Source organism: Phyllostomus discolor, chromosome 6, assembly GCF_004126475.2.
Source record: "Phyllostomus discolor isolate MPI-MPIP mPhyDis1 chromosome 6, mPhyDis1.pri.v3, whole genome shotgun sequence".
Classification (NCBI taxonomy): Eukaryota; Metazoa; Chordata; class Mammalia; order Chiroptera; family Phyllostomidae; genus Phyllostomus; species Phyllostomus discolor.
Genome location: NC_040908.2, coordinates 63,602,803 through 63,852,294, shown reverse-complemented (window position 1 = coordinate 63,852,294; position 249,492 = coordinate 63,602,803). Strand labels below are relative to the sequence as shown.

At 42.8% G+C, this 249,492-nt stretch overlaps 4 protein-coding genes and 2 long non-coding RNA genes across 14 annotated transcripts; 4 read left to right on the top strand and 2 right to left on the bottom strand.

Annotated features, from left to right (window-relative positions):
* The first annotated feature begins 15,664 nt into the window (after positions 1 to 15,664).
* On the top strand, positions 15,665 to 47,936 carry FBLN7 (fibulin 7). 2 transcript variants are annotated; one of them, XM_036028279.1, is made up of 9 exons: positions 15,665 to 16,167; positions 32,151 to 32,201; positions 32,952 to 33,111; positions 36,707 to 36,877; positions 41,207 to 41,332; positions 43,262 to 43,399; positions 44,293 to 44,430; positions 45,845 to 45,983; positions 47,240 to 47,936. In XM_036028279.1, exons 1-9 carry the CDS (start codon positions 15,874 to 15,876, stop codon positions 47,610 to 47,612), a joined length of 1,590 nt encoding a protein of 529 aa, XP_035884172.1. In that variant the 5' UTR covers positions 15,665 to 15,873; the 3' UTR covers positions 47,613 to 47,936. The 2 variants fall into 2 exon arrangements, with proteins under 2 accessions (XP_035884172.1, XP_035884171.1); XM_036028278.1 differs by lacking the exon at positions 41,207 to 41,332 and having other exon boundaries at positions 15,848 to 16,167.
* Positions 47,937 to 60,874: 12,938 nt separating this feature from the next.
* On the bottom strand, positions 60,875 to 91,851 carry ZC3H8 (zinc finger CCCH-type containing 8). 7 transcript variants are annotated; one of them, XR_004903757.1, is made up of 10 exons: positions 91,691 to 91,851; positions 86,681 to 86,777; positions 77,065 to 77,299; positions 75,579 to 75,712; positions 73,742 to 73,861; positions 73,253 to 73,364; positions 71,983 to 72,092; positions 71,067 to 71,114; positions 69,166 to 70,327; positions 61,618 to 64,385 (listed from the first exon to the last, which is right to left on the bottom strand). XR_004903757.1 is itself a non-coding variant. In XM_036028274.1 (10 exons), the coding sequence occupies exons 2-9, from the start codon at positions 86,718 to 86,720 to the stop codon at positions 71,088 to 71,090; spliced, it is 849 nt and encodes a 282-aa protein (XP_035884167.1). In that variant the 5' UTR covers positions 86,721 to 86,777; positions 91,691 to 91,843; the 3' UTR covers positions 61,618 to 64,385; positions 71,067 to 71,087. The 7 variants fall into 7 exon arrangements, 6 of the variants coding, with proteins under 6 accessions (XP_035884166.1, XP_035884167.1, XP_035884168.1 ...); XM_036028274.1 differs by lacking the exon at positions 69,166 to 70,327 and adding an exon at positions 79,877 to 79,947 and having other exon boundaries at positions 91,691 to 91,843; XM_036028275.1 differs by lacking the exons at positions 69,166 to 70,327; positions 91,691 to 91,851 and adding exons at positions 79,877 to 79,947; positions 87,673 to 89,499 and having other exon boundaries at positions 86,681 to 86,867.
* A 1,851-nt stretch (positions 91,852 to 93,702) lies between these two features.
* On the top strand, positions 93,703 to 154,979 carry ZC3H6 (zinc finger CCCH-type containing 6). Of its 2 annotated transcripts, none has more exons than XM_036028272.1 (12): positions 93,703 to 93,837; positions 113,523 to 113,703; positions 122,838 to 122,960; positions 131,213 to 131,288; positions 138,719 to 138,852; positions 143,000 to 143,116; positions 143,697 to 143,808; positions 147,352 to 147,461; positions 147,846 to 148,099; positions 149,002 to 149,513; positions 149,822 to 150,055; positions 152,546 to 154,979. In XM_036028272.1, the coding sequence occupies exons 1-12, from the start codon at positions 93,806 to 93,808 to the stop codon at positions 154,012 to 154,014; spliced, it is 3,354 nt and encodes a 1,117-aa protein (XP_035884165.1). In that variant the 5' UTR covers positions 93,703 to 93,805; the 3' UTR covers positions 154,015 to 154,979. The 2 variants fall into 2 exon arrangements, with proteins under 2 accessions (XP_035884165.1, XP_028370215.1); XM_028514414.2 differs by having other exon boundaries at positions 131,213 to 131,489.
* Positions 112,931 to 113,393, bottom strand: LOC118501154. Its single transcript, XR_004903758.1, has 2 exons — positions 113,159 to 113,393; positions 112,931 to 113,122 (listed from the first exon to the last, which is right to left on the bottom strand). It is a non-coding gene; the product is annotated as an uncharacterized LOC118501154 (long non-coding RNA).
* Positions 154,980 to 168,320: 13,341 nt separating the features above from the next.
* On the top strand, positions 168,321 to 168,739 carry LOC118501516. The gene is made up of 2 exons (XR_004904140.1): positions 168,321 to 168,488; positions 168,592 to 168,739. It is a non-coding gene; the product is annotated as an uncharacterized LOC118501516 (long non-coding RNA).
* Positions 168,740 to 220,487: 51,748 nt separating this feature from the next.
* On the top strand, positions 220,488 to 245,808 carry TTL (tubulin tyrosine ligase). Its single transcript, XM_028516870.2, has 7 exons — positions 220,488 to 220,917; positions 223,757 to 223,835; positions 229,368 to 229,600; positions 231,935 to 232,070; positions 233,051 to 233,320; positions 240,096 to 240,239; positions 242,485 to 245,808. The coding sequence occupies exons 1-7, from the start codon at positions 220,761 to 220,763 to the stop codon at positions 242,597 to 242,599; spliced, it is 1,134 nt and encodes a 377-aa protein (XP_028372671.1). The 5' UTR covers positions 220,488 to 220,760; the 3' UTR covers positions 242,600 to 245,808.
* The last annotated feature ends 3,684 nt before the right edge of the window (positions 245,809 to 249,492 follow it).

The following is a 249,492-nucleotide window of genomic DNA, read 5'->3' as shown; positions in this document are numbered from 1 at the left end:
CATTGTCAGACTCAGCTGAAACAGATGCACGCACATAAAATTCAAATACATTCTAAGATTTGTTTACATGTGTTCTGTGCCCCTTAAGTGATACTGAATTTACACATAAATTTTTACTAACACAAGCTGACAGGGTACTCAACTTAGATGTAAAGATCGACAGTTTTTCCTTTAAATCATTTCGGTAAAGTAATAAGAAAGGTTACATACAGAAAATATTTTAAAAGTTCCCCAGCAGATGGTGCCAAAGTGGCATTTCTGAAGGAATCTAACTCAAAATTTTGGTCTCTAATTCTTCCATTTAAAAAAAACGTAAATCTACATTTACTTACTAAAATGCCATCAAACAAATTTAGAGTTGAAATAAAATATCCAAAATGTACACACAGAGTGCCACCAACCTGGTAAAACATTTATCGTGTTGGTGTATTCCCAGCCTCCCTCAGAATTTGAACTTGAAAGCTGGAAGGGGCCTCTGAGATCGTCTCAAAGAGGAGAAAATGGCGAAGCACGAACCTTCTTTGGCTCCAGGTCCGTCGCGCCAGAGTTAAAGCCTGTCTCCCAGGTCGCTCTCCTCACCTCTGGGTCCTTGAGGGCTGGCTGAACTGCACATCACAGCTTGAAATATACTTTCTATGCTTTAATTAGTCCTTACTACATCATTTTATGTGACTTTGTCATCTTTCAGTCTAGCCTCCAAATTCTTGTTTCTCTGTAAATAATCCTACCTCTGATTCTCTACTGCTTAATTTGCTAAGTGGAGATTTCTCTGGGGCAGAGTAGAGTCCAGAAAGTTAGGGATGGTGTCTATTTATGACACTATGAACATAATGAAAATAAAATATTCCATATATTTTATCTTCCCTTAAAAAAACAACTTTGGGCATTAACATATCTGCTCCCAAAGAGTTATTTTAGACATTTAAGAGGAGAATGAACAAGCTGGACTTTTCAGTAACTATGGAGTTGCTTTTTAAATAATGAACTTATTATCAAATGCACTTGTGGATTTCAAGTTCTGGTAATGAAGAAGTACCTTCTTTTGGACCAACCTGCCCCACAGACTATAAACAATGAAAATAACCACTACTTAAAGACATGCAAGAGAAACGAAAAGCAGGAAGATGCTGGAAGGCACTCAACACTTGCTGAAGGGAACAGCACTCGGTGAATTTCCTATTTTTGTGACTTTTTACCTGATAGGCCAGAGTTTGTGTCAAATGGGGAGATTAAACCCAGATATAAAACCTGCTATTTGTTAAACTTGAAGACAGAGGTTTGAAGAACCACAGTGGCTGGAAGGTGAAAGACTTCCAGAATGAGAGAACCAAGGAAAAAAGGCACCACGTCTGTGTATAAACCTCCCAGTTCACTGGACCATGCGTATGTGGTGCAGACTCCACTCTCCCTTCTAAAGCTGAAAACAGGGAGCTAAGATTTCTGCTAACAGGAGAAAAAGTTTAGCTTGAATCTAGCCATGTAAACTTCCTGCTTAGAAATAATATGAGGGTAACATCAGAAAATGGGGTGGGACTAAGGACCTCTGAAAACTTGTCCCTCCATAAAAATAATTAAAAACTCATTAAAACTTTCAGCATGAACCTTTTTAGAACTCTGGAAATGAACCAGTCTTGCAACAACCTGAGAGGCATTTACTCAAGAAAAATGCCTGCATTTCAGTAAGAACACCAAACTTGGTTTTAGTTTGTCCCCTACTCCCCTTCCTGGAGCCCTGGGTCAGCAGTGGCTTTCAAACTTAGGAGCCCAGGTTCTCAATACTGAAGGGAGCAGAATGGAGCTGGGGATCTTTCAAAGCCTCAACTCCAAGGAAACTGCCTAGTGCTTCCTTGGAAATCCCACTAAAAGCGCTTGCCTTTATTTGATGTCAGGTGAGAGCCTGCAGAGTACGAAAACCCCTCTTCCTTGGTGAGGTTTGTTAAAAACATTTGCAGTCAAGTGTTTCAATGTTGAGCTGCCAGAATCACTAAATAAAAATTGAGACAAACAGTAGACCAACAACAAAAAAACCTTAAAAGGAAAACACTAAAGAAAGTGATGACTTAGAGACACTGAAAAGCACTAGCACATTGCTAGGGATCCAAAAAGCCACAAGTGTGCAGAGAGCCATACGCTTGCTCAGCAAAGGCAGCAAAAAGCAGGAGGTGAAGGCTAAGGCAGAGGCACAGCCAGCTGGATGAGTGCCGTGGGTGTGCCTTGCCCTGCACACACTCGGACATTGACCAATACCAGGAGATCTACTGGTTCCAAGAGTTTAAGAAAATCAATAATTAGCCAACCACTAGAAAACTGAGTCAAGACTGTGGTAGCTATGTATTACAAACAATACAAAATTAATTCAGGTAAATCAACAATTATCAATAAGCAACAACAATGAAAAGTCCTGGGAAGGGGAAGGGATCTGATTTCAATTGTTTCCATGTTACATTTCTTAAAATGTCCAGTTCACCCAAAAAAAAAGATACAAGCAAAGAAACAAGTATGGTTTAAACACAGGAGAAAATCATTATACAATGTTCTTGAGAAAGCCCAGATGTTGGACTTGTTAAACAAGAACTTTTAAATCACTTATTTTAAATGTATTAAATGAGCTAAAGAAAACCATGACTAAAGAACTAGAGTGAAGTATGAAGTCTTCATAGAGTGAAGTGTGAAGTATGAAGAACTAGAGTGAAGTCTTACCAAACAGAGGATATTAGTAAAGAGAGAGCAATTACAAAAATGAACCAAATGGAAAGTATATGGACATACTTTTCTGTTGAAAAGTACAATAACAAATGAAAAAGATCACTAGAGAGGTCCAACAACAATTTTAACAGGTAGAATAAAGAACAAGTGAACTTGAATAAAGGTCAATTTAGATTACTCAGGCTGGGGAGTAAAAAGTAAATGGAGTGAGGAAAAATGAACAGAGCCTCAGAGAGTCTTCGAACCTACACCATTAAACCTACAGCACATGCACTTATAGGGAAAAAGAGGGAAGAAAGAGGCAGAAAGAATAGTTGAAGATGTAATGGCTGAAAACCCCAAATTTGACTTTTTAAAAAAACCTTTACATATCCACAAAGGTTAACAAACTCCAAGTTGGGTAAACTCATAGAAATCCATTAAAACACATCATAATCACACCATCAAACACCGAAGGCAAAGAGAATTTTTAAAGAACAAGGGAGAAGTGACATCACATAGAAGGGATACTCAGAGTAAAGGCGATTTCTTATCGGAAACCTTGGTGGAAGAGGCAATGGGATGATGTATCCAAAGTACTGAAAGAAGTGGTGGGGGTCTTGTCACCTGTTTTTTTTTTTTAATCTAGACAAACTATCCATTAAAAATGAATAAAAAATAAAGATACTCCCAAACAAAAACAGCCCAGAGAATTTTGTTGCTAGTAGCCTTGCCTTATAAGAAATATTAAAGGGTACACTTGTTCAGGCTGAAACAAAAGAACACTAAACAGTAAGTTGAATCCACATGAACAAAAAAATATGTAGGTAAATATAAGAGACAGTATAAATGTTTTTACTTTGTAACTCCTTTTTCTCTTCTTTCAGATTTAAATAATTTCATTAGTCAAAAAATTATAAATCTAGGTTGATGGGCACAAAATGTACAAAGATGTAATTATGCTATAATAACAGCATAAAAATGGGGAAAGAGCTATCTAGAAACAATGTCTTGCATGTTACTAAAATTAAGTTGGTATTAATCAGAACTAAATTGATGTAAATTAAGATGTTAACGGTAAATCCCAAGGCAACCACTAAGAAAATAATTCAAAAACATGTAGTGCAGAAGTGACAAGGAAATTAAAATCCGGCCAAGGTTTATCCCAGGAAAGCAAGAATGTTTTAACATCTGAAAATTAATACAATACATTATATCAATAGGACAAACTAACAAACATACCATGATCATTTTAATAGATGCAGAAAATATATTAGCCAAAACTGCACACCTGGAATGTGATAAAAACACTCAACAGACTAGGAACTGTCTCAGTATGATGAAGGGCATCTACAAAAACCCACAGCTAACCTATTCAATGGCAAAATACCTGGCTGCTCTCCTTCCTAGAAGGTATAAGACAAAGATGCCCATTCTTACCACTTCCATTCAACATAGTACTGGAACTTCCAGTGTGGAAACCAGACAAGAAAAAGAAATAAGTTTTTGAAATCAAAAAGGAAGAAGCAAAAATATGTTCCCATATTACATGGTCTTGTGTATAGAAAGTTCTAATGAATCTACTATAAATACTAGAACAGTTCATCAGTTCAGAAAGGTCGTGGGATACAGGGTCAATGTACAAAAACCAATCATGTTTCTGTAAATGTGCAATGAACAATAGCACACTTCACACTTGAATGTGAAGTTTTTCATTTACAATAGCATCACAAAGACTAAAATACTTCGAAATGAATCTGGCCCTGACTGGCATAGCTCAGTTGGTTGAGCGTCCTCCTGCAAAGTGAAAGGTTACTGGCTCAATTCCCATTCAGGGCACCTGCCTGGGTTGCAGGCCCGTCCCGTTGGGGGCATGTGAAAAGCAACTGATCAATGTTTCTCTCCCTCTCTTCCCCCTCCCTTCCCCCCTCTCTAAAAATAAATAAAATCTTAAAAACATTTCCTTATAAAAATAAATCTGACAAAAGAAGTACAAAACTTGAACACTGAAAATGACAAAACATCACTGAAAGAAATTGAATAAGATAATAATCTGAACAAAATCCCATGTCCATGGACCAGAAGACTTACAATGGCAGTGTTTCCAAAATCGGACTACAGGTTCCATGTGATCCCATTCATTGTTCCAGACAATTTCATTGTATAAATTGATAGTAACATTCATATGGAATTTCAGAGGACACAGAACAGCTGGAATAATCTTGGAAAAGAAGTAGGTCTCTTAATTTCTTGACTTCAAAGCAGTATAAAGTGCCCTGGCTGGTCTGGCTCACTTGGTTGGAGTGTTGTCCTGTAAACCAAGAGGTCAGGATCAATTCCTAGTGAGGGCATGTGTCTAGGTTGCAGGTTTGGTTCCTGGTCAGGGTGCGCACGAGAGGCAACCGATCGATGTTTCTCTCTCACATTGATGTTTCTCTTCTCTCCTTCCCTTCCCCTCTCTCTAAGATCAATATGCATGTCCTTGGGTGAGAATAAAAAAAGAATACAGTACAAAGCAACTACAGTCAAGACTGCGGTACTGAAATAAAGAGAGACGGCATACAGATCAACAGAATAAAATTGACAGCCCAGAACTAAACCCATACATACAGCTAAGGTTAATTCATTTCCAACAAGGGCAGCAATAGCATTCAATAAGGAAACACTGTCTCCTCATCAAACTGTGCTGGGCAACTGGACAGCCATATACAAAAGAATGAAGTGGGGCTCCTCATAACATCTGTAATAATGAACTTAAAATGGACCAAAGACCTAAATTTAAGTGCTAAAGCTGTAAAATTCTCAGAAGAAAACATATATAAATCTTCATGAATTTGGATTTGGCAAAGAATTCTTAGGTATTTCACACACAAAAAAACATAAGCAATAAAAAAACCAGAAAAGCTGGACTTCAAAATTAAAAATGTTTGTGCTTCAAAGGACACTATCAAGAAAGTGAAAAATCAGCCCAGAGATGTCTGCTTTCACCACTCCCATTCAACATAGTACTGGAAGTCCTAGCCACCGTAGTCAGACAAAAGGAAGCAAAAGGCATCCAAATTGGAAAGGAAGAAGATGACATCATATCGTATATAGAGAACCCTAAAAATTTCACCAAAAACTACTAGAACTGATAAATGAATTCACTAAAATAGCAGGATACAAAGTAAATATCCAGAAATCAGTTGCATTTTTATACACCAATAATGAGCTATTAGAGAGGAAAACTAAAAAAAAAAAAAATCCCATTCACAATTGCTTCAAAAAAATAGAAAACCTAGGAATTGATTTAACCAAGGATGTAAAAGACCCATACTTGGGAAATTATAAGACACTAAAGAAAGAAATAGAAGAAGATGCAAATAAGTGGAAGCATAGACCATGCTCATGTATGGGAAGAATTAACATCATTAAAATGTCCATACCACGCAAAGCAACCTATAGATGCAACACAATTCCTATGAAGATTCCAATGGTGTATTTCACAGAACTAGAACAAATATTCCAAAAATTTATATGGAACCACAGAAGACCCTGAATAGCCACAGCAATCTTGAGAAAGAAGAACAAAGTTGGAGGAATCACACTGTGACAGGATAAGAAGAAGCTAGGGAGATTCCTGGGCAAGTGGAATGGGGAAACTGAGACAAGAAAATTAAACAAGGCCAAACAGTTTGAGCAACTTATAGCCAGCTGGCAAATCGCAAGACCTTATTTCCCCTTACCAAGGACACTTGATGGCAAATGGCGTATATCTCCTCCCTAACCGAAGAATACATAGCTTCAATTTCCCTGGTCTGGGAAATAAAGAACAGAGATCCAATTAATGTAATTTGTGCCAGCTAAACCCAAGGACAGATGAAGTCAGGGGAACAAATAATAAAAACCCCATTAAAAGCCAGACAGACCCAAAATAAAACAGTATAGCAGACCAAAAATATTCCCAAATTCCCCTATGTGCTCATTTTGACACATCAGCATATTAAAAATGCACCTGGAAAGCTGATGGATATTCTGCTAAAAACCCTCCCCTAAGATTCTCACCCGCAGAGAAATGATAAAAAGCCCTCAGGACAAAGACTCAGTGCTGGCTTGCTCTAGAGCACGCCCAATGCCATGCACCTTCCCTGGCATGAACATTTTATTTCCCCCTAAACTCTGAGAATTCCCAGGAGACTTGCAGCCAGGGGGGCAGTGGGTAGCAGCAGCTCTTCCTGGGCTTATCTCTGATCCTGTCTCTAGGACCCTCTTTCTCTCTGACCTCCTAGTGAGCTACAAGCAGCCCCGCCTTGGCTCACTCCTATGCTATAACTTTTCTAGGGAGCCAAAGCAGAGCACTGCCTAGGCTCTCTCCAGTTACTTCTTCTACCCTAAGCCCTTCCTTGTTTCACTGCCCCCAGCCTTAATAAACTTATTCTCAAAATCACCTGGACCTGTGTTGTGAAATTTTTCCTACACGAAGTCAAGAACCTACACACTACAGGCTGGCTTGAGGCAGACCTGCTCAAGGCCATTTCCTATCAGGTAACACACTACCTGATATCAAACTATACTACAAGGCCATAGTCACCAAACCAGTCTGGTACTGGCATAAAAACAGATATATAGATGACTGGAACAGAGCAGAAAGCCCAGAAATAAACCCATACTTTGCTTGTCAATGAATGTTTGACAAAATAGGCAAAAACAGACAATGAGGCAAAGATACTTTATTCAATAAATAGTGTTGGGAAAATTGGACCAATACATGCAAAAACAATTAAACTAGACCACCTTCTTACACCATACACAAGTATAAACTCAAAATAGATTAAAGACTTCAAGATTAGGTCATAAAAATCCTAGAAGAAGCCCTGGCTGATGTAGCTCAGTGGATTGAGCTCGGGCTGTGAACCAAAGTGTCTCGGGTTCGATTCCCAGTCAGGGTACATGCCTGGGTTGCAAGCCATGACCCCCAGCAACCGCACATTGATGTTTCCTCTCTCTCTCTCTTTCTCCCTCCCTTCCCTCTCTAAAAATAAATAAATAAAATTTTTTTTAAAATCCTAGAAGAAGAAATAGGCAGTAAAACCTCAGAAATTCCTCATAGCAATATTTTTGCTGATATATTGCCTTGGGCAAGGAAAACAAAATAAACAAATGGGACAACATCAAATTTAAAAGTTTTGCACGTCAAAGGAAACCATCGACAAAAATGAAAAGACTACCCATTTAATGGGAAAACATATTCATCAATTATACATCTGATAAGAGGTGAAGATCCAAAATTTGTAAAGACGTTATACAACTCAATGCCAGAAAAACAATCCAATTACAAAATGGGCAAAGGGCCTAAACAGACACCTCTGCAAAGAGGACACACAGATGGCCAATAGACATATGAAAAGATGTCCAATGACACTAATCATCAGAGAAATGCTAATTAGAACCACAATAAGATATCACAATAGTCAGAATGCCTATCATCAATAAATCAACAAACAACAAGTGTTGGTGAGGATGTTGAGAAAAGGGAACCCTAGTGCACTGTTGGTTGGAATGCAGACTGGTGCAGCCAATGTGGAAAGCGGTATAGAGTTTCCTCAAAAAATTAAAAATGGAACTGCCTTATGATCCAGCAATTCCACTTCTGGAAATATATCTGAAGGAATCTGAAACACTAATTGGAAAGAATATATGCATCCCTGTGTTCATTGCAGCATTATTTATAATAGCCAAGATTGGGAAGCAGCCCAAGTGCCCATCAGTAGATGAGGGGATAAAAAAGCTGTGGTATATGTATACAACAGAATTCAACTTGGCCACAAAAAAAATAAGGAAATCTTACCTTTGTGACAGTGTGGATGGACCTGGAGAGCATTGCGCTAAGTAAATTAAGCCAGTCTGAGAAAGACAAGTACCATATGATTTCATTCATATGCAGAATCTAATCAACAAAATAAACTAACAAACAAATAGAAACGGAGTCATAGATAGAGAACAGACTGACAACTGTCAGAAGGGAGAGGGGTTGGGGGGTGGGGAAAAGGTGGCAGGATTAAGGAAAACCCTCACAGACACTGACAGCAGTGTGGTGATGAGCAGAAGGAAAGAGGGTGGGGGAGGTAGACGAGGGTATGGGGGGTGAAGAGTGATGAGGGAGACTTGGCTTGGGATGGTGAGCACACAGATCATGTATTATACAGATGATGTATTTCAGAATTGTGCTCCTGAAACTGAAATAATTTTGTTAACTGATGTCACTTCAATAAATTCAATAAATAAAGGAAAGTCAACGAATGGATGGCAGAAAATATTTTCAAATCATATATCTAGACTATATAATGGACTGTGCTAAACCGTCATTGCAGAAACTAAGTTTAATAAATACCACGTAGACTTTTGTAAAAAAATAATAACAGTAAAAATTTATAAATAAAGAACTCCATTCACTCAATAATATAAAGACAATAACTCAGCAAAAGGCAATGGCAAAAGACTGAAGCAGACATTTTCCTAGGGGAAGACCTACATCTAGCCAATGAGCACATGGAAACATGCTCTGCAGCAACGATTTTCAACCCGTGCACCACAAAAATTTTTAAAGCATGCAATACCTGACTGTTTAGTCAGGTCACTGACCTCTTTTCCCTCAGATTATCAAATGAAAAAATAACAATAGCCAGCACAACAATAGCTGTCTGGTGTGAATGCCCTGTCTTGAACCATAAATATATAGGTCATATAATAGAGTTGTATCTTTTTGGTCATGTAACATAATAAGGCTGTATCTGATTGGTTAATTCCTGGTGCCAGAAATCTTTAGACACAAGTATTAGGCATTTGATTTTTTAAAAAATCACTTGGGAGCAAAAAGGGTAGGTAATTACTATTATTTATTTTTTGTAAATCAATCAAAATTATACTTATTTTTTGTCAGATTGGCAAAAAATGTATTTTGAGGTGTGCCACAGAATTTTAGTACTTAGATTATGTGGGCCATCAGATGAAAAGATTAAAAATCTATATTATTAGTCATCAGGGAAATGCAAATCACAACCTCAATATAACTTCATAGTCACTAAAATGGCTCTAACAATAATGCTCACTTTTATTTTTATGCAGAGAAAATAACTGGCGTTGGTGAGGATGTGGAACCCTTACAAATGCTGGCAGGAATGTGAAATGGCACAGCCAGTCCATCAGTTCATCAGATGACTAAAGAATTACCATGTGACTCAGGAAGCTCACTGCTAGGTATGTACCTGAGAGAAATGAAAATGTGTGTTTACACACATGTTCCTAGCAGCATTATTCCTAATAGCCACAGATTGGAAACAGCTCAATTGCCCTTCAACTGACAAATAAACAAAATAAGGTATATTCACACAATGGAATATTATTCGACCATAAAAAGGAATGAAGTGCTGAGAGATGCTACAATATGAAAATAGCCTTAAAAATATCATGCTCAGTGAAAGAAGGCAGCCACCAAAAGCCACATATTATGTGATTCTATTTTTACAAAATGTCCAGAATAGACAAATCCATGAAGAAAGGAAGTAAGTTAGCTGTCGCCAGATACTGAGGGGGTGGTGGGATGAGGGTGACTGCTCATGTGCACAGGTTTCTTTTTGTGGTGATAAAATACCCAGCAATTGGACAGTGGTGATGGTTGCATGATTTGAACAATATACTTACAACCACCATGTATTGTATCCTTTAATATGGTGAATTTCATAGTACATGAATTATATCTCAATTTTAAAATGATGTTCAGAGTAACATAACGGAATAAGGAGTGCCTATAAGATATCATTCACAGTCCCTAGATACAATCCGAATTATTGGGCATACCAGAAAACCAGAAAAAAATGATCCCTACTCAGGAGACAGTCAGTGGCACTGATGCTGAGAGGGTAACAGACGGTGAATTATCAGTCAAGGATTTTAAAACAGCAATTGTATCTATGCTCAAGGCCCTAACAGAAAAAATGTCTATAATAAATGAATAAACAGGAAATCTCAAAGCAGCCCCACTCAATCGATTTCACTTCCCTCTCCTTAGCTGGAAGGAGGTCACAGAGCCAGTAGGGTCTGCATTATGGGAGTCTAAATCGCAGGGATGTCTGAAGAGGTTGGGGGGCACATGTTTAACTGGGTATATTACAGCCCTGAACAAAAATCGGATTGTGTCGGTAAGGGAGGAGGGAGCACTGGTTAGTCGATATCGCTCAGGGCCTTCCCCAGAATGTGGGGTACAAGCTTGATCAAATGTCTATTTTACCCCATTCCCTGTTAGAGCCACAATTCTAGAGGCAAAACATTTTCAACTTATTGCTGGTGATCACTCTCTTAGTCAAAAGCCAAGAGACAGCTTGCTCAAGTGAGGATAATTTGAAGGGGACTTTTTTACAAAGATTTGGACAGGACCGTATCTTTGGTTGAAGTACCAACCAGGGAGCACCCTGTCCCAGGGCTACTAATGCAGGCGCTGTTACTACACTGTGACCAAGGAGGATGAGGGGGAGAGTGGCCGCTGGAGTCCCCAAGGAGAGAGGTTGTGGAGAACAGGTCCCCTTGAAAAGAGGGGCGATCTATCAAGGAACACAGCTTGACTCAACCTCATGACATCACCCTTGTCCAGCTGCTCTCCCACTGCGCATCTCACTGGCCACTACCCAGCCAGAGGACAGAGGGCACGATCGCCTGTCACTGTGGTCCCTACAGGCTGGACCCCGGGATGGACAGTGGGTGGGAAAGGTGCAGGGTGCGTCTGGAAGGCAGAGAGAGTCACCTGGCAGAGCCACCTTGGTTTGAAAATACTGAGTATGAAATGCCAGACTTAAGAATTAATTTCGACAGTTCCTTTAATTAGGCCTAACCTATATAGTTGTAATCACAATTTACAGTAAAAATGCACCCTGGAAATTTTCTCCTGAAGCTAATTTTGATATATCTGCCTTAGAAACCGTCAAACATGGACCACGGAGCACGGGAGTAAGTCCTTCTGCTTGGGCCTCCAGCGGCGCCGCACAGCGGGCAGCATGCTCCCCCGTGCATGCATCCAAGTGCCTCTCCCAGTTACCACTCTGATGTTTGGAGCTTGGGCAACTTACTGAAGCAGCCTAAGCCTCAGTTTCCCGATCTGCAAAATGGGGATAATAATGGGGCTCATTCTGCTAGGTTGTTGTGAAATGCTTAACAGGGGGCCTAGCCTATGGTGGGTGCTTGAGATTTGGTTCCTTTATGTTGTCCCCGTATGAAGGGCCCTCGGAGTCAATTTAGACAAGGGTCTCCTTAACTGAGTACCCACTACACACCAGGCACTGTGTTAGACACTTCATATTCTTTATTTTGAAACTTCATAACAACTCTTCAGATAAACACTGTTCCCATTATATGAATGAAGAAACAAGCCTTGAAGATTAGGAGAGCTGTGAGGCCACACCGGCAGCATGCAGGGGTAAGGTCCGGTCTCATGTCACGGGCTGTGTGTCCTTGACTGCACCCACCACTCGGCCACTTCCAGAGGCACTTGGAATGGCATTCGTGGATTTGCAACATTTTCCTCCTTTTAGCAGATGGTGATGGAGTTTGGTCTTTAATCATGGCACAGTAAATCTGTTTTTTCTACAGATTTTCATTTTATAAAATTAGAAACAATTTTCCAGGGGGAAATGTCTCTTCTGGCTGTCATGACATCATACATGGGCACACAGTCTCCTCAAAGTTCAACACAGGACTGCACTTTCTAAAAATACTCACCCAAGGTACATTTATTAATATTAGAGAGAGAGGAAAGGAGAGAGACTGAGAGAGAGAGAGAGGAACATGAATGTAAGAGAGAGACATTGATTGGTGGCTTCCTATGTGTGCCCTGACCCGGGCTCAAACCCATGACCTTTGTGTGCACGAGATGACAATCCAACAACTGAGCCACACCAACCAGGATGGGACTGCACAGTTTTGTTGGCTAGGGCTCTAGATGTGACAGCGTTGTGCCCAGGGCTGTGCCCAACGTGAATTTTGTAGTGTTTGTGCAATGAATGGGCTGTGCTGCTGCCCCACCTCTCACCCCCATGCTGCCCTATCATCCTGGGCAAGGCCAACACATGGGGCTGTGTTTCTGTGACCCTTGTAGGGGGTCAGTGGGGGCTGATGACATTGAGAAGCACAGGCGGACATGGGGTGAAAAAGCTAGACAGAGAAGCAGCCCCAGATGAGCCATCAGGCAGGATTCAACCACAGATAACTTGGTAAGAAGCCCATGGAGCCCAAAGGGGGAGCCTGGTGGTGTGGGCACCCCATGCGGGACCAAAGGGCCCTGCCAGGAAGCCCGACTTCACCTGGGTGGCGCTCCTGGTCAGGTCTTTCATTTCCACAGTAAACCCTCCTGCCTGGCTTTGCATTCCCATGTAAGACAAGGAATACAAACATGTCAAAGAACACACTGAGCTCAGAGAGAGCAATTCATTTTGCAAAAACTTTAGAAATATTTTCTTTAGATGTGCATGCCCCCTACCTCACTAATCCCCCAACACTCAAGAATATTCCTTGAAAACTAAATATAGAGACAGAAGTATGGACAAAAAAAAGGGGGCCACACACTAAACCTGACAAGCTCAGGGAGGCCTGCATGGTGGACCTTACACACTCAGAGACCAAAGGAACCACATAGGATGGTCCGAACACAAAAGTCCCTAACTAAACACAAGTCATAGCAGGTAGTCAAGTTCTATAGAGCCTCCTTGACAGAGGTCAATCTTTACCTTAAGTGATTTTGTCTGTTGTCTCTTTGCATCTAAAATAATACACCTCTGAAATGTCAGAGCAAAGCACAGACCACAGAACCCTTCATTGTTATCTTACTCCCCAAATACCATCTCTCTGTGATGTAAATGTTAACTGTCCTGTACTCACTTGTGTAAAATAAGTATGTGTCTCAGGTTCGATTCCCAGTCAGGGCACATGCCTGGGTTGCGGGCCAGGTCCCCAGTGGGGGGCGTGCAAGAGGCAACCACACATACTGATGTTTCTCTCTCTCTCTCCCTCCCTTATCCTCTCTAAAAAATAAATAAAGTCTTTATAAAACACATTTTAAAAGAAGTATGTGTCTCTCCATTTTATTTTTTATCCAATACCAGAGATTTCCCCACTTTGCTTTCTCTTACCACCTTTTTCTACCACTAATGGATTTCATGCAGCCTTCCTTACGTCTCCTCCTTTGATTCACATGTATAAAATAAGCTGTAAAATTGCCATTTACGGGAGCATTTTCCCGATCCATTGAGATTTTGCTTCCTGGCGATTGTCATTAGTTTGGCTCAAATACATTCTTAAAAGAATTTTTCTTAGGCTGGACGTTCTTGTGTAGACAGAAGCAACAATAGAGCTGACAGGCCCATTATGTTAAGTGAAAGGTTCATTTGAGGAGCCCCAAATACAGGGTGCTTGGCTTATGGTCACAGTCTGTCTGCTTGTAGACCAACGTGGCAGGGCCTGGCTTTCTAGGGCCTGCCCCCACCACTGCCACTCAAGGGCAGTGAGGACGGAGAAGAGGCAGCAAGGCCTCAGACGGCTGGTTCAGACCAGATGCCACAGTACTAAACAGAAGGTGGCCATGGGACAAGGGTAGCAAATGGAAATTAGTAAGAAGGGAAAAAACTACAAACAAAAAACAGCCCCCAAATTCCCCCAAACCTCAGTTCTTGCAAATAAAACTCCTGCAGTCCTGTGACCGTGTATTTACGTGAAAGGTGGGATGAGACTGACTGAAGGCGGCCTGTCCTGCCCACATGGCTCTGGGGGGAGCCCTGAGCTCCGAGTTTGCATCTCCTGGGCAAGTCACTCAACCACACCCAATTCACTTTCTTCATCTGGGAAATCGTGAAATCAACGTCTCTTCCAGCTTTATGAACCCATAGAGGGGGCAAAAGAAGAGGAAAGAAGGCCAGCGTCTAGGTCCCAGCAGCCTGGCCTCCCAGGGGAGGCTTCCGGGTAAACAGGTGGGATAAAACACAAAGCAAACTTGACCACGATAGCCAGAATGAACCCTTGCAGTAGTGGGCTGAGGTGGGTGCAGAGAGAAAGGGGGATGGTGGCTTGGGCAGAGACAGCAAACACACGAGAGACTGAGGCAGCAAACCACAGCCTCCACAGGCTGCCTGACCCCCTCCACCTGGACAAGGGAGCAGGAATGTCTGAGCAGGTCTCCCTTCAGGATGTCGCACCAGGAATGCAAAGTGCACTTACATGGGCCCCTCCACTTCCTCTGACAGGAAGGTGGGCAGAGAGGCACCTTGGGATTTTCTGGGTAGTGAACGCTCAGGTGCCCACCTGCACACTGCCTCACGCTTGCCAGGGGGTTCCCAAACCCCTTCTGCTTTCCAAGGAAAACAGCTCCTGCTCGGAGGCTGCAGCCGGCTGAGCCCCAAGGGGGCTCTGCTAAGTGACATGCCGAAAAGGACTAGATTGGAGGCTTGGCACATGTGGTGTGCACCATGCCATCTGCAGTGTTGCCTCTGAAAACATTTTCCAGTGAGAACTTAGATAATGTTTTCCAGGAGCTGGAGGAGACCATCTGGTTCCTCCCACAGCCCCCAGGCACAGGGCCCTTCAGACTGCTCCCGTCTGCCCTGCCTGGCCCTGCTTCCCTCCCGCTGCAGCAAAGCGTCCAGTGTTCCCATAACTTGCCTCCATTTTAAACGGTTTCCCCTTCGTCTGGAGGGTGGCGGGCTGTCGATTCCTAGTCCCCGTGCGTGGAGTCCCTAGACCCCAACAGAATTATTTAAAAGGACACTAGTCTACTCGGATGGAGAACTTAGTCTGCCTCCTGTAGAGTTTGTGAAACCCATCTCCTAGCCATGCTGCAGTGGGGGACGGTGTCCGTGCACGCTGTGGAGTGGGCAGGCCTGGGTGGGAGTCACACTTGCTGCTGGAGGGGTGTCAGCATCCAGCTGAAAAGGGGCCTGCCAGGAGTCCTTGCATGGGTGGGCGCCCCGGCCTAGTGCTGATGCGCGGACCCCGCCGCCTTCCCCAGGGGTCGGGGGCGGCCCTGGGGACGCCGGCCGTCCACGTCCTGGCGTCGCGCCGCCTCCCGGGCCGGGGCTGGGCTCGCTCCAGGCGCATTCCTGGCCGGGTGGCCCCTCCTCCTTCCCGGCCTGGGGGCCGGCGCCTCCCTCCCCCCTCACCCCCCACTGTTGGACCATGGACGCTGGTGGCCGCAGGCACCCCAGGCCACGCGCACCGGCCGGACTGCGCTCCCCTCCCCTCCCCTCCCGGGCAGCCAGTTGCTCTTCCACCTCCGTGACCCTGTGGGCTGGACACACTCAGCATCGGCTGGACCCACTCGGCATCGGCTGGACCCTCTCGGCATCAGTCGGACAGCGTTGTTCCGTCCCAGGCAGAGAGGTCCGGACCCGCGAGATGCGGCCCCACGGTCCCCGAGCTCTCCTTCTGCTGCTACTGCTCGTCGCCGGCCCGGGGCAGCTCAGTGCCCAGGTCAGTGCCCAGCTCAGTCACCGCCGCCTTCTGGCCGACGCGCAGGACCTGGGCTACTCTCCATTGGAAGTGTGGGCGGGGGGCTTGGGGTGATTTGGGACTGGGTCCGGTTTTCGGAGAGAAGTGCCAGCCCCACCCGTCCTCCAGACGCACCGCCGGTAGCGCTGGGGACCCTGCTCGCTGCACAGTCCGTGCGCCCCGGTCGCGGGAGCTCCGCGGGGGTCGCGGGGGTCGGGTTGGGGGGAGGTTTCCCCGGGTTTTGAGACGGTGGTCTCTCCTGAGTCCCCGGGAGAGGTGTTGGTTACCAGCTGGGTCGGAGTGTCCCCGCCCTTCCACTTCCCATCCCCTGCTTTAACTCCATCTATCCCACCGCTGTGGTTCTCGGTACTTCCCCTCCGGGGCTGGGTTTGGGCTGCGTGTCCTTTTCCACCCGCGCGGGCTCGCTGTTCACTTTCCCTCCTTGCATTTGTATGCGTTGGAGTCTCACAGGGTGTATTTGACCATATTCACTTTTATATTAACCAGTGAGAACCAATGATTAAAATTAAGAATGCACACAGTGCAATATACAGAAGATGTATTATAGAACTGTACAGTGAAACGTATATAATGTTATTAACCAATGTCACCTCAATAGATTTATTTTTGAAAAAAGACTGCAGATAAAAATGTGTCTTCCGAAGGTGGAAGTAGAAGTACTGAACTTAGAGCCAGCACCCCTCGGTGAGCTCTGGTGGCCAGAGGCACCCCCTCTGCCCCCACGATCTGTGTGGCAGGTGTGCAGCCAACACACCCAAATACTGCCCACAACAGTACCGGTAACCAAGGGAAGCAAAGCCTGCAGGCGCTCACTGTGCCCCAATGACTGAGGAGTCTCTGCTAAACACCAACCAGAGCAGCGCTGTGAGGCCAGGTGATGGCTGTCGCCCCATTTTGCAGATGAGGGAGCTGAGGCCCAGGGAGACTGTGACTTACTCCAAGTCACACAGCCAGAAGGAGTGGAGTAAAAGTAGTCTTTCTCCTTGGGCTCCAGGCCTTTCCCCTTTCCCACAGACACTCTTGCCTGCACTCAATTTCTGAACCAGGTGGGCACCCCCATGGCTTCCCAGAAGCCCCATGGGTGCCGGGGCCAGGCAGGGAGAACTCAGTTCAGACCAGACCTGGGTGGCATTACTGCAGAAGTGGTCAGCAGGCACTCGGGAAGCTATCAGCCACCAGGTAGCAGGGGCCTCGCGTAGGACCATAGTGGATCCATCCAGGGGCCTCTCACCCACTCTGCAGATTGCAAAACAAAACACATCAAGCCCAGAGCCAAGAGCCAGAGGCACAAACAAGTGTGTCCCCAAGCCAGTGGAGGGGTAGGTGGACTGGACGTGCAAGGAGACACTGAGAGTCCTGTCTGCCATCGTCTGATTTTATGGGGGCTCTCACTGTCTCTCCAGGTTTCCTGGAAAACAGGTGAGACCTTAGCTGTCCTCAGAGGTGTGGCACTGTTCCTGGGAGACCTAGCCGATCCCCACCGGGTTTTCTCAAAGTCCTTATCCTCTAAAGGTTTCCTTCTTTACCTACAAGAACTTCTGTCCCCCTCACTAGGCTTTGTGAGGGAGAAAGTGGGCGAAGAGATTGTCCACGGAAGCTGGTTTAAAAATTCTAGTGAGACTGTCCTTCACCCAAAGTCCTGTGTGGTTGGAGGTCTCTCCCAGCTGCTGTCTGGGGAAGCCTGAGGGGCAAACCATAAGCGAGGCCTCAGGAACACTCCACCTGGCTCCTCCTCATCTTCCAGGTGTCTGTCAGAATTAGCACTTCTTCACAGCTGCTTCCCCAAGCCCACTCTGAACAGGCCCCTCCCCACCCTTGTATTTTCCTTATCGGACTCTGCAGGGCTTCAACACATGACAGGTGATGTTTTATAGTGATTCATTGTGATAGATTTCAAGTTATTATCTGTCTTTCCCAGTACAGGGCCAGGGGCCAGCACCCAGTAGGAGCTCAGTGGAATGAATGGAGCTTGGTCCTGCTACTGCTGGTCCGAGCAGACCAGGTGGACAGCCTCTGGTCACCTGGGATATTCTAGAAATCCTGATGCCTGCCTAACCGAGAGATTCTGACTCAGTTGGTCTGGGTTGGGGCTTAGGCATCACTATTTTTAAACTTGTCTGTGGTGATTTTAACCAAGCAGGTGCTTGAAACCCAGGAGAACTCCAGCTTTAAGAGTTAAAAGCTGTGGACCTAGGAAGGGGCCAAGGGCAGAAGAACTTGAGTGGAGAAAGGATTGAATTCATGAGCGCCTGAGGTGACTCGTGTACTAGGAGTTCACCCGACCTGAACGCAGGATGAGCCATGGGCCAGACCTGTTGACTGGATGGGAACTCAGCTCAGTAAGTGTTTGGAGAGTGACTTGTGCCACAGAGGAGACTGGTGGGGCACACACACCCCGAGGGCCCCAGGGATGGCCCGACGGCAGCCCACAGCCCTGTCTGGGATGCCTCCATTTCCACTGTGTGCTCACTGTATGGTATTAGGTGACAGCACACAGGAGACATGGTGTGTGTGTCTGTAGGTGTCTGTGACTGTGTGTGCACACGTCTTTGTGTCTGTATGAATGCTTGGTTGTGTGTGTGTACATTGCTGTGTCTGTGCATATGAGCACATGTGTGTTACAGGGAGATTGCTTCTGTGAGGGTCTGCAGCAGTGCTCTCGTGGGGATGGGCAGTCTCGTCTGCTCCTGCAGCCCTCTGTGGCTTTCCAATTGTGTTCCTCGTATTAGTGCATCTGTCCTAAGTCACTTTGCAGGTGACCTGCTGATGGAGAGCAGGTAGTCGTGAGAAAGAGGGGAGGTTGAGCAGTGTGGGTATCCCATGAGTGGCAGCCCTTTCTTAAAACTGCTGCCCACTCTGAAGAGGAAAACATTTAACAAATCCCTGCCTTGGGTGAGCAGGGAGTTCAGGGTCTCAGCATGCTCCTTGACTAGGGGGGTTGTCTATGGTATTACAGAAGGCTTCCCTCTCCCCAAAGCCTCTCTTTGTGATTAGATGTCACAGGGCTCCAGATTCCACCACCAGTGAGAAGTTAATTATCCTGATTGCTCCTCCCAATTGAAATGTTGCTTTCTATAGTTTAATGGGGAAAAATGTGTTTGGTGTACATTCTGTGATTGTAACCACGGAACTCTACGTGTTAACCACCACCACCATCGTCACGGTACGGGACAGTCCCACCAGCCCCAGACCGACCTGCTTTCCCTCTCTGTGGTCTGTCTCGTCTGCCGTGTCACAGGAACCAAATCAAAGAGTGCACAGCCTTTGGTCTGGCTTTACAAATGGAGCCTGGCGCATTTACAGTTCTTCGGAGTTGTTCCTAGTACATGTGGGGTTTTCTCTTCCTACTGTTGCTGAGCAGTGTTCCACCGTGTGGGCGCACCGCAGTGTGTTGATCGGTGCCCCGCTGAACTGAGTGACACCCCTGGTGTCACTTCCAGTTTTGGGTGATTATGAATAGAGCTGCTATGGACGTTCCCACGCAGCTCTTTGTGTGAATGTAAATATTCATTTCTCTTGAGTAAACATCCAGGAGTGGGATTGTTGAGTCATGTGGTAAGTGTGTGTTAACTTTGGAAGAAACTCCCAAACTGTCTTTCCTATTAGTTGGGTCATTTTATGTTCCCACCAGCTGTGTGTAAAGACCCGATTACTCTGCATCCTCAGCAGCACCGACCACAGCCTGCTTTGTTTGCTCCCAGGTCACTCTCATAGGTGTGTAGAGGTATCTCATGGTGGCTTTGATTTCCATTCCCCTAAGGACCAGTTGCTTTGGGGAGCTTTTCATGTGCTTATTTGTCTGTCATATGAGTAGTCCACTGGGTGAAGTGTCTTCTCATGCCTTCTGCCCCATTTAAAAATGGAATGCTTTCTTATTAAGTTTTAGTGTTCTTTGTGGATTCTAAATACAAGTCCTGTCTCAGCTATGTGAATTGCAAGTATTTTCTCTCAGTTGGTAGTGTGTCTAAGTTTCTTTCCCAGAACAAAGCTTTGATGAAGTCCAGTTGGTCCATTTTTTATTTTTATGGATCATCCTTTAGATGGCAAGTCTTTGCCTAATACTAGGTCATGAAAATTTCTCTCTAAATTTGTTATAGTTCTGCATTTTTACATTTATGTCAGTGATCCATTTTGAGTTCATTTTTGTATGTAGTATGAGGTGTACATTGAGGATCAATTTTTGCTTATAAATTTCCAATTGTTTTCAACACTATTTGTTGAAAAGATTGCTGAATTGCCATTGAATGGTCTCGGCAACTTTGTCAAAAATCAACTCCTTACACGTGTATGGATCTATTTCTGCCAGTAACACTCCACTTTGATTGCTGTAACTTTATAGGAAGACTTAAAATTGGGTAGATTTTGTTATTTTTCAAAATTGTTTTGGCTATTCTAGTTTCTTTGCCTTTCTGTTAAAAGTTTAGAATCAGCTTGTCTGCATCTACCAAAAATATCCTATTAGAATTTTGGGGGGACTGCATTAAATCTCCCAAACATTTAGGGGAAAATTGGCATCTAAACAATATCAAGTCTTTCAATCTGTGAACAAAATATGTCTTTCCATTTATTTAGAACTTTGATTTCTTTCATTAGCATTTTTTAGTTTCAACATAAATATACTTTGTTAAACTTATGCCTAAGTAATTTATTTTTGGATCTTTTATTTTTGGATCTTTTAAAAATGGTATTTTAATTTTTATTTCCACTCGTATATTTGTAGCACATGGAAGCATATGAGGTTTTCTTCAGCTCATTTGTTCTCAATTTAAGGGATGGGGACTGACTGCCCCACAGCACCCCCTCTCCCTGTACCAAATCGGAAGGGGCAGTGGGTGGAGCAGCTTTCCTCCCCTATCTCCTTCCTGTGCCTGGCTCCCAACATGAGGCTTCAGCTGCCACTCTTTTGGGCACATCAGCCTCCCCATCTCCAGTGTGGGGATAGTGGTGCCTCTGCAGACTGCTTTAAAGGTTCAGGGAAGGAAAAGTGTGATATTTACAGCAGGGAAGTGATTTGGGAAGGCTGAACGGATGGCAAATTAAAACATCATTTTCTTGAGAATATGTTTAAGACTACAAGAATGTAAGTCAAGAAGGAGGAAGCCATGTGTAGAAAACACAGACTCTGGCTCAGGAGAGCTGGACAAATGAAAGCCTGAGCATGTTCCTTCCCACCAGGGTGTGGTCAGCTTACCTACATCGGTTTAGCTGCTGATTTGGGGGGCGGGGGGGGGGGGCTGGCGTCTAGGTTGAAGTGGGTGTTGATGTTAGAGCTCAGCAAGAGGCCACCAGGACTGAGTAGGGTATCTGCTGTGGGCGCAGCACCAGGAGGATCTGCCATCCCCTGCAGTGGGCGTTCCTGCACACCAGGCCCTATGTTCCACCGACGCGTGGCAGTGAGCTGAAGCAACCAGGACATGTAAACCCTCCAGATCAAAAATGGGGGTGATTCATAAAGCAAGTACACTGTTTGGTGCCTGCAATGGCCTGGGTGCTAGAAACAAAACAGACAAGGAGCCTGTCTTTGATTTTGGAAGAGCTGCTCTGGATCTGGAGTTAGCATATGGGGCTGGTTTGAGCTGTGCTTGCCAGGCGGTTCTGCTGATCTGCTTTAGCCTCAGCTGGTCTGGACTGGTCTCCTCGTGGTCTGTGCACAGCCACCAGGTTGGCTGGGGTTGGTGGGTCTGGGCTGGCTCATGTGGGCTCTGCTCTAACCGACCTCTCACCCTCCAGCAGGCCAGCCTGGGCTTTCACTTGGCAGTGGTGCAGACACCAAGACTGAGCAGAATGCACAAGAGCTTTTGAGACCCTCTCCTAAAATGGACCTGGGATTTAAGTTTTATCCAGGTGCGGTGAGGTCAGCAGATCAGGAGATGCCTGCCACTGAAAAGGCAGTTTGTTGCACATAGTCCCTAGGAGGAGGGGGCACGCAGAAACTTGGGAAAGTTTTTATTGGGTTTTGAGGGAAGGAATGGGTGAGACAGGGTGAGGGAGCTAATGAGGTTACGATTGGCTGGTTGGAGTAATTTTAGCAGGATTGCAGTGTGGGGCTGCCCTAGTTTTCTGGTTCCTGACCTGGGGCTGTTGGTGTAAATGGACTGCAGTGGGTGGGCATGGGGTATTGGTGGCTCCCAAGTGTAAGAGCAGAAGAGGCAGAGGGAATGGGCTCTGGATGAGCTGCTTTGCAAATAAAGGTGTGCTGGTGGGCAAGGAGGGTGTTCAGTTGTCTGATAGCTTTAGCAGTTGGCAGGTTTGAGTCCACAAGGCCCCAGATGCCAAAACATTAAACACAGAAACCAGACAATGCAGTCGATACAGACCCAGTCCTGGGACTGGTACGTTGCTTCCACTGCATCCTGTTGGCCAAAGCAGGTCACAAGGCCAACCCAGTTCGGAGAGGTGGGAAAACAGATTTCCCTCTCAATGGGAAATTGGTCAGTTTCTTTGCAAGTAGTCTGAGCATGGGGCAGGAGGCCTGTGGCTATTTCTGCAAACCTGCCATCACAAGGACCCGGAGATTCACTCCCTGCAGGCCCTGTGTTTGGACGAAAGGCTGCAATCACAGTGAGGATGGGCAGAGGGAGGCCTTGCTCGTGTGGTGGGCTTTCTCCAGCCGTCTCCGCCTTTCCCTGGCACCTTCAGGAAGAAGGCTCAAGTCCTGCCACAGGCGGCCCTGACCGCAGAGTGAAGTCAAGGTTTCTTTGCCCACTCGGGGCAGCTTCTGGTCCCTGGGCCTTGGGCAGTGAGCGCCGAGGGTGTGGACTGAGAGCAGCCAGCTGTGGGTCTGCCTGGTGTCTTTGAGCCAGGATCCCATGCACTCCTGGGCCCATTTGCCCTGGAGGATCCTGTGGACACCAGGCTTGATCCCAGGCCCACCAAGCCATCTGAGTCTGTGATGTGAGGCTGCCCCCTGCGCCACTTGGACACCGCACCTCCCTCCACACACCCGCCCAGGGCTGCGGCCCTGCCAGCTGCCACAGGAGGAGTGTTCATCTCTCTACTGTTGACAGGCCTGACTGTCCTGGTCACTGCCTTGACCCATAGGGAGAGTGGTGGGGCTGCTGGACTCCTGCTGATCTTTCCATGGGTTGTACAGCTCTGGGGACATCAGGGCAGACTGCCTGGGTGGTAGAACTTTCTAGATCTTTTCAAACCCTCCACCAGCATCTTCCACACTTCCCAGAACTTCCTGGGACCTAAAATGAGGCCATTATATACATTTTCCTTAAGGAAAATAAGCACCGGTAACTGGACACTACCTAACCTTACCCATTTCGGTAAGTAACATGTGCGCCTTAAGGAAGTGATGATTTACGTCCACCGTGTATGGGAACGTCAGGCCACCAGAATCCTTCCAGGGGAAACAAGGCCCGAGGAGCGTGTCCTGGGGCTGGGTGTCCCAGTAAGGCTAAGGTGGTGCAGTTGTTCACATCGAGGACTAGAAGGGTGGGTGGACGTCAGTGGAACTCCAGAGACTCCAGAATCCCCAAGTTGACCTTTGGTCCACTATGGCGGTCTGATTGGCCACTGACTCTGGTGTTTCACTTTTCATTGGAGATGATGTTACCTCTGGACCCTTCCCGAAGAAGAGGGTGCACTGCACCCAGGAGGACCCCTCCCCTCTGCTCTGTGACCTGTGCTGGAGGGACTTGGGTCCGATAGCATGACCAGCACCTGGGTGCACTGCCCAGGGAGCTGAGAGGACCAGATGGTTCCTGGCTGATAGGAAGAAAAGGACAGAGCCCCAGAGCTCCAAGGCAGAGTGTCAGAGGGAGGACAGAACAGCTGCTTGCAGAGAGGCACCAGACACCAGGCAGTCATTTACACTGAGGTGAGAACACCTGCACACATGTGCATACCACCTGCACGCCTCCCACTTCAGCCTTTTCTCTGATTGTATAATTAGAGGTTTTACCCTGCCAGAAGGAGTCTAGCTAAGAAGGTGATGCGCACATTCAACACCTGCATCCTGAGACTGTCCCACTGTTCTGGGGCTAGAAGGCAGAGCAGCAAAGGGGGACGGTGCCCAGTGCCTGGTCCTGTCCTGGCACCTCTCCTCCTGCTGAGCGACAAGTTCCTGCCTCTTGTGACTCAGTGTCCTGCCCTGACCTGTGGGGATAATAGACATATCCTTCTCATGGGGTCCTATGAAGGAGGAAATGAATGTCATTCAGAGAACCGGGTCTACAATGAGCTCATGGTACAAGTCAGGGGAGAGAAGATGAGGCCCACTCAGGTCCTGCTGTCCCGTAGCTGCCGAGCAGAGAGAGAAAAGCATAAACCTGAGAAGTATCAAAAGCAGACAACTGGAACAGAGTGCTTTGTTGAAGGGAGGCTGGGAGGCTACTGTGTACTCAACAGGCAGGTCAGGACTCTGAGAACCGGACTTCTAGTGGAAGTGGAATGATGGGAGCCTGACTTTCAAGGGCCAGGCGCAGATTTTCTGGGAAATCGTCAGTGCAAAGGCTCTGGGCGGGGAAAATGAGCTTGCTGAGGTGTGTAGAGAAACAGAAAGGGTCCAAATAAAAAGCTCAGTGCACAGAGGAAAGCGCTGGCCCCGGGCTCAGGTGTAGACAGCAGGACTCAACCACATATGGCTCTGTAGGCAGAATAGTGCCCCCCTCCAAAGGTAACTGCGTTCTTATCCCACGAAACCTGGGAACGTTACTCTGATTTTAGCCCAGTGAGACCCACGTCGGACTTCTGACCTACAGAACTGTGAGACAATGATTTTGTGTTGCTATAAGCTGCCAAGTTCATGCTGATCTGTTGCAGCAGCAAGTACACAGTCAGCTCCACGGTGAGGAGGGTGCCTAATTTCTCCTGGCGGGTTTTTAACGTGGAACGGATGCTGCCTGGCCTCTGAACTCATAGATTATGAAGGGAAAAGTGAGGACATGGAGAGCAGGTGGGACAGAAATGCCACAGTCCAAGACAGGACAGTTTCAGTTGTGCCCAGAAACACTGAGGATGTTTTTCTAGAAAAAGTAGGAAGATCTGAAAACACCACGTATTTCATTTCGCCTTCACAGCCCCAGGTTAGTTCATCTAAGAATAAGGAACCAGGCCCAGCGCACAGCACTCACTGTCCTCCTGCGGGTTTGCCCACACTTCCTGCCAGGACCAGGCCCTCCCCCTGCCTGCCCTCTCGCCCCCACCTCCTCAGAGCTGACCGCAGAAATCCAGCCTTCCAGCAAAATCCAGATGTCAGTTTTCAGTACACACATAAATCTTGGATCACGTGTGGACACACACACACATGTGCCACATCCTAAAACAACCAGCACCAGTAGGACATTCTTGGCAGGGTCTATGTGTATCGGGCAGTGATGGGGAGGACAGTGCGGGCTCAGAGGGCCGTGAACAGCCTGGGAGCTTTCTCTGAACCTCTCATCCTGGTTCCCACTGGTGAGCATGGTCTCTGAATGGAAGGGCATTAGGGGAGATATTGACTGCAGATAACATCGATGCTATAAAAGGCCAAGTCTCCGATGAATGTGGCAACTAGACAGAACTGAGCTGAGGAGCAGGCAGGTGAAAGAACCGGGTGGGACTGTGTGGCAGTTTGAGTAGGATTGCCCTGGGCTCGCACTACTGCCTGCCCGCTCTCCTCCGTTATCGTCTGTTTGTTGGCTTGTTCGTGCAGGCTTCTAGCATCACGCTGGGCCTGTCCTTGGTGGTGAGGGTTCAGAGTTGTCTGCAGCTTGTTTTCTGCCCTCAGGCCTGCAAAGGGGCCCAGGGAGAGGTGACCAGAGCTGGATGTTGAGAGCAGCAAGGGGTGCTGTGAAATGAGTGAGTCAGGAGGCAGCCAGAGGTGGCTCATGGGGTCCCTGAGGACCCTTCTAAAGTGGGCCCTGCCATCTGCCTCGTCGGGGCCTGGAGAAGGTGCACTGGGTTTAGTCTTCATTGTGGCATCGTGGCCCCTTGGCTTCCTCGTTTGTGCAGTGGGTGCAGTAAAGGTGCCGCCTCCCACGGCTGGTGTGAGTGTCACACACACTCGTGGGGCTTCACACTGTGGCCTTGTGGCCACATTGCTGGCTCTAGGCACCCATTACTGTCACAGCTCCCATGGCCATTTAAAAGAAATAGACAAGAAGGGGGCTTGGGGTGTAAGTGTGCAACTATGAGCATCCAGGATGGTAAAAAAAACAAGATGCCTGAACACCCGGGGCCCGGGCCCTAGAGGGAGGCTCTGGCTGAAGGAGACAGTTACTTTATGTGTCCACTTGGCTGGGCCGTGCACCCAGACAGCGGGTCAAACACCAATCTAGGAGTCGCTGTGAAGATATTTTTAGAATGATTAGCATTAAATCGTGTAGCAGGTTGCCCTCCATGATGCGCGTGGGTCTCGTCCAAAAGACCGACATCCGGAAAAGGCAGGAGCTCTCCTCCACACGCCTTGCACTCGAGCCGCAGCCTCCACTCTCCCCAGGACTCCAGCCTGCCGCCCGCCCTGCAGATTGGACTCGCAGCCCCCACAGTCGCACATGCCAGTTCCTCAGAACAAATCTCTCCGCCTCTCATCCTGCCTGTCTCAGATGTAAGGGTGCGCCACACACATCCTATCAGTTCTGTTTCTCTGGAGAACCCTGAGGCCCACAGGGCCTTCCCCCAGGAGCACCCACTTTCTCTCCTCCTCCACGTGGGTGCCGGGCAGAGGCCGCTGGGATGGGAGAAGTTGAGGGAGTTATGACCCACCTCCGACTTGGTCTAAAATGAAAATAACTTCTGGAGAAAACCACGCGCAGATTCGGCATGACTCAGATGCCGAGGCCCGAGAGCCTTGGCTAGCAGGCACACACTTGGCAAGTGCGCTCGGCCCTCTCACAGCCCGACGGTAGCAAAACAGCTGTGTTCCCGTTAGCGAAATGCTGACATGACGCATAGCTGTGGCTCGGGAAACCAGCCCTGGAGATGGCCCCTCCAGGTTTGAGGGGTCGCCTGTGGCCGCTTCAGGGGTCATGGAGTGCTACTGTCACCAGGGTGGTTCTTGGAAAGAGTCACTGTTCCAACACTCACTGTGAGGAGACCACGGAGCCAGGTCATGTGAGAACAAAAGCCTCAGGACTCTCACCCCGTGCAGCCCACGCATCCCTGGAGCTTCACCCACTCCCTTCTGTGCCTTGAGAGCAGACTCTGTCTGTGTCTTAAACTTATGTATAAATTGAGCCCAGAAGTCCAGGAGGCCTGGATGGGATGGGGAGTGGGGTGGGGTCAGGCCCACCAAGTTCCAGCGTGGTGACAGGGCAAGTTGGGGTGTGGCAACACACATCCAGGGGTGACTGTCTCAACCACCCCTGGGCCCACAGGTAGGGTCTTGGGTGTGAAGTGGCTCTGCAGGTCCACCTGCACTGAGTGCTGGCCAGGCCCAGAGAAAGGGGAGTCTCGTGAGCTGGTGGCCTCTCCATTAGATCCACCACAGTAGGTGCTGTGAGAGAAAGCACTGGGGGATGGTGGACACGACTTTCCCTGGGGATGGTGTGAGGCAGATGGAGAGGGGTTCTGTGGCCTCATTGCTCCCAAGAGCCTTACGACCAGCCCCCTCCCTCCCAGGTGTCAGCACTGGCCTGTGTTCCACAACCATCTCTGCTACCCCCACCCCGGCACAGGAAGGGCTGGATGGGTGACTCATTGCTGCCTCTCTCAGTGGTTCAGGTGTTCTCTGCAAACACTGCTGTTGGCATCCAGTTAGACCAAGTGCCATCCCTTTGAAGAGTCTGATGACAGAAATGGTAAATCTAGATTTTTTTCCCCTCACAGGTGGAAAGCTTTCGTTGAATGTCCTTTCTGGGTTCCATTTCAAATAAGGTTTTAATTCAAAGAAATGGAGACTACTTTACATTACTTATCATCTGTGGTGTAAGCCAGGTATGCAACCAGGTTTTGAAGAGATGGAAACTTCCGCTATCTGAAGCGATCTCTTTTAAAGCAAGTTAAAAATGAGGGCCCCTCGAGGACCCTGCGAGAGGTGTGTGGAGGTGGGGCTCTGACACAGGCCTCCTCGGCCTCTGGGACAGGCCTTCCTTCCTGGGTGTGGACTTGACCTTCACCCAGTCACAGCAGTCAGGAGCCTTTGTTCGAGGGAGAGGTCAGCTCCGGAAGCTCCACCAGAGTGGAGCCTGTGGCTGATTAGAGCTGGGGCCTGAGCCCCTGAGGTGGGAAGGGACTACCCAAAGCCAGCACTTTGCCGTGGCAGGGCCAGGCTGAAATGCAGGTGGTGACACTTGAGGGGCCATCCTGCTTCCTGTCCCCAAGCCTTGGAGGCCCCTGCAGTCCCTTGGCTGGCCTCATCAAAGTTCCATTTGCAAAGAAACAAATGGTTTGTTCCAGGCCAGGGCTTCTACTGGCTCAGAGCAGGAGGTGGGGTGAGTGTGGGAAGGTGAGTGGGCAGACAGAGGGAGGGGGCAAGGAGCCCGCTCCCCAGGCTGAAAAGAGCATAGAGAACAAGCGAAATCGAGGCCCGGGTCCCACAGGCTGCTCTGCTTCTCAGTGTCAGACGATGCCACAACCCAGTGTCGATGAGAAAGCTGACTAACCGGCATGTGACAACGGCTCTCTGTGTCTGCCATCCAGAAGTGAAAACTGAACAGAAGTTAGCAGTGGTGTCTCTGGCCTTTGTTTTGATGTTTTACAGGGAGTTTTACGATCAAGTGACATGATAAAGCCGCTTAGTGTGAGAAGGGGATGCACTCAAGTCTTCAGTCCCCCCCATGGCCCCCTGTTTGTGTCCATGGTGCAGACCTCTTGAGCACCTGCCTTGGTCTTGAGGATTCCAGCCTTGTCACCTGGCTCTGCAGTTGCATTCAGTCACACCTGCACCTGACTCTGAAGACAGGTGACAGACTCTGAGCATGGCTCCTGAGGGCTCCGCTCAGCACTTGGGGACCAAGGAGACTCATCGAAAGTCACGTCCCCAAGCACTAAATCTTTCCATTTCCCTGGCACCTGGGCTGGCTCTCCAAGACTACAAGAATCCTCCTTCTTTTTTCTTTTTCCCCTCTTGGGGACTTTCTTTTTGTTTCTTCCAGTTTTTCTTGAGCTCTGCTTGCCATACAACATGGATTAGTTTCAGGGGTACAACAGTGACTCGATACATGCGCACATATCATGAAACGATCACCATGATAAGTCTAGTTTATACCCACCAACTCACAGAGTGACACATTTGTCTGTCTTGTGATGAGAAACTTTATGATCCACTCTCTCAGCAGCTTCCCAATACACAGCCCAGCACTGCAGGCTGGAGTCACTCTGCTGTACACTAGGTCCCCTGGGCTTACCTTTGGAACTGGAGCTTTTTATCTTTTGATCGCCTTCCACTGCTTTCACCGCCCCTCAGCCCCAGCCTCCGGCAGCCACCAGTCTATTCCCTGTGTCCATGAGTTTCTTTTTCTACATTCCACGTATAAGTGAGATCATACGGTATTGTCTTTCTCCATCTGACTTACTTCATGTAGCATAACGCCCTCAAGGTCTATCCATGTTTTTGCAAAGGGCAGGATTTTCTTCCTTTTTTATGGCTGAATTGCATATATCACATCTTTTTCCAGTCATCCACTTAGGTTGTTTCCATGTCTTGGCTATTGAAAACAATGCTGTAGTGAACATAGGAGTGCATATATCTTTTTGAATTAGTGTTTTCATTTTCTTCAGATTAATACTCAGAAGTGGAATTGCTTTCCCTAGTGGCCATGCCGGCCTGCACTGCCACCAGCGGAGCACAACCTCGCCAGCACTCGTTCATTGATTTGTTGGCAGTAGCCACTCTGACAGGTGTGAGGTCATGTCTCACTGTGGTTTTGATTTGCATCTCCCTCATTAGTGATGCTGCACACCTTTTCATGTACCTGTTGGTTATCCGTATGTCCTCTTTGGGAGAATGTTTATTTATATCCTCTGCCCATTTTTAAATAGGATTATTTGCTGTTGACTTGTATGAGTTATTTATATATTTTGAATGGTAATCCCTTATCTGATGTATTATTTGATATATTATCATTATTTTCTCCCATGCAGTAGGCTACCTTCTCATTTGGTTGATGGTTTCCTTTGTTGTGCAAAAGCTTTTTAGTTTGATGTGCTCCCACTTGTTTATTTTGCTTTTGCTGTGAAATCCAAAAAATCATCACCAAGATTGGTGTTAAGGAGCTTACTACCTATGTTTCCTTCTAGGAGATTTATGGTTTCACATTTTACAGTCAAAGTTTGAATCCAGCTTGAGTTGGTATCTGTGTATGGTGCTGGATAGGGGTCTTGTTCTGTTCTTTTGCCTGTGGCTGTTCTGTTTTCCCAATACCACTGGTTGAAGAGACTCTCCTTCCCCCATTGTATGTTCTTGGCTCTTTTGTCCTAACTAGTTGACCATCTGTGCGTAGATTTACTTCTAGGCTCACAAGGATCTTCTTCAATCACACCATGTTCCGTTAGCGTCATCCCTGAGAGGGCCAGGGCTTCCCAACCCGCCCTCAGCAAGTCCTCCCACAGCTTCCCCCTCTCCCCCCCGCCTTTGTGTTCTTGGTCTGAAGGTTTTCCATTACAACTGAATAAGCCAGTCTCACCCCTAATGAGCACTTAGGGGAAAGCAGCTGGTGCCCAGTTTCCACGGTGCGGGTGTTAAGAAGGGCTCCGTGAAGTGTCTCTGGACTCGGAGGAGAGCTGTGCCCAGGCCTAGCAGCACTGGGTTAGACACGCTTGGCTGCTGGGACCATTCCCCTTCGCACATGCTCCCCTTCTTTCTCTACTTCCTGGGGCCCCATGTCACCCCCGTGTTCTCGACAGAGATCTTGGACTAACCTTTTCTCCACAATTTCAAAACAGTCCTTCCGTGTCCGTGGTGCAGCTCCAGCCCAGGGAGCCCCCTCCCAGCTAGAGAGGCAGGTGCTTGCTTAGCTCAGCCTGGGGAGGGATGTTCCCTTCACTTCACTGCCTCTCCACTTCTGGCCCCACCATCCACACTACCCAACCTGAAATTTGCACGAGAGTTAGAAATTCACTTCTGTGGGATATTTTGCTTGGGCCATCAAGTTACCAACTCCTAATGCAAATGAATCAAGAAGACCCCTCACCACACAGGAGCCTGCGGAGAACGAATGAGATAGGGCACAAGGCAGTACAGAGAGTCTCTGACAGCTAGGGTGGCCAGGGGCGGGAGCCAGCGGGGTCCCCAGCCTGGCTCCACTGCTCCTAAGCCCCATGATCTGGGGAAAGCTGTTGGATGTCCAGCCTCTCTGTCTTCACCTGCGACAGACACAATCCCAAGCTTTTCTCATGGGGTTGCTCCAGCCAGTAATACTCTTTGAGGTGGCCAACAGCTTTGTAAATTGTGAACTTCACAAATGTAAATCACACAGAGCCATGGAGCCATCTATAAAGCAGCTCTTTTTTAAGGAAGAGGATGTGGGTGTGGGAAACCAGGGCAGGATAGGATGGCTGCACAGTGCTGGGCAGGTAGGGCCGCAGGAGGCCACTGGCCGGGTGCTCTGGGCCAGGGTGGGAAGGACACGTGGGGGAGGAAGAAGGAGACAAACAAAGCTCCTCTTCCCAGCAGCTGCTTAGGGCCAGGCCCCGTCAGGTCCTGGTCAGGGTGGATGGAGCCAAGAATTCCCCATGGGTTCACAGGTTCCAGGGGCAGCTGGGGATTCAGCTTTGTCAAAAGCGCCCATTGAATCAGCCTGGTGAGTCATCTGTTTGGCAAACTCTCCAAGGTGCAGCGGCCTGGCAGCCTCCCTGGGAGAGCAGTGGTGACTCTATTTCCACCCTGGTGGCCAGGCCAGAGGCCCCGTGACTCCCCGCTGCCCTGACACCCTTTTAGAAAAAAATCAAATTATAAAACTAATACTCACTGTAGAAAAAAATTAAACATAAAAATTTAAATGAAAAATGATCCATAAGCCTTTCACTGCAGAAAACCATCATCATCTTCTTAATGTTTTCCTTTTTCTGTGCAGGTAATGAGTCAGGTCAGACCGGGCCATGCTGAGGTAACGCACAGCCCCAAGGTGAGCCCCAAGGCCGAGGCCCTATCACCCCCCACTGTATTCACCGCGGCACTCCCCCTACCCCCTCAAGTCTTGCAGACAACTGAGACTGGGAACCTTAAAGCTCCTATCACTAAAAATGATGCTGGATGTTGCTTTAAGTTAGTCTGTATCATGAACAGCGAAAGCCTCCTTATTCTGTTCTTTTTTTTTTAGCTTTTAAAATATTATCAGAGCTGGGTGTTGACTTTTGTTAAATGTTTCCTTAACTCTATTGAGTTTCTTATTTACCCTGTTACATTTTTAAAGTATGTGAACCATGGAGCATTCCTGGTTTCCCTGTTTTATAGGCTGTATTGCCCACCTGGTTTTAACAAGTACAAGGGAGAAAGAAAGAAAAAGTTTACAGAGGCCCATGTTCAGAGCATTAATTTAGAAGGAAGAGCTGGGGAAGTCTTGGAGTAAAGACTACTGATTATAAGGCACTTTGGGTACAAATCATTGTCCACCCACCCAATCACGTAGCATCATCAATTTTGCTCTTTGCTCTGAAGATAGGAGTTTTTCTTCTGTCAAAGGGTGAATGGGGGCTGCGATACATGTGGTTGGGGTGTCATTTGGTCCAGTGGGAACTCTAGGCACGGAAAAATACCCACAAGGCCACCTTCATATCATCCTTTGGGCCAGGGCTCTGGGTGGCTTCCGGAAGCCCAGAGCAAGTGAACCAGCTGTAGTGGGTGGTGGTGGTGGTGGTGATCTTTCTGTCCCCAGAACTGCCTCAACAAGCAGCAGGTCCTCACGGCCATCCGCCAGTTGCAGCAGCTGCTGAAGGTTCAGGAGACCCGCTTCAGCGAGGGCCTCCGCAGTGTGAGGAGCCGGCTGGCCGCGCTGCAGAGCTCTGCGAACAGAGTGGGTCTGGACGGCCCCCCAGGTGGGTCCCCTAGTTGGCACCACTGGGCACAGGATATTTAGGCCCTTCGCCTGTGGGTTCTCTCCCATCCCCACCTGTCACTCTTCACCGTGTCTTACAGCGGATTCCCAGGCCTCTCCCTGCCTCATCTGCTGCTTCCTGCAGAACTCCTCCCTGTCTGAATGTCACTGGTTTCCTCTTAGAGCTTTTCATTCTAGGCTTCACAGTACTCATGCCTACATATTATGTTCACAGGACCCTCAAAAGTCACCACCTTTACAGCAAGAACTTTTCCCTTCCCTGTCCCCACCCAGGTAGATTCCAGTTCCTCCAGTGTGAAGTTTTAAAATTGAACACTAACTTTTAGAAGACTGTTAAGTGCACAGGAAAACGGAGTGGCAAGCACAGAGAGTTCCCACACATGCCCTCCCTGAACACATGCAATGTCCCCATCACTACCAGCTACACCAGGGTGGCGCACCTGGTACCATCCATGAACCAATGCTGGCTGCAGTTTTTGCAGGCATGAAGACTAGTCCTCCAACAGGGGTCTCCCACTCGTGCCAGTGGGGCGGGGCTGAGCACACATCTGACTGCCTGGCGAGGTTACAGTGAGTGGCTCTGACCGACGCTGGGGTGTTCTCTTGTTTGTCCCAGTAAGAGCTTTCGCATTGCCAAGACCCAGAAGTGGGTGGCGGGATTTCCTCTGGTCTCTTCTCAGGTTGATAGGGTCTCAGGTTGGGGGTGGGGAGGCAGGAGCCTATGTTGTATCTGACATCATTCACGCACTTAATATGAATTATCAAGGACCTTCTTGGTTGTATGAGATGACGTTTCCCAGGGAAGGTGCTGGATTTCATACCTTTTCAGAGATAATGGTATCCAATCCAGAGTCTCAACAGCCCCGAGTCAACTCCTGGTTTCCTCAGCATCCCTGGTGCACAGCCAGACTGTTAGCCAGGCCCCTCAACTCTTCTAGGCAATGTGGGCTCCTTGGGGGGCCCAGCACGGCCAGACACCAGGAAGCAAGCTAGAGCGCCTACCCTTTCTCCTACAGATGGGAAACCGAGGCCAAAAGAAGTGAGTTAGCAGTAGCAGGTTCCAGATCTAGTGACTTCTCCTGCTGCAGGCCCAACTCCACAGATCCTATCTGTTTTCATGGGACCAGAGATGCCTGCAGCAGCTGGGGGTTTCAAAGAAGAACCTGCAGCAGATAGTTTGTGAAACCACCGCCTGGCCCTGACTGGTGTGTTGTCCTGCAAACCAAAAGGTTGCCCGTTGGGTTCCTGGTCAGGGCACATGCCCAAGGGGAGGGCCAGGTCCCTGGTAGGTGTGCATCTGAGAGGCAACTGATCGATGTTTCTCTCCCACATCAATGTTTCTCTCCTTCTCTTTCTCCCTCCCATCCCCTCTCTCCAAAAATAAATGAATAAAATGTTTTTTAAAAATCCCACAGGCCTGTATTAGAGGCCTCCATTGAGTAATACAGAGAGAAAGGTATATTGTTAAATCACTAATCTTCTTGTTCTCAGATTCAGGGTCTTTCTTCCTTGAAGAAATTTTTAGGCGGTCAATTCTCTTTTTTAAAAAAATGCCACCATTCATTCTGTCTGTCCTGTGTGTTGGACATGGGGGCCAGCAGCTGTCGGGACCCCCACCACAGGGTGGGGTGACCGCACCTGGGTCACAGGAGCCAGAAGCTTGCCCCAGATCAAACTGCAAGGTAGTGAGAAATTAGCTTTTGCTTTTTTTTTTTAAGGGCATTTTCTGAGAGTTGGGAAGAATGATTTCTAGTTCAGCAGAATCCCAGGCCTTCCGTTTCTGGCTTCTGTGCTAAGTATCCCCTGCTGCTTTCCCAACTTTTCTTTCCTGGGAACGTTTCATTCACTTCCCATCACCAGAGTAGCTCTCGCTGATCTCATTCCGTGTACGTCGACCTCACTGCAATAAGGTGCAGGGGGCTTCTCTGTGGCCCGCAGACTCACTGGGATGTGTTTGCAGTGACATGAACCAGCCGTGGGGCGCACTGTCCACGGGGCGCACCGTCCACCGGACAGGTGGTTTTGGTTCCCACTTGGGAAGTGACTGCAAATTGATTTTTACATTTTTAAAGAATTAATTAGTTAATTAGTTAATTAATTTTTATTCTCACCCAAGGACATGCTTATTCATTTTAGAGAGAAGGGAAAGGAGGGAGAGAAACATCGATATGAGAGACAAACTAGTGTTGCCTCTGGTCCTCGCCCCAAGTGGGGACCGAACTCTCAACCTGGTCATGCACTCTGACCAGGAATTGAACCTGTGACCTTTCAGTTTACGGGATGCTGCTTCAACTGAGTGAGCCACACTGCAAATTGATTTGAAATTATGTATATCCATTCTCTACTTGAACTAACATTTGTTGAGCACCAGCTGTGTGCCAGGGACTGTTTTATCTGTGCAGGTATGGTTTACCTGTGGGTTACTCCAGCAGGTGGTTTCCCTTTTCTGACCGTTTTAAAGATTTTCCACCACAAAGAGACTGCAGTCCTTCCCCCTTGACATTGGTCCCCCTTACATTCCTCAGACCTGCCAGGCACTGGCTTGTCCCCTCTGTCCTCCTGGGTTCTGCGTGGTTATGTCTCCACCATCTTCCCCTCTTGGCTCCAGGGAGGCCTCCCCTGGCCCCTCGCTCAGGACCTCACCCTCACTGTGCAGCCCAGCACTGTTCCCTGCTTTGTTTTCCATGTGACACTTATCACCTCTTACCTCACTCTGCCCTTTGCACTTGGATCTCGGTTATCTATGGCCTCTCCATCACTAGAAAGAGCTTCTGAGAGCAGGGATTTGTCTGTTTTGTTCACTGATTAGCCCAAGTGCCTGGCACATAGTTAGAACACAATAGATACTTGTTTACTTACTCAGGGGTTCAAGGACCATTTATGGGGTGCTCACTATGGGGTAGGCGCTGAACTGGACTGGGCAAGCAGCAGGGACATAGGCCAGGCATAGTCCCCCCTTGAGTTGCATCCTGGAGACAGATGTGGAAACTGGCAACAGATGTGGAAACAAACATGGTGATAAGATGCTTCCAGGGGTCACAAATCCAGGAAGGAAACAAAGGGAGCTCACGGCATAACAGGTGCCCTAGGAGGTTTCAGCAAATTGTGGTGGGCAGAGAACCATCTGGGAGGGGCTTACATTCAGGTGGAGACCCATGGGAGTGGGAAAGAGCCAGAGATGGGACTTTCTGGGGAGAGAACATTCCAGGCAGAGAGAAGAGTAGAAGCCAAGGCCTATGTGTGGGGCTGAACCCAGCCTGAAGCTCCAAGAGTGGGGAGCACAGCTGTGCAGTGTCAGCACAGCTGTGGGGAGTCCCACTCTGACCTCTCTGCGTGGTGAGGCCCACAAACAGCACCCAGTGTCCCTGAGCCATGGTCTTCTCATCTTTCACGGAGTGGGCAGTTATCACCCATGGCAAGCATGCTCTGTGGATTTACTGAGACATGACAATTAAAATGTCCAGCCTGGCATGTAGCCTGGAGTAGGCCCTCCGCAGAGAGGCACCAGAGGACGAGAAGCCTGGTCGCTGAGAGTGCTGCCTAAATTTCTGTGGTCCTTCCTTTTCTCCTTATAGTTTCCTGCCCTGCTCTGAACGCCCCTCCAGATGGCAGAAAGTTTGGAAGCAAGTACTTAGTGGATCACGAAGTCCATTTTACCTGCGACCCTGGGTTCCAGCTGGTTGGGCCTAGCAGCGTGGTGTGCCTTCCCAACGGCACCTGGACAGGGGAGCAGCCCCGCTGCAGAGGTTGGTCCCTCCTAACCCGCCCCGGGGGCTGGGCCCATCGCAGCCCTGCAAGGCCTCACTAGGGAGAACGGGTCATCCTTTGGAACAATTTCTGCCTGATTCCCCCCACCACTCCTCAACCGCAGGGCAGCAGCCACCGTGTCTGATGACTCAGCTCCATCTGCAGGAGCACCCTAAATCCCCCCAACAATTTAGTCTTGTTTTGTGTATGGGGAAATTGAGGCACAGAAGGATCATGTCCAAGGCCACAGCGCTGAGGGGCAGGCTGAGCTGATTCACACCCAGACACTCTGACCCTGCAGTCTGTTCCTCAACATCTCACTCTGCTCTTACAGATGCTGGGGCAAGATGCCTTCTGTGGTTATGGGGCGGACATGAGGAGACACTGCACAGAAACGCTCCTCGTGGCTAATTCGTTCTGGGGCTGCAGTTTGTTTTCGAGGCTGTTGGTGACCAGAGGGCTTGAAGAAATTCCTCAGGTGTCCTTTGTGACTATTTTGGGACTTGGTGTAGACTGACTCCAGGGGAGACCGCTGGGTGAGAGCGAGGCATGAAAGGCTTCTCTTCTCTCTGTTGGACTTGAAAACAGTGCTTTCTTGATGTTGAGGTAAATCAGACCTGGCACATATTACATTTTGGCTTTTCAAAAATTTATGGTCAAAACTTCACGCATACCAGTCATTCTCAGGGCAGGCTTCATAGGACATCTGCTGGGGCAGAACATCCATGATTTTAGCCCAGGAATTGAAGAGGGAATTCGGGTATTACATGAACAAGTAGGTTTGGAAGAGCAGCATTGGAATGCACAAGTAACTTGCAACTATACAGGAGCATCAGAAAATGTGCCGTCTCTCCAGAGGAGCGTGGGTTGGCCTGGGAGGCGCAGGACAAGCAGCACCACATTCATGGGTCTGGACTTTGTTTCCCCTCTCCTGGCAAAAAAGGGTTTGAAGGGTGGTTACAGGTACCACCAGCTTGCAGACCAGTCGGGAGATACAAGCTGCGTGACAGGCAGACACACCGGGGGCAGTACCAGTACCTGTACTTCCCCTTGATCCTGAAAGATTCCCATCACCGGATGGAGCTACAAAGAAAAGAAAAAGAGGTTTTTTTCCTGCTGATGAGAGCTCTTAGGAGTTACTCTCTTAACCACTTTCCTACACATCCTACAGTCATTTGTGAATTACTCCTGGGACTTGCTTATCTTGTAACTGGGAGTTTGTGCCTTTGCTCTGTATCCTTATAAACTGGGAGTGAACTCCAGAGGCTTGACCAGACTCAGGTGAGAGTTTGTTTTGTTCAGGTGAGACAGCACTATAGACTTCTGCTGGGTAGTTCCAGCTACACCTTGGTGACATCCACCACCCACATGGGGACATTTCCTCAGTCAGCTCCTCAAGAAGATCCTAAGGGCAATCCACCAACTTTCAAAAAAGTGTAATTTTACCACTGGGTGTCATCTTGACTGGGTATAAAACACCTGTCTCACATTTTTTTCCTTGAGTATCTTCAATACATTCCTCTGAATCTTCTGTTTTAATTGGTACTGTTCTTGACATCATGACTAAGAAGACTTTCTGCCTGGATGCCAAAGGATATTTTCTTTTTCTTTCTTTTGTGTTTATTGATTTGAGAGAGAGAGAGAGAGAGAGAGAGAGAGGCAAAGAGAGAGAGAAACATCAATTTGATTTGTTGTTCCACTTATTTGTGCATTCATTGGTTGATTCTTGTATGTGCCCCGACCTGGGATTGAACCTGCAACCTTGGTGTATTAGGAAATGCTCCAACCAACTGAGCTACCTGGCCAGGGCCTAATTTTTTCTTTTTCTTTTCTTAAAAAAAATTCAATAGTTTTATTAGGCTCTATCTCAGTGCTGGTCTTCCTGGGCCAATTTCCTCAGGTGTGGGCTCATCTTTCCGATAGCCCATCTCTGTTTCTTGAGCAGTCCGGCCCCTCAGAACTCTCAGGGTGCTCAGGACAAGCCCCAATATTGTGGAGACTCTATGGGAGGAGAATCCAAATTGAGCCCAACAAGGAAAATCGGGGCAAATGAAAGAGGTGGTCCAGAGAAGAGTCGGGGGGGGGGGGGGGGTGAAAAGGGCAAAGCTGAGCAGGGTGACCCACGCCGAAAACAACATAACCATGACATTGGCGGTTCGGGAGTCAGAAAAAGTCCACAGGAAACTTACTTCTGCAGCACATGAGTAATGGGAAAGGACTTGTCAAATCCTGTGCACACTGTAATAGGAAAACAGACAATAAAGTCTACAGATGGTGAAGAAATGCCAGGGAGCTATAACTAATATTTCTAAACAAGCAGCCAGAAATTTAAAAAAGATAAAAACTATGATAGGATGGCATAACGAAAAATTACTAAACCTCAGAAGTGAGGTGATGGGAGAACTGGAAAGTTTGAAACCAGATGACAGAAATGCAGGAAAGAATTGGAAGTAAGGGGACAAGAAATCAGATCACGCATGCGAACCACTGAGCCCACTTCCAGGGCAACCGTAAGTGCTCACTGAGCAGCAAGCGCGTCCACAGAGTCAACGCTGGGCTTTCGCCTCCCGGCCTCTCCACAGCTCCTCCAGCCCCTCTTCATAGCTCTGAAATCGCCATGCATGTAACTGAGTGCCACTGCCTGAGACAGATGCGATGTGGTGACAGCTGGACTTCAGTCAGGACACCAGGGGGCACCGGGACTGGGCCCCCAGCCATGGCTCGCCTCCAAGCGTGGATGAAGATAAGAAAGAGTCTGTGTGGCCCCATCTAGAAATGAAAACCTTGGGCCACGAGATCCCAAGGAGGAGGGTCTGGGACACCTGGGCACAGCCCCCACCCCGCCTGTACCCCATTGTCCAGGTGCAGCCAGGCTCCGTGCTTCTGCTGGAGGCCAGGCCAGAGACAGATTGTGGCTCTGGTCCCACTGGGGCCAGACTGAAAGACACTAGTGTTCACGCCCTGGCTTCGTGCCCACAACTTCATGGCCTCGTGGTCTGCAGCTTGCAGGCTTTGCTGGTGAGAAAGGATGGGAGCTGGACAACAGGGTGGAAACGGGAGCTCCGAGCCCTGTGGCTTTGTGTGCAGTGCAGTTCCAGTCATGTCCCTGGAGTCGGGTCGTCTGAACCCAGAGCCTGAGGGGGCAGCACAGCCAGGCTGAGGTTTCTGAGAAGTTGAGATGGCACCTCCCAGGACAAGCAGGATCTCATGATCTGGGTCCTTCTATGAGGAGTGCAAACCATGTCCTAGATTACAAGACACCCCAGTCATGAGGACGCCAACCGTCCACATGAGGCTGCTGTTCTCATCAGGAGCAAAGACCTTTCCTTCCTCTCGATGGACACGGCAGGAAGGGATGCTCTGGTACAACTCAGGACAAGTTTCCGACTCGCCCTCCCCAGGGTGCATGGTCCGCTCGGTGGGCCCACAGACCTGCCTCTGGTGCTGGAATGCTGCCACCAAAGCTGGGCTTAAGGAGTTCACAAAATGTGGATAGGGCCTGAGGGTTTCAAAAGATCATTATTTTCATATTAAGAAAATTTATAAATGTCCATTGTGGAAAAATGCGAGAGGACAAAAAAGCATAAATAAGAAAAAGTACCACACAGAGAAAAACCTATTAAACTTTTAAATATGTATCTCTCTCTATATAGCTTTTCCACAGGACTGTTGTATAGATGAGCAAGGAATAGTTTCCTTTTCCAACATTAAGGAGAGGCCAAGGGTCAGGAGAACTCTGGTCCCATAGGAGGGCTTCTTGGAGGGACTGGAAAGAATGCATTTCCCCATCTCTGTACAATTCATGGGCCATCCCCCCCTCAGCAACCTTAAAACTCCTCTTAGTTCCTGTCTGAAAGTGTCTATCTGCGTGCTGGCTGACAGGGGCAGGCAATGGGCTTCAGGTTGAGAGCTTCAGGTCAGCCAGGCCACGTGGCTTGCTGAGTGGAGGGTGGGCTGCAGCTCAGCTTCTGCATTGGGGGCAGTGTTAGGGGCAGAGAGGGGAGGCGGAGAGCTGGAGTCCAACTGCCTTGTAAAGAATGTTCACCCATCTTTGTGTTTCGTTTGTTTTAGAGTCAGAACTCAGTCACTCTTGTTTGAAAATTATTTCTTTTTTTTTTAAGATTTTATTTATTTATTTTTAGAGAGGGAAAGGTGGGAGAGAGAGAGAGAGAGAGAGAGAAACATCAATGTGCGGTTGCTGGGGGTTATGGCCTGCAACCCATGCATGTACCCTGGCTGGGAATTGAACCTGGGACACTTTGGTTCCCAGCCCGTGCTCAATCCACTGAGCTACGCCAGCCAGGGCTGAAAATTATTTCTGTTCCTAGATATCAGCGAATGCTCCAGCCAGCCATGTCAAAATGGTGGGACGTGTTTAGAAGGAGTCAACCAGTACACATGCCTTTGTCCTCCAGGAAGGACCGGGAGCCGCTGTCAGCACCCGGCCCAGACAGGTGTGTAGCTGTACAGGGTAGGGTGAGAATGTCCGCTGCGGGGGGCTGTGGTCAAGGGTCACCAGATGCAGGCAGGTCAGTGAGTGGGCTCTTCCTCCCCACGTCACATCCACTGATCTCTCCGGTTCCCTGAAGCGGTTACTGGGGATGGAGTTTGGCTCTTTTGTGAACCCAGAATTTTCATCCTTTTCATGGAAGAAAATTCAGAGGGAAGGACTGACTCACAACCTAAAAACTCCCCAGATTGGGGTTGGACCTGAGATGTTTCCCTGCTGCCACCTTCCCTGGTCAGTTTTTCCTCTGCAGACTGACCAGCAGAGTGGCTTTTCCTTCCCAACTCCCAGTAACACTCCCATCACATTCTCGAAGTCCGTAGTTACTGTTAGGAGTCAGGTGTCTTTAGAGCTGGGTGACTGTTCCTCTGACCAGTGGTGAGGTCGTCCACATGGGGGCCCAACGTCCCTCCAGCCAGAAGGTCTGGAAGACACACAGCAGCTGCTGTGCAGAGACGGGACAATCCGATACGGAAGCTACAGGGTAGATGGCAGTTCCCACACTGTGGTGCAACCAAAATGTCCTATATAAAAAAGTCAGATCCTAAATGTCCTATTCCTTTGCCCCCAGACCTTGGCATGTCCTCTGATTTTTGTGTGGCATCTCAGTGTGGGGAGGAGGAACACGTGGCTTGTAGGAGCTTTGTCAATACTTGATGTCCTTGTGGACCTGCCCAGGGTCACACTTAAGTGTTGCCCCCAGAGATTTGCTGCTTTATGTATCTTGATTCTGTTCAGCCTGCTGGGAGTTTTCTCCGATGAGGCTGCTCTCCCGGGAGCCCAGAGGCCCCACTAACTAGCTCCTGTGTCCGGAGAGGGGCGTGCGGGGGTGGGGGCTGCTCTCTGGGTAAACTGAGGTGGGAGGCAGGCCCACTGCCTCCACAACTTACACGCAGGACAAAAAAAGAAATGGACCCCCTTTCAACCCAGATGTGCTGGTGCTGGACACTGACAGACCTTTAGGCAATTGTTCCTCAGGCCCAGGGGCACCTTATGTATAAAGTATCCCAAGACAGGGCACCCCACCGGGAAGAGAAGGAGGGACAAAGCCAGCTCCTTCCTCACAGAATCCATAGACCTCCCAGCAGACACCAGGCTGCTTGCTCACCTGTGTCTTCCTAACTCCTTGAGGAAAGCCTTTGTTCTGGTGCCCTTTCTTTTTTTCTATTGTGGTAAAATATAAAAAACATAAAATTGACCATTTAACCATTTTAAGTGTGCAGTTCGGTGGCCTTAAGTGCAGTTGCATTGTTGCACAACCACCCATCCCCAGAACTTTTGTCGCATCGCAAATCTGGGACTCGGTGCCCATTCCCCCCCACCCCCATAACCCTTCTGCTTGTGTCATTGAATCCAACTCCTCTAAGGGACCAGTCAAGTGGGGTCCTGCAGCGTGTCTGCTTGTGCACCCCCTCACCTTTACCCTCTACATCTTCCCTAACCATGTGAGAGCTCAAAATTCTTTAAAAACTTCCAAAAACTAACATATTTTTTTTTTGGTTAGAAAATTGATTTCTGTTCTTGGTTAAAAAACAAACAAAAAGCTTAGACACTTTGGAAAAGTAAAAAGGGTACAACACAAAAGAACCCCCAAAAGTGGTGTTTGAACTGCAGCGATGGCTGTTAGCATTGGGTGTGTGGCAAGCTTCTTTGAACAAAGACTCCGGTTTCACCGCCCTGTGACCCAGGCACAGCGTGTGCCTGCTGGTTGTGCTGCATGCCCCTGGGTGGGCCGGTGCGTGGGGTTTTGGTGAATCATGGCCCTTGTTCTCCCACCTTTAGAGTAAGTTCAGAGGGGCTGCAGGTCTGGCTCCCCGGCCCTTCTCCAGGTCGGGCCTGCAGGAGGGGTTGACCCTGACGTGACTTCTCCCCACAGCCGGCCCAGAGCGACTGGCAGACGACCCAGCCTTCAGCAGGGCGCCCCGCTGCGCGCAGGTGGAGAGGACCAGGCACTGCAGCTGTGAGGCCGGTTTCCAACTGAGCCGCGCAGCCGGCGGCGACAGCGTCTGCCAGGGTAGGTAGGCGCGCCGAAGGGGAGGGGACACGGAGCAGGGGTCACATAGGGGCTTCCACCACCGGGGAAGGGCACAGCAGGGGGGGACACAGGAGGGAAGGGGGCTCCTACCGCTCTCCTCCCAGGCGCACCCAATCCTCACCCAGGGCACAAAGGAGAAGCATGGTCTCAGAGAGCCTGCCCACTGTGGTTTTAGGTCATTGTTGACCTAGTGTCTGCTAAGACGGTCACTAAGATGGAGCTAACACCTAGATAATTTGGGAGGGGAAAAGTCATGAGAAAGTAGCCAGAGGATCCCAGGCTCACTCCCAGTTAGAACCTGGCGGGGCCTCAATCCGAGCCCTGCATACTAGTCTGACACAGCCCTGAGCTCCTCCTCCCTGCACCCTGGCTCGAGTCAACAGGGGTGGGGGCTGCCCTGGTAGACTGCTGAGCTGAGCAGGTGCCTGGGGCTCATCCTGGCCCCTTCTGGGCTTAGCTTTACCAGCAGGGCCACTTCTAGTAACCATCCTGATCACCAAAGCGCCTTCCGAAAAGCACTCAAACCAGTGGTCCAGGCCTGAATGAGACTTGGTCAGTTGGTGCCAACGACCTCATTGTACAGCAGCACAAACCAGACCCTCTCCCTCCATTCCCAACCATGGGGCCACAGACCAGGCCGGCAGTCTGGGGCTGCAGTGGGCTGGCTCTCTGGGCTGCCTGGTGCTAGGCCAGCCTCTATGGGGTCTCCCTTTCCTCTTTCACCAGCCTGGTCAGCTCCCTCACTCCTCCCTATGCCTTCTGGGCCCTTGACTCAGGAGAATGGGGATGTGCCTGGCCTCCTTCCCATGTTCTGCTGGGGACAGGGCTCACTGCATGGCTTCTAGACTCACACCAGGCACTTCTGTCCCTAGATGTGAATGAGTGTGAGCTCTACAGGCAGGAGGGACGGCCCCGGCTCTGCATGCACACCTGTGTGAACACACCCGGCTCCTACCGCTGTGCTTGCCCCAGCGGGTACCGGACCCTGCCTGACCGGAAGAGCTGTGAGGGTGAGTGACCCTGCACCAGAGGCAGGTGCTGCAGGGCAGAAGAGGGGCTCTCTGCACCTGGTCACTTGCTGTTCCCGTGACCTACCAGGACTTCAGAATGGGGATGCAGTGGGTGTTAGGGAGTCAAAGTCTCAGCTATATTCAATCTTTTAAAAACCACCCACTAAGGGACTTCTCAAATCAGGCTACACCATCATTGACATAAATAGGAAAGAGAATTACTTAACCATCCTGGCAAATAGTCTCTTTCGACCTTGTGCAAGTAACTGTTTTCAGGGTCGGGTTATGTCCTCGCACTCAGCAATGCTTTCAGCCAAGACTGGACCCAAAGGAAGAGCAGCCAGTTGGTCTCCATGTCCTGCAGTGTGAGGAGACGTGAGGCTCCTGGCATAATGCGTCTCCTCCGCAGCCATGCAGGCCTGTGTCGGCCTCTGAAAGGGATGCACCTTACAGTCACTCTGTCCTAGTGTGGTCCCCCTGGGTATCTGCCCTGGAACCCCAATGTCATACAGGGTCTCTGGGTTCCAGAAGACTGGGTCTGCTGCCCCAGGCCTCCCTCACATTAGAGGAGGGACAGACCTGTGTCCTCCGCTGTCACCCATGGAGACAGGACACAGAAGAGAGCTTTGAGCTGCTGGGGGAGAGGGAGGGAGAGAGGGCAGAGGGCTCCTCCATAGGCTGTGGGAATGAGGAGGCGGCTCCCCAGTGACACCCTATTGAGGTTCCACTGCAGGACTCAGAGGAATGGGTAGCTTGGGACTGGAGCAGGAGAAGGTATCAGATAGCAATCATCCATCCATACATCTGTCATTCCATCTTTCTCATTCATTTGTCTGTCCATCTGTCCATCCGCCCACCCATCTTTTCCATCCATCTACCCATCCACGCATGCATTCATCTATTCACACACCAACCCATCCATCGTCATCCATCTCTCTCATCCAAGCACCCATCCATCCATCTCTCTCATCAATCTATCTCTTTCATCCATCCATCCATCCATCCATCCATCCAGCTCTTATCCATCCATCTGTCCTTCCTGCAGTGGGAAAGCTCACCTTTGAAGGGAGCAGGAACTCATACAAAAGAGTGACACCATCTGCATTGGGTGTGGGGTGAGGCTGAGTAAGAAGCTTTTAGCAACTTGATCATTAAGGGCATGATACCAGCCATGGAGGGGAGACTCAGGCCCCTTGGCTGAGGAGGAGGCACATCTGGCAGGAGCACTCTTGTGCTGCCCAGCCCCTCTATAAGCTCTCATACCCAGGAGGGAGGACAGGATCGGAGGGGAGAGTTCCCCGCTCTAAGAAACAGTGTGAATGTTGGGAAAGCTCACCACATGTGGGACACCACGTTCCAGTGGCCCCGTCAGTGACGGAGGGGACTTCACCCTCACTGGGTGCCCATATTTCAGATGTTGATGAGTGTGTGAGCCCACAGCACCTGTGTCCCCGGGGAACCACGTGCATCAACACTGGGGGAGGCTTCCAGTGCGTCAGTCCTGAGTGCCCCGAGAGCAGTGGCAATGTGAGCTATGTGAAGACATCTCCCTTGTGAGTATCCCAGGGTGGTGGGGCTGCATTTTCCAAAGGTTCTTGCGAGAAGGTGCATTTACATCTGAGAAAAGAGGAAAAGCGAGGAGCTGGGAGTCTGGGTTCCCTTTAGTGGTTACATGACCTGCATTGGTGTTCTGTGCAATCGGGACCCAGTTTGTCCCGACAGCAGTAACTTTCCAGTGCTGCCTGCTGACACGGGGGGTGGTGGCACTCAGCCCCACAGTGCCGCACTCCAGGGAGGGAAGACTGCTGAGTGATGTGGCCAGGAGGCAGGTGCACATCACCCCGATGGGGGAGGATCGCCTTCCTGTGCTCACACAGCACACCCTGCACACTTTGTAACATTGTATCACCTGGCTTTTCCACTGGCGCTAGAAGGTTTGGCTTCTAGGAACCTCAGCACTTAATGGAGCTCTTTCTTTTCAAAAGGTGAGAGCCAGGCCTTTAAGGGAGAAAAACTACAACTATGACAAAGTACATGCAGTTTCTTCTGAAAAAGATCACAAGAGCTCTAGCTTCGTCTTTAGAATGAATCGACTTCCCAAGCTCAGACACCTGGATGTTTTGGGGTGAGGGTGGCCACAGCAGAGTGGAAGCAGTGAGAAAAGCAGTGCCCTGAGAGTAGCAGCTATTAGTGAGAGGGAAGACCTCAGGAGCCACTGAGTGAAGAGGGGCCTACATGTCATAGCCTTGGGGCCATCCTTAATTAACAGCCAGATGTGATGCTGGACCTGCATTAATTACCATGTTGTGATTCACTAAGTTAGCTTATCTGCATCAGTGTTTGTGTGGGCAACGTCAGAAGCCCTTCCTCATGACCCCGACCCAGATGGTTAAGGCAGACGGGCGTTCACCACCTGTGGAGTGCTGCAATGCAGGATGTTGCCAGTTGCCTGCTAGAGGTCTCAGCATGTGCAGAAGGGTGCCTGCTTGAATACCAGCATTGCCAATGCTATTTAACCTTCCGTGGCATTATTCTTCTGTAAAAGCTATAGTGATAGCATACATGCACATTCACACGGAAACGTGCAAATACACACACATGAGGGTTGGGGGAATGCTTCTTCCTTGGCCACCTGGACACCAGCCACACTCACTTGCTTGTAGCTCTGGGCACCTGTGTTGAGGGACCAGTGGCTGGGAAAGGTCACTCTGGGGGTGTCCATAAGAGGGCAAGCAGGGACAAGCCAGGTCAGGGCAGCCCTCTGCGCCTCCCCAAGGCTGACTGCTTATGTCTTACCTCCCTGACCCAGTCAGTGTGAACGAAACCCCTGCCCCATGGACAGCAGACCCTGCCGCCACCTGCCCAAGACCATCTCCTTCCACTACCTGTCTCTGCCCTCCAACCTGACAACGCCCATCACACTCTTTCGCATGGCCATGGCCTCGGTGCCCGGCCGACCTGGGCCCAACAGCCTTCGGTTCGGCATCGTGGGTGGGAACAGCCGCGGCCACTTCGTGATGCAGCGTGCAGATCGCCAGACGGGGGAGCTGATCCTGGTCCAGACCCTGGAGGGGCCACAGACACTGGAGGTGGACGTTGACATGTCAGAATACCTGGACCGCTCCTTCCAGGCCAACCACGTGTCCAAGGTCACCATCTTTGTGTCCCCATATGACTTCTAAGGGTGCGTGAGTATGGAGTGTGGCGATCAGGGCTCATGTCTCTCCCCCGAAGGCTCAGCCGTGGGCGCTGACTATGAGACACCCCTCCCTGCCTGGCTGCCCGGCTGCTCGTTCACCCAGGGGTCCAGGGCAGCGCTGTGCTCTGGCCACAGCGCACAGAAGGGCCGTCACAACACCTGGGCTGCTGCTGTCACTTCTGTTTCCTGCTTTAAAGTTGTTTCCTTTAATTATGTACTAACTTTTCAAAGTCTCTTTTCCAGGGGAATGGGCAGCTTTTGAAAGTGCTGTGTGAGTGCCTCTGTGAGTTTGAATTAGCGGGAGAGGGGGGCTCGTCAGCCCTGCACTGTCACGGTCATGCTGAGCGTCACACCGTGCATGCCCTGTGCGCACGGCACTGGGGTGGGTCCTTGGCCACCACCCAGAATTCTGCTCTGATCTGTGTCCCCTCTGTGACATGCTTGCCAGCCAGAGAGGGATGCAGGGCCTGGCACCCCACACAGATTCTTCTAGAACAAGATACCAACATTAAAGAATAGATTCTGTCTGAATTAATTCTTTTTAAGAATCGTATCTCAAAACATAGCTGGTATTCTAACTGAATTAATAAAGCTTATTGCTTCTCCCTGCCCACCTTGCCTGTCCCTGAACATGAGCTGGCCCATTCCTTGTGGAAGGGGGCACCTTGTTCTCTTCCCGTCGAGGCTGCACCCACTAAGATAAATGACGGAGAAAGAACACAGGTGAACGTGGGATTGCTCCCCCAGTGGAAATCTGGCCTGACCAAATGACAGATTGATAAGACATCTCCTGGCCCTGAGGAGTTTAAGAAGATGCTTGAATTGCGCTTGACCCCAGGCCTTTTACTTCTGGAGGATGAGCCAGGGGAGATGCCCTCCAGGGACCAGCTAGGGCTGGGCATGGGGCGGGTCCGGGTGGGGTGGGGTGGGAGACACCATTCGGGTTAAAACTTAGAAGTTGGCTGAGGTGTGAGGAAGTTTCAGTGTCCAAATACATATTAATCTAGGTAAGATTTCACCCCAGATGTGTTACTTTAAAACTCTTTGTATTTGCCTTGCTATGACATGGAGCCAGAGGGCATGCGCTGCCAGGTTGGTGGTCAAGCCCACATCAGGATGTTTGTGGGGCGCTATCCTTGTCTTATTTTGTCAGATGAAGAGTGAGACGCACTCAAAAGTTGTCTTTGATGTTTTTCTCCTTCTCCCATGGGCTTGGCTGCCATCTCTTCAGCAACAGAGCCAGGGCTTGAAAATCTGCTTGTCCAGGTTGTTGCGAGACTATGAAAACTGTAGGCCACAGCCTATGTTTCCAAATGCTGGGTGACGGATCAGAAGCCTGCAGGCCACCCAGTCCCCCATACAGAGCACCAGCTGTGAGAGTCCAAGGGCCTGGCCACGTTCTGAGAAGGAAGAAGCACAGCGGCGTGTGCTTTCTCCTTGCTGGGGGCAGGGGTGGCTCCCAGACACGAGCCTCTCACCTCCCCGGTGAGGCGTGCAGAGGGCCCCCAGATCAGGTGTCCCACCTACACTGGTGTACGGTGACTTGGATGCCCCACAGGCCCAGTCTAAAGCAGAAGTTTGCGTCACTGAGATTCGCCATCACAGCACCACGTAGAATGCGGGTGCCTGGGCCCCGCCTGTGGTTCACGCCTGGGCCAGTCTTGGGTAATCTTGTGTTCTCTCTTCTCTCTCACCTCATTTCCCTGTGGAAAATAATTCTCCTTTGTCTTTTTATAGCTCCAACCTGTGCCAGCTCAGAGTCTCTAACAGTTACAGCTAGTAATTTTCACCCATGTCCAGGAAACATAGTTTCATGATGCTTGGCAGCAGGGTTTTAAAGCTTTTTATCACGCACAGTTGCAAACACATTCAAAAGCAGAGAGACTAGTGTAACGAGCTCATGTCTGAATCACCAGCCTTGGTCTTGTTCCGTCTCTCTTCTTGCCCCACCCCTCACCCCACCGTGACAGTTTTGAAGCAGACCCTGGACATCAATCATATCATTACATCTGTACATATTTTAAACATGTTTCTCTAAACCACAAATACTTTCAGAAAGTACAATCTCAATACCAATCATACCTAAAAAATTAGTGATACCTTTATACCTCCAAATATTTTTCCTGTTTGTTTGAATTGGGTCCATTATTTGTAATTTGTTGATATGCCTCTTAAGTCTCCTGTCATCTGTACAATGGATCTCACATCTTAGTTATGTTTGTAGAACCTGGAGGCGTGTTGGAAGATAGTACTGGGTCATTTGTCCTGTAGAATTTCTCACAGTCTGGGTTTTCCTGAGTGCTTCTCTGTTAAGTCTTTTGACATGTTCCTCCATCCCCTCTGTTTCTCATATATCAATATTTATGTCTAGAGATTTAATCAGGGGCCACTTAGGTTTAGTTTTGCAAGACTACCTTCTTGGTAGTAATAGGTGCTTCAGGTGGGAGCCATAGAATCTCTTGTTGACTCTGCTTTTCTGATGTTAGCAGCCTCTGATGTGTATTGATAGAACCAAGACTCCTTTAGGGGCTGCAAATAATATTCTAGTGCTGCTGTTTCTTTTTTGTTTACTAGCTGGCATACTCTGCAAAGAGAAACCTCTTTTCACCAGCTAGTCGGTTATCTTGAGCTTTCATGTGTGTAGGAAAGGCAATGTAAGTCCTTGACTTTCACTCTTTTGTGAGGTCCAGGGTAGACAGGGTGGACACAGTTGTTTTGTTTGCTGAGTACATGATGAACTCATGGTTAGAACACAGTGGATGCATGTTTCCATCCATCGCAGTTACTGTTCTTCCTGTTGCTCAGGTTATGCCCTCTGTGGCCCTCGGAAACTGCTTCGAGTTGGCTGATTCCTTTTGACATGACCCTGGGGGTCTTTGATGGTTTCGTAGTCACCTTGTGTATTCTGTGGCCCAGCCACGACGTCATCCACTTTCCCAGGGACCCTGGTTCCTTTCAGTAGAGAGTGATAATTGTAGATAAAATCTAGGTGCTAGCAGTGCTGTGTGGTAGTGGTTTGGTCTTTGTTTCTTGATTTTAGCAGACAGAACTAGGAAATATGTACTGTTAGCTTTTGTTGTTTTTTAAAGAAAAAAACACCACATGAGTTTATGTTGGTATTTTGAATTCAACTCAGAAGTGCAGGGTTTTTAATATAACCTCATTGACCTTATACCTGCTCTTCTTTCTCTCATCTGGAAAACCGCCTTCTCAAAACCACCAAAGTAATTACATGTTGTCTTAAATCCTCAGAAGAACAATGCCAAAATCATCACAAAAGTAATTACTGAAAACAGTTACAGTTTTCTCCTGCAGTTCTTTCCACCCTTAGGGTCTGTACCTTTAGGGATGCTCAGATGACTGTTTTAAATGAACTTGGAACAGTTCCTCCCTCTGTGGTTTTACCCTAAACTTGAACTATGGTTAGGGTTAGTCACTTGGTGTTGCTTTAAATTCTTAGGGACTGCTTTTTATTTTAATTTTTTAAAATAAACGACTTTTTTTAAAAAGTAAACTACATGGTTCCAAAGCCAAATTCACAAAATGAACTGTATTCAGAGAGTCTGTATTCTGTATTCCCTCCATCTTATTACCTTATCCTGCCATGGATAATTGATCTTTTTTCCATTTTGCCCTTTCATTTAAAAGATATAAACAAATGGAAAAAGATAGCATGCTATTTTATACTTTCCTCAATCTTGTATTTCTTCCTTAACAATATATTGGACATCACTCCACAGATTCAGACAGAACATTCTCCTACAAATTGTTCTGTTATAAGGATATACTAGTGTTTATCTAACCAGTAACTGTTGATTGACATTTGGGTTGTTTCCAGTCCTTTCATATTAAAAATACTGCAGCAATATGCATTTGTCTTTTTGTATTTTTGCCTTTGCATCTCTGTGGGGCCAGTTGTTCCTCTGTAGGGATTCTACTGCTTTCTCTCCCCAACAATATATGAGTCATATTCCTGAGTCAAAGAAGGGCCGGGGGTGTCCCTGGTTCTCACATCCGCACATTGCACCTGCCCGCCGCCCCAGAGAACAGAGAGGCCGGAGTGGAGGGCTGTTCCGCAGCTACCTGTCCACTCACACTGGAACTGTGGTAGCCGTCGGCAGCCACCGGAAGAGAGGAGACGAGCCAACTGGATCACTGGCTCCTCAGTGATGGAAAGGTAGCTGGGTCTTTGGATAACTTTTTAAAAATCATCTTATTTATAAAGTGTAGTACCTCCCATACTAGCAAACAAAAAGGATATTAAGTTTAAAGCAATATATCACTGCAAAGTCACAGTAAACTTGATGGTCTGTGGGAACCTGGGCATGTGCCTGGAGGAGACGTAATATCAGACTCGGTGGTCCTATCCCACCAACATCCACCTCGGCTCTTACCAAGCTCACAGTGTGCAGGCGGAAGGTAGACTTTTGCAACTTTTACCTTGTACATTTGAAAATCTGTAGGTTTTTCTAAGCTGCATAAAAATTCCTGAATGACTCCCACACTCCAGGAACTGTTTTAGTTGCTTAGGATCTAGTGGATGGCCAGGAGGACAGGGATGCTGACTTTGCAGGGCCGACATTTTGGCACTTGAGACGATCATGCACACGTAACGAGGGAAGGCTGTGATCCCGGGGAGGGAGGTATGGTACCGTGAAAGTGAAAGCAGCAAGTGAGGGTGGCCCGCACCTGAGGAATGCGTGCGGCTCAGCCGCCCATGTGGCCTAGATGCTGCGAACACTGTCATTGAGTGTAGTGGCAGTTAGATCCAGCCCCTGCGGTTTGGACTGTGACTCAGAATTTTGAGTGAGTGAATGCAGCAGTGATAAAAGGAGGCCTGGGCCGACCCACTGGGCTCGTGGGCACAAAGGCAGCATCATGGAGACAACAGTGATGCTGACTTGGAAAGCGAGGGAACAGAAGGCCCTGGGGGGACCTGCAGGGACAAAGCCTATATATTTTTTTGTTTTGGCTATTAGTGCTGTTATACAATATTCCCAAATTTAGCAGCTTAAAACAGTTATTTTCATCATGCTCTTAGATTCTATGGGACAGGAACTCAATGGAGCACAGGGAGATGGTCCACATTTGCTCAACGACATCCGTACCCCCCTCAGCCTGGCACACTCCAGCAGGGGCCGAGTCACCTGGAGGGTCATGCTGGCCTGGGCGGGGCAACCTTGCAGGCAGGACCGACAGGCAGACAGCTTTCCTTGGACTCTTCACGTGGATTAGCTTCCTCAGAGTATGGTGGCCTCAGAAGGGTAGGACTCCTGACATGGTAACTCAGGGTTCCTAGTGTGAGTGTCCAGAAAACAAGGTAGAAGCTACGTGGCCTTCATGACCCCTCAGAAGTCACCTAGGGTCACCTGTGCCATACACTGTTGGTTGAAGGAGTCACAAACAACACTGAGTTAAGGGAAGTGGACGTGGACCAGTGAGTCCTTGCTGCGTTGGGGTGAGTTGAACTGAGCTGTTTCAAAGGGTTTAGGGCCATGTTTTAAACTGCTGCTCCTCGTCTTCTGTGTGGGGTCTTATGAAACCTGGCTTCCTGCGGGTTTACCAGAAACTCCATGTCCTCTCCTTCATGCGCAAGCTGTTATAGGTGTTCTGCTCAGGCAGACGATCCCTGCTAGAGACAGGGTTTATACTCACATTGGGAGAGGTCCCACCTCTCCCTCAAGAGGATACCTTTGACTACGGTAAAAGTAGTTCAAAGCCCAATGGCGCTGTAAACATGCCAGGGTCAGAAGTCGGGGAAAGAAACCACTGGCAGGGTCGGGACCAGGTCATAAAGAAGTTGGCACTTGAAATGTTCTGATTACATGAGGAACTCTGGTGGGAGATGCAGGCCACACTCAGGGGCAAGGAGGATTTCCAACCAGACCAGCATTGGCAAGCCACAGAAATGTCAGCTGACTTGCAGACCAGACAGTATGACTTGGAAGAATTTTCTGAATCTGACCACCTTTAAAGGAAAAGTTAGACTTTTGCAATCCAGTCCTTTATCTCCAGGAAGCTCTTTAGATCTACTTTCAAGGGACAAGCAGGCTCATGGCAAACACCTTGCTCACTTACGCTGGGGCACTGTACCGCCGTCTGCCTGCCTTCCTTTTGCAGCTGGCTCAGTGGTCAGATGGGCGTTAAAGACCTCTGCTACTTCAGCCCACTTGTCCTCCCCACGCAGCCATCAGGTCCCTTCCCTGGAAGTGTTCCTCACCCTGACCGAGCCCTGCAAGCACCACACCTCCATTCCTGCCTTCAGCCAGCAGGGCGTGCCAGGTGGGGCTGAGGCTGGGCCCTGAAAGCTGGACGTCTGTCTCACGCCAGTGCTGGAGCCTGCCCATGGGACAGATGGGTTTCTGCGGAGCACACGCTGTTTCCCAAAGGCAGCTGGATCTTAGAGCACAGCCCCGCCTCCCAGAGCCCTGAGTGATCTGGCCCACACTGAAGACACTCCTGCATCCACATGCGCCAGCCTCCTTCCTGCCCCTTGACGCAGCCAAGCTCATTCCCGCCTTGCTCAGCTCTTCACTTGGGGTGGCTCAGAGCTCCCCTTCTCAGGCTGTCCCAGCCACCCTTGCCAGTGCTGCTCTCCCCTCTGCAGTCTCCCCAATCCCCGTACCCTGTTGCATTTTCTTCAAAAACACCTTTCACTATCTGGAATGAATGTGTTTCTTTACCTGGTGTTTTCTGTCTCTCCCCAAAGCACAGATGCTATTGGTTCCCCACCCAGGATCCAGCCCCCCTTTCTTCTTCTCCATGAAGAAGCCCATTTTGCTCAGATCCCCTTTCCTCCTTGTCATGGGCTGAACTGTGTCCCACCCCAAATTCGTATGTTGAAGTCCTGACCCCCAGGGCCTCAGAATGTGACTGTACTTGGAGATGGGGTCTTTAAAGACATAAGGTTAAAGTGAGGCCATCAGGGCGGGTCCATATCCCATATGAGTGGTATCTTTATAAAGAGAGATGAGGATGCAGACACACACAGAGGAAGACCATGTCTTCACATGGAAGACCAGCGGGGATAGGGCAGCCATCTGCAAGCCAGGGAGAGAGGCCTCAGAAGAAATCAACCTTGCCGACTAACACCTTGACCTCAGATTTCTAGTGTCCAGAATTGTGAGAAAACACAGGTTTGGTGCTTTATCATGGCAGCCCCGGCAAACCGACACATTCCTCATTCCAGCCTGTGTCTCAGAGAAAGTGACCACCACCCTCACCACTTAGGCTTCAAGGCAACCACAGTGAATCATCATGGGCCAGTGAGTGTCCGAGGCAGCCATGCATGGCATTCTCCAGGGGCTGTGATGTGTCCACGTGTCCAGGGACTGTCCCAGGCAGCGTGAAGGGAAGGGCTCTTTTCCTACGTGGGTGAAAAGGCCTCTTCTCCACTAAATGAGAAGAAATATGCTGGAGGCCATTTTTTTTTCCACAATGAGAGAAGCTAGTTCTTAGAAAGAACATGCCTCCTGGTGAAAGGCAGAGCTGAGGGAAATGGGGCTGGGGTCCCAGCTGATATCTGCCCGGAACTTTCCTGCCTCTGAACTGTTCCATGCAATGGCGTGGTAATGGTGTAAGTGGGTCTGAGTTGGAATCTTGTCATTGGAAGCCCAGAGCATCCTGGTCTCCCAGGCTAGAACCCCAGCTCCACAAGCACAGGCCTCTTGTCTGTATCTTGGCTGATGCCGCCCCAGCCCCTGCCAACCCTGCTGGGTGCTCAGTACTCGTCTGTGGACTGACGACTAATGAGACCAATGTGAATGTGTTGAGAGTGGCCACCCATCACTGCCACCAATAAGCTGGCTTTAATTTAGTTTGTCAAGAGCAGGGTCCTGAGACAATGGGTTGGGGAAGGGAATATTAGAAAGACGGGTATGCCCTTGGTGGTGTGGCCCAGTTGGTTGGAGTGTTGTCCCATATACTGAAAGGTAGGGGGTTTGATTCTCCATCAGGGCACCTGCCAGGGTTGCAGGTTCACTCCCCAGTCAGGGTGAGTATGGGAGGCAACCAATCAATGTTTCTCTCTCGAATCAATGTTTCTCTCTCTCTCTCTCTCTGAAATCAATACAGGTATTTTAAAAATTAAAAAAAAAAAGATGAGTGTGAAGAAAACAGGAGTGAGGGCCTCGTACATATGCAAAATCTTCGCAGAAACCATGGACAGAGAAGCTACAAAAAAAACAGATGGTTTCGTGGCAGATGTTAGTGCATTTGGCCAAATGCCTCCCACTGTCCCCACTTTGGGCCTGCGGTAGGCTGGCACTTCTGTGCCCAATGTCTGGGCCTGGTGGGCCAGGTCCTGACTAGGAAGGGGTGCAAGTCTCCCAGGGCCAAATCGCTGTGTGTCCTACAATTTTAAGTGAAACAACATATAACAAAACCAGTTTTACAACAGGCTAACTGATATAAACGGGGTTAAGTCCCTATAGCACCTCATCAATGCCATAATCAAATGACACTGAGGATCTGCTGCACTATCCGGCTGTGACAGTGGGGCCCCCAGCATCCTCTCCCCCTCGAGTGGCAGCTGGCCCTGCTCAGGTGAGGCTGCCTTGTCAGCTCAGGTTCCCCAGTGATATCGTGAGCTGCTGACCACGCTGTGAGCAGAATGTGCAAAAACCCATCCTTCGTTGTGTCAGGCCATCAGATTTTAGGATTGTCTGTTATTCCAGCACAGCTCTCCTGAGTGACACAGGACAAAAAGAGAATAAAAGAGAGACTCCCTCACCATTAATGGTGATATCAAACTATGGTCTGAGGAGTAGAATGAACTCAGTTCCTTACACCAGATTTATGAAAAACACACAAGAAAACCGCACACACAACTAATGCTTGCAACTGCCAAGCCAGCCTAGAATGGTGTGTCTCAAGGTCGAGGCTGACTTCCCAGTGACGTGGAAGAGTTTTAGGTCCTGAAGGCAAACCCAGCCTCTGTCCTAACCTCTTACCTTGGGAGCAGAATAAGCCTTGAGTTGTTGGCTGAACTGTGTCCTCCAAAAAGGTATGTTCAAGTCCTAATACGTGGTATCTGTGACTGGGACCTTGCTTGGAAAGAGGTTTTTGCATATATAATTAATTAAGTTAAAATGACATCATCCTAGATTAGGATGGGCCTTAATCCAACAACTGGTAACCTTATAAGAAAACCAAACAGAGCCCTGGCTGCCGTAGCTCAGTGGATTGAGCACGGCCTGCGAACCAAAGCATTGCAGGTTCGATTCCCAGTCAGGGCACATGCCTGGGTTGCAGGCCACGGCCCCCAGCAACCACACATTCATGTTTCTCTCTCTCTCCTTCTCCCTCCCTTCCCTCTCTAAAAATAAATAAATAAATAAATAAATAAAATCTTAAAAAAAAAAAAAAGAAAGAAAACCAGAGATACAGACACATATACAGGCAGAAGGTGAAGGCAGAGACTGGAGTTAACACCGTCAGAGCCAAGATATGCCAAGGATTGCCAGCAACCACCAGAAGCTGGAAGAGGCAGGAGAGACCCTCCCCTGGAGCCTTCAGAGGGAACTTGGCCCTGCCTATACCTTGACCTCAGACTTCTGGCCCCCAGACGGCGAAAGGACACATTTGTTGTTGTCAGGCTCCCAGGCTAAGGTCCTGTTACAGCAGCCATAGGAAGTTCAGACACCTTGTACCCCAGTCTCCCTTCCAGAACATCTGTTGAGCGTCAGTCATCTCTGTCCCCGGGGAACATGGACAATCACCACCTACCAAGCACACACTTCTCCTGGAAAGCCCGCTGCCCCGCCCGGCTGTCCTCCTCAGTAATCCCAGATCACAGAGAAGGCCACCTTGCCGTGAGTGCAGGTCATACCGGGAACATACCGGAGGCTGCTTTTCAAACATGGTGTCCATTTTTCTTTTTCTTGAAAGAGAAGTTGTCTAATTTTATAGCAAGTAATGATATAACTCTATTTTTTTTCAGCAATAAAAGCTGAAACAAAGCATCAGTCAGCATGTTTCATAAAGAGGTTCGTTGACTCTGGGGGTAGGGGAGGACTAGCCTAGAGGATTGGAGACAGAATGAGAGCTGCTCTCCCTCAGGCTCTGCAGGGGCCGGTGCACCCTCCCCAGCTGCCTTCCCCTCACCCTTTGGGTCCAGCTTTTCAGAGGCTGCCTCAGGACTCACACAACCTGTGAACTACACACTCTGGAGCACCCGCATCACCCTGGCTGAACATAAACACCTGACACCGGCTCCTCAGAAAGACAAGACCACTCACTCTGCCAGTAACTCTCTACCTGACACACCAGACCCACCCCTGCCAGGGAAGACCGTCTGAGGACTTCCTCTGATCGCAAAATCTCCATAATTATCTTTCCCTAAGACCCTCCTGCTGAGATGTCATGGTCCCCTGAAATGCCACCTTTCTCTTGCTGCAGCAACTGATAAACCTGACTTTGTTGGCTGTAAGTGGGGTCCAGGTGGTCTTTGAGAGATGGGCCTCAACTCCCAGCTCAAGCAACCAGTGGTCTCTACCACGGTCCCTGGACCCACGGGTGTGACCGTGAGGTGCGTACTAGGTAGCTGGTGACCACCAGCTGGTTAAGAGTCCCACATCTGCAAATGAGAAAGAAGGAGGGTTTGCTCAGCAGGAACTGTGCTAAGCCCTGGAAGGCACCTCACACATGCATTTGAATGTCACGTAGAAGGAAGCATCAGGAACCCACCTGCTGATTACTCACATTCTCCTCTCTCAATTCTCTTATCTCCTCTCCTTTGTTTTTGCCCTTGTCTGGGGAGTTCTTGAATTACTTGGACACACCACTCCCATCAGTGTTGTTTCTTGGTTTGCCACTACCACTGCGAACCTTAAACATTAAAATAATCCTTTTCATTCTTTCACCTAGAAGTCCGCTGTTTTTCTTATGGTTGGTGGCCAACAGCAGTTCCCTTTCGATGTTTAATACCTTAATGATTTAATGACTATTGAATGAGGGCTTTTCATGTGCCTGATCCTCGCAGGGACATGGCCTTGAACAAGACAGAATGCCCCCGTGCTGCTCCAGACCATCAGGGAAGGCAATTTAAAACAAGGCTGTGAGAGCTGCCAAGCCCAGAAGAGGGGAGGGAGAGGGTGCCTTGCCTGGTGTTCAGTGTATACAGCTGCCTCGACAGCAGAGGACATGGGGGTGAAGCCTTCAAGGAAGAGAAAGGCCAACGTGAGACGGATGCAGGTCCCTGCTACCCTGAACGCCCATTTTCCAGTCCTGTGATGGGCCTGCAGGGTTCTGGACCACAGCCCCTGCTAAGTCGTGGGTGGGCCCAGGAGGCCCGTTCGTGGTCCTGCATGCAGCCCCACACCACATCCCCCTCACAGCCACTGTGTTCTCACTGAGATTTCACAGGGCACCAGCAGTGTCTTCCTGGCCGACTCTCCAAGGTCTTCCCATTCCTCACATTTGCCCTTCCTTGCCTTGCCTTTTGGCCCCCAGATGGAAGATCCTGTACATCCCATTGAAAAAGTCAAAGTCGTTTTTTCCCTCTTGCCTTTTCCTGGTACAAATCTAGCTGTAGGGTGCGTCCCAAAGAACACACAACCTGCAGAACTGCTGGCAGCCAGGAGCGGGAGCAGCAGGGCCTGGGCAGGAGGAACTCGGCCCACATCACCTCCCCAGCTCCTGAGAACACAGCACCCTTCACAGCAGCACAAGGACAGGCATTCAGCCCCTGGGACAATCAGGAATTCACTGGGACCGGGTTTTCCTTCTTCATGGACTGAAATGGCTGTTTTATGTGCATTTGGCTGAAATAAGGGGCACTTCTGTTGATTCCGGGTTTACCTAACTGAGTTCAGCTACAGGAGGAAGTTTAAGTTGGCTTGCAGTCTGTGGGCACACGGAAAGCTGAAAAGAGCTGGTTTGTCAGCAGATGTGGGGCTGAATCACAAATTTGTTCAGGAAGTCCAAGATTAAAGTCCAGTTTATATTATTATGTAACAGATATACCTGCCAAGCAACATATCCAGGCAAATAAATTTGAAGTATTTTTTAGTACAGTTGGAATACAAAACTCATACTTAATAATTACATGAATGATAAATAAAGCCACTTCTGTAGAACCCCTTAAAAAAGTAGTTTAAAATTTTGGAGCTGAGTGAACATCCTGAATACTCTGGAACGAGGAGCCTCTTGCCAGGAGGATGAGTCCCTGGACAGCCGGGCAGGCAAGGGGCACTCTGGAAGAAAAGGACTTGAAGATGGCACGCATCAGTCTTCCTACCAGTCACGAACAACTGTTACTCACGTGCAGACAGAAGCTGCAGAAGGAAGGTGCTGTGATGTCAAACAACACTGAAGAGTGGGCAAGGCTTCCACCTCTGGAAAAGTGACTGAGGAGTTCTGAAAATCCACTTCACAAACGTCGTGGGAGAACTCTGGCAAAAACAGTCTGAAGCCATTTTTTTTTCCAGAATTCTGGAAATTAAGTTCAAAGAGATGGATTCAAAGAGAATTTACTGAGGACAAACAGCTGAACCTTGGTAAATGGCTGGTACAAAGACCTGCCTGGACCTCTCTCCCCTCCCCAGCCCACAGCTACAGTAACTGTAACAACTAGCACCTGAGAGTCACCAGTGAGTGGAAAGACCTGGAGCTCAAGAGGCCCCCGAACCATTGCTTTTGATCTATGTAACAGCTCACTGAGAAGCTATATTCTCAAGCCATCATCTGACCAGACTCAGGAGCAATGAAAAAAATTTGGGGCTCCTTTGAGAAAGGGCTGATTTGAGGACTGAAGTGGGAACATACAAAATGAGCCTGGAACACCTCTGCCAAGTTCATTCAGGGTTCATTGGCAGAACTCAGCAACCCGTGGCTGTAAGACTGGAGTTCCCATGGCCCTCTCACAGCAGGGCAACCTCTTCAAGGCTGGCAGGAAAACCCCCCTGCTGCGTCTCACTTCTGACCTCAGGAAGAGCCCAGTGTCTTTTAAGGGTTCATGTGATTAGTTGAGACCCACCCAGGAACATCTCCCTTTCGATTAACTCAAAACCAAGTGACTTGAGACCTTAATTATGCAAAAGTAAAACTGCTTCATCTTTGATGTGTATCGTAAATCAATCCTAAGAAACCCAGCACTCGCAGTGACGACGACTCAGAGGGAGGGTTCGAGTACACCAGGGTGCGGGGTCCTGGGAGCCGTCTTACTATTCTGCCTCCCACAGAGTGGACAGGGGATGGGGAAGAAACACAAACCATTCTTTTTCATAACGAACCTTTTTGTTTTTAAATTTTATTAATCCAAAATAAATTTTGTAACAAATTTTCTTTCACAGTAAACTTTTGACTATATGCATATAAACTTCAGTTTAAAATTATATTCAAATCATGTGTCACTAAATAAGACCCACCGTTTTTATGTGCCAATACAAGTAAACTGCCAATTAAAATGTGACATTCTATCAACTGTAAAAGACAATCCAATCACAGTGATGTTAGCTGTAACAATGTGTACCCCAGAATTAATGACACAGCCCAGTTTAGTTTTCCACATTTTTAAATAATGTGGTGTTGCAAATCTCACAGGAATCAACCAACAGCATCCTGAGGTGAGCTGGGCGGCTCATCCCTCCCTACTAAGCAAGTACGTTCTCCCCTTTCATCCTAACCCTCTCACAGGCCTACTCCTTGCCGCTATCATGTTCCCTCCTTTCTTACACCGGCTTCTCACTGCGAGCTGCCAACAGGAGTCAAGACTGAACAAAGCCTTCGGTGCAGAGGGGTCAGGGGCAGAAATGTGGACTTGGACAGATGAATGTAGGTTTGATTCCTGGCTCACATTTATTATCTTGCCTTTGGCTGCAGGTAAGAGGACCCAAGTCAAAAGGGATTGAACAGTAAAAAAAATATATATATTTTATGTGTATATAAAATTTCATGTGGTATAACATGCATGCTGAAGGTTGGCTGTCTCCTAAGGCTGGTATATTCCATGGCTCAGGTATCAAGGACCCAGCTTCTTCTTAACTTTCCTCTGTCATCTTCAGCTGGTCTGCTAGCTCCCCTTGAAGTCATTAGGCAGCTGCATCCGTTCTGGGCGTCACATTCAGACACGGCAATGTCTAGCCTCTTCCTGTGTATCTTAAGCGATGATCACTTTTCCAGAAGTGTACTAGAGGACATGCATTCCTATTTCAAGCCTAAACCAACTGCTGCAAAAAGAGTGGCACTTCCAATATTTGTTGAGACCAGTGGTTTTCAACTTTGGCAGTGCTTTGGAATCACCCGGAAGCTACTGAAAACCTCATGTCCACACCCCAGCCCTGCCCCCAAGTCAGAATTTCTGGGAGTGGGCCCCAGACAGCAGTATCTTTTACAAGGGTTCCTAGGTGACCCCAATGTGAAGCCAAAGTTGAGAGCCACAACTTTAGACCCTTGCTGACACACCACTAAGGGTTGGGGCCAGGGCTTACCATCCACAAAGCACTGACAATACCATAGAGGGAAGGACATCTCAGCACGGATGGGGTTGTTAGAAGAGGAGTACAGATAACGCGTTGGTACACACCTAGGGACGTGAGAAGGAGACCTTCTTACACACATGGTTTCCTCACTGGTCAACAGTAACAACTGATTTTGCTACCATAACCCCAGTGATAGAACTGTGGTAAGTATTCAGAAGGATTTTATGTACATGATCCTAGCATTTGTTCCACAAGTGCTTCCGCTGAGAGACCCTGACCTCACTAACCCCCAATATGGGGTTGGTGCTTCTAACCGGAAATACAAGCCCCGTTATTTAAGCCGGATCACCAAACCACAGTATTTTGACCTGTACAAGTGACCTTGGAAGAAATCAGTAACTGTAACCCTCCCCTCCCTGGCCCCAAAGGTCATGATTATCAGAAACTAGCCAGTGAACTGAGACAACTGTGCGGAAAGTCAGGAAATCCATGAAGAGAGGGGACAAGTCACTTAACAGCCCTGGGTCTGGATTCCGTTAAGTTCACCTGGATCAAGTCAAAACACCAAAAGGCTATACATACTTATCTTACAAACTGACAGAATTTGAGTTTGCTGTCACGTGGCTCTTAGTAACTGACCACAAAAAAACTTACATGAAACCTGTTGCGCAGAATCTTAGAAGTGAGAACTCTGTCCATTCTATTCAGTGATTTACATAATGAAGACCTACATAAGAACTGTTTTATGAAATTATTATTAAGAGAGGTTTTGCATCGTACCTTTCTGATAATAAGAGGCAAACAGATTACCTCTTCATCCTTTTTGTTTTGGCTCCAAAAAGAATCAGACAAATTTAATACAACCATGATGACCACGCTGGTCACATACATGTACATCCATTACAGTTTTCTTTACAACTTTCTTACTGATATTTCCCCTGCCCCAGGTTCTTGAACCAACTGTGGTTCCATTACACGCACACCTGCTTGGAGCTGCAGGGGTCAATGGGATTTAGATCACAGGAGGAAACCATGGCGGGCAGAGAGGAGCCAAAGGCAGCAGGCACTAAATCCTGGCTGGCTGAGAAGGGGAGACCAGAGAAGAACTTAACACCAGGCAGACAAACAGATCCTGATTCAGGGTATTATCACACAGTAGGGGCACAGGTGAAGCAGCACACCGGAAAATCTGCTCTGACTAAGGAAAGGAAAGTGGACTAGGGAAGATGAAGTTGAAAATGGAAGCACATCTGTTGGAAGCTGCTGTAACAATCAAGGGACACAGCCTAATGGCGGCTTTAGGTGCACGGGACATATTTACGAGAGTGTGTCTCTTTTAACTTGACTGAACACAATTTAAGAGATTTTACTGACACATTTGCCTCTTCATTTCTTCTCTTGCTTTAGTGGATTAGGTTGCAACCAAGTAACTTGGACTCATTTTTTGGTGTACTCTATTCAGCAATTTAGTGATGTTACTATTTTTCCCAGCAATAAAACAATATAATAGTGACAGTTTGTTTCATAGTATTTTTCTAATAATCACCACACCACTATATAAAAGTGCCTGTTTAGAATCTCATTATTTGTGTTTTGACAATTCTGTATTTCAGTACCATGTCACAGGCATCATCACAATACCAAAACTTACATTTTATATAAGTGTATAATCTGACCACAATTTCTGAACCAATGAAAATGATAACCATTCTTATATCTTAACAAAAAAGTTAAGAACTCCAAGTTTTGGAAGGATATAGTAAGAGTCTTTGTACCATTTTTATTTTGAGTAATAAGAAACTGGAAACAAATGTCTAACAACAGAAAACTTGTTTAAAAAAAATCACAGAACCACAATTTAAGTCATAAAATAGAACTGTGAGCAACCATTAAAAAATACCGTACACATATTCAATGACACGAAAACTTCTAACTGTACATCTGTGTTCTATCCAAGAGAAACCCAAGTTTTCTCTCTTCAGTCTTGCACCTCTTCAACCATCCTCACTCAGCCTGACGCTGCTTCCTATTTTATTGGGAAAACTAGACGAATCAAATAGACTTCTGCACTTTCCTACCCACAACATTTACCCAGCAGCGAGCAGCCATGTCATCTGTCTCCTCTCCCGCTCCGACAGCAGAACGGCTGGGTGAAGACAACCCTTTCACTTATACACTGGATTCTGTCCCTCCGAGGGCGCCATCCATTAAAGAAGCAGCATGTCACCATAATGTTACGAGAAGGTGCTTTAAATGAGGAATCCAGTAAACCACTCCAAATCACCAGTCTTGAACAGTCCCGAATGTATGCATGAGCACTCTTCATCTATACAAAGCTACAGAAGAAAACAGAAAACAAAAACACCTCAGCTGGTGAAAATTAACCAACATAGCCACCCCCTTCCCTCCGCCTGAAAAACGTACAGCAGAAGAAAACTGTAACACAAAAATCCAAACTGAATTAAATATCCCTGTTTGGGAATCTGAAAAAGCAACTTGAATTGAAATTCAAAAACTAAGGGCATAACTGAACAAAAAATCAGAAGTAATGAAACAAGAGTGGACTGGCCTCAGAAATAAGAGGAAAACAATCATATAAAAAATGAAGGCTGTGTTATAAGAAAGATTTGAATGGAAACTTAGTAAGGGTTATTGGACTAAAGTGGGAAAGAAGAATAAAAATGAGTTGAAGGAAGTAGTATTTATTAAAGAAAGAAAAAACATGGAGAAGGAAAACATGCATATGCAAAACACATATTGACTATAATATAAAATGACAGAAACTAACACAAATGTTCAGTCATTTAAATAAATGTGAATGGGTTAATTTACTTATGAAAAGAAGAAAAGAATTTTTGGTTTGGCTCACAAGCAGAACCCAGCTGTATGCTCCATATAAGAAATAAGCCTAAAAATCAGAAAAGCTAAAAATAATGTAATGGGCAAATGAACATTAAAAGCAAATGCAGAGATCAAATGGTGATAGAAGGAGATCTGACTTAGGGTGGTAAACACACAATGTGAAGTATAGATCAGGTTGGTATTAAGAATTGTACACCTGAAACCTATATAATTTATTAACCACTGCCACCCCAATAAATTTAATGAAAAAGAATAAAGTACTAGAAAAAACTTTTTAAATAAGGTTTTCTGTAAAAAAAGAAAAAAGTAAATGCAAACAAATTTCCAGTTATAATGCAAAATCTGAAACCACATCAGAAAACTTTCTTCGTTGTTGCGTGAAAACCCATTAGTCCGTATTGCATGCTGGGCAGCTGTTTCACCCATGCATAATTCTGTAGTAGTGTCAGGCATTGTTTATTTGGAAAATGTTAGCTTAATAATCTGTGCAGATTTTTCAAATGTTCTATGATACAGTATTTTAAAAATCACATTCTTTAACATCATCAACCAACCGCATCAAAAAAAATCTTTACGTACAGGAAAGCTTTCAAGCTCATAGAGGCACATAAAATATTCCAAAATTGTCCTATGCTCAAATGCCAGAGTTTTATAATTGAAAACAAATATTTTCAGTTGTTTTCCTTGAAGTGACAAAGTCACTCCATTCACTTGTGGAAAAGTGCCTGCCAAATCTGCACATCTGAAGAAACCAGTTGGCCCCGCAGTTGTTCTTTTAAAGTAAAGAGTATTCATAAAAAGAAAAATGCAGCTAATTCAGCTTGAACTCAGATGATAGCACAAGTGTTTGTATTTAGAATACCACTTAGCGTGTAAAAATATTTGGTACATCTTCCTATTCTGCTAGACATAATACTGAAAGATGGGCATTCAAGAATTGAGGTTTAAGAGCATGCATACTTGTTACTGCTTCATTAAGGGTATTCTTAAATGCAATTGGTACCCAATGTAGATGTTTCCAAAGGAGAACTCTCTTCAACTTTTAGAAACTAGACAGTCCCAATGGACTCTTCTAGTGGAAATGCCTGTACTGTTTGCTGATTAAGTATGATGCTGACTTTCTAAGTATAACATATCATGTTAAGAAAACAGCCATCCAATGATCTCACATGTAGAAAACTTAAAGATTCCACAAAAAAACTGATAAAACCAATAAACAAATTTAGCAAAGTAATGGGATACACAGTCAACAAACAAAAATCTGTTACATTTCTATACACTAACAATAAATAATCTGAAAGGGAAATTAAGAAAATAATTCTATTTACTATATCGCAAAAGAATTCAAATACTTAGGAATTAACTTAGCCAAGAGGGAGAAAGACTGTACCATGAAAACTACAAAACAATGCTACAGGAATTTAAAGACATAAATAAATGAAAGACAAGCCCTTGTTCATGAATCAGAAGGCTTAATTCTGTTATGATGTCAACACTACAGAAAGTGACCTACAGTTTCAACATAATCCCTATCAAAATCCAGAGGGGAGAACTCCATCCCAAAATTCATACAAAATCTCAAGTGGCCCTGATTAGCCAGAACACATTTGGAAAAGAACAAAGACGAATGGAATGGAATACAGAGCCCAGAAATAAACACTCACATATTTGGTCAAATGATTTTCAACAAGGAGCCAAGATCCTTTAACGGGGAAAGGACACCTTTCCACAGATGGTGCTGGGAAAACTGGATATCCACAAGCAAAGGAATGAAGCTGGACCCTTACCTCACAACATGTACAAAATTAACACAAAATGAATCAAAGATCTAAACATTAGAGCTAGAGCTCTATGACCCTTATAAGAAAACATAGGCTAAGTGGAGGTGGGGAGGTTAGGGGGTGGAGGGATTGAACAAAAAGGAAAAAGGACTCAGATGTGGACAACAGTGTGGTGATTTCAGGGGGAATGGGGTAATGGAAAAAAAATGAATGGTAGTGGAAAAAATTTTTCAGAAACAAAACAAAAAACAAAACATAGGATAAAAGCTTCACAACATTGGATTTGGCAGTAATTTCTTGAATATGACACCAAAGGTACAGAAAATAAAAATAAATTAAACTTCATAAAAATTTTAAAATCTTGGGCAAGAAAAGATGCTATCAATAGAGTAAAAAGGCAACCCACAGAATTGGAGAAAATACTTGCAAATCACATATATTCTAAGTGATTAATATCCAGAATATACAGAGAACTCCTAAAACTTAACAACAAAAAACACCCCATTCAAAAATGGGAAAAGGACTTCAACAGACAATTCTCCAAACAAGATGTGCAAACAGTCAATAAACACATGAAAAGATGCTCAACATCACTAATCATTAGGGAAATGCAAACCAAAACTATGAGATACCCCCTCACACACACATACACACACAGTGCTGGTGAGGCTGTGGAGAAATTATAACACTGCACTGTTGATGGGAAGGTAAGCTGGTATAGATGCTACAGAAAACAGTATGGTGATTCCTTAAAAAATTATAAATAGAGGGGAGATTCAAGATAGCAGAGGAGTAAGTGGAAGCTACACTAACCTCCTACCAAGACCTTTCTGGAATTACAACTGAATTGTAGAGAAATCATCCTGAATAACCAACTGGACACTAGCTGGAGAGAAGCCTTATAACCACGGGCAGACAGGAGAAACCACTTCACCACAACGAGACTGGTAGGGAGTGTGGAAAAGGTGCGAGAGGGCTGGCTGGGCTCCCACAGGTGGCAGTTGAAGTTCCAAAGGGATATTCCAGTGGCCAGGGGGTTGGTCCCCTTGAGAAGTGTAGGGTCTAAATCCCAAGCTGAGCTCCCCAGTCTCTACACCAGAGCCACCAAGGACCCCAGAGAACATCCATCTGTGAAAAGCAGAAGGGTTTCTATCCATCAGGGACAGATGGCTGGAGACACAGACAGACTCTTAAAGGGCCAACACACAAAATTCTGTTTGCGACCACTTACCCTGGCCTCTAGCAAAGGAGGGCAAAGTGAACTAGAGACACATGAGGAGTGTGGGGTTGGTGGCTCTGGGGAGAAAACTGAAGGAACAGCCACCAGTATCTCTCTGCTGAGTCATCCCCATACTGCAGGAGCCATCTTTCTCAGGCAGAGCACTCCCCTCCAAGTGGTATCAGCCTGAGGGGAAGCAACAGACCCACCTGCAGGAATTACTCTGCCCCATCCAGTGGAGCTTAAGGCTGTGGACTGATTACAGATTGATTAGTTTAACAACTGATCAGTTTAGCAAGATTAGTTTAACAACTAAGGTAGAAAATACAAAGTAGCAGCCAAAATGGGAAGACAAAGAAACAGACCCCCAAATGATAGAAGAGAATTCTCCAGAAGAACCAGATGAAATGGAGGCAAACAATTTATCAGATAGAGAGTTCAATGTAATGATTATAAGGCTACTCAACAGCATGAAAAAAGATATAGAAACCATAAAAAAAGGACCAGTCAGAAATAAAGAATGGCTTTGGCTGGTGTAGCTCAGTGGATTGAGCACCCGACTGTGAACCAAAGGTTCTCTAGTTCGATTCCCAGTAAGAGCACATGCCTGGGTTGCAGGCCTGGTTCCCAGTAGGGGGTGATCAGGTGGCAACCACACATGATGTTTCTCTCCCTCTTTACTCCTCCTTTCCCCTCTCTAAATATAAATAAATAAAATCTAAAAAAAAAAAAAAAAAGAATTACCATATGATCTTGCAATTCTACTTCTGGGTATGTATTTAGAATTGAAAGTAGGGTTTCAAAAAGATATTTATATACCCATGTCTATAAGAGCATTATTCACAACAGTTAAAAAATGAAAGCAACTCAAGTGACCATCAACAGGTAAATGAATGAGTAAAATGTAACACCATTTTCTGTCCTGTGTAATGTGCACCCATGTTTTTGACCCAAACTTTCAGGAAAAATTCTTTTAATTTTTTAAATCAATTTTTTCTTTATTTACATTTAGATACTTTTTTTGGTATTATAAAGGAATTTTAGCATTTATTTTTGAACATACAGATATCGTTATTACTTTCTAGAGTTTACCTTTTAATGCATAAGCATAAATAAAATTAAAAACACTTACATAGACAGAGAATTAGAACTACCGGTGTATAATGTGCATCCTTATTTTTCCCTCAAAATTTTGGGCAAAAAGTGCACATTATACATGGCATATACATACAATAAAATATTATTCAGCTTTACCATTAAATAAAAGAAATTATTAGTTTTGATTCTTCCATTCTCCTTTTATCCATAGCCACACCATAGCTTTTTCATATAATCTAGCAGTTCCTCACAGAGAAAGTACACAGAGTGTAATTCCTACTCCTGGACTTTGGCCAATGGGTTGTGAGTAAATGTTATGAAAAATGGGGCTCTTGAGCTGCTATGAAGTGAACACGCCCAGCTAGCCCACAGATCTGAGGAGGACAATGTGGGACAGAACCATCCAATCAACCTGCTGTGTGAAGTAGAGCCAACCTAGCCAATCCGCAGATGCATGAAGAAATTTTTTTTTTACATGGTACAGAGAGTTTGTGGCTGTTTGTTAAAAACCATTACTGTGGCAAATTTTAACTGATAATTTCCAAGGGATTAAAATATAAACATAAAAAAGTAAAACTGAGAAAAAGACTGTCGAGGTAAGTAACTCTGCTCACTGAGACACCTCAAAAAAAGTGAAAAGAGAGCCCACCAAGTGGAAGACCTGCCACACGTATCTCACAAAGGATTGTATCAGCAACATATGAAACTGATTCATAGAGGGCGATCAGGCCAACAGAAACATAAGCAAAAGACAGTAACAGGCACTTCACCACAGGTGAAACTCAGAAGCTAATAAGAAAGGAATTGAACTTATTGAAAATAAAGCCATGAGACACCATTTTTACACCTACTAAACTGGTTTAAAAAAAAAAGTCTGAAGAAAACAAAGATCAGCAAGTGGATCCACAGTTCTTTTACATGGTTGGTTGGGGTACAACTATTTTATAGAAGATTGGTATCATCTTAAATATTAAGATGATACAACAATTCTAAATATTCTTAAATGCTTATTTAAGAATATTATGTGAATTTTTAAATTCTTAAATATTAAGATAATACAACAATTCTACTCCTTGGTATGCACCCAGGATAACACACACATTTATACCAGGAGACAGGAACACGATTATTTGTAGTATTAAAAAAACTGAAGAAAACCTCAGTGTCCATCAATAGTAGAAAAACTAAATAAACTATAACATTCAATGACTGAAATGAGATGTAGGAGTAAAAATGAATGAATAACAGCTGCATGCATCTACATAAATCTTAGAAGGATAAGCCCTGGCTGGTGTGGCTCAGTGGACTGAGTGTCGGCCTGTGAACCAAAGGGTCACAGGTTCAACTCCCAGTCAAGGCACATGCCTGTGTTGCAGGCCAGGTCCCCAGTAGTGGGCGCGTGAGAGGCAACCACACATTGATGTTTCTCTCCCTCTCTTTCTCCCTTCTTCCTTCTCTCTAAAAATATATAAATGACATTTTTAAAAAAAATCTTGGGTAATGTTCAGTGAAAACAGCAGATCACCAATATAGAGTATGATACTATTTAAAAAAATCCAAATGCAAGCACAACTGAATACACTATTTAGTCAATCATGTACCTTCAGTAAATTTACAAAGAAACAGAGGAGGAAAATAAAATATAATGACAAACCCAAAGGAGGAAGCTGGTCCATGGAGACCCACAATATCCAGGGTCCAGCACAAATAATGGCCCTGTTTTATTACAAAATTTTTCATTACAAAATCACAAGCATGTAATTCTGTAACATAACAATATCACATTCAAGCACAGCATATGATATTTTAGGTCAGATGTTCAAATTGAAATTATAAATTATTACGCCCATATTACTACCCTACCAACCACACTCAAGCAGGCGTTAATTCTGCCAGACCTTGTATATCTGTACCTATGTACCAAATATTTTAAAACTTTTTTAGTAGGGGAGGAGAGAGGAAATGATTTTTTTTTGAGAAAAAGTAAAAGCCTCATTTCCATTTCAACTTCCAGAGATGTTTAAGAAAAAAAGAAATGTGCTAAATCCTAATTTTACCTTTTTAAATGTATTTTATTTTCATGACTTCTTTTCAGTATCCAAAACCTAGTATAAAAAAAATCACAATTATTTTTATTCATTATCATATATGTCATCCTACGCCTGTAATTTTCTCATGATCCCAATAACATTCATCCTAGTAATCATCTCATGCTGACTGAGAAACTGAAAAACAAATTTTATGTCGTTTTTCCATATATATTTCATACTACATATATTTCAAATGACATATTTGGTACAACTTCTAATTCCAGAGTATCCCTTCAGATTTTACAACCTAAAAATATCAGAAATAAGCACCTCTGACTTTCTAACATTTGCATATGCTCAAAAACACTGCCATAAGTTGGTATGGTTTAGCTTTAAAAGAATCTTTTATTTTCACTTGTATTTGAAGTTAATTTTAGAGATAGTTACTCCAAATAACACATGGAAAATGAGGGACTATAAATGGCTATTATTTTTCAAATATCCTTTCTCATAGACTAAAAGAACATCTGAAGATAACATTTTGAAGTAACTGGAGTATTCTGTGATATAACACTAAAATGTTTATTAACCAATGATCCTTAGCTTTCCTTCCAAGAGTATAACAGTAATACCTTTCTCATATTTGCTATTTCCTTTTTTAGCTGAGCTAGTAACACTTGTAACTGCATTGAAAGTTTTAAGAACATTCCAATTTATACCAGCAATGAATGTAACTTTTCCTTTAAGCTACAAGGAAAAATGTATAATGAATAATAGCATTCTAAACAGAAGTAAATTCTTACATTATTAGTCTTCCTATATGTCACATGCTAAGCTATGAGGCACTTTCCTTCAAGAACAGTAGTTCAAGAACAGTAGCTTTTCAAATTCTCACCTTTAGGTCAGATTCCTTTAAAAAAAAAAAGACTAAAATCGTACTTACTTTAGCCAACAGTTCCTGTGTTTCGGCAGTCAGAGGAGCGTGTGAAAACTTGCAGTGCTCTCCCTGGTAACATTTTGTTCCTGTATGGTAAAACTTGCAAGGATATTCATGTATCCCAATGTTAAGGAAGAGAACAATCTTAATTCAACTAAAATAACTTGTTACTCATTTAAGGACTTTATTCTTCCTAAAGGCCCTTCTGACTAATAGAAACATTGAACTGCTCATTTAAAATTCCCCATTTAAGACAATAAATTATTAATGGGGTTACATGAAAAAATCTAATTTCAGGATGATTAAATAAATCAACTTATTGGATATCACAGGACACTTTCTGCTTGATCTCTATTCATGTAATAGACTACAGACAGGCTCCACTGATATAAGAAAGAGATGTATATAAATACCTTGAGAACTGTGATTATTTTTAAAACGTTCTTTTGGAGTAGAGGAATTAAAATCAATGACAATGATATGTCTTAACAAATCTGGATCCTTGTGTAATAGGATCAATTTATACAATGGTAACATTGTTTCCTAGGAAAAGATTCTCAAGTTGTAATTTGAGATTTCTTGCACTAAATGAATGAAAAGTGACTAAAGCTGCTATTATCCTACAATGTTCATGTTCCATGCTTTTATAACGTGTCTGCACCATGAGCGCTGCAGTGAGAGTTATTCTTCAAATTAAGGGACAGCTAACCCCTGCAGGGGTGTCCAACCTGCGGCCCATGGGCTGCATGAGGCCTAGGATGGCTATGAATGTGGCCCAAGATAAAACTGTAAATTTACTTAAAAACTTTTTTTTTTTTGCTTATCAGTTTTCATTTAATGTGTGGCCCAAGACAACTCCTCCTCTTCCAGTGTGCCCCAGACAGACCAGAAGTTCAGACACCCCTGCGAGTACAGAACACAGAAAACAAGCATTCCCAAATTATGCAGTTCCTGCCTCTTCTCATAGAGGAGCTTACATGAATATAGATTCAATGAGTGAACGTCAATGCAAAAACCCTGACAAAGTCTTTCTGGGACCTGAACAGGTCTCATGAAACCTGCTATGTTTCTGACAGAATTTCTAAGGAATCCCTCTTTTCTGATAGGGGGGAAAAAATCTGTGTATAATTTAATCATTTCAATACTTACTGATTTGGGCTTAGATGACATATTTTTGCCATAGCTAAAACACTGGTTTCACTCAAAATCATACATATTTAAAATACCAATGTAAGTATTTAGGAAGAGTAAAGTTATATCTTGTGATAAAGGATATTATGTAAATACAGACAGTTTTCACCTCTGGTACAGTATCCTTGTACATAAAATTTACACATTTCCTTTTTCTTCTCTATTTCTGCATCATGATCAAATTTACACTCGTCTCCCTGAGCCAAGAGAAGGAATAAGGAAAAGCCATTATTTCTTATTTAAGTCAATTATAGTTCCTACTAAACTTCAGATAAACAAATAACTCCAGGAAAAAAACCAGTCTTAGAATCTATATAGTCTAATTCTTAATGAGTTATCTTATGACCAAGTCACATTTATCTACTTAAAATTTTAAGTCCTAAATAATATGTAATATAAAACATTTAACAAAAATATGTCTTAAACATAAAAGGATAGTAAAATTTTCCACATGAACCTTTTTCAGAAGGAAACAGGTATGCTTTTAGAGTGTTTAATAGAAACAGGAGTTGGTTTTAGTACATTTTTGCTACATCTTACATTTTAGTATATTTTTGCTTACACATTTTTATACCTTAATACATTTCCTTTCAAGGTAGTATTTACAGACTTGTTTCCCCTTGCGTTCCACTGTGTGCTGGTTGATAAACCCCTGACTCATTCGCACGTGCTGCTTCTCTTTAGGTTTAACATCCTTTGGAAACAAAAACAAAAAAACAAATGTGAGAAACAGAAAATTTTATTCCACTGCACAAAATTATTTTAAACCACCTATAAAACATTAAGAGGCGACTCTTCTAAATTTACCTTGATGTACAGATTTAGACTTCTGTATACCAGTTGAACAATTAATGCTTTGACAGTTTTAACAGCATTCCATCATTGAACATTAGTATTTATACAATCTGAATATTTTATTGTACTTTGCCCTTACTTTTTAAAAAAAGATTTTATTTATTTATTTTCGGAGAGGGGAAGGGAGGGAGACAGAGAGGGAGAGAAACACCAATGTGTGGTTGCCTCTTGCACAACTCCTACTGAGGACCTGGCCCACAACCCAGGCATGCACCTCAACTGGGAATCGAACTGGTGACCCTTTGAATCACAGTTTGGCACTCAGCCCACTGAGCCACACCAGCCAGGGCATGCTCTTACTTTTTAAATGAATAAAAAAATACTTAAAAATAGAAGTGTTACTACTTGTGATAAAAAGTGAAGCGCAAGACCAAGGCTCTTTAGATCAATTGAGACCAACCTGGAAATCATTAAGGTGAAATGAAAGTAGTGGAACGTTTCATTTCAATGAGATGCTCTCTTTGTGTGAGCTGAGTACACTAATCAGATCGAATAAACATAACTACAACTATACCCTCCAAGATGGTGACAAAGATATAAAAAACAAAGGGAGATTTCAGAATACCTTTTAGCTCTTCAGAAGCATAAACCGCCATTAGCGTGTTGACTTGTCATACAGCTTCTAGCTTCTGCACACCAAATTTCTGGATAGTTTGAGAAATATAGTGTGTGCAAAGAAGGATGCTGGCTGTACATTTATATGTCGGCTTTGCAATAATGTCAAATTTCCACTTAGCACTACCAAATATGTCTTATAAATATGTTAGTTTAGAGTTAGTTTTATTTGGTTATGTTATTAAATTGTGACATGTATGTTTATAATTTGTTCCTCATGTAGAAGAGCTATCAGCTTTGCCCAAATAACCTTTTAAATCAATGTAAACCAAGTGAAAGGAAATACTGATGGGGGTGAAGACACAAAGTCCCAGCACTGGCCGGGCCCTGTGTGACCACAGGCAGTCACTTAAACCCTGGGGCCTTAGATTTCTCATCTGTAAAATATGGGGGCAGAATAAGATTTTACATCGATATGTTTCAATCTATAATATTTGGTATTTCTAGTATTTTACCACTTGTCCCTACAGCCAAACGTAATACAAACAGTTGCCACACATTTTAGAAGCCCTTAGAAAGGCAGAGGAATCACTTACTGTCCCACCCTGATTACATACACAGACCAAGGAAGAGGAACTTCTACAAGCAAAATCAAACCACAAGGATGGTAGGGGGTGGTTGGTAAGGCCAATGTTCAGATACATTCATTTTTAATTTCCAGAGGGAATCAGGAACCAGTAGACCACGGATTGCAACAGGAGAATCTTTACGTTCTGTGGCCTTTCACATGAGCCTATGATTATTGTATCTCCTCCCTGCTACTCCATCTGTTTCCCCATCTGTGTCAGTGTGGACACTGACAGCACCACGAAGGCTGTACGTGGGTGCTGATGGCTCCTGCGTGAGGGAGAACATGGAAGCCACTTGGGTTGGAGATTTCACTACTGATAACCCTCACTTTGTGGCTTGCCACTGAAGGTAAGACAGAATGGTCCCTGTACCTGTTCCTGCGTGCCACTGTTGCTCAGTGATGCACTGGACCCCTTGTCTGCAGTGCCAGGCCATTTCCGCTTCATTTTCTTCTGTTTACCATTCTTGTGGGCAGCTTTAAGGTTTTTCTTTTTTTGTTTAACAGCTAAAAACAGAAAGTTAATTTTAATGATGACATAAAAGTTCAATAGCAGTTTATTCTTTAAAAGTACACTCTATAATAATCCAGAAGTTCTGCTCAATGAGTGAAATGGGCATCATGCTGCTCTGTCTTCCTAGAAACTGAGGGATTAAAAGATCAAAGAGAGAATCAATATATTCTGTATCGTAATGCATTCTCTGTGAAAATATATACAGTATTTTCTGGAAAAAAAAAAAAAAACAAGATAATGACTGAAATCAGTCTTATTCGCCACCAGCCAGATCCTTCTGAAGTGTTCCGAGTATTTTGGATCTAATTAGGAACTCCACAGCACTCTTAACAGTAAAACTTCAAATGTTTAAACTGCATGTATTACTAATGCATTTTTCACTGGAAACACTTCATAATAGACTAAATTTATCTATGACCCATTTTACACAGAAAAAACATTTAAAGGAGGGAATGAGAATTCCCTCCTTTGGTAAAATGAGAATTAAGAATTTCATTTAACTGCATTCCAGGGGTTGTATGGCCCCCCGCTTCTCCCGACACTGGCCTTAACTGGCCCTTGGGCCCTCCCTCCGCCTGGGACAGGGTGGCACCCTCCACTCTCAGGACCACCCTCCCAAGGCAGAATAAACTGGATCCTGTCAAAAAAAAAAAAAGAATTTCATTTATACAATGATACTGTGGTAACTACGTATGGTGTCTAGTCGCTGAAACTAAGATAATACTGTATGCCAACTGTAAATGAAAAAATTTTTAAAAATTAGAAAAAACACAAATATAAGCCTTAGTAAAAGAATTTCATTTATAATTCTCATTTATCCTCATTGTCTATGGCTAAATTAGTTTAATTTACAATCTAAAAGATTGTATTTTCTTTAATACAATCTAAAAGAATGTATGTCTGAGTTTAGTCTGACCACTACAATTCCTGACATTAAGTCAATTCGTCTTCAGATGACAGCAATATAAACAGGCGTGTTCACCCTTTACACATGCAGGAGCTAGGGTTTGGCGTTCTCCCTTTCAAGGTACTCATGGCCTTTGATAACCTTCCTAAACTCAGCTCCTCCTGCAAACTGAGCAACGTACACTGTGTGGCCAGGTCTTAGTGGGGGGTGGTCTCAGGCCACATAAGCTCACATCTGGTGGAAAGATCCGTAAAAGCTATGATCTGAGAAAATGCCCAATTCATGGACAACTGCGACTGCTCCTTTAGATAGACTTGAAGTCGGAGGTTAGCCACCAATGCCCTGTCCACCTTGAAAAACTGTCTTCCAGGTAACCTGTCCCTGGTGTCAACAGAGTTGGGGATAGCTACTTAAATGATAAAATAGTTTGACCTTTACCTTTCTGTGTACCCTTTGCTTCCTCTTTCTTCACAGATTCTTCAGGAGATGGTAAGGATTGAGCAGCATTTGCCATTTCTTTGGCTTTTATATACTGTTGAAGTTCTTTGGCAAAATTATCTTCTGATTCCTGATTGCAGATATCATTATCACTGTATACATTGTAGTCCTTGCTTCTTGATTTTCTACGTTGCAAATTCTTCGGTGATGTTATAGGGTTTCCAAAGTGCCGAAACTAAGTAAAAATTAAAATTTCAATTTAAAAAACCCAGCACGACTGAAAATAATGTGGTTATAAGAAGAAACAAAGGCTGGCCATAAAGTAATGGCTACTGAAGTTGGGTGATGGGTTTAGGAGGTTTGTACATTACTCTTTCCACCCTTTGCATTTAAAATTTCCCAGAATTAAAAAATAAAATAAAAAGAAACATCTGGCACAACAGTCATCCTTAAAGATAGTATGAGGGAAGATTCTGAATCTGTACACTCTATGTACTCTGCTGAATTAAGAGTAAACCCCCAAATCTTAATTACTTGGTATAAAGAAATTACAGTATTATAGTTCACATTTCTCCATTTGCATTGACTCTACTTTTAAATGGTTTAATTCAGTAACTCATGATTCCATAAAAGTAAATGGTAATGGTACAATTAAAAACCCACTACACAAAGATATATCATAGCTACCAAAGCCTATTCTTTCCCCCACAATTCACAGCACTGTTGGCAGAAGAGGTGGCAGCCATAACAAGAAGGAAGAAAGAGCTGCCCGATTCTCTACACAGGTTAACTTTACTCTCAGAAACTCTCTTCTGACTGCTGACGGAGCTGTTCTGAGATGACAGCTGCAAACAGAGGTACCCACTGTAGCAGAAGCCCTGGGCTGGCAGCTGACCCTGGAGAGCCTGGGGTGATCACAGCCAACAGCTTGAACCACTTTGAGTATAAAAATTGCCAAGTAATGGTTGCACAGGTGTGAACAGCTCAATAATTATAATCAATATGTATAATATATTTCCATTAAAGTTTATTTAAAAAACCCAAGTGTAAAGGGCTCCTTTTTTTCTTCTTTTTTTAGAGGACCCTATTCTGATGTCAGGTAGAGATGACACCTGTATTGTTGAACTGGCCAATGATCCTGCTCCAGAGAACACTTCTAGGCCTGGTCTCTTACCCACCTTCTCATAACTGACAGAGGCAAAGAACTCAAACAAGAAACAGAACTTAGAAGAATCACTATTCTAATCCATACTGGGTGGTCCGATTTAAAGGTTTACTGACTGTAGGCCTCGAAAAGTGAATGTGCTCCTGCTTGAAGAAAGCAAACAAACTGAGAAAGTTTCCTAGACCATACCAATCAATCCAGCAGTTTTCTGGCCACCAAGTTCTTCATCTCTATATCCTCAAGAAAGAGCACTCCCCCCCCCCCCCAACTAATACCATAAAAAAACTTATAAACAAAGCTTCTGGTGAGAAGCTGGCAAACATTGGCCTGGCTTCCTGCTTTTGCAAATGAGGTTTTGCCAGAACACAGTCACACCCAGTCACTCCCCGCCTATATCTATGGCTGCTTAGTTGTGGCAGAGACAACATGGCTCATGAAGTTGGAAAGATGCACTATCTGCTCCTGTATGAAAGAGCTGGCTGACTCCTGTGATGACTGTTGTGTTTACCTTGATTTTATGCTAATTTTATTTAGTGGGCACAAAAGAACCAAAAAAAAAAAAAAAAATCATTCAATAGCCAAAGCTCCCACGAAGCTCAGCTTAGTCAAGCACACAGAGATAAGATTACATTCAGAGAATCTGAATCAAAATATTACAACAATCCAAGTGAGTGACTAAGGGTCCCCCTTGCATAAAACACGCGGGCCTAAGCTACTGAAGCAGACCTCTTTAATTACAAGTAATAATACGTCTGATCTATTTGCATTAAAGAAAGAGATGAAATGACTTAGCACCATAAATAAAACCAGGACAATCATCAGCTATGTTGTTTTACTACATGTTAGAGATGAGTATTACCAGCTGATATGATTCTCTTCAGAGGGCACCGAAATACACCAAGTACAAATGCTGCTTAAATACTTTTCTTCATGCCAACTAGTATAAACTCACTACTTTGACATCTGCTGTTTTCTATATAACTTAGACAGCATACAAACATACTATAACTTTTTTCCTTTTGTAAAGAAGTTTAAATAAGGTAGTTTTAAATAAAAGACTTTCATGCTTTTCATTCAGGACAATTTATTGAACCAGTATAGCTTCCTGACATTCCACAAAAATAAAGTACAGAAATGTAAAAATTCATAGTTCCATGGTAGGGTGGGGGGGGTGGAGAGGACATAAAGTACATTCACCAGTAACTGAGAGGAATTCAACAAGTTCTTGGCAGATTTTTGATAAACAACAGCAAGCTCTAAGGTGAAGGCTGGGCTTAGGTTGAATGTGAGAAATGAGGCTATAACTGAGGACAAATTAAAACTCTACATTAAAACAGACAAAGCTATTATAACAAGTTCTCTTTGCCCAGCCCTCACCAGAACATAATCAAAGAGAAGTTTACCCTTAGAGAGAGAGGGAGTGGGGTGTTTACCATGGGCAGAAAGAGAAGACTGTCCTCTACAGAAATTGAATAAAATGCTTGAGAAAAGCCAAGTCTCCTTATGTGGGTAGTAAGACCTTGGAGCAAGTTCTCCACGTTCTGGCATTTGGGAGCACTTCAGTGCACTATAAATTTCAGTGACGGTTAGAATTCTACAGCATTTTGCCAAGCCCTGACATTTTTTTCATTTCCAGTGCATACCCACCATGTCAAAACATGAAAAGTGAACTTCGAATGCCATGTATTGGGTTGGCCAAAAAGTCCATTTAGTTTTTTCTGTAAAATAAAAGACACATTTTTCATTTTCATCAGTAAGTTTATTGATTTGGGTATTTTGAGTATTTTGACTATCTCCCGCTATTAGCTTGTAGTGAGTAGAGGCTGGGGTGGTGCTAAACATCTTCCAATGTATAAGACAGCCCCACAGCAAAGAATTATTTGGCCAAAATGTCAATAATATCAAGAAATTTTGCAAACCATTTTTGACACGTTCGATCAGTCACAGTACCTTCTTCATATACTTTGTGTTTCAGTTGCGTTTTTACCTTTCTTAAAATAATAAAGCATACATAATGTGCTGAAAATGTGTATTTTCTTCCTTCAATATTAAAATGGCTGTACAACTATTCATCAATTTTAATGAGTTTTTTATTTTTTTTAAAGATTTTATTTATTTATTTTTAGAGAGGGGGAAGGGAAGGAGAAAGAGAAGTAAAGAAACACCAATGTGTGGTTGCCTTTTGCACACCTCCTACTGGGGACCTGGCCCACAACCCAGGCATGTGCCCTGACTGGGAATTGAACCAGTGACCCTTTGGTTTGCAGGCCCACACTCCATCCAATGAGCTACACCAGCCACAGCTTTAATGAGGGGTTTTGTTTTGTTTTTTTTTTTTAATACATGCCCAATATGACAGCTGTTAAAATATAATGTAACAAAACTATTTCAAATGAAGTTAAAAACAACTAAGCATTACTAAGAGCCATCGAATGGAAAAAAAAAAATTTAGCCAACCCAATATTGAAGGTGCAGTGAAGTATGGATTACCTTGTTGTCCAATTAGATGACAAAACATTATGGTGATTATGTAATAATTCTTTAGTGCTTAAAGAACATAATATAGTTCAATGTTGCAATACTAAGCATTCATCACAATGGTCCCAACTCAATAATTTTTCTCAGTTAGAAAAATTGAAAAAAGTAAAACAAAATAATCACGGAATTATTTCTTCACAAAAATAAAAAATGAAAATGAGACTGAAATCAAAGCAAGGTTCTGAATGGGCTGTTTGCTGGCCACCAAAGACAGCTAAAGGCAAGTTAATGAAATCTTGTTTGATTGCAGCAATTGAAAAAGTGGCCAGAAAAAATAAAGTTACTTAAGACAACTGGCCTTTTGGCAATAACAGTTGCTCAAAGACATGAGGAAATTGGGAGAAATTTTGACAATTAAAAAAAGACAAATGCTATCAAGTGCTTTTCCTTGGCTCTCAAAGAGCTGAGAGATGTTCCTGATACTGCTCAGTACCACCGGGCTGTCCAAAGATAAAACAAAGAGCAAGATATCCATTCCCACCCAAATTTGCAGCAGGTATGGTTTCCAGGTTCAAACAGCAGTGACTTTAATACAAATGCAAAGAAAAATGTCACTTCAAGATCCATTTAACTCTGTGAGAAATGATCACCTAACCTTCAAAACAGAAGTGATTACTCTGCAATGTAATGACATGCTAAAAGGCAAACTTCAAGAGAAGAGTCTAATAAAGTTCTACAAATGCCTTCCAAGCAATAAATATGCCAATAAAAATCATGCTGTGGACTGGCAGGCAGTACCTGTCTGCAGTAAAAGACGTCTTCAAAGATGGAAGTGTACAGAATCTAATTACAGATTGATACTAATAGAAAAATCTTTGCCATCAATTTTTTTCATTTTTTTTTTGCCATCAATTTTGATAGGAGTACTAACTCCAAACTCCAATTAAACAATTTATTATCCCCAAAAGAATCCCATTCTTCTCATTAGTAAACCTGTATTACAAAAACTTTTTTCTGCTGTGTTGTCCTTTACAGAAAATGTTTACTGACTCCTGATCTAGAGTATAAAACAAAAAGGCAGGAAAAGGGAAAAAGTGATCCAGAAGAAGCAAATATGATTCAAGGGGAAAAAATAACTTAAGAATTAAAAGTAAATACACAAAAATATTTAAATAGTAGTATACCCCCAAAATAATGCTAGAATGCAGCAACAAAACAAAGAAAAAGAAATAACTCTTGAAAGGTTAAATTATGATTTATGAAATAAAGATAAAGAGGAAATGTCTTAGAATATAAAAGACGCCCTGACTGCTGAGACTCGGTTGGGCAGCAGCCTGCAAAGCAAAAGGTCACCGGTTTGATCCCCAGGTCAGACATATACCTGGGCTGCAGATTCCGTCCCCGCCAGTGGTGCTCACGCAAGGCAACCAGTCCATGTTTCTCTCTCACATTAATGTTTTTATCCCTCTCTTTCTCCTTCCCTTCTCCTCTCTACAAAAAAATAAATATTTTTAAAAAATTATAAAGGACTTGGCTGGTGTGGTTCAATGGACTGAGCGCTGACCTGCAAACCAAAGCATTCCTGGTTCGATTCCCAATCAGGGCACATGCCTGGGTTGCAGGCCAGGTCCCCAGTGTGGGGGGCACATGAGAGGCAACCACACACTGATGTTTCTCTTTCTCTCTCCCTCCCTTCCCCTCTCTAAAAGTAAATAAGTAAAATCTTTAAAATATATATAAAGGACAAAGAGAACAAACATAAAAAAGGAAGACATGCCTCACATATGAAAGGTATGTGTGGAGTATGAGTGAACATTCTCACCAAACACTAAGCACACTAAATGAAAAAAGATTCACAGTCTTTAGGAACACCAAAAAATAAAGAGAAGAACCTAAAGGATTCCAGGGAAAACTGGATACTTACAATGGAACTGAATCAGACTGGCAACACTTTACATTAGCAACACTGGATGTATGGAAGAAAATGGAGCAATAACCTCAAATTTGATACTATTTCAGTGAAACTACCTATCAACTATGAGGGCAAATTCAAGATATTTCCAGAAAGGTTAACAAGAACTGAAAAGTTTAACCCCATGCATTACTATACATGCCAGCCAAATGAGAAACCAACATAAAAAAAGATGTAACTGACAATAACCTCACCAAACACCAAGCAATAAGTCTAACAAAACGGGTGTAAGATGTAAGACATCTACCAAGAAAATTATAAACACTGTTGACAGAAATGATAAAGGACCTAAAGAAAACTCCTTGTTCTGAAGATGTCAATTCTCTCCTAAATGGTCTACAGATTCGATGCATTCCCTATAAAATTCCCACCAGGATGTTCTGTGGAATTTGACAAACTCCTTCTAAAATTTATATGAAAATGCAAAGGGCTAAGAATAGCCCAGACATAAAGAAGAAAACCAAGATGTGAGGACTTGCTTACCTGATATCCAAACTCATTATAAAGCTGTAGTAATTCACACAGGTCGTGAGGGACAGAACAGACAAATAAACTGGTGGAGGAGAATGGTCCAGAAACAGACCCACTAGCACATGAACTCTTGATTTTTGACAATGGTGACACTGCAGACCTACAGGGGCAAACCACAGTCCCTTCTCCCCAATTAACGGCTCCAGAACAATTGGGTATGATGATGAAAAAGAAAAGGAAAACAGAATTTGTGTTCCTCCTGCTTCATAGTGTACACAAAAATCAATCCTGGGTGATTATAAACTTAAATGTGAAAGGCAAAACAATAAAGACACTGTAGGAAAATATTTTTATCTCAGGATATTTGAATAAAACATAGAAAGCAGTAACTACAGTGGAAAAGTTTAACAAATGCACATATATTAAAATTATAAACTTTTCATCACAAAAAACCACTGAGTAGAAAGAAAGCCACAGAAGAATAAGAAGATATTTGCAACACATAATCCACAATGAAGGGAAAAACCCCTTTATATCCAGAATAAAGAACTATAAATGAAGATAAAAACAATCAGAGACAAACCAGTTTAAATAAAGGACAGTCCTGGCTGGGCTGCTCAGTTGGTTGGAGCATTTTCCTGTGCACCAGAAGGCTGTGGATTCGATTTCTGGTCAGGGCACATGCCTGGGTTGTGGGTTCAATCCCCAGTTGGGGTATGAATGGAAGGCAACCAACCAATGTTTCTTTCTCACATCAGTATTTCTCCCCCCTCTCGCCCGTTTTCTCTCTCTCTCACTCCATCAGTAAACATATTCTCAGGTGAGGATTTAAAATAAAAAAAAAGGACAAAAAGACTTAAGAAGCACAAAAAAAAGAGGGTCAATCCAAATGTACAAACATATGGAAAGATAGTCCATCACAATAGTAATCAAGAAAATACACACTGGGTTACAATGTGATACTCACCAGAAGGCAAAAAATTAGAAAGATAACAGTGTCAAGAGTGGAATCCTAGAAATACAGTCCCTCATACATATTGCTGCCTCTGGAGGAAAAGGAAAATCAGAACCACTCTGGAATACAGGTTGCCATTACAGTAAAGGCAAAGGTGCTTAAAAAGTCAGTAGTTCATTCCTGTGTAAATGCAGTTGTCCCCACCTGACCATTCCAAGACCCCCAGGGAATGCCTAAAGCTGCAGGTGGTATCAGACTCTCTATATGCTCTGTTTTGTCCTAATATGCATACCTATGATGAAGTTTAATTTATAAATTAGACGCAGTAAAAGATGAACAATGACTAATAAAACTGAACAATTGTAACAACATATTTGTTATAATAAAAGTTATATGGCTGTGGTCTCTTTCTCTCTCAAAGTGTCTTATTGTGCAGTACTCATACCTTTTCAGAAAGGAAGCACCTTACATCTCCTCTTGATATATTCAAATTGCCAGCACCACTACTCTTTCGCTCTGTGGCCATTATTAAGAAAAACCATGGTCACTTGAACACAAGCACTGTGATAGCACAACAACTGATCTGATAACCAAAATGGCCACCAAGCGGTCAACGGGCTGGAAGCGTCTACAGAGCAATTGGCTGGACCAAAAAGGATCGGACCGGAATGGAGCAGGACGGTATGAGATTTCACCACACTACTCAGAACACTGTGCAATTTAAAACTTAAAAATTATTTCTTTTTGGACTGCTCCATTTAATATTTTCACACTGTGGCTGACTGTGGGTAACTGAAACCGAGGAAAGCAAAACTGTAAGGGGAACTGCTGCACACACGCAGCATGATACAAGTGAGAACAGAGCAGCATTGCCTGTAACTCCAAAAACGGGAATCAGACCAAAGTCTACCAACAGTGGAGCCTATTGCATTCAGCTAACGGAATACCCTGCAGCTGAGAAAAGAAAGAAACATGTATGTACCATATAAATCTCACAAATACCATGTTGAGAAAAAGAGCATATAGGGCACTATTCTATTTCTATAAAGTGCAAAAACAGGAAAGAAACAACAGTATTCTTCTGGGTGACAGCTTTAATAAAACTGTAAAGAAGAGCAAGGCAGTGACTGATACACAAGTTAGGACTATACTTATCTCTAGGAAGAAACAAGGGGTATGGCTGAGAAGGGAGGCCCAGAGGCTTTGATGGTAACGATCTTCCTTGCCTTCCAATGTGCTGACCTGGGTGCTTTCTTTTTAATTAAGTGAGACGCATTCAACTTCTACACACTTGTGAGTAACGAGCTTTGGCTACAGCAAGCCTCCTTAGGAATAATCTAGGTGTCCATTCTCCTCACAGTGCTGTTTCTTGGGAACTACTAAGGCAATCCTAGAACGCTGCGCCTGCCTGTCTCCTGGATGGGGTTGTATTACACGTGGATTAGAGGACTTTGACTGGAGCCCAAGTTACTAAAATAGTAGAAAAAATTAGTGGGAAATCCAAGCTGCACTTTCTCCTATCAATCTTGGCTCTCGTCCACGGCAGCCAGACATGCCCCAAAGGGCAAAAGAAGTGATATACTTGGGTAGCTGAGAGGCTTTCTGAGGAGCTGAAGATGCTGTACCTGCTATACTTTGTCTTATATCCTTTTACAAAGCTGAGTATAAGAGGATCATAGGAAAGCCTATTTGTGTCTGTGAGTCTCATTGTCAATTAAAACCCATTCTTTTGTAATGTGTTAAAATTCATATTTTAAAAAAGTTCAAAAGAAAAAAGAGGCAAGAGAGAAGGAGCAGATATTGGCTTTGTTACGGGTTGAGTGTGCCCCCCCCCATAGTCTTATGTCCTAAACCCCAGTACTTTAAAATATGACTTTGTTTGGAAATAGGGCCAATGTATGTAAAATTAAAATGAGGTACCAGGGTGGGCTCTAACCCTGTATGACCAGTGTCCTTATGCAAAGGGGAGATTCAGACACAGACATGCACACAGGGAGAACACCATTCAAACATGTAGGTAAAGATCAAGGTGATACTTCTGGAAGCCAAGCCAAGGAACATGAAAGACGGCAGCAAACCACCAGAAGGTTTGGGAAAGGCCTGGGACAGATTCCCCTTCACGGCTCTAAGAAGAAACCCACCTTGCCAACACCCTGAGCTTGGACTTCTAGCCTCTTGAACCATGAGACAATAAATGTCTACATTTTAAGTTCCTAGTTTGTGGTATTTTGTTATGGAAGTCCTAGCAAACTAATACAAACTTTAAGCCTTAAATCACTAAGATTAATTAAGTCAGCAATGAATATCCTTAAAATTTTGATGTAAATTGAAAAGAAGTTTTTGAAACACTTCACAACCCATTTCAGAAATAGGGAAAACAAACATAAAAGCAATGCACTGGAAACTGTTCACAGTAAATGACAAAGTCCTTAAATGATAAATTTTTCAAAAAGTGTAACCAGGATTGATATGTGTAACTGGATCTCAAATGCTAACTAAAACAAGACAAACAAAGTCCCTAAAAATCTCTCACACCCATCCCTATCTGTTTTTCCAATATGCCAACTTATCTTACTTTTTTGGGAATATGCGCACACTCCAGTTTTACTTTCCATTTTATTTTCTCTTCTTGTGTTTCTTCGACTTCTGTATCATCTATTTCATCACCGATTCTGTAGCAAAAATATCAAATAACACAAGAGGATTTTTTCAACCTGAAAAGAGTTCATATCACAACATCAAAATCCATAGCTTTGGCTTATCTTCTGTTGGGAACTGCCCTGCCTGGTATCAGAAGCTGTAACCCCTGCCAAGGCTAAGGCTGAGGGAACAACCTTGTACCATAAGCCAGCAAGGAAACAAAAGATTATCTCCCTGGCAGGAGCACCGCTTCTGCTCCCTTTACCCTGCCTGGCCCCCAATGCTTGGTCGGTTAGCCAATGATGGGTAAGACTCCCCAAGGGGGGAATGACCTAAGACAGGTACGATCACATGGGAGGCCCCCAAGGAAGAACTTTGGGGGCTACAGCAAAAGGGGGTGATGGACCCTCACCCTTGACATAGCCTGAGTCCTCATTGTCTGTGAGAAAATCTCCCAGTTTCTTGGCTGCCTTACTTCTCCTGCTTGACTTAAGCCTGAAACAATGACAGGGTGGTGCCGCCCTGTGCTGGAAAGGGCGGGTTCCCCAGGTGATCAGGCCTAAGAAAGAATATGTAAAATCCTGTGAAACCTGCTTTGTTTAGAATGCTCTCGATGGAATGATATGGGTCCAAGGAAGAAGTAAGTTTGTTCCTTAAAGTTTTTTACAGCTCTTTAGCTATCTGACCCTGACTCAAAATAGGCCCTCAGCGTTCCTTGTTATTTGATCCTTACTTCCCAGCAATGAGTAATGAGCTTTACCTGAATTTCTGTGTAAAGGAACCCAATAAAAGCCGTTGAGGAAAAGGGTCTTAGTCCTTTTCCTGTGAGAGATTGGCCACCTTTCCTCCCCAAGCAGATCATGTCTTGGTGGACTTACTCTCATCTGTGGCGGGGGCGGGGGGGGGGGAAGCAGAGCCCCCCACAACCTTCAACTTGCTCTCAAAGAAATTCCAAATACAAATTCTACTCCAAATACTCCAGAAAAATAATATTAAACAAAACTATAATGAGTAGTAAATGGCAACATGTTTATGAGTAAAAACTAAAGCTGTAATTTTAGATCTCATCACATAACCTTAATGTTCAAGTATTAGCAGCTTTTAAATTTATCCATTCACGTATCATTCCATTCATTCAAAAAATACTGAGTATCTACCATATACCAGGACCCCGGCCTTAAATCCTAGGACACAACAATCAACAAAACAGACCTTGTCCCTGCCTTCTGAGAACTTTCTATCTGCTTGGGAGAAAGAAGGAAAGCAATTTCAATACAGTGTGATAATACCGGTGTATGCATAGGAAGAACACAACCTAGATTTGGGGGCCAGAGGTTTTCTGATCCTCAGAGACATGAAAGAGTTAGCACACAAAGAAGAGTGCAAGGAAGACCAGTACTTCAGGGAGAATGCAGGGTGCCTTCCCAGGCCTGGAGAGCCCCAAAGTTACATTCTAAGTGGGAAGAGGTGAAAGAGGAGTGGTTTTCACACTCACAAGGGCTGAGAAGTTGAACATGTATATACATCATCTGAAACAATCACTTGATATTCCATCAAAACTAAAAGTGAACCCAAGAAAGATAAAGATGGGAAATACAAAACTAGTGAACAAAGAAGCCAATAAAATTTATAAGGAAACCTAAATAATGGTTGATGCTACAGATATAGGGGCACCGAACACAATTTTGTCTCAGAAAGTAGTGTCTACTAAATAAAGCTTAAGACATGTGTTACATGCCAGATAAAGGCGAGGACTAGACAACGTACACATACTCAAAACAACACGCTACAAGAATGTGAAGGGTGGTTTTGTGCTTCTTTCCAAGTTCCAGGAGGGGCTCAGGCTTCACAGCTCCACCCAGTCCAACAGTTTACCACTGATCTGTCTGCAGTCAGAGCTTTGGAGTTACACCCACCAGATCAGCTATGAAGTTTTTTGAGCCTTCTACACAAGCTACCATTGCAAGAGTCAATAAGGCAAACACTGTGGACTTCCATTGTTCTGGTTTTCAGTAACGAATCACAGGGAGCAAAAAATAACCTGTCCTTTGGCAGCATAATAATGACAACAGCAGCTAACACTTGCATTATGATTGATCACTCTGTGCCAGGCACTGTCTCATAGACATTACACATATCACAAGAACCTTATGGCATACATACTACTGTTTAAAAGCCTGTTTTACAGATGAGAAAACTGAATTATGTAAAGCTTATGTAACACATCACAGACCTAGTAAATGGTGGAGCTGAGACTGAAACCCAGGCAGGCAGAGCCAACTCCCTACTCACATATCCACCTGGTATCTATTAGACATAATCTTAATACATGCAAAACTGAACTTTTATCTAATTTTTCCTGCTATCTTAAACTCCAACTCCAACCTTCTAATGATACTGACCAAAAACCCTGAAGCTGACCTTGACTTCTCTCATATCCCTCATCCAATCCATGAGAACATCTTTTTATTTTTAAAATATATCAATATTTGACCACTTCTTGCCACTAATACTATGATGCAAGCTACTCTTGCTCATCTACATTCTACTCTCAACACATACAGAATGACCTGGCTAAACTGTCACTCTCTGCTGAAAGCCCTCCAATGGCCTCTCAGCTCATTCAGGGTAGAAGCCAACATCCTTGTAATGGAACCTGCAAGTCCCTGCAGGATCAGCTTCCCCTAACCCACCCAATACCACTCAAGTCTGACTACTCTTAATCCACTCATCATTCTGGCCACTTTGCTCCCACCACCCAATCACACCAAGCTCACTGCACCTCAGGCCCTGTATATGGAACACTCTCCTACTAAACATCAACCTCCCTTGCCTCCTTCGGGTCCCTACTCAAACATTACTTATCGATGTTGTTACTGAGGCTTTCCTTAACTACTTTTTTTGAAATACCTACATCCTTCCCACCGTCCCATCCTTTTCTTTAAAACAAATTTATTTATTTATTTATTTATTTATTTATTTATTTATTTTTTAGAGGCAGGAAGCAAGGGAGAAAGAGGGAGAGAAACACCAACGTGTGTGGCTGCCTCCCGCATGCCTCCCACCAGAGACATGGCCCAAAACCCAGGCAATGTGCCCCAACTGGTATTGAACCAGTGCCTCCCCTCCCCCCCCCCGGGTTCATAGGCTGGCACTCAAGCCACTAAGCCACATCAGCCAGGGCCCATCCTCCCTTCTTATCCAACTACCCTTCTTTCATTTGCTCTATGGCACTGATCACCTAAACTCCCATGCAGTAATTAAACCAATTTTACCATAGGCTAACTAATAATATACACAAAAGTTAGGTTCCTAAGGCATCTTATCAATGTTAGAACTAAAAGACATTGAACAGAATTACATTACTTGAGCACCTGTTATACATTTATATATTGTCTGTGTCCCAAAAATATAAATCTCATGAGTACAAAACTTTTTAATCTCTTTTGTTTATTGCTATATCCCCAGGGCCTAAAATAATGTCCTGTACTTAGCAGGTGTTCAATAAATGAGTAGTTCCATAATAAAATTACCAGGAAAAAACCCATTTAAAACAAAAACCTTTATGCATTGAAAATAACGCCATAGGCAAAGCAAAAGATAACAAATTGGGGGTACATATCTGCAGACTAGAAATCCTAAAATTTTAAAGAGAAAGACAGGCAAAGGATATGAATGAGTAACAGTTCACGGGTGCTCACCAAAACCATAATGCAATATCATTCTTCAGCTGACATTTTGGGAAATATCCAAAATTGTCATAAGAATGTCATAAAAGTAGTTTAATAAAATTTTCAAACTGATGGCTGCTACTGGTTTTTTTATGTCGCTGTCTTTTTTGTGATTCACCTTGCTGATTTATGTATTTTGATAGTTTATTGATTCCTCTGCTTTTTCTTTGTAGATGATCCTATCATCTGTAAATAATGTGTCTTTGTCTCTTTTTAATATTTATAGGTCTTATTTAAGCCATTGTGCCCTAGAAGCACAGAAATGAAATCACGGGTCCTAGAATAAGACTAAGTAACTTAATCCTACTTTTGCTAGTTACACTGTGTAATCTTGGCAAATTATTTATCATCTCTGTGTCTCAACTTTCTCATCTACAAAAATGAAAATATCTTCTCTTGAAGGTTGAGATTAAATGACATTCTCTGTAAAGTACCAAGGTAAAGCTCTAAATGGGAACCTGAACTAAAGCAATAGTTCCAATTAAGATATGTGAGACAGAGAGAAACGAAAAGATTGGAGTGATGCGGAGGTAAATCAACCAGATAAGAGATTTATCGCAGATGTGAGGAATAAAGGAATAAAGGCAGTGTGTTATGGTTTTGGCCTAGGGAAATTGTGGCAAACATGTAGGTTTAGAAGAAAAGGTGGGTTTTTAGCATTTCAAAGTCACAGAGAAAAGAGTGAATGAATATTTAAGTGTAACTATTCTCGTCCCCAAGAACGAGATCAATAAATTAGCGCCATTTGGCCAGCGGCCTCAGTTCCTGTTTAGTAAATGTATCTAAATGGTGTTTGCTGATTTACGATGGTTTTAAGGGTCTTTTGATGCTGATCAGTGGACTAAAAGGATACTATTCATTCCTTATTCTTCACCGCTTGGTGAATTGACGGTTTGGCATTTTCTACAAAAAAAGTGCCTAGCACGTGTCTATGAAAAATGACAGGTGACCTCTGTCTTCCAGCAGCTCACACGTGCTACAGAGTCACAGGTCCCGAGGAACAGGAGGGGAGCATTCCGACGCCCTCTCGTTCCAGCAGGGAGCCGCACTTCTGGTTTCTATCCGCGCACCCGCCCGGCACCGTCGCCCCACGCCCGAGAGGCCCCCGAGCCCCGTATATCCCCACGCCCTGCACAGTCCCGAGCCCACCGAAAGCGCGAGGGGGCGGAACCCGCTAGGGCCCCGGCGTTCAGACCGAAAACATCGGGCATCACCTGTTGTCGGAGTCCATGGCATCGGAGCCCGTGGGCAGTTTACTGCCCAAGGCCGGGTTCGGAGGTTTGGAGAAAAGATTTTCAAAATCCATCCTCCTGTCCAGGGTCCCCCAGCTGGGGAAGCGGAAAGAGAAGTGATGAGAGTCGCCAACGCTTCCGGCGCATGCGCTACCCGCTCATTCTGGGCCACCGAGTCTAGCCCCACTACGCATGCGCTCTACCATCCCCCAGGGTCCCGCGCTAGTACCGCCTTAAGTCTGTGCATGTTCTTGTGCCTTACGACCCGTTTTAAAAAAATATTTGCTATAGTTTTTAGGCGTGGTCTTTAGGATTCTCCTTTGAATCGAAACCCCAGTAGCTACCATTGACTTGGGCGCTTCCTCTGCACCAGGCCTGTTTCATATTCAACCCACCTATTGCTCACAGAATGGCAGGCCTCGTACTACAGGTGCTATTCCCCATTTTCTAGATGAGGAAACAGGTGCGGACGGCTTAGGTGACTTGTTTTGTCATACAATGGGGTTAAACCCCACTTTTAGGCAAAAAGCTCATTAAGAAGCACCAAGAACTAATAAGATTCAGAAGACAGCCTGTGTGGTTGGGAAGTCGTCTTGAAAGGGGCATATTTGAGCTCAGTACTGATGTAATTTTCACAGGAAGAGGAAGCTAGGACTAGTATAAAAGGAGTCTGGAGAATGGCAGTTTCCCCATCCCTTTTATGCAATAGAAACAAAGGAGAAAATTATAAGGTACACAAAATCCACCTTTGGTAAATTAGGGAGGCGGGAGAAAGATAAGCACTGAAATCATTAGAATTGGATAAAAAGCAAAATGTAGAGATACATAACTTCTTTACACGGTTGGGTATGGGGTAATGAACATTTAACATTTACAGTCAGTAAATGGGCAGCAAGATAACAACGAGGAGTTTCATGGTCTGCTTTGGTGCCAGTGGGGGTCTTGGAAAAGAAAATTACCCTGACCCTTTAAAGGCGTGTTATTCTAGATGCATAAGAACAGTGAACAGGGCTCACTTAAGGCAAAGAATGAAGTTGCTAAGAAAGCTGCAGGCTTGTAACTTGATGGCCTGCCATGACCTGCCCAGTTAGCAATTTGTGATCAGATCCTCCTGGATAGCTACTTTCGGTCACCCAGCCTGCCAGGCGGCTCCCCCCCCTGAGCTCATCTGGCCTACTGTAGCCCCTTTGCATTCACACTAAGCAGAGACAAAGGAAATCAGGTATTTGGGAGGATCAACCATGAAGTCCACCATCTAAATAAAAAGCAAGCAATCTTCCTCCAGAACTAAGCCAAGCTGTTTTCCCCAAAACGCGATCCGGAACACTAAACATTAGAAAAAGAGAGGCCCACTATAACTTTTAAGGAGAAAGTACATTTCTCCATCATTTAAGCAACAGAGATTTTATTTAAAAAACCAGTAAACAGTGTGCGATCTTTATTACCCCAAGTAACCCACACCGGCGGACGGCTTCAGAAGCCGTTTGTTAGGAGTCTCCGCAAACTTTGGTAGGCAGCGTCCCTGATTGCCCAGAGACGAAGGCCACACCAACCCACGGGCGGAGGTCGCCTCCTAGACGGACGTCGCCTCCTAGACGGACGTCGCAACCCGAACCGAGCCGCCTCCGCGGATTCACGAAGGCTGGGAACCCACCCCTGAAGTTACAGACGGCCTCCTCATCCAATGGCCAACGTGCTGCGGTATGTGGGCGGGGCGCGCGGAGGGATATTGCGCCTTTAGCCCCGGGCTGGTGTGCGACGCCATCTTGTCGAGCGCCGTCCCGGGGCCGCCATGTCGGTGAGGAGCAGTCACCACTGCGGCCATTGTCCAAACCCCCGCGTCGCGGCGCTTCCGCCCGCCCGCTTCCGAGCCTCGGCCGCCGGCGGCGAGTAGAGACTAGCGCGGCGGCGTCGGCTGCGGCCGTGCCCCGTGTTTGCAGAGAGCCCATCTCTCTGGCGTGGTTGTTAACAGACTGGAAAGTCTGTGTCTGTGTCGCTCACTAGTAACCGTGAGTTTTTACCGCCTCGTCACGGCGGGCGGCCGGGGTCCTGTGCCCCGCAGACCGGCCCGCAGCCCCGCCCCGCTCCTGACCAAACATGACAGACTGTGAACACGCAGGGCGCGGCAGGTCGGAACCTTGTCTGTCTGTGTGTCGGAGGAGAGGGCTGGGCGGGGGCGGGCGGGCCCTGCATGACCGAGGTGTCTCCGGGCCGCCGCGCTGGACGGCGCCCTGGAAGGCCGGGCTGGCGGCCGTGGGGAGGCTGGCCCCCTCCAGTCCTGTCCCGTCCCTGCCCACCGCGCGGGTCCTTCCGGCCTCCCGCCCCGCCCGCCGCACGTGCGACCCCCGCCCCGGGCTGGGGCTGCGGGCCAGGGCCAGACAGGACCAGGCACGAACTGGTAATAACTGGTGTTGTCTTTGACTGGTACCCTAGCACATACCGAAAAATAAACATGTTTGGGTTTTTTGTTTTTGTTTTTGTTTTGTTTTTAGGAAATATTTAAGTAACCCGAAATGCCATGTACTTGAAATGGCAAATACAAGTTTAAAATATTAACACAAATATTTAGGCTCTGCCAACCTTACTGTAGCACTTAGTGAAAGGTCCGTGGATTACCCCATCTAGCCCAAATTTGTAAATACGTGTATCACTTGAACATTTAACTGAGATTCTGATTCTTTAGATTTTGCTATGCCTTCATATAGGCATACTCTTGGTTCCATTTAATGGTTTGGGGTATTTACAGATTTTAAATAACTTGAACAGCATATTAAAGTTTTGATTAGATTTTTAGCTTACAGTGGTATGCGGGGGATGGGGGGTGGCGGGGGATGACGTTTGGGTCAAGAATGGATCAAATATACCACGGAGGTCCTATAGGATTACACAGTAATGGATCTGAAAAATTCCTATTGGCCAGTGACCTGTCGCTGTTCTAACATTTTAGCACAAGGCATTATTCACTTGTTTGTGGTGATGCTGGTGTAAACAGACCCACAGCACTGCCAGTCCTGTAGAAATGCAGCACATACAGTTACAGTAGCAGACTGCAGCATCTAGGTTTCTGTAAGTGTACCCTGATGTTCACACAGTGGTGAAATCACATAACTACGCATTTCTCAGAATACATTCTCTTTGTTAAGCAGCACATGCCTGAACATTGGTATTTTAATGGTTAAGAAAAAGAGAGCTTTCCTTGATATTGCTAGAATCCATTAAATGTGATTGCAAAACCCATTGCATCTGACTCTTACGTAGAATATTTAGAAATCTAGAACCTGGCAATTACTCCTTTGGGAATTAAGTAATCAAAAGTACACGTTGTACTATAGGCTGTATAGAAATTATACCTGTGGAGTAATGTGGTCTGCTTTTTGTAAAGCATTCCAAACACTTAAAAAAAAAAAAAGCCCAGAAGCAGAAATCACAAACACTTGGAAATTTGAAATACCTAAATATTGGCAACCTTGAGAGGTATAAAAATGATACTTTGACAACTTTGATACTGAACTAATAGGAGTAGATCACTAGAAAGCATTAAACATGTAGTTTTTAGCAAAAAAAACAACTTAAAATTATGAGTATGTAAGCTTGCACTTGACATGTTTTTCATGTTGTTTTTACATATCTTGTTACTAAAATGAGAAAATGGTTGGAATAGGTTAACTAATGTCTTGAAGTTTTCCACTCTGAATATCTGGACAAACCGGTGGTGAGGTTTTTGCCAATGGAGGCTACAATTCATTTTTCTTTGTGTGTGTGGAAGAAGAAAATCTGTCCTCTGTTAGTTCACAGGGCACTTCAATACATAGAATTATGCAGTCTATGTACTGAGAAAACCATGTCACCAAATTCAGGTGTCAAAATAACTTTACTAGTAAGGAACTGTGATGCCAGGCTTTAAAAATAATTGGAAGTTTTGAAACAATTAGAAGTTAAAAAGAAATTTTTAAAGAATTCTTTGTAAGATACGTTAACAGCTTGATAAGAATTTAAAATGTAGTAGTGATATTTAGTCTTTTTTGTTTTATATTAGGACTAAGAAAATATTTCCTAGTGATTTCTGAAGCAACGACGTTTGCTCCATCTTAATTTATTCAGTTGTTAAGTGGTATTATGAGGCAAAAAGAGATAGTTTATTTTTTCACACTTTTGGGTTTTTTTGGTTTGGTCAACTTAACATGAAAAACAAAACAACTACACCAAAAAAACAGTGAACTGGGAGTCAGGAAAAATGGTTCTAGCTCCACTTAGCTTTGTGAAGTTTAGCAAGCCTCCTTTCTTAACTAATAAGAGAGTTCTACAAGAATTTTTCCAATTCTGCAAGATCTGGTTCTCAAATGTCTCTGGGGAACTTCTAAAAGGTGGTGATGTCATTGCCATGTCTGAGCCTCTGGCTAAGTTTTAAGGTTTTTAAAAACTCAAATTATTCTAATAACAGCTAATTTGAGAACTATACTAGATCACTATTTTCCAAACTTAATCGTTGAATCGCTTGGAGGAATAAAGATTTTTGTCTTGCCCAGAGGAACTGAATCAGAATCTCTAGGGGAGGATATTGGTAATCTGTATTTTTAATAAGCTTCCCTGGTGATTCTGAAGAAATTTGGGAAAAAATGCACCAATCCGTGGAATCCTTAAATATTCTTGCATCTATATTATAGTTATTTTATACTGCACTAAAAGTTTCTGTGAATTAAGTGGTGAAGATATATGAATTCTGGTATTTGGAGATAGGCTTTGTCTCCAGGATATTATTTTTTTTTGATGTTCCCGAAAACTAATGTATATTGTGAGTACAGGAAAAAAGTTATATCTATGATTTTTATTTGTAACGCCTTCGATTGTACAAATTAAAATATAGTTTTCATTTGAATGAGATTCTGAATGTGAATGGATAGTCACATAATGCACATGTTTTCTCTTTTAAAAAAGTGTTTTTGTGTACATGTTTTATATGGTGAATATTTTGCACAAGATTTGTTTACCAAATAAGTTAGCTTTTTAAAAAATTACCCATTTGGTGTACTTTCCTTTAAATATTTTCATGTCTAGAGTGAAAACACTGTTTATAAAGTGTTATTAATATAAAAATACAAATAAATGTGTGGCAATGTAGAATGTTCGTGGAGGACTTCTGACTAGGCCTTTAGAAATAAATAATAGAGGTTAGGGGAAATCAAAGGAGGATAAAATTCTTGTTTCCTTTTTCATTCAGTCTTTGTTTTCATCCAGTTCTTATAGGCACAACTCCAGCCACCTAGCTTTGTATTGCAGCTGAATGTTGATCTAAGTAAGACAATTCACAAACAACCTAAAGGCTAAATACTGAACCCTTGCTTTGACACATCTGCAGTGAAGTAGGAAAGATAAATATATATCCAAATAACTATTGTACAATTTTCTGAAATGTACTAAAGTTAAAAAGTTTTACAAGGACTTCACTGGGGAAAAAGATAATTTTGACATGAACAGTATAAAGAGCATATGATTCTCAGAGTCTTTAATTGATAGGAGGTATGGATAATTGTTTCAGTAAGAGGTTATTCTTTGCTCATTAAGAGCAACCTTCCTACCTTTTTCCCCTCCTCTCCCACTTGGCTTATGTAAAATAAGAACAAGAGAACCCCACCTAGTCAAAATGGTAGGGATTACACCCCATCTCCTCTCGTCACCCCCCCACAGCAGAATGATGGGAACCTTGCCGAGAGACTTGGAGAATCTGAAGGAAAGGATGGAGGAGATAATTATACTTTTCATTTGTAATAGGGCTTTCATTTGATTCTCACATTAATCCCATGAGATGATGTAGCATTACAGTGTGACGTATTTGTTTGAGATCCCACAGATAGAACCTAGATAAAAACCCAGCTATGCCAACTACTCCCTGCAGTATTATTTTCACTTTTCATTAAATTTTCATAGGGAAGTAATGCAGTAAGTGCTAGCCTTCACTTCTGGAATTGTTTGGGATTGTAATGTGCTTGTATTTTAGGAGAGTCTTGCATTCTGAATAAAGCCTGGATTCTGATCCTAGTTTTTCCTCTAACTTGGTTAATGCTCTTCTCTTTTCTGTGATTATTTTTCTTGTTTGTGAAATCAGATAGTTGAATTACATTACTTCCAATTTCCCTTCTCACTTTAATATGTCAGTAATTTTAATTAAATTGCAGATGCACCTTCTTACATTAGAGTTTACTTGATGCTCTACACTATATCTGGTTTGTAAATTAGTATGTTTACTGAAGTAACTGTCTTCCCTCACTAGGCAATTAATTAATTAATTGTATTCTTAATTGTGGTAAAATACACATAACATAAAATTTACCATCTTAACCATTTTTAAGTGTGCAGTTGAGTGGTCTTAAGTACATTCATATTGTTGTACAGCCAATCTCCAGAACTCTTTTCATCTTGCAAAACTGAAACTATCAATATATCTTTGATTCCTGAATCTGCTAATTTAACTGTTATTAAAACTATCAGGTTGAGTTTTTCTTTATCAAAAAAACCCCCTCAGACATCATGTTCAGGTTTGATGTTGGAAAGTACTTTGACTGTTAGGAAGACATTTTTCTTTTCCTAGCCTCTTATAGAAAAATTCTTTCACTTTTAAATTTCATTTGTTAAATTTTCATTCAACAGACATTTCTGTGCCAAGTATAGTATTAAGCACTGGGGAAACAAATCTGAATACAATATCACTGAACTTGCTCTCCAGGATCTTATGATTTAGTAGGAAAAACAGATTGGTAAATACCTAATGATAGCGCCATGTATAATGGAAGCGCGAACTGAGTGCAGTGGTGGCATAAATGGGATAGCTAGGTCTGGAGTGTGAACAAGTGTTGGCCAAGCAAAGGCAGAAATATGTGAAAAGCATGGAGAAATGAAATGGTAGACTCGGGGATGGTAAAAGTGTTTGCATGTGGAGCATGTACAATACATTTTAGGCAATGAGGAAAAGGCTTAAATGAATTAAGAGTCAGACCCTGAAGGATGTATAGATACTGACAAAGTTTTTTAAGCAGGAGAATGATCAGATGTATTTTGGGGTATGGTACCTTGAGACTAGGAGAAAGTTGACTACTGAAAGAGCAATCAGTAGAAGATGACAAGTTAGGGAGCTTTCAATCACTTTCATTATATGTTAAGCACCTAATATTTAAATATATATTGTTCTGGGCTTAGGGAAAATAATAAAGAAAATTCTTTACCTAATGGAGCTTACATTTTCTTTGGAGAAAGAGGCAATAAACATAAAAAACATGTTAGATGATAAAGCATAAAGGGAGATGGAGCATCCTCCATCTCCCTTTATGCCATCTCCCTTTATGTTTTAAAGGGTATTATTTACCCTTTAATAAGGGAAGGGTAAGGGAAGGGTATTTCTATTTTAAATAGGGTGTTGAAGGAAGGACTTACTGGAAAAGTAACATTTGAGCAAAACCCTGAAAAGGGAACAATTCTGGCCAGTACATGTGGGGGAGGAACATTCCAGATAAGGGGAACAGAAGGTGGAAAAAGCCCAGAGCTGGGAAGGAACCTAATGTCATTTAGGGGAAAACAAGGGTGCAGTGTGGCTACAGAAAAGAACAAAGAAGGGGGAGAGCTGTAAGAGATGAAGTTAGATGGGCAACAGGGTGATTGTGAGGGCCTTGTAAGCCATTGTAAGGAACTTGGATTTCACTCAGTAGGATGGAAGCCACTGGAGGATTTGAACAGAGGAGGTGTTACTCTTAAGAGTGGTAATGAGAAAGCTCCTGCAGTAACCTTAATGACAGGTTATGATGGTTTAGGCCAGGGTGGTGAGAATTGTTGGATTTCAGATATGGTTTGAGGTAGAACAAATAGGATTTCCTGCTGGATGAATGTAGAGCATGAAAGAAAGGAGTGAGTCAGAACTACCAAAAAAGTCTAGAAATTGGGTGATGAGCTCCTGGTCAACAGCATTGGCAATGAGAAAGCAGATAAGAGGCAAAATTCATGAGATGTTTCTTAAAGTTAATAGAAATGGAGATAAAGATCAGAGAGTTTTCAGCAGACATATTAGTTGAAATGATGACATCACCCAGGTATGTGGAGGAGACCATAAAGAAGATAGGAGTTTTCTAGAAGCCAAGGACGAGGGATGATCACAGAGTAGGTAAAGGAAAGTAAGAGTATACTAAATGAGGACATTTAAAAGCTTGAATGAAAGAGTGCTGCAGGATATGCAAACTCGTGGTCTTCAGGCCTGTAATATCTGCCCACTTTGTGGTTTGCTGAACAGAATGCCTAAAAATACTTGTGATTGAATGCCATCAGGCTTGATTTGTGTCTCCAACCTTCACAGTCCTATCACTCATACTTAGTCTGCAAACAGCCCTCAAGCAAAGTCATCTTCACTCATTAGGCGACCTGCCTAGCCACTTAGGAATTTGAGTTGGTAACCCCTTGTTACACAACGAAGTTATGTTTTCGCCTGGACAGACAAGCAATTTGACTACCAAAAAACCTCACAGAGATGGTGACTTTGAATTCACCAGGTCAAGCCTCTCCTTGCTGTCAGCATATTCTTTTGTTTATAGATGTCCCTGGAGTTGTACAACACAGTGGCCCTGCTTTACTTTTTCAGATTCAGAAACTGATCAGAGCTAGTCAGACCTCAGTATGTTAATTCATGCTCAAAAATAAATACCAATGGCTAACATTTGTTTGGTGCTTACTATATGACAGGTTCTAAGTGTTTTTGAATTATTTAATCTTAACAACAACTATGGGAAGTATTCCCCATCTTTACAAACAAGGAAGCAGACACTAAGAGACTGATAAATTTTTCCAAGGTCACAGTAAATCAGTGGGAACTCAATCTGCTAGAGCTCAAACTTTTATTGAGGGGAAAACATCACCATCACAAGAGAATGTATATGTGTACATATCAGAATGCCAACTTGGTCATGTAAAATGAGGATTAGATGTTGGCATTAGGGAGTATGTTCTTTCTTATATAGCATAATACCTGGAAAACCAAATTACTAAAAGTTGCCTAACAAACAAGACATAGGATTAGAACAAGGCAGTTGATTATAAGTGACTATAATTTTAAATGGCATCAGACTCAGATAAAGTGATATTTTCATCTCCATAATACATTCACCAAGCAGATTTTTGTATCCATCTGCCTTATAGGGTGTCCCCTCTCCTAGGCATGCTCCTGTGGGCACTGGCCACATTTGTCTCCATGTTTTCTTTTTCATGACTTCTGTTGCTAACCAGCCCTCCTCTCTGATAGATAAATTTCTTTTCATTGCAAGTTAATATCTTACATTTAGTCAGTCATCTTTTATTTTGTTGCATGTGTCTGACTTCCTAATCTCTGTTCTGGTTCATCTTGTTTTGGTTTTATGGTTGAACTTTCTGAGGGCGTTCTTATTTCCAGTATCTTTTTTGAGATGTTTGGGTCCTGGAAGGTATTAGTTGACTGCTGATGTCATATATGACCCAGATAGTAGTCACTGGATGACCTTAGCAAAAGCAGTTTCAACAATTAATACTCTTGGTAAAGAGCAATATTTCTCTGTTGTAAAATTATATATATTAGCTTGGCTTTGTTTATATTGTGAGTACATGACTTAACACTTTAAATGAACTGTTTTAATACTTAAACTTTCATAAATCACATTCTTGCCACATAAGCCACTTTCATTTGCCACATTTTTGAGTGGCAAATAAGTGATCAAAACAAATTCCAAGGAGTTTTTAAAAGGAGTCCTAAGTTATTGTCATTAAAATTATACATAAAGCCATTATGAAAATCAATAACAATATATTATAAAAGCAGTAGAAAATAAAGAACCTAGGTTTAGAACTCATGATACTTGATGTTTTACATATTTTGCTGTTTATAATTCACATACTTTAATTCATTTGGTGTATATGACAAACAGATATTAATAGTTTAGGAAACAGATTCAGAGGGTAAATAACTTGTCCAAGGTGAGTAAACATCTGAATGAGAATCAGTCTGTCTTGTGATTGTAAATCATAATGATAGTAAGTCTGGTATCAGATGCTGGGTTGGGATCTGGACACTTGGGTTTGTGTTTTTTATTTTTGAGCTATTACTTGATCATAGGCAAATTCATCCTAGTTCATTATAAATTCATTTTATATGACAGTTTTTCTGGATCTAAAACATTGAATTTATAAAGAATAATAATTTTCACCTATTTAAAGAGAATATGGAATAAATTTAACAAACTTAGATCTGCAAATTTTTAGCCATAAAAAAACAAAAGTTTCAATCCGTTAAGGGGAGTCATTGAAAATGCATAGAGATCATGAGAACTGATACCTCTTTCATTTGTATTTTCCTTGCTTATGAGCAGTTGACAATAAAAGGTGCTAGATCACTGGTATGTGTGTAGGGTTGAGTTCTTTACAACCTCTACTCTTTAGCCTATAAAGGGAGTTGTGGGTTGATTTCTATACCCCTGGAGAACATAGGAGTCTGCTTAAAATTACAGTTTGGGTAAGCAAATGAAAGGGAGAAGCAACCTACATCTTTTGGGTATATAAATACATTGCACCAAATACACATTTTTTTGAATGCCAAATGCCCAAGTGTGAAAAATCAGTACTGAACCAAAGCTGGGGCTGAAGCCAGTATCATCATATATTAATCTTCTGGAATATATGGATAAATCTTAAATATTCTTCAAATTAAAATTTATTATTAGAAATTTTAGTGATCTGATCTAAAAAATAGGACATGACAGTACAGAAACAATTTTCAGCACTGCCTGTTGCTAGGCTGCTCCTATGATTGCTATAGTGCACATGATGGGTATTGACTGGAGGGCCACTTTTAACTAAGATTAGTGGAATACAAGATAGTTGGGGGAACTTTTTTTCCACTAACCTTTTCTTTTTTACATATTTTTTAAATATCTGGAGCAAAGATGATTGAATATGTGGCATATAACTTCGAAGTTTTTTCTTAGGAAATTTTGAGGTAACAAAATTAACATTCTGTTTTTAGTTCACACACGAAAGATACAAATTCCCAAGTAGGATTTTTTCTCAAAAGATTCATAGAAGTAAATAATTAAAAATTATACATTATCTTCAGAAGTTATTTTGTTGAATGTTGTGAATACTAGTATGCCAAATAATTGAACAAAGTTAGAATTATGACAAAAATTTGTATAATTCAGCTTCATATATTTAACTTAAATTTTATTCATTTATCAGTTCAAAAAGGATGTATTTTTCCTGAAGTCATCAGCTAACTATGACTCTATTACTCTAGTAATAATCACTCTTATTATTACTCCATTTTTGTTTGATTATTTGAAAATTGTTAATTTATATTCTTCATAAAGTAGTTCCTATAATCATTAATTGCATTTTTCTCTTGAATTTATGTACATTTATACTTCATCTGATAAGGAGACTCTTATTCTAAGTGGTACCTGAAACACCCTCTTAACTTAGAAAATGAATATGTATACTAACAGTAAATTCAGGTGACATGGCTTTTTTATATATGACTTTGTAACATTGATTGGATAATACTGACCTAATGGTCATGCAATCCCTGATCATGTCACATTAAGAGACACCAGAGGTGACTTGAAGCCAACTGAGGCGCAATGGAGAAACGTGCTTTAGTTCACAGGTGGCAAACACAAGGCCTGTGGGCCACATCTAGCCCTCTACCTTGTTTTATCTGGCCCAGCACCTTGTTTCTACCTGGCAGCAGAGCTGAGCTCTTGCTTAACTTTAAGAACTAGTTAAGTTACATTTATACAGTCCTAAAATTATATTCGGCCCTTTTAAGGCAACCACAAGGCTGCTATGGACCCTAGTGAAAATGAGTTTGACACCCTTGCTTTAGCTCAACACTTAAGCCAAAGCCTAACTTTGCTTTAAAAAATAAACAAACAAACTTCTATCACTCTCAAATCCTGAAGCCCCAGTAGCTCATGTTATAGTTAATCTTATATCTGTTAATTTCAGAAGTGGGACACTTACAGAACAAGTGTCCTTTTTAGATGTTGAGTCAGAAGCAGTTTCACGCAGTTGTATATTCATCTATCAAAACTTTCTCAGCTTTTATTTGACATCATGACACCTGGAAGATTGCTTTCTGGCTTTCAGATTCTAAGGGTATTTTGTTTGCTGGGATTTGTTTCTGTTGAATTTCTTGTTCTCTGAAGAGCCTAATTCAAGAGGATGAATTGAAAGGGAGCAAAAGTAAGTGAATTTTAGCTTAGTGAGATGAGTGAATGAAATGTAAAAATTTGTAAATGTAATCTCAAAAAAAAGTGGCAAATGAGTTCACAGTTTTGTCTGTCTCTGCTTATGGCATAAAGGATATTTGAGGAATGGAATGCTTTACATTCTTGATGTCAAATATACAAATTTAAGGATATATTTTTAAACTCTTAATAAGGAACTCTTTGTAAATAAAATGCATGGTGTGCCATCCTATCTTACTAAATAGATAGTTACTGATTCTTTTTTCTTTTCTAAGTTACTTTGTGTCATCATGAATATCTTTGTGTCATCACTGTAGTCACTCTGAACACTGGGTATTACATTCTGTCTTGTGTTTTGTTGTTGCATTCAGGAGACTTTGGAAATAGGGGAGCTTTCACACACGTTGTTGTTGTGTTGCTTAATGATAGGATAAATAGAAATGCCCTCGTGAATAGACTTCAGAGTTATGCACTCTAGCTTCCTTTCTGCTTTTCCTTGTTTTGGATAGTTTTTCATTGTTATTTATTTATTCTCTGAAGGAAAATATGGGAAATTTCCTTTTAGAATCCATGTCTCTTGGATTTATAACCTTCCCCAATTTCAATGAAAATACCTGTAGTCTAGCATACCCATTTTATTCAAATGTATCTATTTCAAGTAAATCATAAGAGAAAAGGACTTTAGTTGAGAGCTGTCTGCTAGGTACAGTGCTAAGTGATTACCTAACTGATCTCACTTAGTTCTTAACTGCAGTGGTGAATTGGTTATTCCCATTTGTAGATGAGCAAACTGAGCATTGGATGTGAGATAATTTGTTCAGGTTCATATAGGTACTTTAAGACTGAGAAGTAGGACTTGGACCCAGAGTTTTCCAGCTCTAGAGCTTCTATTCTATCCTACTATGAATGATGTCTTCTTAAGTACAGTATTCAGTTTTTTTTTTGTTTTTTTAAGATTTTATTTATTTATTTTTAGAGGGGAAAGGGAGGGAGAAAGAGAGAGAGGAACATCAACGTGTGGTTGCTGGGGGTCATGGCCTGCAACCCAGGCATGTACCCTGACTGGGAATCGAACCTGCAACACTTTGGTTCGAAGCCCACGCTCAATCCACTGAGCTACGCCAGCCAGGGCAGTATTCAGTTTTAACATGCCATGAATTTAAAGCATTAATTAGTCTTTTTAAGAACTCTGTTGTTGGTTATGGTTTTGTTTAACACTCCTACTTTAATTTCCAGTTTCAGGTGACTTCACTTGGTCAGAACACTGAGTCCTCATTAAATAAAAGAGGGTTTTGTTTGCTTGTTTTGTTTTGTTTTGTTTTTGGTTTGAGTCTTCTTTAAGTTAGGTGAAAATTGCTGCTCTGGCAGCTTTATTAGGATTCTGTTCTCTTGTCTGGATATTGGTGCTTAGCCCCTTTTTGTTTTAATTAAATGGCAAATCTTAGTGATAACAGCACTTTTCATTTCTTTCAGCATTCCCCTCTTTTCTTTCCTTCTGACTTTGATGTGGAGGCTTTCACCTAATAGGCTGTCCCCTACTCCGAACCACTCTTTATTAGCTTGTGTAAGATCCTGAAATGAAATAGGGAGATCCTTTTTTTTTTAATCCCTGTGTGATTTACGTCTTTTTCACCTCTTAAAAAAACCTATACATAGAAATTTTGACTAAAACTTTTTGGCTGATTTTCTTTGAGCACTTAAAAGTGCTGTTCAATAAGAAAAAAAAAAAAAGAATACCCTGTATATAACCTCCAGGTTCTACATTATCAATTCGACCAATCTGGTGGCTGCCATTTCCTGACAATCATTAAAGTAACTCCTGTGGAATGGAAGTAACTCATATTTACTTTTGCATATTAGAAAATTCAGCTTCCAAACCTTAACAGTCTTTGTATCATCTCTTAAAATACCACCTAAATGGTGCATTGATTAAATCTCCTTTTCCCAATATTTTATTATGAAAAATTTTAAACATAAAAGTGTGGAATTTTACAGTAAATACTCTCATATTCTGTCTACCAAATGGTGATGTTCTTAAATAATCTTTTTTTTTAATTGATGTCTAGAGGGGTGGAGAGGGAGAAAACCATAGATTGGCTGTTCCACTTATACATTCATTGGTTGTTTCTTGTACATGCCCTGACCAGGGATCAAGCCTGCAACCTTAGTATATTGGGACAACACTAACCAACTGAGCTACCCAGCCAGGACTTAAATAATCTTCTTTACATCAGCTGCTATGAAGTGGTTTAGCTATTTGCAAGCTCTTACTAAGAACAAACCCTTGTGGTTAAGATTATGGGCCTGAGAATCAGAGTGCTGGGGGTTTGGGTTCTAGCTATGCCATCTATTAGCAGCTAGTTAAGCTTTGTCTCCTTTCTTCACCTGGTTAGTGAGGATAATAATAGTACTTCATAGAATTCACATGGTGATGAAATGAACTGATTCAACATGTCTGGCAGCATAGTAAGTGTTCAATAATTGTTAATTATCATCACACTAGTTTATTTTTTACTGCAAAGTTGAATCAAGATGTTATTTTGCTTCAGAATTATTTAATTATGAACACATTAGCTAGAATCAAAGATAGACAAATAGTGAAAGAATTAGATCATCAAAAATGTAGACTAAAATTATTGAGCATTGTTTTAAAATTATTTGTTAGAAAGTCATGTATCCATAACCCTCTCATGGCTCCAAGGTTTTTAAAAGTTCTGTTCCAGGTAGTATTTGGTCTTGCAAGATTAACTTGTTCTCTTTTATTTTTTCTTAAAAGATTTTGTTTATTTTTTAGAGAGAGGGGAAGGGAGGGAGAAAGAGAAACATCTATGTGAGAGAGAAACATTGACTGGTTGCCTCTCGTACACACCCCATCCCAGGACTGAACCCATAGTGGAGCCAGTGCCCTGACCTGGAATTGAATGGGAGACCTTTCGCTTTGCAGGACAATGCCCAATGAACTGAGCCACACTGGTGAGGGCAACTTGTCCTCTTTTAAAGGCACAGCTGAAATATAATTGTTTACATTTTCTGTTGTTCATATCTATATTAGCATGACAGTAGGATACTGAGACCAACTGGTATGATAGTGAGTGGTGGATGGTTATGCCTCTAAAAAATAGCCTGAAGTTTTATTTACATTCTCTATTGCTTTTGTTATTTTATTGATTTCTGTCTTTATTATTTTCATTCTTTTTTTTCTTTTGGGTTTTCCCATTTTCAAGGCCTCTAGTTGAATGTATGTATGGCTCATTTGTTTTTAATCTTTTTTATTATCTGAAAATGTGTTTAAATAAAAGCATATGTCTCCCTGTAAGGACTCTTTTTGTTTCTTCAGAAGGTCTTTTAACTTATAACTTCATGGTGTACTCTGCACCAAATTTATACTGGGAAGTTCACCAGGAAAATATATTGCTTGAATTTAGATGTTTCATTAATATGTTACTAATATATGCATTACCTATGCCAGCTGATATGTATGTGCATGTATATATGTACATATATATGCATATGGATGTATACATATGTATGTACCTATGTATACTTTGAAAATTTTGAGGCTGGAATGATTGGAATTATATTGCTGGCATGACATAGAAAATTAACTCATTATTCATTCACATCCTTAATATTTTTTAACAGATTTTATTTATTTATTTTTAGAGGGAGGGGGAAGAGAGGGAGAAAGAGAAGGAGAAAAACATCAGTGTGTGGTTGACTCTCACATGCTCCCTACTGGGAACCTAGCCCACAACTCAGGTGTGTGCCCTGACTGGGAATAGAACTGTGACCCTTAGGTTCAGAGGCCAGCACTCAGTTCACTGAGCCACACTAGCCAGGGCCATATCCTTACTATTTTTAAAGAAAATCTTGACCCTATGAAAAGGAGTGGTCTTAGCAGTAATAATGATAATAATGATATAAGGGTATAAATCATGGGAATGTTTGTAATATTCAAGGAGGATTTTCTGGAAGATAATAGCCTATTTACTTCTCAATATTTGTTGTTTTTAACGAATTTTTTTCTTCCTCAACATTGTCGGGGGAAAAGCTTTCCCATCAGTGACAGTGGGTGTGGCTAGTGTCAGAATCTCCATGTACCTGCCATTCTTTTAGGTTCCCACTGGATTATTGTAGTGTAGCAGTCCCAGCTGCTTCCCTGCACCTATTCTGTCGCTGTAGGTCTCCTTTTCATTCAGTAGGAAAAGAAGCCTTATTATATCACTTTCTTTCCTGGAAACACTTCAGAACTTTCTTATTTCTCTCAGAATGCTCAAAGCTCTGCATGATCCTACTGTCACCTATGACTCCAGCATAATTTTGAACCAGTCTCCCTCCTTTTCTTTATGATCCAGTGACATTGGCCTTGTCTCAGTTTCTGTCTCAGTCCTACACAGAAATTTTGTTCATCCTATTTCCTGTTTGCCAGTGGTCACTCCCCCACCCTTCATCTCTCTGGCTAACTCCTCATCTCAGTTCATTCATGACTTCCTCAGAGCCTTCCAGGCTTTCCCTGCTGTGTGTTCATAGCACTATTTACCTTCTTCATATACTTGTATGGTTGTTATTTTATTTTTGTGATTCTTTGATGTCTGTCTGTCTCCGCCACCACTAGATTGAAAACTTTATCACAGAAAACCATGTCTCTTTCTTATTTGCCATTGTATCCCCACTGAGAAGCTAATGAATAAATATTTGCTAAATGGACTTCCAGCCAAGATGGAGGTATAGGTAGGTATGCTTTTTTTTTGTGGACAATAAAAAGAAGGAGACAACCAATTTAAAAACAAAATACAACCAGAACTGCCAGAAAATTGAACTGTATGGAAGTTTAACAACCAAGGAGTTAAAGAAGAAACATAAACCTCTGGCTGTAAAAATCTGTAGGGGTTGTGGTGGCAGGAGAAACTGCCAGTGTCACAGGAGAGTCCATTGGAGGGTCCTAGAATAAACACAAGCCCGCCCACCCTGCAGCCAGCACTAGAAGGGTGCAATTTTGCTTGTGGGTGATGGGGGAAGTGACTGAAATCCGGGCAAGAGCCGAGAAAGTGGCATTGTTCCCTCTCTGCCCATTCCCAAATACAGCACCACTATGCATCCAAGTGGGTTGCCTGGCCCTGGTAAATACCTAAGGCTCTGGCCCTTACAATGTAACAGGTGCTTGAGGCAGAGATATATGGCCCAAATGAAAGAACAGATCAAAACTCTGGAAAAAGAACTAAGCAACAAGGAGATAGCCAACCTATCAGATGCAGAGTTCAAAACACTGGTAATCAGGAGGCTCACAGAAATACTGAGTATGGCCTCAAAATGAAGGAAGAAAGGAAAGCTATGCAAAATGAAATAAAGGAGAATGTGCAGAGAACCAACAGTGAAGGGAAGGAAACCAGGATTCATATCAATGATTTGAAACAAAAGGAAGAAATAAACATTCAACCTGAACAGAATGAAGAAACAATTCACAAAAATAAGGAGAGGCTTAGGAACCTCTGGGACAACTCTAAACATTCCAACATCCAAATCACTGGAGTGCTAGAAGAGGAAGAAGAACAAGAAATTGAAAACTTCTTTGAAAAAAAAATGAAAGAAAACTTACCCAATTTGGCAAAGGAAATAGACATACAAGTCCAGGAAGCTCAGAGAGTCCAAAAGAAGTTGGATCCAAAGAGGAACACATCTAGGACATCATAATTACATTACCCAAGATTAAAGACAAGGAGAGAATCTTAAATGCAGCAAGAGGAGACAGTTACCTACAAAGGAGTTCCCATAAGGTTATCAGCTGACTTCTTAAAAGAAGCTTTGCAGACAAGAAGGAGCTGGAAAGAAGTATTCCAAGTCATGAAAGGCAAGGACTTCCATCCAAGATTACTTTATCCAGCAAAGCTATCATTTAGAATGGAAGGGCTTCCCAGATAAGGTCAAGTTAAAGGAGTTCATCATTACCACCTTATTATATGAAATGTTTAAGGGACTTATCTAAGAAAAAGAAGAAAAAATATGAGCAGTAAAATGACAACAAACTCACAACTATCAACAACTGAACCAAAAAAAAAAACAACAAAACCCAGAAACAGACTAAGCAAACAGCTAGAACAGGAACAGAATCACAGAAATGGAGATCACAGGAGGGATGGGGTAGGGAGAGAATGGGGGGAAAGGACAAAGGAATAAGAAGCATAATTAGTAGGTACAAAATAGATGGAGGGAGGTTAAGAATGGTACAGGAAATGGAGAAGCCAAAGAACTGATATTTACAACCCATGGACATGAACTAAGGGGTGGTGGGGGGAGATACTAGAGGGAGCACAGGACAGAGGGGTAAAGGGGAGAAACAAATGTGACAACTGTAGTAGTGTAATCAACAAAATATATTTAAAAAATAAGAATAAAGATTTATTTTTAGGGTGAGGGGAAGGGAGGGAGAAAGAGAGAAAGAAACATCAATGGGGGTTGTCTGTTGGAAGCCCCCAACTCAAGGTTGAGTCCTGGGATGTGCCCTGACTGAGAATCAAACTGTCAACCTTTTAATTTGTGGGATGACACCCAACCCACTGAGCCACACCAGTCAGGGCAAAACTTTCTGTATTTTCACAGTGAAAGAATTTATGTAAAGAAGAAGAACTCTAATTCTATGCAGCACTTTCAGCTTGAGTGCTCTATGTATTTGAGGAGCTATAGTCAAAATGCTGAATATGAATTAGTGGTTTTAAGATAAAAAAAAAAATGCTGCCCTGTCCAGTGTGGCCTAGTTGGTTGAGCGTTATTTTGTAACCTGAGGATTGAGGGTTCGATTGTGGGTCATGGCACCAGTTTACAGGTTCAAGCCCCAGTCCAGGCATGTACAGGTGGCAACTGATTGATGTTTTTTTCTCTGTCTCTCTCAAAATAAAACAAAACAAAAACACTGCAAAATGTCCTTGAATAAGGATTTAAAAAAAAGATAAAAATGCTTTAAGGAGCTCGCCCTGGCTGGTGTGTCTCAGTGGATTGAGCTCAGCCCTGTGAACCAAAGGATCACTGATTGGGTTGCGGGCCAGGTTCCCAGTAGGGGGTGTACGAGAGGCAACCACACATGGATGTTTTGCTCCCTCTCTTTCTCCTTCCCTTCTCCTCTCTCTAAAAATAAATAAATAAAATCTTTTTAAAAATGCTGTAAGGAGCTCAAGTTAGAAGAGATACTGAGCACCCATGGGGCTTTTTGTTGCTGTTTGTATTTTAAATTTTACAGTGTAAAATTAGACAGTAAAGCACACAATTCTTAAATGTACAACTTAAGAAATTTTGCACATAGTATATGTGTATATAGTGTACACAGATAATATCCAGAATACCTAAACTTCTAGAAGGCTCCTTAGTACCTGGTGTTTGTTAGTTACAACCTTTCAAGAGGTCATCACTATTCTGACTTAATGTCAACGTGGATTTGTGGTGCCGTGAATGGCATCAAATGAATCTCTCATGTCTGGCTTCTTACGATTATATCATGAGATTCTTTCATACTGTATATAGCAGTTGTTAAGTTTATTTGCTTTATAGTATTGTATAAGGTACAATTTATGTATCCACTCCTGTTCATAGAGATTTAGGTGGTTTGTAATATTTTCACTATTATGCCTAAAGCTGCTAAGAACATCCTCATACTTGTCTTTTGGTGAATATATACACTCATTTTTCTTGGGTCATAAAGCATTATCGTATTATAAAAGTTCAGAACCTTTTTCTTAAAACAGCTAGAATACCTAGCCTTACAAGAAATTTTCAAGTTCTCCTGAATGGATATATACCTCTTTGATTCTATAATAGAAACTACAAGAAAATAACATTGATTTCACTGTCTGTCTGGGGTGATATCATGGGCTGTTCTATAATGGAAAGGGTTATGGATGTTATACATTTGGTCATTCAGTAAACATCAGCATATCATGTTAGGAGTTAGAGATAAGCTATGAAAGACACTCATATACCCTGCTTCCACCAACCAATGAACAACTTATTCCAATGTAATGTCTAGAGTGCAGTGATAAAGAGATGAGAATTATTAGGGGAGTACTTAGGATGGATCATTTCACCTAAATGTGGGTAGTTAGTGGAGGCATTTTGGAGGGAGTGACATCTAAACTGAGTCCTAAAGATTGAATTGGAATTAGCTAAGTGAAGGAATGAAGGGTGATTGTTAAGAGGAGCCAGGCAATAAGGTTCTCTAAGTCAGTATTTCAGGTTTGGAAAGTAAGGAAATTGGAAGTACTGTAGCTGGGTAAGCAGGGACTCTGTGATAAAGGGCCTTTTGGCAATATTAAGGAGTTTTGACATCCTCCTCAGGTCAGTGATACTGCCTTTTTATCATAGAAAACTTCACCCATAAAGTGAGAATTGTAGAATTAACCCTCTTATACATATCTCACTGTCCAGCAATTCCAGCTCATAGCCAATCTTGTTGAGACCATCTCCTCCATTGCAGTGAATTGTTTTTACGCAAATGTGAGCTATTGCATCGTCACTGAAGATTTTTAGCAGGAGTGTGATGTGATCAGTTTTGCATTTTAGAAATCACACATTTGTGGTAATTTTAAGTAAAATGCACATACAATAGTTTGGGTGCTTCTCATTTGCTTCCAGTCACACACAGACATCTGTCTTTCTGTACTACCATCTACTATTTGTAGTAGTTTGCATTTTTCAAACTGTATGGAAGCAGGATTAAATGTTAGAATTATTTTATGTATTTATCTTCACATGTAGATCAATTGGTGAATTTGCATTTAAAAATACTATTAATGAACACTTTGGCTTCTATAATTGTGAACATGCCATAATCAACATAAAGGTTTGTTTCTAGGATTCAGCCTCCATAATACCAAAGATACTGGTATTTGGGAAGTAGAATTAGATTTATGGTTTTACAATGAATATTTTTTTCCAGATTCAAGTTGAGGAATTTACTATTCTGCCTTGGTTTTGTTTGGTTAAGGTTTTATTATTTATCTACCTGTTGAAATTTGCTTGTTGAAGTTTACTTTGATGATGAAAATTAATATAGATTGCTTTTATCTTAAAACTATTTATAGCTGTCAACAGGTCCCTAAGTTAAAAATCCCTTCTGTAGTTAGAGTCTCTGTTTCCTTCCTCAGGTGTTTTAGCTTCACATTTTTATAAAGTATTTTAGTAGCTATTGCAATAGCTACTATTGCAATATTGTAGCAACTAGGTAACTATTGCAATATTTTGGAATGGTACTGCATTTATGCATTTATTTTGTCACAGACAGTAATCTTAATCTGAGTCAGAGGTTGGCACACTTTGGCTGCCAACCTGAGACTGGTTCATACATTTTTTGAAGGTTATTTTGAAAAAAAAAAGGGAAGAATTTGTCACAGAAACTTTATGTGGCCAGCAAATTTAAAATATTTACTTACACTCTGGTCATTTACAGAAAAAGTTTGCCAACCCTGATCTAAGTTATTATAACTTAATTTCTTATCACATGCTTCTTTTCTTTTGGAAATGTTTTTGTAATATTTGTTTTAGATTTGACATTTAAAAATTAAAATTTTCATTATCTTCTACAGAGAAGATGGTGAATTAGAAGATGGTGAAATAGATGATGCAGGATTTGAAGAAACACAAGAACAGGAAACAAAAGAGGATGAGAAGCAGAAAAATGAGAAAGCCTACAGAAAATCAAGGAAAAAACACAAGAAAGAAAGAGAGAAGAAAAAATCCAAAAGGAGAAAACGTGAGAAACATAAGGTTAGTTAGAATCTACTTTTTATTCTTTTGGTAAATTTTTATGAAATATACAATACTGAATACAAAATTTGGTAAATTTTTATGAAATATACAAATTTTATGAAATATACAATACTGAAATATACAATACTGATGAATACAATAAATCATTGCCTATTTTCTAATAAAACATGGATTATATCTTTATGTGATTAATACATTTTTGAACATGAATATTATATGAATTACTTTAAAGATTTAAAAAATAAAGTAGCTTTTAATGCAAATTAAAATACATCTTTTTAATTGATGGAAGTTTGTGGGATGCTGAAGCTTAAGAAAAGAAAGTTTCATTCTCTGCAGATACAGATTAACAACACTGGCACTGTCCATCCATTTATTGGTTTATTCACATGTATCCATGCTTGCTGTGGAAGTTTCTGTGCTGTGTGCTTGGGGTTACAGTAATAAGTGAAGAGGTCTCTCTTCTAGAGATTACATTGAAGAAGGGATGGAGAAAGGCAATGAACCAATGAAAAAATAAATGCTATCAAGAAAACAGAATGCTGAATAGGTGTAAATTGGAATAGAGAAGGGAAAGCTATTCTGACAATGAACTTAGGGGAGTGATGTAGTTTTTGAAATCCCCTGAATTTCTCCCATAAAAACAAAGCAATTAGCATAGCAAAATCAAAAACTTATTGGCAATATCTACAAAAAAATGAAGTAACAAGTTATCCCTACAAATGTCAGAAATATGAATGTGTAAGACTAAACCACAAACAACAATTGCATAATGAAGCAGAGGGAAGGTAAAGGAACTTCCAGAAAACAAATTTCCAGTAGGTGTTCCGCTCAAATGGCAGGTCCCCAGTGAACATGGAAGAAGCCTGAGGGTCAAACTGGAAACAGCAACAGAAGCTGAGAGGGGCTTTCGTCATTCTGTTTCACTTGAGAATGTAAGAGGACCATGTAAAATTGAATGGTACTGGAATGAATGGTCTGGGCCTGTTGATCTCATTAACCCAATCTTTTTCCTGGGGCAGTCCCACCCTGAGGAAGTGACCAGGGGGAGTAGAACCTATACTGATAAGCACACAGGGCTGAGGAAAGAAATGGGGGAAGCATATTTCAGAAGATACACAGCTATATTTTTTAATATTTCATGCTGACATCAGAAGAAAGAACCCTAGAGAAGTGAAGCCAGGAAAGCTTTCTGGCCCATTCCTCCTTTTACACCTGAACAACAAGATAATGACCATGATCACGTTCCATATAAGTAGTTATTATAAAAAGAGAATAATAGTCTTCCAGAAAAGAAAGAATATCATAAAACATATAAAAAACTTAATCTGATATTTCAAAATGCTTTTGAAAATCTTAAAACAATACAAATTATAATCAAATAGCATAAATAGAATTTGGAGGAAATGTCACTTGGTCATCTAGGAAAAAAAAGATGAAGTCTCTTATTAAGAAAAGAAAACCAGATTTATATAAAAATTTTTGATGTCAAGCTTTTATGCCAGGAGATAATGTAAGCAAAAGATTTTTTATATCCAACTGAATACCAACCTTCAAATAGAAAGTATTCAGAAAAACTTTGATAGAACTCGGGAAATATTATCATGAGCCTTCCTATAGAATCTGCTAGAGGACAAGTTTAGAAAACCAAAATGACTGGGTGAGAAAATGAAAATGATCTACACACACCCATATTTTACTTGTAAAACTAGGACTAAATGGACACAAAGGGGCAGAATACTATTATCAGAACATTGCAACTGTCAAAATGTCAGGAAAAACAGAAGAGTACAGATAAGCAGGATAAGCTTATTGATTACCTTATAGACATTAGCTGAGAATAAAAGGATATACTTCAAATTATTATCCTAGGAATGAAAAAGAGAAAGCAGAAGAAGGGGTTACTGTTTAATTTCAATATTGGTTCTATTTGTAAACAAACAGTATGTAAAGAAGAGACTGATTCAGGTTAATGCAAAATGGCAGTATAAGGGAAATAGTTTATGCATAATAATTCTCTTAAGACTTAAACATGATTAGGTTACCAGACATTTCACCTAAGGAGTATATTATGAAATGAAGAGGGGGAAACTTAAGAATGAAGCAAATTTGTGTGAAGAAAAAGCATAATTAGGAGAAAAGAACCTAGAAAAGCCGGCAGTTTCCACTAAGGGCTAAAATCTTGCCTTCTACAGAGAACTAAACCTAAGTGGGGAATATGTTGCAAGGATTAGAAGGTGATTGCTTTACAATGTGCCTCTTCTGATGTGGACTTCTGCTTGCAGCTGGTGGGAAACCTAGCATTCTGTATTCATCCACATCCCAGCTTATCCTCTCATGGACATCTTTGTTGAAGCAAGCACCCTAGTGGCTTTTAAGTGCTTGACCCCTGCCGGAGGGTGCAGCAGTTTCTTGAGAGGGAGAGAGCAAGACCTTCACCTAGCAAGTGTAACATTGTCCCTCCTAGCAGGTCCTGCTAGGGGTATTTGAATGTAAATTGAAGTGCTAGAGAAAAGAAAGGTGCTATGAGAAACCACCTAGGAGAGGGAGATGCTAAAAGACACCTGGGGGAGAGATGCTGCAAGCTTATAACAGGCCTATGATCTAAGTGACTTTTCTTTTGGCCAGATTTAGAATCAGAAAAGGCTAAGGAATACATGTGGTGGGTGACGGGAGTTCCCTATGAGGCCTCTGCACTCCTTAGGCATGGACCTCAGATACCTCTGTGAGGCTTCCACTCACACAGGGACAGCCAAGGATTTTTGGGTCAGAGGGAAGAATTGCCTTTTTTGTCTTTGGAGCCAGGGCAGAACTGGACACTTATTTTAGATTTCATTGTTTCTACCTCCAAATACAGGAGTAAGACCTTTGAATGCCCTATCCCCAGAGTACAGCATTTCCTTTACCCCAAAGGTGAGAAACTGTACTCACAGTGTCCAAATGGCTGGAGATAAAAGGGTGAAATCTGAGTCACTGCACCATTTACATGTCACAGTAGAAACTCCCAGAAACTCCATTCTTACTGATGCAGTAAAGAATTATAGATCAGCAAGCCTGCTATCGTGTAAGCAAAGTTTATTAGTGCTAAGTTCTAATGGGAAAGCAAAAGCAAGGGTGACAAAAGCAGGGTCGCCAGTGGATGGGTGTAAACACCCAGGTGGCCAAAAAAAGAGGACTCTTCCTTTGTTCTGAGGACTTATACAGTTGGTGGGATGGGGTTGAGGGAGTTACATATTGATTGACAGGTAAAGGTGGAGCCAGCTCCACCCCTCCAAGAGGTAACTACCCAAACGTAGGTATGTGTGGAGGGGGTCTATTAACCCAAATCCTTACCTTGCTTCACTCTCTTTATTCATGCATAATAAGTCTCTCAAACACACATCTTCCTAAATACCAAAAGATATACCAAACAATGCAAAGTCCAACTCTGAGCTATGAACAAAGGAAAGATTTTTAAAATGGGTAAAGCTACACAGGCAAATGGAAAGAAAGAGAAGGTAGAAGTCACAATGTTGATATGTGAAAAAGTCAAGTTTAGGTCAAAAAGGCATTGAAAGAAACAAAGAAGGGCATTTTATGTTAGTAGTTACAACTTACAGTGAAGATACTAATATTTCATATCACCCAAAACACAAACCTTCCTATAGCAGGAACTATAGGAGCTATGAGAAGAAATAGGAAGGAACACACTAATAACAGGAGATATACCAGTATACCTCTCTTAACCCAAAACAATCAACCAGGTAGATGAAAAGGTGGTAAGGATATTAAAGAAATATAATAAATATATAGTAAGCTGTATATCCTGAGAATGTATTTCCTTGCCAAGTACATCCAAACAAACCATATTGTAGGCCACAAAGAAAACTCAAATTAATTTGCTAGAGTAGAAATAGCACAAAAATAAATATTAAACCACAATGCAATAAAACTAGACTTTAGTAACAAAGTCAAGAATGCCAAAAACAAAAATGCCTTTGTTTTTTAATTTGAATACTTGCTATACTTTTTGTATACAAAACTGAGTAAACATTAAAACTACAGAATTTCATGAAAATGATGATAAAATCTTGACATCTAAGTGTTATTGGAGTACAGCTAAAGTGATTACCAGAAGGAAAATTATAGAACTATAGTACTAAAAACTAGAAAACAGCAAAGTAAGACTGAAGAAATAGGAGGGAGGACTTCTGGCTAAGATGGAGGCATAGGTAGACACACTGTGCCTCCTCACACAACCAAAATAAGGACAACAATTTAGAAATAAAATAATAACCAGAACTGACAGAAAATTGAACTGTCTGGAAGTCTGACAGCCAGGAGTTAAAATAGACACATTCATTCAGACTGGTAGGAGGGGTGGAGTTGGGCTTTCTGGCAAAGAGGAGTCGAAGCAAAAAGAAGTGGTGGCACGGGCCACGCAGGCGGCAGCTGGCAGACCCAGGGTGCAGAGTGGCAACAGGCAGACCTAGCAAGGCGGCAATGGTGAAGCAGGGCATGGTGCACAAGGTGGCTGGCTGACCAGGCAGTCCCACATTTGCACACAAATAAACCAGGCGAAACTGGGGAGCAAGACAGACCACACAACCTGGGGTCCCAGCTTGGGGAAATAAAACCTCAAAACATTGATTGAAAACACCTGTGGGGGTTGTGCTGGGAGAGATTCCCAGCCTCACAGGAGAGTGTGTTGGAGAGACCCACAGGGTCCTAGAACGTACACAAGCCCACCCACACGGAAATCAGCACCAGAAAGGACCAGTTTGTTTGGGGGAAGTGACAGAAGGGACTGAAATCCAACAGAGAACAGAGCAGATGCCATTGTTCCCTCTCAGACCCCGCCCCCACATACAGCGTCACAACCCAGCCATGTGGGTTGCCCTGCTCTGGTGAATATCTAAGTCCCTGCCCCTCATACTTAACAGGCACAACAAGACCAAAAAAAAAAAAAGGGCCCAAATGAAAGAACAGATCAAAGTCCCAGAGCAAATACCACTGAGCAATGAAGAGGTAGCCAACCTATCAGATGCACAGTTCAAAGCACTGGTGATCAGGATGCTCACAGAATTGGTAGAATTTGGTCACAAATTAGATGAAAAAATGAAGGCTACACTAAGTGAAATTAAGGAAAATGCACAGGGAACCAGTGGTGATGGGAAGGAAACTGGGACTCAAATCAATGGAGTGGACTAGAAGGAAGAAAGAAACAACCAACCAGAAAAGAATGAAGAAAGAAGAATGCAAAAAAATGAAGAGAGGCTTAGGAACCTCTAGGACATCTTTAGACATTCCAACATTCAAATTATAGGGGTGCCAGAAGGAAAAGAGAAAGAGCAAGAAATTGAAAACTTACTTGAACAAATAATAAAGGAGAACTTCCCCAATCTGGCAAAGGAAATAGACTTTCAGGAATCTAGGGAGTTCAGAGAGTCCCAAAGAAGTTGGACCCAAGGAGGAACACACCAAGGCACATTATAATTACATTACCCAAGATTAAAATGAAGGAGAGAATCCTAGAAGCAGTAAGAGATAAGGAGACAGTTACCTACAAAGGAGTTCCCATCAGACTGTCAGCTGATTTCTCAAAAGAGACCTTACAGGCAAGAAGGGGCTGGAAAGAAGTATTCCAGGTCATGAAAGACAAGGACCTCCATCCAAGATTGCTCTATCCAGCAAAGCTTTCATTTAGAATGGAAGGGCAGATAAAGTGCTTCTCAGATAAGGTCAAGTTAAAGGAGTTCATCACCACCAAGCCCTTATTATATGAAATGTTAAAGGGACTTATCTAAGAAAAAGAAGACAAAAAACATGTACAGTAAAATGACAGCAACCTCACAATTATTAACAACCACACCTAAAACAAAAACAAAAAGAAACTAAGCAAACAACTAGAACAGGAACAGAACCACAGAAATGGAGGTCACATGGAGGGTTAGCAACAGGGGAGCGGGAGGAGGAGAGAGGGGGAAAAGGTACAGAGAATAAGTAGTGTAGATGGTAGGTAGAAAACAGGGGGAGGGCAAGAATAGTATGGGAAATGTAGAAGCTAAAGAACTTATGACACATGGACATGAATGAACTAAAGTGGGGGAATGTGGGTGGGAGAGGGTGTGCAGGGTGGAGGGCAATGAAGGGGGGAAAATGGGACAACTGTTGATTATAGCATAATCAATAAAATATATTTAAAAAAAGGAAAAAGAAAAATATTGTTCCCTGCGATCATGAAAGAAAACTGACTCTGGAATCAAAGAACTGGTTTTGAATCCTGGCCTTTGTGCCATGTATTGTTAATCTTAAGTAGGACCTTTTTCTCTAACCATGGGTTTTCTCTTCAGCCAAAAGGAGAGTAGATAGGACTCACCAACTTTCTGTAAAAGTAGGAGACAAAAGTGTTTTTGGAAAAGCAAACAAAAATCTTACTTTTATAGCCTAGATTAGTTTGAAGACCTACTTTGAATACTTGTTAAATACATGTATATGTATTTATTTGTATAAAACAGTTTTGAATATAAAATAAAATATTTTAAGTAGGAAAAAAAGAAATAGGAGGGACATAGTAATGTTACAAGAAAAACTTGAAAATTAGATGAAAAACAAGTTGTTTAAAAAAATCAACAACTTATATGAACCGTGGGCCAAACTAATAAAGAAAAAAGGAAAAACAAAAATAAAATTAGATATTTTAAGGGTAAAAACTTTTGAAACTTTTAATTTATCTGTCCTCATAGATGGATACTTTCAAAATTTTAACCAGATCACCTAGCTCACTAGACACATTTTCTGTTTTTCACATTCCTGAATGTAACAAACATTGTTGCTGATTTTTCTACCACTACATAACAAGGATCTCCCTTCTTCCAATTTTGGTAAGATATTTCTTACTTTCCTTTTTTTAAGATTTTATTTATTTATTTTTAGAGAGAGAGGAAGGGAGGGAGAAAGAGAGAAACATCAATGTGTGGGTGCCTTTCACGTGGCCCCCACTGGGGACCTGGCCTGCAACCCAGGCATGTGTCCTGACTGGGAATCAAACCAGAGACCCTTTGGTTCACAGGTTGGCACTCAATCCACTGAGCTACACCAGCCAGGGCTCTTACTTTCCTTTAAGTTGCCACACATTCTAATTTTGCTAACAATCATTCAAGACAATTCAGATTTTCACCAATTAATGCTTCAAGTCCTTCCAGTCTATATCCGCTTCCTGGTTCTCAAACCACTGCTACCTTTTACAGTAGATACTTGTTATGGCAGCACAGCCTTCTGGGACATCACAATCATGTTAGTAAATGCTGCTGCAACAACTTATTACCTCAATTTAGAAGTTTAAACCAACAAAAATTTATCTCCCTGTCTCTGTGGGTCAGAAATGTACATGAAGCTTAACTAGGTAGCTGTAGCTCAGCATTTCTCCTGAGGCTGTAATAATCTCCAGGCTCAACTGCAGCAGGATACTCTTCCAAGTTCACTCTCTTGGCTCCTTACCATGTAGACCCTCTGCAGGATGCCTCAATGTCTTAGCTGGCTTCCTCCCAAGCAAGTGAACTGACAATGAGAGCAAGCAGCAGAGCCCCCATAATGACAGCTACAGTCTTTTTATAACCTGACCTCAGAGGCACATGCCATCACTTCTGACATTCTATTTGCTAGACAGGAGTTTTTAGTTCTAGCCTGCACTCAAGGGGAGAGGAATGAATCCCCATGCCTTAAAGGTAGGAAGAATAACAAATTTGTGGACTTACCATTAAAACTACCATGCAGAAATATATAGGAACACCCAAATAGGAATAATACATGGGGTGACCCTAACATACTATATGACATAGGAAAGCCTCAGTTATTAAAGGAGTGGAGTGTGATACTGGTGCATGGAAAACAGACGGACCGACAGAGCAGGAAATAAACTTAGATATAGACTGAATGCCTATGGAAAATTAGTATATAATAGAGGGGCATCTCAAACGTGTGTGTAAAGATGAACTGAAGTTTCAGAGACAGAAAACACAAATTCCCTACTTTGAGTATGAGAAGGCTCCATTTCTACTGAACCCACAAATTCTACCAGTTGGTTCCAAGTATACACCACATTTGATTTTGTACGAGAAAGCAATTCTTGCACAGAAAACAAATAACATGGCCTAATGAAGAGGGAACATTCTAGCATCTGTTTTGCTGTCAGAAAAATTTTTAAGTTTTGTTAGAAATATAGTAGAACATCATACCAGTTCAATGTGCTGATTTCTTGCTTGCAACCCAGGCCTCTCTCTTACTGGCTGCCCTCTGTTCCAGACTAGAAGGTTATATACAATCTCAGGTAGGAAGGCTCAGCTCAATACCTCTTTCTTCCAGGATACTGTGGCTAGTCCCAGACCCCTTTTCCCCTAAGGTTCATTTTATTAAACTTTCTCCCTACAAGATTTGTTAATTTATGTGTCTGTAGAGTCTTTAACTAGTCTGAAATAACCAGATAGTGTATACAAATTTATTGGCTAGTGTTATGGTAAATATATTGATTAAAGAGGAAAAATACATTAATTCTACAGAGAGCTTTGATTTTATTTGGTGAGATTAGGTACATTGATCATAGCCATAAAACAATTATCAAGTGAAAACTATGTAATAAAATGTAGTGTACAAAGTTAGACATTTGGCAATGTGCTAATTTTACAGTTCAAATAACAGAAAAGACACTGAGGAAGGGTAGGCAGGAGTAAGGATTAGAGTTCATATTTTTAAAAAATGGAATTTGAAAAAAAGAAAGGAAGAAAATGTTCCACTGTTGGGAAATACCATGAACAGAGGCTGCAGGAAAGTTTTGTATATGAAAGACCTCATTGGAGACTGGGTAGGTTTAGAAATATTCTCATCTTATTTGTTTTATTTTTTAATTATGTATAATTGATTATTCTACTACAATTGTCCCAATTTTTCCCCCTTTGTCCCCCTCTAACCCCCACTGTCTCAGGCCGGCCCCACACTATTGTTCATGTCCCTGGGTCATGCATAGGTTCTTTAGCTGCTCCATTTCCTATGCTGTACTTCACATCCCCATGGGTATTCTATAATATAATAAAAAATTTAAAAAATCAACATTCTTCTCTTTGTAAAGGTAACATATTTGTTTTCTCCTTCTTTAGCATAATTCTCCATCTAGTGATGACAATTCAGACTACAGCCTTGATTCAGATGTCGAACATGCAGAAAGTTCCCACAAAAAAAGAACTAGTTTCTACAGGGATTATGACATCACATTTTCTCAGGTATTACCTTTTTTATCATAATAAGGTATACATAACATAAAATTTACCATTTTAACCATTCTTAAATATAGTTCAGTAGCATTAAGTAGATTCACAGTGTTGTGCAACCATCATCACTATCCATTTCCAGAACTTCTTCATCATCTCAAACAGAGACTGTTCCCACTAAGCAATAAAACCTCATTTCCCCTCCCCTATCCCCATATAACTACTGTTATACTTTGTGTCTTTGGTCCCTCATATAGGTGGAATCATACGGTATTTGTCCTTTTGTATCTGGCTTATTATGCTTATAATCTTTTCAAGGTTCATCCATGTTGTAGTGTATCATGTATCAATCTTTTTCTTTTAAGGATGAATAATATTCTATTATATGCATATATCACATTTTTTAAAAAGATTTTATTTATTTTTTAGAGAAGGGAAGGGAGGGAGAAAGAGGGAGAGAAACTGCAATGTGTGGTTGCCTCTCACACTCCCTACTGTGACCTGGCTCACAACCCAGGTATGTGCCCTGACTGGGAATCGAACTAGTGACCCTTAGCTTCACAGGCCAGCAGTCAACCACTGAGCCACACCAGCCAGGGCCATATATTACATTTTGTTTTAAGATTTTTATAGAATTTACTTTTAGAGAGAGGGGAAGAGAGAGAGAACAAGATGGAGAGAAACATCCATTTTTGGTTGCCTCTCATATACCCCCAACCTGAGACCTGACCCACAACCCTGGCATGTGCCCTGATAAGAATCAAACTAGTGCTCTTTCACCTTGCTGGTCGACGTCCAACCCACTGAGCCATACCAGTCAGCGCTACAACGTTTTGTTTATTCATTCCTCTGTTGATGGACACTTGGGTTGCTTCTACCTTTTGGCCATCGTGAGTAATTCTCACAACATGGGTGTATGTTCATAGCCATGGAATTTCTGGATTACTTGGTAATTCTATGTTTAACTTTCTGAGGAACCACCATACTGTTTCCCACAAAGGCTTTATCGTTTTACATTCCCACCAACAATGTATGAAGATTTCCAATTTTACACATCCTTGTCAAATGATATTTTCTATGGGATTTTTAAAATAATAGACTTCCTAATGTGTATGAAACTGTATTCATTGTGGTTTTGAGATACTGCTTTTAAAAAAGGGAAAAAATCAAACTTCAGTTCTATTCTTTGCTTTCTGATATTTTGAAAAAATATTTTATAAGTTACATGCTTTAATACATCTTGTATTAGTGTGCTTGGTCTGCCATAAGAAAATATTGCAGGCCAGGTGGATTAAACAACAGAAATTTATTTTCTCACAGTCTGGAGACTAGAAGTCCAAGGTCAAGGTGACAGCAGGGTGGTTTCCTTGAGGATAAGGGAAGGAACTGTTTAGGCCTTTCTTCTTGGCTTATCGAGATGGCCGCCTTCTTGCTACTGTGTCCTCATGTGGTCATCCCTCTATGCAGCATGTACCCCTGGTGTGTCTCTGCATGTTCACATTTCTTCTTATGAGGACACTAGTCATATTGGATCAGGGCCCACTATGACAGTCTTAATCACCACTTTATTTATTAACGTATTTTGCTTGTAGATTTAATCATGGTAAAATACACTTAACATAAATTTACCATCTTAACCATTTTTAAGTGTAGAGTTCAGTAGTGTTAAGTAGTTTCATATTGTTGCACAGCCAATCTCCAGAACTTTACCTTGCAAAACAAACTCTGTACTCATTGACAACTCCCCGTTAGCAAGTTTTTAAAATCAAGTTTGTGTATTTAAAAATTTAGCACTTTAGCGCTTTAGCACAAGTTTAGCATTTTAAAAATTAAATATTTCATTAAGCACTTTAAAAATTAAGCACATTGAAGAAAGAAATGGAAGAGGACACAAATAAATGGAAGGATATATACTATGTTCATGGATTGGAAGGATTAGTATAGTCAAAATATCTTTACTACCTAAAGAAATACACATACTGCAATCCCTATCAAAATACCAATGAGAGTCTTCTTTTTCTTAAGCTTTTTTTTATTGTTGTTCAAGTATTGCTGTCTCCATTTCTCCCCCACCCCAGCTGTCCCCACTTCCTACCATTGCTTGATCCTACCTCACTTTCGGTTTTATCCATGTGTCCTCTATAGATGTTCCTGAAAACCCTTCCTCCTTTCCCCCTCATTACCCCTTCCCACCTCCCCTCTGGTTACTGTCTGTTTGTTCTTAATTTCAATGTCTCTGGTTCTATTTTGCTTGCTTGTTTGTTTTGTTGCTTAATCATACCACTTTAAAGTCCTGATCTCTAAATACATTGTGAGGTACTGGAGGTTAAGGCTTCAACATTTAAATTTTGTGATATCTACCTCTTTAAATTGAAAAATTATTTGAAGAGTTTTAAACACAAAACATTTTAAAACAACATGATAAACTTTATATCTGTCTTAAATATGTTGTACTGTATGAACAGAGTCTTCAGTATAAAAATCACTTGTGCTAGAAAGATTCCCAGGAGCACTGGAGAATGTTCAGGTCATTGTGCTTCTATTTGAAAAACCCCAGACTTTCTGAGGCCTAGTTTCTGCCAATCTGTTAATATGCTCGTCTGCAAATGCTGTATGTATTCTTTCATGTAATTTGGTTTTCCAATCTCTTGTGAGCTTAGAAACCACATTGTTACATGTGTTCTAGTTCTTCCTGTTCTGTTTCTCTACTCCCATCTTTAGAGTGGAAGTTGCTCAGTGACCGTTGGATAAATAAGTTTTAATAAAATGTCTTTTTTAAACTTTGGAAAGAATTATACTCTAGTTAATAATTTTATGTAGCTAGGTACATATAAGAATATATATTTGTGTATATATACATACATATTCAGCGTGTCCTACGATCTTTAAGTGAATGATGCTGCCACTTCTCAAAACATTTGAACAACTATTCATTAGAATTATTTTACTGCTAATGACAAAATTTTTAAATTAGTGCTATTTCAGCAAACACTGGTGTGGTATACCTAAATTTCACCATTTGCACTTGGATTTATTTTTTAGAATTAGTCAAAATTCATTTGTGAACTCTTCCAGTGAATGAAGAATACTCAGGGTGGGCATTGCTATTTCAGAAAATATCAAGTATTGAGATTTATAAGCTCTTGATTCATACGCTGTCACTGAAAGTAATTCCAAAAGAGGAGATACAGAATATTTAAGACAATGGCAGAAGTACTGTAATAAATACATAGCCTTCTTTAAGGCCACTGTGAAGGACAGTTAGTACATACAAACAATAGGGCATTTGTTTTAAGTGACACATACTTTCTCTTTTTTTTTAAGATTTTTTTAAAGATTTCATTTATTTATTTTTAGAGAGGGAAGGGAGGGAGAAAGAAAGAAAGAGAAACATCAATGTGCGGTTGCTGGGGGCCGTGGCCTGCAACCCAGGCACGTGCCCTGACTGGGAACCGAACCTGCGTTGCTTTGGTTCACAGCCTGCGTTTAATCCACTGAGCTACGCCAGCCAGGGCGTGACACATATTTTCTTAAACAGTATAGATATTGTCATGTATTGACTATTATATATCCCTACAGAGTCAATGTAATTCAATGCAATTCAATGCAATTTTGTTTCAAGAACTCAGTTAAAGAAATTTTTAAAAAAGAGTGATCATTTGTATATAGTCACATTTCATTTCCAGTGCTCTTCTGAGTTTAAATCATCTCTTGTGGTGTGGGTTTGCCGTCAATAAATTCTCGCCCTCATTTATTGGGAAATTGTTTATTTCTCTCTCATTTTTAGTAATTTTTTTATTTGTCACAAAAGTTTAGAAAAAAGTGACCAGAATGCACCCCTGTTTGTCTCTCACCCAGATTTCCTGTGATTAACCTTTTACTGCATGTGCTTTGCTTTATCCTTTATCTCTGTCTTCTCCTTTCCTCTTCTCCTTAGGGGATCTGATTTGCCTTTAAACTTATCTGTTAGGTTCTTCATTTCAGTAATTGTATTTTTCACATGTAGAGATTTATTTGATTTCTTTTTATATCTTCAAAGTAATTTTTGTATTTTCAATTTACCTTCTAAAATTCTCATGTCTTTTAGTTGTAAATAGCAAACACAGATATTTTAAAATTTATGTCACATAAATTCCACCATCTGGACTCTGTATTTCTTTTGCCTGTTGCTTTTGTGGTTCTTTTTTATGGGGTCTTATACGCCTGGGTTTTTGTTTGTTTATTTGTTTTTGTAGTGTATACAGTGCATTTTATATACATAACTTGAGGCTTAAGATGATAGTCATGTCTTTCAGAGAGGATTTTCACTTGCTTTTTCTAGATTCCTGCTGACTCATACAAACTTTATTCCATTGTCAGGATTTGAGAGTTTTCTGGGCCACCTAATGACTGAAGGTTGGACTGCAGCCTTTGAATCACATTTTGAGATTCTCCCAAATTTGGGAGGTGGGGGGTGCTAAGGCTTCTCTTTTTCCCAGACTCTGACTCCCCTTTTGTTCCTATAGATCAGAAATGCTGTTGGACCTTATGACTGATTTTTCATGATGGGCTAATGCTCTCAGAGCAAAAACAGCTATAAATGCTGGTCGCTTAGGGATTTTCATCTGCTCCATAGATAATATTCCAGTAATCCCTCACTAATTATTAGCTCTCTGATAGCCACAGTGGACTCGAAAAAATTTTTTTGTCTATCTTTTCTATGTTTTTTAGGAAGAAGACTGCTCTAAATTAATTATGTACTCTGCCATTAGAAGAAGAGAAAGTTCCATACTATTTCTTCTACATGTGTTTTAGAGTTGACCCACAAAGATTAGAAAATACCCTAAGTACATCTTAAAAGCCCCATTTTCTTAAAATACAGGTATCTACTCATACAACTTCTACAAAATGACAAGCCAAAAATAGAATATAGTATTAATATTAGAGGACTCAATATAGCTTCCCTTTTCCTCATCTTTGTCCAGAGCCTCCTGGTCCCTCATTTCACATTAAAGAGATTGCATGGGGCCAGATCTTGGTTGGCAGAAACGGCCTTCTAGCAGTATAGATAGCCTAATAATCAGTCAGTACAGTGGTTGGAGAAACTATATCCTGTAGTAGAACTTAACAGTCTTTTTCATTGCTTTTATCTTTTTTCATGAGGGCTTTAAAAAAATTTCCTAGGTCCTCGCTCGTGCATGTGTTTTGGTCATTCAGATGGTGAACATGTGCAGCATAAGTGGACATTCTGCTAGGTCACTAATGGGGCTGCTCTGTAGTCAGTGTGGGTGGCTCTCTGACCCTCAGGAAGCCACACTAGAAGTCTTCCATTGTGCGGGGAGCCCTGGCATGGGGTGTTTACATTATTCAAGGGCCCTTAGGAATGTTTGCAGTTGGGAAAACTAGGGAGGAGATAACCTGAAAGCTAGGGATAATTCTATTTTAAAAATGAGGAATATGAAGATTATTTTTGTAAATGCTATGAAAAAATCAAATTAATATTAAGAAAAAGGATTTTGTGACAAACATCTGTAATCTCTAGAGAAGAATTTATACCCATTAACAGTAATTTTTAGTCATAGCATTGAAATATATCATTGAAGCATCAATGTAACTACATTTTTATAAAAGGAAATGCCGGTACCATTCAACTAATTAAGTTTTAACTTAAGTAATTACTTTTTGTTTTATTTTATTGACCTCTTTAGAAATGTCACAGACACTGCCTTTTGTCTAATTTTGATTCCTTCTCTGAATTTCTGAAGTGGTAGACTCAGAACAGTTTATAAACTTTAAAAATAGTGTTTAAAATAAGTGAAAAATCTAATAGTGTCTTCAAACTTTTAAATTGATGAGCTAATTGATTTTCTTGACTGCATTAGTTACATATTTTCTCTACGGAAAAGAACTTAATGTTTCTCTGCACTTTATTAAAAACACATAGTCTTTTGTTGGTATTCTGCCATGGCAGTATTTTTATATCACATTTAAAATGTACTAAGTTGAAGATGAGTCATCATCTGGGTTTCTCTGGATTCTCAAGTTATAATTATATGCAGTTTTTTTCTTTCATAAAAATTGACAGAAGGTGTGACAGAACTAATAAAAGTGTTTTAGTGAATAGATATAGGCTTGAATACTGTCATTAAATAAACTTCTAGAACTGAAGTATGTTTTCTGTTTTCATATGCTTTAGGAAAGAAGTCGTCAAGTTAATAAGGTATATTGTAATAGTTCCTACTGAGCAGTTTATTTACTACATGTCTTTCATTTCAAGTGAATATCTATTTTTAATATTAGACCTCAGAAAAAAACATTTTCTTTTTATAAAACTTTGAAACATGTAGTTTTTTATTAAATATAATATACTCCAATGTGTAAATGGGAACTTTTTAATGTTAGGAGACTATATATATTTTCTACTCCTCCCCCAAGCTTTTTTACTAAACTTTTCTTACTTTCAGAAAGACCTTTTCTGTTTGTGGGGGAAGGAATTCACATATGATGGTGTGGATTTTTAAGTATCTTGTATGTACAAATGTTGAGACATGGGACATGGAAAGCAAAAAGTGAATAAAACATACCAACAAGGATCTTTGAACAATATGAAATTTGATCATATTAGAATAGCATTTACTTTTTGAACTTAGTTTTATTTATTTTTGTTCTGTTTTTTTTTGTTTTTGTAATAAAGTAGTTTAAGTTTATTTAGAGTTTTTAAATTACTTATTCAATCTTTTATTATTTTTTTATTTTAATCATTGTTCAAATACAGTTTTGTCCTTTTTACTCCCAATCCAGGCCCCCCACCCCTCCCCACTTTCCTCCCGTTACCACCCTCCCCTTAGTTTATGACCATGGGTCCTTTAAGTTTGTTCCTGTGAACCCTTCCCACTGTCCCCTTAAATTCCCTCTACTCTCTTCTGTGGGCACTGTCAGCCTGGCCTCTATTTCAGTGTCTTTGGTTATATTTTGCTTGTTTCTTTGTTTTGTTATTTAGGTTCCTGTTAAAGGTGAGATAATATGGTATTTGTCTTTCACTGCCTGGCTTGTTTCGCTAAGCATAATGTTTTCCAGCTCCATCCACGCTGTTGCAAAGGGTAGGAGCTCCTTCTTTCTTTCTGCTACATAGATTTCCATTGTGTAAATGTACCATAGTTTTCTGATCCATTCATTTACTGATGGGCATCTTGGTTGCTTCCAGCATCTAGCTATTATAAATTGTGCTGCTATGAACATTGGGATGCATAGGTTCTTTTGAATTGGTGTTTTAGTATTCTTAGGATAGAGTCCCATCAGTGGAATTGCAGGGTCAAAAGGCAGATCCATTTTTAGTTTTCTGAGGAAGTTCCATACTGCTTTCCATAGTGGTTGTACCAGTCTGCAGTCCCACCAGCAGTGCACTAGGGATCCCTTTTCTCCACAACCTCTCCAACACTTGTTTGTTGCTTTGTTTATGATGGCCATTCTGTCTGGTGTGAAGTGGTATCTCATTGTGGTTTTAATTTGCATCTCTCTGATAGCTAGCGATATTGAACATCGTTTCATGTGTCTTTGGATTTTCTGTATGTCCTCCTTGGAGAAGTGTCTGTTCAAGTCCTTTGCCCACTTTTTAATCGGATTCCTTGTCTTCTTAGAATGCAGTTGTGTAAGTTCTTTATATATTTTGGAGATTAAACCCTTGTCTGAGGTATCATTGGCAAATATTTTTTCCCATCCAGTTGGTTCTCTTTTAATTTTGATACTGTTTTATTTAGCTGTGCAGAAGCTTTTAATTTTGATGAGGTCCCATTTGTTTATTCTTTCCTTTATGTCCCTTGCTCTAGGAGACAAGTCAGTAAAAAAAGTTTCTTCGTGAAATATCTGAGATTTTCCTACCTACGTTCTCCTCTAGGACTTTAATGGTGTCACGTTTTATATTTAAGTCTTTTATCCACTTTGAATTTATTTTTGTATATGGTGTAAGTTGGTGCTCAAGTTTCATTTTTTTGCACGTGGCTGTCCAGTTCTCCCAACACCATTTATTGAAGAGGCAATTTTTACTCCATTTTATGTTGCTGCCTCCTTTGTCAAATATTAATTGACCATAGAGACTTGGGCTTATATCTGGGCTCTCTTGAACTTAGTTTTAAACAGTGTCCTAGATCAGTACTAACCAAGAGGCAGAACTAATAACTATCTCCTTCTTTCTCCCAGTTTTATGGGGGGTAGGGAAGATGTCCTATGTTAATCAATTCCTATATGTAACTGAAAAATCCTAATAGTAATTGTCCATTTTCATTTAGCATGGATATATATCCGGAAGCTACATGACATCAAGAAAGAGTCAACATAACAAGAAATATAAAAGTAAAGAATATGGTGAGTACAGTACCTACAGTGATGACAACTTCGGTAACTACAGTGATGACAACTTCGGTAATTACAGTCAGGAAATGGAGGAAGATTTTGCCAGTCAGCTGAAACAATACAGACAAGCTAAAGAACCCTCCAGTATTGCGTTAGGATCATCGTTTTCTAAAGAACCAGGGAAAAAACAAAGAATGAAAGGAATTCAGCAAGGTAAGTTTGAAATTGTCCATCTGTTTTGGAATATGAGAACCTTATTAAAACAGGCAGCTGTGGAATGAAAACTTAAGCCCTTTAAGGGCTAACTTCTTAGCCCTTTCTCAAGATCAATTTATTCTTGTGGTTCCTGAATTTTTATTTATTTTGTAGACTCTGAGAACAAAAATCTGCAAATATTTTGATCCGTATATCTTAATATTTGAATTAGAAATATATTCTAACAATTTAAAAGTATATAAAAGTGTGAAACAATTTTCTTGTTGTTTTTCCCTTCCTTTCTGTATAATACAGTATACTGGTAAAAAATAACCTACCTTTTCCCATTGTCTCTGTTGCTCTGTGTATTACTTTACCTGCTTTAGACCTGTAAGGACAGAGTTCTGGGAAGCTATTCTTTTGTTAGGCTTTATGATATGGTGGTCACCTTTTCTTTGCAAGTGTACTTAGGACTATGGACGTCCTTCAAGATTGGAAATAAGAACTAATATAAATAAATTTCTCTAGTCATCACCTATTTATCTGCTATATTGAGAACATATGGTCCCTGAAAAATCAGGGCAAGTTGCCATAGAAACTGTGGGTCACATAAGGGTCATATCAAGCTTAAGAAATGTCCAGTCAGTGTGTCTGGCTCAAGACAACTGGAGCAAGATGAGGCTGAGGTTTAATAGTGGGCAGCGAAATCCTGTGTACCCATTGTTTAATTATCATTGAAAAAAGGAGTCCATTTTAAGTAAATTTGCTTATTTCTATGGCTTTTTATTTCCTAGAAAATCCTTCGAAAAATAGAAAGCTAGGCTTTTCTGAATTAAAGAGAAATGAATTTGTCTGTGCATCTACTACTGTAGTTATAATTCTATTGCTGGAGTCGAACAGTGGTGTGAAGATAACTCCACATGGGAATAGCAGGAATGTGGAAGCCTCTTAACCCTTTCCCATTGGGATTTTTCCTTCTGGCTCTTCCTATTTTTGCTCTTAAAGAACTGAGTGCTGAATTTTATTTTTGACATTCATTTCCCCAAGATTATGAAAGTAATATATGGTCAAATGCAAAAAACTTCTTGTCTGTGTAGAAAAGATAACCCAGCAAAGATCAAAGATAAAAAAAGTTTGAATCCCTACATCAAGAGATAATAACTTTAATGTTTTTGGTATACATTCTTTCACAATTTTTCTGGCAGTTATTTTAAATAAAAAATTACTCATACTGTAGTAATTTGTTTTTCTCTTCTAACTTTGAACTGTATCTCATTCTTATGTTAACAAGTAGCTTTTAATGCCTGCATTCTATTCAGTTAAGTAGATATATCATAATTTGTCTAACAATAGATTGGGTTTGTTTGATAGTACTGCATTTTGCTGTGTACACATCCATGTGTTTAACCCAAACTTTCAGGAAGAAAATCTTTTAATATTTTTTTGCTCATTTTTAAATATATTTTATTGATTATGCTATTACAGTTGTCCCATTTCCCCCCTTCACTCTCCTCCGCCCTGCACACCCCCTCCCACCCACATTCCCCCGCTTTAGTTCATTTCATGTCCATGTGTCATAAGTTCTTTAAGCTTCTACATTTCCCATACTATTCTTGCCCTCCCCCTGTTTTCTACCTACCATCTACACTACTTATTCTCTGTACCTTTTCCCCCTCTCTCCTCCTCCCGCTCCCCTGTTGCTAACCCTCCATGTGACCTCCATTTCTGTGGTTCTGTTCCTGTTCTAGTTGTTTGCTTAGTTTCTTTTTGTTTTTGTTTTAGGTGTGGTTGTTAATAATTGTGAGGTTGCTGTCATTTTACTGTACATGTTTTTTGTCTTCTTTTTCTTAGATAAGTCCCTTTAACATTTCATATAATAAGGGCTTGGTGGTGATGAACTCCTTTAACTTGACCTTATCTGAGAAGCACTTTATCTGCCCTTCCATTCTAAATGAAAGCTTTGCTGGATAGAGCAATCTTGGATGGAGGTCCTTGTCTTTCATGACCTGGAATACTTCTTTCCAGCCCCTTCTTGCCTGTAAGGTCTCTTTTGAGAAATCAGCTGACAGTCTGATGGGAACTCCTTTGTAGGTAACTGTCTCCTTATCTCTTACTGCTTCTAGGATTCTCTCCTTCATTTTAATCTTGGGTAATGTAATTATAATGTGCCTTGGTGTGTTCCTCCTTGGGTCCAACTTCTTTGGGACTCTCTGAACTCCCTAGATTCCTGAAAGTCTATTTCCTTTGCCAGATTGGGGAAGTTCTCCTTTATTATTTGTTCAAGTAAGTTTTCAATTTCTTGCTCTTTCTCTTTTCCTTCTGGCACCCCTATAATTTGAATGTTGGAATGTCTAAAGATGTCCTAGAGGTTCCTAAGCCTCTCTTCATTTTTTTGCATTCTTCTTTCTTCATTCTTTTCTGGTTGGTTGTTTCTTTCTTCCTTCTAGTCCACTCCATTGATTTGAGTCCCAGTTTCCTTCCCATCACCACTGGTTCCCTGTGCATTTTCCTTAATTTCACTTAGTGTAGCCTTCATTTTTTCATCTAATTTGTGACCAAATTCTACCAATTCTGTGAGCATCCTGATCACCAGTGCTTTGAACTGTGCATCTGATAGGTTGGCTTATCTCTTCATTGCTCAGTTGTGTTACAGAACAACAAGGCAGGGCTTGGGACGATATACTGTTACCAAAAGGAACTCCCCCCAGGTTTATAATCGTTATGTCCGCCATCAGAGGAAAGATGTCTCTCAATGCCAGAGATTCGTGAAAAGGAAAGGAAATGTTTATTTAATGCTATTCAGACTTAAAGTAGTGACCTAATGCCTTCATCAAAATCCCAAAGTCCCTTAAAACACCCACAAACACACACAGTCCTTCCTTCCCTCTTTGCCCAGTCTGGGGTACCATATCTCAGGAACAGAAATAGAAGTCTGTGGCTCAGGCAGCCCCCAGTTCTTCCCAGTAATCCATGCTTGGCTGATAGGCCTCTCTCAGTTCCCAGCACCATCAGTTGTGTTGCCGGGATCTCTGCTAAAGGTGGGTGGTGGTTCCCCCTTCTAAAGCTGTGGGGGTCCCCACTCTGGCAAAGCTGAGTGGTTCTCTCTTACATGTCCACAGCTGCGTGGCTCTCCTTTCTATTGCCACAGCCGAGTGGTCCTCTCTTCACAATGGCTGTGGGAGTCCCCACTCTGGCAAAGTCTTGTGGTTCTCTGCACTGCCCCAGCCGTGTGGTCCTCTGCAGCCCCATTTCAGACTTCTCCCACAATTGGCTACACTTGCCAGCACTCTCACATTCTTCCAGCTTTACGGGGTTGCCGTCATAAGTCTGGGCAGGCATGGCCCCATGTCATGGAACCAGTCATCTCCAAGCTCTCACACAGGCACTGTAACTCAGGGGAACTGCCCCCCAGTTACATTTGCCGGGGGGGGGGGAGGGGAGTTACTTCCATTCCCCTGTCTCAGAGCATGGCCACAGCAATTTAACCTATCTGTGTAACCAGTTAAAGGTTATAGATATGTTCAATGACCGTGCCAGAGATTAGCTGCAAAGCTGTTGCTATGCAAAACAGCAACCAATGGCCCTGCTCCATTTGTCCCTTCCCCCAACCCACAACTGTGGGGGCGGCAGGTGAGGACATCCTAATATTTCCTGGACACCCTGAGTTCTGGGCCCCATTCCAAATTCCTGTTTGGAGCTCCAAACAGGAGCTCTTGGCTTCACCCTGTTACAGTTGTATCTGCTCCTGGGCTTCAATCTGTTCTTTAATTTGGGCCATTTTTTTTTTTTGTCTTGATGCGTCTGTTACATAGTGAGGGGCAGAGGAACCCATGTGGCTGGGTTGTGACGCTATATGTGGGAGCGGTGTCTGAGAGGAAACAATGGCACTTGCGTGGCTCTCTGCTGGGTTTCAGTCCCTTCCGCCACTTCTCACAAGCAAAGTGGGCCCTTCTGGTGCTGATTCCCAGGTGCGTGAGTTTGTGTAGGTTCTAGGACCCTGTGGGTCTCTCCAACAAACTCTCCTGTGAGGCTGGGAGTCTCTCCTGGCACCTTAATCCCCACAGGTGTTTTCAGTCAGTGGTTTGAGGCTTTATTTCCCTGCCCTGAGACCCTAGGTTGTGCAGCCTGTCCCACTTCCCAGTTTCGCCTGGTTTATCTGCATGCAAATGTGGGGCCGCCTGGTCCACAATACACCACCTCGCTGGGTCCACCAGCCACTGCCTTGCCATGAGCCCTCTCTGCCCTTCCTACTGGTCTGGGTAAATGTTGTTTCTTTAACTCCTTGGTGTTGAACTTCCATACAGTTTGATTTTCTGTAAGTTCTGGTTGTTTTTTGTTTTTAAATTGTTGTTGTCCTTCTTTTGGTTGTGCGAGGAGTCACAGTGTGTCTACCTAGGCCTCCATCTTGGCCAGAAGTCTGTTTTATGTCTTTTAATTTTTTAATTCAATTTATGTATTTATTGAAATTTAGATACTTGTTTTTTTGTGTTATAAAGGAATCTTAGCATTTATTTTTTAACATAATATGGTACAGGAAATTTTATGTAACAAATACTTACAAAACACAAGAACCAGATACAACGTACAAGAAATGTTAGGTACCGGTAACAAATTCACAATATTTATACATCACAGAAGGCCAAGAACTCTTCATCACTGTCAATATCAGAAGTATCAGCTACTTCAATTTCTGCATTTCTGATGTCTTCTGAAGAGTCCCTTTCCTCATCTTGGTAAATTTCACTGTCCTCAGCTCCACCCATAGCATTGCTGATGCTACATTTTTTAAACAATTTCACAACCACTTCCTCCTTGACACTGTTCCAGGATCTTAGGATCCAGTCACAAACCTGGGCATCAGATGCTTTCTTGATCCTGCCTGTAGGCATGAAATCATTATCAGCTGACTGCATCCACTATGTCCACTCTCTTTATTAGGGCCTGAAAGAGCCCTAGGGCATCAAGAGGTTGTAGTTGGCTGGTTAACCCACCAGGTATCACTGCAAGTTGGGTTTTCAAGTCCTCTGAGATTGCTTTTGCACTTTCTGTAACATGGCTTTGAAGTGATCAAAAATAAGTAAAGCTGGTTTTTCAAGTAATCCTCCAGGCCTTCATGACCAGGCTTTGTTAAACCAGATTTTCACACTTTCTTCATTCTTCCATCCTTTTTCATGCACACGGACAATAACTCCACTTGGAGTCTTTTCTTTCGGAAATGTTTTTCTTTTAAAGATGATCATAGGTGGCAGCTTTGTCCCATCTGCACGACAGGCTAGAACAGCAGTGAAGTGTTTTTTCTCCTGACCACTCATTTGAATAGCCATAGTGTTTGCTCCTTTGATGGCCACAGTTCTGCTGGTTTGCACATCAAATGTGAGTGAGACCTCATCCATGTAGGTGATTTGGGACAGCTCAAAGTTGTGAGTCTTTTGAAAGTTGGTCACATACGAATGAAATTCTGAAACTTGGGTCTCATAGGCTGCCGGAAGCTTGGGGGAAAGTTTCATTCGTGTCCTCATGCTCAGACATCCTCTATAACGTTAAAGCACCATGTAGGTGTCCCTGAGAGATCATCAGTGTTTTTTCTTGTGCAGTCCTTTGACCTTCTTGTATCATGTTGATCAAAACAGAGATCCCAGTTTGACGCTGCTCCCGAATCCTGGTCTTTGCCTCCTGCCCCACCTCCGGCCACTTCAGAGGCTTCCCTCTCATTGCCTTCTTCTGTCCTGGCATCTGAAGGAGCTTTTCTTCCTGTTGCCTCACAGTCTGATGACGCCCCCGTGGGAGGAGGTCCAGTGTGTCTCTCGGCAGCCCTGCTGCCATGCTTTGTAGCATACTAATAATTTTTAGCCTAAGGCTTACAGTGTATGAAAACTGTTTTGACATTTTCCAAGGGATTTTCCAATAATTTCTCCCACCTAAAGTGCATGAAGAGAAAAGCTGCACTGTTCACCCTATGGTAATAATGTCATCATCACCTGTCTCATCAAGTGGATGACAATCAGCGTCATTTGTCTTACTCCGGATAACAATACACGTTGCTCTTTGTTTCATTTCTTTGAGTCATTGGCTGCAACTGCTTTCATTGCAAGTTGGTCATAAGTTCACCAGGACTGATTATTGTGTTCCAGGGTATTATTTTGCATACAGATATTGTTACTGCTTTCTAGAGTTATACTTTTAATGCATAAGCATAACTAAAGGAATTAAAATCCTTTATATAGATATAAATTAGTACTACCCATGTATAATGTCTATCCTTATTTTTCCCACAAAAATTAGGGCAAAAAGTGCACGTTATACATGGCAAAATACAGTAATTATTTGAGATTTAAGTTGCTCTCGGTTTTTTGAAATTCTGTGATTAATCTTGCATATTTATACATATCTCAGAAAACATCTTGGCAAACATTTTTTTTAAGAATAAATTCTGAAATGTAGAATTGATTAAAAAGACATAGCCACATATTTGAAGATTTTTGATTCACATACCAAGTTAATAATCCAAAAAGGCAAGGTAGCAGTTTATAACATGTTGCTAGTGTGTGAAAATACCAGACTCTCCAAGACCCTACCCATGCTATAATTTGAGGTGAAAATTGGTATGTTATTTTTTAAATGTTAATTTTGTAATGGGGTGAAACATGTTTTTCATATATTCATTGGCTGTTTTGTAGGTTTAAGATCATTTGAAAACTTACTAGTTCACTATGACTTTGGTAAAATAAGATTGGATAAAATCATTTTGTATTTTAACTTCCTACCCTAATACATAACTATTGCCATTTGGGTATCTTTTTAGATACTTTTAAATAACAACTTTTCAAAAGTAAAAGACAAGTATAAATTTTACGTGGAGATGTATGTGTTATCTACCCAAAGTTATCAATAAAAACTCAATTTGCTATAAATTAACCACTAATACCTACAGTGTTTTCCATAAAGATGAATATAATATTTAATTCTCTAAAAAACAAGAAGCCTTGGTATTATTTATTCTAAGGAAAATTGAAAAGAGTTCCTTGTCTTCCTTATGTTGTTAACATCCCTTAAGATGCAAAAGAATAAGAAGCACAGTATTCAGGAAATAAAATGTAAAGATTGAATTCATTTTTTTCATTGAATCTAGAGGGGAAAAATGCACTGTACATTATAGACTATTAAAAATAAGCTGTTTCCTACAAACTAATATATTGACAGGTGTGCTGTTTTTCTATAATATCTGAAATACCTTTTAACTTTTTTAGGTATTGAACAGAGGGTTAAAACTTTTCATGTTGGTCGTGGACGAGGTATGCCGAAGAAAATGAAGCGCAAAGACCGTGGGGGAAGAGCCAGTAAAGGGCCCCATATGTTTTCAGGAATGGATGACTTTCAAGAGGTACTGAGAGTTTATACATAATGATGAGAGTAGCTTCTCCATCTTTTAACCTATTTGGCTGCAAAGAAAACATTGTGATTTTAATGCTATTTTCCTGGTAAATGACAAATCCCCAGTTCAGATCAAATGAGTATAAATAAATTCCAAAAATAATTATTTTTTAATTAGTCACAATTCTAATATAGAGATGCAAACTTAGGTGATTTCCAAACAAAATCGTAACATTTGAAAGCACCTCAAAATAAAAGTGATATGTTTGACAGCAAAAATGTGTGTTTGGTAGTTCTCTGTTAGGCCTTCCTTTCCTAGAGTCATTTTCCCCAGATGCAAATAGCAGTAAAATGGTAATAATATGTAGTAGTGCCAAGAAGGGAGATAATGGTAAATTAACTTTCTAGAGTTGAACATTGGAAGAGAATAAAAGAGGATATAAACAGTTGGAAAGATGAACTGATGAACCATATGTATGTTAGATATTAAATAAATATGTGATGAAATGAACTCAAACATGTACATTTCAACTGTAGCAACTTTCTATTTTCTGTATTCTGCCATGGTTCCAGTGAGGTGTGACTGAATTTACAGAGCAAGGGTGGGTTATACAGTTACAACCATGATTGAGATAAGGGGATAGCACTATATTGTACTTGTTAATGCTTGGCTTTCTTATCTCTGGGCTTAAAGATAATGGGTAAAAATTTCCTCAGTTGTACTCCTTAATATACTACTTAGGGAGGTGTTGATAGGTGTGGCCTAAAAAGGAAGTTCAGGCCCAGACAAATTTGGGGAACCCTGCATATGACACACTTCTCTTAGGGATTCTCAGTCAGCGGTAACATATTAAAGACTTTGGGCAGATTAGGCATAGAGAAGTCTGTTTGACATTCCTTTGAATAGCTTTGAAACAAGCCTAGGATTTCTGGGTGGTTCTAACCTGCCTGTGCATCTTGCTACACTAGTAGACCTCTAGAATGTGCTGCTTTCCCTAGACTAAATTAGTGTGAATACTTTCTAAGTAAGCCTGCTTTTACATGCATTACCTACACCCTATACCTGAAAGGAAAAAAAAAAAAAACTTCCAGGAAAGCATGGCTATTCAAGCAAGTGGCTATCTGTCTCTGAGTTTCAGTTTGTTTAATCAGTAAAATGAGAGTGCTTTGAGTAGTATTAAATTAACTCCAAGGGTCCCTTCACTAACATTTTAGATATTTACATATCTGGGCTGCAAGTAAAAAAATCTTTATCCTATAATAGAAAGTGAGAATAAATTTTTTCTTTTGCATTCATCAGATTTAGACTATTTTTCTTTTATTTATCAAGTTTAAAATATGTCACCGACTATGTCAGTTTATGGGTTGTCATGATAGATATTGTCTTGTGATCTTAGAAATAAGCGGGACAGTGCTCACATTCAGGCCCTTCTGTGGTCAAGTGGACATGCTGAGTGGCCAGCGTAGATCCACTTCCATCCTAGCCTTTTCATGGAGTGTAAGAGCCCTAGAGGCCGTATAAATTCAGAGATGCCTGCACATCTGCACTAGTTTTCTTGAAAACTCAAGGGTTGTCACAGATTTGGTAATAATCACCAAGCCAACTTTTAATGGATTTTAAAGACATTCATTCTATTGGTCATAAGATTCTTAAATTTTTTTAGTCTTTATAGTAACTAATACATTTTCTGTAAATACATGTTCTTTTCCTGGTAGATCGTTCTATATACCCTTCCTAGTGTATTTTTAAAACATCTTTAATGCTCTCATTCCTTGTACTAATATAATACATCCTCTAGAGTAAATAAATTAAAATGACCCAGTAGGTGGTTTGGGTTGCCCTCTCTCCCTCCAGTTTTCCTTTCCCTCCCTTTTTCTTGAGTTGTGTTCTCTTAAGTGACTCTGCTAATATGCCATGGGACTTTTGTTAAGTCACTAACTTCTCTAATTGCATTTTTCATATTTGTCCAGGGAGGGTGATGAACCAAATTACTTCTGTGATTCTTCCAGGAATTACTTAATAAAAGGACTTTTGTGGTTCTTCTGTAGGCTCAATCTTAAAAGATCAGATCTTATAGGTACTTTATTTTGTCCTAAAATTTTATTTGTTAAAATTGCTTTGATTTTCTAGAATACTTGGATTACAGGTAGGTTTCTCATAGTTATGAGATACTTTCTACTCATTTGAGCAGAACTAAACTGAAAAACAAAACAAAAAACCCACAATCCTCTATTGAGACACTGAGGCATATCATTAGAAAAGTAACATAGACTGACAGAAAGACTAAGTTATTAATAAAACATAGGTACTACTTGGTGCATTTTTCAGGGGATTTGGTAATAATCACAAATATTTTTACTGTTTGAGAGTTCTATTCCTCAACTTGACTTACTGACTTTGCATGATGAACTCTCTTTGGCTGTCTGTTTTATTAGAGCCATGATTCTTTGTACAGGCAGCATATGTGAGCTGGTCATTTATATCTACTTGTTTTAAGTGAGCCTGTAAATAGAAAATGTTTTAAAGTCAAATATACATAGATTTAAGACATTGTAAATGATCCTATTAGAGTATAGTATAAGTAATTTTATTGTGCTTTCCTGGGGCAATTTAGGTGTACTTATATTTTTAAATAGAGCCTCTAGGATTATCTGTTTTCTTGGTATTTTTTGCTTTTTAAATTAAAAAAAATGTATTGATTTTTTTTTTTTAGAGAGAGAGAGAAACATTGACTTGGTGTTCACTTATTTATGCATTCATCGGTTGGTTCTTATATGTGCCCTTACCAGGGATCATACCCACAACCTTGGCGTATTGGGATGGCACCCTAACCAACTGAGCTACCCTGCCAGGACCTTCTTGTGTTTTTTAAAAGAATTCTTATATTATAACGTATATTTCAGCTATGAGCACTGAAGATCAGATTTAAGTCTAGCCGCATGTTGCCCCAAGTGTTTGCCATGAGGCAACTTCTTCTTTTCAGTAGGTTGTACAACATTGTTCTCAGTCTTCTAGTAAATTGAAGGAAAAGAGAAAACTGGAATCAAATCAGAGGAAAAAATACTCACTGCACTCCTACAGCGCACCACCACATGCATGCCGGGAGCTTGAAGAACAGTGCTGTTCCATGGCGTCATGAATAGCAGTCCTTAGCATGGCCAGACACCATCCCCTGTCCTGACTCAGTCTTCTTACACTCAACAGAAGTCAAGTTGGGGACTGAGGAGAGCCAAGGAAAACAAGTAGAGCTGTGAAATTTTCCAGCATACACGTTTTTCCCTTAATATTTTTAAATTTATAAATTAAAGGTAATACATCCTCCCTGAGTTTTTTTCCTAAAAAAAAAAATACAAAATAACCACACATGCAAAAAAATCTCTAATTTTTTAGAGATTCATCTGGAGACATATACTGTTAAATACGGGGACATATTCTTTTAGTTTTTTATCTTTATTATAAAATTGGGATATATTTTAGATGTGTAGAATGTTTCTAGGTTTTTTTTTTCCACTACAGAAGTAGTTCTGCAGTAGTTATTTTTATGAATAAACCTCTGTGGGCCTCCCTGATAATTCCTTTAGAACAGGGGTGTCAAACTCATTTTCACTGGGGGCCACACCAGCCTTGTGTTTGCCTTCAAAGGGCTGAATATAATTTTAGGACTATGTAAATGTTACTACTTCTTAACAGTTAAATGACAGCTCGGTACTACTGCCAGGTAGAAACAAGGTGCTGGGCTGGATAAAACAAGATGGAGGGTCAAATTTGGCCCATGGACCTTGTGTTTGCCACCTGTGCTTTAGAATAATCCTAAATGTCAAACAATATAGATATTTGAAATCTTTTATAGCATACTTATCAATACTGTGTGAGAGTACATGTTTTATTGTTCCTTTGCCAAAACTGAATATTATTGTTAATTTTCAAGCTTTTTATAATTTTATTTTTTTATGTAATAATGTGTCTTCATTAAAGTAGCAACAGGGTTTGCAACCACTAGTAGCAGTAAGCAGCTTAAAAATCATTGAAGAAGCATATCTCTCCAATGTCTCATAGAGACCACTTTTAATAGTTTGTACTGCTTTCCAGATCCATTTGACTGTACATTTTATACCTATTTGTATATGTTGCATTAAAATAAATTTTTTTCTTGCAGTATAATAAACCAGGGAAAAAATGGAAGGTAATGACTCAGGAATTTATTAATCAACACACAGTGGAACACAAAGGAAAACAAATCTGTAAATACTTTCTGGAAGGGAGATGTATTAAGGTAAATTTATAGCAGTATCATAAATCATTTTACTTCCAAAATACTCTTTAAAATTTAAGCCTTTGAAGGGGGTTAGATTTTTCATTTCTCATTTAGTTGTAATAGAACTAGTTCTTCAAAATGTATCTCAATGGAAATACTATATACATCAGAATTTATTTCATTATATTTTAGAACAATCATGTAATTTGTTGAAATTACATTTTTTAAATAAACAATGCTGACTATGTGGCAACTACTGTTCAAAGTGGTTTGCTAATATTAAATGATTTAATCTGTACAACAACCCTAGGAAGTAGTTAGTGTTACTGACCCATTGTAAACATGGCCACACCAGAGGCCCCGCAGAAGCTCAGCTGGACATGGTGAGTGGGCAGAGGCTCCTGGGGCCGTGGCACTGTGTGCTCTGCACATAGCCACACCCAGCATCTTGGGCAAAAACTCAAAGGAATTACTTGAATTATTATTAGCTCATTATTTAAAGACTGAAGATATAACCGTAGTTCAGTTATGAAATGCCATGGAAAATATCCAATTCAATTGTGCCTTTTTTCCTCCTCTCTTTTCTTTTTGTGAACAGGGAGATCAATGTAAATTTGATCATGATGCAGAGTTGGAGAAGAAGAAAGAGATCTGCAAATTTTATTTACAAGGATATTGTACTAAAGGGGAGAACTGCATTTACATGCATAATATCCTTTACTAAAAATATGTTAACCAAAATCCTGAGGTTTGAAAACATAATTGAGGGGTTTAAAAATCATATGTACAATCTAGAAAGCCTAGTTTGGTTTTAAATTTAAAACAACACATTACATAAACTAAATCTAGTCAACCATTTTACTTCAAAAAGGCAGACTAAGTTTTATTCTTTAGGGAAATGAAATAACTTCCCTTTGGAAAAAAATCTGTGAAATAAAGATACTGTGTACTTAATGTACTCATCTTATAACTATTTCAATAGCATGTTGGTTCCTGAGGGAGTAGGTGGCAAAATATTTATTTTACGACTTAATTATTTTTACTTAGGTTCATAAGTAATAAATTATCATCGTTGTATATTATAAAATCAAAGTCTCATCAAATCTTACCACCAGTTATCACTGTATATTCTTCCCTGCTTCTTCCTTTGGAAATCTATACATCTAAATTGTATGCCTGCCCCCACCTAAATTGGTGTATCACTGTATGTTTATAGTAGTCCTTTAAAAAAAAAAAAATATATATATATATATAGTATGTCTGTGTTAACTCTCCCATCCCCAAAATATCTAGCTGCTTTTTCACTACAATTAATGACTAATGGAGTCTTTCTCCCCCAATCTGAAACTCATCTTTATCTTGAAGTGTTTTATATCCATGTTTTTGTTCTAGAGTTTCAGCTTGGCTCCATTTTTGGTTTGTTCTCATACCTTTGCTGCTTTGCTGTGATTATTTCCACCTCACCAGCATCCTTGACATTTGGTAGAGTCTCACATTTATTTTTCCAGATAGAATTTAAAATAGTCTTGTCTAGCTCAAAAAATAATATAAAAAAGGAAAGTAAAAATATCCCTGTTATCATAGATCTAAATATAAAGATAAAACTATACAAATATGAGAGGTGTATATGGATGTAATTCTTTATTATCCAAACAGAAGTATGACTTAAAATCCAGAAGGAATAAGGGAAAAGATTGAAAATTTGACTGCATAAAAATTTTTAAATTTGCATAACAAAAATATGACATAAGAAAAGTAAAAGATAAATAATAAAATGGGAGAAGTTGTTTGCAACTTATGTCACTTACAAAGAGGTAACGGCCTGATATCTGAATTTCTAAATATTGGGAAGAAAAATGGGGTAAGAGATACAGATAATTCACAGAGAGAAATGCAAATGACCCAAAACACAGGAAAAGATGCTCGATCCTGTTTATAATAAGAAATGCACTTTAATCTATGCCCAAGATACCACTTGTAGCCATCAGATTTGTAAAAATCCCCCCTCCCCGCAATGTGACAGCACATTTTGTTAGCACAGTTGTGAAAAAATAGATATGCTGAGACTTTGTTGTTGGGAATGTGAAATGGGGCATCCTTGTGGAGGAGAGCTGGGAAGTGTTGGCAGAATTACACATGAGTTCACCCTCTGACATAACAGTCCTACCATTTTGCAAGTTCTGGTGAATTAATGGATTTGGGCAGTGATTACTGATGGCTGTTAAAATCATTAAGTGGAAAGTTGATGAGAAACTGTAATTGATGAAATGGGCTGACAATACCTACCTGCACCAACTGATCAATCTTAGTACTAAAAAGAAACAATTAGACATCAAATGCCTCTTGATATGATGCAATAGGGAGTATTTATTTTAATAAACACCTATGACAAGTTTAAAATTAACAAATAAATGATAAAAAAATAAAAGATGTGGGAATTTATGGGGATCAATAAAGGAACTTGAGATATATGTTGACTAGGTCCAGTGTGTGGATCTCATCTCGATCCTGATCTGAACAAAGCAATTATAAAAAGACTTTTTGAAACAGTTTGAAAAATTTGTATGTTGACAGGGTAGTAGTAGATAAAGAGGTAAAATAGATGCATTAATTTTCATATTGATAAGGTTGTGATTGTTAAGAAAAATATTCCTTTTCTGTATGAAATAAACATGGAGGTGCTCACAGATTAAATGTATTTGGAATATGCTTTTGAATACTCATGTGTTTCTGAGGGAGAGTTGTGAGGAGAGTATAGGGGGCATAGATCTCACAAAAGGGACAGATGGTGAAATTGTTGAACTGACGTGGCCAGCATGAGGGAGCTGATTGTATTATTCTCTCTACTTTGGTATATGTTTGATAATTTTAAAGCTAACTTAAAAATAACACAAAGTAATGTCACTCTTCAGGAATAATTATGCTAACAGTATGGCATAAAGTCTTTCAGATTTTTTTCTATGCTAAAGTTTGTGAGTGGAGATAACATTTACACCTAATTTTTATAAAAATGTGATTAAGCTATGATTGTGAAGGTTGTATTTTTATTTAGCATTTATATCTTTACTTCATATGGATTCTATTTTAATATATAATGTGCAGTAAGAACCTAACTTTTTTCCAAATGGTTAACTCATTCTCTCATCTTCAAGCGATTTAAAATGCCACCTTTACTAGGTCCCGAATTTCCCTGTGTGCACAGTTCAGCTTCTGCCCTACTGTTACACATGGTGCTGTTTGACCATTCCCTCTGTAAGTGTGTAGCAAACAGTCCTCCTTTCTTGATCAAAATATTGTAATAAATTTGTCTTATTCAAAAAAAAGAAATAACATTTTTTCTAGACTTGACATATTTCTTCAGCAACCAGACACCTTTTAAACTCTGAAAGCTTTCAGTATATCCTTATGTTTTTTCCTCACAGTCATGCCATCTGTAAATAATAATTTATACCTCCTATTTTAAATGTGTTGGCTACATGTCTAGAATAATGTTAAATAACGATGATTGTGGCAGACAGTACACATTTTAATGATAATTTCCTTTTGCTTTAACTTGTGGCTATAGTTTTAAGATAGATTTTTTTAAAAAATCAAGTATATTCTTATTTTACTAAGAGTTTTTTAAATCAAAGAGGATTTTGAATTTTATTAGTTGCTGTTTGTACTTATTAAGATGATCGTGTAATTTCGCTCTTTTGACCTTAACAATGTAATGATTACAGTAATAAATTCCTAAAACCATCCAGAAATTCTTTTTAAACATACAGCATCTGAAAATGGTGTATTTTCCACCATACTTATAGGTGTAATGTCTTCTTTAGAAGTTTGTCTCTACTGCCTTGAGTGAGACCAGCCTTTAAGTCAGACCAGCCTATAGCTCACATTGTTGGGTTGACTTTAACAGGACATATCAAGCTCCTTATTCTTCATGGATGTAAGGTCTTGCTACAAAACTCATTTGTTCTGCATAATATTTTATTATTATGGAAAATAATAAGGTGTGCATGACCATTACAAATATTTGTCTTTAAAAAATGTTTCCTAGTTCTGGTAGAGTAAAAGAAATTTTACTTTTTTGAATGTTTTGATGCATAACTAAAATATTTAATCTTAGAATAAATTATCTGATATGATTATAGAGAATTCAGTAAAATATATAATCATAAAGTCCCATTCATTCAGCACAGTTATGTTTTTGGTTTAAAAATATTAGTTTGATTATATTTGGTCTATTCCTTAATATTTTTATTTACATGAATTTCCATGCAAGTTCTATCATAGTGGAGCAAAATGTTACCAAGGAGACAAGTGTAAATTTTCACATGATGACTTGACTAAAGAAACGAAGAAACTTTTGGACAAAGTGAGTAATATTTTTCTATCTTGATTATTTGTTACATCTCTCCACAGACTCATTTGACTTGCATCATGTTTTATAAAATCGCTAAGAAGCCAAAGACTTTTTTCATGTCTCATTTTATGATGTTTTAGGAAAGCAGCAATTTTGGGCTAGGAATTAAGAATCTTTTATTCTCATTCTTGTTCTGCCATTAAAAAGTTCATTTATTTTGAGAAATATCCTTTACCCCTTTGAACCTCATTCTCTTTATCAAAAATGAGTTAACTGTCTATGACCCATTGCAGCTTAATATGTTTTTCTATTAAAAGAACTAGTTTACTAAAATCATAGTTTTAAATGTAAAAGAAATCTTGTTTTAATGTGGTAATCTTTGCTACTCATTTTCAGGTATTGAACACTGAAGAGGAGCCCACAAATGAGGACGAAAGAGAATTAGAAGAACTTAGGAAGCATGGCATAACCCCTCTTCCCAAACCCCCTCCGGGAGTGGGGCTCCTGCCAACTCCAGCAGAGCACTTTCCCTTTTCTGATCCTGAAGATGATTTTCAGACAGATCTCTCTGATGATTTCAAGAAAATTCCATCTCTTTTTGAAATAGTTGTAAAACCTACTGTGGATTTAGCACATAAGATTGGGAAGAAGTAAGTTAAAAATTTCAAAAATGGTGGCAATTTCCCCCTAGAAATTTATTGTTTTTTGTCTTTTTTTTTTTTTTTAAAGAAATTGCCCGGTATTATTTATTTATTTATTTATTTTTAAGCAGGATGAGGTTTATTAGAGAGCAGTAAGTACCATACAGAATTTCTGGCAAAACCACAGAGACCAGTTTGTATTATTTGCAGTCCAGAATAAAGGGAGCCAGGAGAAAAACTCAGCTATACCACAGAATAGTCTAGCAGAAAATCTGCTGAGGTTGCACAGCTGGGCAGCCAGAACATTGGGACTTGACACTTGAACCTTATAACAGCTTCCCAGAAGAGCCAAATGTCTCCAACATCATGTCTTTGTCCCCTAGAAATTCTTGTTAAGAAACTAACTTGTATGCCTGTTAATCATGTGAGTAAGCTCAGGTAGAAATAGCAGCTGTGTGGCACACACCTCAGTTGCTGTTTTCCAAGTCCTCTGTGTCCCCATTCTCTGCTGCCTCCCATTATCTTAATCTATAGAATCCTTAACCCAGCTTCCAAGTCTCTCTACACTGCAATGAGAACTAGAAGAGAATCAGTCAAAAACATTTATCTCTAGGTGGTGGGATTAAGGGTGATTTATTTATCTTTGTACTTCCTGTATTTTTCAAAATACCAATAATGAGTAAGTTTTAGAACAACTGATAATAAACAGCAATTAAGAAACTGGGCTAAGGTGAAGTCAAGATCCACATGTTGGCACTTCCAGTATAGATAATTTGGAATAAATGGCTTCCTAGAAAAAGCATTCTATTCTGATAGAGAAAAACACATGTAACTAACATTCATTTAGAAATGTGACCTTCTTGTTTCCCTTTTTTCTTTGAACTAAGAAATATTATTCTTTCTGTCTACAGGCCACCAGCATTTTACAGCAGTGCCTCGCCACCAGGACCACAATTTCAGGAAGGCAGCCCACATCCTCAGCATATTTATAGTTCTGGGTCAAGTCCAGGTCCTGGACCTAATATGTCTCAGGGACATAATAGTCCTGTGATGCACCCAGGCTCCCCTGGACATCATCCATGTGCAGGACCTCCTGGTCTACCAGTGCCACTGAGCCCACCTTTGCCGCCTGGTCCACATGGAGTGGTAGGTTCCCACAGCCAAGCTGGAGTACTCGTTCAGCCAGATGCACCCTTGTCAGCACCAGGTATGAGTGGTGCATACCATTGTCCAGGCTTTACAGAACACATGATAAAAGTACCCAGAGAAAATCACTGTGCTCCAGGCTCATCACACCTGCATGGTTCTGCTGAAATGCAGCTCAACACCAGTTATGAGTCCCTACAAAACCCAGCTGAGTTTTATGATAATTACTATTCACATCATGCTGTACCTAATTTTCAGCCACCTAATAACTCTAGCGGTAAGTTTACCTTTCAGAATAACTCACTTCTAATTTTGGAGTCCTATTTTTCATTAAAATTATGATAAGAAAGTATGTTTTAAATCTAAGTAAAGTGTGATGAAATTTAGACCTTAAAATGTTTAAAATTTAAACAAATATTTGTAACAGTAGAACTTGAAATAACTTTTAAAAGTATTTATAATCACTAATTTGCTAACCAAATGTGATTATCATTAGAGCTTCAATTTCTTATAATTTACAGTGGTATTCCCTAGTGGAGTTTTGTGATGAATTAATGTCTGTCTTTTTTCATGTTATGTGTGTAGATGGGCTGTGGCACGGTGAGTTTGCTCAGCATCAGCCTCCCATTCTTCAAGACTCCTCTCACCATGGGAGTGGGTGTGATGGCAGCAGTAACATGACGGGCCATGATCCCCTGCCTGCACCAGGTCTCCTCCCTGCAGTGCAGAGAGCTCTTTTTGTTAGACTTACTCAGAAATACCAAGAGGGTGAAGAACCAAGCAGCACCCAACCTCAGAGGGCACCCAGCAAGGAAGAAGGTATGTCAGATGTTATGGCAGCATCCTACCTGTTCGGGTCATTCATTTCATGAAATGCCCTTGAATAGGTTAATGTTTAAAAATGAATTCCTCTGAACTGTCTCTCCTATTTTCAGTTTACCTGGTAGCTCCTCTCTTTTGGAGATTGTAGTTTCTAGCACCGTCAATGTTTTAGCAGTTAATTTCAGAGTGTTTGAGTTGAACCAGTGATTAGATCTGAAATTAGAGTGTAAGGTCTAAGTGAACAGACTTTTTGTTTTGGAAGAAAAGAAACAGAAAAGGAACAGGATACCTTACGGTTCAGGAATTTTGACTTCTAGACTAACTTCAGAATGATTCAGGTATTAGAGAAATTTTTATGGGCATAGTCTGTATACTTCAGATTCTGCTATATGATTAAGGAATATTATATTTAATATAAAAGATTATATGCAGACAATAAATTTACCTTAGTATTTTTTATATTGATAAGTGTACAGCAGTTGATTAAGTTAAGAGAAATGTTTAAAACATCCAATTATTATAAATTACAAAATTGATATAATTGGCCATTTTTAAACATAAAATTTATGAAGAACTATGTAAAACTATGTATATGTATATAAATATAAAATTAGGTAGTTAAAAGCTATTATGTAAACATTATTTGTTCTATTTTCAAATAACATTAACTCTTCATTTATTTAACATCACAGGGAAATGAGGGATTCCTAATAACTTCATTTCCTGTACAATTTATGTTTATTCCTTTAAATGCTAAAACTTAATTTTAGAAACAACTATTTAATGGTAGGCTTTCTATAAAGTTTTACAGAGCTTTATGCTTTCATACACAAGAAAATCATCCTTGGCTGGGTGGCTCAGTTGGTTGGAGCATTGTCCTGTGCACCAAAAGGCTGCAAGTTTGATCCCTAGTTGGGGTATGTTCAAGAGGCAACTAACCAATGTCTCTGTCTCACATCAATATTTCCCTCAAATCAGTAAACATATTCTCATGGGGAGGATTTTTTTTTAATTTAAAAAAAATCAAAACTTTTCTGAATGATAGATTTTATACTATAATATTATACAATTTTTGGTGATGTTTTATAAGTGTTGTTTTCTCTGTACACAGAAAAAGTTTTGACAAGCTAGGGCTTCTTTGTGTTTGCGTTTATCAGTTTTAATGCCCTTATAAATTAGCTGTTCTTTGATAGAAAGCTGTTAAGCATAATTTTCTATCTAGTATCTGCTTTCTGTTGACCTCTGCTGTCCCACTTCCCTTCTGTTCTATATTCATTGTCATTCCAAAAGGGATTTTACTGCTTATAAAATATATTGATATGAAAGTGAGAATAAGATAGCATCTTACCTATTTGGATCAGGTAACAAAATCTGTGAGGAGCGAAGTTACTCTTCAGAAATATTTAAAATGATTCACAAGCCCAGCTCTAGACTTTGGGGTCAAAGAAAAGAAGGAAACAGACCTAGTGTCTAGAAGTCATTTTCCCAGACCCTGAGATACCAGTCAAACCTTTTGCCATTGTGACATAATGTATTCTACGTCTAACCACATTCCCACTCTAAAAAGCTCTCGTTTTGTGAGCACTGCTCTGTTCAAACTTAAGTATGTAACACTAGAGTTTCATGTAGTAGAAAATATTAGTAAGCAGTGCAAAGAGGTAAAATTGCAATATCTACAATGGTCTGTTGATCCAGGATAGTCTAGAATGGGTGTGTGTGTGTGTGTCTCTAACTCAGTCAGTCTGTGTCTGTGAAGGGAGAAGAGGAGACTCATCCTATCATACCTTCTACTCGACTAGAGAGCAGGCCTCTGATAGATAGTTCAGCTTCTTAACATTTTGTCTAACGCATGAGGGATAAACACACTTTAGGAGTAAAGCCCAAAGTGTTCTCATAAAGCTCAAGTATATAAACCTAAGCATGTTAGTTTTGTTATGTTTAATTTAATGCTTGAATAGCTAATGTAGCCACATTTTAAAAATTTACTACATCTCAAAATATAGTAAACTATAAATAAACAATCTGTACCTCACCTCTCATTTGCTCAGTTCCCATTGCTTCCTTAACTGTCATTTGTGTTTTGTTTTCTTTCCAAATATATTTTTATGTCTTCCCATTGCTATCTTGATAAATCAGAGCCTAAGGGTTGCTTGAATTAAAGAGATCCAAAGCTTTTTAATATTCCTTTCCCAGAGTATTTTCCCTTCTACCTGAACCCTATTATACCACACTCATGCTAACTTCTCTTTGGCCAATTAGAATGAGGCCCCAACTGTCTCTGGCTGGAACGACACTGCATGTGTTCTAATATTACAGCTCTTTCTTTATAGATTATAATAATGGAATTGATCATTGTCATACCACATCCTATCTTATTCCAGTGTTGAAACCCTACACTTATTTCAGAAATAGCGTGTGCTTTTTTATCTTAATTAAGGCCAAATCCAAAGGCTTCATTCTTTATAATAAGTCTTTGTCTGCATTTAGATGATACTGTTAACTGGTATTCCAGTAGCGAAGAGGATGAAGGGAGCAGTGTCAAGGCAATACTGAAAACATTACAGAAACAAACAGAAACTTTAAGGAATCAGCAACAATCTTCCTTGGAACCTGGCACTCCTACTGATCCAAGACTTGCTAAAGAGAAGAGTAAAGAAAACCAGGTTGTTGACCCTCGACTTAGGACCATCCCAAGGCAAGACATTAGAAAATCTGAGTCTACCACACAGGGTCTCAGACTTGTGTGGGATCCCAGAAAACTAAGAGGGAATGGAAGTGGGCACGTAGGCTCCTCAGCTGGAGCAGTCAAGTGTGATTTACATCATGCACATGCTGGCACTAATGTCAAACACAAGAGAGGAGATGATGAGGAAGAGGACACAGAAAGAGAACTGAGAGAAAAAGCTTCCTTAATACCTCTGGACTCTCCCCCTGGTGCAGTGCTCCAGGATCCAAGGTCGCAGCTGAGACAGTTCAGTCACATTAAAATGGATATTACACTCACCAAGCCCAGCTTCGCAAAACACATTGTGTGGGCTCCAGAAGACTTACTTCCAGTCCCTTTACCAAAACCTGACCCTGTATCTTCAATTACTTTACCTCTGCCCCCGCTTATAGCTGACCAGAGGCTCAGTAGATTATGGAATGCAAAAAGTGATCTCCATCAAAGCACAGTGCCCATCGATTCAAAAGTAGCAGCCAAAGCCAAAATTAATACAACAAACAGAGAAGGCTACCTGGAACAATTTGGGGACTTGCACAGTTCAGCAAGTAAATTAGGAGACCCCAGGCTGCAAAAAAAATGTGATCCTAGACTTCACAGACTGCACAGTGCAGCTTCTCAGCAAGCAGTTACGAAGGACTCACATGCATCAAAGGGTGCCCCTCACTTAGCCAAGCCAAGCCCTGGTGTGCCACAGCCCTCGGTGGCAGTAACCAGCAACTCTGGGCCTGGGACTTTGCCTCCATATGCCCCTAAACTCTCATCTTCAGCCAGCGTTCCACTGGGGACTCCAAGTTCAGTTCTCAGTGGTATTAGTTTGTATGACCCTAGGGAACATGGTTCTTCATCCACTCCAGAGCGAGCAACAGAAAATGCAGAGAACCAGAAAAAAGGTGGTGGTTTAAAAAGCAGTGACAAAAATGAGCCTTCTCCTGGAGAAGAAATCCTGCCACAGAAAACCATCCCAAATGTGGAAGTCACTGTTGATGGGCCAGCTGACCCACAGGCAAATGTTCTCAGGAGCTCCTGTGCAGTTCAGGTCCCTGCAGTGCATAGTCTTCCCATTCAGGCATTAACAGGCTTAATTAGACCCCAATACAGTGATCCAAGGCAGTCAAGGCAGATGGGACAGCTGAGCCCCACCCCAGATGATGACCCCAGTGGAGAAACAGATGACAAATCTCTGAAAGAGGTTTTTAAAACTTTTGATCCAACTGCTTCACCATTTTGCTAGCTATAATTAGGCAATTCTTTTCAGTTGTGACCATTGCAGTCCTCTGCTGTTTTGTAACTGGTTTACCTCTATAGTTTATTTATTTTTAAATTATAAACACTTTTCAGCTGCTAGTATCAGAACCACATGAATTTATATCCTCTAAAGGCTGTGGTATTTTATATAATATTTTTATAAATTTAAGAGACTGTAGCAATTGACATAGAAACTTATTTATCATGTTAGTGTCAGTAAAAATACTTTTATTGTAAATAAACCAATATGAACTCAACACTCTGCCTGAATATATGCCAGTTGTCTTTCATAATCAATGTTTGGATAAATGATTACCACTTTTATATGATTTGTTTGTTTCAAGCAATATGATGTACATTACTTTTGGGAAACAGTATTTTGACTAGGATCCTCTGTATTTGTCAAAACATAACGGATTAATATGTAATGCTAACTGCTAACAAAAATGTAAAATGAAGTAAAGAAAACATTTTTTAATTACAATTAGCAGAGCAGTTCATGTTTTAGGGCATCACTTTTATTAGTGTGGACAATATTATTTGTGTAAATAAAGCATTTGAATGTCATATCTTTTAAAAGTATTTTTATTGTACCATAGGAATTAGATATATATAAATAGATTGTTTTGCTAAAGTGAAAAATTCCCAAGTTCTCTGATACAACTTTTTAAATTTAATTTTTCATATTAAATAGTTATAAGTTACTGCTGTCACATTGTGATGTTTATGTGTTTTAATGTTTTTTGTCTTTAGCAGCATAATTTGTATTACTTTTTCAAATGATATATCCACAATAATTGTATTCATCATGACTTTGGCAATTTTTATAAAATTTTAAAAGATCCAGTGAGAGTCTGTAGTTATTGCATATTTTCTCTTGAATAGCAAGAAAACACAGAGATGTGTTTTAGTCAACTGTGTGGCTACCAATAAAGAATTTTTCAGATCTCATGTGACTGGCATTCTATAACAGAGTAAATACATACTCCATGTCCTGATAGTTTGGAAGTGTTCTAAACTGGTTAGAAATTGCATTTTTATAAAAAACAATTTATATTCATTCTTGTATATTTATTGCAGTGTAAAAAAGAATGGCAGCCTTATTTGTTTTATACCTTTATTATTTATAATGGAAACTAAGTACTACACAGATATTCATGTCTTGAACTGGAGGATTATGACAGTATTTGCTGGTAACAATTACAGTAAGGAACTTGAAAAGGAGCATTTTGTTGTAAAAGATGATGACAATGCAGGAAATCAGTCCTTGGGTGACAACAGCTACTCCTGAAAAGTGATATTGAAAATACACAGGAGCCCTGGCTAGTGTAACTCAGTGGATGGAGCGCCAGCCTGCGAACCAAAAGATCGCCCATTCAATTCCCAGTTAGGGCACATGCCTGGGTCGCAAGGCCAGGTCCCCAGAAGGGAGCATGTGACAGGCAACCACACATTGATGTCTCTCTCCCTCTCTTTCTCCTTCCCTTCCCCTCTCTCTAGAAATAAATAAAATCCTAAAAAAAAAAACAAAACAAATATATAGGAAACTATTTCTGTGGGAACAAAACATTCAGATAGTATATGGTTTATGTTAATGCCTGTCCTTTATGTTCACTTCCTAACCCTTGACCTTTATTGCTCTGATTCTGTGCTTCCATGGGGTTAAGTGAACAGGACCCTGCCAGCCTAAGAAGCTCACTGTGTTTAAAGGAATGTGAATTCCTGCTATTTATATTTTGGTTATGATGTGGCCTAAAATGGCTCTGGATACCATTTTGGGGTTAAAAATGCAGTTTGAAGCCACCATAGAAAGTATTTTCTGATTTGTTGTCTAAGACAAACTTTATTGTTCATTGAAAACTCCTTGAAATAGATAAAGCTGACAAAAAATTGTATATTTAAGATCTTATTTATAAGTGTACTTAGACATACTTATATATAAGTATATATTGTATATAATTATAATGTTACATGGTTATATATCTTTGTTATTTTATATATAGATTATATATGTATCTTTGCTAAAAACCAAATATAATCCAAATTCTTAACAGAAGATATTTTTTACTACTAATACATGTTAAAAGATTAATTAAAAAGTAAGGTTTAAAAATCATTAATGCAAATTATAATGTTCATTTACTCAGTATCCTTGAAATGGATAAAACTGACAAAAAAGGTTATATATAATCATATATACTTATATATACATATGTGATATATGATATACAACTATATACCTTTGTTATTATATATAAATTATCTATATTTTTGTTAAAGACCAAATATAATCCAAATCCTCAACAGAAGATTTTTTTTAAAGATTTAATTTATTTATTCTTGGAGAGAGAGGAGGGGAGGGAGGAAGGGAGAGAAACATTGATCAGTTGCCTCCTGCACGCGCCCCAACCAGACACCAAGCCCACAACCGAGGCATGTGCCCTGACCAGGAATCAAACTGGCAGCCTTTCTCTTTGTGGAATGATGACCAACGAAGTGACACCAGTCAGAGCAACAGAAGATATCTTACTACTAAGACAGATGTTAAAAGGTTAATTAAGAAGTAAGGTTTAAAAACCATTAATGCAAATTATAATGTTCATTTACTTGGTATCCTCAAGTCCCTATTGCAACAGCTGATGTCCTAGAGACTATATTACAAGAAAGTTTGGACTTACTTTCAAATTCAACAATACATTTTATATGAAAATGTTTTATTTATATTTAAAAGAATTATTTCTATTTGTGATGCTTTTTTATTGCAATAACATTAGCTGAGGGGATATTCTGTATATTCTGTCAACCTGGATTATTTTGCAATCCTTTTTTTGTCCTGTTTTCTCACCAAAATTTAGTAAGTGGACATTTTCTCCAATGAATAAGCTCCTCCTCAAGGTGAATTGGTGTTTTTAGAATCCATGTAATTTGATTTACACTATAGTACACTAACAAGTTATGCCCCTATTTTTAGAAGCCAAACACTTACAGATAATAGAAGTAACTTGTGTCTTAAAGGATGGATTTGATTCACTGATTGAGATGTGACTTAAGCATTCATACTGGTTTGTAACAAATTTTATGCTTGTTCACTGATGTTGAACAGGATAGGATGTATCAGGATGTTGATTTCCAATACCCAGTAATCATTATTTAGATCAAGCAAGTGTTTTCCTATATCTTGTTTAGTTTTTGCTCCAAACTCCTATCTCTAGAGCTTTCCCAGTTAGGACTTCATTCTGAACCTTGAAAATGAACCACATGTTAGAGTGATTTCAAACTCTGCCTCAGCAGTTTGGTCTGTTTCCTGACAACTACCCTGTGACCCAGACGTATGCACCAAATCCCAGTTAGGCTGCAACCTAAGCAGCCGAAATTTGAAATGGTGTCGGGTTAGGTTTCTGTGTCTGTTGACTTGTATAGGACTTCAAATGGTAGTTTTTCTTTCTAGTCCTAATTATTTTAACACTGGAAGGATAGTTGATTAGTAAATAAGTTCGGTATATGCATTCACATAAGCCACTTTTTAAAATTAGAACACAGGTGGCAAACACAAGGCCTGTGAACCAAATGCAGCCCTCCATCTTGTTTTATCCGGCCCAGCACCTTGTTTCTACCTGGTGGCAGTGCCAAGCTCCTTGCCCCTAGTTAAGGAGTAGTTACATTTATACAGTCCTAAAATTACATTCAGCCCTTTGAAGGCAACCACAAGGCTGATGTGGCCCCCCAGTGAAAATGAGTTTGATACTCCTGAATTAGAAGGTAGGGAGGAAATGAGAACTTATGAGGACTGGAGGTTCAAAGCCCACAAATTCATATTCTTGTTCTGATATGACTTAGAAGTGTTTTCTCTCATGTCTAGTTCCTTCTCTATGAAATGGGGATAATTTTGACTGTGCATAGATTTAAGGGATAAATGAATTATTTTAAAGTATAAATATAAAATTGCTTTATAACTTTCACAAACATTATCATTACACTCATTAAAATAGCAAAGCTCAAATTAACCTGCCTGTTTTGGAAAGGATATGGGTGTAAGAAAGGACATTAGATTAACATCAACATAATATTTAGAATCTCTACAGCACATTTTAAATTGGATCTTATGCTTTTGAAGGTAAGACCCATATGTGTCTCCTGACTTTTCTGTTTCCCCATTGTAACAAGCCTAGTTCTAGGCACATAGTGAGTGCTTTATTAACTGCTTCATGATTGCTTCCCAATATCCATCTAGGTTTAGACTTTACAGATGCTGTCAACTACTAGAGCAGATGTGGCAAAGCCATTCCATGATTGCATCAGAAGGAATACAGTTCATAACTTACACTTCTTCCAGTACACACAGGGCACATACCTTCTCATTCTTACTCTCACCCCTCACACGGTCAACTGCACAATGTAAAGGTAGGGCTGTGGCAGCTTTACTGAGAAGTTAAGTGTTTCTACAATAATCCATAACTCTTTTAAGAGTCTTCCAGACTTACAAGGTAACTGTACTGCTTAATGGCAGAGGTTTGAATAGATCAATAATTTATTCCTCTAGATTTATGAAGGATTCTTTCTGTAACCCAAAGGAATTGTGTAACTGGAAGGAATTGTATAACCAGAGTTTTATGTTTTTATTTTAAACATCTTTCTCTAATTTCCCCCATTCAATCCTCATAGTATCAACCAGAATTATGAAGATATGTCCAACGTAGTGAATTTCCAATAGCATTAAAGCACTTTTTTCTCTGAACACCATGGCCAGTAAATTACCCTGTCAAGACATGAATTGCATTCTAATGTGAGTCTCGTGTCTGGCCCTTAAACATCCGCATTACACAGAACAGAACCTTCTGTTCTTGGAACAGAATGACCACGTGCTACAGTTGGGAAAATCACTGTGGGCACAATGGAATTCTGTCTCTTTAAACGAGATTGTGAGTTCTTGGAATAATATTTTATAGTTTTGTTCATCCTTGAATCTCTTGTTTTTTAAAACTTAGAATTATTCTTTGAAAAGTTGATACATAGCTAACTATAGCATTTCAGAAAAATATCAGCTCTGTGAATTATTAGGCCCCATACTTCTTGGCTCATTACTCTGTGTGCGTTACATACCGTTGAGTGTCCCTGACTCCTGGCAATCTTGTAAGTGACTGATGTCCACAGTGTCCTGTGCTCAGTACCCTACTCAGCTCCTGTGGACTGAGACCTGTTGCTTTCTTACAGAACCAACCCGTCTCACATTGGTGTTCCTCTCTTCCTGCTATCCTGTTTTTCCCAGCATTACTGTCTGTTCCCAAGAACCCTCCCTTCTCACAGTGTGCCTGAAATAGGACAGTTTCAATTTTGTCATTTTTGCCTCAAGCAAATGTTTCAGTCTTAATTTGTTCTAAGACCTACTTGTTCATCTTTCTGGTGGGCTGGAGTATCTGTAAAGCAATCCACCAACACCATGTTTCAGATGAATCCATTGTTTTCCTGTCAGCCTTCTTCTTGTCCACCTTGTACATCCGTACGTAGTAATTGGGAATACCAGAGTGTGGACGATCTTAGCCTAGGTCTAATGACACATCTTTGCTCTTGGTGACTTTTCCTAATTCTCCATTGTTGCCCTTTCTAGTTGCAGCCTTCTGTTGATTTCTTGGCTGTAATCATTTGAATTGACGACTGATTGCATCAGCTAATATTTTGTCAGGGGTCTAATATATAGTTTATTGTAAAGAAATTAAATATATAAAGGCCTAACTTCTTTTTATTGTTGACACTATTACAGATATTCCCCATTCTCCCCCTTGGCCCACCTCCACCAAGCCCCCGCCCCCAGCTTTCACCACTTTGTTGTCTGTGTCCATGGGCTATGCATATGAAGTCTGTCCAGAAAAAGTCCAGCCACTGTTAATATAATGAGAACAGTTTGTGTGACATCAGTGTAACCTGGCAGACAAGGAGAGTGGACTGGAATGAGCATATGTGAACAATGAAGACTTCACTGTAATAGTCAGTTGGGAAGGTAGACACAGCTGAGTGAGCATGTGTACTGTGTGGCCATCACATTCAAAATGACTGAGCAAGTAGAGCAACAGATCTGCATCAAATTTTGTGTTAAGCTTGAACATTCCTCAGCGGAAACTATCTGGATGATTCAGGAGGCCACAGCTGTGGGCAACTGGTGATTGGCAGCTTTGTTACAACAATGCGCCCTCTCATGCATCACATCCTGTGCACAGTTTTTTGGCAAAACGTCAAGTCACCCAAGTGACTCAGCCCTCCCCACCCACCCACCCACAGCTCAGATTTGGCACCCTTTCTACTTCTGACTTTTCCCAAAACTAAAATCACCTTTGAAAGGAAAGATTTCAGACCCTTGATGAGATTCAGAAAAATACGACAGGGTAGCTGATGGTGATTGGGAGAACTGTGTGAGGTCCCAAAGTGCCTACTTTGAAGGGGACTGAGGTGTCATTGTCCTGTGCACAATGTTTCTTATATCTTTTTCAATAAATGTCTCTTTTTCATATTACGTGACTGGATACCATCGGGACAGACCCTGATCTCTTACAATCCCCACTCTCCACCCTCTGAGATCTGTCACTCCCATCCATCGTGTTATTCTCAAACCTCCATTACAGGCAACAGCTTGGGGTTAGTTGTCAGTGATAAACTATACATTTTATATGCTTTTTAAGTAGAGAAGGTGATAAATAATAACCTAACCATTATTACAGTTAAGAGGTTTTAGTCCACCTGTGTATTACAGGAATTTTCCCTCCAAATGTTTGAGAGAGAAGTCAAATAAGATAAGAGAATATCTTTCCAAGGGTAGAATTTCCTTATAAAAATGACAATCAAGAAATAATTGTTTGTATACTTGTCAGTTTTAAAAACCTTCATTCCTTGTCCTAAAGCCACTGTTCTCCCACCTGTGATTAGAAAGGGCTCAGCATAGATCCAGGGTGCCAGGTCACCTTGTTTTTAGTCTAGGGCTTCTGTGCCTGTATGTGGCAAGGGTACTGGTGGCACTTGTGTCCTAAGATGCAGTGTGTGTGTGTGGAGGGGAAGTTGTGTCCAGACTTATTATGGCCTATTTTCTGTCAGATCCACAATCACCATCTGTGGGCTGAAATCCAAGTGAAACCTATTCAGTATGAAGTGGGATTTTTTTTAACTGTCTGGCATTATTATTTCAGTTCCCCAAGTTGTGTATCAAATGCTGGGGAAATGCTGCCTTGATTATTTCACTCTGGAAGGTTTTAGTGAGTACCAATTGTAGATTAACTAAATTTTAAATCTTCTATTCAAAACATATTCTGCTTAAGGATGAACAAATCACTTGGTAAAATCAGGAATATCTATTATTTATTCTCATTTACAAATAACTTCTCCAAGGTTACATTCTGTTGTTGCAAGTTTTTATAAGTTTTTTCTGTGATACCTTTCTATTGTCTGACTTTAAATAAAAATGTTTCTAGTAATATCTGTCTGGCAGTGCATTGCTTTGTGTTAATATATATTCATTATTTAAAGACACAATAAAGGGGAGCCGTGTACTTGTATAAGAGCTTATAAATGGAACCCACCACTAGCCTTCCTGAAAGAAGACGGTAATGGTGAGCTTGTCCTTCAATATATCCTTAGTCCACAGAGGTTGTGCTACATGTACCACACAGACTAACAGCATTTAAGGCCCTACTTCCCAATAGTGCCTTTGTTCTGGGAAGTATCTCTCACATTAGCGTAAATTAATTTTCTATTAGAGGATCTGAAACTGAGGTTGCTAGCAAATGTGCTGGTTAGATCAGAGTAGGAACTCCAGGATCAAAGTGGGATCTCACAGCAGGAAAGGCTTTCAGAAAGCCTGGTCATTCTTCCCTCCCAGGATCAGGTGCAATGATGAGGTGACTCTCATGCTTGCCTCAAAGGTCAAGAAACCTCATTAAAAAACATTTTCTGGCCTCCCTTCTTGTATGTTCAGTCTTGAATCAGGTAGCCAAGTTGAGAACTGGATTTAATTGTCTTTTTTGAATTATATTTTATTGATTATACTATTGTAGTTGTCCAAATTTTTCCCCCTTTACCCTTCTCCACCCAGTACGCCCTACTCCCTCAGGCAATCCCTACACCATTGTTCATGTCCATGGGTCATGCATGTAAGTTCTCTGGCCACTCCATTTTCTATATTGTACCTTACATACCAATGGCTACTCTGTAACTACTTATTTGTACTCTTTAATCCTCTCACCACTTCACCCATTCCCCAACACCCCCATCCCATCTAGCAACCATCAAAATGCTCTCCATATCCATGATTCTGTATCTGCTCTTATTTGCTTAGTTTGTTTTTTAGATTCAATTGTTAGATTTGTATTTTTTTCCATTTTATTGTTCATAATTTTGATCTTCTTTGCAAGTCCCTTTAACATTTCTTATAATTATGGCTTGGTGATGATGAATTCACCTTTAGCTCTACCTTGTCTGAGAAGTTCCTTATCTGCCCTTTGATTCTAAATGACAGCTTTGCTGAATAGAGCAATCTTGGCTGTAGGTCCCTGCTTTTCATGACTTTATGGGAACTCCCCTGTAACTAACTGTTTTATCTCTTTCTGCTCTCAAGAATATCTCTTTATCTTTAATCTTTGGCATTTTAATTATGATGTGTCTCAGAGTGGGCCTCTTTGCATCTATCTTGTATAGGACTCTCTGTGCTTCCTGGACTTGCATGTCTATTTCCTTCACCAAATTAGGGAAGTTTTCTTTCTTTTTTTTCAAATAGATTTCCAATTTCTTGCTCTTTCTCTTCTCCTTCTGGCACCCATGTGATGAGAATGTTGGACTTCTTGAAGTTGTCCCAGAGGCTGCTTACGCTATCTTTATTTTGGGGGGCTTCTCTTTTCTTCTTGTTCTGTGTGGTTGTTTTCTGCTTCCTTATGTTCCAAATCATTGATTTGATTCTCAGCTTCATCAACTCTACTGTTGTTTCCTTGTAAATTGTTCTTTATTTCAATTAATGTATCCTTCATTTCTGACTGTGTTTGTTTTTATGCTGTCGAGGTCCTCACTAAGTTCCTTGGGCAGCCTTATATCCAGTGTTTTGAATTGTGCATGTGATAGATTACTTACCTCCTTTTGTTTAGTTCTTTTTCTGGAGTTTTGATCTGTTCTTTCATTCAGACCATATTTCTTTGCTCATTTTGACAGCCTCCCTGTGTTTGTTTCTATGTATTAGGTAGAGCTGCTATGACTCCCTATCTTGGTAGCATGGCTTAATCTAGTAAGTGTTCTGCAGGGTCTAGTGGCACAACCTCTCTTATCACTGAAGCTGGGTGCCCAAGTTGTGCCCTTTTTGTGGGCTGAGTATACCCTACTCTTGTAGTTGACACTTGATTGCTATTGGCAGGTCAGGGGGAGGGATTTACTGAGGCCAGTCACTTGCAAGGACTGGCTGTGACCACTGACCACCAAACTCTGCCCTTCATGGAGGATCAACTGTGCAAGGGTAGGGTAGTGGTACTCCAATGTGGTCCATAGCTGTTCACTGGGTGCACAGGCTCTGGAGTTTCCTGGCTGGTGCAGGCCAAGGTCAGCACCCCCCAACCTCCTGTGTTTTCCCAGGGCCACTCTGCCTGACTTATGAAGCAATCTGAGATGTCTGCTACTTATGTTGGGCTTGGAGATTCCCAGGTGAAGCCAAGCTATGAATCTAGGCTGGTTACTGCTAGTGCCAAGCCTGGGGCCACTTAGCAAGAGGTACAGGGGCTGGGGCCTCACTGGGGCTGGCAGTTGCTTATTTGAGTGGATTTAGGAAGTTGTGAAACATAAGCTAAGATTAGTCATTCATATGGAAAAGCAGCTTGGGTGGACCTGTAAGGCAAGTTGGGTAGGACGGAGCCTCTGGGGATATCCAGAGTGAGGTAAACAGTGTTAGCCAGGCTGATGGAGTCTTAGATATGGCACTAGCCTGTTGGCTCTGTGGCTCTGTGTGAGGAGGGTTCAGAAAAGGGACAATGGTCTCTGCCTGCCTTTATGTTCCCCACTTCTCACCTTGGTGCTACTTTAGTTTCTCCTGAATGCCACTGGTGCATTTCAGTGCTACTGGTGCTAGAGGTTAGAGGGAGTGAGTCTGAATAAGTTCGTGTGTGGGTTTGTTAAGAGGAACTGCTTGGGGCTCCAGAATTTTCTTCTACTGACTCAATCCCTGCTGGGTTTTGTAGCCAGAAGTTATGGAGACTTATCTTCCTGGCACTGAAACCCTGGGCTGAAGGGCCTGGTTTGGGGCAGGGACTCCTTGCTCCTGAGATATCCCTGCCAGATTTTTATCCACCACATGTGGATGTGGGACCAGCCTGTTTTGTGCCCACCCCACCCCCAGTCTGGATGGATGTGGTTTCTTTAATTCCATAGTTGTCAGACTTCCATTCAACTTGATTTGTGATGGTTATGAGTGATGGTTATCTTATGTTTTAGTTGTAATTTTGATGTGGTGGTGCGAGGAGGTAAGCTGTGTTTACCTAAGCCACCATCTTGACTGGAAGTCAATGGATTTAACTGTTAAACAGCTCTGATTGTGGATACTTCTTCCCTGAGAGCTAGCAGTCTCATCTGTATGATGTAGCAGTGGACCAGTCAGAATGTCACTGAGCATCGCTTCCTCATTGACAAAACAAGGACTCATCACTTACTTCAAAAATGGTATTTGAGCACTTAGCATGTGCTATTGGGTACTGAGTTACAGGGATGGATAAGATGGACTGCTTTTTCAATGAATTACTGCAAAGCAACTGAAGTTACATTCCTTTGTTGTGAATATCACATGATCACAGGACACATATTAGAAATTATAAGGAACAAAAGTATGGTGGACATAATGTTTCTTAATCATTCAAAGCTAACCGTGCCCTTCTCCAACACCCTCACACTGGAGATGGTTCTGTCCCTGACTTCATCCTCTGCAATGGCATGTCTTCTGAACAACATTTACAATAATTACAGTAAAACCTCCATATATCTAAACTGATGGCATTGTGCTGGGGATTTACACATATCATCTCACAACCCCATAGCAAGTACGCTCAGGGCACACATTATGGTCCAGGGAGGCAGGCCCTCATTCCCTTTTCAAAGATAAGCAAACAGTGTAGAGAGGATTGCTTGTCTAAGGTCACACAGCTGGCAGTGCCAGTATTTACATACACCTGCCTGGTCTGAAACATACTGCTTTCCAGTACCCAGATCAGGAAGGGCTCAGCCACTTAGATTACTGATGCCCAAGTCTCAAGTCTTAAGAACTCATTCCATTGTCCTCAAGTACCTTTTACAGGTGTTTATATTATATTTATAGTTACTTAGTTCAAACTTGGTTTCATTTTGCTGATCTAACAACTTCCCAATGAATAGTTTTCTCAGGTTTCACAAAATGAGAGCTGGGAATGAAAGATCATTTTTGGTAGTCTCTCCACTGTCTCCTGGAGCTTTAGAATCTCATTCTGTGACTTCTGACCAAGATGGAGGCATGGGTACATACACTGTGCCTCCTTGCACAACCAAAAGAAAGACAACAACAAATTTAAAAACAGAAAACAACCAGAACTGCCAGAAAATTGAACTGTATGGAAGTCTGACAACCAAAGAGTGTGAGAAGAAACATTCATCCAGACCGATAGGAGGGGTGGAGATGGGCAACCAAGTGGAGAGGACTCAGGGCAAGGCAAGGGCTGGCAGAATAGGCAGTCCCATATTTGCGTGTGGATAAACCGGGAGGAACAACTGGGGAGCAAGGTAGACCACACAACCCAGGTTTCCAGCATGGGGAAATAAATCCTCAAAACTTTTGGCTGAAAAAATCTGTGGGGGTTGAAGTGTCGGGAAAAAACCCCAGCCTCACAGGAGGTTCATTGGAGAGACTCACAGGGTCCTAGAACATACAAAAAACCACCCACCCTGGAATCAGCACCAGAAGGGCCCAGTTTGTTCGTGGGTAGCATCAGAAGTGACAGGAAACCATTGGAAAGCTAAACAACTGGCATTGTTCCTTCTTAGAACCCTACCCCACCCCCCCTGCACAGCATGACAACATAGCAACATGGGTTGCCCTGCCCTGGTGAATACCTAAGGTTCTGGCCCTTACTATGTAATAGGTGCGCCAAGACAAAAAAAAATGTCCCAAATGAACAGATCAAAGCTCCAGAAAAAATACAACTAAGCAATAAAGAGATAGTCAGATGCACAGTTCAAAACACTGGTAATCAGGATGGTCACAAATTGATTCAATATGGTCGCAAAATAGAGGAATAAGTGAAGGCTATGAAAAATGAAATAAAGGAAAATGTACAGGGAATCAACAGTGACAGGAAGGAAACCAAGACTCATATCAACAATTTGGAGCAGAAGGAAGAAAGAAACATTCAACCAGAACAGAATGAAGAAACGAGAATTCAAAAAAATGAGGAGAAGCTTAGGATCCTTCAAGACAACTTGAAACATTCCAACATCTGAATCATAGGTGTGCCAGAAGGAGAAGAGGAAGAGCAAGAAATGGAAAACAATTGAAAAAATAACAAAGGAGAACTTCCCCAATCTGGCAAAAATAGACTTCCAGGAAGCCCAGGGAAATCAGAGAGCCCCAAAGAAGTTGGACCCAAAGAAGCACACACCAAGGCACATTATAATTACATTACCCAAGGTTAAAGATAAGGAGAGAATCTTGAAAGCAGCAAGAGAAAAGGAGACAGTTACCTACAAAGGAGTTACCATAAGACTATCAGCTGATTGCTCAAAAGAAATCTTACGGGCAAGAAGGGGCTGGAAAGAAGTATTCCAAGTCATGAAAGGCAAGGACCTACATCCAAGATTACTCTATCCAGCAAAGCTATCATTTAGAATGGAAGGGCAGATAAAGTGCTTCCCAGATAAGGTCAAGTTAAAGGAGTTCCTCATCACCAAGCCCTTATTATATGAAATGTTAAAGGGACTTATCTAAGAAAAAGAAGATAAAAAATATGAACAGTAAAATAACAAACACAACTACCAACAACCAAACCTAAAAAAAAAAACAGACTAAGCAAACAACTAGAACAGGAACAGAATCACAGAAATGGAGATCTCATGGAGGTTTATCAGGAGGGACAGGGTGGGGGAAGAATGGGGGAAAAGGTACACGGAATAAGAAGCATAAATGGTAGGAACAAAATAGACGGGGGGGGGGGTATAGGAAATGTAGAAGCCAAAGAACTTACATGTATGACCATGAACATGAACTAAGAAGGCAGGGAGGAATGTGGGTGGGAGGGACTGTTCAGGGTGGAGGGGAAAAAAGGGGGAGGGGAGATGGGACAACTGTAATAGCATAATCAATAAAATATATTTTAAAAAAACAAAAAAAGAGAATCTCATTCTGTGTTTTGTTGAAGTGGGTGGTAAAGAAATCCTCCGCCAGAGCACTACTTGAGAATGGGATACAACACCTTCCCTTATGAGGCTCATTAGGATCCATTTTGGGTGACTGCACAGGTTCACATCGGCTTTCCAAAGATTGTTACATACAGCAAACTTCCTCTCCACTCAAGACTTGATATTTCCATGCAAAAAAACATTTTTTTAAATTTTATCTGGAGACGAATTAAAATCATGTTTTTTAAAAATAACCTTGAAAGGGACTTAAAAGAAGATGATATTGAATCCCCCTCTTTGTCTGGTAATCAAGGCCAAATAAGGGTTACAATTTTTCTTTAAGCTTAAGTAGGGGACTGGCCAGAATGAAATAAATATAGCCCAATGGTAGATATTATTAAATACTCACAGAGATATATCTATGCAGGCTACTTTTTTCACTATCAATAAAATGTTCAATTAAATATTTATTGCCTGAATAAATTAGTTTCAACTTAGAAAAGCTTTGGAAAGGCTCACACACTTACACTTACCTTTTCCTGACAGTGAGTACACTGAACACCTACTGAGTAAGAAAAAATACTGATTGTTCTTTTTCTGGGCTCTTCAAAACAATGAGTCAGTCCACTGCTGCAGTTGGCATTGGAGCAGTGAAATATGGGCACCACTGTCATTAGGAAAGCACCCAAGAAAGTGAAAAGACCAAAGTGTGCCTATAAAGCAAAGCAAAATTCCAGTACAGGATGAAATCAGCCATAACTGAAGCTGAGCCAGTGTTTCCTCTGAACGTACAGCACGCCACAGCCCAGGTCTCTCGAGGGTCCCTAAGCGTCCTTAATTATCCTTAGAAGCACTTTTCCCAAACGTGAGTGAAGCCTCTCTACTCTCTGAAATTTATCTCTGTCCATGAAGTAGTATCAGAAATAGTCATTAAAAGGTATATTATGTTCCGGATTATGAATGAAATTTGTCTTTTGTCTTTCTGAGTTTGCAAAATATTGCATCACTGGCTTGCAACATCCATCCAACTGGGACAGTGCAGAGGAGAGGAGACTATTACAGTTTGTTACAAGGGACACAGAGAGAATGAAGGTAATATTCAACTTTGATGTTCAAAAATGGGTCTTTGCAGCAGTACCATAACCTCGTTTGAAATGATTGTCTAACATTCTTTATTCTCCCTCCAATGTATCAGAGTTTGACCAGAGTTTAAACCTAATGACCAGAGTTTTACTTAAAAGGGGGCCAAGCAGAAGAGGACTAGGGTGAAGGATGGAGTCAAGAAAAGAAGACTTCCTCTCTCATCCCTGAGCATCCTGAATAAAAGGAGAAGAGCAGTGTGATCAGATGTGTGTCCAGATTGTTTCCTTGGGGGCCGTGGGTAATGAGAGCGAGGAGGCTAGTACGGAGCCTCACTGCTGTCCTGTGGCAGCCAAGCTTAATGAGTATATTTTCTCAGTGTCCTGATGCTCCTGGGCACTCTCAGTTCCTATGTGGCATGGATGTTCTCTGACAAAGTGAGGTGACCACACAACAGAAGTCAGGGAAGCACCCCCAACCCTGCTATCCCTTAATGGCTATCTTGAGCCATTAAGAACTGAGGAGAAGCAAAGTCAGTGAGAGAGGTTGGTTGATGCTCCATGGAAACACTTTCCATCTAATAAAAAAACAGGGGTCACAGTGACTCCAGGTATAGATACAACATGAGAGGCCTGCAGGTACAGTGGTCAATGATGAGAATAATGGATATCAACCCCAGGATCAACACATAGCTACAGGATCCCCTACCCCTACCCCAATGCCATAAAGGTATACAAACCACTCCTTTCCACATCCGAGGTGTGTGGGCTAAACTCTGCAGCCGTGTAGACTCTTGCTGAAGAGCAGCCTGCTTTCCATCCAGCATCTGGGGTGTGTGGTACCCAGAGCTCACTATAGCAGACTAAGTAGTGTTTACTCTGAGGCCTCAGCTAATATTTCATTGGAACACTGGCTCAGAGACAGTCCTCCAGATGTCCCAAAGGGTGTGCCATTCTCACACAGAGCCCAGAGTTTATTGAGAAGATACCTTGTTAGACATTCCAGGAGATGGTGTTGGCCATCCATTTCCAGGAAGGCAGACATCAAAAACTTGGCAATACATGGCTCAAAAGGCCTTTGATACATAGAAAGGAAGAAAATGATATGAATGAAGCTGAGCTAACATGGTGCAAGATAGGTTAGATAGAAAATTAATTACAACAAGCACTCCACTGTGTCACCTTGCGTCCCCACAGGCTGGTTTGGTGACCAGACTCTCAAGGCCAGTGCCCACATAAACACAGAGTTTGACTTGGAGAATGTTTCTCAGCTTTCATAATGCTTCTTGAACCAGGGCTGCAAAGGGTGGGGGCGTTTTTGTGCCTGTTTTCCGCAGGCCAAGCTCATCACAGTCCAGGTTTGAGGTTTCCCGAAGTCTGTGGTGTACCAGTTTCCTTCTCCACTGCATGCACAAGGCGGCAACTTCCATTTCCTCTGGATCTGAGGACAGTTGTCTCAAACCCTGGAGGAGAGAAAGGAGAAAGATAGTTAAATCCTGGGAAACACTCTGCACACTTTCCCAGCATCCGCTGATTGTGGACCTCTTAGTGAGAGAGATTGGGGCTGGTTCTTTTTGATGTTCCAGCCCTAACTTAGCAGAGATGAAGGAATAGTGTTTGGAGTGGGTTGGCACCCACTCATTCTTAAAGGAGAAGCATAATAGCACAAAGGATCTTACGTTCATCACAACAGAATGTTCTGAGAATGAGCTAGTTTTTAAAAACTCTCTCTTTACCCCAAATTCTACCTCCTTTTGGATTATGCCTTATTCATTTTGCTTTAGGCAAATTCCCCATGGATCTGGCCAGCAGCCTGAGCAGAGCCAGGACACAAGTGTACACTTGGCTTCACTGCCAGGCTCACCTGCACACAGGTGGCCTGGAGATTGGGATGTGGGGACTGGCCCGGCCTCAGCTGGCGCTGCAGGGTCAGCAGGAGGCTGGGAACTGAGGCCATGCTGGAGGGAGCGACCCTGTTCTGTCATGGCCAGCTCTGTCTGAGCTTTTTCTGTCAACCTTCTTTATAGTCAAGAAACTCTGGAACTTGTAGCTAAAATATGCTCATTTTTCAAGTACTTTTCACTTGATGAGTCTTGAAATGAAGATTCTCCCTCTATGTACTTAGCACCTCCATGGCCTAGCCCACTAGTGCAGGTCTGACTGCATGGAGTTTACATCCTAATAAAAGAGCCAGACAAATACATAAATGCAAGGGGAAAACCAGATGAATATGTAACTATAAATTATGGTAAGTGTTACAAGGCACTTAAACAGAGAGAACTGGATGTGATTTAGTTTAGATATAGAGAGGGTATTTCATCCTTCTAAGGAGGTGAAATTTAAGTTTGGGCCTGAAGGGTTGAAGGAGCCCAAAGGGGCAGGGGTCCGTCTCGCAGGTAGAATAACATGCGTGTAAGTGTGTGGTGAGGCCCTGGACAGGTGTTCTTTCAGGCATTCAAATAGTTTCCATTTCCAGCTTCTACTTAGGATGTAGAAAGCTGGAAAGAGTACCACTCTCACCCTAACAACAAGAAAGTCAAATGACTCACCAAATCATAACTTTTCTTGAATGCATTAGAGAGCTGAGGTTGAAAAGCATTTAACTATCCTGAAATCTAAGAGAAGATAGCCACTTCCAAGTACGGACAGGGACGCAGTGCTGGCTTCTTTAGGACAGAGTATAGGGAAAAGATGGGCTACCAGAGAATCTGATAGGACGACTTCAGCTAAAATTCTTAACAAATTGCTAGTGGCCAAGTGGACACTAGTGTGAGTATAGGACTCCTTAGAGCCACAACCCAAGAACAATTTACACCTGATCTCGGGCTACCTCCAGGACCTCCCCTGGCATCATGAGAATGGTCTGGACAGGGCAGGAAGTTGGGAATGCCCTTGCAGTGGGGAGGAGGGCAGCCACCACTGTGACAGAAGCACGAAGCTCCGCTCACATTGTCTGCTTATGGAACAAAAGCCCAAAGTCACTGAAGGAAGAGTAGCCAGTCCTGTCACTCCTAGGGCATAGGTCAAGACCACTGGGACTGGAGAAAGGGACAGAACACAAGCCTGTACCCCTGGGGAAGGAGCAGAAAACCATTCTGAGTTCATACTAGTAAAAGTCTCCTATTGCTGGGGAAGGAGCAGGATCACTGAGAAAGTCCCAACCCCTGGACCTGCGACCCTGGGCCTGCCTACAGAGTTGAGGCTGAATGCGGACAATGAACGCCACCACCTTCTCTCCAGCCATTGAGTCACCAGTGATGAGCTGTGGGAGAGGCACGAACCTGGAGAAGAGCAGCTCTGAGGCGCACGTGCACAAGGCCAGCCTCAGCCTAAGAGTGGAGCGGGAATGTTTGTAAAAACCCAAACCCCAACTACACACAAAAGTAACGCTAGAAAGTTTGGAGCTGGTGGTGCATCAAGGGTGAGTATAACAATAACTGGGCCACACTCAGCTCACACCCTGACTGTGCTGACTCATCCCCGCACAAAAGGCCTAGAACAGGTGCCCATTTTCAGGCATACATCCTATTCAGTTCATCGCTACCAGTCTACACATAAAGTCGTTTTCAATGGAAAGTTATGAGACCCGCAAAAAAGAAAAAAAAAGAAAAAACAATTCACTGTCAAGAGATAAGGAATCAAACAACCCAGATTCAGATATGAGCTACTTGTTGAAACTATCAGATAGGAAGTTAAAAATGACCATGGTTAATATATTAATGGTTTTAGTGGGAAAAGTAGACAAAATGCATGAACAGATGGAGAATTTTTAGTAGACAAAGACTATTAGAAATAATTGAATGAAAATGCTAAAAATAAGAAAAAACATGGTAAAAGATGAAGAACGCTTTTACAGGCTCATCAGCAACTGCAGAAAGAATCAGTGAAGCTGAAGGTAGGTGGATGGGAATCGGCCAAACCAAAACACACAGGGAGCCAGGTGGCAGGTTTGGGGACAGAATCAGGTTGAATGTAACAACTAAGAGGAAGGTAGAGTTTCCTCATGAATGTGTGAAGCTTATCATGTTCCTGTCAGGCAGTGGCGAGTCACAGCGCCGCACACGGGAGCTCTCTGCCCAGCGCCTGTGCTTGGGATCAGCACTTACCCTGAGACTGGCGGCCTCCGCGGCCCTCACGGTCTTGGAGACGGCATGCAGGAGCTGCTGCGCGTTTCCCAGCAGGAGCTCCTCAGAGGACTTGCTTCTTGCCAGGGAGGCCTTTACACTGGGGTTTGCAGGAGGAAAGCTGCTGACATTACACTGGATAAGAGGTGCAATCTCAAATAACCAAATACCAGAGCATTTACAACATGCGCCTTTGTGAGGACTACTCAAAGAAAGACTGTTCCAATGGTGTAATTTAACATTTTAAAATAAAAATGTGCATTTGCATTCTAAGGGTCCAGTTCATATTGTATCTGTAAACTAACAAGAAGTGTTTTTAATGAAAATAACTGAAAAAGCAGTACAGAAGAAATACCAACATCCATATATGACGAAAGGGAACAAGACATTTTGTATAGAATTGTGTTCAGGACTTAAAAATTCTAATCAAAGATCAGGCTGGTACTTCCTGATTGAATTACATACCTCAGTGATATTTTTAAAAAACTCAATGTAACTAGATTCAGCAAGGCAATTTGTTTTTTACCACTGAAAATGAAGATGCTGTGAAACCTAAGTAATGAACTTAGGTAAAATCTCAGGGCTTTCAGATCTTTTGAGAGCTTGACAGATACATCTGTATGAATCACGCCCTTTTATCTTCCGTGTCTGATGCACTGATACCCTAGGACCTTGCTGACCTTGGAAAGACCGCCCCTCCCAAGGGTAGCCAAATCCTGGAGTGAATGATTCAGCGGCAAGTGCACCTTTCATATGCAGAGTAACCGACCCAAACCCCACACCCCACCACCTCCCTGTGGAGCTCTTTCACTCCGGGCCACTGTTGCCCGCCCTCACCACACTAGGCCAGATACCGGACAGCGAGGGACAGCCTCTGTTCTGCAGAGCCACTGAAATTACTCAAATTTGCCAATCCTAAACCCATTTGGCCTGCTCACTCTGCCTTGCCTATTCCTTCCCACGAAAACCACAGTAAGCCTCTTGCCTGTTTCCACTCACTCCTTCTGCTTTTGACTGACCCTGTGTGGCTCTGCCTGGCCCTGGCAGCATCCTCTTTCTAGTGACCTGTGAAGGGTCGTCCTCCTTTATAGAGTCAGTTCCACATTTTGTGTGTTTTACCATACATGATTTAAACAAACCCTGTGTGCCCTTACAACAATACCTGTATTCGAAATGCTAAAATTAATTGCAGTTCCTATAGTTGAAGTGGAGAAATTTGAGTAGCTAATCTTGAGATGATCACATGCCTGAAATATTTCCTAGATCAGTGATTTTCAACCTTTTTCCTCTCATGGAACACGTAAACTAATTACTAAAATTCTGCAGCACACCAAAAATGTATTATTTTTTGCCTATCTGACAAAAAATAGGTATGATTTTGATTCATTCACACTGGATGCCTATTGTTGTGTTGGCTGTTGGCATTTGTTTATTTGACCATCTCAGGGAGAAGAGGCCAGTGCTCCTGACTGAATGTTTGAAAACTTCTTGTGGCACACCAGTTGAAAATCGCTGTCCTAGATAACAATAACCAGGTTTTATTTTGGGCTTAAAAAGAATTTATGTACCTGATCTTGGCAATGTTATTTTTATGCCTCATGATAATTGATAACAGTTTTAACTATCAGCTTTTCCGCAATATCAGAATATTACTAACAGAAGTTTGTTAGTGATAAATGTGCACTGCTGGTATTAACACACTCAGGTTGAAATGAAACCGGTCCATACTTATATTACGATGTTTTATATCATCAACATGAAAGCTGAGGTAAGGAGGCAGCAAAAACTGCTCAACTCCACAGTCTGGGCACATTAAATGAATTCATCTGAACATAAGCTCTGTGCTGCCATAGCTTTTCTTGGGCAGGTGACACAGAAAATGCTTCCTTTTTTCAATTGATGTATTTGTATTTATTTTTTTGTGTGCTTTAATTATAATTTTTAAAATTGTTTTTCTTTTTCTTTTTAAAAAAGATTTTTATTAATTTATTAATAAAATTAATAAGTTTTATTAATTTATTTTTCCAGAGTGGAAGGGAGGTAGAGAGGGAGAGAAACATCAATGTGTGGTTGCCCCCTGTGCACCCCCTACTGGGGACCCGGCCTGCAACCCAGGTGTGTGCCCTGACTAGAAATGGAACCAGCAACCCTTTGATTCTCAGGCTGGCACACAATCCACTGAGCCACACCAACCAGAGCCAACATTTTTATTGTTTTTCAATTATAGTTGTCCCATTTTTCCCCATTACTCTCCCCTGCCCTACCCACCCACCATGTCCCACAGTCTATCCTAGTCCCCACCCCCTGCTGTCTTTGTCCATGAGCCCTTTATATATGTTCCTTAACTTGACTCTTCCCCTTCTTTTCCCTGTTATCCTCCTCCCCCTCCCCTCTGGTTACTATCCGTTTGTTCTTTATTTCCATGACTCTGGTTCTCTTTTGCTCACTTGTTTGTTTTGTCTATGTATTTTTAGAGATAACTGGCTTTTTTTGTTAGATATGGTTAGTATAAAAATAAATAGAAAACTAATGGTCAAAATTTAAACATGATTATAGAGACTTCTGGCCAAGATGGAGGTGTAGGTAAACACATTTTGCCTCCATGCACAACTACAGCAAAAATTACGACTAGACTACAAAACAAATTTCACCCAGATTTGTCAAAAAATTTATCCATATGGCAGTCTGACAGACAAGGATTTAAAGAAGCCACATTCATCACAGATGGGTAGGAGGGGCAGAGACACGGACACGGTGGGGCACACAGGTGTGTGGAGGCACAGAGAGGCACTGGAATGGCTAGTCCCATACCCACATGTGCTGGATAAAAATCAGGAAGGGTACCTCAGGAGTGAGCGATCCCAGACCCAAACCAGACCACCCAACCCAGGGTACCAGCACCAGAGAGATAAGTCCCTATAGCTTCTGGTTGCCAACACCACTGGGGGTTGGAGTGGTGGAAGAAACTGTGGGATTCTCAAGAGACTTCTTTTAAAAGGCCTGCAACAGACTTAGGCTGCTTGTAGACTCTCCCCCTGTGGGATTCAGCACCAGGGAAAAAGTGGCATACAGGGAGAAGAGGAGAAAGTGAAGTGACTGGCAAGAGGGTAAGTTCCAAAGAGAGAGCTCCCTGTCAGAAAATCTCTAGAGGCCAGGCAGCAGCATTGTCCCCTCTTGGATTCCTCACCCACACAGAGCCATAAAGTGATGAGATGGGTTGCTCCACCCTGGTGATTACTTAAGGCTCCACCCCACACAATTTGTAGGTGCCTTTCCTACAATAGGCCACCATACTAAGACTGGGCGTCAAAGCAGCTTTACCTAATACATAGAAACAAACACAAAGAAGCTGCCAAATTGAGGAGACTAACAAATATGGCCCAAAGGAAAGAACAGAACAAAACTCCAGGAAAAGAACAAAATGAAATGGAGATAAACAACCTATGAGATGCAGAGTTCAAAACACTGGTTATCAGGATGCTAAAAGAAACCTTTGGGGCTATGTGATCCAAAATGTCAGAGGAGTAAGTAGAAACTACCTACACTAATCTCCTCCCAGGCCCAATCTGGAATTACAGCTAAATTGTAGAGAAATCATCCAGAATAACCAACCAAACAATAGCTGGAGAGAAGCCTTATAAGTATGGACAGACAAAAGAAACCACTTCACCACAATGTGACCAGTACGGAGTGTGGAGATGCAAGAGGGCTGGCTGGGCTCCCACGGGAGGCAGCTGAAGTTCAGCAGCCAGGTGTTCCCCCTGAGAAGTGTGGGGTCTAAACCACAAACTGGACTCCCCAGTCTACAGTACCAAAGCCAGGAAAGGAACCCAGATAACATCCATCTGCAAAAAGCAACAGGATTTCTGTCTTCCGGAGAGAGACAGATGGAGTCACAGAGAGCCTTTTAAAGGGCCAACACACACAATTTCATTTGCAGCCACTTACCTGGGCTCTGGCAAAGGGTGGGGGGGGGAGGGGCAGAGTGGACTAGAGATGCTAGAAGAGAGTCTGGGAATGGAGGCTTTGGGGAGAGAAGTGAGGGAGCAGCTGTCAGGATCCCTGTGCTGAGTCATCCTCCATACTGCAGGAGACTTCTTGCTCAGGCAGAGTACTTCTCTCCATGGGGCATCAGCCTCATGGCTGGGGAAGCAATAGCCCCACTTGCAGAATTACTCTGCCCCACCCCATGGTGCTTAATCTTGACTGCTGATTACAGAGTGAGTAGATTAACAATGGAAGGAGTCAGCCATTAACTGTAGATCTCTGGTAATCTCGAACAGGCTGCCTAGGGGCAGACTGGGATACCATCTGACACCACCTAGGGTGGATCCAGAAAGAGAAAACACTGAGACAAATTCCACTGTGGTCTTCTTCATGATTTGCGTTATTTTCTCTTCTGCTTAGCTTTTTAACATTCACTCCTTGTCCTTCAAATTTGTGCACATTAAGTCACTAGTTTTTATATTATAGTTTATTTCAAATCTCATATTTTGCTTCTCCCTTCTTATTCCATTTTATCTTCTTTTTTCCTCTTACTTTTTAAATTTTATTTTCTCTCTTGCTATGACTTATTTCCATTCCACACACTCACTCTTTCTCCCCCATCCAGCCTCACAAAACTATTTTCTTGTCATTAGTCATCTCACATTCTTTCTGCCATTCTTAAAACAGCCTCATTCTCCCTGCACATTTATCAGTCTTTGCTTGTTGGTGAATATGATGGTTGTTGTTGCATTTTGCCAATCTTATTCCTAGATCTTCACTATTTCTTTATTTAAAATCTCAAATTTTACCATTCCCCACTCCTCCTCCATTTTGCCTTCCTCCTGCCCTTTCTTTTTTTCATTTTAAATTTTATTTTTTTTTGTCTTAGCCTGGTTTTCATCCCTCATTCTTAGTATTCCTTCTCCCTTTATCACCTCACTTCTCTTTCCTCTAGACATCTCAAACTTTTCTTTCTTTCTTATTTCCCTCTTATTCCCCTCACATTTTTATTAATCTTTGCTCATTATTGTTGTTAGTGCTGTGGTGGATCTTTTTCTTCAATCTGGTTCCTTTCTCTCTCTCTCTCTCTCTCTCTCTCACTACTTTTTATTTTAATCTGTTTAACCTAATACTATATGCTTTCCTTCTCTTACTCCATTCTGCCTACTTCCTTCCCTTTTTTATGATGTAAATTTTTATTTCTCTTTTTGCCTGTCTCTATTCCCTAATTTTATTATTGCTCCTCCCTCTACCATCTCAAAATCATTTTTCTGTCAGTTAATCATCTCAAATTCATTTTTCCTTTCTTATAATAGTCTTAATCTCTTTACACTTTTATTAATACTGCCTCATTTGCTGTTGATAGTGTGATTATGGGTGGGGGTTAATTTTGTAGGTGTGGTTTTGTTTCCAGGGCTGTTTGGTTTTGTTCTAGAAGCACCTGTACAATATCATACAAGATGTGGTAAGTGGGATGACTCTCAGTCAGCCATCCAGAGGGAAGAACCCACAAAAGAACAACCCCCAAACAACCAAAACCTAATTCCAACCAGAGAACACACATAAATGGCATAAAAGGCATACCAAGAGCATCAGGTTCAGGAGATCAAGGAAACTGCACCACTGAGTCCCACAGATCTCCTACCACAGAGGGTCATACCACAAAGACAGAGAATCAAAGCACATTAATCTAAGAAGCAGAAACAAACAAGAAGAGTCAACTAAAATGGGGAGACAAAGGAAAAAAAAACCTCAATTGACAGGAAAGGAGGAATCCTCAGAAAGAGTGCTTAATGAAACTGAGTCAAACAAATTCTAACAGACATTGAGTTCAAAATAATGGCTAGCCCTGGCTGTGTGGCTCAGTGGATTGAGCACCAGCCTGTGAGCCAAAGGGTCACTGGTTTGATTCCTAGTCATGGCACATGCCTGGGTTGCAGGCTAGGTCCCCATTTGGAGGTGCATGACAGGCAACCACACATTGATGTTTCTCTCCCTCTTTTTCTCCTCCCTTTCTCTAAAAAACAAACAAACAAATAAAGTCTTTTTTTAAAAAGCTTGCTTTATAAAAAAAATGGTTACAAGGATGCTCACTGAGCTCAGTGAGAACTATAATGAACTCCAGGGAAGCTACAAGGAACTTACTGCAAACTACACTAGCATGATAAAGGACATAGAAACTATCAATAAGAGCCAGGAGTAAATGAAGAATACCATATCTGAAATGAGGAACACAGTAGAAAGAATTAAATTCAGGCTAGATGAAGTGGATGATCGAATCAGTGAGCTTGAGGACAAGGTAGAAAAAAATTCTCAACAGGGCAACAAAACAAAAAAAGACTCAAAGAATGAAGAGGGTTTAGGGGAGCAGCAGAAAAACATGGAGCATAATAATATCTGTATCATAGGGATACCAGAAGGAGAAGAAGAGGAGCAAGGAATACAAAACCTGTTGGAAAAAGTTATGACAGAAAACTTCCCTAACTTGATGAGAGAAAAATTCATGCAACTCCAGGAAGCACAGAGGGGTCCCAATCAAGATGAACCAAAGAGGCTCACTCCAAGACACATCATAGTTAAAATGGCTAACTTTAAAGACAAAGAGACCATCTTAAAGGCAGCCAGAGAAAAACAGCTAGTAACATACAAGGGAACTCTGATAAGGCTACAGCTGATTATTCAACAGAAAGACAAGCCAGAAGAGAATGGCAAGAAATATTCCAAGTAATGAAAAGCAAAGGCCTGCAACCAAGAGTACTATACCCAGTAAGGCTCTCAATTAAAATGGAAGATGATATAAGGAGTTTCTCATACAAAAGAAAGCTAAAAGAATACACCTCCACCAAACCAGCATCACAAGATATTCTAATGAGACTGCTTTAAGAAGATGAAGAATAAGAGTGAGAGACAGAGGAAAACAGGTGCAAAGGGAAAAAATAACAATGAATAAGTACCTATCAAAAATAACCTTAAATGTAAATGGATCAAATGCTCCAGTCAAAAGACATAAGGTAGCTGAATGGATAAGAAAACAGAACCTGCATATATGCTGCCTACAAAAGATCCACCTCAGAACAAAAGATCTACACAGACTGAAAGTGAAGGGATGGACAAAAATATTCCAAGCAAATAAACATGAAAAAAAAAGCTGGGGTAGCAATACTTACATCAGACAAAATAGATTTCAAGACAAAGGCCATAAAAAGAGACAATGAAGGACACTTCATACTACTTAAGGGAATAATTCATCAAGAAGGTATAACCCTTGCAAACATATATGCACCCAAATATATAGGAAAATCTTGGAGGACTGAAAGAAAGATATCAACAGTGACACACTCATAGTAGGAGATTTTAACTCCCTATTGTCAACAATGGATGGATTTTCTAAGCAATGATTCAACAAGGAGATTGTGGCATTGAACAATACTCTAGATCAAATGGACTTTCTTTCACCCCAAAGAAACAAAATATACATTCTTTTCAAATGCACATGGAACATTTTCAAGCATAGACCACATGGTAGGACACAAACCAAGCCTTAACAAATTCAAGAAAATTGAAATCATATCAAGCATCTTCTCCAAATATAGAGGCTTGAAACTAGAAACCAACTTCAAAGAAAAAAACTCAAAAACATTCAAATTCATGGAGACTGAATAGCATGCTATTAACTAATGAATGGGTTAACAATGAAATCAAGGAAGAAATCAAAAAGTTTCTGGAAACAAATGAAAATGAACACACAACAGCCCCAAATCTATGGGATACAGTGAAGGCAGTCCTGAGAGGGAAGTTCATAGCTATACAGGCCTACCTAAAAAAGGTGGAAACATTTCAAACAAACAACCTAACGCAACATCTATAAACACTAGAGGAACAACAACAAACAAAGGCCAGGGTGAGTAGAAGGAAGGAAATAATCAAAATCAGAGCAGAATTAAATGACCTACAGAGTAAAAGAACAATTCAAAGGATCAATAAATCCAGGAGCTGGCTCTTTAAAAAGATAAACGAAACAGACAAGCCTTTAACAAGACTCATCAAGAAAAAAAGAGAGATGACCAAACTAAACAAAATCAGAAATGAAAGAGATCAGAAATCAGAAATTACAAATAATACCACAGAAATACAAAGGATTATAAGAAATTACCATGAGCACTTCCAGCCAAGATGGAGGCATAGGTAGACACACTGTGCCTCCTCACACAACCAAAAGAAAGACAACAATTTAAAAACAAAAACAGCCAGTACTGATGGAAAATTGAACTGTATGGAAGTCCAACAACCAAGGAGTTAAAGAAGACACATTCATCCAGACTGGTAGGAGGGGCAGAATCGGGCAACCAGGGTGGAGAGGACTTTCAGCAAAGCAGTGGCTGGCAGACCCCAGGTGCAATGGGTGACAGCTGGCAGACCTAGCAAGGCGGCGGATTGTGGAGCACAGCACGGTGCACAAGGCAGAAGGAGATCTCACGTTTGAGTGTAGATAAACCAGGTGAAACTGGGGAGTGAGACAGACCATGCAACTCAGGATCCCAGCACAGAGAAATATAGCCTCAAAACACAAATTGAAAACACCTGTGGGGCTTGAGGCAGCTGGAGAAACTCCCAGCCTCACAGGAGAGTTCATCAGAGAGACCCACAGGGTCCTAGAACATACACAAATGTACCCACATGAGAATCAGCACCAGAAGGGCCCAATTTGCTTGGGAGAAGCAGGAAAAGTGACTGAAATCTGGCAGAGAGCCAAGCAAGTGCCACTGTTCCCTCTGTGACACCTGTCCCACATACAGCATCACAACCCAACCATGTGGGTTGCCCTGCACACGTGAACACCTAAGGCTCCACCCCTCCTACATAACAGGCGCATCAAGACAAAAAAAAATGGCCCAAACAAAAGAACAGATCAAAGCTCCAGAAAAAATACAACTAAATGATGAAGAGATAGCCAACCTATCAGATGCACAGTTCAAAACACTGGTAATCAGGATACTCACAGAATTTGTTGAATTTGGTTGCAAATTAGATGAAAAAATGAAGGCCACACTAAGTGAAATAAAGGAAAATGTAGAAGGAACCAATAGTGATGGGAAGGAAACTGGGACTCAAATCAATGGAGTGGATCAGAAGGAAAAAAGAAACATCCAACCAGAAAAGAATGAAGTAACAAGAATTCAAAACAATGAGGAGAGGCTTAGGAACTTCCAGGACATCTTTAAACATTCCAACATCCAAATTATAGGGGTACCAGAAGGAAAAGAGGAAGAGCAAGAAATTGAAAACTTATTTGAACAAATAAAGGAGAACTTCCCCAATCTGGCAAAGAAAATAGACTTCCAGGAAGCTCAGAGAGTCCTAAAGAAGTTGGACCCAAGGAGGAACATATCAAGGCACATCATAATTACATTACCCAAGATTAAAAATAAGGAGAGAATCTTAGAAGCAGCAAGAGAAAAGAAGACAGTTACCTACAAAGGAGTTCCCATCAGACTATCAGCTGATTTCTCAAAAGAGACCTTGCAGGCAAGAAGGGGCTGGAAAGAAGTATTCCAAGTCATGAAAGACAAGGACCTACATCTAAGATTGCTCTATCCAACAAAGCTTTCATTTAGAATGGAAGAGCATATAAAGTGCTTCCTAGATAAGGTCAAGTTAAAGGAGTTCATCATCACCAGGCCCTTATTATATGAAATATTAAAGGGACTTATCTAAGAAAAAAAGACAAAAAACATGTACAGTAAAATGACAGCAACCTCACAATTATTAACAACCACACTTAAAACAAAAACAAAAAGAAACTAAGCAAACATCTAGAACAGGAACAGAACCACAGAAATGGAGATCACATGGAGGGTTAGCAACAGGGGAGTGGGAGGGGGAGAGAGGGTGAAAAGGTACAGAGAATAAGTAGCATAGATGGTAGGGAGAAAATAGACAGGGGGAGGGTAAGAATAGTAAGGGAAATGTAGAAGCCAAAGAACTTATAAGTATGACCCATGGACATGGACTAAAGGGGGGAAATATGTGTGTGGGGGTGCAAGGTGGAGAGGAGTGAGGGGGAAAATGGGACAACTGTAATAGCATAATCAATAAAATATATTTAAAAAAAACAAATGGAAAGAAAAAGAAGAAATTACCATGAACAACTATATGCCAAGAAATTTGATAACCTGAGTGAAATGGACAAATTTCTAGAAACGTATAATCTTCCAAAACTGAATCAAGAAGAAGCAGAAAACCTGAAATGACCAATAACAATCAGTGAAATTGAAGCAGTAATCAAAAAACTCCAGGCATGCAAAAGCCCTGGGCTGGACAGCTTCACAGGTGAATTTTACCAAATACTTAGAGAAGAGCTTAATCCTATCCTTTTCAAACTATTCCAAAAAATTCAAGAACAGGGAAGACTCCAACACTCGTTTTATGAGGCAAGTATTACCCTAATTCTAAAAACAGGTAAAGACACAACAAAGAAAGAAAACTACAGGCTAATATTCTGAGGAACACAGATGCTAAAATCCTTAACAAAATATTGGCAAATCACATCCAACAATACATGAAAAAGATCATACACCATGATCAAATGGGATTCGTCCAAGGGATGCAAGTATAGTATAATAGTCACAAATCAATAAACGTAATATACCACATAAATAAAATGAAAGGCAAAAACCATATGATTATATAAATAGATACTGAAAAAGCATTTGATAAAGTATAGCACCCATTTATGATAAAAACCCTCAGCAAAGTGGGGATAAAGGGAGCATACCTCAATATAATAAAGGCCATATACATATACAAGAAACCTACAGCCAACATCATACCCAACAGGCAAAAACTAAAATTTTTCCCCTAAGATTGGAACAAGACAAGTGTGTCCATGTTCACCACTTTTATTCAACATACTATGGGAAGTCCTAGCCACAGTGATCAGACAAGAAAAAGAAATAAAAGGCATCTAAATTGGAAAAGAGGAAATTAAACCATAATTATTTGCAGATGACATGATAGTGTACATAGAAAATCCTATAGGTTCCACCAAAAAACTTCTCAAGTGAATTTGGCTCAATAGCAGGGTACAAAGTCAATATTCAGAAATTGAAGGCATTTTTGTACACCAACAATGAAATATCAGAAACAGAAACTAGGGAAAAAATCCCATTTACTATAGCAACAAGAAAAATAAACTATCTAGGAATAAATTTAACCAAGGAGGTAAAACATCTGTACTCAGAAAACTACAGAACACTGAAGAAAGAAATTAAGGAAGATATGAATAAAGGGAAGCATATATGGTGTTCATAGATTGGAAGAACTAACATTATTAAAATGTCAAAGCAATCTATAGATTCAATACAATCCCTATTAAAATACCAATGAGATACCTCACAGATTTAGAACAAATATTCCAAAAATGTATATGGAACCCAAAATGACCCCAAATTGCCTCAGCAATCGTGAGGCAGAAGAGCAAAGTAGGAGGCCTGATAGCAATACCTGACATCAAACTGTATTACAAGGGCACTGTAATCAAGACAATCTGGTGCAGGCATAAGAACAGACACATAGATCAGTGGAACAGAATAGAGAGCCCAGAAATAAACCCATGTCTCTATGGTGAATTAATATTTGACAAAGGGGACAGGAGCATAAAATGGAGTAAAAATAGCCTCTTCAATAAATGGTGTTGGGAGAACTAGAATAGCACATGCAAAGAAATGAAACTAGACCACCAACTTACACCATATATCAGAATAAACTCAAAATGGATGAAAGACTTAAACATAAGTCTTGACACGATAAAAGTCCTAGAGGAAAACACAGGAGTAAAATTTCAGATATCTCATGCAACAACATTTTTGCTGATATATCCTCTAGGGCAAGGGAAATAAAGGAAAGACTAAACAAATGGGACTACATCAAATTAAAAAATCTTCTGCGTGGCTAAAGAAAATGTCATCAAAATGAAAAGGGCACCAACCATATGGGAAAACATATTTGCCAATGATACCTCGGACAAAGGTTTGATCTCCAAAATATATAAAGAACTCCTACAACTCAACACCAAAAGACAAACAATCCAATGAAAAAAATGGGCAAAGGACCTGTACAGACACTTCTCCAAGGAGGATATACAGAAGCATATGAAAGGATGCTTAGCAACACTAGTCATCAGAGGGATGCAAATTAAAATCACAATGAGACACCTCCTCACACCAGTCAGAATGGCCATCATTAACAAATCAACAAACAACAAATGCTAGCAAGGATGTGGAGAAAAGGGAACCATAGTGCACTGTTAGTGGGAATGCAGACTGCTGCAGCCACTATGGAAAACAGTATGAAATTTCTTCAAAAAACTAAAAAGGGAACTGCCTTTTGAACCAGCAATCACTGTCATCATAACCTAAGAATTCTGAAATGACAATTCAAAAGAACCTATTTATCCCTATGTTCATAGCAGCAGTATTTACAATAACCAAGTGCTGGAAACAGCCTAAGTGCCCATCAGTAAATGAGTCAATCAAAAAACTGTGGTACATTTACACAATGGAATACTATGCAGCAGAAAGAAAGAGGGAGCTCCTACTCTTTGCAACAGCATGAATGGAACTGGAGAGTGTTATGCTAAGTGAAATAAGTCAGGTAGTGAAATACAAATATCATATGATCTCACCTATAAGAGGAACCTAATGAACAAAATAAACAAATGAACAAAATAGAACCAGAGGCATGGAAACAAGGAATGGATAGACAGTGACCAGAGAGGAGGAGGATAAAGGGGGAAAAAAAGGGGAAGGGTCTAATCAATGAACAGGTATAAATGATCCATGAGCATGGACGACCAGGTAGGGGTTGACTGTGGGAGCTCGGGGTAGGTTGGGCAGGGTAGAGCAATGATGGAAAATTGGGATAATTATAATAGAACAACAATTAAAAAAAGAAAGAAATGCTAAGATAGTTCAGATTTTAAAAAAAGAAATCACTGGGTATAGCAACAGCATAAAAAAGACCCAGGCAGAAGTGAAGGCTGCATTAAGTAAAATCAAGAAAAATCCACAAGGAACCAACAGTGGCATGAATGAAGCCAAGATTCAAATCAATCATTTGAAACATAAGAAAGAAAAAAATATTCAGTCAGAACAGCAAGAAGAAAAAAAGAATTAAAAAAAAAAAAAACAGAAAAGAATATGGAGCCTCTGGGACAGCTCCAAATGTACCAACATCCAAATCATAGGGACTCCAGCAGGAAGAGGGGAAGGGCAGAAATTGAAAACTTATTTGAAAAAATAATTAAAGAAAACTTCTCTAGTTTGGTGAAGGAAATAGACATACAGGTCCAAGAAGTACAAAGAGTCCCAAACAAGTTGGACCCAAAGAGGACCACACCAAGACACATCATAATTAAAATGCCAGAGGTTAAAGATAAAAAGAGAATCCTAAAAGCAGCAAGAGAAAAACAGAGAGTTACCTACAAAGGAGTTCCCTTAAGACTGGCAGCTGATTTCTCAAAAGAAACCTTGCAGTCAAGAAGGGACTGGCAAACAGTATTCAAAGTGATGAAAAGCAAGGACCTACAATCTAGATTATCTAGCAAAGCTATCACTTGGAATTGAAGGGCAGATAAAGTGCTTCCCATATAAGGTAAAGCTAAAGGAATTCATCCTCACCACACCATTATTATATGAAATGTTAAAGGGAACTATATAAGAAAAAAGAACATCAAAACTATGAACACTGAAATGGCAACAAATGCACAACTATCAACAATTGAATCTAAAAAACAAACTAGGCAAACAAGCAGAACAGGAACAGAATCACAGAAATGGAGAGGGTTATCAGCTGGGAGGAGGAAGGGGGCGAATGGGGGAAAAGGTGAAGGGATTAAGAACTACAAATTGGCGGGTATAAAATAGACGGGGATGTTTAGAACAGTATAGGATATTGACCAGCCACAGAATTTACATGCACATCACATGGAGAGGAACTAAGGGGGGATTGCTGGAAGGAATGGGGTACCGAGTGGAGGGGGGACAAAGGGGGAAAAATTGGGACAACTGCAATAGCATAATCAATAAAATATATTTTAAAAAATTTAAGTATGATTATAATGCAGAGATTGGTCACTTTTGTTTGTGATGGCGTGTGAACACTGGCATTCATGTGTGATGTCGCAAAGGGAGGCAGGAAATGTCAGCGCTGGCATATTTAATTTCTAAAAATTCTTTACAGTCACTTTTGTTTGTACCTACTCAGGAGCAAATTTTCCATGTTAGGTCTTTTTTGTCTTTCCTATGTATATTATCCAATATATTTGTGATAAAATGAGAGGTGACAGTGGCTTAAGTGTATTTTTGGTCCTCTGTATTAATTCCGTATATTTTCAACATTTGAAATTCCAAAATTAATGTAAGCTCTCGGAGGATAAAACATTAAAAGGAGTGTGCAAAACAGGAATTTCCTCCTCACCGCCCAGCGCTCCCTCTGGGCCCAGAGACCACAAGCATAGCCGTGACCCCGCAGCCATTCCTGCCACGGCGTTTCTACCTGGAGATGATGCGGAGCTGGTTGCTCATGGTTTGGATCTGTTCCACGACACACAGAAGCTCCTGGGAACACCTGTGGTCTATGCAGTTCTTAGCAATGATGCGGATAAGCCTGGTGAAGTTGTGTCCAGAAGTCGCAACTTTCCTAGCAGAGGCAATGAGCTGTTCTTTGCTCTGTATCAAAAGAAATAACAGAACAAGAAGTAGGTAAGCAATGCCATCAGTTTTCCCTAAGAAATCAGTGGTGAATTCTAAAGCATCCAAAATGTGCCCGGCACAACTTACTTTGGCACCAGAATGAACACAGTTTAACTTGGTCCTGAACCTTCCCCAGAGGCATCAAGAGAGGCCACTCCTGGGTTAGTGAGAAGCTTATTGTCCTAAAAACCAGCAGGTGGTCGGGGCCCATCTGTCTGTGGGGGATGCTGAGGGCAAGGTGGCCAGCCCCCTGGTCATGATAACCCTTTATGGAAGGAGCTGGGGCATGCACTGGGCTCAGGGTTAGTTTTCAGCAGGCCCAGAGCAGAAATGAGGCCCTTAGAAGGACCAGGCATGTGAAACGGCTGGTTGAAGGGGGTCTTGGCTGGAGCAAAGGTGCAAATGAGGACAGTCACCTGTGGAGCTTCCCAGAAGGGGACTGATAGTTGTTAATGGGCTGGTGGCAGAAGCCACCTAGTAGGTAGCTGATTTGAAATTTTAATCTTTGTAGGGCATATTTTTCTTCATTTAAAGAGACTTGGACCAGATCAGGAGTTTTCCATTCATATCTTTCCCTTTTTAAGCCACAGAATCTTTTATCCAAATAAAACCTTAACTATAATGGTGAGTATTGAGAGAAGATGCACTGCTCTCACCTGCTTGTCTGGGGTGAACAGGTAAGTGACCTTTCAGTAGCTCACAGGAATGTGGACATGGCTTGGAAGAGGAGACCCAGGAAAGACCACAAGTGCACTGTCACCGCCCTCTAGCAAAGACAGGACAGTGTCTAAAAGTTGCTTCAGGTGTCCACACGGATGATGCCACCCATGGACCAAGGTGGTATGAAGAGGTTAATTACTCACAGAATGAGGTTTCCTGGGGAACAGCAGAGCAGGCTCCCTATCAGGTGTGGGCAGCAGAAAAGAAGAATGAATGGCCTGGCTTTCACTGTGGTTGGGGACAAGCCTGGAGAAGGGTTTCCACACGTCAGCCAGGGTCTGTGTGCCCAGAACTTCCCAAGTCAACCCAGGAGGCAGTCCTGGGCTTTCTGAGTGGCTTGTCCCGATGTGGGGTGACATGGGAAGAGGTAGGAATAGGTGGAGTTGGAAGCGATCAGCAAACATTTAAAAGGAGGTTGGACTTGTTACTGCTCCTGCCCAGTAGAGGGACCCCCTGAATGCTGTGAGGAATGGGCACTAACTTATTGGACAGAACTGAATTTTGCTGGTCCCTTTCTTTCCGTGATGCCTGGCTCTGATTAGGAACCGCTTTGGGCTCCCTCTCCTCCTTGCATCATGAAGTAGTCTCACTTTCAACAATATTTGTTGAACAAACAAATCATGATGTTGTGGGAAGGCTCCAGTGTGAAGAAGGGTTCAACTGAAGAGGTCAAGCTGTAATATTCTGGAATTCATAACCCAGCTCTCAAAGGTGCCAGAGAAAACTCAGACCACAAGAGAGCAAGTAGTCTGGGGTAGATCCGCCAAGACAGGAGACACTTGACTTTCAGCCTTTCCAAGGCACACCGCCCCTGACCTTCCTGCCTTTCTCCAGCTGTACCCCAGCCTCAGGGCTGAGGAGCCATATTCAGCTGATACTGTGGGTGAGTGTCCCAGAATCTCCCAGCCCAGGTTGGGACTCCTGGGCTCCTCACCCCCGTGCAGCCTGTTGCTCCCTAACCACCATCTCAGATGCTCATGTTTTACTCAGGGGCACCGGGCACTTCGGTGCTTAAAATCTGGTTGGTAGGAAGATGGGAATTTGAAGTTTGGGGGAAATTTCTTCATGTCACTCATCTTACCAGGCACAAGCCTCACTATTAAAATCACCCTTTGGGGGTTTTTTAGGTGCCATTTCCCAGGGAAGTCCACGGGGTGCAAAGTTTGCGTATTCCTGGCCCCTCGGCCAGCACCCAAGTCCTAGATGCATTAGGATACCAGGGGTGTTTGGAAAGAGAATGGGAGTCAGCAAAAAGAGGGAGCCACTGCCAGGTCTGACCTAATGACCTTGGGGTCACTGTTCCAGTGAAAAACTGGCTGGTGGTGGCCTGAGTGGTGGGTATGGTAGGGCTGCTGGGTTTGGCTTGGCAGTCACCGGTTGGGGGGCACCCCGACAGCCGGCCTTCTCACTTGGACCCCTTGTCCACCCAGAATGAGAAGTGGGGCCCCAGGCAGCCTGGCCGTGGGCTGTGGAGCCATCTGCACCTGGCAGACCTCCATGGAAGTTTTCTAAATGGTTTCGGTGCCATTTTAGCTATTCCTTCTGCCCCCACTCTGTACATGAACTTTTATTTTTTTCAGTGTTGGTGTGTTGATGCTAAATAACCTTTCACTAAATTGAACGAAGACAAGGGCCAGAGAGAATGTGGAAGGGTCACGCAGGATGGAAGCTGCCACTCCCACCAGAGAAAAGCAGCCCCTCCCCCCCAAGCTGTGCTGGGCCACCTGGCTGTCCTGCAGAGGGCTGTCGCCCTGTTACCTCTACTTGGAGGGATTTTAAAGGATGTAAAGGGCCCCTTAGTTCATCCTTCCAGGATAAAAATGAATCCTAGATTTTACTAAACTTCAGCTTCTGACAAATGATCTTCTTTTGTAGAATAAGACAACACTGTAGTAACTGAGTCCAAAAGAGAAGAGGGGGGAGAAGTGAAGTGACATTTATGATACACCAGAGAAAGAAGAGCAGGTAAAAATGCCAGGGGCTGAGCAGCCGAGTGTGTCCCAGGAGCTGCCTGGGTCTGGAGGGCGGCAGCTGGACCCCCACTTCGCCCACGGTGCCCCGTCCTCTGCCCACCACCACAGCCCCGGGAGGCCAAGTACCAAGAGGTGTCCTCTCCTCCTCAAACTCTGCGCCATCAGAAGCACCTCCTTGGCCATGTCTTGGGCCATCTGGGTGATTCTGTTCCCACCGTCTGTGCCACAGTCCTCCTGGAGAGGCTGGCCCTGCTGAGCACACGGCCAGGCCAGGCCGCCAGGGGTGCTGCAGGGCGGCCGCTGTAGGGAGAAGACAGTGCCAGTGAGATGCCTGACATTTGGACCCCCAACTACCAGTGGGAAGTTAAAGTCCTCTTTGTCATGTTTTAAAGAAGAGAGGCAACCAAGAAGGCTTCCCGATTTCCCCACGTGCCAGCTGCCCTTAGCACCTTCTCCAAAAACAGTTAGAAGAGGAAATAGGGAGTCCCTGTCACTCAGGGCTATGCATCCAGAGTTTGCATAAACTGTGTATTCAGAGCCCACTATAGTTAAAGCATCACAGTGAACTTCCCTCAGTGAACTTCCGGGCCTTACCTGGGAGAAGGAATTAGAATCTATGGCTTCTTGGAGAAATTCAGGAATCCCTGAACACTCCAACTTTGGGAACCCAAATATTTGCATATCATTTGTTACGTGGAAGAACTTCAGAGCTCTGCCATGAGTAATACCCCCCCGCCGCTATTTCCTAGTGAGGAACAGGGCAGCCCCTGACACCCAGAGCCAGCAGGACACTCCCAGCTGGCCCTGAGGAGGGCCACCCTGGAATCTCTTCCAGACCCACATCCACACAGCTGTTCTGCATTTAATGGCAAATTTAGTGACAAAGATCAGGAGTGGCTCTGCCAGATCTCACACTCCTCAGGACAGGGCCTGTCCCTGGTTCAGTGGGCAGGAGGGCAGGAGGGCAGGAGGGGAGCAACCCTCGAGCCTGCCTGTCATCTCCCCCAGCCCTGTGACAGCATACTGACGCCTCAGAAGGGATATGACTTGGCTGTTGGAAAGGCATGAGGTCACAAACTTGATAGTAAATTCCATCTAAATTGGGAGTTTTAAGTTCATGATTCTACTTGATCCCAGAAACCAATGGAAGTCACAGGGTAGCCACTCCAGGGCTGTGGGCACACCTGCGTGTGGCCCTTGTCCTTCTGCCCGTGCCCCCGGTGGTGGGCTATGTCAATGTTTGTCATGCTCCCATCACGTGTGAAGGCGCTGCAGCTACTGTGCGATCAGAAGACCAGCCGCCCGAGGAGCAGTGGGATGAGCCATACCCTATAGCTGCAGAGCTCAGGTGGGTGTTTAAGTGAGCAGTTGCCATGTAGCAGATGAGGAGATATATATGAGTCAGGGGCCAGGAGACCTCAGAGGCTGCAGTCTAGGTGACCTGCCCTGGGGGAGGGCTCCACATTGAGGGTGCTTGTCTTCAGGCTGGCCCAGGAACAAGCAGGCGTGTGGGAAGAATCCTGACAGCTCAGGAGTTGTCCAGGTGTCAGAACAGCAACCAGCAGGTAGGCGCCTGGAGGTGGGGCAGGATGTCCACAGGGGTAGCACAGCTGTGGTCTGAGTTCCTCTACCTGAACACCTGCTCCACACTCTCCGTGATCACTGCGCCCCAAACCTGAATCTCTTCTGCACTTCTTGGCTGTCTTTCACTTCCTAGCAAGCACTCAGAATCACTTACTGTGCACCAGCGATGCCCAGACACTGTGCTTGGCATGAAGGATCTAAAGGCAGGTACAACGGTGTCCCTGAATGTCACCACTGACAGTGCAGTCTTTCTAAGTCAGTGCATAGTGACAACACGGTACACAGTACATGCCTGGCTTTGCTATTGTTTTTGGTGGGGGTGTTTTTTTTTAGTTGGTTTCTTCAATTAAATCATCCCCTACCTCCTGAAGCTGGTTCACTGGCCTTGTTCCAGACAGGTAAGATGCCCCCTGAATGCTGGGAGGTGCGGTGGAAGCCTTTTCTGGAGAGGGACAAAATGACCCAGGGCCAGCAGGCTCCCCAATGGGCCTGTGGAGGTGAGAACAAGAAAAGGGACAAAGCTCATCTGGGACTATGACTGAACTACAGAGACTGAACACAGGGAGCAAGTGACAAACTGGGGATTTGATGGCCTAGGAAAGTAGGAAATATTCTTTTCAACTTTTGTCTCACTGAACTGTCAGGGGCCTTATGCTTACAAAGTTAGAAAAGTCTCCAGGCTCCTCTGTGATGAAGAGGCCTAGGACTGTGTTGGAGGCGCTGTAACCGCTTTGACTATTTGCTGGAAACGCACAACGTCCAGGTTGTAACTTACAAGTGCCCAGAAGATGGCACACAAACCCCTTGCCAAACCACGTGCCCCCCAGTAGGTTCTGACAAGTGCTCACAGTTTGGGGTGCTATTCTGGGCTGTATGGAGGGGTGTCTGCACCCCAGGAGCCCCAGTTAGTGAGAGAATGGGGCAGACACCCCATGCATGGTGATTCTCCCTTCCCTTTGTGCCCTCACAAGACAGGCCCTGAGGCAGAGCCCTTGTCCTGATGTTTTCAGCCTGGAGCTCTGTGTGTAGGACGAGGACTGCCTGCGGGAACAGAAAGCTTGAAGTGTGGGCCTGTTCTCTACCCAGGCACTGCAGCCTGCAGCAGGAGAGAGGGTGCCCTTCACAGAAGGGGAGGGGGTGGGCCTGAACGAGCTTGCTGTGGTCTCCTTCCCGGTGCAGCTGTGCCTGGCGGTTGGCAGTGGTGGGACATGCGCTTGTCTGCACGTTTTGGTGAGAAAGGGAATGTGTTAGGTGAACCGATAGACACAGAATGTGTCAGTCAATGAAGTCAGTGGCATTGAGTATGTATCAGAAAGACCCTGTGGAGAAACAGAAAAGGAGGAGCCCACAGGGCAGCTGAGCTGATGGGCCCAGGGGCTGTGGAGCAAGGAGAGCCTAGAAGACGGCTGGAGCCTGAGCAGAGGGGACTCGGCCGCAGGGAAAAGGAAACTGCCTGCCCCCTCCCAGCCACTTTGGGAACTCTGCCTCCTCTCAGGTAATGATGTTTTAATGAGAAGAGGGAAGTAAAGAGCAGTGGAGTGGAGATGCACACGATCTGGTCAGCTTTATCTCTGGAGAGGACCCAGGGTTGGGTCAGGAGGGTCTGGGCAGCCAAACACAAGGTCACAGAGGGGATGGAGCAGGTTGTGCATAAAGGGCTGGCCGAGCAGTCTGCTAGGGGGCTTCCACAGCACCGCCCACCCGCTTCGTCCCCCACTGCCTTTGATCACAGTCTGAGTAAGGCAACCCAGTGTCTGGGATGCGCAATGCCCAGCTGTCCTGTCTGTTGCCCTAGGAAGGAAGGACAGTGCCAGCACTGTCCCCACAAGCCCTTCTTTTTACCTACACCGAATCAGCCTGGATCCCTGCCACTTGCAAACAAAAGAGCCTTGACAGGAGTGGGTGGTAAAGGTGGCCTAAGGAGCCAGAGCCACGGGACAGCCGTCAGTCACAGCAAGGGGACTCACTCCAGCTGGGACAACTAGGAAAACTTCATGAAGGTCAGTAATTATGGCCACTAGGCACAAGAAACTCACTGTGTGTCAGGCAAGTGCACGTATTTTACGTGGATGCTTTTGTGAACCCTCTGCCAGGAAGGTATCAATGCTTCCACTTTCTAGACTACAGTCTTGAAGTCAAAATACCTGAAAAGCTTCTCTGTGGTCTGATAGCTGGGAAATGGCAGAGGCAGCTGCAGCCCAGGCAATCTGCTTCCCGACCCTGGGCTCTCAAAGGCTGCCTGTGCTGCCTGCCAGATGTGAGTTATACAGGCGGGCACCAGGACAACCTTTTCTGGCATGTGGCAGTGGGTTTTGGTTACTAGAAAGTGGGCTGAGGAGGGGAGGAGAAACGTGCTGACTATCCTACCATGTCCAGATCTTCTGCAATAGTCCCGGCGATGGCTGGACCAGCCGTGCAGGTCCCTGCTGAGCTTCCTGGGGTGTCGCTTGGGGCAGCGCCCTGAGAATCCACACTGCCTGCTGCAGCAGCTCCTGAGACAGCCTCCCCATGGTGGGGCCAGGGCTGGGCAGGGTCTAGTTCATCACTGGGTTTCAAGCACCTCGCCAGGAGTCTCCAGGCCTCTGAGTGACCACCGTTCCAGGCCTGGAGCTGGAACACGGCATGGTGGGCCTTGGCCGCCCACTCCCACTGAAGCCATTCCAGGATGTGCACTCCCGCGTCCTCTGGGTGTTCTTGGAGCACAGAGACTCTCTGGGCCACCTCCTTGGTAAGGACAAGAATGTCTTCCAGAGCCACAAGAAGGTCTTCCTGACAGGGCCCAGATTCCTGGCCTCTTGCCACGATCGCCTGCACAGTTTGGACAGCAGACACCATTCTTTCCAGGGAGCTTTCCGGCCTGCAGGGCCTGTGGTCTGGGGTCTGGGAGTCTTCAAAGATGCACATCCTTGGGCAAAGAGCATCTTGGAGGGCCTGTCCATAGCCTGCATTGATGCTGCTAAGGTGGCCAGTCAGGGCCTTGGCTCTAAGAGTGAGCTCCAAGCAGAGAATTTCAAAGCGTGTGGACAGGCTGGGAGATGGTCTGGGGGAAGAGGCCAGGATCTGTGCCACATCCAGCAGAGCGTCCGTGAGCACGTGAACTTCCCTGCACAGAAAGGAGACCTCACCCTTTACCTGCTCATCCCCACACAGGAGCCTAGACAGCCGAGCAGCCTCCTGTAGCCTCTGAGAAACATCTGCCACCTGGGCCAAGCCTTCCTGCAGCCCCCGCTGGTTCTTCACAGCCTGTCGCAGGGGCACCAGGAACCGTCCTTGTCTTCTGTTGAGCCTCTCCATGCACTGGAGCAGGTTCTGGACAGCCACTGACCACAGAAGGCATCTGTCCTCAAAGCTCTCCTCCCATGAAATAGGGCCTTGGAGACCATCAGAGGCCAGAACTGTGTCCAGCAGCTGTTTAGCATGGCTTTCCGCCTCCTCCAGTCTGCCCTGCATGTGTAAAAGTAATTCTGGATGCCTGGCTGAGTCAGGGTCCTTCTTATCCAAATCCACGGGCCCAGTTTCGGCTGTTAGTTGGGCCATCAAAACTAAATTCTGCTGAAGCTCCATGAATACTGCTGTGCTCCCTGGAAGATCAGCGGCTGGGCTATGACAAAATAGCTGTTGACACAGACGGTACCAGTCACCAGCCATAGCTACCAGCCCCTGCCTGTTGTCACTGGCTCTCTGGGACAGCTGGAGAGGCCATTTCAGGAGCCGGTTGGTTCCAGCAGCTGGGCAGTGTGTTGTCTTTCCTGCTAGGTCGGCAACAGAAGGTACCAGAGTTGGGATTTCTTGGAGTCCATTCATCCTCTCTGACCCCAGTGGTCCCTCCCCAGCCAGGAACTCTCGAGCTTCATCCATAGCTACACCAGGCTCCTGAGGGTTGGCACTAGCTGAGGACACTGCCTGGTGGCTACGGCTCTCTCCAGCAGGGCTGGGTTTGCTGAGGGTGAGTAGTGGAGGCCCCCCACTCTGTGTGCAGGTGTCGGGAATCCAGGGACCGGAAAGATGGTCCCTGAGTGGATAGGAGGTGCCTGGGTCATTTTTCCCCAACCCAGGCCCCCGATCATGTGTCAGTTCTGGAGCTGGAGAGTCCTGGAAGCTGGGGAGAACACAAGGCTGTCTCTTCACCATGGCAAACCTTTGGACTTGGTCTCGAAGAGGGCTGAGGATATCAGGGTGGTTAGTCCCATCCAGCCCTTCTTCGAGGCTTTGAGCTGCACAGATGAGGTGTTTTGCCACAGCTAGAAACACATCTGTGTCCTGAGAGTTGTGCCCCTCTGAACAGCACTCAGCAGCTGCACCCAGGACCAGGGAGGATTGCTCCACCTGCTGGATCAAGACTCTCAGGCCGTTCCGGAAGATGGGGTCTCGATGTTGGTCCACGTACCTGTTCATCACCTGCACAATGTGTGAGGCCCGGCCTTGTAAGTATGCCACAAGTCTGGGAAACTCTCGGGAATCTCCACTCCTCAAAGCCCAAGTGTAGAAGTCCAAGTGCTTGGTCATTTCCTGAATGGATACACTCAGGAACTCAGGAATACTGAGAACATCATCAAAACATGCCAGCAGGCGTTCAGAGACCCTGGCCCAGCCCTGGAGCAAGGCGTGCAGGACCAAGGGGCTCCGGTTCAGGCCAGGCCCTTGTGGGCCTTGTGAGAAAACCTGCTGCACTGTGACCACAAGTCCCGAGAGGCCTACCATGGTGGCCTGCAAGTCTTTGCCAGTTTGTTGTCGGGGAGAGCAAACCAAGACCAAGTGGCCCACCCGGAGCATCTGCTGGGCCTGCTCATGGAAAGCAGCAAAAAGAAGCTGGAAGCTCTCGGACACGTCCTCGCTGGCGCACCAGGAGCTACCTGTAACTGGTGCTGCCGCCAAGGCGACTTGGACCAGCCTTTGCAGAGGACTCTGCGTGTCAGTGAACGTGCTCAGAATCTGGCGCAGCAGCCCGGCACGCACCCCTTGAGAGAGAGCCTCGGTGGCGGCCGGCAGCATCACGCGCTCCTCCTCCGGCCCCATGCCCCGCAGCTGCAGCAGGAGGCGGCAGCGGGTCACCAGGCGCTGCCTCTCCGGGGCCTCGGCGCCGGCGGCCAGGCTCATGCAGGGCCAGAGCACGGCAGCCAGCAGCGAGTCCAGCCCGCCCTGCAGGCGCTCAGGCCCGGGCGCGGCCAGCAGGGTGCGCAGCTGCCGCAAGTTCCGGGGGAGCGCACCAGGTGCACAGGCCGGAGTTGCCGGGACGCCGGGCTCCAGCCGCTCCAGCAGCTCGCCCAGAATCTCTCGGGCCACAGCGAACAGGCGGCGCCGGGTAGCGGCCGCTGGCGGGCCCAGGGGGTGGGCGCGGACAGCAGCGAGCAGGGCGGGGACTCGGCCTTGCAGTAATCGACCACCCTGCTGGCTCGCGCCCAAACGGCCCAGGCTCAGAAGCGCGCGGGCCAGGTCAATCCAGGGGCCTCGGGGTGTGCTGGAGCCTGCCGCCTCCAGTGCATCCAGACAGGTCAGGCACCGGCCGGCCGCCCGAGCCATGGTCCTTGCGGCCGCTGCTTCCTCCAGGAGCAGCACCTGTTGGGATAGTGGGGGAGGTAGCGAGCTTGAAAAGGCTTGAACGTTTCTGGAGTGACAGAGAGCCTCGCCCACCCCACACCGTTCTACAAATACACGTCCAATACATCCCAAAACTAAACAGAACTGAATTTCATCCCCTCCCTGCCCCTCCAAAAACAAGTCACCTCAGAGTGACATGTTAAAAAAAAGTCATTAGGAGTGACGTTTAAAGAAAACACTTGATGTAACTGAAAATGTAAGGCCTTCTAAATTCGAGCTACACCTCATGTGGGGTGCAGTCTGGGTCTGAGTAACTGTCTCCAGGTTAGAGGAGGCCATGAACGGTCACCATGGTAACCAACACATAACCAAAAAAAGAGTGTGTAGGAGGGACTTAGCGTTTAGATGATGATGTTGCGGTCCGGAGGGGGTGCTGTCCAGGAAACACCCCTGAGAATCTTTCCTAGCCTGACTGCTCCTGCCCCCTTCTATCTGTCCATTTCCACGGAGCTGGTACCTGCCATTCTGAGAGCCTGCTTTCCCTCCTCTCTCTCTCCTCCCCTCCTCCCACCAGTAGGTGCCCAGGGCCTCTGGCTCAGCCTCTATCGTCTCCTCATTTCCATCTTACTTTAGTGGGGTTCTGTTAAATTACAAACACACCCCACAGTTGCCCACACTACTAAAGTTTTAATGATGGGCATCACTAATATTTGACAATACTGATGGCATATGCATTTGAACAGGGAGCATGTCCCAACAAAGAAGAGTTGTGCAAAGAACAGATGGTGGACTGTCATCAGAATGGAGAGTGGGGGGCATTTGGAGGCTGGGAGGCTGTCCTGGCCCCAAGGTCCTCCCAGCTGTAGGCCAACGAGCAGGACTTTCATTCTGGAGCCAGGTTTGCCAAATAGGCTGAGAGCTGCAGAGGTTTCTGTAGCATCTCCCCATCGCTCCTCAGTGATGCCTTTTTATTAGGGTTGGTGGACAAGTGTGGGGGCAGAGGGGGTTCACATGAGTTCAAGATCGTAGACCCTAGTTCGGTGTGTGAACCCAACTCCCTGCAGCAGCTTCCACTCCTAGACAGTTTATTAAATTGGCAATAAACTCTGTGCCTGTGATCTTGGCAGAAACTTGGACAGGATTCTCTCTTGGGAGGGTATGCACTGTGAGAATGCCGTGCCCCGTCCAGGCCTCCTAGCAATGCACTGTCTACCCAGACCAACCAGCCAGCCAGCTGACATGAGCCTCACCTTCGTGGTGTCCAGCAGGATCTGCTGAGCCGTGGTCACTAGCTCCTCCCGGTGGTTCTGGCATTCTGGCTGAAGATGGAGCTTCTGAGCTACCAGCATGATGTTCTTCCCAGATGTGATGAGAGAGTCGGCAGCAGGCCCCATTTCCTCCTGGAGCCACTCCTCCTCTGAGTCTCTCGCCAGCCTGCAGACACGCTGTCACTCAGCATTTACCAACATGCAATGTTACAGCAAAGAAACACACCCATCAGGGAATTATGATACCTAGAAGTTACAGAGCGCCATGAAGCCATTAAAATAGTGACGTAGATCTTAATCCCCTTCACCCTAAAATAAGTCATGGGGATATAGGTAGAGCACAGGGAATAGAGTCAATATTATTGTAATAACTTTGTATGGTGACAGATGGTTACAAAGCTTATCGTGGTGATTGCATCACAAGGTATGTAAATGTGTAATCACTATGTTGTACACTTGAAACTAATATAATTTGCATGTCAACTATAATTAAAAATAAATTAATTTTAAAAGGTGACATGGGTGTATTTTATTGTGACAGAAGCCTCTCCAAGATGTAGTGTTGAGTAAATGATACCAAATTACAGACTAGCATGGATGGCGGGATCTCTAGTTCTCAGCCACGTGCAGATCTACACAGAGAACCGTTTGGCTAGACGAGTACATTAAACTGGGGCTCTAGCTCGGTGTTTTAAAGCATACTTTATTCCGTCTTGAATTGCCCTCATTCTCTTTGCACTGAACACGTATAATTACTACAAAACACAGTATGCCTCTTTCTGAAAGGAAAAAATATGTAGAATCTCATTTTAATCCGTGTTATCAAGGAGGGGTTTATGTAACAAAAGGCCGTCCGTGAACACAGATGTCCACAGCAACTGTTTTGTTCATGCAATTGCAGACACTCCTCTTTCAAAATAACCCCTCACCACACAAAACAAAACAGGAGAAATCTTACTCCCTCTGTCCTTGTCCTTATAATGGTTCTTCTTTTTTTTTAAATCCTCACCCGAGAATATGTTTATTGCTTTTAGAGAGAGGGGAAGGGAGTGAGAAACAGACAGACATAGGAACACTGATGTGAGTGAAACATCAATCAGTTGCCTCCTGGACCAGGATGGAACCTGCAATATTTTGGTGCACCCGAAAACCCTCCAACCAACTGAGCCACCCAGCCACGGCCTTATATGGGATTCCTTATGAATAAGGCTGAGGGGCTGTGCCTTTGGAACTGTAGGCTGGGAGGACACAGAACTGCCAACTTGAAATGGTCACTGAGAAGCTCCTCTCAGCTTGCGGTCCCTTAGGAGTGGCAGCCGATTTCAAGGCTCCTCCCATTCCTGCCCCAAACATTCCAGATACCCTCGTGTGAAATGTCCCCTGAGTTTTCCATGTGCAGGGTCACACCAGCCAAACAGGCCGGCATGGCAAAATGCTGCACACACCAGGGGGCAAGGGCAGAGAGGGAAGAATGTGTGACAGCTGTCTCCTTCCCTTATTTCACTTGGATCCCCTTGTGGGATATTTGCTCACCAGCAGCAGCTGGCAATCAGGCTGCCCAGCCCATAAATACAACAGCCCCTCACCCTGACAGCTGTTCACTAGCAGAGTAGGGCCCTTGCCCACACAGCCTCACTTCTTGGGTTTTCTCACTTCCCAGCATTAAAAGGAGACGAAAGAACCCTGGCCGGGTGGCTTAGCCGGGTGGAGTGTTGTCCTGTACACCAAAAGGTTGTGGTTTCCATCCCTCGTCAGGGTGTGTACAAGAAGCAGCCAGCTGATGTTTCTCTCTGACATCCTTGTCTCTCTCCCTCTCTCAAATCAATAAATGTATCCTTGGGTGAGGATTTAAAAACAAAAAGGAGGAGAGAAACAGCTTTCAAGCATCAGGGCCGTGTGAGTGAAATTGTATCATCCAGTGTGCAGGCAATGTAAGGCCGTGTCCGAGCAGGACCCTGAGCACAAGGTTCTTCACACAGAGAGATAGTCCTCTGACGACTGGCTGAACTCCTCACTCTCCACTCTCTCTTCCTTGAGAGTTTTGGGATGTTTTTTTTGTCTTTCTTTCTTTCCTTGCTCCCATTGCTCCCATTGCTCCCATTACTTTGAGATTTCTCCAAGTTGGTTTAATGTTCTTAATTTGAAACAACAATTAGAGTTTCCCTCAGCCTAGTATCTTCTCTTTCAAGCATACATATTGTCTTTTCCAAAGTTCTCTTCTTCTTCATCTTCCCTTCTCTTGAGGTCTCTGGTTTCTATTTGTGGGTTAGAGTTGTTTATCAATATTTTTCTTGGCTTCTTGAGTTGGGGTTCATAGAGTTGGGGTTTATAGGGAGATAGTCACTAAGTCCTTGCACATCTGCATTTGGTCTGCTGAACGATAATTTGACTGGATGGCACGTTCTTTTTTTTTTAAGATTTTATTTATTTTTAGAGAGAGGGGAAGAGGGGGAAGAGAGGGAGAGGAATATTGATGTGTGAGAGCTACATGGATCAGTTGCCTCTCATTGGCCCCCAAATGGGGACCAGGCCCGCAATCCAGGTATGTGCCCTGACTGGGAATCGAACCAGTGACCTTCTGGTTTGCAGGCCAGCACTCAATCCACTGAGTCATGCCATCCAGAGCTGAATGGCACACTCTTGGTGACAGGCCTGTCCTCTTACAGCCCACAGATTTGATTCCAGCATCTTCTGGCCTCCAGAGTCACAGGTACAAACTCTGAGGCCAGTCTATCTGATACCAGGCTAACTGAGCTTCCTTTGTAAGTAGTTTTTTTGTTTGTGTATTTGAAAGCAATAAGAATTTACCAACATATGCTTTATAGATAGATAGGTAGCTAGCTAGCTAGCTAGATAGATAGATAGATAGATAATCTTTCCTCCACAGTCTTGCCTAGAACCCAGGAAGCAGTTTTTACGTACAGATTTGGTCATTAATTGTCTCAGAGGAATTTTCTTCTAGTATTTGTTTAATTATTGCCTCTCCTCAATGTCTTCATTTTTCTCCTTCTAGAATTCCCATTATTTGCAAATTGAATCTGTCTTCCATGTCTACTATTTTTTCATATATGATTTCTATATCTTCCTGCTTTTTAACTTATGGCTTGAATGATATTGTTGGCTTGATCTTTGAAATTACTAATTTGAGTCACAGTAGTAAGCATTTTCAAATTTCTGCTTCAAGCTGTGAGGGTATCAGACCAACCTTTCTGCCAACAACACATAAAGGGTAGATAAAATACTACAGAAATTCCAGATATTTTATGGTTCTAAAGAACAACAAGGCAGCAGGACTTAATCCTGAGGAACATAGCCAAGAGTTGTAAAAAGAGGCGTAAAAACAAGAGCCACTTGGTGAAAAGTGGCTGCTACACCCACCATGACCTTAGCCATCTCATGGTGCTGAGAAAACAAGAATCAGGGTCTGTGTCTTGCCAACAGGGAGGGAACCTGGTGGTCACCCCAGGATTTCAGTAGAGACCCCAAAAGCTACACGTTAGGAGTGAGAACAAACTAGAAAGAGGCATTTCCTTAGAAAGACGGAAACTAGTCTTGAATCATCTCAAGGCTTTGATTGGAGGAGAATGACTTCTCCCTAGTTTTACTGCCCACCAAAATAAAACTAAAATCTCTCTAGAAGGAGACAATTTTATCTAGAGGCACTACAATTTTGCATACAGAATGTACTGTATTCAGTATTTTAAAATCACCTCACATGAAATGATAAAGGTGGCATCTCGAATTACTTGGGTAAAGATAGACTTTATAATAAGTGATGTTGGGACAGTTGAGTAGCCATCCAGGAAAATATAAAGGGAGTTCTCTATCTCAGTTTGTACACAAGATGACTCCAAAAGGATTAGGGAATTTAAATGTAAAATCAAAACCATACAAGAAAAGATGAGTGAATTTCTCTTTAATCTTGGTGTAGAGAGATCTTTGTAACTATGAGTCAAAGGCCAAAGGCTATAGAAGAATAGGTAGATAAATTTAACTTCATAAAAACTTTAAAAATTTAAGTGGCAAAAAAACTTGAAAGTCAGAAGACAGGTGGTAAACTGGAAGAAGATATCTGAAATACAGATGACACACAAATGGCTGGTAACCTTAATGTCTGATATAGTTCTCTTTTTCTTAAGATTGTATCTATTTATTTTGAGACAGAAGGGAAGGGAAGGAGAGGGAAACGTGTGGTTGTCTCCTGTGCGCCCCCTACTGGGGAACCTGGCCTGCAACCCAGACATGTGCCCTGACTGAGAATCAAACTGGAGACTGTCCACTGAGCCACACCAGCCAGGGTGATGTATATTTCAATATTTGCAAACGTGATAATGTAACAATACACTGTACACTTTGCTTTTATCACTTAATACATGTGTGTTGGATAATATAATCCAATATGTTCTATGAAAGACAAATAACTTAATACATATTTAATATATAGTATATTTCAACCCAGAAATCCCTCAGCTAAGAATCCACCTTCTCCATCAGCTGGAAAATACATGTGCACAGGGTTTTTGTTGTAGCCTTGTTTATAATTTCAAATCCTGGAAACAACCTAAGTGCCCAGAGAGTGGTTGAATAAGTTGTTGTGCATTCATACACATAATGGAATATGGGCAATGGAATATCGTATAAAAAAGTAAGGCTATATTTGTCAAATAGTATGTGTTATTTCCAGGACACAAAAGTGAAAAAAATGAAAGTGGCCTCTCCTGGCCTGTGGGTCAGACCTGTGGACAGGATGGATGTCACTCTATGATCATGTTATGTCACAGGCAAAAGGGACTTTTTCAGATGTAATTAAGGTCCCTCATCAGTTGGCTTGTGTTAGTCAAAAGATTATCTTGGGTGGGCCTGACCAAATCAGGTGAGCCCTTAACAGAGGATGTGGATCCTTCCTGAAGAGACACTCAACTGTTGACCTTGAAGAAACAAATTGCCACACTGTAGAGAGGGCCACATGTCAGGGCCTTCATTCTACAACCCCAAGGAGTTGACTTCTGCTCACAGCCAGGGAGCTCGTGTGGCTCCCAAGCTTCAGGTGAGAGGGCAGCCCAGTGGACACTTGGGCCACCCAGGTCACCCAGCCTAGGCAACCAGAGGCCTACCCCAGCTACCCCTACGCCTGACCACAGACAACGTGAGATAATAAATAGGGTTGCTTTAAGCTGCTAAGTTTATGGTAATTCAGATGCAGCAATGAATACAGTTCAGAAGATGAATTCAGAAGACGAATACAGTTATAAGTTAATAATGTGGAAGCACTTTGGGAAAGAAAAGAACTAACCTAAGTGACTTTGGAGAACAGCACTTTTTCAGGAGAGGGTCAAGCTGCAAACATTAAGAGCTGCATACAAACTTCCCGCTAGTTAGTCCGTCTCTGCCTCAGGTGGTTATAGGTGCAGTCTGCAACTTCATGTGTATGCCAGGGTTGAACCAGTAAGTGGATTTATTGTGGATCATGGGAGTGAGGATTCCTGCTGCTGGAGAAAGAAGCTACAGCTAAGGAGAGGGGATGGTGAGAAGAAAACTGAGGTGCCACACTGAAATGGACGATTCCAGTATGACTACGTGTGTATAAACATTACACATGAACGTGTGCTCCGATGTGCAGAAGTGAGCACCGAGGGCTGTGTGTCCATGGTCGGCATGTGTGCATGTCTTCTTCGCTCTGTCTGCTGAGAGGCCCAAGGAGCAATGGCACCCTGTAGTCATGAGCATATCTGGAGCCCACCTCTTGGTTTCTAGAGGCTGTTCTTCAATAAAGAAACCAAGGCTCTCTGGGCGAGAGGTTGATTCCAGAGCTTGGGCTGGGAAAGTACAAGATGAGCCTAGAAAGCACAGAAGTGCTTTAAAACATGGAGAGGTGTCTGAAGGACACAGGAGCTAATGGAAGGAGCCCCCCTGTGACCAAAGAAGGAAAGAGGTGAAGAATAAAATAAATGCTGACAGTATTGCATTAAAACCCATTAAATGAAATAAATATCTATGAGCCTGTAATGTATAAATAATTGAATAAAGTAAAACTGAATAAATGAGTAAAAGGGAGAAGAAGAATAACCTTTCTGTAGAGAAGAATTCCAATGAATAAATGTGGAGGGAATGAGGGAAATAAAGTTATCAGTAGGCAAATATCACAGTAACAATTTTGCAGGCAAGGTACACAGAGCCGATGCATGAGAGTTTGAAGGGAAACATAACAGTTGCAGAAGGCACTTGAACATACAAATTGCAAAGGAAAATACAGTGCAGATATCCATTAGACAGCACCTTAACCTAGTGATGAAGTTTGAAATCACCAGTGTGAAATCATATAAACACCACAACAGAATGCATAAACAAGAGACACAACATCACTTCTGTGGTATCCTTGCCACAAATGCATAACTTTAACCTAATCATGAAAAAAATGCCAAACCCAGATCGACAGACATTCTGCAAAATAACCAACCAGCACTTATTATAGTGCCAGTGTCATGAAAGACAAAGGAAGAATGAGGCACAGCCTAGAAAACCTTGAGAAACAATTAAATGCGATTATAGTGAGAGTTTTTATCACACTTCTCTGGGAAAAATCCACAGGGACAGAAGATCTGAGCATATGGATCTGCTCTAAATGACATACACAGAACACTACACCCACTAATGGCATACCTGTCTATGAGGGAGCACACAGCACGTTTAACCATGTAGACCAAATGCTGGGCTACAAAACACTCCTCAAAAATCACACAGTGCAGTTACACCAGAAGTCAGGAGGAAAAGGTAACTAGAAAGCCCCAACCTGGTGGTCCCAGAGGGACGGACGGTGAAGTGGAGGGGGTAGGATGTGTCTAGCGCCATCTTTCCCAGGGCTGCCGCCGTGATGCTCGTGCTGACTGTGCAGAGCAACCCCAAAGCCCTGTTCAGTCGCCCAGAACCTGAAGCAGATGGTGCCGCCTGGGAGTGGCAACCCAGGGGCCCTGTCCTGTTCACCAGCATGATGAACTTTATATGGCCATGGCCATGCATGTGTGGATGGGTATATATATGAGACCCACTTACATATACATACCCATGTGTACATATGGTATATGTGTATATGAATACACACATACAGTTCTTTATAAAAAATTTTAACAGAGGGATAGGGAAGAAAAAAGGATGGGAAGAGGGAGTGGGAAGGAGAGAGAAAGAGGAGAAATATCTGGAACAAATATACACCCCACTTCATTGTGGTTATCTCTGGGGTGTGGGCTTATGAGTAATTCTTTTCTTCCTCATTTCATTTGCATTTTCTAAATATTTATCATTGGGTTCATTTTTTGAGCAAAAAGAAGCATATACTTGTGTTAGCCTTCTCTTGTGGGGTCTTCCTGAAACCTGGCTTGCTACCAACACCGGTCTGCTGACCTGGCGAGTTCTTTTTGGCTGAGAGCTTACCCGGTAGAGAGAAGCACTGGAACCTGCCAGCCAAACACTTAGCATGCCCTGCGCTGAGTGCCTCTGTCGGCCCTTCCCGAGATCTGCCCCAGCAGCTGCCTGGGGAGCCGGTGGGGCCAGAACATGAATTATTTGCAGTATTGCCCTGATGGATGGGCTGGACCATTTCCATGGTCATGAGCACAGGTAATGCTCTTTATAAATAATTTACATGCCTGGAACAGACAATACAGCAAAGGCATTTGTATTAAAACAGACAAAAAGGACTTTTAACTTCTCTCAAATGTAGTGTGTATCTTTTTTTGTGATTACAAAATACCTTGAGTTAGAAAACTTAGAATGCACAAAAGAGTATGAAATTGGTGTAAAATCGCTACATTCTCAAACTCCTAAGTCAATGTTATGGCAAGTTTCTCTCCTTTCCTTTTTTTCATGTTACATGAGCGGGCCATGCCATGTACAGTCCCCAGCTCCACATCTCTCACGTGTGTATTAAAACACACACGACTCAAACATTATCATCATCTCACCCTTTTTAAACGTGCAGTTCAGTGGCATTAAGCACATTCACAACCCACCCACCTCCAGAACAGTTTTCATTTTCCTGAACTGAAACTCTGTTCTCATTAAACAATAATAACTCCCCATCTCCCCTGGTATTCCCCACCCTGCACCCGGGGCATCCACTCTCCGTCTCTGTGAAGTTGACTGCTTTAGGGACCTCATCTAGAATCATACAATGTGGTTTTCTTTTTGTGACTGGCTTAATTCAGTTAGCATTAGGTCTTCAAGGCTCATCTACGTTGTAGCATGGGTCAGAATTTTCTTCCTTTTTAAGATTGAATAATATTCCATTGTATGCATGCACCACATTTTGTTTATCCATTTTGTTGTGCATGGACACTGGGGCTGCTTCCACCTTCTGGCTGCTGTGAATCGTGCTGCTGTGAACTGTGGCGTGCAAACACCTGTCCGAGCCCCTGCTTTCACTTCTTGTGGGTAGATGCCCAGAAGGGGCGTCGATGGACCATATGAGACCCTATTCTCAATGTTTTTAGGTCTTGTACAGTTCTGAATGCTCTTTGTTTACACTTTGCTTAACTTTTGAGCAGGATTATTTTCAACAATATTTTTGTAACTTTTATTTTTATATAATTTCAAACTTTAAAAAAGTTGCAAAAATGATATAAGAAACTCTGATATAGCCAGATTCACCAGTTGTTCTCATTTTGCCATGTTTGTTTTATCATTCTCTTTCTCTGTGTGCATGTGTGTAGATGTGTATGTGCATGTGTGGATGTGTGTGCATGCATTCATGTGTGTCCATGCATGCATGCATGTGTGTGTATAGAAAGTTCCAGACATGGTGCTTCTTCACCCCAAAATAATTCAATTTGGATTCCCTGTGGAAAGGACTTTCATTTTCACAACCACAGAATAATCATCAAAATCAGGAGATTAAACACTGACACAATGCTATTATCTAATCCAAAATCAATATTCAAATTTTACTAATTGTCCCCAATCTGAGAACATGCATGACATTTAATTGTTAAGTCCTGTGGTGGGCAGTTCAAAAGATGTTCCTGCCTCAAAATCCCCACCTCCTGGCTAGTTGATCAAATCTGAATCTGGCCCTGCTGAGGAGGGACTCTGAAGATAGGATTATGGTAATAATCAGCTGACCTTAAATGAGGGAGATGACCCTGGACTATCCAGGTGGGTCCAATGTAATACATGAGCCCTTAACAGAGGAGGCAGGCAGAAGGAGACGGCAGGGAGGTTTGAAGCTTGAGAGGAGCTTGACCTGCAGGCAGGAGGGGCCGCATGGAATGCAGGCAGCCTGGAAGAGCAGAGACCAGCCACCGGCTGACAGCCAGTAAGAAAGGGATTCCTCGGTCCATGACTACATGACTACAGGGTTTGGCCAACCACTCGAAAGAAGCTGGGCACGAATTCTTCCCAGAGGCTCTGTGCAAGAGTCAGGCCTGCAGACACCTCGATTTTGGTTTGTAAGACCCGAAACAAAGAAACCAGCCAAGCCCACCAACTTTTAACCTACAAAACTGTGAGATAATGAAGATGTGTTGTTTCAGGTTCCTAATTTTGTGATAACCTACTACAGCAGAAGTAAATGTCTGGCTTTTCCCTGTGGATATAGTTACATGTTTTCTTCTCTGTTTGCTCCTCTGCTCCTGAGGGCAGGGACTGGGAATGTCTTTCTCACAGCTGTGTTTCAGTACCGAGAGTAGTGTCTGATACCTTAGTGGGTGGCCGGTACACACCGTTGGATGAAAGAGAAGCATATTTATGAGACTCTTTCTATTTTAAAGATATATCTGAAGCCACCATCCTATGCTACCATGTTCCAGGTACCTGGATTTGTGTGAACTGTTTCTCATGACCCAACGGCAGCCTGTGAGGGAGGTTTGGTTTTCACATCTGCCTTGACAGGTGAGGCTCAGACAGGCTTCAGGGCGTAGCCAGACAACAGGTAAGTGTTGGGGCAGGACTCAAACATGGGGAATCTAGCTCCAGTATCTAGGACAGGGGACCCAAGAAGAACTTCTGGAGGGCAGGCCCCTCATTGTACGGGCTTCTCCTGCTAGGTAAGTGTTCTAGGAACCCATTTGTTTTAGTGCACAAGTTGGCATTGTTGTGAGAGGCTGCGTTTGGCTTCGGTGAATTTTTTTTGAAGACTCTTCCAAAGCATTTACCCATTTCATGATGAGTGACTTACGAGCGCACCTGCCCACACTGCGCTGAGTGCTCAGCAGCTGTTGCCCAAAAACAGCATGAGCCTGTGCTCTCCCTCATCACTCGACCCTGCCCTGAGCAACTTTTTTTTTGTTTTCCCAGATTTAAAAAGTCATCAAGGGAACAGTTTTGTCTATGTGGAAGAGGTGAAACAAAAAATGGCAGAAGATAGGGGGTGGAAGGATTGAGCAAAAAGGAAAAAGGATTCATGGGCAGGGACAATGGTATGGTGATTGCTAAGGGAGGGGGGCATAACGGGACTAATTGGTACTGGAAAAAAATTACAGTAAAGATTAAATTTTAAAAAACGGCAGAAGCACTAAAAGGCATCAAAACCTACGAGTTCAACACTGCTTCGAGCAGTGGGAAAGCCATCTCAGTAGGAGTGTTGCATCAAATGGAGAGCACTTTGAAGGTGCCTGATGTTTAAACATGTAAGAATAAATACACAATTTTTAAATAAATAAATTCCAGGGATTTTTTTGGGTTCCCCATGTACATTACATTTTGGACAGTAAAAATGTAACACTTCTGTTATAACATATAAGTTGTATTCCACTATCATTTATAGAATTCGGTTTTGTTATAATGAGACCCTTTTCTATTAACCTTGGGGCTGGAATTTAATATAGAAATAATTTGCATGCAGGTTTACTAAAGGAACCAGGCCTGATGCACTGAATGGCAGACATGAAAATGATGTTTAGCCCTGGCTGATGTGGAGCAGTGGATTGAGTGCCAGCCTGCTAACCAAAGGGTCGCTGGTTCAATTACCAGTCAGAGTACATGCTGGGGTTGCGGGCCAGGTCCCCAGTAGGAGGCACAGGAGAAGCAACCATACATTGATGTTTCCCTCTCTTTCTCCCTCCCTTCCCCTCTATCTATAAATAAATAAATAAAATCTTTTTTAAAAAAGAAAGAAAATGATGTTTAGACAACTGAAAATTCTTATTTGTATCTCTGTAATAATAATAATCTGTGAAATAGGAATGAGCCTATAAACCTTTTGATGGGACATACAACTGCTTCTTAGTGGAAAGACTGGTCCACTAATTCTGAAATGTTTGCATATTGAAATTACACCCAACTAATAACACATTAAGTGAGTTTGCTTTCTGTTTTATCAGTTTACATTTCACACCTGACTTGACTCTAATTAGGCTCTAGTTACTCCTTCTGTAAACATGTCAGGTAAAGGACTCAAATTTTTTGAAATCATTACCTTTTTAAATTAAATTTATTAGGGAGACATTGGTTAATAGGATCATATAGGTTTCTGAAATCATTACCTTTTAGCAATTTGCACAAACTCTTCACTAGCCTGAGCCAATGCCTCTGCAGGCTCCTCCAGGGAGGCGAATGCCTCACTGTCCACGTCACTCCTCTCCGTGGAAAGGATCAGATGGCACAGCTGAACCGTCATGGGTGAGAGGAGTCTCGTGATAGCCTCGTTCTGAATCATGGAGCCGATATCTTCTAAGACAAAATACTCCATCTCTTTTTGTCTGTGAACAGAAGTATAATGGTGATTATTATAAAACACAACTGAAGTCTTCATTATTTGCAGCACTGCATAAGCAGAAGGCACGCATTTTGCTCAACCTTTACTCTGAAGCTCCTCAGAATGAGGGTGAAAGCCACGTGGCTGAAGAAGGCCCCCCTCTACCTTGAATGGGCATCTCAGAACAACACTCTCAAAGATCCAGGAGCACTGTAACTTGAGGGTTAATAAACTTCCTTCCCCAGGCAGTTTGCAAGGGTGGATGACAACTCAAGGATATTATATAAAGATTTCAAGCATTGTGTGGGTGGACAAATTTCCTATGCTGAAATTCTATGATTAGTTCAATTTTCTTCTCTCATTTAAAATTTCCCTCAGATGGAAATAAAAAGAGGAACTTCAGACTTGCCCTTCTAGTCAGAATAAAAATAGGTTATAAGAGGTTGAAGTTCCTGCCGTAATATCTAGAAAAGTCAGATAAATCAGACACATTACATTCTAGAACACATCAGATCACTGTGGAGGAATCATGAGACAGACTGAAATTCCAGAGGGGAGACTCTTTCAGACGTGAGTTAGTATCAATGACTATGTGTTTTCTTTGGGGCATTTGTTAATTCTGGGCAGAGGCAGAGGAGTAGAGCCCAGACCAACCAGAAGCCCTGTGCTGGGGGAAACAAATTTTAAAAACCTTTTATAAAAATAACTCCATACCTACAGTGGGAAGGGTTCACAGGAACAAACTTAAAGGACACATGGTCATAAACTAAGGGGAGGGTGGTAATGGGAGGGAAGTGGGGAGGGGTGGGAGGGGGGACTGGATTGGGAGTAAAAAGGAGAAAACTGTATTTGAACAATGATTAAAAAATAAATTAATTAATTAAAAAAAGAAAATATGTTATCATTAAAGAAGAAAGGTTGGCAGGGAAGAGAGAACCAATGGAAAGACAGTAAGATTTATGTCATCACTAACATTTGACTTAATACTTATACAGTTCATTAACTGCTTGCTTTCATTCAGTTTATTTTGTTGGTTTTCCTAACAACCTAGTAAGAAATGCATTTCTTATAAATAAATAAATCGGTGAATGAATGAAAAAAAAATAATAACTCCACACCTAGAAACACTACAAAAATCCAACTACTGAAAACTGAACACAAAGGAAAACCTTAAAGCATCCAGAGAAAGAAAATACACTATCTTTAGAGAAGCAGTATGAAATTACCTACATATTTCTGTGTCAGTACAAAATTATGTCAAAACGTTAGGAAAATCAAGGGGCCAGAGTCTCATTCCGTCACACAAAGGTCCCTTTAAAGCAACGAAGGGTGTCCCTCTCGGATTCTCCCAGTGAAACAATAAGGCCTCTGGGAAGCTTAAGAGCTTGCTTCTCAGCCTCTCAGCAGGAGCTCAGGACAGCGAGGGCTTGTCTCTGAAGGTCCGCAGCTCTCAGAACAAGTCCTGCTCCCAGTCTTCATCTCCGTGAACCCCAGCTGCAGGCGAGAGGGGTCTGCACATCGTGCAGGAGGCCCTGGCACTCTTACACTTGCTTTGATTAGGTTTGTTTTCTGAGACAGTCGTTTTCTCTCTTCCAAGAATCAATGATATTCAGTAGCACCAAACAAGTCTACTACCCTTAGTTACTGTCTCTCCCGCACCTCTAAAAAGCAACAGTATTGCACGAGGGAGGACCTCCTCTATGGGTCTTTCTTATCTCAATTCACCACAAGTAAAAGTTTTAGTGAACACTCTGCTGAATTATGACAGTTCTGCGTGGTGTCAGAGGGGCAGTAGACTTACTGGGGTGATCACTGTGTAAGTTATAAACATCTAATCACTATGCTGCACACCTGAAACTAACATAATATTGCGTTGTCAACTGTCATTGAGAAATTAAAACACACTTTAAATATTATGACAGGTTAATCAACACTCCATTGAGAGTGAGGATGGGGTACTCAGTGCCAGCTGGCTGGTGAGCAACCCGGTTCCAGAGTCCTGTCCTCTGGCTGCTCCCCAGGCCTTTCCAGGGGATGACTTTCTCAGGCTGGACTCCCTGAAACACAGTGTGTCATGGTACAGGGGTCCGGGCGACAGCAGTGGCTGAGCGAGTGAAGCAGGGCAGTGCTATGGTCTGGATGTTGTGTCCCCCAAAATCTGTATGCTGAAACCTAACCCCCAATATTAGAGTAATTACAGGTAGAACATTTGGGAGCGATTAGGTCACGAGGGTTGGAGCCCTGGTGAATGGGGTCTGTGTCCTTATAACAGACCCCAGAGGGCCCTGTTGCCCCTTCCATCCTATGAGGACACAAGGAGAAAGCAGCCACCTATGATCCAGGAATCAGGCCCTCACCAGACACTGAATCTGCCGATGCCTTGACCTTGGACTTCTGGCCTCCAGAGAAATAAAGTTCTGTGGTTTATAAGCCACCCTGTGTACTGCATTCTGTTAGAGCAGCCCGAAGGGACTAAGATAATAGGGAATGGGGCAGAGACAAGCAGTGACTTGGCCTGATACATGGGGGAGCCGCTCTAAAGCATAAACCATATCGCAAAGTTGCTTCCCCTGAGGCAGGGGGCCAGTATTTTGTACCCACATGTTTTAGTTCAGGCTGCTACAACAAAATACCATCATCTGGGTGCTGAAACAGGAAACATTTCTTTCTCACAGTTCTAGAGGCTAGGAGTCCGAGATCAAGGTTGTGGCAGGTGTCTGGTGAGGACTCTGTTCACAGTTTGCAGCTAGCTGCCTTCTTGTGGTGTCCTCACATGGTGGAGAAAGATATTGTCTTCTCTCTCTCTCTCTCTCTTTTAGTCTTCACCCAAGGATGTTACATATTTATTGACTTTAGAGAGACAGAGGGAGAGAGAGGAGAGAGAGAGAGAGAAAGAGAGAAAGAGAGAGAAACATACCTAGATTGGGTTCACGTACGGGAGACAACTGATTGATCTCTCTCTCTCTCTCTAAAATCAATAAACATATCCTTGGGTGAGGATTAAAAAAATGCAACCAATCTGGACATAGCACTGGACATATCAATGGTCCCTATGAAAGTGGGACACTTTTCTTTAAGACGTGGTACACTCCTTAAATGAACAGCCATTGACATGTGGTGTTTCCAAAAGGTCGGCCACACTGGCATCAGAACCTAGTAGTGAAGATAGGAGTGGCATTTCTCATTGTCCCACTGAAAAGGATTTGTGCTTTTTTTTTTTTTATGTCAAATCTAGACTCTGTGAGTCTGGAAGCCCTCATTCCCAAAGCAGGGATGCACCCAAGAAGCACACGGGAAGAGTCCCACTGACTGTCCCGTAGAGGGTGCTGTGGGGCCCAGGAGCTGCCCCTCCTGGGGGATTGCTTGGAGCTAGAAGACCTTTTTTGCCTAGGGAGTAATTCCTTCACCTGGGAGACCATAGCCAATGACTGAATGATATGACATGTAAACGGTCAGGCTTCCTCACCTCTAGGGTCATATCCTGTGGGTCAGACCAGGTCAGATTTGACCTGAGACCCCTGAGACCCCATTCTTGTCTCCTTTCCTCTCCTATAGGCTTTTCCTGAAGGGAGTGTCTTCCATCATATGCCCAAAACCACTGTCCCAGTTACTGCTTCCAGAGAAGTGGAGCTAAGACCTTTCCTCAGTCTCTCCAGTTAGGGCTGAGCCCCACTCATACCTGTGGAGAGCCAGGCTCTGTGCCTGGAGCTTCTGACAGCCGCTTTGCCCCATAGTGAGGCTGCCTGTGTATATAGCCCCCGAGGGGTGGGGACTGTGTGACCAAGTCCTGAAGATGTTGCTTAAACCCTTGGATTCAGGCAAAAAGTTGTCCTCCAACACACTCTTTTTTGTTTTGTTCAAACCATTTTGATTGGGTCTGACAGGGCTCTGGAGACCTGGGAATACCCCCTTCTGCCCCAGAGCTATTGGGACCTTCCAGTCTTTACCACCACAGGTGGTGGAAAGTCCTGCTCACACAGGGGAAGGGGGAGCTACTAAATACTGGCCCACTGTCTGAATTATCCAAAAAAAAAAAGAGGTTGTTGTGTCTAGTATTATTTTTTTACTTTAGCAAATCTTGGCTTCTCATGTTTAAATGGATCACTCACACAATGTATTTAGTATGGACTCTGTTAATGAAACATTTTAACACCAAAATGTATTATAAAATGAATCATTCCAGATAACAAAGAGCTTAACACATAAGGAAAGGAAAATGTAATTATCGCTGCTTCTGAATACACCAAAAATCAGCCATCCCCATCTCATGCCAAGAGCAGAGTTGACTGACAACCGTGAGAGTACAGCCCGCCACAGAGAACCACCAAGGGGGAATGTGACGTGTTTGCTTACCTTGATGCGAAGACACCTTCCACACTCAAAGCCAAAGAGCAGGTGGACAGGATTTACTTTAAATGTAAGAAATCCAGTTTGCTTTGTCTAACCAGCAACAGGAATCTACATCCACACTGCAGGTCAAGACAGTGGCATCTCCAACACCTGTTAGCCAACGCTGCTGCTGACGTCACAGGTGGTATTGGTAACAAGCAAACATCATAATTTATGCATGGACCTCCCGAAGGTCGGCTGTTTCCGAACCATTGAAAGTCCTGCTTATCTACAGGAGTAGGAACTAGATTAGGGCATGAGAAAGAAGCTAATGTTTTAATCCATCTGGTCATAAAAATAACACTCAGCGATGGGTCTTCAAAAACCCTGTTGCAGGGAATTGACAGGAAATTAGGCACTGGGACCAGCGAAGATGAGGCAGTGAATGACTGAGCCGTTTAACTGACGTGGCTTCTTTCTAGTTACTTCGTGTGGATTTTCACAAACCTTTGGTTTGTGGGTGAACATTCCAGCTGCTGTGTCTTTCGAACAATAAAGGACTGGGGCTTAAGCTGGATGGAAATAGACTTAGAGATGGATTAGGTATGAGCTGGCCCCAGGCTTTTTCCCCTACATCGTCTCACTTATCCGTAGAACAGTTTAATTAGGTGTTAATAACTCCCCTTCACAGCTGAGGAAACAGAGGTGGGAAACAGTGCCAACCTCCTCAGAATTGTTTCCCCTTCAAATTATCACCCACCGCTTGGCCCAAGTTAAGTTCCTAAAGACTAGGGTGTTTGAGTTGTGTCTGCTCAGGAAGACAGAAGCCGCTTAGGTATTGAAAGGAAAGCAAACTCAATTCAAGGAATTAGTGACAATGGCAAAAGTATTGGGAGGGATTGCAATTCAGGCAGGATCCAGTTGAACTGAAGGATGCCCAGCTGGTGTCCCAAAGAACTGCCAGTGGGGAACCCCCCCCCCACACACACACTGGTGTCAAAGCGAAGTTTTCTGTGTGAGCAGTAAAGGAGACAGACTCACAAGAGAAAGAAACACAGGAGGGAAAACCGGTTTTTCAACTCGGACGCAAATCCCCTTTTGTGCAAGAAGGAGCAGCACTGGGATGCACAAACCGGAGTGGGAGAGCTCGTGGAGAAAGCTCACGGGAAAAAGACGCGTTGTCCACAAACGTCTGCACGGCATGACACGCAAGAAGAGCCTGCTGAAATCAATCTGTCAGAGAGAGGCAGAGGAGTGCTTTTGTTTTTTTAAAGATTTTATTTATTTATTTTTAGAGAGGGGAAGGGAAGGAGAGAGACATGACCAGTTGCCTCTCTCATGCCCCCAACCAGATACCTGGCCCACAACCCAGGAATGTGCCCTGACCAGGAGGAATTGAACCAGTGACCGTTGTTTGCAGGATGACACCCAACCCACTGAGCCACACCAGTCAGTTCGGAAGGAGCATTTTCTTTTATTTTTTATGTCAGCTTTTTTAAAAAAAGGTTTTATTTATTTATTTTTAGAGAGGGAAGGGAGGGAGAAAGAGAGAGAGAGAAACATCAGTGTACGGTTGCTGGGGGTCATGGCCTGTAACCCTGATTGTGCCCTGATTGGGAATTGAACCGGCAACCCTTTGGTTTAGCAGCCGGTGCTCAATCCACTGAGCTATACCAACCAGGGCTGAAGAAGCATTTTCAATTAAACTTTTCCTTGGCATGAGAGCTTTTCATTTTATTGTTTAACTTCCTACTTATGTTTTAGAAATCTCATCAGTGTTCACAATTGGAACCATTTTTTTTTCTTCAAAAAGTTTTTGTGAAGTTTTCTTCCTTCAGAAAGTTTTACTTATCATGGACAGGCCTTATGTGACAGGCTAAAATGTAGAACTGAACTGATGAGGCCTTTCACCTTGACAGTTCCCTGGAGTGGGATAGTGGGAGTAGGCACTCTTCCTCAGGGAGTGGCCCAAAGGCTCTGTTGAAGGGGGAGGCAGTTCCACCTCCAAAGTGCGAAAGAGCAACAAAGACCTCAGGCCAAAGAAAGAGTAGTAAGTCTTATTTTATTTGGCATGATTGTGAGACAGAAATTCCTGGTTAATTAAATGTTTTGATTACTAGGGACTTTATGATCCATCTGGGACATAGTTCACCAGGTTTGGAAGGGGTAATACACACTCACCTTAAAATTATATCCTGCAGACTTTCATTTGACCTTGATGCTGACCAGGGCACTTCCAAGACTTTGGATGAGAGAGTGTGGTCAGTGTGGCAGGAGAGATGCTGTGGGAAGAAGACTCAACGGGAAGGCTGTGAATTTGAAACTGAGGACGCTGCTTCAATGACCGTGGCAATTTTGCTGTATGGACAGACGTGATGACAGCTGTGTTTTGGAAAGATTAATCTGGTCATGATGTTCACAAAGACTGGAGAGGTGAAGAGGTTAAAGCAAGAAGGGCTAGGAAGCATCAAGTGACCGTGCTGACATCGGAGACCATGAGGGAAAGACAAATTGGGGTGGTTTTGGTGTCCAAGTATAGGACACAAAGTCCAGAGAGAGGGGAAGAGGGGAGCGGGGAGATGAGGATTCTGAAACTAGTTTCTTAGGAGGATGACCCTTGGGCCCATGTGAGAAAGGTCCTGGCTTTAGAGGCTCCCAGTCTGGCAGTGCCCTAGCTGTGACCTTCCCTAAGGGTGAGGACGTTGGACATCCATTTGGACATTGAAGATACAGCCACCCCTTTCTAGACTATGCTAGGTGTCTGAGAACCAGAATTCACTGTCTAAATAGCTCAGCCCATGTCCTGGGCTGCAGAGGCTCCTTCCCTGGGCCCATTCTCCAAGGGTCAATGGCATCGCTGGTGTGCACACCCCTGGGCCTGGGTGCTAGCTGAAGAAGAGCTGCTTGTGGATTGAGCTTCAGCTTCCTGGCTGCAGTGTCCCCATGCAGGCATGCATGACCTCTCACAGTGCAGGATGGAGTCAGAGGTGGGAAGAAACTGGGGGCGAGCCCTGAGCACAGGCTGGGGCCATGTCTTCCAGTATTACCAGGTTCAGGCATGGACTCTATGAGCCTGAGAGTTCTAAAGGTCCTGGCTTCCAGGTCATCCTTACAAACATGCATTAGTAAGGTAGGAAGATAGACATTTTTTTCAGTAGCCTATTGGCTTGGTTTATAACTTTTATTTTTAAGATTTTACTTATTTTTAGAGACAGGAAGGGAGGAAGAAAGAGATGGAGAAAAAAAATTGATGTGAGAGAGAAACATCAGTCAGTTGCCTCCTACACATGGCCCAGTCAGGCACCTGGCCCACAAACCAGGCATGTGCCCTGACGGGGCATCGAACTGGTGACCTTTTGCTTTGCAGGACGATACCCAACTGAGCCACAGCCTTCAGGGCTCCTTTTTATTCTCATAATGGTGTCTTTTAATGAGTGAAATTTCTTAATTTAAAGCTGCCTATTTATCAGGTTTTTCCTTTGTTTTTAGAGACTTTTGTATTCTTTCTAACAAATATTTACCTAGTGTAAGATCACAAAGGTTTTTCTTCTGTTTTCCTTTAAAAGCTTTATTGCTTTGCCTTTCACATTTAGAAGCGTTAGATCACAATGAATACCACTGATTTTATGTGAGGTATAAGTTGAGATTAATCTTGTCTTCCAATGGATATCCATTGGCCCAGCTCCATTTATCAAAAAGTTCATCCTTTCTCCCACTGATGTAACCTCTATTGTGAATCAAGTGACTATAGATGTGGGTCTCTTTTTATTGGTCAATTTGTCTCTCCTTGTGCCAAAATCATACTTTCTCAACTACTGTAGCTTTGTAGTTAAATACTATGTTTTATAGGTCTTGATATTTGATAGTGTAAGTCCTCCAATTTTCTTCAAGAATGCCTTTGCTATTCTTGGTCCTTCACATTTCTATATAACTTTTGAATTGCTGTGTCATTTCCTCAAATAGCCCTGCCGACATTTTGTTTGGGGTTGCACTGATCTATCGGTCACTTTGGCAACAGTTGACAGCTTAACAATTCTGTGTCTTCCCATACATAATGCACATGGTATAGTCTTCCATTTATTTGGCTTTAAACACTTCTCTCAATTACATTTTGTTGTGTTCAGTGTAGGAATTGCAGTTTTCATTAGTTAATCAATGTGTTGTACACCTTAACCAAATATGAAATATGTCAAAAATATCTCAGTTTTAAAAGCTGTATTACTTAATTTCCAAGCAGCTTAATTCCACTGAGGTCAGAGAAAGTATTCAAAATTTGATCCTTTGAAATCTGTTAAGGCTTTCTTTGTGTCCCAGCATATAATGAGTCTTAGTAAGTTTCTTAAATCCTTTGGTTCCACTATTGTTATTGGCTGCATGTCCTGTCTCCAGGAGAAGGAGATGGCATGCTAGAATTCTAAGGTCCAGACTAGGGAGAGTTCTGTTGACAAGAACTTGCATGCCCACATGGCAGGGCCCAATGCAAAGCAGATGGCAAGCTGAATTCTTACAAGGTCTTCCCTCCGTAAGATTTTAAGAGAGCTGCAGTCTTCCACTGCAGCCCATACAGTTTTCCAGCTAAGCAACTCCAGTTGGAAACCAAAAAAAAGCTCTGGTAGGAAAATTCCAAAGAAAATCAGACTGGCCAGATTTGGATCAGTTTTAACAATCACAGTAGCAAAGGAGGTGGAGTAGTCCCTCCTGTTGCACCCAGCCTAGGTCCCACAGACCCACTGCACAGGGAGGAAGCCAAGCACTGCTCCAGACTCTTATCCTGAGGGAACAGAGGGTTGCCTGGCTGGAGCATGTTGAGCACCCCACCACTTCTGAGCCGTCCCCATTTCTTCTGCAGAAAGTTTCCCACAGCCAGTGTCTGTCTTCAGATGGTGGCAGAGCTGGAAGCCCCTGGGGAAAGCCAACACCTTCCCACCCCGGAAAACAGAGGCAGAAATGGGAGAAAGAAGGACACCTTTATAATATGCGAGGTAGATACCTGCATACAGGATGCTCAGGACAACACAGAGAGGCACCAGAATGTTTTTTTCTGTGAAGAGTAAAGAAGTGAGGAGCCTGCCTGATGTGGGTGATTGATTTATAGAAGGAGAGTAGAAAGTTTCTCTGTTCCTCAAATGCACCAAAAATTCGAAGGGACTTTAAAACCACTGATGAACAAAATAAAAACAGAGACATGGCTACATGGGCCAGCTGGACATGTATCAGAAGGGAGGGTATTGGGGAGTGAGGGGACTGGAAGAAATTAGCCAAAGGACATGTACGCATACTTGCTTAGCCTATGGACACAGACAACAATGTGGTAAAGGGCGGAGGGGCGGAGGCTGGGTTTAGGAGGACAAAATTAGGGAAAATGGGAGACATCTGTAATCGAGTTGACAATACAAATAAATAAATTTTAAAAATAATAAAGAACCACTTTCCCACTCAGAAGGGGAAATCAATGTCCGAAGAAGGGAAAGTGACGGCCCAACACTTGTCTGTCGCGGGCTCCTGGGGCTTGTACAGAAACGAGTCCTACAGAGAGACCTAAAGTCAACCCCGCTGAGCGCCACCCAGAGGGTCTCAGCAAGTGAGAGCAGCCTCGACCTCAATGCACCACAGCCGCCAGAACGCTCCGCGGGTTCTCCGTGATCCAAAAGCAGGAAAAGAAAGGAAGCACATCTTGAACACAGCTCGGGCCTCACAATTTTTATTTTTATTCACAAAATGTCCCTTAAATACAGTAGGTGGAAAAATCGCTCTTCTGTTTGTATCCCCGCTCCCCCACGCCCTGCCAGCTATAACCTTGAGCTCGGGCGGACGCGGTCCAGGACCGAGTCCCTCTCCAGCGCACCTCCCCACCCCTCTGCAGCCCCAGCTGGGACTCACAGCGCCCTGCGGCTCCGCAGCTGTGCAGGATCGCGGGAGGGGGTGGGGCGGCGCGGGCAGGGAATCCGGACACCAGCAAGGCGGGATGGGATGCGGGGCGGGGACTGTGGTGACGCATGAGGGCGGGGCGCGGGCCTGTGCAAGGGGTGGGGCCTGTGCGAAGGGCGGGGACGCGGTGGGCGGTGTCGCGGCGACCCAAGCCTTTGCAGCAGGGCCCTGGGGAATTGGGGACGCGCGGGGCTGGGCGGCTGGGACGCGGCGGGAACCGGATTCTGGGGGAGCGGCGACGCGCGGAGGCGGGGCGTGGTTGGAGTTCCCAGTCCTGTGCGCAGGGCGGAGACCCTGGTGACGGGGCCGGGACCCAAGGACCCGGGCTTCTGCGAAGAGCCGGCGGGTTCCACGAGGAGCTGTTCTGGTCCCTGCGCCCGGCCCTGGCGGCCTAGCCATGTTCACCTTCGTGGTTCGCGACGAGAACAGCAGCGTCTACGCCGAGGTCTCCCGGCTGCTGGTCGCCTCCGGCCACTGGAAGAGGCTACGGCGGGACAACCCCAGGTTCAACCTGATGCTAGGAGAGCGGAACCGGCTGCCCTTCGGAAGACTGGGTGAGCGTCTCCGTCCCCGTCCCCGTCCTCACCCCGCCCCTGGGGTCCGCTAGAGCCAGCGCTTTTGTGTTAAGGCCACGGATCTTTCCCCCGTCACTCCTCCGGGGGGAAGACACGGATCCCTAAAGGCCTAAACCATCGTTCTTAATGTCTCTGGTCTTCGGAATCGGATTCGGACCCGAGTCACCGCGCGGCCCCGGGTTCACAGCCCACATCCCGCGAGCCGACGCCCCCATCCTCGCGCCGCACACCCAGCCCCCTCCATCCCAAGGCCCGGCGCCCTTCCTTCCGAGGTCCGATGTCTCCCATCCCCGGGCCAGGCGTCCTTTCTGCCCATCCCCAGTCCCAGGCCTGATGCCCCCCACGCCTGGCCGACGCCCGGATCAGGCAGGTCCGCAGGCCGAGCGCGGGGCGGGAAGGCTCCAAGAAGCCGGGCCCGGGGTGACATCTGGCCGGAAGATTGCTCCCGGCCTGGTGTGGGCGCCGGAGGGGCACTTGTGTGTGGTGGAAACCCCGAGGCTCAGATAAACCGCCAAGGGGACTTGGAAAAGATCTGGATTCCAAAAGCAGGAGTTTCGGAAGGTCTAGGGACTTGTGATTTCAGACCATTCTTTAGCTTCACCAAAGAAAGTGTGTGTTCACAATTGTGGGTTCACAATGGGGTGCTGCATGCAGATTTTACACGACGCTGGGTTCACCCTCTACCCTGCTTCCTTCACAAGGTTGGAGCTGGCTTAGCACCACCTGGTGCACGTGGCCTTCTGTGGGAGGGCAGTGGGGGTGCGGAGCGCTCGCCCTGCTCTTCAGATGACGTAATCCAGAAGTTGAGCAGGGGCTTCAACTACCCTCCCACGGACCTGAAGGTAGCCTCCACGCGCCTCCTCGCTGCGCAGTCACGGGACGCGCAGCCTCGGCCCCGACAGCCGTGTTCCCTGCCAAAATTCCCTGGGGTAGGGGCCTAATTGCAGGCCAAAGACCCAAGCAGAGAATCGGTAATGAAGAAAAGCCATTGTGCCCTGGAGGGCAACCAGACAGCGCAGTGTTCTGTGTCCAGGAGAGGAAACAGTTTCTAGAAATAGGTGTGGCAGGGGTGGGGAGGTTGAAGGGGCAGAGGCTGAAAACCAACGGGCTCCTGTGAGCTTAGAGCCTTTGAAGGGAGAGCGTGTGCCGTGGGGTGGTGTGGGGAGTGGAGGGTGTGGCGGCACAGCCTTACTGGAATCTTCTTTGGGATGGTACCGAGAACCGCTCTTGATGGTTATACAAGGTTGTGACACATGGTGGGGTTGGCTCTAACCTCCCAGAAATCCTGGAATACAGGGGACTTGCCTGAGATCCCCTTTTGTTAACTTTCTCCCCAAGAAGCCCTCCCCCTCCACAGAGAACACCTTTCCTCGAAGAAGAAAATCCGCTTACCTTTGGGAAAATTTCCTCCTTGCTCCGTCCACTTCCCCGCCTGCCTGACTTCCTTCCTCTTCGCAGTGCTTGGCTGTAAAAGCTTAGATGGCCTCCTAGCACTAAAAACAGAAATGGCTCTGGCAGGGTTGTAGCAGGGTCGATGGCCTTGCTGTGGCGGTCAGGACTAGGACGAAGGAGCAGAAACCACCCGGCAGGTCTAGACCTAAACAGGCCCCACAAAGTCGGCAGATGAGCAGTAAACATTTGGTGTGTGTGGGAAAAGAAGCAGCATCCCACCAGCAAAATAGTTTCATGCCTTCACTGCATACATCTTTAGCTTTCGTTTAAAGTGCACCATGGGGGTCCCAAAGAGAAATCAGGTAAAGGGTCAGGATGCCAGGGTCACAGGTGAGAAGGTAGGCAGCCCAGGTGTGAGCCAGGAAGCTGGTGACAGCCAGGTAATGCTTGAAACTTTCTATCCGCTTGTCTACTGTTCTCAGGTGAATTAGTCTTACCTTCAAACTCCCTTTGTTTGGCTTTGTGCTTTCATTGCTGGAAATTCAATGCATTTTGTTAGGATTTTAAACAAAAATGTAGACTTTTGTTTTTATTTGTATCTTTTCTGCTCTAATTTTATGGAGCAGGGGACTTGCCATAAGATCTATTGAAAATGAGCTTCCTTGTGGAGTGATGCACAGAAAAAAGTCTGCTGCCTTCCCTTGCCTTCTGGTGGCTTTCTTTCAAGCCTGCAAACGCAGATATGCTGGAGAACAAGGAGCATCAATTCTGCTGCCTTCCCTGATGGCTGTAGGGAACAAGGCTTGGGAGGTCAGGGCATGACTCCGCTGAAGTCCTAACTGTACAGAGGTAACTCACAAGTCAGTGTATTAAGCCAGGAAGGGGTACAGTGGGGGTCTGAGAGTGGTGAAATAGGAAGTAGCCCTCTACCTTAAGAACAAACAGCCCTGGCTTATGTGACTCAGTGGATTGCAGTGCCAGCCTGCAAACCAAAGGGTCTCCAGTTTGATTACCAATCAGGACACATGCCTGGGCTGTGGGCTAGGTCCCCTGTTGGGGGTGTGTGAGAGGTAACCAACTGACCAGGGTATCTTGCACATCGATGTTTCCCTTTCTTTCCTCCTCCCTTCCCCTCTCCTCGAAAATAAGTAAATAAAATCTTTTTTTTTAAAGAACAAACAAAGGCAGCAGTGGTCTCAGACAGCTCTATGATGTTGATATTATAGTATCCACTATGAGGAGGCTGCGTGTGCCAGTGGAATGCTGAGGCAAGGGGCCGTGCAGGCGCAGGGCAGCAAAGTGATTCCTTCTTGAATCACCAGTCCTGAAAAGGAGAGAGAAAGCTGGGCATGACACAGCTGTTCACTCTCCGTGCATGGGTGCTGACCGGTTCCCGACCCCTTCTGAGCCTCCCTTTCGTTCACAGGTCACGAGCCTGGGCTGGTGCAGTTGGTGAATTACTACAGGGGGGCTGACAAACTGTGTCGCAAAGCTTCTTTAGTGAAGTAAGTGCTCTTTAAAACCTGTTCTTTTTTTTCATAAATGGTGTCAGCTTTCATTGTAAAGCACTTAAGGAAAAATGTGGGGTTGTTTCTAAAGGGCAAAAATACTTTTATTTAAAAAGCTGACACATATCAGTTTTGGAGCTTCCTCTGAGCTACTTTGATTGCAATCCAGAACTCTGCCATCTAGCACTTGGCGAAGCCTGTTTGTCTCTGAGGCCAGGCTCCCAAACTCGGAGTCTGGGATGGGTTTCTTCTGTGAGTGTTTTACACTCCCGTATCTGTCATCCAGTGGTGGTGGTGAGGAGTGGGACATTTCTGGGCACAGCTGGTCCCTGGAGAAGAGACACACACAAGCCCTTGGCAGCCACTCTCAGAGCAGCCAGAGCCCCCTCAGAAAGGACACCTGGCAAGGCATAACCACATCTGCTACACCACCCCGCTCTGCAAAGCTGGGTTTGGTAGGTGTCATAAGAACAGTATCCTAAGACAGAGAAGCCATATTATCTGCTGATCTTGTAATCCCAGCTCTTCCTGTTAGTTTAGGCAAATTTCCTCATCCATCTAAGTCTCAGTATGTCCCTCATGGGTAGTGGTGAGGATGGAATGAGGTGATGCATGTAAAGTGTGGGGCACAGGGGTTTATAGTGAGCATTTGACTCTCTTTGCCTTTGTTTCCTTTTCTGTAAAATGGGAATAATAATAGTAAATGTCTCGGGGTTATTGTTGATATTGAATTAATTTATGCAAAGGCTTTGAATAATGCCTGCCTGGCAGTTCACACCATATAAGTGAAAGTTCTTATTGTTATCACTGTTGTTATGGCCACCACTGCTATTGTTATCATTTCAGTAGGGAAGGCGGGAGTGGCCCCTGAAGTCAGGGCTGCAGCAAGTCCCAGTCGTTTCCCCGTGATGACCGCTGAAGGTGTGCGTGCAGCCACACTAACCATCCCGGGGAGAAGGCGTGGGAGACACGACTCAGTGTGCCTGCCCTCTCCCCACGCACGTTTCTTTCTGGACTCTAGACATTTACAAGGTGGAGTGTCCATAGGGACGTGCCCCGTTTCGTTCAGCCTCACTGGCCCCAGTGACTTCGTATCCACTTCTCTCAGGGCTGGGCTTTCCTGCTTTGCCAGCTACTCCCAATAGAGACCGGACTTTCTGAAGTCTTCTTCTGATTACATATTTATTATATATTCAGAGTAGAAGCTTTTTTCACTAGAACTAGAAATGAGGCATGATTATTTATCCAGATTACTCATTTAGAGATTACTATAAAATCCTTATTCAATCTTTTTCCTACTGTGATTTTTTATGTAAAGATAAAAGTAGAATTTTGCTTTTATAAGTAGGAACAGAGGATACTGTAAAATATATCCTATGTATTTGTATATTTAGCAGCTGCAGTGAGGTTGAGTGAATACAAGACTGGAGTCCTGACCTGGTCTGAGTAGGCAGCTGCTCCCTGGGACCTTGGACAGAGCCATGCTGACACCTGCCCCCCCCCGCCTCCCAAGTGGTCCCTCCATAAAATGGGATGGTGGTGATCATGCCTGCTCTTTGCCCCTTGGTGGCATGTGACACAGCCTGTGATGTCTTGACTTACACAGCCTGGGGTTGTCCTCACCTTCACAAGTGTCCTTTATTCTCTCAGGTCCTGTGAGAGGGACTAGTAATTCCAGGAGGTGATGGTTCACTTTGTCATTCTGTCTCCTTCCCATAATTTTGCATGGCTCAAAATGGCTCAGAAAGTTAAAAAAAAAAGCCATGTTAAATGGCAGCTCACAGAGGGCAACTAGATTGCCCAGGTCCATGGCAGTCAATGCTGGGCCAGGGCCATTCTTGCCTGTGCACAGGGAACCACGGGCAGTATGCCTGGGCATCACCCAGAGGCTCTGACAAGACCTCACACAGGATCCTGTACAGCAGGCGCCTCCTGCTGTCACTTCAGGAAGAGTCAGAAATTCACCGAGGCCATAGACTCGGAGCCCTGAGGGCTTTTCTTCCGGCTCAGGTAGGAGACTCTTTTCCTCTCAAGAGCATTTCTCCCTTGTAGATGTAAATCTCCATTCATGATTTCTTTCCAAATGGGCTTATGAGGAAATGGGACGAATGCAAGGGACTTCTGTAGAAACTGGTCTCTCTTTTATATAGGAAACGAAGGCTTTCAAATCAAAATTATCCTGTAGGCCAGCGCTGTCCAACAGAAATAGCATGCCAGCCACCTGTGTGATTTTAAATTTCCTAGTAGTCACAATAAATTAGTACAAAGAAACAGGTGCAATGTATTTTAATCATATATTTTATTTAACCAAATAATCAAAAATATCATTTTGACATGCCATTAACATAAACAAATTATATATTTCAGATTTAAAAAAAAAATTCTGAGTCTTCAAAATCTGGTGTATATTTTATATTTATAGCACATCTTAATTTAGACACCAAATTTTCATTGCAAACTCCTTGTTTTATATGTAGATTTCATAAAAATTTATGCTTTAAAAATTACTTGTATGTTCAAGTTGTTCCCACCTATGTAAGAATTTTCAATAACTGAATTGAATACCCAAAATCATTGTCCTTTAATAATCACATGTACATGGACAAAACAGGTTCGTTTTATTAGAAGAATTCACTTGGCTTTAAAGCAAAATCATATATCACTTTTAAACTATATCCAAGTAAAGTAAATCCACCAACTCTTGTGTTAACTCAGTGGTACTATTGTCGAATTCAAAAGGGTATTGAATAAACTGAAAAGAAACTCCAAATTTATTAACACTACCCAAGTGTTCTTCAAAAATTTCCTTAGTTTTTGCAGCCAGTTTGCTGTCTGTTACAATTAAAATCTTCTGCACATTAAGTCACATTATGCAAGATTTGTAAAATCATTATTGTGGACTTGTATTATAAAGTTGGAACATAAACTTTCATACCTGTCTGGCTGGGTCATAAATAAGGTCTTCTTTTCCCTTCCTCAGAGCTTTAAAATTAGCTTGTTTGTAGCGGTGTGAGAGTCGCACTGCCAGTTGCAATCTTTGATGATTAAGTGAAGTGTGAATTACTGAAAATAATGATTTGTCAAGCATTTTTTTATTTCAAGAAAACCTGAGCTGGAATGAACTGTATACTACATCTTCGCAAAACTCTCCATCTGACTATCCTTGGCAAAGAACACAGCATCATTAAACATTGTCTTCTGTTTCTTGTAGCAGTTCTGTATTTGCAAGTATATACTGAACTATTTTAACAATTGTATCCATGATGCTTTCCATGGAGTGTGCTTCAGAAAACTGAGGTCAGATGTTTCCAAGATGTATCAGACAGTAGAAAGAAGCAATAAAGGAAATATCAGTCTTTTAAAAAATCCCAGTGAATCCAATTTTAACAGCCCCGCTGGAGTACTGTCTGTTGTGGTAGAAACTGATGTTTCGAAGCATGTAGGTGAAACTCTTCTTTGACAGGTGTAAAAGATCAAAAACTAGCTATACAATGAGTTTGATATTTTGTAGCCTGCAATTCGACAATGTTTTTTCATATATTTGCAAATCCTTTGAGGGAAATACACCCAAAGCATACTCGGGCCGCATCTCTTCTGTCACACCGTTCATCTAAAGTGAATGTTTTTAATTTTCAAGTTTTGAATAAATCTTTAATATTGTTAGAAGTGTTATGTGCTCTATGGGCAATTACGTAACTGGCTGAACTAAACTTGTTCACTTTTTGTAAAAAGTTTTTTTAGTCTTTTCCTCAAAATAATTTCTTTTACCACATTTCCATCTAAAATGATTTTCTTTTTGTGTGTAGAATCCAGGCCATTTTATACCTGAACAAAGTTGCAAGCACAGATTCTATTAAAAATTTGTTTACATTTTTTTTTGCTGAATCACTTAATTTATTTAATTTGAATTTCAGCCACTAATTTCATTGATTCTTTTTTGACTGTTGAGAGGGAGATGCTTATCAAATTTATTATGCATTTGCTGAAAATGTCTCCTATACACAGTGAGGTTTGTTCTGAGAGTAGAACAATGAATTGTGGACAACCACAATGAATTGTAGTTGTCACCATTTCCCCCATTGCTCTCCCCTGCCCTGCCCATCTCCCTCCCCCATATGCAATCCTCCCCCATTGTCCTTGTCTACAGGTCCTTTATGCATGTTCAGTGCCTATTTTTTAACTAAAAAAAATAATTATATTTCACTTCAGTTACCAATTATGATTTACCTAGCTATCACTGTAACTCTTGCTGCCTGCATAATAAGCACATTATAATGTTTCATAAGTGCATGGAAAAACCCACGGGGACTGAATCGATCTATTGTCCCTGAGTGGAACAGTGACGTGTCTATGCATGTCGCCAGAACAACAGACGCACCGGACACGCATGCTGCGATGCAGCAAAATGGCTTAGGTTCTGCAGTGCTGAAAGTGCGATGTCCTCCTACCGAAACAAGGAAGTTGTGCTAATGGACAAATGGTTCTGTTTTAGTCTTTAAATTAAAACTGAACTAGATTTAAAATTCAGTTCCTGAGTCATATTGGCCACATTTCAAGTGCTCAGGAGACGCATGGGGCTAGTGGCCACCCTACTGGACAATGCAGATAGGGTTGGACATTCAGTGAATTCGAAATGTATTTGTCTGTTCCTTTGAGTTCAAGTAACTCAAATCCTGTTGTCTTTAACTTTAAAATAACTTTGTTTTCAATCTCAGTTTTAAATTCCTTTTCATTATTTCTGCCATTTGCTCACAGACTGGGTTTTGCAGGTGAACCTTAACACAGACTTAATATGAACAGTCTGCAGAAGAGGGAGCCCAGCTTGAGGCAGGCCCGTGAATGTCTTTGGTTCCTCCCCAGCTCTGATCCCTAGGGAGTGAGGGTCAGTGCAGAGGCAGGACTTGGGATTTAGGGACTTGCATCCTGCCCGAGTCTTACTACCTTCGTAGTATTGGGGGACATACTTACTTCTCTGTAACCCAGTGCCTGATCTATGAAATGGGGTGCTGGTGCCTCCCTTGGGGGGACCAGCTGGAGAGTAGACATGGTGGGAAGCCCTTTATAATCCCTGCTGTTTATGAAGTGCCTTGCCCAGGGCCTGACTTTATCTTCTGTCATGTCATGTTATTTAGGGGGGCGAGGGCAGGAGGTACGTTTAGCTATGACCACTGGAGTCCTGTGTCCCATTAGAAAGATTCCTCTTTTAGTCTGTCTTGAAGCCAGGAAGGTGTTGGCTCAGGATTATTTCAAGTTAAGTTTCCTTGGAGATGCGCTTTGAAAAGAACTAAGTTCTGGACATTAGGTCCCTTTGAACCAGCTGACACAGGCCTGTAAGGTTGCTATGTGCGCCCGATAGTGCATTGCAGGTTGGCCCAGGGAGGCCAAGAGCAAAGACTGAGATGAGAAGGAGATCAGCCCCTGGCCCCTGTTATACCCAGCCTCCTTGGCGAGCTCTGGAGGTAGTGCAGGCTTTTCTGGATAGAGGGTCAGAGTGCTAAGAAGGGAGATTGACCCTTTGTCATGTTCCAGGCTAATCAAGACAAGCCCAGAACTGGCCGAGTCCTGCACATGGTTCCCTGAGTCCTATGTGATTTATCCCACTAATCTCAAGACGCCAGCTCCTCCTGCACAGAATGGAATCCACCCACCAATCCCTAACTCAAGGACAGACGAAAGGGAATTCTTCCTGGCTTCTTATAACAAAAAGAAGGAAGATGGAGAGGGCAACGTTTGGATTGCAAAGTCATCTGCCGGTGCCAAAGGTGAGTTGGCACCGTTGTCCCTGTCTCCTGTCTCTGTAGGTTCCCAGTACTTGGTGCAATTGTATGCTGACTTTTAATGATATATTTGTCTGTATTGATTTTAAATAGAGAGGGAAAGGGAGAGAGAGAAAAAGACAGAAACATCAATTTATTATTCCACTTAACTTGTGCACTCACTGGTTGATTCTTGTATGTGCTCCAACTAGGGATCAAACCTGCAACTTTGGCATATTGAGATGATGCTCTAACCAACTGAGCTATCCAGCGAGGGCTGGTGATGTATTCAGATGACTGAATCTTCTAATCTGAATCCTTGAGGGTAGATAGCACATCTAGTTACATAGTCTTAAATATTTATCTACATACTAATGACTCATACATGTACATCTACATATGTGTACATCTCCAGTGAGGTCTTTCCCTATAAGCTCCAGATCCAGTTGCATCACTTTTGGACATTTGTCCCAGAGAAATGAAAACATGTCCACACGAAGCCTATATGTGATTGTTCACAGCAGCTTTATTCATAATAGCCCCAAACTGAAAACAACCCAGAATTCCTGGGTTGATTAGCAAACTTTGAATGATTATGGTGAATGATTAAGCAAACTTTGGTGAATTGATACCACAAAATACTACTCGGCACTAGAAGGGAATGAACTATTGCTAAAAGCAGCAACTTGAATGAATCTCCAGGGATTTATGCTGTGTGAAAAAACTGATTCCCAAAGGTCACATACCACATAATCCTATTTTAATGACATTTCTGGAATGACAAAACTATAGAAATACAGAGCAGATTAGTAGTTGTCAGGGAGGTGGTGTGGGGAGGGAGGCAGCTGTGGCTTTAAAAGAGCAACGTGAGGGTCCATGCAGTAATGGAGTTGTGTACAATGGGAGAAGATGCTTGCAAATCACATCTCTTATAAGGCAGCTGCATCCAGAATGTATATAGAACTCTTATAACTCAATAATAAAAAGGCAAATAATCCAAATTAAGAAGTGAGCAAAGAATCTGAATAGAAATTTCTCCAAAGAAGACAAACAACTAAGCCAACAAACACATGAAAACATGCTCAACATTATTAGTTATTAGGAAAATACCAATCAAAGTCACAACGAGGTACCACTTCACACCCACTGAGATGCCTGTGATCATGTAGACAGATAATAGCAAGTGTTGGCAGGCATGTGAAAAATTGGAACTCTCATATATTGGGGGAATGTAAAATGGTACATCAGTTTTGGAAAGCAGTTTGATAGTCTCTCAAAAAGTTACACATAGAATTACCAGATTATTCCACTCCTAGGTGTAACTCCCCAAAGAATTGAAAACATATGGGCACACAAAACTTCTGCGTAAATTTTCATAGCAGCATTACTCATCAGAGCCAAACGAGAGTGGAAATAACCTAACTGTCCATCAGTTATTTGGTGAATGGTTGACCAAAATGTGATCTAACCATACGATGGAATGACATTCTGTCAGACAGAGGCATGAAGCACTGACATGTGCGACAATGTGGATGAATCTGGAAAGTAGGGTGGTCGGTGAAAGCAGCCAGACACAAAAAGGCCACATGCTCGATGATTCCAGTGATATGAGACATCAAGAACAGGCAGACCCACAGTAGGTTACTGTCTGGCAGGGGCTAGGGCAAGGAAGGAATGGGGAGTGACTATTAGTGGATATGGGGTGTTTTGGAGGCAAGGAAAATGTCCTAAAATGAGGTTGTAGTGATGGTTGCTGAAACATACCTAAAATCATTGAATTATACCCTTTAAAAGGGTGGATTTTATGGCATGTAAAATATACCTTGGTGAAGCTGTTAATGTTATTTAATGTTGATAAAGTTTACTGATACTTTGAATGTAGCCAATTTTTTTTCTGTCACAAAGCTTCAGGGAATCCACTTGTACATTTGTATCTACGCCCTAATCTTCCCGGCATTTCCATAAAATACAGCGTTAAAAGTGGTCGCAGGTAGTACATACCTCATGTTTATCCTGGTAGCCAGTGATCAAAAGGAGAGCAGCATTTATTTAGCATGCTTAGGCATTTAGAGTCTCTTTCAAAATGAAACTTCATGATCGGAGCTTGCCAAGCCAGTGTTTACAACCCTATATAGAGAGAGTTGAAAGACCCAGGTGCTTTGGTGGGTGGAGGGGAGAGTGAGTGACTGGGAAAGGGAAGGGTGGAGAAAACCGAATGAGCCACCAGTAGGAACCTCCTGCCTGCGTTTCCTGCTGTCAGTGTCTCCCCTCTGGGTTTGCAGAGAGCGTTTCCTCTTGGGATGATCTGCACTAATTTTCATTTTGATGTTGCCCTGTTAGGCGAAGGCATCCTCATCTCATCTGATGCTGCAGAACTTCTGGATTTCATAGACAACCAGGGCCAGGTGCATGTGATCCAGAAATACCTCGAGCGCCCTCTGCTCCTGGAGCCCGGTCATCGCAAGTTTGACATTCGGTAATGCATCCAAAGTCCTTTCTTTCACTAATCTAAAAAAAAAAAGGCAGTGGTGTGTTGTGTGGTGAGGAGGGTGACAAGGAATGTGTTTAGTATGTTACCAAAATTGAGCACAGCTGAATGGAACTGAGCTTCTGTACCTAATTCTCCCTTTTTCTTTCAATATGTTTTCTTTTCTTTCTCCTCCTTCTCCTCCTTCCTTCTTCTTCTTCCTTCTTCCTCTTTTCCTCCCCCCTCCTTTTTCTTCTTCTTTTGTTTATTTTTTTACTTACTATTCTCTTTAATGAAAATGACTTGTGGATCTGAAAAGAAGGGTATAAATATATGGGCCTTGTAGTAGAAGCAGAGAGATATACACAGAACACATAATTCAGACACAACAGATCATGTGACTCTGACAAAAATTACATGTCCTGACCTTATTTGTGTCCCACTTTTTGAGGATTTCATAAACACACCCCAGGTTTTTGGACTTAATGCTTTCTTAGCAAAGGGCCTGCTGAGGAGAAGAGGTGCGGTGCTTTCCAAAGCTGAACGGCCCTTGGCCCAGCCCACTCTCGGCCTTGCTGTTTACGCCTCAGAAAGGACTTGGTCTCTGCTGCCTTAATGTCAGGTCACTATTCTGTGTCAGACTAGCTGCAGGATGAACAGTCTTTTCTTACAATTACTTAAAATCACCAAGCATGGCAAATGAAGGTTTTATAGGTTAACCTTTAAAACAAACCCATCAAATATCTTTAAAATGCTCTGTCTTTTGAATGGATCAAAGTGTCCTCGTAACTGTGGGGAAATGTTTTATTTGATCATTACAGTGGTAGTTCACTCTCTTAGCTAGTGGTCGCGGCTTGCTTGTGTACTTTCAGAACCTACCTTCTTCCTCTCCCCCCACCAGGAAAATCAGGGCGTGAAGATGATACATATATTTCTGATATGAAGGAACTTTGGAGGACTTCAGTAAAACTGCTTTTGTTGACTTGCAGAAGCTGGGTCCTGGTGGATCACCAGTATAATATCTACCTCTATCGAGAGGGCGTGCTGCGGACTGCGTCAGAACCGTATCATGTTGATAATTTCCAAGACAAAACCTGCCATTTGACCAATCACTGCATTCAGAAGGAATATTCAAAGAACTACGGGAAGTATGAAGAAGGGAATGAAATGTTCTTTGAGGAGTTCAATCAGTACCTGGCAAGCGCTCTGAACATCACCCTGGAGAGCAGTATCTTACTACAAATCAAGCACATCATAAGGTATCTGAACTGTATCTTTTTGGTTATGTGTGTCTTGAAGAAACTTTGGGAGCTTGTACCTTTCAAGGAATTATTCCACTTAAGTTGTCTAATGTAAAGACAAAAGTTATTTGTAATTTTTTAATCATCCTTTTGATGTCTGTAGGATCTCTAATGATGTCACTGCTTTCATTCCTTACACTGGTAATTTTTATCTTGTCTATTTTTCTTGGATGGATTGACTAAGCATTTATCAATTTTATTAATCTTTTTAAAAAGTCAGCTTTTGGCTTGATTGATTTTTCTCTATTTTTGTTTTTTATTTCTTTGATTTATGCTATTTATTATTTCCTACTTTCTGTTTTTACATGGTGTTTAATCTGTTCTTTTTCTATTTTCCTTGTGAAAAGTTAAATCATTGATTTGAGAGACTTCAGTTTTTAAAACCATAAGCACTTAATGCTATCAGTTTCTCTCTAAGTACTCGTTAGCCATTCCTCTAGGTTTTGCTATGTTGGGTTTTTATTTTCACTTTACTAAAATACTTTCTAGCTTCTCTTGTGACTTCACATTTGACTTATGTGTTATTAGAAATTTTTGCTTAATTTTCAGAGATTAGGGGATTTTTTCTAGATATCTTTCTGTTGTCAATTTCTACTTTAATACCATTATAGTCAGAGAACATAGTTTTTATGCTTTTTGTCTTTAAAGTTTGTTAGTTTGTTTCATGTCTCAGATATGGTCCACCTTCATGCATGTTCCATGTGCATGAGGAATAACATCTACTCTGCTCTACTTAGGCAGAGTGTGCTATAAACACGAATTTGGTGAAGGTGGATGCTAGTATTGTTTAAGTCTTTTATATCCTTGCTGATTTTCTGTTCTACTTCTTCATTATTGAGAAGTCTCCAAGTACAATGTGGGTTTCTCTATGTCTCTTTTTAGTGTTATCAGTTTTTGTTTCATATATTTTGAAGATCTAATGTTGGTGCATATACATGTAGTTCTTTTTTGGGAAAGTGACCACTTTATCATCTGTCTTTACCCATGGTAATATTTCTTATTCCGGAGCTGGTTTTTCACTGTGAATATAGTCATTCCAGCTTTCCTTTGATCAGCGGCATTTCCTTTCCACCCTTTTACTTCGATTCCGGTGGGCTCCGGTCGACAACACAGAGTTGGGTTTGGTTTTGCTCTGAATCCAATATAATAATCTGTCTTTTAATTTGTGTTTATATCATTTAAATTTAATGTGATTATTGGTTTGGTTGGGTTTATATCTACCATTTTATTATTTGGTTTATTTTTTCCCTCTTTTTTTATTTTTATTTGCTTTCATGTCTCCATTTCCTGACCTTTTTTGAATTATTTGAATTGTTTTAGAGTTCCATTTAAATTTTCCAGCTGAGTATTTGGCTATATCTATATCGATTGATCTATCTATCTATCTATCTAATTTTAGTAGTGATTCTAGGGATTAAAAAATATATGTATCTAGTATGTCACAGTCTTCTTAGACTTAATAATTAACCACTTCCAATAAGATGCAGAAATCTTGTAACCTTGTAGTTAACTTGATTTTTCTCTATGTTATAGTTGCTATGTGTATTACATGCACATACATTGAAATCACTACCACATAACGTTATAGTTTTTGGTATCAACTGTTATACCTATTTTTTAATGCAGATAGTCAGGTTGGATTTAAAAAAATACAAGGCTAACCTGTACGATGTCTACAAGAAATGCATTTAGATTAAAATGAGAAAAAACATATTTTTTACCCAGATATTTGCCATTGTCTCCACTCTTCCTTTTGTCCTGAGGCTCCAGATTGCTTTCTGGTGTTGTTTCCCGGCAGACTCCGTCATGTGTTTTCAGAGCAGTTCTGTTTGTGATACGTCCTCTTAATTTTCCGTCTCCTGAATATGTCTTTATTTCACCTTATTCCTGAAGGGTGTTTTCACTGGACTTACACAAACATAATGTCAAACAAAAAATTAAAAAAAGAAAATCTATGTACAAGATGTATACAGATTGATTCTATTCATATAAATTGAAAAAACAAGCAAAGCTTAGTCATACATCATTTAGAGGATGGCATCTACATGGTAAAAATGGAGAGGCAAAGGAGCAATAAACACAGAATCCAAAGCAGTGGTTATCTCCAGAGAACAGGCAGCAGGGACCCTGGGGCTCCAGGTGAGGGCGCCTGGATGGTCACAGACAATCCGTGTGTTTTGGAGTCACGAGACATTTTCATATAATATGTACAGTTAATATTCATTCATATTTCCCCATATATTTTTAACCCTTCATGTTGCTTGCTTTTCATGCATGCATGTTCTCGCGTTTGTCTAGGATCATTTTTCTCTTAAAAAATTCATTTTTAGTGCTGTTTTATAAAGTTAGTTCTGCTGATGACGAATAATCTCATTTTTTATTTATCTGATATATTTACCCTGTCTTCGTTTTTAAAGGACGTTTGCTCTGGAAACGGATCGCTAGACCAGCAGTGAATATTTTTTTAGCACTTTGAAGGCGGCACACACTGTCTTCCAGCTTTTGTCTTTTCTGTTGAGACGGCAGCCGAAATCTCAGCGTTGCTCTTGATGATTCTTTTCTCTGTTTTTAAGATTCGTTTTTGTCAATTTTATAAATTTTACTATGAGATGTGTGCAGTTTTCCTTGCACACACTCCTGCATAGGTTTCATAGTGCTTCTGGAATCTGTGGCTAGGTATGTTTCGTCTGTTTTGGAATGTTCGTGGTCATCATCTTTTTATTATGGCTTTTCTCCCATTTTCCTCTCCTTCTGCATGTATAAGTATGTGGATATTTATCCTTTCCACTGTGTCACATTTCTCCTATGGTTTTTGCGTGTCGTTTTATCTCTTTCTTCAGTTATTAAAACCTGTTTTAAAAATCTAAAAAGTAAAAAGCTCAAAGCTTTTACTTTTACAGTAAACCGCTGTTAAACTCAACTGTTAAGTGCTTCATTTCAGTCCTACTTTTCAGCTCTACAATTCCCATTTGACTCTTATTTTTAGATGGCCGTTCTCTTTTGAAATTCTCCCACTTGTCTTGTATTTTCTTGGACACGGTAATTATAGTTCTTTAATATCATTGTTCTGACAGCTCCCAAATCTGGGTTACCTGTGGGCCAAATCTGGCCTGTAGCCTGTTTTTGTGTGACTATAAACCAAAAATGGTTTTTACATTTTAAAAGTCTGTAAAATAAAAATAGAAGACTATCCAACAGAGACTATATATCTTGCAAAACCTAAAATAATTACTCTCTGGCCCTATGTAAAAAAAATTTGACAGCCTTTGACTTAACTTTGTTACCTAGTGTCTGTTTTATCTCCTGATCATGTTTCTTAACATGCTTGGAAATAATTTTTAAAAATCTTTTAAAATATTTGCTCTTTTTTTAAATTTTATTTTTAGAGAGGGAAGGGAGGGAGATAGAGAGAGAAACATCAATGTGCGGTTGCTGGGGGTCATGGCCTGCAACCCAGGTATGTACTCTGACTGGGAATCGAACCTGCGACACTTTGGTTTGCAGCCCGTGCTCAATCCACTGAGTTATACCAGCCAGGGCCGCTTGGAAATAATTTTTAAGGTTATTATTCATCTATTGCAGTTTGCCAAATCCAGTGGGGTTTTTTTTTAAAACTGAGGTGTAACATGCATGCAGTAAAATCCACAGATCTTAAATGTACAGCATAGTGAAACTTTAATGATGCGTATACTCACCTAATCATAACACAGACTAGAATATAAAACAGAGAACCACAAAAGACTCCCTGAACCACTTCAAAATATGTACTCCCTGGCAAAGACGGCTACTCTTTTGACTTTTATTACTATGGATTCCATTGCTTGTTCTTAATTGTTATGCAAAGGAAAGTATACTGTATTTCCTGTTTTGTGTTCAACTTTTTTCAATATTGTGATTATGGGGTTCATCCATATTGTTGCACATAGTGTCAGGTTTTCCTTTTTCATTGCTATGTAATATTGCACTGTGTGAATGTTCCACAGTTTATCCTTCTGCAGTTGATGGACCACTGGGTTTTGTTTCCTTATTTCAGACCCGTGATGGATCTGCATTGCTGTGTGTCAGGTTTCCTGTTTATCACAAGGGTTTCTCATTGACATGGGGCTGCTTGTGCACAAGGCTGTCCTTTCCCCACTGCACGTCAGGTGCCCTTGTTCTACACCAGGTGGCTGTTTACATGAGGCTCTGTTCCTGGGCCCTCCACCTGTCCTGTCAGTCTGTTCACCTGCTCTGCCATTGCATTACCACCATCATGAAGACTGAGCCTTTCTCCTTAAATAGTTTTACATAGAGGCCAGCAGAATAATTACAAGGCTCAGAGTTCCATTTCTTCAGGGATTATACATGGTTAGAATTCTGATACCAAATAAATCAAGTATGCTAAAGGAAGAATTCCTATTTTAGGCAAAACATTTGCTGGATATTCGCTACATCCCCAGGTCCTGGTTCTGTGCAGAGAGCATTGGTACCTTGGTGCTGGGGGCTCGCTCCCTGCTCCCAAGGTATTTACCCCGGCTACCGCCCCGAACTGCCCAGTCCAGTCAAACAAAGATTCCTGTATAAACTCCCAACGATGACAAAACCTACTTTAAAGTGACTTATCAATCCTGAGCTTCCAGCAGATACAAGGTAATACTCAGCTTTGGTTTGGTCCTGGCTCTCAGTCTTTCCTCTTTGTGCCGGAGCATGCTGTGCCTTTCGCTCTTTGTCCTTCGGTGTGGTGGGGTTTTCTCTTTTTCTCATCCCTCCCTCTCTCTCTCTTTAGGATGGGCATCTATTAAATATTTGTCTTAATTATAATGGTTTTCTTAAAAGAATGTACTATCCAATTTATAATGTTTTAATTAAAACAAAGGTTACGGGTATTCTATAGCATACAGATAGGATGTAGGAAAAAATGTCATATGTGGCTTGTCCCACTGCAGGTTAAGGTGAATGCAAGGAGAAGTTCTTATTACAGTTGGCCCTTAAATGGCTAACTGTCCAAAATACTACTACTACTACTACTACTACTACTACTACTACTAACAACCATAACAATAATAGTTATTATTATTTTAAAGATGTTATTTATTTATTTTTAGGGGAAAGGAGGGAGAAAGAAGTGGAGAGGAACATCAATGTGAGGGAGAAACATTGATCGGTTGCCTGTTTTATGTGCCGCGGCCAGAAACTGAACCCGCAACCCAGGCATATGCCCTGACCAGGAATTGAATTGGCAACCTTTCTCTTTGCAGGATAATGACAAACCAGCTGAGCCACACCACATCAGGGCTGCAAAATTATTTTTAAAGGGTTAAACATACATATGGAAATATTCTCATTTGGGGGCAAAATAAATAAATAGAAGGAGCCCTGGCTGGGTGGCTCAGTTGGCTGGGATGTGGTCTCATGCACCAAAGGGTTGTGGGCTCCATCTCTGGGCAAGGTGCATGCCCCGGCTGTGGGTTTGATCCCTGGTCTGGGTGTGTACAGGAGGCAACCAATGGAAGGATGTTTTTCTCTCTCTCTCTCTCTTCCCCTCCCTCCTTCCCTTCCTTTCTATCTAAAATCAATAAACATATCCTTGGGTGAAGAGTAAAAAATTCTAAAAATAAACAAAGGGCAATTGCTATTTGGAGTGAGGGGAGTGGCAGAGAGAGCTCGGAGGAACAGGACCCTGGCCCCACGCTCACAGAGGCCTCGGGCCTCTGAAGTCCTGAGTCGAACCCACTCCACAGACACGTCCTGGCCAGTCACAGGGAAGCCTGCACGTTTTTCCTTCTGACTGTCCTGGTGAGTAGAAGGACAGCTCTCTCTGGTAACCGTAGGGTCATCATGGCATATTTTATTACTAAGACAGGTATTTTCCCCAACATTCAGTTAGGGAGAAATCAGGGAAGCTCTTCATAAAACAAAAATGGCCTAAGTATTGCGGGATGGCTGTACTAGAGAACAGTGTACTAGAGAACTATTTATCCTAAGTTCCCTAGGGAAGCACCTCATTGACCGTCTCAGCACCGAGAGTAGGGTTATTTCACCCCCAACTTTACGGAAGACAGAGCCGGGCTTCAGGAGGTTCAAACACTGACCAAGATTCTGGCCTCAGCAGGCTGACCTCTGACCTCACTTGCTTATTCACTATGTTTCTGAGATTCACTTTCAACTTTTATATTTTGTTCTTCAAATGCTTATGTATTATATTGTGTTTTCAATCTTTCTGTGTTTTTCCATTTTTTTCCAAGCAGTAGTTGATGTTAATAGTTATTCTATTTCAACATTTAGTTTCAATACATGTAGCTCTTCAATCTTTTAATTAGTAACAATTTGTCAATAGAAATGGAATAAGCAAAAGAAATGAATGAGGCTAATATTCTTTGTGCAAATTCTGCTCCTTGCTGATTAGTGATCCATTTCTTTTATGTGGAAAAGGACATGGAACTGTTTTATTTATTACAAACAAAATGTGGCAGTGCCGTCCTGTGGGAGGGACCCGTGTTTACAGGGCAAGGGTGGCAGCGCCAAGCTGGGAAAGCAGCCTCTACTTGTGAAGTCATGCTTGGTGGCAGAGTCTTCTAACAAGATGCTTGATAAGGACAATTGTCTTGAGTAATCTACTGGCAATAACTGAGAGAAAGAATTAAGTCACAGCTGATTTGTGCCAGCACATTGGACATGCAGTCATCCGGCCCACCTCCGGTGTCCCTCCTCCCTCGCACCCTGCCCTCAGCTAGCTCTCCCCTCTGCCCTGCAGGAGCTGCCTCATGAGCGTGGAGCCTGCCATCAGCACCCGGCACCTCCCTTACCAGAGCTTCCAGCTGTTTGGCTTCGACTTCATGGTGGACGAGGAGCTGAAGGTCTGGCTCATCGAGGTCAACGGTGCCCCTGCTTGTGCTCAGTAAGCCGAACACCGCTTGGTTGTAGCAAGTGGAAGTTGGTTCTGCAGTTGGAATGACTTGTCTGAACAAGGTGGTGCACTTGTGTGACCCTGGACCACTGTCAGGGAGGAGGTGACCAGACAGGAGTCCCTGGGGAGGACCTGCTGGCAGGGGCTTTGCTGAGGCATTTCCTTTCCCACTTTCCTGAGTGTGTAGAGCAGTCAGACTACTTAGGTTGGTGGTCATTGCTGTGAGAGTTTCAAACAAAGCTAGTAACTGCCAGAGGAGATGCTCTTGGGTGACAAGTTGGGTGAGCAGGCTCCTGGAGCAGGGGAGATCGTGGTGACCAAGAAGGGCAGGGCTCCTTGGGCAGAAAGTGGTCTGAGAGGCATCAGAGATGCAGGGGAGCTGGAGCTGGGACGTGAGAGGAGCAGGGCAGGTGCCTAGGGGATGGGGGAGGAGCCTTCAGGAAGGGGACACAGCATCCAGTGGGACCTTGCTCATTGCCAGGCTCCGTGAGGAGCACACGTGAGCAGAACCTGCCCGCCCCCGGGGAGCCCCTGCTCCTCCCAGGGAAGCCTGGCTGCTGCCACATGGTGTCGGTGTGGAGGAGCAAGGAGAGGGGAATGGTCAGGTGAGTCAGGACTGCACCTCGGAAGGCCGTACGCCGAAGGGAAAGTCATTGAACTTGACCCTTAAAGGCTGCTGATTCTTCTGAGATCCACTTTCATCTCTTTCTGCATGTCCCCTCCTGGAGAACCTTAAGAGGAAGCCACATAAAGGTGAGCGTTCCCAAGGAGGTCCACTGGAAGAGACAGGCAGGCACTGCCCGATTAATTACTATATGAATCATGTTGTTACAAGCCTGTAATAGAAACTAAACAGATTCTGTTTTAGGTGTATGATTTTGAGAGGGGAGGACTTCTGGACTGGGGGAGGGGGCGGGGCTTACAGTGAAGCAGCCTGGAAAGCCATGAGGGGCCCCGGACACACAGAGAGGCAAGAGGCAGTCAGTGTGCCAAGACCCAGTTTTAGTCACCACCCACGCTGCCTCACAGGCCTCCTGTCAATGTCCCCTATAAGTGGGAGGCTGAGTGGTTTGGAACATAGAAGCACCAGCCTTAGGGCAGTAAGAAGGAACTGGGGGTGGCCGGGATGGGGGAAAAGGTCCTGCAATGGGGAGGGTGACAACAGGGATCTGCCATTGCATTGGGAGGGTGGGAACCAAATTTCCAGTCTGCCTGGTGGAGACTGGAAAACAGGACAATAAAACCTCAGTTTTCTAGAGAGGGGCAACCTGGGCATTGCCCTTGGCTCCAGCCACCTGGATTCCAACTGTGTCTGGAGCACGTCAGGTGGGTGGCCCAGAGCATGATCTAGATGATGTGGGTTTTCCCTCTGGGCCACACGTGTCTCATTTTACCCTGCGTTAGCATCAGTCCCGCAGGCAGCCTTGGGCCGCGTGAGCTGCCCCAGGAAACAGGCAGAAAGCCTACAGGGATTAGTGGCCATGGGAGATGGAGGGCCTCGTTCCTATTCCAAAGACACTAGATGGGAAGTTTTCCTCCTTAGCCTTTCTGCTTTGGTGCTTCCATTGTCCGGACTAAGTCCAGACCCCTGGACGTGGCATCAGGGCCCTATGTGGCCAGGCGAGGGCCTTGCCTGCAGCCTCAGCCTGCACCGATCCACTTCCCCGAACACCCGCCTTTCTCTCCTTCCTGCTTCTCCTCTCATTGGGCCTCCCTGTTCTCCCCTCCCCAGCTCACTCTCTCTCTGTCCCCCTCCTCCCTTCTTGGTTGTCTTTGTGTCTATCTTTGCTCTCCTTCATTCTCTTTTCCGCCCTGCCCTCCATTCTCTGTCTGACTTTGTTCATTCCTGTGGTCTCAGCTTAGCTGTCACTCATAAGGAGTCTTTCCTAAAGTCCCCTCAACCACACGGAGTGAGTGCTTTTCGTGGGGAGGCCTGCCCTTCCACGTGTCCCTGCTGCAGACGCCAGGGCAGCCGACTGGAATTGCCAGTCATCCCTGCAGGTCATGTCGGAGAGGGAGTTCTCTGTCTGTTCGCCTGTGAGGCCTTCCAGAAACGTGGTAGGGGACACTTCGTCTCCCCACGGGGTCTACGGCATCTGCGCTGACAGCGGAAGCCAGTTGTAGTTGAATGTGGTCATGGGATGGGATTTCTGCAGAAGATCCTGGTGAAAAAACTTTGGTTTTTTGCTTGTACTTTGATGAACTTCCTCAACAATATTTTTTAAACATGTTCCAGGAAGCTCTATGCAGAACTGTGCCAGGGTATCGTGGACATAGCCATATCGAGCGTCTTCCCGCCCCCTGATGCTGAGCCACAGCAGAGCCAGCCAGCTGCGTTCGTCAGGCTGTGACGAGGGAGAAGCATGGGGTCCTGCTCCGGGGGAAGGAGAGACGTCCCTCCGATCGTTCCACGTGAAGTCAAAATGAGAAAGAGGATGCTCACAAAGACGTGGTGGAGGAGACAGCGTGAGAGCGAAGGTGACGCCCCAAGGGGCTCTCAGGTGGAGCTCTCTGCGCTACTGTTGAGATTTGAAAACTGTAGCACATTTCCCCAAGGGGAGAGCAGAATGTTCTTCTAAGGGAAAAATGCTGGGATATGGTTGTTTTCTGTTTTCATCCTTCAGAGAGTTGGATTTCTATCCTAAGGCAGTGTTGTGGCAGCGCCTCTTCTCCCCGGGGACCCTGGACCTCTGCTTGGTGTCTCCATCTGCTGCAGCCTTCGTGCCTTAGCTCTGTGCCCAGCTGCAACCTCTGTCTGTGCGGGGATTGGATGCTAGAGCATTTGGGAGCTTGTCATGTGTCCCTGCTCATCCCCCATGACACTCTGCCTGTGAGATCTGGACAGGTGTGCACCAGCAGCCCACGGTTTCATGCCTCGCACTGCCTCTCAGGGCAAGGCGTTGTCCCCATCCTGTTCCTGATGGCACTGGGCTGGTCGCCTGCCAGGGTTGGTGCAGGCTGGGCACCAACACACCACACACTGTTCTCAGCCTGCTCTCTGCATGTTTCAGAAGCCGAGCAGCAAGTTTGCCACAAACTCGTAAGCATCAAATAAGCATGAGAGAGGAAAAAATGATGTCTTGCTTTACTTCATAGTTGGGTGTCCTTGAAATATGGTGGATCTGTTATCTGTTTTAACCAGAATTCTTCATGCACTTTTGCAGAGTTCCCTGCTGTTCATTCTTTTTTGGTTTTCACTTATGTGAAAACCCCTCTACAGGAAAGGAGAAGGTAGAACTCCCCTCCCCCCCCAGGGGCACTGCCCCGACACAGGGTTCTCTGCACGCACCTTCTGTGGGAAGTGGAGAGGCAGGTTTTGTTCCAGCGAGGAGTCTGTCTTGGGGAGAGGCTCTCAATGAGTGTTTGTCTCACCTGAATGAGAGTGTCAAAACAAGATAGATATAGTTTTAGAGTTTCACACAGCATCTCATAGGTCAACAGATGTATCCTGTTAGGTGTGGTTTTCACTTACTGGATTGAGGAGTAGTATTCTGCAGACTTTTCATGAGGCCAGGTGGGAAGAACAAGATCCACTTGTGTTCAGTGAGTTGCGTGAATGGCCCTCCTTAGGGAGTGCTGGGATCACAGCAGACCCATCGGCAAGGTGCGCCCTCCTCAGGGTGTGCTTGCTTCATGTACATGGGTACTCCATTAGGCATTCTACTTGCACACATGAAAAAATCAGTTCTGCAGCTGGGAGATGTTTTTAAAAAGAGAAGAAAAAGCAACAGTTCCTAAAATCTGATGAGATGTGGGAGCTTACACATGGGCATAACATGTGAAGGCATGATGTCTGGTGAAGTAGAGAAAGGCCCAGCTGGGTTGGTTCGCATGGGTGAGGATCTGGAATTACAAAATAAAATCCTGGTGACCCAGGGTGCAGATTGTAATGTTGTGCAGAGCGCAGCAAAACTGTCTGTGACTAAAGTCACTCCTGGAGGCCAGAGTAGCTGCTGGGCTGGTGTTTGGGGACTCAGCAGATCATGGCCAGGTGCACACCAGCGTAGAAAGTGTAGGGTACTGGGTCCATAGGACGTCTGCATGGGCTGGAAATGGGGAAAGCACGCAGGTTTTTGTATAGCACTCACCCACATGAACACAGATGTGCAATGATCTTTGGGACCTAAATCAATTACAGGAATGTTTGAGGGTTTTCCAGCTGCTCCAGTGACAGAGCTAAGAATTCAGATGTTAGGAAGTCTGGGTCTTGATGGACTTGCTAGCAAACCTCAGTCAGTGGCATGTATGTGAAGGAAGTGAGGCTCTAAAAAGAAAGTGATACCTCATCCCTGACGTCTTTTCAATAAATATCTATTTTATATGTTTATTTCTGATCGGGGTGGTCAGCTCAGAACTCTTCCATGCCCTTCCGGGCTCTCCTTGCACAGATGGTCCTGCCTCGCTGCCCAGTCGGTCTTCCTGCGTATGTCCGTATTCGTGTCGCCAGTTGCTGGGGAGGAGGCATTATTCTTTGGAGATGTCCTCTTCAGTCTTGGCTTTGTCATTGGCTGCTCAGGGTCAGATGAGCCGTAGCCTCTCTGTGCCTTAGTTTCTTATCTCACAGAAGAGATCATTGCCTGACCCGGGACTACCTCACAGGCTTTAGCGAGGACAAGTGGGATTAGGGAGACTCGAGAACCTGCAGTACCAAGGTTCCCAAAGCTGGCTGTGCACTGGAACCACTGGGAAGCTTCTCAGTGTTGGTGTCCACACTGTCCCCCTGACCCCATGACGATTGAGTCAGAACCTCAGGCAGCAGTGCGCTTTGCAGTGACGTGAGAATGCTGCCGTGAGTGCCCTCATAAAGGACAAATACATTATTATTACCTTGGAAGAACAAGGCCTAGGGCTTTTAAAAAATTCCTTTTGGAAGAATAGGCATTTCTTTAAGAATGACCAGGTGTTGACATGTGTTCATGCTATAAGCAAGTGCCACCTAAGCAGGTTCTCTCTTTGCTTCTTGTCTAACATGCCTCCGTCTACTTAAACAGTTTGTGAAGCCTTGGCAACAAGTGTAAACAGACAGGAATTTATAATTCTGCTAAGTATGCATTAAGGTTATTAATTAATTATTGAGAGAAAAGACGCTTTCCTCACACTTAACTCCTATGCTATTTAGAAACCTAGTTTCAACCAGAACATTCAAGTGCCTCTGTCTTTCCGGTGTGGTGGAGCAGGTGCCAGCACACTCACGGCCGACGCGGTGTTTCCCTAGCACCTTGGATGTTCGTCACAGACCCGGAGCATGTGGCGTGCTGGAAAGGCATGGGGTCCACAGAACCCACAGGGCAGCGAAGCTACAAAGTGTGTTTACCAGTTGAGGTCGAGTCAAGCGGGGTAGGTCCAGCCCTGCAGTGCATGTGGTGGGGACTCTGCTGGAGGAGACAAGGCCCCAGGGTGGTCCCCACAGCATGTGGGTGCTGTAAAGGAAATTCAGTGATGCACTTGTCTCATCCCGGACACAAACTCTGTACCTAAGAGGAAATGACTTCTCAAAGGAGATGATTTTATGAATGTTTAAAATGCCTGGAGCATTAAAGTAAAGTAATAGTATTTCAAATGCTTTTGTCCCCTTTGGCTCTATCATCTTGTTGTTGCTGTTGCCTGTCCTAGGATATCACTAGTTGGTTGAACCCATGACTCTGTTACCCAGAGGTAGGCAAACTGTCTGCAGAAGGCCAGATGGTAAATATTCTAGGCTCTGCAAGTAATAAAGGGGCTTTGGTGCATTTTCTCTTTTTCCTCCCAACTCTTAGGAAATAGAGAAAACATTCTTAGCTCAAAAGCCATACAGAAATAGGCCAAATGTGGCCAACTCTGGCTGAAACCAGCATGTCATCCAATACATAAGCCAACAGATTTTCCCCATAACAGAGATGTACGCAGGTTTTGAAAACCTTCAACATATTGCTTAAGAATGCAAAGTCCACTCACATGTGGAGGACTGTGTGTGTGCCCAGGGCGGCCCAGTTCCCTCAGCTTTCCCTTCTGTCTGGCCAGGAGGATCTTCACAAGCAAGAAGCGAAGACTAAGGCAGCGCTGTAACCTGTTTCCTGAGCACGAAGGCATGCCACACACAGGTGCACGCACACACACACACACAGTCCCTTGGCAAAGATTAGGGGATTTACGGGTTCCAGGCACTTAAGGAAATCTCTATTAAATCAAATAACCACTAAGTTAACTGAGCAGAGACTTCAGTGGCCACAGACAACAAAGAATACAGGTTTTACAGATTAGTAAGAGCTACAATAATAAATCCCAGAGAGGTGGGGGTATCTGGTTTCCAAAGTTGCCCCCTTATATTGTTAAAATTTTCCAGTTTTCAACACAAATTTTGGGATATGCAAGGAGAAAAGAAAGTATGGCCTGTGGGGGAAAAGGCAGTCAATAGAAATGGCACGTGAGGAAGCCCGGGCATTGGAGTCATCGCACAAACACCCTCACTCAGCTATGTAAAATGTGTTCAAGGAGCTACATGAGACAGAGAATGATGTGTCATCAAAGTTAGAATATCATTAAAAATGATAGAAGTTGTTTTTTAAATAGAACGAGTAGAAATTTTGGCATCAAAAAGTACAGTGATACAAATGAAAAATTCAGTAGAGGTGCTCAAAAGTAGGTTTGAGCTGGCAAAAGAAGGAATCAGTGAACCTAAAGTCAATTCAGTTTATCCAGTCTGGAAAAGAAGGAGGAGCAGGAGGAGGAAGGGGAGGAGTTAGAGGAGGAGGAGAAGAAGAAAAACGAACAATGCTAGAAGAAGGGGAAGAAGAAGGAAGGAGGAGCATAAAAATGAACAGTGCTCCAGAGTCCAGAGACATGTATGCATACCAACATATATATAACAGGGGTCCTAGAACAGAAAGGGAAAGAAAACATTGGAACAAATAATGGCCAAAAATTTACCCATTTTGATGAAAAACATTAAAAATGCATGTGACAAATTCAACAAACTAAATAGGATATGCTCAAAGAGATCCACAGCAATACACATTAACCACTAAGAAATATCTTTAAATACATAGTAGTAGAAAAGGTATGGGAACTAAAATGTTACACCTGGAAATAAACAAAAGTGAAGGCAGTAATGAAGAAATGGAGAGATAAAGGCAAATAGAAAACAAGTAGCAAAATGGCAGACAAATTACTTTATCAGTAGTTTCATTAAATGTAAATGGATTAAACACTTTGGTCCAAACTTTAATCAGGCACAGATGGCAACCTGGCCAGTGTGGCTCGATGGGAGCATTGTCACACACACCAAAAGGTCACGGGTTTGATTTTTGGTTTGGGCACATACCTAGGTTGCGTGTTCAATCCCAGGTTGGAGCACTTATGGAAGGCAACTGATCAATGTTTCCCTCTCACATCAAAGTCTCTCACTGTCCCTCCCTTCATCTCTCTTTAAAGATGGAAGAATGTCCTTAGGTGAGGGGGGAAAGGCACAGATGGCAAAATGGATTAAAAAAGAAAACCCAAACTACCATAATCCACTCTATGCAGTCCACTAAAGATGCATACGGGCAAAAGTAAGAGGATGGAGAAAGATGTGCTGTGCAAATAGTAACTCAGGGAGGGCTTGAGTGGCCATACCAATATTAGACAAAATAGGCTTTAAGAAGCAAAGTTGTTACTACAGGCAAGAGACATTTTTTATTTTTATTTTTTCCTTTTTATTGAACTCATTGGGGTGACACTGGCTAACAAAATTATACCAGTTTCAGGTGCACAGTCCTACAACACACCTGTGCACTGTTTGTGTGTTCACCACCCCAGGTCAAGTCTTTTGCATTCACCACTTCTCCCCCCATACCTTCCTCCACTTCCCCCACCCTCCTCCCCACAGCAATCACCACACTTTTGCTTATGTCTGTGAGTTTTTTCTCTTTTTCTTTTTTTGCTCAATCACTCCACTACCAGCCCAACCCCCCAACAGCTGTCAGTCTGCTCTCTAGGAGTCTGTCACTACTTTGCCTGTTAGTTCATTATGTTCTTTAGATTCCACATAGGAGTAAAATCATGTGGTACTTGTCTTTCTCTGACTGGCTTATTTCACTTAGCATAATGCTCTCCAGGTCCATCCATGTAGTTGCAATGGGTAAGATTTCCTTTTTTATGGCCACAAAGGACACTTTTTAATAATAAAAGGATCAATCCTTCAGGAAGATATAACAATTATAAACATATGCAATAGAGCCACAAGATACATGAAGCAAAAACTGGCAAAATTGGAGAGGCAATTCAACAATGTTAGTTAAAACTTTCAATTCTCCATTTTCGACAGTGAATAGTACAGCTAGTCAGAAAATCAACAGGGAAATAGAAAACACTATAAACCAACTAGATATGACCAATATCTATAGAACTCTCCACCTAACAACAAAATATACATTTTTCTCAAGTTCACATGGAACATTCTCTGGAATAAACCATACACTAGACCACAAAACTAGCCTCAGTAAGTTAAAAATGTTTGAAACCACACTATGTCTGTTCTCGGACCACAATCGAATAAATTAGAAATCATTAAGAGAAATTTGGGAAAATCACAAATATGTGGAAAATTAAAAGTACAGTTTTAAATAGTCAATGGACCAAAGAAATAAATCACAAGGGAAATTATAAAGTACTTTGAGATAAATGAAAATAAAAACATACTAAAATTTATGGAATGCAGCTAAAGCTGTGCCTAAAGGGAATTTTATATCTTTAAATGGCTACTTTAAAAAAAGATCTCATGAGACTTCCAGCTAAGATGGAGGGGTAGGTAGCTATACTGTGCTTCCTCGCACAACTGAAAGAAGGACAACAAATTTAAGAACAAAAACAACCAGAACTGACAGAAGACCAAACTGTATGGAACTCTGATAACCAAGGAGTTAAAGAAGAAACATTCATCCAGACCAGTAGGAGGGGAAGAGACGGGCAGCTGGGTTGGCAAGGACTTGTGGCAAGGCGGTAGCTAGAGAACCAGGGTGGGTGAGGCAGCAGCTAGCAGACCAGGCAGTCCCACATTTGTGTGTTGATAAACTGGGAGGAGCAACTGGGGAGCAAGACAGACCGCACATCCCAGGTTTCTGTGGAGGGGAAATAAAGCCTCAAAACCTCTGGCTGAGAAAAACCTGTGGGTGTTGTGGCAGCAGGAGAAACTCCCAGCCTCACAGGAGAGGTCGTTGGAGAGACCCACAGGGTCCTAGAATGTACACAAACCCACCCACCCAGGAATCAGCACAAGAAGGGCCCA

Bases quoted from the DNA above. Each gene is read 5' to 3' on its own strand.
- ZC3H8 (XM_036028273.1), bottom strand. From the start codon at position 91,782: ATGGATTTTGAAAATCTTTTCTCCAAACCTCCGAACCCGGCCTTGGGC. The intron at 77,300-86,680 runs GTAAGATAAGTT...ATTTTTACTTAG, and splicing joins GTGCGCATATTCCCAAAAAA to TTTCGGCACTTTGGAAACCC. The intron at 75,713-77,064 runs GTAAAGGTCAAA...TTCTGTTTTTAG, and splicing joins AGCAAAGGGTACACAGAAAG to CTGTTAAACAAAAAAAGAAA.
- FBLN7 (XM_036028279.1), top strand. From the start codon at position 15,874: ATGGACGCTGGTGGCCGCAGGCACCCCAGGCCACGCGCACCGGCCGGA. The intron at 16,168-32,150 runs GTCAGTGCCCAG...TTTTCTGTGCAG, and splicing joins CGGGGCAGCTCAGTGCCCAG to GTAATGAGTCAGGTCAGACC. The intron at 44,431-45,844 runs GTGAGTGACCCT...CCCATATTTCAG, and splicing joins TGACCGGAAGAGCTGTGAGG to ATGTTGATGAGTGTGTGAGC.
- TTL (XM_028516870.2), top strand. From the start codon at position 220,761: ATGTTCACCTTCGTGGTTCGCGACGAGAACAGCAGCGTCTACGCCGAG. The intron at 223,836-229,367 runs GTAAGTGCTCTT...GTCATGTTCCAG, and splicing joins CGCAAAGCTTCTTTAGTGAA to GCTAATCAAGACAAGCCCAG. The intron at 232,071-233,050 runs GTAATGCATCCA...GTTGACTTGCAG, and splicing joins CATCGCAAGTTTGACATTCG to AAGCTGGGTCCTGGTGGATC.
- ZC3H6 (XM_028514414.2), top strand. From the start codon at position 93,806: ATGACAGACTGTGAACACGCAGGGCGCGGCAG. The intron at 131,490-138,718 runs GTAAGTTTGAAA...TAACTTTTTTAG, and splicing joins AATGAAAGGAATTCAGCAAG to GTATTGAACAGAGGGTTAAA. The intron at 147,462-147,845 runs GTGAGTAATATT...ACTCATTTTCAG, and splicing joins CGAAGAAACTTTTGGACAAA to GTATTGAACACTGAAGAGGA.